This window comes from Acinonyx jubatus, chromosome D2 (genome assembly GCF_027475565.1).
Source record: "Acinonyx jubatus isolate Ajub_Pintada_27869175 chromosome D2, VMU_Ajub_asm_v1.0, whole genome shotgun sequence".
Lineage (NCBI taxonomy): Eukaryota > Metazoa > Chordata > Mammalia > Carnivora > Felidae > Acinonyx > Acinonyx jubatus.
In genome coordinates, this window is record NC_069393.1 from 18601767 (window position 1) to 18890124 (window position 288358).

A 288358-nucleotide genomic window follows, 5' to 3' on the forward strand; every position below is an offset into this window, starting at 1 on the left:
TACAATAAGTAAATGCAAAGGAAGAAATATTGGAATAGTCTAAATATTAGGTCAAAGTCTTGAGGAGAAAGTGAGATTGGATAGGGAGAAAAGAGATGCCCTTCAACACTGGTCCCTAAAAATCGCCATTAATGATCATCAGTGACCATATCTGGAGGTGATGTATATCTAAGTAGGGGCTCAAATTTTAAATTTCTTCAACTACATTATGAACTATGTGAACACACAAACTATATCTATCTTGTTTAGCATTGCAGCTTCAAGACTTTATACAATTTCTGGTACATGGTGAATGTTTAGTATTTCTTGAATGAATAAAAGAAAATATATATATTAATTTCATAAAGGATACTCCCACATATACTGCAAATAATTTTATTTGGAATAAATGTTAATATTAAGATACAAACTTTGGAGAAGTTCTTCCACTTATCATCTGTATGAGTTTCTCAATTTCTTTGTGCTTCAGTTTCTCATCTGTACTTTGGAGATGATCCTACCTTCCTCACAAGGTTCTTACATAAAGTAACGCTTAAGAAAAATTCTTAGCATATAGAAGGTGGTATATAAGTATTATATGTTTCATTATATTTTTATCATTATGGGAAAGAAAGACCTTTCCTTTTTTCACCAGTGCTCCTAAGCTTCAGGGACTTGCAGGGCATTATTTACACCTAAGCTTTATCCCTGAAATATCTAGTAATACAAAGGGGTTAATTTGATTCTGAAAAAAATATGAAAATATTAATGTCACTTTTATTTTATTCAGTGTATTTAACAAATGCCTATTGTGTCTATCATTAATTAACTTACTTAATCCTGAACTAGAATTTGTATTTTGTTTACTTTCTTTTTAAGCTTGATCACCTAGTTTCTTCCAAGACAATCTTTCTCCCCAGTGAGGAAGGTGATGTAGGAAGGTACATATTGGTAAGAAGGGGTGACAAGTGCACAGGCTTCTGTGAGAATTATTGGCACATGAGTGAGACGTGTAGTCATTAACCCAGCTAAGAGATGTCCTTCTGTAAGCCGGGAATGAGACAGCTACCAAGATCATGTTGAACAGAGACACTCACTTTCAGTTTCTCTAATCTATCATATGTGTGTGTGTGTGTGTGTGTGTATTCATTTGAGGGAATGTTAAAAGGTTCAAATGCTCATTTTGAATCATCAGATTGTGTTACTGTACAGTATGATGGGCTATCAGGCAAATCTTCTGTCAGAAATGAGATAACCAAATAATCCTTACTTTCTTGTTTCGAAAGAATCATTGCCTCACATACAGTTTACTCTTAAATATACTAGATAGCAATCTGAAATATAATTCCACAAACTCTTAATATGTGCATTGGTACCAAATGCAGGTACTAATATCCCTCCCTTTCAATTGATCAACACATTATCTCATGAGTGCACAAATAGTTTGCATCTAAATTTTGTTGACATTATGTTGGATATTGATATAGGAAAGGAAAATGAAGGACTAATGATAAGAAACCATGAAGCCTATAAAACTAACCAAGTCAGGTAAGCCAGAGATATCTCTCGGGAAAAAAAAAAAGTACTCATGTGTATTTGAATCCTGAGCATTGGAAGGATCATTCACTAGCATTAGTCCTTGATGTTACATAGTGACAAGGCACTGATCTCTCCACCACTTCATTAGTTGGAATACATGTGGAGCAAAAAAAAAATGCCCTGTTCTCCAGTTCTAGCCCTTTATCCAGAAGACTCTGGAATACGCCACTCAAAGTAAATTATCCTTTAATGACTAAATTAATCCTAGGAAAAGTAACGGGACAAGTAGAAAATTTTCTATTCCAAACGTTACCCAAACATTGTAGGTTTTACCTTGTTTATACAATGGCTGTATGGAAGTCAATGAAGCCAGTGCCAAAGAACCACAAATACACAGATACAGGTCAGTTGAAAGTTTAAGGAAGAGCTATCCAAGAAATCATATTTGGCAAATCAGCATCCAAGTTAAGAGATGAGAAGATAAGAGCAGTGCTTTACACACATTTCCCCATTGTCATCCTTCCTGACTACCCTGTGAACTCACATTCTCATCTGGTCTCAGAGATGAGAACACTGAGCTCTCACTGGCCCAACCTCGCAGAGGATGCAAAGCTGCAACCGCTGTGGTTTACTGGGTCAGAATAGCACAGAAGTAAGAGCAGATGACAAAGTAGACCCCAAGTCACAGAGATCAAGTCAATCCTTTAGTGATGTCTGAAATAACTGATAAAAATGCCAAATGCCCTTTGTTCATTTAGAAGTGACCACAGCTCTTCCAGACTGGAAGAGCTTGTTACACTAAGTAACAATAGATTTTAAAACTATGATTAAGTGTATTGTTGTAGCAATTTCTTGACTTTGGTTGAAACAGAAACCACTTCTCTCCCGAGAAATGTTCAGAACATCCAAATAAACTAATGAGGTATGGTGGAATCCCTTCAAAACATATTAGAGCACAATTTATGAAAAACCTTAGTACTTTCTTATGGACCATGCCAGTGAGTCAGATGGAAGAAATTTTTCCACCTAGACTAGTTCATGAGCTAGTCTGGCAAGTCAGTTCATTTATGTAGCACATATTCGTGGTCTCTACAGCCTCCTCATTGGTCACAACTTAGGAGTAAATTTAGTTTAGCTCATTGGCTGTTGGTCACATGGTTAGATTGAAAGCACTTTCACTCAGAATCTACTTCTGTAACACGAGGAAAAGAACAGTTACATAAGACATAGTTTTATCTAACACAATGTACTGAGAAAGTCAAACTTAATTATATTGAAACTCAAGCTTGTTTCATGTCCCAGTGTAGACTGTGAGCCTGAAGCGGGGTCTCCCAGACAGCTTTCAACTGTCCCTGGCCCTGTGCTCCTGGGTCTGCCTCCAGCTCCTGGGAACACTGCACAAAGATCACTTCAGAAAAGACCTACTTGTCTAGCCCTCACTCCATTATGATGACACCACACTCCTGAGTAATATTTGACTTCATTTCAGATGCGTATTGACTGACATTTTGTGGGAGACTAATGAATAAATACATATTTTACTGACCACCTGTTGTCATGTCCTTCCTCATCCTTGCCCCTAAGCTACCACCCAGATCTGTTGTTAACACACAGTAGAAGCACCACGGAGTAGTTATCTTGTCACTTAGGAAGCAAATACAACTTGCTTTGAATGCGATCTTGGTCTCTATATGCATTGCAGAAAGTCTTAGAAGACAGAAGACCTGTTGATTAATATAAAGAAATGGTGATGGTTTGTTTCTCAAGGGTAATATGGAGAGTCACTAAAAATGAAGATCATTCAAAATGCAGCCCATTAGTGGTAAAAAGTAAGCTGCAAATACTGACTGGCAGAGGAATCAAGATCATTTTTATTACTCTTCTTATCTTTCCCTACTAAATATTTTTATTAAGCTACCAACAAGAAATCAACTTAGTGTTTGACATTTACCACATTTAATTTCACCATGAGAGAGGGAGAGAAAACACACACACATGCACACGCACGCGTGCACGCACACACACACACACACACACACACACACACACACACACCCCACATAAGTTAGGTTGTGCATTAACAGAGAAATAGCCCAAAGGAAGGTAGCCACAGGGAGAAGGTCATGCTTTTGGGAGCATAGACAATGTGGTTCCACTGAGTAGATGACATCAGAAAAGTGTAAATGCCAAAGCATGTCTAAAAGCATCAGTGGATAAGGGTCATCTGGGGGCTCAGTTGGTGAAGCATCCGACTCTTGATCTTGGCTCAAGTCAGGATCTCACAGTTCGTGAGTTTGAGCCCCGTGTGGGGCTCTGTGTGTCAGGCTGATAGGGCAGAGCCTGCTTGGGATTCTCTCTCTCTCCCTCTCTCTCTGCCCCTTCCCTGCTCACTCCATCTCTCAAAAATAAATAAACATTAAAAAATATTTTTAAAATCTCGTCAGTGGATGAGGTATGGTTGAGTATATAAAATTAAGAACCAAATTTAAAATCGTGATTCTATTGACATCAAAAACTGTAAATTTAAGAAACAGATTCTTGAAGGAAGTGACTGAAATGACATTGGATGAAAATCCATTTATAAGGATTTTTCAAAACACATCAAGTCAAATAAAAGTGAATGCATGAAAAGGAATAAAGTTTTACTTACAACAAAGGGACTGATTGTCCTTATAGCTTTTCCTAAATATGAGTTTTATGCTTCTTTTTGGCCAATTTTTAGCTCATGGAGTCAATTTTATACTTAGAAATTATTATTTACTTGAGATTTTTAAAATTCACTTTCCTTTTACTGAAACAGACTATGTTCATAAATCACTGATACTTTGCCTCTTTACTTTTAGATTTCAACTCCCATAAATGTCTTTGGGTGTCCTCACCAATGTCCTCATCAATTTTCAATTCGGTACAGATGCAGAAGGAAAGATATTTATCTCAACTAAATGTCAAAACTATATTTTGAATTAGCATGCTTTGCATCCCCAACCTCTGTTTTCACCTCTACTTTACTTCATTATTAAATACTGTATTTGTACCTCCAATGCAGTATTAGCAGAAATTCAGTCCCTGAATAGAATAGCTTTTTCATTTTTTATGCATCTATAATTATAGGAAGGTTTACAAACAGACATATTGTAATGTCTTTAAAAAGCAACGGCTTGTGCTCACGTCGGCTGTACATATACTAAAAATTGTATCGATTCAGAGATTAGCATGGCCCCTTGTGCAAGAATGGCATGTAGAAGGCAATGGCTTACTTCAGATTTTTAAGCATAATTACTTTCCACCTCCGAGGATTATTTTATTAATAAAATAGTTGTGTTGATTTAAATAATTCACATACAATTAATCACACTTTAGTGTATACAATGTGATGAGCTTCAACATGTGCAAACACCATGAAACCATGACCACAACCAACATATTAAATATCCATTACCACTGCAAATTTCCTCTTGCTCCTAGTAACTCTCCACCCATCCCTGATTGTCCTCATTATCCCCAAGCAGACACTGGTCTGCTGTCAGTCCCTAAATATTAGTTTGCATATCCCAGAAGTTTACAAAAATGTAACCATACACTACACGCTTTCTAAAACATATTGCCTTCTCTCACTTCATGCGAATGTTTTGAGACCCTTCCGTGTTGGAGCATGTAGCAGAAGCTCCCTTGTGTTTACTGCTGAATAGGGTTTGATACTATGCTATACCACAGTTCAGCCATCCACTCACCCTTTGCTGGACATTTGGGTTGTTTTGGTTTTGACTATTAACAACAAAGCAGTTATAACATTACATACACGTCTTTAAGCACAAGCTCTCAGGAGTGGAACGGATGGATCATATGGTAAGGATGCATTCAACTTTTTAAGAAACTGTCAGTTTTCCAAGTGATGACACTGTTTCACTGAGTGCACTGTCCAGAGTGCAAGGGGGTTCCAGCTGCTTCACATCCTGGATGGCGTTTGGTACAATCCATACTTTTAATTTGCGTTTCCTAGTACCTAACAATGGGATTTTTTTCCTTCAAGCTTTTATTTATTTTTTTGGATGTTTATTTGTTATGAGGGAGAGACAGGGAGGGAGAGAGAATGGGAAGGAGCAGAGAGGGAGAGAGAGAATCTCATGAACTGTGAGATCATGACCTGAGCTGAAGTCAAGTGTTGGACACTGAACGACTGAGCCACCCAGGCGTCCCACAAGTTTTTATTTAAATTCCAGTTAGTTTTCAAACAATGTAATAGTGTCAGGAGTAGAATTCAGTAGTTCAACACTTCCGTACATCACCTGGTGCTCATTACAAGTGTCCTCCTTAATTCCCATCACCTATTTCCCCCATCCCCCACCCACCTCTCCTCCAGTAACCCCCAGTTTACTCTCTATAGTTAAAAGTCATCTTGGGATGCCTGGGTGGCTCAGTTGGTCAAGCATCCTACGTCAGCTCATGTCATGTTCTCACAGTTTATGACTTTGAGCCCCGCATCAGGCTCACTACTGTCAGCACAGAGCCTCCTTGGGATCCTCTGTCCCCCTCTCTATTTGCCTGTCCCCTGGGCTAATGTTCTCTCTCTCAAAAGTAACTAAACATTGTTTTAAAAGTCTGCTTTATGATTTGCCTCTCCCTCTCTCTTTGTCCCACTATGTTCATCTGTTTTGTTTCTTAAATTCCATGTATGAGTGAAATCATATGGTATTTGACTTTTTCTGACTGACTTACTTCACTTAGCATAATACATTCTAGCTCCATCCATTCATCAGTCAATGGACATTTGGACTCTTACCATTATTTGGCTATGAACAATGGGATTTTGGCTGAAATTGTTTTGGGGGCGCCTGGGTGGCTCAGTCGGTTGAGCATCCACCTTCGGCTCTGGTCATGATCTCGCTGTCTGTGAGTTTGAGCCCTGCGTCGGGCTCTGTGCTGACAGCTCAGAGCCTGGAGCCTGCTTCGGATTCTGTGTGTCCCTCTCTCTCTGCCCCTCCCCTGCTCATGCTCTGTCTCTCTCTCTGTCAAAAACAAATAAAAATTAAAAAAAAAGAAATTGTTTTGAGTATGTAGATTAATTTGGGGAGATTTGAAACTTTAATAATAGTAATAAATCTTCTGAATCATGAACACTTTATATTTCCCAGTTTTTCCCGGAAATAGTTTGTAATTTCCATTGCATGATACTTTCACTCTTTACTCAAATTCATCTCTAAGTATTTCATATTCCATTTCATGTTAATCTTTTATGATGCTTCATTGGTAAACTCACCCATTAGCTCTGGAAATCTTTTGTTTTGAAAATTCCCTCAGATTTGCTACAGAGATGATCATGTCATCTGTGAATAAAGATAATTTTACCTATTTCTCTTCCATTTGAATACGTTTTATTTTTCTGAACTTATTGCTATCTAGAACTTCCAGTAGAATACTGAATAGAAGTAGATTAGTAAGGGACATCCTCATTTTATACTAGATCTTAGGGATAAAGCATCTATGCTTTCACCGTGTAGTATCATGTTATCTGTAGGTTTTCAATATACCCTCATCAACTTGAATAAGTTCCTTTATACTCCTATTTGGTGAGTTTTTTTCAAGAATGAATAATTTTTTGAATGCTTTTTCTATTGAGATGATCACATGATTTTTCTTTTTTAGTTTTTTGTTATAATTAATATATTGATTGATTTTTCAAATGTTAAACAAATTTTGCATTTCTTGTGGAAATTCTAATGGTCATGAAGTATATTGATGGATATCCATATTGATGGATTCAAATTGCAAAAATATTCTTTAGAATTTCTCATTCTCATTAATGAGGAATATTGGTTTGCAGTGTTCTTACAGTGTCATTGGCTAATTTTGTGTCCAGGTAATTCCTGGATTCACAAAATGAGTGGGAAATATTCCCTTCTTTCTTCTGTATGAGTTTTGCAATGCTGGTGTTTTTTCCATTATTGTGCTTGATAGAATTCACCAGTGAAGCTTTCTGGAAGGGGAGTTCTTTTTGTAGGAAAACTTAAAAGCTATAATTTTAGGGATGCCTGGATGGCTCGATGGGTTAAGCATACCACTTTGGCTCAGGTAACGACCTCATGGTTCATGAGTTCAAACCCTGCATCAGGCTCTATGCTGTCAATGTGGAGCCTGCTTCAGATTCTCTGTCTCCCTCTCTCTCTGCCCCTCCTCTGCTGTTCACTCTTTTTCTTTCTCTAAAAAATGAATAAAGTTAATTTTTTTAAAAAAAGCTACAATTTAATTTCTTTCATAGATGGAGAGCAATCCAGGTTATCTGTTTCTGTGAGAGCTCATTTTGCATCACACAAGGAATTTGTTCCTTTTTTCTAAGCTGTTAAATTTATTGACATAAAGTTATCCATAGTATTCCCTTAAAATCCTTTTCATTTCTATAGGATCTCTAGTGGTATCACCTCTCTCATCCTGAAATGGATAGTTTGTGTATTCTTTTTTTCAGGATCAGTCAGGTTAGAGATTTTTCAATTGGTCTTCTCAAAGAACCAGCTGATGGTTTATGCATTTTCTCTATTGTGTTGTCGCTTTCAGATTTCCTTGATTTGCATTCCCATCTTTATTATTTCCTTTCTTCAACTAATTTTGAGCTTAATTATTCTCTTTTCTAGGTTCTTAATGTGGAAAATGAGTTAACTAACTTGACTCTTTTCTTTTATTACAGATATTTGTTTCCATAAATTTTCCCTAAGTATGGCTTTAGTAGTATCTTACAAATTTTTATATACTGAGTTTTCATTCTCATTCAGTTTGAAATACTTTCTAATTTACTTTTGATTTCTTCTTTGTCCCAAGTGTTATCTATAATTGTGTAATTTAGTTTCAAATATTTGGAGTTTGCCCAGATATCTTTCTGTTAATGATTTCTAATTTAATTCCACTGGTGTGAGAGAATACACCTGCATGATTTTAATCCTTTTAACTCCATTGAAATTTATTTTATAACCCAGAATATGATCAACTTTGGAAAAGTCCATTTAAATTTTTTTTAAATGTATTCTTCTGTTATTGGGTGGCATATTCTATAAAAGTCAATTTGGTCAACTTGGTTGATGGTATTGTTACATCTTTAACTTAATTGATCATGTTGTTATATTCTTGCTGATTTTCTATCCACTATATTCTTACTGATTTTCTGTCTTGTCGACCTATTAGTTACTGAAATAATGGTATTGCAATTTTCAACTGATTGTGAATGATTGTGAATTTGTCTATGTCTCCTTGCAGTTTTACCTATTTTTTGTTTCATGTATTCTGAAGCTCTATTATTAGATGCATAAACACTTAGGAATATTATATCTTCTTGATGAACTGGCCTTTTTCTCATTATGAAATGATTTTGTTAACTCTGATAAAAGTATTTTCTTTGAAATCTAATTTGATATAAAGATAGCACTGCAACTTATATTGATGAGTATCAGCACAGTATTCTGTCCTTTTAGTTTTAGTCTATTTGCATCTATATATTTGATGTATGTTTACTACAAGCAGCATGAAGTTGTATCTTACTTTTTATCGACCCTAACAACCTATTTTGTAATCGGCATATAGAGATCATATCACTCACTGTAATTATTGATGTTACTATATTCAGTATTCAAATTTATCACCTTGTTATCTGTTTCTCACTGTTCCTTCTAATCTTTGTTCCCTTTTTCTTCTTTTCCTGCCTTCTGTTGGATTAATTGGATAATATTGTTATTATAGTTTTTCTCCTTTGTATGTCAGTTAGGTTCAGTTCTTTTCTTTCTTAATTTATTGGTTGCTTTGGGGTTTACAGTGTACATCAGGGTCAGCCTACAAGTGGTGTTATGCCCCTTCATGTGCACCACATAACCTTTCAGGGACATACCTCCAATGTCCCTAACACATCTTACTTTAACATGCATTATAAATCCCATATCACAACACCATCATTTTTATTTAAGCAGTCTGTTCTCTAAAGAAGTTTTTAAAAGAAGAAAATATCTAATACATTTATACATGTAGCTCTCATTTCCATTGCTCTTTCTTCCTTTGTGTACATCCACATTTCCATTATAATTTTTTCTTCACTCTAATAGATTTCCTATTGTATAGGTATGTTGGTAGTGAATATTTTTTGTTTCTGTATGTTTCAGAAAAAGTTGATTGTACTTTCATTTTTTATTTTTCTTTTTTTAAGTTTATTTATTTTGAAAATGAGAACACACAAGCATGCAAGCAGAGGAGGGGCAGAGAGAGGGGGAGAGAGAGAATCCCAAGCGGACTCCATACTGTTAGCACAGAGCCCAATGTGGGGCTCAATCTCACAAACTATGAGATCATGATCTGAGCCAAAATCAAGAGTTGGACGCTCAACAGAATGAGCCCCCCAGGTGCCCTGTACTTTCATTGTTTAAAGAACTTTTTCTGCATGACTTATTTCACTTAGCATCACACTCTCCAGTTCCATCCACATTGCTACAAAAGGCCATATTTCATTCTTTCTCATTGCCAAGTAGTACTCCATTGTGTATATAAACCACAATTTCTTTATCCACTCATAAGTTGATGGACATTTAGGCTCTTTCCATAATTTGGCTATTGTTGAGAGTGCTGCTATAAACATTGGGGTACAAGTGCCCCTATGCATCAGTACTCCTGTATCCCTTGGGTAAATTCCTAGCAGTGCTACTGCTGGGTCATAGGTTAGGCCTATTTTTAATTTTTTGAGGAACCTCCACACTGTTTTCCAGAGTGGCTGCCCCAGTTTGCATTCCCACCAACAGTGCAAGAGGGTTCCCGTTTTTCCACATCCTCTCCAGCATCTATAGTCTCCCAATTTGTTCATTTTAGCCACTTTGACTGGCGTGAGGTGATATCTCAGTGTGGTTTTGATTTGTATTTCCCTGATGTGGAGTGACGTTGAGCATCTTTTCATGTGCCTGTTGGCCATCCGGATGTCTTCTTTAGAGACAAGTCATACAGAGAAAGACAGATACTATATGTTTTCACTCATGTGGATCCTGAGAAACTTAACAGAAGACCATGGGGGAGGGGAAGGAAAAAAATGTAGATAGGCAGGGAGCCAAACCATAGAGACTCTTAAAAACGGAGAATAAACTGAAGGTTGATGGGTGGGTGGGAGGGAGGGGAAAGTGGGTGATGGGCATTGAGGAGGGCACCTGTTGGGATGAGCACTGGGTGTTGTATGGAAACAAATTTGACAATAAATTTCATATTTAAAAAAAGAGAACGTTTTACTGGATACAGAATTGTAGGCTCTCTCTCTCTCTCTCTCTCTCTCTCTCTATATATATATATATATATATACACACACACACATATACACACACACACACACACACACACTTTCAATACTTTAAAAATATCACATTACTATTTTCTCACTTATATTGTTTGTACCAAGATGTTTGCTGTCATCCTGATCTTTGTTTTTCTGATGTAATGTCTTCTTAATATACATTTTTAAAATACCTTTCTTGGGGTGGCTGGTTGGCTCAGTCAGTTAAGCATCCAATGCTTGATTTCAGCTCAGGTCATGATCTCACACTTCATGAGTTTGAGCCCTGCATCAGGCTCTAAGCTGACGGGTGGAAACTGCTTGGAATTTTCTCTCTCTCCCTGTCTCTCTGCCCCTCCTATGAGCTCTCTCTCTCTGTCTCTCTCTCTCTCAAAATAAATAAACTTAAAAAATAAAAATAATAAAAATTTTTCTCTGTTTTGGACTGTTTGACTAAGATGTGCTTTAGCATAGCTTTGTTCATGTTTCTTTCACTTTGGGGTCACTGAATTTCTTAAATTTATGAGTTTATTTGGAAATCAATTGCTTCTTATTTGGGAAAAATTGCTTATTATATTTTTAACAGTTTTTCTTCCACACTCTTCTCTTTCACGAACTCTAAATACAAGTGTACTGTATCTCTGATGCTGTCTCACAATTATATTCCCTGGCCATACCTTAAAATTATTTGTGGTGAGCTGAGGGCTGAATGACAGCCCCCAAAGACATCCAGGCCCTAATATTTGGACCTGTGAATATCACCTTATATGGCAACAGAGATTTTGCAGGATTAATTCAAGGAACTTGAAATGGGGTGGGGGAGGTCATCCTGAGTCATCTGGGTGAATCCTAAATGCAATCACAAGTGTCTTCCCAAGAAAGAAGAGGAGGTAGATTTAACAAAGAAGAAGAAGGCACCATGGCCACTGAAGCAAGATGCCCTGCTGCTGGTCGTGAAGAGTGAGGACGGGGCCACCCACTGAAGGGCACAAGGGACACAGCTGTAGAAGCTGGAAAAGCTGAGGAATGGGATTCCCCCCTCTAAATCCTCCAAGGAGAGTATAGCACAGCAATACCTTGATTTTGGCTCAGTGAAACTGATTTTTGACCTCTGACCTCTAGAAGTTGCCTGGCTATCAGTCAACGTGCAACTCTTGATTCCAGGGTCGTGAGTTCAACTCCCATGTTGTGTATAAAGGCTATTTAAAAAAAAATGTTTGTTTAGATCAACACAGAGACTTTATCAAGGGCAATAGAAGTGAGCTTTTGGTAACTTATTGAAGTCACCTTATAAAGCAAATACATCCCCTGCTCTTTTTGTTTCATTTGGGATCATTTCTATGACTAAACCTTCAAGTTCACTAATACTTTCTTCTGCAAAATCTAATCTGTTGTTAATCCTATCATCCAGTGGATCTTTCATCTCAGACATTGTATTTCTGTCTCTGGAAGTTCAATTTTTTATTTTTAAAATTTTAAATTTTTAAAATTTTGAACTTTAATATATTCCATATCTCAATTTAACTTTTGGAAGTATGGGTTACAGTTACAATAACTTTTAATGCCTACTAATTCTAAAATCTTTGTCAGCCTGGCTTAACTTTATCAGTTTATCTCCTCAATAAGGGCAGTAATTTCTTGCTTCTTTGCATGCAGGGTTATTTTTGGTGGGACACCAGACATTCTGAATTTTATGTTATTGGACACTGGATATTTTTATATTCCTATCAATGTATCAGCAAACCAACTTGTCTGAGGGTTACCTTGCTTCAAGTCCATGCACTTCTTGGTTGCTGACCTAAGTCCCTTGATAGAAGAAATAACCTAATTTCCTTGAGATGTTCAGACCACTGCCTTGAGGAGTGAAGGACCCAGAAGATAATTCTGACCACATTGAAAAAAAAACTGTCACGGATGCCAGAAAATCTGTTCAGAGTTACATCAGCATATGAGTAGCATCCTGGGCACCTGCCCCCCCATATCCCAATCCTTCCCTGAAGACCATAGGGGAAGGAAAGGGGGAAATAGTTACAAATAGAAAGGAGGGAGGAAAACCACAAGAGACTCTTAAATACAGAGAAAAAAACTGAGGGTTGGTGGGGGAGGTGGGGGAGAGGGGAAAATGGGTGATGGGCATTGAGTAGGGCACTTGTTGGGATGAGCACTGGGTGTTGTATGTAAGCGATGAACCACAGGAATATACCTCCAAAACCAAGATCACACTGTACACACTGTATGCTAGCCAATTTGACAATAAGTTATATTTTTAAAAAATAATAAACAAACCCCTTTGCTTCATCTGGACAGGAAGATGGTCTTTGGGACGTTAGTCCACCTTCTTCCCAGGTTGCTGGCTTCCTGAATAAAGCAAACTTTCCTTGCCCACCATCACTTGTCTCTCAAATATTGCTTTTCAAGTGGTGAGCAGTCCAACCTGAGTTCAGAATTGGCCCTCTGTCTGATAACATAAATATTCGTGATCTTTGTTCTGTGAAACAGTTATTAAAATTGGTTTGATCTCTTGGATTTTGTTTTTAAGGTCCTTCATTGCAACCAGAGCACTGATCAGTCCAGGATAATTATTCCCCTCTCCTGCACAAGCCCCTTCTGTGCACTCACATCAATACCCTATGAAGTTTGAGGGATCTGCACCCATGGGTGGGAGCAGGCACTACTCCCAGCCCTATGTGGGTGTCCAACCCTTCCAGCTTTAATCCTTGTGCTGCAACTCCTCCTCCATCATACCAGATACTAATTTTCTGAATGCCTTCTGGTTTTCCTATGTCCCATTAAGAATGCCCCTCATTTTCCTCTGCATGATAAACTACTGTCCACTCTTCAATATTCATCCAAAACTATACTTTCTCTGTGAAGACTGTCGTATACACAGTGGATGAGCTACCTGTAAACATACCTTAGAACTGTGTCCTCCCTCAATGCACAGCACTTCTTACATCTTGTGTGTCTGTGTTTAAAGCATCTGAATATCCATTAGGTAGTAAACCTCTTGAGCTCAAGGATCACACATCATTTGACTTTGGATATGCCAACTGTAGGACAGAATTTTCAACTTAGTTATTTCTCATTACCTAATTGATTTATAACCACCTCCATCATTAGTTTCTCCCCTCAGACCTTACATATACAGATGTGCTATGCAAAACGACCCCAAATGCCTCAATATAGAGCTCTCACTGTGGGTTCTCCTTGGGTTTATTCTATTTGATCTACTACATATTATCCTCCCACCCACTCACATCCAGTAATGTTTACACTATCTTTTCTCTTAGAATTATCTTATCCATTTCTTCCAAGATGAAATGAACAAGATGCATAATAAATTTGTTTTTTAAGAAGCAAATCTTTAGCAATCTCAAGGCCATTACTCCTCATGACTATGCACATGCATTTTAAAACCAGCAATATGGCGACACTGTTATTTGTACTGACAAACACATAGAAAATATTAAATTGCTTAGAATTGTAGCCCAGAAGGAAAGGAACATGGTTCTCTTTAAAGACTTATACGTAAGATATTACGAAAGAACAAAGCCTTGTGCACTCATTATATAAAGCCTGCCTACTGTCCATATTGGAGACTTGGGAAGATAAAGTTAGGTCTTTGAAAGAAATTGGATCAGATTGAATGTTAATCAGATAAATCAGACTTTAGGAGACAAAGAATTATACTAAGAAAAAAAAAAGCAGTAGAAAAAATGGAATTATCTTCTGTTATTTTTAAGAGAGAGTGCTCAGGTCTTTTTACCAGGTAGATGCATGTGAAAAACAAGTGAAATATCACAACTTCAAACATGTTTTTCACTCCAAAATTGTCCTAAACCTCAAGGTTGAAATTTGAAGCAATGTTTTTTGGAAACCCATAACTATTTCAACGCTGTACATCAACTATTTTATTGATCCAGGTGGAGGGCTATGGCTTCGAGTTTTACAACTTTAATATCCACTTAACTTCAGCTCACCTGTCTTCAGCCTTTCCACCTTGGCAGTGCCCTTAAGAATATTGGTGAGTGGGCGTCTCGGGAACATAACAGCCCTGCCTTTTCACATATGCTTTTCTTTCTCAATGTCTTTCTTAAAGCAGATGATACACTTCCTGTAATTGGATTTGGAACTAAGGATCCTCTAAATCCAAAAAGGCTGTTTCTAGGAGTCTGGTAACAATTTTCCTCTCCCTAGCTATTAAATTAGCTGTAAAGTATGGGCGTGGCTAAACCTATGAGGAAAAAAGCAAACGTCAAGACATAATAAGAAACATGATTTGCCTACTTTAGTTAAGACAGTTGACTCTTGAACAACATGTGTTTGAACTGTGCAGATTCACTTATATGCAGATTTTTTCTATAAATACTGCACCATCCTGTAAATTGCATTTTCTCTTCCTTATGATTTTCTCAATAACATTTTCTTTTCTCTCATTTACTTTATTGTAAGCATACAGTATACCACAGTATGTATATATATATATATATATATATATATATATATATACACACCACAGTAGGCCATTAGTAGGTAAGCTTCAGGGAATGAAAATTATGCATGAATTTTCCACTGCAGGGGGTTGGTGCCCCTAAACCCCCATTGATTAGAGGTCAATTGGAGTAGTACTTGGACAGCAGCTTCCCCCAACCTCTTAATTTTTCATATTAACTTCACCCCTGCTTCCCTTTCCAAATATCAGTATACTGGTTTCCTAGTCCCCCTGTTCTGATCATTCAGTGCTGTGCCCTCCCTTCATGGGATGCTGTCTCAGACAGGACTCTAACAAAGGTCATGCCAAAATTGAAATTAAATCTCAAATCAAGCTGTTTATTTATACTCCCTTCTAACTTTTCAGAAATAATAAAGGCCACTACTCCTGTTCAAACAGCAGGCTTTAATTGCATTTTAATTACCTTCAGAGCCTTTCATTCAAGACAAATTTCACTTGGTTTACACATAATTCATTCTGTTGCTCTTTAATTGATATCCTAAGTATTTATTTTACCCAGTGGCCAGTTAACTTTCAAAGCTATTTTTAGCTTGCTATTCTGGATTCACTTGAAATCTCTTTAGACGTTGAGGAGACCATTTCTATTGTGTAATGTGCACATTCAATCATTTCTTCCATTCCACTCTATCTCCTTCATCCTTTGTCTTTCTTTCTGCTTCCCTCCACTTTGTTCCACTTACTTCATAAATTTGTAATAAAAATTTGTGTCCATTTTTTTTTTACAAAGGAAGAGAAAAAATGTTCATTATGTGGCAAGATGGGCCTAAGCATAACTTTCTGGGAAGCATCCCTTTTATGGAATAAATAATGAAAACTAAAATCACTGGAAAAAACCTGATGCCCAAAAGTAGAGATTGTGTCAAAATCTATAGAGAAATAAAAGTTCACCAATATTTACATTTATGAAAACACAATTTTGTTCTCTGTTAGAAGCCTTTAACTTGTGTCCAAATTGTTCTCTATTTGGAAAATAATTTTATAATCTTTCCAAAATGATTTTTTAAATGTTCTTATTAATACATCTTTTAATTTTTCCCTTTGTGTCTTTATAGAAAAACTGTGTGTGTGTGTGTGTGTGTGTGTGTGTGTGTGTGTGTGTGTGATGAACCAGGGTTTACATTTGCTGGTGAACTTCACCTCTCACCGACCTGTCCTACAGCTGATGGGTAATTAATGTTTGCTGTCACCATTTCACCACTCTGTTCTCCAACTTCCCAGTCCCTACCCAGCATGGGAGTGGCACTGATAGTGACCAGGGCTTATTTAAGACACATTGTGTATCAAGCATTCCCCCACATGAACCCTACATTTAATTCAATCCTCATAACCACTGTATGAACTAGGCACTATTGTCTCTGTTTTACAGATGAAAAGCTAAGAAGGCACAGAGAGACCAGGGGACTTGCCCAGCAGATGGTGGAGCGAGGATCCTGAGGTCCGGATGTCCAGCCTGCTGCACACAATCACTCCCCCGGCCCTGTCACCAGCTCATCCTCTCTGCCTGTGACCAGCAGTATGTCCTTTTTGCTTGTTTGCAAAATGTAATCTTGTTTGCAAATGTAGTCTCATTTTTTAAAAATTTCTTGACAATTCAAATCCCAATCCTGAGTCAAATAAAGTACAAAGTGTAATTTTATAATAATAAGTCTCTCCCTGAATTTAATATATGATTTATTTTATTTCTGTTTAAATAAAAACTTAATTCAATTGTAAATTAGCATGGAATTTTCCTCAAAATTAGATTGCTTTTAAATGCAAGTAGTAAAACATAAAATATCATGTAGTAAGGTTGTGTGGCAGTAGCTTTTTTCTGAAATTTGTCCTTTTGTTTTCAAAATCCATTGGAAAATATTTGCTTTAAAAAAATTCAGAATCCCTCTTAACTACTCTTAAAATAAGTCATAAGTGCTCACAGTCTTTCTACCCAAAAATTATGCTTAAGTTCTTACCATCATGAGGAAAGATGACATGAGAACTTCACAGGTCAATGGTGTATATTTGATTTGAACTTTATCGTCTAAAGCACATATTAAAAAGATTTTTAGAATGTTTTAAAGTCAAATGTGATTAGTTTTAAAAATATATGGCTTTGAACATAACTTCTTTGGCCTTAGGGAACAAGTGTTAAAGAGCCAACGATAACTGCTCTCTCCATTACCGGCAGCCTCTCCTCCACCTCCACCTCACTCACTCAATTCCACCTTCAGGCCAACAGCAGGGAAGCCTGCCCACAGCTGTCACATCATAATGCAATTTCTTTTATCCTTACAGTTTCCGTCACTCTTCATGCTCCTGACCCTACTCATGATTTTTTTAAGTATCACATTGCACTTTATTTCTCATTCAGTGTGTGCATCTGTCTGAAACTCTTGCCAACTTTTCTGTTTGTTTTATAGGAGAGTATGACCTCACAGCATTTCAGGTTTAACAATGTATGTTTTTGCATTCACCCCTGGTGTCTACCGTGTGCCAAAACGTGCATAAACTGTGTAAATGCAATCAGTTTGTCAGATGGCAGTGCAGTCAGCCTCCTATCTCCCCTTCATCATCCTCCAGATCAAGTGTAGGGGCATATCCTGCTAACGGGAGCTCTCCTCAACGTCCATTGTGTCTACTTCTCAATGGAAGACTGCCTTTCCATCGACATTTTCTTTATCTGCTCTTTTCTTTTTCACTTCCTATGGCTTCTTTTCGTTTTTATTTTTTTTTCTCTCCTTCAATTAGGAATTCATTGAGATTTTATTTCAGCAATCATCATAGGACCAAATAAATAACTGTGTATTTTATGTGTTTTATTAAGGGAATCAAATGTAAGAAAAAAATATATCTCCATATATATCTTTCATCCCAGCCTGAATCTGCCTCATTTCTAGTCAGAATTATTTCTAATAGAGGGGAGAGTTTAAGCAACACCAATCATCTAACAGTGGGTGTGTGGAAGGTATTGTGTGTGGGCTAAAGAGGACCATGAGGACACTTGAAATGACTGTCTAACCAAAAAGTGCCAGCTTTGTTTATCCCCCCGACAAAGTAAATTTCCCCACGTTATAATGAGTTATACAGAGTATGAACAAAACCCCACGTGGGTCTTCCTGAAGAGCATTTCTTAATATCTTAAATGTTGTAATGAAAATTAAAACAATGAATCATCTATGATAGGAGACAATGTGAAATGGGAATTTTCATGTTCTGGTAATGAACTGACATTGTTCTGCTTCTCAACCAGAGACTTAACAAAACGACACTCCTGTTAAGCCATCAAGAGGCCAACATCCTGGTTCAAACCTTTTCATTGGTTAAAGGTAATGAATTTGTTAACCTTTCTCCATGACCAGAGCCCCAGCCCAGATAAGATGGAAGGTTTTCTGTCACTCTTTGACTTGTGTTTATATGGAAGTCATCTTCCATCCCAGAGAGAAATGCCACAGAACTCAACGGAAGTGACTTTCTTGAAGGCAATGTGTCCCTTGTACCCTGTAACTGCACTGCTACCTGAGACTTTTCATGCCCACATGCAAATAGTGTAAATAGCAATTTCAATAACTTCTTGTATTCCTAACTATCTACCAGGTCCAAAACAGATCCCTCCCCTCATGCTTGTTTCCCTGATTCTTATTTTTTCCAATATTACTTCCCTCCCAATTTTTTCTCCACCTTCCTTGCTTCCTCACCTTTCCTTCCTTTCTTGGCTCAGTGGCACTCTTGGGGGGACAATGTTAATTTAACAGCTCTTACACCTGTTTCCTGTAACAGCTTAGACTTAGCTGTGGGTCATTCTGAGGTGAAGTCTGTTTGGGAGACTTTAGTTTATGGTGTCGGTCAGAGCTCCACCCTGGCTTCTCAGATCCACCTGGAAGCCCTGAGGTGGGCACCACCCAGCTCAGACTGGCTCCCGAGTTCGATCCTATCCATGTGGAGTGGTTTGGGAGCCCCAAAGGCTTTGCTCCTGTTGATTCCCCCCTGACAGCAAGCAAAGCCTTGCATTGCCCTGTATTTTCCCCCTTTATTTCTTTTGTAGGACCAATTTTTCATGGTACTTGTCCTGATTATTTTCATAGTGTTTAAATCTACAGTTTTGTATGGAAAGGGAAATAATGTTCTCAACACTAATTGCTAATAAATACTGTATCAAATTGTCAGGAAGGAGTCCTTGTTTAACAAATGGACATGGAAGAAATGCTTTCCTTACAGGCAACATTGAATATTGCGTGAAACATAGACTCATGGACTGAAAAGCTGCAATTTATCGACTGTGAGATCTTTAGCAAATCATTTATGGTCTTCAAGCCTTTCTCACTCACAAAATAGGGCTAATAATGCCTATTACATCACACAATTATTGGTAGAATTAAATTACACAGTGGTTGTGAAGAACCTGGGATATGTCAAAAACTCAATACATTTAAGCCACTACTTGAAAATATCATTTCTTCCTTGCTTTCTACATCCTTCCCTTCCTTCTTTTCCCTGCCCTAAATATCATGTGCAAGGCACCATGTTAGGTTCTGTGGAGAGAACAAAAAGAAGTCCTATTTCTCCATCAGATTAGTTCACAGTCTACTAGGGGAAGACAAGACAATAGCTAATACAGTTGAACAAGGCAGAATGAAGGGCTCTAAGTGTCATAAGACAATTATAGACCAGGACTCATTCATTGGAAAGAAAGTTCTACAGAAGCTAACAAGAAAATCAAGAAGTACCAACTCTTTACCATTTCTCTCTTTTATAGAAAGAATAGCTGGCAATTACAAATTGCTTGCTAAATAACATCTCTGTGCTGAGCAACTTTATGGGCCAGCTGGTTTGCTAAAGTTCTTATTTGGAATTTCCTGAGTTTAAAGATATTCTTTGCTCAATGGGTCTTTCTCAAAGTGAAGTATTTTCACTACTTGGACTTTCTGGGTATGTTAGATAAGCTGCTGTTGATTTCATCTGAATCCAATCAGATAATAACAGAATCTCTTTTTAAATGCCTCCTTAAAATAGCAAGAATACACAATGTCCTAATTCCTCATATTTATCACTTTTATTCAAGCTGTACTTCCTTTTCTAGTATTATTTGAAACCTAAAATGAATGAATCTTTGTTTCTAATTTTTGCTTATATAGAAGCTCTTTCCTTTTGATTTGTTTAAAACAGGCTTGAGTCCGTAGCAGAATTCATAGCTTTCTTTCATGATCAGACACTGTACAATATAGCCTTTTTTTTATATCATTGACAACTGTCACTTAATTTGGTCAAATAGCCACGAAGAAAATAAAATTTTCATTAAGCCTCTAAAAACTATATAATGTACAATTCTTAGCTCATGAGATTTGAGCTTAGAGAACATGAATGTGGTGGAATAGGTGCATAAGCCAGAGAGACCTACAACCAGATGTGGTTTTGTCTTTTGATGGATGTTACTCTCAGACAAGTTCGTTTGCCCTTCCGATCTGCACATATTGATTAATAAGAGTTAACTGTGAATCAGGCACTGTTCTGATGAATACATTGTTTTCCTGGCCTCTCCTATGCTCAGTTTATGAATCGGTTATGGCTACTTTACTAATCCATTAAAATGGGACAACACAACATTCAGAATATATATCCCCCCTGAAATGACAAGGCTCCCTGGAATAGCTCTGTACAAGCTGAAGTTAATGTCAAATTTAATACACAAATACAACCTTAGACACAATATGAAGCTAATAACAACCACATTTTAAAAACAATCCCCTATTTACTCTATTTCCTTCTTAATGCAAAATTATTTAAATAGCAATAACTTAGAGTCCCACAGCAAGAGTGGCATCCAGGTCCATGAGCAAAATGTAACCTTACAGTGAAAAGTGTTTTATAATTAATTTCACAAGGGCAGAATTTCTCTTAATGGTGAATCTCATTATCAAAACACTCTGGCAAATTTTGTGATAAAATAATAATAATAACTGGTGATGTTAAAAAATGGGGGAAATATGAGGAGAGAAGGGTGTACATTTTACGTCAGCCCATGAATATCAGAAGAGCTACACAAAGAAATGCAATTGTCATGGAACTCTTGGTAGCTCCCTGCAGGCAGTCCTTGCTTTCAGAAGCCAATTTATAAAATTCCCAATAGATGCAATGGTGATTATCCAAACTAAAAAAGCATTAACCTAGGGTCTCTTTACACAGCCAGCTTCCCTAAGGCATTTCAGATAAAGTTTGACTTACACCTGACTTTTCAGAATAAGAGTATAAAATTAAATAAACCTCCAGTTAACTTAGTCTTCACAATTCAATTTGAAAAAAAGATTTATGTTTTCAGATGTACTGAGGGAGAAGCTCATTATTGGTCAGCTACCAATGCATTGACCTTGAAGGTGCCAACACAGAATGCCATCAATATTATGTCTGTCTCATTTTAGGGTAACGATAAGACATGATGGGTATAATGGGTGGGGGTAAGACATGACCTCATCTTTGGTGCTTTCCACAAGGAGTGGGCCAAATTTCTGGAAGGGGGACCCCTATTCCTTTTTAACTTGTTGTTTCTGAGGAGGCTTCCTGGTGAGTCAATTATGAAGCTTCTGATCTATTCAGAACAACAACAACAACAACAACAACAACAAACATATCAGCTCAAGGAGCATAAAAGAGCCAGGTGAGTCTGATGGCAAACCAGCCTGGCTTCATTAAACATTAAACAGACACCTGTTCAAGGGGGCTCAGTATCTCAGCATTGGAATCTAGAGCACAGAACCCATTTAATGTTAGTAATTTTCACACTATTCATCCGCTGTTATAACACCCCTTGTGGTTTAGAAGGCCAGCTCACACTAGGACGAGACAATCTCGTCCTCTACAATGTCCTGGACCAGGCATGGAGAATATTTATAGAATATCATCTGAAGCAGAAATGAGTAGGGGCGAACTTGGACAGACAGGGTAGAGACAGACACAAAGTGGTGACCAGGAGGCTCCAATGCCTGTTGGAATCTCCGTCCATTCATGAGAAGATATTTCACATTCCACTGAAGATATGCAGTTTTCCCTGGTGACAACCACTAGATTATCATTTAAATCACCATTTCAGGGAAGCAATGACTAATGCCATTTGTAACCAGTTAGCATAATTCCTTGCATCAATTTTAAGCTTACTCAAATTGGAATAAAAATGGTTTTAGAAAGGAGCAAATTTTCTTCAAAAGTTATCTGCGAAAAATAACTACATGCCTCAACATGTTGGACATTTCCAATAAAAAATTCATTGTTAAAATGTTCAGAAGATAAAAGTCTATCATGGAGTTATTCACTAGGAAAAACTTACGAGCATTTGTTCTGGGCCTTTGGGGATCACGGTACAGTAGAGGATGCAGGACGCACAATGCAGCTGGGGACAAACTACAGGTATCTACCAAAAGAGACATTAATCCAGGCCAGCTTCCCTGGTCCATTACCAGTTGATTCTAAATCAGTGCTACAGACTAACTGTGCAGGGCCTCGTCAGAGGACAAACAGATCAGTATTCCTGGTGACTGCAGGCTTCTCAAAATTGGCAGAGCTACTTCTGGAACTTGAGGAATAAAGCCCCTGATAGAAATGCAGAAATGTGGGCACTGGATTGGAGAAATAGCTTGAATATAAATACTGTATCATGCAGAGTAAATAACGCTCACTGCCATAACACACAAAAAAATTCCAATGTATTAGCACAGTAAAGCTTCGTCACTTGTGTCCCTTATGTAAATCGTCGTGTAGGCAAGCATCCCTTACCTGTCTTGGAGTTATGCCATTTAGAGGATGTAGACACCAAGCTCATCATTTAGGGGAGGAGAGGAGGAGTCAAAGCAGCTTCTAACTTCCTTAACCTGGAGGTGACACGTCACACTGTTCACAGTCCACCCACCAAAACTAGTCATCAGCCCGGAGGGAAGGTAAGAGTCAGGGAAGTGCGTGAATATCTGGGAACAATGGTTGTCATCAGTTGGAATTAAAAAGTGAAACACTGTCTTGTTCTAATGAGGGATGGCAAGATATGAACACAAAAAAGTTGATTGGTCTGAACATACAGTTCTTTTGATAGACATGAAACTTTGATTTCACCTTGTAAGTAGCTAAGAGGAATTAGAGGGCATTATAATCCAACAGGCATAATAAATAAACAAGGACAGTGTGACTGGGGTGAAGCCTCCTGTACCAGGTTACAAAAGGTAAGAACAAAGAAGGTGACACAAACAATTGCCTCCATTTGTTTCTTCAAGATGAGATTGCATGTTTTCCTTTATTCTCTCCAGCCCTTTGCAGCAAACATTTGTGTGTGAGTACGTGTATCTGTGTGAGTGCATGTACTATTCAATAAATATACATTGAGAACAGAATTCATGCCAGACATTGTTACGTGCTTGGGATACGCCAGTGAACAAAAGAAACAAAATCTTTGCCTTGTAGCAGTGGGAAATTTTCTAATTTCTTCACATCCCTAAGCATTGGATTGACCAAGATACTGCCCTCATGTACCTGCCTCTGTAATGAGCAATCTACCACAAGTTCCTCTCATTTACATGAAATAACTTCTTCCATTAGAGGCAGCATGTTTATTTTTGAATCAAAGATTATTTGAAACAAAGATTATAAACAAAGATTATAGTCCTTTGAAACAAAGGACTAATAATTAGATTAGGGATGCCTGGGTGGCTCAGCTGGTTAAGTGTCCAACTCTTGCCTTCAGCTCAGGTCATGATCTCACAGTTTGTGAGTTTCAGCCCAGCATCAGTCTCTGCACTGACAGTGAGAAGCCTGCTTGGGATTCTCTCTCTCTCTCTCTCTCTCTCTCTCTCTCTCTCTCTCTGCCCCTCCACCACTCGCATTGTCTCTGTGTTTCTCAAAATAAATAAATAAACATTAAAATTATTATATTACAAGACTAATAATTAGATCAATAATCTTTGAAACAGATACTGACCAGATAGAAAAAAATAGTCACCTTTATCCTTAAAAATCATGGTTAGACAAAACCAGTCTGATAAAGACCGTAGGACCAAATTTATAGCTTAATGGAGACAGATTCATTTTCTTGCTGCAACATGGGAGGCACTTCAAAGCAGCTGTGCAATGGCTCTCATCAAACAAAGGAAGACGCAAGGTTATTGTAGGATTCAGGGGGAGGGTAGAGTTTAGGTAAAATTTAGGTGAAATAAAGTTTTGACTGGCTCAAAGCAAAGTAAGAGCTTGATGTAAAGAGGTTTACATCCTGGCTGGATGGCAAATTGGACTCAAGGTTCTGTTTCCTTGGAAACTACAAAAGTAAGATAATTTAGAGTGTTTTATTTAAAAACTCCTTATCTGTAGTTCTGAATGTGTGGGTTAGCAATTCAGGTTGTCTCAAAGTGACTCAGATACTCTATGCAAAATGGTTCCATTCTTATTCATAGGGTTTTTAAACAGCAAGGTTTCTGACATTCTGTGATTTTAGGAAACAAAATACTTTCTTAGAACTATGTCCTTATGTTAAGCAACAAAATCAGTTTTGGCAGGTTCCTGGTTTCCTCATTTTTTTTCACCTGCATTAGACCTACATAGAATCAACCCCTAAGAGGCAATGGGGAACTATAATCTTGACCCTCTTCCTCCACCCGGTATCTTCAATATTTATTGAATGCCTACTATAAACTAAGTGTATACTATAAACAAGAAAAAAAGAATGAAGCAAAAACAAACAAACAAACAAAACTGGTCCCTGCCTTCAAGGAGCATCCCCTCACTTCACATAAAAATGATAAGTGGATCACACCGGAGGACACCCTTTAGATGAAAGGATTTCTTTTAAGTTCTCTACCTTTTGTTCACCTTACTGTTAGAAGTAGATGACCAAGTGAATAATGCATCAATGTTGCCACAGGCAAGGGTCTTAAAACCAGAAGTGTTGCCGTTAAACTAGTCCTGCTCTGCGTAACCAGTCATAACGAAGCTGAAGATACACAGGACCAGAAAACAGCCTGAGCATCACAGGAAGGGAAGTTACTTCTCAACAGTGGAAGGGCATCTCTCTTTACCATAATTTGTCTAGTTACTAATCATCTTTCATGTCTCCTACACAGTCCCAATTTCTCTGCCAATCCTCCCCTAACTGCCAGAGGCCACACTGACTCTTCACCTTCATAGATTGCTTTTGTAGTTGGAAGCAACAAACCAGTGGTAAACTCATTGTCCCCTATGTGGCTAATTAGTAAGTGCCTAAGAAAGTATGTTTGCTGATACATTCTGTATAGTGCAGTAACCTCGTGAATAGGATACTGCATAAGTCATGGGCAATGTGTAAAGTGGATCAGCTATAATTGCTGTTCACCTCTGTGTCCCAAGACAGTAGGTTAGGAGGATTCGATAGGAGTCTGCTGAATTGATGCATGGGCAGAGAGATGTATTTCATTGCATTTTGTGACAAGCAACTTCATGCCCCTTTTGTCAGATTATATTTTTTACAGTGGCAATAAATTGCAGTTTACGTATTTAGAACCATTTCAAAGTCACTGATCCAGGTGGAATCCTAGATTCCTGACACTTGAAGGGAAACCTAAATTTCACTCTTTACTCAAGAAGGGTAATGAATGGTCTCTTCAAGGAAATGTAGCTAATAGGCATAAATATATGGCAAGACTGAGATGACTCAAGCCTTAGAAAAGGGAACAGGAAGAAGGTTATAGGGAAATTTGTCCTTTATACAAATAAGTAACCAATTTAACCTAATCTTTTAGGTTGAGTCAATGGAATAGAAGTTAGGGTATCAATAGAATACGTGAGATTGGAATATGAATAAGGAGCATTTTTATTAGAGAGAGTAAATGAGAAAGAGAAGTAACAGGTGTAATAACTAACGTTGCTGAATGTCAGACTTGGTTATTAAAAATTAGCTTTCAGATTACTACCAGGTGATCATATCAACTGGTAATAAGGGCAGTCACTTTCTTCAATGTGTATTTATTTTTGAGAGAGAAGGGGGGGCGGGGGGGGCAGAGAGAGAGGGAGACACAAAATCCAAAGCAGGCTCCAGGCTCTAAGCCGTCAGCACAGAGCCCGACGTGGGGCTTTAACCTACGAACTGTGAGATCGTGACCTGAGCCGAAGTCGGACACCCAACCGACTGAGCCACCCAGGCTACCCATGCTTAACTTAAAAAAATTTTGTTTAATGTTTATTTATTTTTGACAGAGAGAGAGAGAGAGAGAGAGAGAGAGCATGAGCAGGGGAGGGACAGAGAGAGAGGGAGACACAGAATCCGAAGCAGTTTCCAGGCTCTGAGCTGTCAGCACAGAGCCCGACGAGGGGCTTGAACTCACAAACTGAGAGATCATGACCTGAGCAGAAGTCAAATGCTTAACTGACTGAGCCCCCAGACGCCCTTGGGCAATCACTTTTAATAGTAGGGTTTATCTTTTCCCTTCTGGGTGTCTCAAGCACATAACATATAAATGCTGACTGTTGAAACATTAGTTCTACATGATTCTCTTGACTGCCATTTTGTCCTGAGTTTGGTATGAGCTGCATGGACTTGCTGAACAATAAATGAAAAGATGTTATGCCATGCCGTTGCCTTCTGTTGCCATTTGGAGTCAGTCCCCTGAATGACTAGGAGAAGGAAGAGCATACCAGTGCCCTTAAATCTAGGCCAGAATGAGCTAATTCCTATCACATTCACCATCTCCACAAATGAAACATTTTATGATTTGAAGCACGACACAGACAATGCTGAGCACAGCGTGCAACACTGTGTGGGCAGCCTTCCCTTCCTCTCCAGCCTCTCTCAATGCTGCTTCTCACCTCTCCACTTCCGTTCCTGGGGTTTCACAGCTACTTTTTTCATGAGGCTTACCTGTAATATGGTTCTTGGGCATTGAGTCCTAAGCTTCTTACAACTAAAACAGTTAGCGGCAGCCACAAGTCCCACGCGTTGTTTTGAACCTTTCCTGTAGCTCCCATGTTTTCTCCATTGTTAGTTGCATCTGTGTTCTTCCCTCCAGGCTTCTCAAGAGAAGTGTTTGTGTGTGTCATTCACTGTGATATCATCTGTAATGCCTGTCAAAGTGCCCTATGAAATAAGAACTGAATAAATAAATGCTTACTGGATTTAAATAATAATGCCAGGAAATCATACAGTTTCAAAAGTCAACTGATAACTCTTTTTGTTCTTTTCCCTCAAATGTTCACAAAGCTCAGAGATCACTTGCAAACACCATATCAAGTAATTGACTTCTGGTCATATATCTTCTAGGACCTTCTACTGCAATCGATTTGCCCTAAATCAGCTATGCTGGAATCATATTAAAACTTAACTTAAAGCCCTAAAGGAGTATTGAGAGTAAAGAAAAAACATTTTATTTTATTTTATTTTTATTTTTAATGTTTATTTATTTCTGAGAGAGACAGAGAGAGACAGAGAGAGAGATGGAGCATGAGCAGGGGAGGGGCAGAGAGAGACGGAGACACAGAACCTGAAGCAGGCTCCAGGCTCTGAGCTGTCAGCACAGAGGCCGGATGTGGGGCTCGAACTCACAAACCAGGAGATCATGACCTGAGCTGAAGTTGGTCACTTAACCGATTGAGCCACCCAGATGCCCCCCAAAAACACTTTATACTATGGACAGAAAGAGGCCATGGGAATCCAGCCTGGCTGTGCGGGCTCCCTGGGGGCAGTAAGGGGAGGTAAGATCAGAAGCGGAGCCACAGCACACCCATCTCCGATGGGTTGGGAAACAGGGCTAGATGCCCAGCACAAAAAAGAATGACAGAAGGCAGAAACCAGCAAGGAGTCCAGCTGGAAATCGGGTGCCTGGAAGGGTGGGACACATCCACCTAACCTCTCCCTGGTGGTCCTCAATTGAAAAGGATGCAGCAAAGTTCCTTGGGCAGTTTTCCCAAATCTAATCACAAGTCTCTCCTGTCACCAAAGGACAGATTGGAATCTCTGGAGAGGAAGACCTAAGGGCAATATTTTGACACTTTCTCTTCATAATTCACAAATATGAATTAACGTGTTTGTCTATCCGGTGCCCCATATTCACAGCTGTCTCAGGTAAGAGCTAGCAAAGTAAACAAAGAAAATAAAGTGAGTATGAGACAGTTTGTCACAGTGGTTTAGTGCTAAGTTCCAGAGGGAATCCATGACAGATCCAGTCCCACCAGGTGGACCTGTGTGACCATAATAATATGTTTAGCCTGCTAGAAGTCCAGTTTTATTACCTACTGAGTAGAGGTCATTACCGAATCTGTTGCTGTGAGGACTGAATGGGATGACCTCTCCACGGCACCTGACACAGCCTTGCACAGACTACAGCTCTATCTGTTGGCTGCACATACTAAGAGCAAAATTAACTATAACCACAAGCAGAACACTGAGGCAGCACAGGGACTGTTCAGGGAAGGTCAGTGGTAGATTTCCTTAAGGAAATGGCAGTGGAGGCAGCACAGGCATCTCCAAGTTGTAGCCCTCTTCAAAACCAATAAGCCAGAATCACTGGAGAGCTATTTGAGATCAAAGTACTATTTGCTCAGTATTTTATCCCCTGTAATTATCAAAACACTCAAGATGCACTTTTTTAATACATAGAGAGCAAAGTTAATCCTTAGTGGACTATATGTTATGTCAGTACAGCATCCCCACTGGAGCAATGCTAAGCACAACAAAAGAAATCTGAGGTAGTAACTTGTAAAACAAGTCAGAGGTCCTGATCACAGGCTGTGAACTTCATGGCCAAGTTCTGTGTCACCTGAAATCATAGGAAATCACAAATTCCAGGATCCTTCTCCTTAGAATAAAAAAGGAAAAATCAGGTAGAGGTCCGAGAGATTAGTGATAATTACTGTTCAAATGGTCAGAGTTAGTCTTGTCCCCTCTTAAATGTAGGTTTCCGTTAAAAAGACATCTTGGCAAAACCAGAAAAGTTCGCCTATGCCCACTATGCACCACTTTGAGCCCCCTCACTCATTTCTGCACAAGCCCTACTATTAAGACAAAGAAAAGTTTAGGTTATCTAGGACTCTGTATAACAACGTATCAGCACAATGTTATTAAACACTTATTCCAAATAGAATAGATTTCAATTACCCAGTCAGTGAACAAAGGTTTACTGAAGTTCTTTTTGCTTCTACCTGCTCACCACTTGGTTTAGGAAACCACTTACTGTGGAGGGAATTATTAAAATATTCATGAAAGATATTGAAATATGCAAACAATAAGAGGGCTATTTATAATAATATTCAAATATTATTGAATGTTCAAAGTTTTATAAGTTGGAAATATATAACTTCTCTTTGATATTTAAAAAAAAATTTTAATGTTTTTATTTACTTTTGAGACAGAGACAGACAGAGCATGAGCGGGGGAGGGGCAGAGAGAGAGGGAGACACAGAAACCAAAGCAGGCTCCAGGCTCTGAGCTGTCAGCACAGAACCTGACACAGGGCTCGAACTCATGGACCATGAGATCATGACCCGAGCTGAAGGTGGACGCTTAACCGACTGAACCACCCAGGCGCCCCAACTTCTCTTTGATTTTATAGACTTGAAAATAGCTGTGGAAAGATATTTGACTGTCATTCTTTAATGAAATTTGAAGTATTGCAAATGCTACATGCATATATTCATCATCTAATACTTGAATATACTAAAATAATATCAGAATTTACATTCAGCATAACAGAGCTGCAGAGACAGACAGGGAGAATTTTGTTAGTTCTAAACTATTCTGTGAAGAACCAGTCTTATCTCTGAGGACAGAATCTTTCCCATGCCCTTTGCACACACAGATTACACTTTAACTTTACTGGGTGTTCATTATGCGTAAAGGTTGATTAAGCCTTTGTGGGAAACTAAATTGTAGTAAAAACCCACTTCAACTGCTCTAATTAGAGATATTTAGGGCTTCCTGGTTAAGGGAATTTATACTTATTTTTTTCTAGATGCAACTTTCACAAAACATTCATAAATTCAGTGATTTTTTTACAGAATACACAGGTTTCAACAAGTGATTTAGATTTTCTAGTGGTTGGTTAGAAATATATCATAATTGGGGCGCCTGGATGGCTCAGTCGGTTAAGCGTCCAACTTCGGCTCAGGTCATGATCTCGCGGTCCGTGAGTTCGAGCCCCACGTCAGGCTCTGTACTGACAGCTCAGAGCCTGGAGCCGGTTTCAGATTCTGTGTCTCTCTCTCTCTCTCTCTGCCCCTCCCCCACTCATGCTCTGTCTCTCTCTGTCTCAAAAATAAATAAACGTTAAAAAAAATTAAAGAAATATATATATCATAATGTTTGTGGTCATTTTGCTGAGATTTTTAATTAATTGTTTTAATGATAGCTATAATGTTGACCCAGGACACTGAAGAGTACCAGATTTAATTCAGTCTTGCTTAAATTTAACTGTCAGAAGTAGGGAAAGGATACTAGAGTGGAAATAGCTGATAAGAATTCAGAATCCATCAGTGGTGGTATTACATCGTACTGGTGCATTTACAAGTGAGGATCTAAGAGGTGATGGCATTATGTTGCCATGTTTATGACAACAAAGTAAACTTTCATGTGATGGAACTGAGTATTCCCTTTTGAAAGTAACCAAAATGAAATGTTACCCTAACACTGACTGATTATATCACTCTGTATAGATACCATTTAAGGGCAACTGTGAATTTTACACCTGAAAAATATTGTTATGATGATTCTTCAAAGTATTATCATTGAACTCTTCCACCACCATGGGCAAGACTAATGCTGGAGAAATGAGACTGGCCTAGGGCCACACTGAGAAATGACCTGGGGTGCTATTTCATTTGGTGTCCTGGTACATATCTGGAGTTCTAAAATACCATGGAGATGTTATAAACATGACCATCATAATAATGGCTAAAACACAGAGTGTTTGCTATGTGTCAGACACTTTTCTAAAGTATTTGCATATATTACCTTATTTAATACTTACAACTTCACAAGATATACATTATTATTATTATTATTGTTATTAACCATTATTATTATTTACAGATTACAGGAAAGTGAAGCACAAGAGAAGATAAGTAACTTGTCCAAAAAGTAGATTGTGTTTACCAGAATTCCTCCCAGGACAAGTATTCTCTATTTTTGGAAGGAACGCTTTGATCAGCCACTTGGTATAAGAAGCAAGATTACCATTCTCTCCTAAACACAACAAACACACCAAAAGGCTTCCTTTAAACAGAATAAATGATCTTTAATTACCATTTCAAGAGGATGGGTCATGTTACCTGTGGGGAGTTTGGTTTGCTGAATAGAGTAGGCAAATTTTCTTCCAAAGCTAAAGTAATTAGAGCCACATTGCTCCCTTCACTCCCTTTAATTCAAAGCCTTGGGCATTGATAATGGAAACATTTCTACTGAATACATTGATCTCCTGATCAGAAATTCCATAGGCTTTGTCACTGTTCTTTAGAGTAAGAATTTGATGCCAGATGAGAAAAAGAAATGAAGAGAAGAAGGTATGATCTCAACTGTCAAATTTACTTTGTAAACTTCCCATAAATACAGAAATGTAAAAAGAAATAGTCCAATTTGAAAAGTAGAAAGTAAAAAAGTTTGAATAAAATTGAAAAAATCTCAGAAAACCATGGGACAAATTCAAGTATATAAATATATATAGTAGTCACAGAACAAAAGGGAAAAAATAAAAGTAAAGTAAGTATAATTACTTAAGGAAATAATAGCTGGGATTTCCCTGATTTGATGAAAGAAATTATTATATAGATGCAAACATTTCAAGGAATCCAAATGAGATAAACACAAAGATTTATACATGTAGATACAACACATTCAAGCCACTGAAAGTAAAAGAGAGAGAGAATCTTGAAAGCAGCAAAAGAAGAATGATACATGTCATACTAGGGAACAACAATGTGATTAATAGCTGACTTCTCATCAGAGACAATGGAGACTGGAAGTCAGAGCAATGACATATTCAGAGCGCTGAAGAAAAAAAAAATCTGCCCACAAAGTAAAATTACCTTTCAAAAATGAAGGTGAAACAAAGAGTCATACATAAATAAGAACTAAGATAATTCATTTTCAAAAGACCTGTCTTACAAGAAATACTAACAAAGTCTTTCAGGAGGAAAGAAAATGACACCATACGGTAACCTGAATCCACAGGAAAAAATGAAGAGTAAAAGCCTTGGAAAACAGGTGAGTAAATATAAAAGACCATATGTTTTAGAGTGAGTGTGTCCCACCCCCCACATTAATATTTTGAGATTTTAGCCCCCGATATGATAGCATTAGGAGGTAGCAACTTTGGAAGATAATAGGTCACAAAAGTAGAACATTCATGACTAAATACGTGTCCTTATAAAAAAACCCCAGAGAGCACAGTTGCCCTTTCCACCATGTGAAGACATGGCAAGAAGACAGTTGTCTGCGAAGCTGGAAGTAGCTCTTGCCAGACACCAAATATGCCAGTGCCTGGGTCTTAGACTTTTTAGTCTCCAGAACTATGAGAAATAAATGTTTGTTGTTTATAAGCTACCTACTCCTTGGTATTCTGTTATAGCAACCTGAACTATGACACTATATAAATATATATTTTCTCTTTTCTCCTTTTATTTTATTTTTAAAACATGTTTATATAAAGCAATAATGATAGCACTACTAGAGTAAATTTATAACATATATAAGTGTAATATATATTAATATTAGCACAAAGGACAGGAAGGAAATGGAGCTATATTAAAGCAAAGTTGCTATATTTTACCAGAATTACATTATTAACCTAAAGTAGATTCTGATAAGGTAAAATGTATATTATAAATTCAGGAGCAATCACTAAATAAACAACTCAAAAGGTACAGTTAATATCAACAGAGGAATTTAAAAAAGGCACAAAGTAAAAACATTTGTAAAACAGAAAAAGAAGACACGAAAGAAAGAAAAATGAAATGAGACATATAGGAAAAAAGAATAAAATGATAGATATAAATTCAAACAGAGCAATAATTATATTAAATATGAATGGACAAAATACTCTAAAAAGTATTGGCAAAAGGCAGGGATTGTCACACCAAATAAAGAAGCAAGATACAACCATATGTTGTCTGCAACAATATAGAGAAATAAATGGAAAGTAAACAGATGGAAAAAGACAAACTGCAACATACCATCAAAACAACTAGAATCACTGCATTAATACCAGACTCAAAGGACCATAAGCAATATTCTTAGAAACAAAAAGAGTAATTTCATAATGATAAAGTGCTTAGTTCATCAGGAAAATAAAAAAAATTATAAAGTTATATGCAGATGGCAACTGAGTTCCAAATACGTGAAGCAAAAATTTATAGATCTGAAAATAAAAATAGACAATTCAACACTTACAGTGGCCTTTAATAGTCCTCTCTCAGTAGTTGAAAGAATCAGATACAAAATCAGTATGAATACAGGCTAACACTAAAAACCAAATTGATGTAACTGGAATTTATAGAGCATTCTACCCAAAAAAAGAATGAATCATATGCTAAATCATGTGTGACACAATGTGTGGTAACAGACTGATCATGTGCATAGTCATTGTGGTATAAGGCAGTTTTTTGCAGTAGAATGACAACATTGGGTCTGCCCTGGATTTGAATTAGGCTTACTAAATTACTAGCTGTTAAATTTTGGACAGGCTATTCAACATCTCTGAGATCGCAAATGATATCTCCTACTTCACAGCTTGTGGAAATAATTCAAGACAATATATGTAAATAAAGCAGGAAGTACTTAATAAAAGGTAACTACCATTGTTATTACCATGAACACTCAGCGGTAGCCTATTAGTAATTATTTACTTATTTTGCCTTATTAAGCAAGAAGTAGAAAACACCTTTTCTACTCTAAGCAATGAATAAAAAACAACGGAAACAAAAATTTGATATAGGAACAAAAAGCAATAGCAAAGTATCTTCTCGTAGTTGAGAACACAAGCAAAGTGAAAGAGCCAATAAAGAAAGAAGTGAGTAATCTCAAAGAAAAATGTTGGCTATTTTACACATTTAGGTAGAGTGGAACTTTAAAATTGTCTCTTCTATCATCTTTGGAAGAAGTTATCAACTGAAGTTCTAGAGAATGCTCAAAGCACACAAACATACGTGAACATTTGTCCAAGCAGATACATGACTACCCCCACACAGACTTACTTCAAACATCCCTATGAGCAAAGGAGTTTACGTGGAATGGAATTTGTTTTTTACTAGACAAAAGTGAAGTCTGATTAAGTTAATATTCCAAATCTATCAATGGAAAAGTCAAGAGTACTAACTTGCATAGCTGAATTATTTCAGCCACTCTTCTTTTTTTGTTTTAGCAAAAGAAACATAAATGGTAGAAAGGAACTTGGTAATGAAGAGGTTAACATTTTTTTAATGTTTATTTTATTTTTGAGAGAGAGATAGAGAGACAGAGAACAGCAGGGTAAGGGCAGAGAGGGAAGGAGACACAGAATCTGAAGCAACCTCCAGCTCTGAGCTGTCAGCACAGTGCCCAATGCAGGCCTCGAAGCCACGAACCATGAGATTATGACCTGAGCTGAAGTTGGACACTCAACTGACTGAGCCACCCAGGTGCCCCTAAAGAGTTTAATACTAAACATATTTCCATCTATTGTGAGTCTTTGGGCCCAGGCACAGGATAAATCACTAGCCAAGATAATTTATACTATGGTTTCTGAAGGCAAATGTTATTTTAGAATGACAAGAAAACAGATTTGTTTCCAAGTTCATAATAAGTGGCAACAATTCCTTCATGCCTTCTACTCTTATACTTTTATTTGTGTAGTTGTACTAGGAAAATAATAGCTACATTTTACTGGGATTTAATAAGTAGATAAAAAACACCATGGCAAATATTCAGTAACAATTTAAGTATTAGTGAATTCCATGTTCACTGCAGGTAATTCATTAACATGAATATACATTCAATTATCTCTTATCTTCTAAGAATTTCAAACAGTATACTACAGAACAACAAAAAGGTGAATTTTACTTCACTCCAGGAAATCAGATGTAATTTTCTATTTACCTTTGGACCTCAAACAGGAGAAGAAATGAATTTCCAAGTATTCTTAACCCTTACTCATAGAAAGGGGATTGAGACTATTTAATCAATTAGGTTTCCTAACAGTTATTATGTGGTTACCATGTCACAAAACAGGGTGCAGGAATTACATTCAAGACATGTAAGAGAACAAAAATCCTCTAAAAGAAGACTTGGGTGCCTGGGTGGCTCCGTTGTTTAAGTGTCTGACCATTGCTGTTGCTGTTGTTTTAATGTTTTTTTTTATTTACTTTTGGAAGATAGAGGGGTGGGGGGGGGGAGAGGGAGACAGAGAATTCCAAGCAGTCTCTGCACTGCCAACACAGAGCCCAACGTAATGTTCAAACTCATGAACCATGAGATCATGACTTAAGTCAAAATCAAGAGTAGGATGCTTAACTGACTGAGCTACCCAGGTGCCCCAAGCGTCCAACTCTTGATTTCAGCTCAGATCATAATCTCACAGGTCCATGAGTTCAAGCTCTTCATAGGGGTCCTCACTGTCAACACAGAGCCTGCTTGGGATTCTCTCTCTCCCTCCCTTTCTGCTCCCCACTGGCTCACACCCTCTCTCTCAAAATAAATAAATAAACTTAAAAAAAAAGCCTTCCTTGACTAGTAGTTTTATTGCATATTAATAGATGTTCTATGAAATAAAAAGGTCTCATGGATAAATAAGTTTAAAATAATAAGGTTAAAAAAGTTGAACTATTTTTTCTCTCTTATTTATTTTCCTTTATTTTTTTCTTGCTACAGTACGTATCTCAATTTTTAATGAATGCATGTGCAGTGGGAATTTCCAAGAGGGAGATAGAGAATGCACTATCTTCCAAACTTGTGTGACTAATAAACCCAATTTTTCTGGATGATATTTTCAAAACTGTAGTTTGTGTCTAATTCTCTCTGTACACAAAAGGAAACTGCACTGCAGAGAAGTTACTCAAAATCACAGGTAATTGTAGGACTAGTACTAGGATCTGCATTTTCTGTGTCTAGAGGCAGAAATATTTTCATGACAATTCTCATTCTTCAGCTCATATCATAGTCTGTTTTCAGAAGAATTCCAACTTGTAAAATGTTAAGCCTTAAATTATCTTTATTATTATTATTTTTTTTTGAGAGAGAAGGAGAGAACAAGCATGGGAGGGACAGAGGGGGAGAGAGAGAGAATCCCAAGCAGGCTCTAAGTCAAACTCAGAGCCAGACACAAGGCTGGATTACATGACCAAGAGATCATGACCTGAGCCAAAATCAAGAGTCAGATGCTTAATTAACTGAGCCACCTCGTTTGGTGCCTCAACCCTTAAATTTTTTTTTTATATTACGATGAAATATATTGGGGTGCCTGGGTGGCTCAGTCAGTTAAGCGTCTGACTCTTAATCTCGGCTCAGGTCACAATCTCATGATTCATGAATGCAAGCCCTGCATCACACTCTGCTGACAGTGTGGAGCCGGCTTGGGAATTCTCTCTCTCCATCTCTCTCTCAGCCCTTCCCGTTCTCTCTCTCTCAAAATAAATAAATAAACTTAAAAAATTCACTCTGTGCATTTATTGAGTTACCAATTAAATCAGCTTCTCAAGAAAAGGAAAGTGGCTATAATTCTTTAATTTTGAAGATTTTCTTTTATCTTTGCTTCCTTTATGTGAATCCCTAATTTTTCATTTCTTTTCCTCCTACCATACTGCACCCTGCAGGGCATATTTCTGTTGCATATATAATCTCACATTAGGGAGAGTACTCTTCTAAATAGAGCAGGCCCAATATTAACTCCAATTAATTGTATTGGTCACAGGTTGTATATAAGTGGTAAATTCAGTTCTCAGGATTAAAATAATTATTTCATGCACCAAACATTATACCACAGGTTTACACATATATATTTTTGTTTAATCATTATAACCACCTTACAGCATGGGTAATGTTTTAGGATACATCTTATATATCAGAAAAGGAAACTTTAAAATTTTAAGGTAGTTGTCCAAGATTGTACCCTAGTAATTCCTGGGTTGCAGTTCAAACACTGGCAATAGGACTCCTGAGTTACACTCTGCCAACTCACCTTATTGTTGGCTTAGCTTTTAGGTAGGTGATCCTGGCAGTTGAAATCAAGCCACCAAGACTAGAGTGATTAATTTGATGTTATGACTAAGAGAAGAGAAATCGTTACTGCAAGATGGACACCCAATCTGTCACTCAACACCATGTCAGTCTCACTTTTAGAAAAGCATCATTTTTATCTGTTTCCCCTAACCCCGAATCAAAGATGATGATTATATCCAATATCAATAACTTCCAAGTAAATTGTAAATGACCAAGTAAGGATGAATATTCAGCTGCGTAATCAGTAAATACTGAGTTGTGACAATTTTAATAGCCCACCAGTAGGCAGAAAACATTTGAACTGAAGATATGAAAGATGACTTTTATGGATTGATATGTTGTTGAGTGTAGAAGAATGAATTCAAAACCACATTTGGGTATTTGAGAAATGGTCACTGCTCTTCTAATAAACATGTAACCAGCTCTCATATTTAAGGTGCCATTTTCACTTAAAGTAACAGTGTTTTTGCATACAGCTTATTGTTAGTTTGCCCTTCCAGATTCATCATCAGCCTCTCTGTGCCCTACTCTGTGCCTTGGGAGGTGACTTCCAAGGGCTGCTGTCATTAAGCTCCCCTGCTGTCTGGCTTCATGTCTACCCGCTGGGAGGCACTACCTGGGGTCAGAAGGTAGGAACAGAAGTAGGGCAAGGAATTTATTCCCTTTTCCGCTTCTCTATGTTGTTTGGTCCTTTCCTCTCATCTATAAGCACAGCTCCCTTCAGAGCAACATATCCTGTGGGTTAAGCTAACTGCTCCCTCTACTTGCCATTTTATACCTAAAAGTGGTAACTTCTTTTCATTTTTACAAGCCTGTGCCTCTGGCTGGTTTCCTTATTCCTGTCCACACCTCTGTAAACATCCCCTCCATTTACCCCTTGAGATATCCCCTTGACTAAGGCATCTGCATTCCAACTGGGCCCTGACATACCTTGTTTAAAAAAAAACAATAAACAAACAATGAAACCACACTCCTCTCCATGGTGGAAATGGCTTCTCACCACAATGCAGCAAAAATAATGTACTCACTGTACAATCTCTGAGGGTTTTGCTCATCTCCCTTGTGTTCAACAGCTATACCTGTGACCCACCTGAAAGCCTGTAGACTATTTCCCAACCCATTTGGTATAAATTTTTGTTATAAAGGACTGAATTGTAAGAAATATCTTCCTGAATGAAAAGTTTTGATGCCTTAACTGAGACATGGATTAAGAATTAAAGAGAAAATACTTCGTCACCAAGAACTGTTTTCTTTTGTTTCCTTTTGAATCAGTCAGAAAGTAATTTCTTTTTGATAGTTGAAATCATTTACTATGAATTATTATGTCTTAATTTCAGAGACCATCATTTTAATAATTAATATAGTCCTTTTATCTTAGTTTTATCAACTATAGATGTAAGAGAGATATTCCCAATTTCAACACTATTTTAAGGAAGTGAGAAAAGGGAAAAGGAGAAGATCAAACATAAAGGAAACTGGCATCCTCCTACACAGCATAGTGTTGAAGGCTTTTTTTCAGATTCCTTTGAAGGAAAATGTAAAAACCATGAGACACTCATTTAAAGAAACACATAAAAACCAAAGTAAGGACATGAATAAAATCTTCAAAAATTAGTATAGATGTTTATTGTTGAATATAAGGAAATAATGACAGCTTTTCAAGATCTTATAGGTAATATGGAAAATAATTAGATATTAATAAAAACCTTAATGTGGAATTTTATTTCAGTTACTGTCTTTTATAATTTTAATCATTCAAACATTTATCTTTTGAGAACTTTAAGCTCCTCTTAATGTTATTAGGATCACTTATGATGATTAGTAGGAAGAAACTAATATAATAATAATAACATTTATGAGGCATTTACTATGAACCAAGAACTATGCTATATGGTTTATATACACTAACTTATCCTCCAAGTGACTAATTCGGTTGACGTTTACTGAGCACCTAGCAAGAACCAGATACAGTTGTACATGTTTTGTATACATTAACTCATTCAACCCTATATCAAACATATGAGATGGGTACACACAAGAGCACTAAGGCAGAGACAGGTTAAGCAATGTGCTCAAGGTTACACATCTGTTAAGTGGTGTAGCTGTAATATATGCACCCAGGGACCACTTCAGAAGTCATTCGTTTAAACACTCCGTTTTTATCATTCCCATTTTACAATGGGGTGAATGTTTAAAAATTAAATAATTTGTCCAAGTCACAAAGCTAATAAGTAGTTGTATTTGTTTACTAGGGCTATCATAACAAAATGCCATAATCTGAGTGGTTTAAACAACAGAAATTTATTGTCTCAAAATTCTGGAAGCTAGAAGTACAAAATCAAGATGTTGGCAGAGTTAGTTCATCTGTGAGGAAAGTTCTATTCCAGGTCTCTCTCCTTGGCTTATATATGGCTGTCTTTATGTTCACATGACATTCTCCCTGTATGGGTGTCTGTCTCCAGATTTCTCCTTTTTTTACAGATACCAGTCAAAGGAGGTTAGGGCCCATCCTAATGACCCCATCTTAACTTGATTATATCTGTAAAGACCCTAACTACAAATAAAGTTCATTCTGAGGGACTGGAGGTTAGGACTTCAATATAAGTTTGGGGGTAGGACACAATTTAAACCATAACAGTAATTTGAACTAGAGCTAAAATCTAAATTCACTCTCAAGTTTCTGGCAATGCAATTAGACAACAGAAAACCTTTCTCTCAGCAACTCAAATAGAAATATCACTTACTTACAACCTCAGGATCCAAAGATGCACAGTGACCAGTGGCAGAGAGGAAGGAGCCCAGACAATTGTCCTCCACTCTCCCTTAACTGGGACACCATGTTCTTTCTGGAACACTATGACATATATATTAGGACCCTAATTCTCCAAATGAAGGAAGGAGTAGATGAATGGAATGACCATTTCTCTTCTATCAGTTGCAGACCTCTCTTCGAGCAACAAATTCTGAGAACCTATCTAAACTGCACATCTCTGCTCTTAAATCACTTTATCAGTAATCACAATGCTGGACCCATGATAGGTCTACCAAGAGTTGTTGCCACACGTATAAAAACAACCTATATTATACGTCAGCCAAAACCCTAGTAGGATTAAACAGCTTTAAATTAACTCAACTTGTCTTAGCATTTCATGACTGAATAAATATGAAACAGAGAAAAAACATTCTCTTTATAGTAATGGACTTAAAATCTTAATTTTTTATTTTCTCAAATAAAAGACAGCTTTTCAATAGTCAGCAATGAGAACATGTGATTTTAGGGATGTAAAAAGCAGATGTTCCTTTATGCAAAAACAGAGACCACAGGGCTGTAATATTCCCCTTAATATCATTTTTCATTTCCATTGTGTATAAACTATAATTTTAGAAGAAAAAAGAATGAGTTCAATGCTGAGCCAGTATTTTTTAAGTTTCATATTAGCAAGGTTATTCTATAAGATTAGTCTTGGATATTCCATAAAACCTAAAGTAATTATTTAAATCCAGCCCTGAAGCAGGAGGTATACTTAGCACATACATTTGCAATAGTGCTGTAGTTGCTCCTTAGCAAATGTGAAAATGTGATCATGTGTCTTAATTATGGTATAATAATGATGATGATGGTGAGGATGATGATGATGATGATGATGATGCTGATGATAAACACTGTGAGAACCCAAAGCCAAAAGTGAGCATTTGATGCTGTTTTCTGGAAACTTTGCCCATATCTAGAATATTTAAGCACTGTTTATTCATTTTATCTAATGTACCTATTTCTTAAAGGAATTATGTGTTATAGTTCTCAGTGTTCCTATTTTACAGATGAAGAGAATGAGACCCAAAAAGCTAAGTTACAGCCTAGGGAATGGTGTTACGTGTGAAAATCAGTATCTGCAACCTAATTCCTCTTTCCTGGTACCTCTACTACGGTAAAAAGTGCCAGAGAGACAGCTAGGCAGGAAGGGCTAGCATTTGAATGCTGAAGAAAAGGAAGAATTCCACATACACCACTGGATCCAGTAGACAAGGGGCTCAATCTCGACTTGTGGCTCAAACAGGAGAGGTCAATTTTGAGCAAGTTCTCAGAATTAAGCATACACTTGGCATCAGGAACAGCACTGGTGAGCAGACCTGCTGAGCTCTATGCCTCACTTTTATTTTGCCTGGTTCAAATTGCCTGTAGGTAGTCCTTGATCTGTAGATACTGACTGTGACTTCATGAGGCTAATGAGGCTTTTAGGTGATTCTTTTCTTTCGGAAAAGAAAGGGATAGAAATACGAGCATTAAACCATGACTTCCCCTAAATTAAGCAGGGCAGAGTTGGCGACTTGGTTACACAGCATTCTTGGCACCCTTCCTGCACCAGGACTAATCTCCACAAAAAGTCATCTCTTTCTGAGAACCTAAAATCTGGATTAAACTGTTTCCTGGTCTTTCCAAATCTACTGCACGTCTATGGTAAGATTTCAAGTACTGACCATCTTGAACATCCTGGCATTCCAACCCTTTTCCTATGTGTTCATTTCTTCACATATTTGCTAGAAACTTTGCAAAAATGAACATACTGTTTTCAAAAAACAGTAGGCAAATCAATTTTTACTAAACAGGACATATGGTACTTCCTAGGCAAAATAGTGTTTGGATGGTTGTGATGTATCTTATAAATTCAGGTTTATAATTTATAAAGAAATCACTTGTAAATAACTTAAAATGTAGATACTTATAATATTTAGAAATTCATGTTTATAAAAACAAAAGTATTTTTAATTAAAATACATTCCTTATATCGTTTTAGTCTCAAACCAGTTAAATACATACATCTTCTTCCAGTTAGAAGGATTTATGATGGCTCTTTGTCCTGACAGAAGCCTGGGTCAGTAAGAAAGCTATGTGCCTATTGCCCCAGCGTGGTGTGTACACTGATTTTTTTTTCTTCTTATAAGAAGTGCTCATTTCAGCATCTCTGTCAAGATCCACTGCCCCCCTTCAATTACAATATAGTGATTAAGAAGGAAAAGAAAACCTTAAGGATAACTCATCTATTCTTTAGATTTTTAAGTTGTTCATTCAACCGAAAGGTGATTTTGCAACAGATGGAGGGAGGCAAGTTATTGATGCAACGTTTGGTTCCAGAGGCAATTCAGTCCTTTCTATTTAATTCACATTGGTCTTGTGCATGAAAGACCCAAGAACTTCTCTGATAGTTTCCATTGTCTTATAGTAATTTAATGAAACAATCCTGACTAAGCAAGTCTAAGTGGGAAGAAGAAAGTAAGCACTTTTGCCCAAATAACAAAATGTATAAGATAGGTTTTTTTCATTGGGCGGGGGGTATTGTCTTGTTTTGTTTTGTTTTGTTTTGTTTTGAAGTAAAGTAGGGAAAACCCGACTCAAAGGGAAATGGAAGGGCTATTCACACTTTGGAGTTAAAAGAGTCATAAAGTAAAACAATTTTTTGGATCAAAGCTGCTTTGCCTGCACATAGCAGAGGCCCATGCAGCCAGTTCAAAGATGTCAGATCTCACTGATGTCACATGAAAATGTGATATTAGACATTGCTGGGCAAAAGGGGAAACTCAGCTGCAAAAGGGTACCACTGACGTTCCCCCTCCATTCCTCTTTGCCTCTGCCTGACCTCTCTCTTCTCATTTTTCTCCCTGTTTTTGCTCACATTAGCATTTTCCTATCTCTTCTCATACTTGGCTTTAACTTGTCAGGATTCCAGCCTTAACCCAGCATGATCATTCATGTTAATCTTCCCATTCCCAAATACCTACAAAAGGAATGTTATTGGACCAACTAGAAACAGATGTGCATATCTGAAGTAGTTGTTGTAGGGAAATGGATCACAGGACATAAATCTGACTCCTTCACTTTAGGTGGGAAGAAAAAATGTTTCTATACCCTTCAAGATTCTTCTACCTGGTCTAAGAATTAAATTGACATGAGACAGATTAACAGGAGGGAGCACATGGAGGCTCAATAATGAAACTGAGAACCAAAGAAATGATGAAGGCAGGAGGTTTTTATACTTTTTGGACACAGAGATGTAAATCTCTGAGAAATTGACAGGGCAAAGAAAACTTATGTTTGGGAGCTTCAATTAGTAAGGAATTCTAAATAAAATTTGGGCTGGAGTAGTAAATTAGAAAAAAGTGACAAAATTTGCTTATATAGCCTTCTTGGCTCTGAGTTTCCTATCTCTGATGATAAGAAGTATCTTTATCTCTTGGTACAGAATTGGTACTTTTCACATGGGAGATTTATTTGCTGCTTACAGGGGGTCAGAGGGGGGCCAGATGTTCTTCTTGCACTGGCTGTTCCTTAATTAACGTTAATTCAGAATCATCAATATGCCATTATTGCATATTTTGGGGCAGGCTACCCTGGGCCTCTACAGTGTACTGATATGTGGTTGCTATAAATGTTTTAATTCAAGAAATGTTTTTTTAAAAAAAAAAAGCTCAGAAAATGCACCTCCTACAATATCTGCTACATTGGGGAGTCACAAGCATCAAGTTTAAGTCGCCTCTTATCTCCAAAGTGAGACAATTACTGCCTTCTGTATCATCAATGATGGGGAATATCTCTACCTTGTATCTTTACCCTGTTGCACCGTGCAGCAGTCTCTCCTCTACCTGCAGTGGCTAAAAGAGCTACAGAACAACTATTGTGACCTGACATAATTGACACCTAACAATCTGGTTGTATGGCCATGATTAAAAACACTTCACCTATTATTCTGTTTCGTGGAGGGTGGAGTGGGGATAGAGATATTAAACTAAATAATCTCTGAGATTCCCTCCAGATCAAATGTGTTTGTGAAATGCTTTGTTCTCAGTCATTTTGATAGATTCAGTATTAAACTTGGTTTGGTAAATGTCAGAGCAATGACTACATCTTCTCTGTTTGTAAAATGGTGTATTTCCTAGTTAGCTCTCTCCAATCTCACGGCACTTTATCCCATACTGAACATCACCAATATCACAACTTCTAGTGGTGTGAGCATGTCAACAACTTTCCTCTGTGTCCCTGTTGCTGTTCTCTTAATCAATGATGCCCTTTTCACCTTTTCCTGCTATTGAAATTCTACTTATATGTCAAGGCCCAGTTAAAACATCACCTCCTCTCTGCAGCCTTCCCTGACAACAAGAATTAATTGCCCTTTCTTCTAAGGCACAAGTTACTATTGCATCTCTTCTAGCATGAATTTCACTGGGATTGAAACAATACTTATTTGGTAATTTATTTTATATTACTTACTGAGTCACAATGCTTTAAGTACATGGATTCTTTCTTAGACATCTTTGTAACCCCATTAGTACCTAGAAAAGCATTTAGAATCTGTACTGAATGGATGTATAAATGAATGAATAAATGACTATTCATTAAATAAAACTATCTAAAATTAAGAATCCAGCATTCTTGAAAATAAAAAATTTTACAAACAATAACATTTTGGAAATCCTTTCACAGTATAATGAGGAATTAATTTTTATAACTTTTAAATCTGATAATGGTCACCAATCCAAGTAACTGGGCCAACAGGAAATCAGTTTAATAATCTTTTTCTCCACTTTTATGGCTTTATATTCAAATATTCAATGTTTAAAATAAATTTCCTTTGCCCATTGTCATGCATCATCATGAAATTCAATAGAAATATTTTGTTCTATACTTGGAATCCTCTAAAAGGCGAATTTTCTATCTATCCTGCCTTTTATGCCTTCTCTCTAATGATGGGCACCTCACCTTGCTGTGTTTTCTGACTTTATCCTCAACATCATTTAAATACTTCTACTAGTTTCATCTTGTAAAAATGTGGCATGGTCTGCATGCATGAGTGTGATATTGTCTCCCATGCTGACTTGGACTCCATGGCTGCATATAGATAGTTTATAAAGACAAGTTATATCCTTCTTTTGGGTGTTGCTCAATTACATGAATGGATGTCCTAAGATCTTGGGCTGGAATTAAGAGTCTCTTCTGAGGGATATTTGGAAAATATCAACACTTCAGTATGTGGGTATGTAATCAGTCTCTTAATTTTCTGTAACTGATCCCTATGACTGCTTGACTAAAAACAGATACGCAAAAGATGTTTCATAGCAAAAGGAAGTTTCTCTGTGATTTCTGAAATCAAGAACTTCTCCAAACCAACTGGAAAATGAATTTCTCCCAAGAATACTACTACTTGTATTATTCTGTCTTCATAGTTCTATTGTTTTCTGTCCTCCATTCTTGAACTAGTAAAAAAGTGAGATAAGTTTTGAGAATAACTGTTACCTTCCTTGAAAATACTTCACAGTAGGAGCGCCTGTGTGTTTCAGGCTGGTAAGCATTCACCTCTTGATTTTGGCGCAGGTCATGAACTCACAGTTTGTGAAACGAGTCCTGCCATCGGGCTCCACCTGACAGTGTGGAGCCTGCTTGGGATTCTCTTGCTCTCCCTCTCTCTGTCCCTCCCCCACTCACTCTCACTCTCTCTCAAAAATAAATTAATAAACTTAAAAAAATAATTCAAAGTAAAATAAAGTCTCATCTAGTTGAACTGGTTTATGTTAATATAGTTGGAATTGGGGAAAGAACAATGATATTTTAATGTTTCTTCTAGTTTTGTGATTCTATGTTTTAAAGACATGAAAATAGTTTAGCTACTTCAAAAATATCAGAGATTCATAAGTGAGACAAGTTAGCTCCAAAGAACTTGAAATTGAGATGGCTCTTTGAACATGCCAGCAATGAACAGATACGATTAGTCATGTGGGGGAGTGTACTAAAAGATCATTAAATGTATCACACACACACACACGCGCGCGCGCGCACACACACACACACACACACACACACACAACAACAACTCTGTGAATCCTCCAAGGTAATCTGGAAATCATCTCCAGTAAACAGAACTAAGGTATATCTGTAGTTGCTGTTGTCAGAAACTTCATTACTTGTATTGCCCTCCATAGAAAATGAAAAAAGAAAAAAAAAGATATGAACAGGGAAAATGATCAGCCTGTCCATGAGAAATGGGAAGCCCACAGAATTAATAGCAAGTGTTGTTTACATGGCACCCTCCATTAATAAGACCACCCTGAGGAGATGCTGGCACAGGCATCTGGGGCAGGGAGTACTCTGTGGTGTGAAAGAAGTCACTGGCACCAACACATTCTAAACAGAAAGTACTCACTGTTATTTATCTGCCTCTGCATTCATTCAACTCTCACTAAAACCACCTTCTAATTATTAACTTGACAGTAATAGAAGAGTTTACCTAAACAAGGGACTTGAATATTCCAGTTAATGAAAATCATCACTCACTGTAAATTAATGCATCTATCTTAATTTATTCATCAGTTTCCCCTATAAATTTATTTAAAATGAATAAATTGTTCTGAATCTAAACACCAGAAAGTGTCCTGATAAAGATATAATGTGGACATGCTGAACCTCAGAAAAAATGAATAAACGTATTGCCAAGCATCAAGACTGTCCAACCATCTACTACTAGTAAAAGAAACTCATCATTAACCTCTTTGTCTTTTAAATGTTACATTGAAGTATAATATACATTGATAGGTTTTCAGGTAGTTTTTGATCTGGTACTATTACAGATGGTGCTGCTTTCAGGACATTGGGGGTATATTTCAGGAGCAGAGGGACTAAGGCTGGGTATGACCTGCTTTGGTAGCAGCTACCAAAACAGTTCTTTCAAGGAGTTGTACAGGTTTCATTCTCATCAGCAATATGGGTTGCAATTACTACATAACTTCATCAGTGCTTTATTATCTTCTTTCAATCTACAATAAATAGTGTGGCCCTCTGTGTTTACCTAGTACATTGATTTCTTATGAATATTTTTAAATCAAAGAGTTATGAACTAAGAATGTAATTTGTTGCATCAAATACTGTATTAAATTAGCATCGCTGTATGAGCTCTCATGATGTATTTCAGTAAGTGATGCAGACACTTAGGTAAACAAATCTATTCCAATGAATCACTGGCAAATAACAAGTAACAACAATAATTTCCTAGCAACTAGAGTTTTAATGCAAAACGGATAATCCAAAAACTTCATTCATTTCTTCAAAGTAGAGGAGAAATAATTTTTACCACACTATAAAATATGAAACTCATTTATACAAAAAAATGATTCCAGGAACTTTGATTAGAAAGTTTAAAAGTCCCTAATGAAAATTTCTGTTTGGTTTGACAGTAATTAAAAAAATACCATTATTCAGATCCTAGCTGTCTAAGAATGAAAAGTTCTTATCTCTGAAAATTATTTTTTTGGGAAAAAAATGTTAAGAAAATTATGCAAATATGCAGAAAGTGGGAAAGACAAGATTTTAAGCTTCTTAATATGACTGAAGACCGTATTTTCAAACCAAACTCAGCTTTTATAGCTATTATTCTATTAATCTAAAAACAATGACAAAATAAACAAAAAATACTATGTGCCCACCAGTTTTCTGATGTTAACCTAAAACAACTGTGACCTCTGCTGTCCACATGTGTTTGCACGTTCAAATTGTCAATGCAAAGCTCAGCATCATTACTGAAAATTCTTTGAGTTTCTAGTGAAAAAGGCTACTAGGAAAACCGATGCAAAGTCTAAAGATATGCCTCTGATTCTGAAGAAATGGACAATTCAGTAAATTCGGAGGGAAGGACAAACGTGTCAGTATAAAATAGCTCTGCTTTTCCTGGAAGCTTCCCTGTAAACTAGCTGTAGACACTGTGCCTGCCCTACTCCAGCCCGCATGTATGAATGGAGTAGACTGTAATGTAGAAAGAATGGCTCGAGATATTGTTTAAAAAGACTTATTAAGACATATTGTCACTGATAACTGCAACCTCTATTTTTATTGATTCTTCAGATTTCTTAGTGTAAACTCAGGAATTAATGCAAGTTTCCCCATGTACAGAAAAATATACTTAGTTGTAGATTAAGCATACTAATAGGTCCTCCCGATATCTGTGTGGCACTTTAATGTAACATTTAATGAGAAAGATTAACTGGGCATCTCATTAGACCAAAGCAGTGTTTATTTACATATGCAGTTTGGGATGAAGGATGTAGAAAAAGGGAATTTATTATCATTATTATTATTATTATTATTATTATTGAGCATTTCCTATATGACAGTCACTGTTATAAGTGCTTTATGTGTATTTTCTCAAGCAGGTACTTGGGGCATTATGAGCTATTGATTATTATCCAAATTTCAGACAGTCTAAGTAAAACTGTCCAAGGTTACATGGAAATTGAGTGGTAGAGCCAGGACCCAAGAGCAAGTCTACCTGACTCCACAGCATAGACTCTCCTACAAAACCATCCTGCCTCCCACATCCTACTGTATTTAGGATTCAGAACAGAGCACAGAAATCAGTTGTAACAAATGCACCACTCACTGGAGATGTTGATAAGGTGGGAAGCTGTGCATGTTTGGGGGCAGGAGCTAAATGGGAAACCTCTTTACCTTCCTCTCAATTTTGCTGTGAACCTAAAACTGATCTAAACAATAAAGTCTTTTTTAAAAAAATAGCATATAGAAACAGGAAGAAAAAGACAACTTTGTCAAAGATCAATAGGACATATTTTCCTAACTCTATGAATTAAATAGAACAAATATTTATTTATTGCCACTATGTAACTAGAACTTTGTGTTATTCTAGAGAGAAGTTAAAGTGTAAAGACATGTCACAAAAGGCAAAGTACAAGAATAGGTAATTTCCTAAAAGGAGAAAAACTTAATAAATCCTGGGAAACACATTCAATCTCATTATTATTAAAATATTGGATCAAGTAATAACGAGTTAGCAGTTTTTATTTTTCATATTGGCAAAAGTTAACATTTGGCCCTAGTAAGTATTGGCAAGGATATATGGAAATTGGTTGTGCTATATATAGCTAGTGGGACTCTAAAATGGTTCAGCCTGTTGTGAGTTGGGGAAGCAATTTCGCAAAGTCTAATAAAATTAAAAAGGAATAATCTTATGACTTAGCATTTTAATTTCTGGTAACATACCCTTAGAGAAATTTTTATACAGAACCTTGTGCAAGATGCATACATAAACATATTTTGCAGCATTTTTGTCATATTAAAGAACTAGGAACAACTTAGAAATTCAGCATTCAGGAACAGATAAATTAAATATGGCCTATTCATATAATGAAATACTAAATACCAATTAAAAGGCATGAGCTATATAAAAAATATAATGTTGCAGAAAAGAAGCAGATGCAAAATAACATGTCTAGTGTAATAGTGATCTTATTTACCTGAACATGATGTGAATGGCTTCTCCTAGAATTATGTGGTGCCTTTACTAGTATTTATGGAGGTTTTTCAGATAGATATTATTAATACATAAATGGTAGACTGATCAATAGATAGGTAGATAGATAGATAGATAGACAGATACATAGAATCTGTGTTTGCATGTGCCTGAGTGTGTATCTATGTATAGATGGTATTATTTACACATCTGTATTTATCTCTATATCTATCTGTTCACAAGAGAATAATGATGACCAGAAGAAAACAGACCAAGTTCACAATAGGTATGCCCTAGGAATAGACCTAAGTGATTTGAAACTAACAGTGGTTGATAAAAGGAACTTTAGTTTTATTTGTAACATTTTAATTTTCTTTAGGAAATGGTAGTAACAAAACTAATGAAATATTAATGCTATTCTGGGTGGTAGAATCCCCCTCCTCCCCCTCCTCCTCCTCCTTCTCCTCTTTCTTCTTCTTCTTCTTCTTCCCCTTCTCCTTCTCCTTCTTTTTCTTCTTCTTCTTCTTCTTCTTCTTCTTCTTCTTCTTCTTCTCCTTCTCCTTCTCCTTCTCCTTCTCCTTCTCCTTCTCCTTCTCCTTCTCCTTCTTCTTCTTCTTCCAGAGCGAGCAAGAGAACATGAGTGGGAGAGAGGGGCAGAGAGAGAGAGAGACAATCTCAAGCAGGCTGCACACAGAGGCCAACATGGGGGCTCCATATGACAATCTGGGAATCAGGACCTGAGCCAAAATCAAGAGTTGGATGCTCAACCAACTGAGCCACCCTGGTGTCTCTGTAGTAATTTTTACCTTTTTTTTTCTCTCTGTGTATGTTTATTTTTCTCCAGTTGCTTTTAATATTGTTTGCTTTATCATTGAATTGCAGCAGTTTGATGGTGGTATGCTTTGATGTGGTATTCTTTGTGTTTATCCTACTTGGGTTCATGAGCTTTGTAGATCTGGATGATTATCAGCCATTATTTCTCAGAAGATTTTTTTTTCCTCTCCCCCACTCATTCTGGGACTTCAATTACACAAATATTAGGTTGCTTGATAATTTCTTATAACTCTTCAAGTCTCGGTGGGTTTTTGTCATCCCAATCACATTATTTTCCAGTTTTCATTTTGGATTATTTCTACTCTTATGCATTCAAATTAACTGATTTTCTTGTGCAGTGTCAAATCTGCTGTTAATTTTATACAAAGAGATTTCACTTCAGATATTGTACTTTTCATCTCCAGAAGTTGCAATTGGTTGTTTCAATTTTCCATCTCTCTCTTCATTATGTTTACATTTGGTTTACATATTTGAGACTATAGAGCATGCTTACAATAGTTGTGTTAGTTTTCTTTTTTATATATACTAATTTTTCTGGTTATTGGCCATATTCTCTGCTTTTTTATATATCTAGAAGTTTTTCTTTGAATGATGAACACTTTATATTATTTCCTGCTAGATTTTGGGGAGGAGGGGATAGGAAGTTAAATTACTGAAGATCAGTTTGATTCTTTCACATCTTTTTTGTTCTTTTAATTTTTTAAAAACTTTTTGTTTTTAAAATGATTATTTGAGAGAGAGAGAGAGAGTGCACATGTGGGGGAAGGACAAAGAGAGAGAGAGGCACAGAATCTGAAGCAGGCTCCAGGCTCTGTGCTGATAGTGGGGCTCAAACCCACAAACCATGAGATCATGACCTGAGCTGAAGTCAGACACTTAACTGACTGAGCCACTGACGTGTCCCCTTTCACACCTTATTAAAAACTTTATTTTAAGGAAACTCAAGTAAAGAATACTCTTGGATTAATTTAATTCCACTTCTATGTCATGACCCTTCTGCAGTCTCTACTGAATGCCCAATATATTAAATAAGATCTCTCAACTTTGGCTGGTAGGAACTCAAATGATTCCCAGTCCTCTGTGAAATCCAGGAATTGTTTAGCTTTCAGATTCTTTCCATAGAACTTGCCCTTTCCTGTCTTCATAGGGTGCCTATGCATTCTCAGATTAACATTCACCTAAAACGTCAAAGGGAACCCTATGCAGGTTTCTGGCACTCTTTCTCTGGCCAGCTCTCTCCTACTGGGTACTATGCCCTCAAAACTCTTCCCAGAACTCCATTCTCTGTATCTGTTGTTTAGATTCTCACTTTCTCCATCAGAGTCTGCAACTTACCTCTAGATACAAAGTCTGGCTTACATAGGGATATGTACATATTTTTTTATATTGAGTTGTATAAGTCCTTTATATATTTTTCATATTAACTCTTTATCAGAGTATCATTTAAAAATATCTTCTCCCATACAGTAAATTGCCTTTTCATTTTGATGATTTCCTTCACTGCACAAAAGCTTTTTATTCTGATGTAGTCTCAAGAGTTTAATTTTGTTTTCATTTCCCTTGCCTGAGGAAACATATCTAGAAAAATGGTGTAATGGCCAATATCAAAGAAATTAGTAGTGCTGAATTTTAAATGTGTATTTTCAATCACTCATTTTCCAACAGTGCAGACCCAAGGAGACAAAGATTTTAATTTAATCAGAGTTAAAGTTTCATTTTGGTGACCCAGAATTATATGGCTTTCTATTTCATTCGCTAATTTGTTAAGTTATATGTTCATTCCCTTGCCGTATATATTCATGTTCCCTATAATAGATGATAGATAGATAGATAGATGATATAGATATAGATACTCTCTTTCTTTCTCTCTTTCTTAGAGAGAGAAAAAAATATATATCTCCAAGGTAGTGTACACCATAACTTAATTTGTTTCTTTTGTGTCTTTTGTATACTCAAGGATTGTATCCTGAAGCATGCCCAAATTTCACCTTTAAGCTGGATATTTTAAATAACTTAACTGTATAATTCTCATATTTTTTACTTTTTCAACTTGGCCCATTGTGTCTAAGAGGAATTACAACCTCAAGAAAATATATATATTTTGCCTCTGATACTACTCTGATAATTTCAGCAAATCAAATAAAGCACATGATGTTCATTTTAAAGTTGGTGTATTTTATTTTCAGAACAGGATTTTTAATCCATGGTAGAATATGTTTATCATTAAATACTCACAGATTGTTTTGCTACCACTGCCTATTACTTTTACTGGTTACACACCAGAAATTTACTATACAATCATTGTGAAAATATCAAGGGACACAGCTACACCAATCCATTATTACATTACACATTCTTTGGGTATTATCTCATCTGTTTCTTTAAAAGTGATGTAGCATAGCAGTCTCAAAGCTGCTTCTTTTTCACTTGAGATATTTTAAGAAGCAAGGGATTTTTATAGCTTATTTCTCAATCTAGAAGTGTTCCATCAATCTGGGGGGAAAAAGAGAGACTTCAAGTCATGAAAGTATATCTATGCTCTTTGTTTGCTTTTAACTTTAAAATTTATAAAGTACTACCTTTAAGCTTATAAAACACTATCAATGCATGAATATATAAAATTTATATAATAAATCAGGACTTAAACCAAAGAAAAAATTAGAAATTATTTTACAAAGTGGAATCTTATTACCATTCACACCTTCTTCATAAAACATTTTCCTATTCTACAAAGCTACAAAGTCATAAATTATAGAAATTGAAATACAATGAACCCAAAATCAAGGCCAAGATCTATGGTCTCACTGACAAAGTAGTGGTATTTTTCTTGAGGAAAATTCTCCCCTTCAATGAAAATCAATTCTCTAATTCTAAAAAATCATATATTTGTGGGGTGACTGGGTGGCTCAGTTGATTAAGAATCTGACTCTTGGCTTCAGCCCAGGTCATGATGTCACAGTTTGTGACTTCCAGCCCTGCATCGGGCTCTGTGCTGAGTGTGGAGGCTGCTTGGGATCCATTCTCTCTCTCGCTCTCGCTCTCACTCTTGCTCTCGCTCTCTCTCTCAAAGTAAATAAGTAAACTTAAAAAACAAAACCAAAAAGCCATATATTTGAGAGTGGGAATAAGTCATTGCATTCTTTATGTTAAATAGTTTTAAATTTGTATTGCTTTGACTGCCTTCTGCATATCTATTCAATTTTGTCACAGTCGCTCTTTTAAATACTGCACTAAGAACTTTAAACAATTATACAAAGGTTCTGACAAATGTGATGAGACCCGTGGAATTATCAATGCCTTTGCACTGAACATTCTACTTCAATCTAAGCCAAGGTCTTTACTTTCTTTGACAACATCATAAAGGGGACTCATTTTGAGAAGGTGTTGCCATTATGTGACTACAACTCATTACGTTTTTCACTATTAAGTTTTCTATTAAGGACAGTTGTTTCATCCCATGAAGTTTTTATGTTTTAATTTTATTAATTAACATATTTTTGCTTTCATTCACAAGTACAATAAAAATGTCTCGTTTTCAATGAATCAAGACTATTTAGGTTTTTCCTGTGTGTGTTTTAGGCACTGGAAATCATATAGTTAATTCATCCCTTGCTGTCCTACTACTTACTTTTTATAGATTTCTAGGTCTTGAAACAAGTAGGTATTAAAAAATACTGAGTGGAGCAGATTCATGGCTCAGCACAGCTTGATTATCAGTCATTCCTATTGTATGAGGCCAGGTAAAGTGCCCCCTCTGAGTTCCTGCAGCCCAGTGTGTTCAGAATCCAGTATACACGCTCTGAACCCACAGCACTTGGCACAACACCGAATCCCCGTGTTATGTTTTCTCCATGACTGCATCCTGAGGCCTTGACTTTTCATCTCAACATTTCAATATCCCAATCATCATACTTTATGAATATGTTAGTTGAGCTATTGAACTGGACAAACCAGGACAAGTACAGAGACGTGGAACATGATATCCATTCACGCAACAACGAAAACTCCCTCTAGCTTTCTTCCAAACCATCAACTTTCAATTAAACAAGCTACAAATTTACATAAATGTTTATCTCCCTTGGTAGATAGATAGATAGAGAATAGATATAGATAGATGAAGTTACACACTGATATAGAAAATATAGATAAATATGTATAGACATATTCACCTTTTCTGTAAGACTATTCTAAGAAATACTTCAGTTCTTCAAAACTTTTGCTCTCTGTAGTGTCCAGGCTATTGTACGTGAAGTTCATTTACCTCGTCTTCTCTGGCCAACCCCCACTTGCCCCCAGTAAACCTTCTCTGACCCTCCTTTACCAAAGTTGGCTTCGCCTCTCTGTTTATATAATACCTTGAATTGCCCACTGTACTGTAAGTACTAGTTTAGTTGTCCTATCCTCCAGATTCTTGGCCCAGTGAGGGACAGTATGTTTATCTTCCTCACTCTTACCTCCCCAGAACCTCACAGTGTCCTATCATAGATAAGAGCCCATTAATAATCATTTGCAAAGTGAATAGATGGAGTTCAGGGCAGGCCACCCCAGAATGTGCCACTTTGGCATATGGGTTATTTCATCAAGGCCCAACAATCAAGACAATCAAAACCAACAGACTCAAGAAGAGCTTTTTACTTCTCCCTTGCCCATCTAAAGGAATATAGTCAGGGGCCCAAATCAGGAAGGGCTATTCCCAGTGTAGAAGGCAAGCACAGGTCCCTCAAGATGGGACGCTTTGACTTGTGGACTATTTTGAGCTAAAGTCAATCTAGACCCTGTAGGCTCAGGAAAAAAAAAAAAGCCGCCCCCTTAACTATATAGAAGAATCTAAATTAGGGATCCTTCCCAAAATAATTAGGGCATTAACAGAGACAGATTTTACGTGAGTAACTCATCTGGTTATCAGGGCAAATGTCTAATTACCAAATATCTGCTCTTAGTGCCCCATGAACTTCATTCCTTCTCTCTGAAGTCCCAGACCCTACCCCCTTCACCTTAGCTCAGGATGGCATATTTACCTCATCTTGCATGACTGTCTATAATTTCCATGTCTATGTGGATTCCCCATACATATGAAATTAATCTCTCTCATGTCAGTTTGATTCTTAGTATAGCTAGAGGGACCTTGAGGGGGACAGGTAATTCTTCCTCCCAAAACCAGAGATAACTTCTTTACATGGTAAAGACTCATCTGCATGGCATGGTAAACATTCGTTCACCAAACATTTGCTCTCCCATGTTCTATGAATTGTCTTCCTCCCCTTTGAAGTCCCACACTCCCGCCCCCTTCTTCTTAGCTTGGGATGGCACATGAGTCTCAACTGCCTGTCTGAGAGCCTCACACGCCTTTGTGGGGCTCCTGAACATAAGAAATTTGTTTTTCTCCTGAATATCAATTTAATAGTTAGACCAGCCAGAGAGCCTAGAAGGTAAGAAGGAAAACTTTTTCTACCCTTACAGAGTGAACGATCCATACTATTTATGGAAACTTTCTGGATTGCTCAAACTTTGATTAAAAGGGAAAAAAATGTTTATGAAAAACATTTTAGACTTGCATAGCTGCATACAATTAAAATTAGAATCTTTGATGTGTTAGGTAAACATGGAGTGCACGTGGTATTTCACACAGTCGGACACTTACCAACATTCCAATATTTTATCTCAATATTTCTCTATATGGACCCAAGAGAAAAATGCATTTTTTCTGAGTTGTAGGCATGTACCTTTCTTTTGTGTATTTTATTGGGCACTTAAACGCATAATTCTGAGAATTACCTCTTTCTCTTTTACTAAACATTACTGTTTAACTCTTACACTAAAATTTTTAGATGTATATGTCCAATTTCTCAAATGATTGAAAGTTTCTGAGGATAGGGGCTGCATGTTGCTTTGTATTCATACACTCTGATATCTCAGTGTTAGGTATTTTTATTTTTCAAAAAAGAATTTCTAAAGTTATTTTTTTTAAATCATAAGAACTATTGAAGTCACCCAGGTTTATTTACTTCTCTGTAGATCTGCCAATATGCTAAATGTTGCTGAGCTTTACACCAGAGAATGAGAATGTTGGTATTCTAAAAACATTAATTCAGATTAAGTTCAGAAAACCCTCAATTCTTCCCGCCAATTACTAGTAACCTTTTATATTATTCACTAAGTTGATTGATGTTGACCTAAAGAAATCCAATTCTTATTGCAGTTGTATTTCTCAGAGAACATGACTATATCAGCTATTTTTATGCCATTTCTGTTTTTGCACTATTATAATACATAAAATCTATTTTGGACGATGCATAATTTAAGATTGTTAGTAGTCTGCAACATAACTGGATGAAGTAAGAGACTTTGTTAGGTTTACAAAAAGTTAGGAACTCAGATAGGGCTGTTGAGCAGAGCTCCTCAGGCGTTACCATGTGGCATGTGCTGTTTACAGCATGGTGGCTAAATGTTGAAAGGGAGCCCCCAAAAAACAAACATTCCTGAAGGACAAGTTTTAGTGTGCATGTGTTATCAGCCTTTGAATGAACATGCTTGCTAATGTTCCATCCCAAAGTAACTACAGGAGTGTGCAGTTAGTGGGGATGTATTGGGAGGGGGTCATCCCAGCGGGGGATGTGTGCTATCGCTGACATGGTTTCAAATTGAAATACATGGTGATAACAAAAAGCTGACAAACTCTGAGTTGATTTTATCATATTTTTAATTTCTCTATAAGCAATGCCTGCATTCCAAGACTGATTGCCCCATCCCTTTTGGTACACCACTGGGGAAATGCATAAATACTGAAGGCGGAGTTCATCTGGGCACCATCAAAGTTGTAGTCTACCACAATGTGAGACTTTGGGCTCTCACATGGGAGAGGAAATGTTTTGAGGCAAAAGTCAATGACTTTGGGAAATTGATTAAATATAGAGAATAAAGGAGAGGAAGAGTCAAAAGTTATAGTGAAGAATGTCTTAGCATATAGTTAAGGTCTTAGAATATTGGCTGCTTCTCAGAAATTAGAGAACCAAATAAAATAAGATGGGTTTATTGTAAAATGTTGATAAAATGTACACGTGGAAATTCCCCAGATGTAATTGAAAATATGCCCCATATTGATACTGGGGGGATGACTAGAAATATGGATGTCTGTTTGAGATACAAAAGCATGGAGAGAAGGATACGGAGGATGTTGAATCATTGCAGGGATGCTCACACGCAAAGGCTGATGATAGGACAGTATGTCATGAAACGATTTCATGAGAAGGGACTGGAAGCAGGAGAAATTTTCAAGAAATGGGAGATAATTGGGCCAAATGTTAGAGGGAAATATGGTAATGGTGATATCTGAAAATAGGCCAATTAACTTAGCGATCAAGATGTCCCTTCCAACAGAACATTTCAGTTGAACAGTGCAGGGAGAATCAGGCTGCAAAAGTTTTGGAGGAGAATCTGCGGTGATCTACTGATAGTAACAGCACCTGGCATGTGAGTGATCACTATATAATTTGTATGGGCTTAACATACAATCCCTTATTTACTACAACAACCTTGTAAGGTAGGTCCGAATAACCACATTTCATAGTGTCAGAAAAATTATCTCAAACTTGGAAACAGGTAAGACAGTACTGCTTTTTTTTTTCAGTGCAATGCTAGACATGACTTTTATTGTCTGAGCAATTTACAAGTCTGAGAGGCAAAGGTTAATTCAAAGATTTTTGCCTAGTAGATATGCAAATAATTTCTCTCTGGTGGAACAGGAAATGTCTGTTGGATATTAACCAAATTAGTATCTAAACAAGCAGCTCTCTTTTAAAATTCTTCTTAAATTGTTGATTACTCCTAACTTTTCAAATACTCTTGCTTATTTTGAAATCTTAGTTGTTCCCTCACAGCAGTTTTCTGGAGAGAGTAGCAGTCAAGGACTGGGAAGGTGGGGTGCCCCCAGCCTGGGCTAGAGATGTTCACATGAATATCTATACCCCTAAAGCAGGCACTCTCAATCCCAATGGGACGTTGGCTAAGAAATCTATCTCCCCTCTGACTCAGCACCTGCCCACATCTAGCCCTGTCCCTGTGGTCTCTCCTCAGACCTGGGGTTCATAAACATGCACAAGTCCTTCCATCAGAGGTTGTGGGATAACCCCCCCATCTGTGCTACCCTCATCTGAACCTCTCCACGTTCCGTTTCTTGGGGGAAATTGGAATACCAGGGAACAGGAGCCTCTTTTTTGTTTCTTGCCTACATAGTCATAATAAGTAAATAGAGGCTCGACTCTGAATTTCCATTTGGCTCATTATTCTCATGACCACCTTCATACCCAGCAGCTCATCAATGTGCAAAGTACAATATTAGAAACTTGATTTAACTAGAAATTATGAATACTAAGAAAGGACTACTGGGTAAGGAAGATGGCTTAATAAGGATAATTTAAACTTGAGTGGTTACTTTTTGCCAGTGAAGGGGAGGAAAAATAATTTTTCCTCTACTCTTCTAGGTTCTTGGCTGACACCACCACCTCTCTCCCTCATAAAAGACAGAGTAACAGAAGAAAAGCAAACATATGTACAAAAGCAAACATGATAACATGTGTACCTCCTATGTACATGGAGAAATGCAGGAAAAGAGCAACTCCCTGAAATGGCCCAGGCCACCACCTTGAATGCCATCTCTAGGTACAGACAAGGCATGGGGACCAAGGAAGCAGTTTTGCAAGGTTACCAGGAAACAGTGGCCAGTAACAAGGGTTCACAGGTAACAAAGACAGTAAACAGTATAAGGTTATATGTCTAGTCCCTTCCTCCTCCATCCATAAGCGTTTCTGGAGAGTCAGCCATCCTCTTCCTGGTACAGGGAGGGAGACTCTCCTACAGATGGAGACTCCCCATATACATGTAAATACCTCTTACAAAAGGATAACTTCTACTCAGTTGTCTGCTGTTTCCTAAAAATAGCCAGCTCAGAATAATCAATATGCCAAAGAGACATATTTTGGGGTTGTGTGTTGCTCTTTCACCAGGCATTCTACTATCACTTTCAGAGGGTTATTTATTATTTATTTAGTAATTACAGCAGCCCATATAGGCAGGTGTTATATGGAGAGAAATCAGAACAACAGAGATACACAAGTTCAATGCTCCTTTCTAAATTTTTTTTAATGTTTATTTATTTTTGACAGAGAGAGAGACAGAGCATGAGCAGGGGAGGGGCAGAAAGAGGGGGAGACACAGAATCTGAAGTAGGCTCCAGGCTCCGAGCTCTGAGCTGTCAGCACAGAGCCCAACGTGGGGCTCAAACTCACAGACCACCAGATCATGACCTGAGCTGAAGTTGGACACTCAACTGACTGAACCACTCAGGTGCCCCAATGCTCCTTTTTTAAGTTACCAACACATTGCCAAATAAACATTGGGTGTTTCCACCTGTGCATGGGTTTGGTGAGGACAGGAAGGAAGTGGTATTAAATGGTAAGGGGACACTCAGGATCTGGAAAAGATATTTTCAGATTGAGTATAGCATGTGTGCATGCATTCTGGTACCAGAAAAGCAGCAGGTGCAGAGGGAGACACTGAGGCTTCCAAGGAGAGGGAGGGAAGCAGAGGAGTGCCACAGAAGGAAGGGGCAGGGGGCAAAGCATGGGGGGGGGGCGGTGAGGTATAAGCATCATGGAGGAATGTTACCTGTTTTCCTAAGTCAGAAAGAAAGAAAAGAGGTGAGGAAAAGCACAGAAATAATTAGATGCAGCAGGGTGACATTTTGGCAGGCAGCAGGAGCTGGAGGGATGAACGAATTCTCACTAGGTGACCTCAATCTGCTCAGGAAAATGGGAGACAAGGTCATGTGGTGAGGATCAAGGATCTGAGTTTGATTGGAAGGGACAGGACTGGAGCAGCCACTCCAATGATGAATTAGAAAGTGAACGTGATATAAATAAAAGGATTGCTAAGCAGAAGAGAGAGCAGCAGTGTTGTTACCTGGTCCAGCCATGCAGCCAGAGACTGGGGAGCGGGGGTTGGACAGAAGGAAGTTCACGGGAGAGGGAGGGCAAGCAAGCTTGAGACTGGAGAGGGGTGGGTGGACATAGGGAAGGTCACAGGAGAGGGAGGGCAAGCCCAAGTCCCAGGGGACAGAGGGGAGATCAGGGCAGAGGGAGGGCAAGCCCGAGACTGGTAGGGGGCAGGGGTCCACAAGACCCCTGGAATTCAGATAGGTGGGGGCAGGACTGGAGTCCCTGCTAAGTGTTCCCAGAGCACCTGCACTGCCACAGTCACAGCTTTGTCACAAAGAGATGTAACTGCTATTTTGCAAGTGTCCCCAGCTCAAGTGTAAACAGATTGAGGGCAGGGCTATGACCCCCTTGCTGCTCTCTCAGAACAACAGGGGCACAACCCACCTCATATTCACTCAGGGGCCAGAAAATAGGTGCTACCTGCTTGGACTTTGACCAACTGCCCAGTAGCCTCCAGGCTTTGTGCTGTGCTGGAGCTGGTCACATGTTCTCACCTGGGTTTTCTCCTGATGGACGCTCTGGTTCTCACGAGCTGTGTCTCTCCTGACCTTGACGTGCCTGGATTTGTCCAGTGCACCTGTGCTTACCTTTCAGAAGAATTACTTGTTTCCGGTCTACTCTTCTCCCTTGGCCACCAGTTCCCAGACATGCCTATCTCCATCCATGGCTTCAATTCGTGGCATGTGCTGCCACTTTATGCCCAGTATTGACCGTGATGCAGTGATAGCAACACGGCATGAGAAGAAAACATCATCCTGTGGTGTAGACAGGGTCCACGGACAGAACTGACAATGCCAGAGTGAAAACAGGAGAGAGGGGTTCCAGAATCTGGCATCAGTAAGGAGAAGAGAAATGGAGGAGGTCAGAAACATGTCAGAGGCTGAAAGCCAGAGGTCAAGGAGGGAACAAAGAGAAAGTGGAGTGAAGGGGGGCCTGAAGGAAATAACTTACAAAGAATGCATGTGATCTTATGGGTCAGAGTAGGTGAAATGGAAAGCCCACTCTCCTGAATAGTCACAGCTCTAGCACCTGTGACTTCCTGGGGACATAGAAATGAACCTGACACTTGATGAGAGCATATGTTCTCACTTATTTTCATGCCCATAATCATGGTGCATTGTAATTATCACAAAGGGGCTACGGAGTCAGGACTGGTCTAATATCTAGAGTCAGAGCTATGAGGCTATGCATCCCCAAGACATTTGCTGAATATCCTTTTCACGCAACTCAGAAGCAACATGAAAATGGCTGCCTTCCTTTGGCAGGCGGTGAGGGGGAGGGGTGAGGGTAAGCTGTCCAACCCTGGAAGGATCTAGGAGGACTTCCAGAGCAGGAGTCACGAAACCAAGGCCTAAAAAATGATAGCTGTTTGCTGGGTAGGACAGCTCTTCAGGCACAGGAGAAAGAATGTCTCCAAATGCATCACTGTGAAAGAGCACCTTGTGTTTGGCAAACCACAGGTATTTTAGAATGGTTGGCGTACAGGAGAGGTATCAGAGAGTGACAGGTGGTGACACTTTTAAAAAAATGAAGCAGAAATTAGATGATTAAGATAATCATCTCACCATGATAAAACATTTGGCATCATTCTGTAGGTGAGAAGAAATATTCCATAAGAAACTATAGGAACAGGGCATTTTCAACCAAGGAAATACAGAATTCATGGGGAACATTATGCTTTTCCAGGTATCAATGGGGTAAAATGCAGAAATGTAAATTTCCTGTGGGCATTTTGTAAACCTAGAGTCAATGTGTAGAATTTAAAGAAATGCTGTGCATACGGATGCCCTGTTATTTCAGGAAGGCTCTCTAGCAATGAAATGGTATCATGAGGGAGTGAGCCTCCTAGCACAAGACGTATTAAAGTGGAGGCTGGAGTCTGCCCAGGAAAAGCACATAGAAGAAGATGGTATGAAAAGGAGAAAAGATAACCAATAATAACCCTTCCAAGTGTAGGATTTTCTATTGCTTTTGCACTTCAAAATCAGAATGGTGTATGCTTCACAGATACTGAGCAGTAAGTTATCTGCAGCAAAATTCAAAATTAACTCTGACGTAAGCCTTTAACAAGCAGTTTCCAGGCCTCAGTGATTCCCTGCAAATACAGTTATATACCCAATTTCTTTGTCTAAAGAGCCTCTCCAACTTCAGAGGCTGAGATTTCAAGCTAAACGTCCAAAAAGGGAAAGCCCTAAATTATAGCTAAAAAAGTTTAGCATTTTTAAAAGTCTGTTTTCTGCTGGTAAGGATATTTTAGCCTTCATTCCACAAGGATATGAAGTTAATTATATTCAAGATTTTAAAACCACCTTCTTGCAATCAGGGGTTTATAACATGGCTTTGTTCTTCAACAAGAAATTGTTCCTATATTCCTCTTAGTCTAATTTGTCTTACTTGAATCATTTTTCATGGAGATTGAGGTCAAAAGGTGTGCCAATCTAATCATTTTTCAGCCCAAATGTGACAACTTCTCAGAGTTGCATTTAGCTTATCAATATGTTTAATGACATACAATTATTGTGCTAAATTTTAATTATATAAAGGTTCTCAAATGCATGAAAGTCTATGAATGGTGTTTTTTTAATCTCATTTTTTTCTCAGTGAAAGAGTATTTGACAGACTAATCTTTTGTGTTTTAATGTAATCAGTTCATAATGAGAATTTTGGAATTGGTTCTTTAATATAGTTAACATTTCTCAAATCCTGTTTGGTTTAATCCAGACAAATTCTGCAGTTCTTAACAATCCAGGCAAAAATACGATACGACCAGAGACAGTTTGTTTTCCTGGATTGCAATTTGTAAGTCTCCCTTATGGAAATTTAACTCAGGAAGGTGAAGGTCAGTCTCTCTGGAGAATTTGTGCCTGTGTGGCTACATCATCACTTCCTCACCACCTGTTATGTGCATTCAGAAACTTTCCCTATGCCCTACAAATTATCTCATGGCAGTGTTTCCCAAGCCTGACTGCTCATCAGAACACTAGGAAAAAAAATTAGATGTCTAAGCCTTACCTAAGATTGAGACTCATTGGGTGTATGGGTCTGACATCTGTATTTTCTAAAAAGTTCCCCAAGGGGAAATGATAAAACAGAGCCATTGGCTGATGTGTCCAGATTTAATGTCAGTTCCTTGTTAGCCAAGTCTTTATTTTTTTGACATCTCATATTCTCTATAAATGTTCTCTACAGTTGTTCTGGAAGTTTCATATCAAAAAATGCCTGCTATAAAGTATCTCTCTCTACTTTGTCATATTGTATTTAAGTTTCTCCAATGCTTTTTCTACCCCTCTATTGGCTCAACTTTGGGATGTTTTCCCCATCACTAGTGTTCAAGCCCTGAGATAACCTCAGAATATTCCTTCTCCACGGTGCCAAACAAATTGTGTCCTCCATAGTTTACCATGTAGAAAAGCCTTCATTTATTTCCTGGTGAAACAGCCCTAAGCCTGTGCAAAACTTCTTCTATCTCTTAACCTTTTTTGTTTGTTTGTTTGTTTTGTTTTTTTGTTTTAAGTAGGCTCCACACATAGAGCCCTATGTAGAGCTTGAACTCATGATGCTGAAATCAACACCTGAGCTGAGACCAAGAGTCAGACACTTAACCCACTGAGCCAGGTTTCCCAAAACTTTGTATTGTTAAAATCAACTTTACATAGGCAAAATTTGCATACAAAAAATGCACCCATTTTAAGTGGACGTCTTGGTGAATTTTGACAAACTTATGTATAAGTGTAATCACTTCTACAATCGAAATTAAGAACATCTTCCAAATGTACCCTGTGTCTCATTCTCCCCCAAATTCCAGCCTCAGGAAACACCTGACTTGCTTCCTGTCACCATAGATTAAATTTGGCTTTTCCAGAGTTATACAGTACAGGAGACCCATGGACAACCTAGGAGTTAGGGGTATAGTCAAAAATGTACATGTACCTTTCTACTCCCTCGAGAACTTTACTGATACCCTACTGTTGATCAGAAAGAAGCCTTACCCACAACATAAACAGCTGACTATGTATTTTACATGTTGTATATATTACACGCTATGTTGTTTCAATAAAGTAAGCCAGGGAAGATGAAATGTCACTAAAATCATAAGGAAGAAAAAATACATTGACAGTGCTGTGCTGCATTTATCAGAAAAAATCTGCACATAAGTGGACCCACACAGGTCACACCCGCGTTGTTGAAGGGTCAGCTATATGCATGCTTTTGTGTAGAGCTGCTCTTTTTAAGCATAACCGTATTAGCCAGTGTTCTCCAGAGAAACAGGATCAGTAGGATGTGTGTGTGTATATAGGGTTATACAAATGGGTCATACAATTTTAGAGGCTGGCAAGTGCAAACTCTGTGGGGTGGGCCAGCAAACTGGAGACCCAGGAAACAACGATATTGCACTTCAAGTCCCAGGCCTTCTGCTGGCAGAATATCCTCTCGCTCAGAGGAGCTCTGCTTTGTTCTACTAAGGGTTCCACTTATTAGATGAGGCCCACTCACATTATGGAGAGCGATCTGCTTTTCTCCAGGAGCACAGATTTAAATGTTCATCAATAAAACGTTAATATAATCCAAACAACACCCTCACAGAAACATCCAGAATAATGTTTGACTACATACTGGGCACTGTGGGCCAGCCATGTTGGCACATAAAATTAACCATCACAAGTATGTTCCTCATATTCGTCTGTGTTTTACACAAATGAACAGATCAGTCCATTTAAATATCGAATAATATTCCAATCTGTGAATACGATACAATTTGTTTACCTCTTCTTCTGTGGGTGGGAACCTGGATACTTCCAGTTTGTGTCTATGACAAGAGAAGGGGCTTGGAGCACATACATGTAAGTATTTGCAAGAACAAATGTTTCATTTATCTTGGGTAAATGTGTATGAGTGGGCATTACTGGGTCATATGATAAGTGTAAATTTAACAATGTAAAAACTGTCAAGTTTTTTGTCACGGTGGGTTGAAATTTTAAATTTCCAAAAGTAATCTAGGAAAGTTCTAGCTGCTCTGTATTCTCATAAAATTCTTGGTACTTTCGGGGTGTTCTCATTTTAGTGGTGACTAAAAGTATCTCACTGTGGTTTTAATTTGCATTTTCCTGATAACTAATGATGTCAGGCATATTTTTATGTATTGACCAGCATTTGTATATCTTATTTTTAAAGTGTTTCTTCAAATCTGAAGCCCGTTTTTAAATTGTGTTAAGTTAGTTTCTATCATTGAGCTGTAAGTGTTCTTTACGTGTTATGAATACAAATCATGTGACAAGTGTATACATATTACAAAGGTTTTCACCCAATCTGTGGCTTGCCTTTTTTATTTTCTTGCCGTTTTCATTAGAAGATCAGAAGTTTTTAATTTAGGTGCCTCCCTGTTTTCCTGTTTTCTTATAGTTTAGTTTTCATGCTATCTTTGCTTACCATAGGCCAGAAAGATGTTTTCCTCTAGAAGACTTTTAATTTTTGCTTTTACATTTACGTCTATGAGCTATCTTGGTTTATTATTTGTGTACTGCATGAGAAGAGAACTGATATTTATTTATTTTCCGTTTGGATAGCCAATTGTCCTAACACTATTTTTTATAAGGCTCTCCTTTCCCCATTTAATTGCCTTGTCACCTTTGATGAAAATCAATTGACAAATATGTGTGGACCATTTACTTGTGTCTCTGTTCTGTTCCCTTGATCTATATGTCTATTCACATGCCAACAGAACACTATGTTGGTTACTGCAAATTTCATGGTGAGTCCTGAAATCAGGCAATGCAGGGCCTCCAACTTTGTTCTGACTTCGCAAAATTGTCTTGGTATAATTTTCATTTTAACGCTAGCTATCAATGCATTTAGTATTAATTGGATGTTTTTATAGGATGAAGTCAACGGATATGCATATGCATAGGCAGAAACATAGCACCCTCTTTCAGTCCTGCATAATTATCCTTTTAAATATACTTTTCTTAAACATAGTGAGTCTTCAGGGGTGCCTGGGTGGCTCAGTCGGTTAGGCATCAGCTCAGGTCATGATCTCACCATTTGTGAGTTTGAGCCCCACATTGGGCTCTGTGCTGACAGCTCAGAGCCTGGAGCCTGCTTCAGATTCTGTGTCTCCCTCTCTCTCTGCCCCTCCCCTGCTCATGCTCTGTCTCTCTCTGTCTCAAAAATAAATAAACAGTGAAAAAATAAATAAATAAAACACCATAAGTCTTTCAGTAGCCCACGTGCATGTGCTTTCTGTATTACGACTGGTATTGTTCTGCACGTTGAACTACTGTCAGGTTACATCTCTTCTCATCCTCATCCACAATGAACCTCTGGATCATGACTCTATTCCTTGTCCCATATTCTCCTCTCAAAACAACCTCCTCAATGCTTAAACATTTGAATTTCTTTAAACCCAGCCTGCTGCTGTCAACCCTCATTTTCTTAATCTTAAAGACAGCACCTGAGGTTTGACCTTGTCAGAGCTTAGATGCAGAATAATCACCTTATGACATGTACAAATGTCACTGCACATTTTGATGGCATTCTCACTGTGTCAGAGCAAATCCAATTTCTGCTCTGCTCTCCCTGAAAGTTTTCTTTTGCCTTAATGATTCATAACTCATGTTAGCTATTACGAATCTTCCCCTCCAAACAATCATGACATGACTTTCTTAAAGTAAATCATGATGGGTGGTTTGCACTCATCTCCAATTATTTATTTTAAAAATAAAGGCTAAAAGAACAAAAGGAGGGTTGAATTTGAATGCCCTATTGTGAAGGACAGGCATGAGGGTGGGATAAACTGGAGAAACTGCAAATTAAGAGCAGAGGAAACAGAGGAAGAAGAGGAGCTTTGCTCTGGAAGGAACAAGAATTGGGGTGACGATCAAAGGAGCAGGAATTCAGAGAAACAAGAAGAGCTTCACTTACATATTTTGATTCCCAGCAGCCGCCCCACATCCCACAGCCTTTTCTCAGTAGCCTCAGTCCTGTTATTTGTCAGCACCATCATTTAAATAACCGGGGTCTGGGGGTGCCTGGGTGGCGCAGTCGGTTAAGCGTCCGACTTCAGCCAGGTCACGATCTCGCGGTCCGTGAGTTCGAGCCCCGCGTTGGGCTCTGGGCTGGTGGCTCAGAGCCTGGAGCCTGTTTCCGATTCTGTGTCTCCCTCTCTCTCTGCCCCTCCCCCGTTCATGCTCTGTCTCTCTCTGTCCCAAAAATAAATAAAACGTCGAAAAAAAAAATTTTTTTTAAATAAATAAATAAATAACCCGGGGTCTGAAAGCTTATGACCCTACCCCATCCACCCTGCCCCCACCCCTGCAAGTACAAAGGTCACCACTGCCATTTCATTCTGCAACTCCATCAGCACCTGTCCTTATGATCATGTGTTTAAAAGTATAGAAGAGACTACAGAATATGTTCCTTTTTCTTGATGGCCTTGTGGTCCTCTTAGTGTGAGAGAAAATACATGACACAGCGACCCCATGAGTTACGGCAGCCGCCCCCACCCAGGGTCTGAATTCACAGAAATTGAGCATAAACATTGATCAAGGCAATGCCCGCAGAATGCTTTAGTAAAATGCAGAAAGTGCTTCCAAAGAAAGTAGCCACACCTGCCCTCTGTGAGCCCACAGACCAGACAGAAGGGGAGCCAAGCTCTTTTCCCTACCCTCTACTAATAACCAACATCTATGCATTTTGGAAACATCCTCACCAAGACAACTATCTAATTCTTGATAAACCCTGAATTTTAGAATCAAAATAGTCCTTTGGAAATCTTTTTACAGGTGTAAACATTAGAAAGAGAGAGAAGTTAAATGGTGTAAGACCACATGCAAATCTAGTCCAAAAAGTAATTAATGCCGGTTTTTTGTTTCTATCTTACCAAACCAATCTATACCAAAAATATTCTACACCCTCACCTTTCCTAGATCCTTTTGGGGATATTGTTTCAAGGGTGGAAGAAGCATTTCTGGAGACGAGAAATTTCATTCAATAAGAAATATGATATCGGCAGTACTTTCTGAGAGCTGATACAGGACATCGCTTCAAGGAAGCCCAATGCGCTGGAATGAACGATACCTGTGGCAGCTGACTGATAATATACACGGACATCCAATGCCTCCAAAATTAGAAAGAAGAAATTTCCAAAATACAGTGAAGAACTGAAGTCATTGTCTTCATCTATAAAAATAAAAACCTGCTTCAATTTTCTATGAAAATTTTGTAGATAGAAAATTAATCATCAATTGTTTCTCCCTTTCATTTTACTCCACATACTTAGAAGAACAAACTCTGAATCTACCAAAAGCAAGATCAGTAATGATCTGAGGGATATTTAACTAATCACATGGCCCAGGAAATCCAATGCCATCTCAGCAGTTCCATCCCCTTCCTCCAGGCCACCTGCTGTTGACAAAGTAGCAAACAGTGCTGTTGTGGTTCCTGCTAACCATATAATACCTCCAAACAATACACTTTGATGGCCTGTGTGTGCCTCTGTGCTCCACCCTCAGTGACAGAGGAAAACCAGTGCCAGCTTTCAGCACTTACCTTGCCAGGCTGTCTCAGCTGATAGAGAAATTTTTCTCCATTATCTTCCCTGTAGAAGGTCTTACATGCTAAGCCACCTAGAATGGTGGCTTATAGCCACCTAGAATGCAAAATAGCAATCATTATGATTGTGTCAGGGTCTTGAAAGCTACAGATATTGAGGCATGACTCATTCCCCATCATTACAGATCATAAAATTGATGAATAAATACACGTTTTGGCAAAGGAAGGCCATCAAGCCACATATCTATTAAAAGTTTGCACCTTGAAATGAAAGGCAGGCAACAGTTTCATTAACCATTTACTGTTATTGAAGGATAAAATCAACAACAGATGAATTTGGCCGACGGAAGGGCAACTGGATGCGATCTCGTGCAGGATTTCATAGTCCTAGCTCTTAATCCCTCTCCTCAAATTCTAATCAAAAATATGATCTGTCCAAACACAAGACACACATAAAGCCAGAGACCATTATAGTCTTTATAAGACATTGAACAAATTCACCTCTTTACAACTGGAAATTGTCAGACTAAATATACCATTTTCTTCAAATCATAAGGTAGTTTATAGGGCAGCACGTTGTTGACATGTGTGAAAGCTAGTAATGTGTGGATTATGATTTTAAACAACCTTAGGGTGCTTGGGTGTTAGGACAATTTGCAATCTGTTTTGGGGTCTATTAGAAGCCACTGATGTAGAAGCGATCAGCCTCTTGATTTGCTTGTATTACTACTGGCAGTCTCCAAAAACTCAAAGAGCTGGTTGGAAAATGAAATTGTTCAGTCAATTATCAGTCAGCTGGTAATAATTTTAGTTCAGGTGAGCATTCTGTGAGCGGGCCAGGGTTTTATTTACAAAGAATAGCATATTTTCTGCCAGAACTCCTGCATTAAAAAGGCTTGTGTATCCATTGTCCATTTTCAAAGAAAGCTGTAAATTATAAATGCTTATGACTGTCCGTACCAACAAGTCATCTCAATGGATATGACATAAAAAAAAAAAAAACAATACATTCACATGTCCACTGGAATTATTAGACAGTACGGGTTTTATAATGAGAAGCACCAGTGTTCTCCCCAACTTCCACACAAGCTATCTGCTCCTCAGAGGTCATTGCTTTTAACCATGTCTGTCTTTAGTTCTGACTGTTACTTCCAAACTACTCTAAATAATATGCTTATGTCTCCATTTCTTTATTTTCTTTCACCAACTCTACTCCCTGCTATAAAAAATAAGGACTTATTTCTTCATGATACTTCTTTCTTAATCCTTTCAATTTTTGAGATATGCAAAATTTCCCAGTTCTTTTATTGATTGTCTTGGTAGAGTTGAATAATACATCTAAAATTCTGTATATTTTGCTATCAACTTTAAATAGTCACTTAGATGTTTACTATGTAAAATGTTTATGTTTGTATTCTTTTTTTCTGCCAGTCTTCCAAATTTTGATCTCCAATTTGTGCCATTTTCTCTATTCTTACATTAATAGCACATAGAGGCTTTTTTGGTAAACATGATCACATCATCTGTGTTTTGACCAAAGGCTGATGGTGAAGTTGAAAACTAATGAAGAGGTTATATTGACCTGTCTAGAAAATGCTTAACACCTACAGAAAAGATGAGGGTGTTTCTAGGAAGTTACAGAACGGCTGGCTTTGTTTCTTCCACAGGCCTCACAGCTGAATGACAGAGCGAATGGGCTGTCTCCAATGGAAGAGTGTATGGCCTGGGACACTGACTTCAGGACACAGAGCAGTGCGTGTCTAAATGAGAAGCATGTGACAGTGCAGGGTCATTCTCCTCTAACTCCTTTGGAACATGGTCTTCAGTGTGTGGTCCCAGACGGGCAGCAGCAGCACTGTCCAAAATTTGTGAACTGTAAGTTCTGGTTATCCATTCCAGAACAACTGCATCAGAAACCCTGGGAGTGAGACCAGCAATCTGTGTGTGAACAAGCCTCCAGCTGATCATGAAGCAAGCTAAGGTTAAAAAAACCACTGCTTTAGAGGAGACGCTATAGGGGCTATAGGGTTTTGCATGGAGGTGAATGCCAAGTAGCTGGCAGAAACAGGGTAAAAAGAGTAGGGCCAATTGGCACTGCTGGTCTAGACCTTTAATTATCTCTGCTCTCTCTTGGGGTCTCACCCTTCATTCTTACCTTTTGGACCAGAACACCCGAAGTGGATTTTCTATGGGGTTCCTTTCAATGATATGCTGGTAAATGATTAACAACCAGCTAATGAGAAGGGAGGGAGACCCTGATCTGTACTCCCCGCAAGACCAATTTCAAGTTGCCAACATGACATCTCTGAAGAAGGTGGGAAGACATGGGCACAATGCCAGACTGGTGAGACCTGGTTCCACTACTGGCTCCCTGGGGAACAGATTCTTGTGCAGCTCCCTTCTGCCCATTTCCAGCTCTGTTTCCTCCACCAACGTGCCTTCACAAGCTTCTTTTCTTCCAGAAATTCTGTTGACATCTCTTTCAATTGTTGATGTTTTACTGTTAAAGGTTTTACCACCTTTGACTGTTCTTTACTAACATTCTTCTGGGGTTTTATATGCATGTGTTCAGTCCAACACCTTGAAGCAGAAACATAAGGATATATTATCATCCAAAGTTTATGACCCATTTCACTGGGTAAAGACAAAGTATTCACCAATGTGTTGTTGAGGTTACCGTCTGGTATTTATAAATATGCCATGACCCCCATGGTAAAGGTCAAAGGTAGCACTGAAATTCAGTGATCGTCTATAATCCCTCATCATTTATGTGTTCAACAAATATTGAGCGCTTCCTATATGCTAAGAATGATTATAAGTGTTAGGAATAAAAAAGTAACAAAAGAGAATAAAATTGCCCTACGATTTTCATCCTGGGGACACAGGAATAATGTAGACAAGAGGTCCAGCCTGGAATGGGAACATCACAAAACGGCAGCTAAAAGGAGGGTCATGGCCTGGAAGACTGGCCCAACACTACTTGATATCTGACAAAGTAGGTTGGAAGAAATGCACAAGGCTGACTGTAACCATATAAACCAAACATACTGTAAAACAAATGTAAAGTGTGTAATTAATACATATTACTCACAATTTCTAGCAAGATTCAGCTCTCAGTCATGCACATGCATCTCTGATATACCAGACACAGTCACCATTTAGGTACCAGAAGACAGTAGAACAGGATCCTCTAAAAAAATGAAGCTTAAAATAACGACACCAATCCTTCAATGACTTCTTACCTTGCCAACAATGAACTCATTCCCAGACAAGCCTCTTTTGAACTCTAGTGGGTGTTATCGCCTTTGAGTGAGGGCGCAGAGTTGGAAGGTCAGCTTGGCTATGTGCCCTGGCTTGGCCTCTGCCAGCCTCCCAACCTCTGCAGATTCACAGCTCTAAGGCAAAGTGTCCTCATCTATAAAATTAATTTGATAACAGCACTTCAGCAACGTGCTGGAAGAGTTGAATGAATAATGCAGGTGGAGGTGAGGCACACAATCCTTGCTTATTAAGTGCTCGTTGTGTGCGCTGAGTTGGCATTCTCTTTTCTGCCCTATTGCACCACAGTCAGTGCTGTCTTCCGCCCACTCAACTTTGACACTGGCAAATTTGGGGGATGATTTGAACCCTTCTTTTTTTTTAACAAAATATGCTGCTTGTCAGCTCTCAAAATTCTCTAGTTTATAATGAAGCAAACATTTCCTTTTCCAGAGCCTCGCTGTTCAGTTCAGCCCCCCCTGCCTGGTGCCACACACTGAGATTTCCCACAGCCACACTGAAGGCTCAGAAATGGGCCCTTTCTAATTTGTCAGCTCTTTGGGTAGAGCCTGAGTTATCAGTGAAGGCAAACTTTGGTCCTTGGAGGTGAAAAAAATCTAAGTCTTCCTAATTATAGAACACAAATATACATACAATATGGGTTGTATGATAAACAAATGTTCCACCAGAGAGCACAAAACATAAACAAATACACAGTTTGTCTGTGGTATTAAAATATCATGGGCTGTCTCTAGGAAAAATTTCCATAAAGGCTAGAGGGGAAATGATGAACAATATTTGAGAAAGAGAAAAATACAGTTTTCAACTTACAAAGGGGTAAGTTGATCATAGAATTTTTATGGAGAGGGCATTACAGGTCAAAAGACTTTTAAGTACCACCCTACCCCACCACCCCACCCCCGGCAAAAAAAAAAAAAAAAGCTTACTTTACTTCAAAATGCTTTTTAATTCTTACCTGGTCAGTCCAGGAAAGGGTACTTCCCTGCCTTCTACTGCAGCCGCTACAAAAGACAGAAGGCTCTGCAGAGTCGGCAGGAAGAGGGGTTCCTCCACAGTGGTAGGGAGCGCATGAGAATATAATTATAACTGAAGCCTGGACCCTGAAGTGGGGAAACAGATACATCTGTCAAGAAAGCCCAGGAAAGACTATGATCACAAATGATTCCACTGTCTCCGTGGAGCCTCGAGGATCCTGTGAATAGACTGGCTGGATGACCTTGAAGACCCTTTGATCCAGAACATTCTATGATTCTGTAGGTCAGCCAAGTTCACACAGCTCATCAGCAGCTGGTCAGTGCAAACATCTTTCTCCCAAATAAACACATATACAGAAAGGGGAACGCAAAGCTCAGGGTAATTTAGTGACTGGCATTCACGTGTCCTTGCTCTAATATATAAATGTTGGAAAAAGTTCTCTCACATATCAGTCCTTGATCAACATGCATCAAATGTCTGCTGTTGGTTTGGTGACTAAAATGCCATGAATTATTACTATGCATTATCAAATTGTCCGAATACTCTGGGTTTGCTGCCCTGATGTGGTTCTGAATAACAGAGAAGCTTACTGGCACTCGCATGTCTATCAATCCCCCAGACACAAATATTCTCAAGGGTTGCATGATAAATAAATAAATGTTCCACTAGAGCCTACAAAACAAGTAGAGTTATACATCATTACTTAAAGGAAAGATTGTCCTTGAACAAATGAATTGTACTGAGATCTTGATTTTTAAGATATTTTTAGAACTATCAAAGAAATAATTTACTTACTGATGATTCTCCTTCCTTCCTCCTCTTATTCTATCATGAGTTTTTGGCTTTATTAGCACTAATTTCTACAGCACTGTGATTCTAATATGATTATTTGACAGAGTGATCTGAATTTTTACCACCTGTCAAATGAAACTGTATTATTGAAAATAAACCTCATTTTAGTATCTTGAACACTTTTACCAAAAAAAAAAAAACCACCCCATCTTTTTCATCTAACCATTTCCCATTATTAGAGCTAAGTAGGCATTGAAACATGCAAAGAGTGATGTGTATCTGCTTATTGTAAATGCATTTGCTCATTCATTGTTCATTTCATGCCTAGAGACCTAACATTGAATAATTAAAAGTAAATAAAGAGAGTAAAACTTTCTCTTCCAGAAACAAAGAAAGGCTCAGTACTTCAGGAACTCAAGATACGGCATCTTGATGGTGGCTCAGCCCGTCCAGAGCCTCTTGAGCTAGGGACCAGCAGCACAGTGTTCACAAATGAGTCTTTTCAGGCTGGTCCTCAGTCAGTGACCCAGTAAATCATCTTCTTCAAACTCAATTTTAAGCGAGGCCAACCATTTAAAACTGATTTCGGTTTTGGCTCTCAGGAAGCCAGAAGTCATGAAGGGACAGGTGGTCCAGAATGCAATATGTCTCTGGTAATATTTCCTCAATAATTCCCCGCGAGCTCTTCCCATGACATGGACTTTGACCTGACTGTGGGAGCAGTTTGGGTATGCCCAGTGCTAACACCTTCCTGGGAAAAACTCAAGTCCCACTGCTGAGTATAAACAATTAGGAAACATAAATATGTACCTTCTGCCTCACTAGATTTGCTTCCAGGAAATAGCAGTGAACCCCAGAGTGGTGTTTTCCCAGCATGATAACCAGTAGGGTGCACAGAGCCAGAGAGGTACCACTGTGTTGAGGTGAAGGGGTCTGAAGAAGTGTGTCTGAAATCAGTTCAGCTTCTACAGAACCTATGGGTGATTTTTCTGGTAAAATTCCATTTCACTATATTTGACATATCCCAGCTCAGATAAAGGGACATGACAATTCATAACTCTTAAGGAACATTTCAGGTATTTTTAAAAGCTTGGGTGACTAAGAGGTATTCTTTCAAAGGCAGTTTTAAAATAAAGAGGGGAGAAAAGCAAAGCTAATTTTACTTTACAAAATCCTACATTTAATGCTTAGAACTCTTTCTTCATGGGAGTTTTTGTTTATAAGTCTCAAGCTATTTTCTGGATTGGTCATTTACACAAGAAGCTCTTACCACAAGATCATATCATGTAAATGTGCCAAGTAGACCACATTTCACATTCCATTGTGTGGGGAATACAAAGCAAGGCTTTTTTTAAAAAAATATGACTTGATTTATTGATTTTCTTGGGATTTCTACTTACATAATGATATTAAAAATTCAATCTCAGTCTTAAATCGCTGTTCTCCCTAAGGGTCAGCAACTGCTCATTTTCTTTTTTTTTTTTTAATTTAGACACACATACATCTGTGATTATTTGAACAACTCATAGTGACAAAATATGAAGTCTGGAGAAACCAGGGATGCTAGAATAGGTCTCCCTATATTTAAATCCCAGCTTGGCCACTTCCCTGTTTGACGGCCTTTGGGAAACCACTTAATCTCTCTGTGCCTCAATGTCGTGTAATGTCAAAATGTTGATTATGATGATACCAACCTCATAAGGTTATTTGCAGGTTTACATGGCTTAATACTAATGTGCTTAAAAAAGAGTTTTATACTGGGGTGCCTGGGTGGCTCAGTCAGTTAAGTGTCCTAGGCTTGATTTTGGCTCATATCATGAGGTCGAACCCTGCATCAGGCTCTGCACTGACAGTGCAAAGCCTACTTGGGATTTTCTCTTTCCTTCTCTCTGCTGCTCCCCTCCATGCTCTCTCTCAAAATAAATAAACATAAAAAAAAACCTGGTACCTTATACATATTTGTTGTATAATCAAACACAATAGAAAGCAATGACTAAAATACATGCAAGAACTTTACACATTCATTCAACTGCCATTCAAAATTCATTTAATAATTGTCATTTTCATCTCTTTTAAATCTATAAAATTTTATTTCTGCATAGCTTTTGGGGGCGCCTGGGTGGCTTGGTCGGTTAAGCGTCCGACTTCGGCTCAGGTCATGATCTCACGGTCCGTGAGTTCAAGCCCCGCGTCGGGCTCTGTGCTGACAGCTCAGAGCCTGGAGCCTGTTTCAGATTCTGTGTCTCCCTCTCTCTCTGCCCCTCCCCTGTTCATGCTCTGTCTCTCTCTGTCTCAAAAATAAATAAACGTTAAAACAAAAATTTAAATCTATAAAATTTTCTTTCTGCATAGCTTTTTAACTGTGTGGCCTTTGGACACATTGTGTAACATACATACACTTCAGTTTCTTCATCTGTTAAACAGGAATAATAAACGTACACATGTCATAAAATTATGCGTGATAAATAACATGATGTTGGTAAAACGCTTAAGAAAGTCCTTACTCTTTCAGCAAAAGATTAACAAATGTTATGTAATCTTAATACTCTAAACAAGGCCTTGGGCATATAATCAATACGATATTTCATATTAGGGATGAACAGATGGATTGCCCAGTAAGTGGTGTGGAGGCAGCCAGCATGTGGGAATCTAATATTAGATTTTCACATTACATCTTAAACCTAAATAAATACAAATGTAAAAAAGAATCCTTTAAATCTAGCTGGAAATCTAGGTACATTTTTTTAATCACAGCAAAAGGTTATTCATTGATTGGCAAACCTTTTCTACAAAGGGCCACAAATTTTAGAATTTAAGGCCCAGAGAGTTTCTGTTGCATTTGTTCAGCTCTGCTGTTGTAGCTGCAAACACCTACAGAAAATCAATGACCAATGAGGTATTGCTGTGTCCCAGGAAAACATCATAAAAATAGGCCAAGGGCCTGTTAGACTCCAGGACCATAGTTTTCCAATCCCTATCTACTTCATTCTAGTGTCCCAAACAAAAACTATATAAAACCCTGTAAAAGCCATGTTGGGTTACCAAGTTTGTCATATTATCTTGGGTCTAGACTCTACATAGTATCATGAAAAAGAAATAAATAATGTGTTCTCTACCTTTAAGAGCATTGTCATCCAGTCAACTAGTTCCAGACAAAGTGATACACAAAATGTTATAAAGAGCACACAGACGTGCGATCGGAATTACAAATGGTTTGTAGTCAACACAAGTCACGTCAGCGCTTGAAGAAAATTATATGAAATCCAACTGGAAGATTTCCCAGTGGGGCAGTAATTCCATCTGGGGCTCATTTTCCATGGACACCAACCTGTTTTTCTTCAAAAATATGAAGGAACTTGAAGATTTAATGTTCTTTCATAAACTGAATCAACCATTCACATAAAATGTGACATATTTTAATCCACATACTTTTTGAGAATTTTAGTTTTAAGAGCTCCAACATGAAAGTACCCTCTCTGGGCTTTTCTTGTCAAGTGTCTTAAGACAAGGAGGCTTCTTAACCCCATTTGTTCATGTTTTACTCATCCCATAGTCAGACACTGCCTTTCATTTCATTTGCCTTAATGAATTGGATGGTAAATTGATTTTCTAAAATGAAGAGTTATCCCTCAATTAACTTGTTAAATTAAATATCAGCTCTGCCATCAAGGAATTCTATCCTAGTGAACAATTAAGTTTTACAAGCATTATTCTGTCTGTTCATTCTGGCATGACAAATATAACACTTCAGGCATCAAGCTTTTATAAACTGTTAACATGTAATCTGATTCATCATGAGAATGCACATTTTGTCCAGTGGGAAGGATTCTACACAATGCACACTGAAGGAACAGCAAAACCATGATCTGCTCTGATGACTCGATTAGTCATTTCAAGTTCCTTAAAATCATCCCACTGTCCTACCAGGAATCATTCTGTAATTCCCACAGCGGTCTCTGTATTTCCCTACCTCCGAAGGCAGGGGGTTAATGACTTGCTTCTCTCCAAGTGTGATTCACTACGTTCCTGCCACACTGAACTTCTTGAATCCCCAATATCATTCTTGGGTCTTTGCATTTGCTGTTTCTTCTGCCTGAAAAACTTTACCTATAAACTTATTGATGTGTCTCATTAATGAGTGTTCTACAAATTTTAACTCATCTTTAACTCTTCAAAGTACTTTTTCCAGATTACTTAACCTAAAGTGTGACACAAACACACCCTCCATCAATCACCATCAGATGACCCTATTTCATTTTGGTTACCAAGATCTGATATGATCCTGTTTGTAGATGCATTCTTGTATTTTATGACTCCCGTCACCAGAACATAAGATACATGAGCGCATCTTTGTGCATCTGTAGCTCCTAAAAGAGGGTCAGGAATACAGTAGGCCCTCAACAGTAGAATAACAAAAAGAAAGAAGGAGGAAACAAAGGAAAGGAAGGCAAGAAGGAAGAAAAACCAATAGATAGTGCAGCCTCATCTGGAGCTCCAGAGACACAGAGCTTCTCAAAGGCCCTTCCTTATTCTGTCTGTTCCAGCAGGGTAAAAAGCCACTTGAGGTTTTGAATGCAGGTTTGAGTCTGGTTCTCTTGGGAGAACGTCGTGTGATATGCAAAGGGAAGACCAGTATGTTAGAGCTGTACATGAGTTCACATGGCTAGACATGTTAGAACATGTTAGAGCTGTTTGCTCATGAGTTCACACTGGTGTGTGTGTGTGTGTGTGTGTGTGTGTGTGTGTGTGTGTGTGGTTCTATTCTACCCAACAACTCATTGATTACCCTCTGGGTCCAGTGTTTTTTCAGCCCTCTTATTGTTTCCCTTACTTAAGCCCACAAACTTCTTTCAATCTGTATGTCTCTACATAAAACAAAATTTGATTTAAATAACCTCTTTTCATTCTATGTTTCAAATTTTGATTAAAAAAATAAAAATTAAGTATTAAATTATTTTTTACTAAGTAATTTTTTACATATTTCTGTCCACATATTTAGTCATTATGGAATTTCTTTCATTACCATTCTTTTCCATATTTTTACTAGATTAGCAAAAAGCATTCTCAGAAATAAGCTCCCATAATTCAGTCTAGCATTGAACACACTGTCCCCCAGCCATGACTGCTACAACTGTTTTTAGTGCACATTATAATCACATAAAATTAATTTTTGTGCTAACTATAATAGAGAGAAGAGGGTACAACTTGGGTGTCAAATATTAGTGGAAGACATCTCTTCAATGAAATACCATGCAGTTAATAAATATTATGTGATTATGATTTGTCTGTGTAAGCTCATCAGTTGAAACAAATGTACCATTTTACTGAGTGATACTGACAAGGGCAGAAGATATGCATGTGTCCAGGAAAGGAATATTCAGGAAATTTCCATACCTTCTCAATTTTTCTGTGAATCTAAACTGCTCTAAAATACAAAATTTTTAAAAATATAAACAAAGTATATCTGTATTATAATCAAAACTACAAAAAATTAATGTGCACCTGATCTGGGTAAGGATGATAATAAGCACCATGAGAGTGGTCAACAGTTCATGCACTTGAGGGACTTAAAGATGTCTTTTTTAAAAAAAATTTTTAACCATTAATTAATTTTATCAATAATAATAAAACAAAATAGCACAAAATTATATTTATACATGAATAAAAGTAAATACCCAACTAAAGTAATTTTCCAATCAATATGAAGATCTTTTTTCATTCACTGAATGTAACCCAGAGCTTTGACAGTGAGGATATTTTACGAATTTCCTACGAAGGCTCACTGTGGTGTCTAATCCGCAGAGCTGATGATATCATAGGGGAGCTTAAAAACAGTTACAAAAATTCCTTCTCTGCCAGATAGCACATGAAGAAGTTTTAATGTGAGCTGCTGCCCTAAGCTGCTTTGTATTTCAAAAGTAGACAGAAGGCTTTGGACAAGGAAAAGAGGAAAGCCTCCTGGAAGAAGAGCCTTTGGGTTGGACCTGAGAGAGGCAGGTAGTCTCCACAGACATGATGGGCACCACATAACTTCCAGTCAAGTGTGGGCAATCCTAGCTGTGATTTCTAGGGAATCACTGAATCATTGGCATAAGCAATTGGTTGGATTTAATAAGTTCTTTCTGCCAGAAGAGTGTTTCAGCCTATCTATGAAACTTCTTTCTGGCAAGATTACGCTGGAATACAAAGGCTGGTTGCTTTCATAATGAGTATCAGCTTTTCTTCAAATGTGTTTTGCAGAATCCTGACTCCTGGAGATATTCTGCCAAACCCACCTACCCCCATCACAGATTAACAGTCCTGAAGTCAACCTTTCTATTCTCATTTCACCACAAACCCTTTTGGGTTAGTAGGTAAGGCTTATTAACAGCCTAGCAGCATAGCAGAATTAAGAGGCAGTACAGTGTAGTGGGGAGAAGCCTGGACTAGAGACAGCCTACCAGGGCTGTCACTGCAGCTTTCCATCTAGGGCTGTGTGACCTCAAGCAGGTTACTTAACCTCTCTGTGTCCTACATTCTTCATGTGCAAAATGCCAATGACAATAATCACTGGACATGGTGAGCACTAGGTAAGGGCTATCCTTAGAGCAGCATTCTCTGGGTTCTCTGTCGGAAAAAAGAAATTTCTGAGACACAAGCAAATGTAACATGCGCTTGTTGATGTTCACATAAAAATCCAAGAAGGCTGCTTCGCCCGTGCCTCTGGCCCCTGGACAGAAGCTTCTGACTTCCCGCACAGCAGAGGATCACAGGAATGAGAGTGATGCACTCAGGTGTAGGAGTTGTTAAATCTGAGACGGTCTGGTATGCGCAGTAGATGGCAGGCCATGCAGATTTGCAGTGCAGAGCCGAGGACAAGGCTTTTCAATGAATTACCACTGTTGTCTCTCCTGATGGCTTCAGGACATGGGCCCTGTCACACTCACATACGTTCTCTTCCAGGATTGGCTAAGTCTCAATGATCTGCTGAGAGACCTCGGTAAAGCAGTCCTCTATTTATGGACGTGTCTCCATTCCACCAGGGATGTAGGCACTGGTGTCCGAGAGTGTGCTGAACTGCCTCCTCTTGTCATTTATGTGTCCCTTCTTATACCTGCATGGCTGGCTGGCAGCATTTCCCGCCAGAGGCAAACCACAGTTCCGGGTCCCAGACCTGACAGAGTGTATCAGCCCCTGCAATGAGGATGCCTCTGAAAGCATCCTCCCTACCTCCAATGAAGCCGAATGTGGTCCTGTCAAATCAAGTGGACCTGGAGTTTTGCTCTGAGGCTAGAACTGGTGTGATGGCATGTAACAAAGTTGACTGAAAATCTCAAGAGCCAGAGAATGAATCGGAACTAAAGTTTCAGAGAGCACAGAGGCTCAATGCTGAGAAACAGCCGTCAAATTCCAGAAGTCTTCTTGAGTCACTATAGACCTTTTAAACCACTAATCCTTCTTTAGGAGGTCTGGAGGGGTCTTCCCATTTATTCATTTTTAAATTTATTTTTATTTTTATGTTATTTTATTTTGTTTATTTTATTTGGGTCTTCATATTTAAGCTGCATTGCCACTGAAATGTTCTGGTCATTGTGCTGTCTCAGGTTGGATTATGATGACAATGATGATATTGTGTATTCCAGTGATTCCCAGACTTCTCTAGTCTGCAGAACCATGTGTTTCTGCTGTGAAGCCATAAGGATTCACTGGTTGATATATGTCCCTGATTTACAACACTTATTTGGTTCTCAGTCACCTGGACCTAATGATGTCCCACCAGCAACAGTGGTACATTGGGTGGAACACTGTTGTGGACTGAGTGCTCAAGTTCTCTCCCACCTCCACCCCACACTCCCCATCTCCACACCCCACTCCTGACAAAATCCATATGTTGATTCCCTAATACCCAGCGTGATGGTATTTGGAAGTGGAGGCTTTGGGAGGTAATTCCATTTAGACTAGATCATGAGGATGGGGCCCATGATGGTATTCTTACCTTTGTAAGAAGAGGAAAGAGACCAGAGCCCCTCTCTGCTATGTGAAGACACAGCAAGAGGTGGCCATCCACAATGAGGAACAGGGTTCTCACCAGACACTTAAGTCCACCAGCATCTTGATCTTGGACTTCCCATCCTGCAGAATGTGAGAAAGACATGTTTATTGTTTAAGCTAAGCAGTATATAGCACCTTGTGTTGACTGAAGCATGCTCACCATGCACGTGAGCATAATGTTAGGGAGTGAGCACACTGAAAAAGATGCCCATGGAATTCTGATGCTTCCCATACTATGTCTCTGAGAATCACTCTTGTATGCAAACTGCTTAGGAGATGCCTATGAAATATGAGCTATTCATTAATCTGCCTCTGCATATAAAGGTATTATCATTTTTTTAATTGTTTTTCTTTTTCTCTCAGTGAATTTAAAATTCTGTAGCAGAGAAAAACCTAGTAAGTTAAACATTAATAAATGGAAGATAGAGATGTAGACTTTGAAAACTCATATGTTTATATGGTTTCTCCTTCCAATTTATCTGTCACAGGCATTTACAATGTCTAGTAGGTGTTGTCAGATTTCAATATTCTCAAGTCTATAATAGGGACAAATGATCTTGCCCTATCTCACAGAGTAATTAAAGAAAGAAAATTAGAAAAAACAACACCGGGGTGCCTGGGTGGCTCAGTCAGTTGAACAATTTCAGCTCAGGTCATTATCTCATAGCTTGTGGGTTTGTGCCCCGCATTGGCCTTTGTGCTGACAGCTCAGAGCCTGGAGCCTGCCCCTCTGCCCCTCCCCTGCTCATGCTCTGTCTCTCTCTTTCTCTCTCAAAAACATTAATTTTTTTTAATTTAAAAAAATAATTTAAAAAATTATAAAGAGAGATACCATTAAAAAATAAATAAAAAGAAAGAAGAACACAAATGTTCCTGGTAGTGTATAAAATATTCTACTAGTTAAAATTGAATTTATTTTAGTTAAATTATCGTCATTACTATAAGAAAGAAATATTTAAAAGTTTATTGTTGCACTAAGTCACTGTTGACACAAATCAATTCTAGTAAGGGGGCCAAAGAGAAGAATAGCCTGTCTTCCAAATGAATAAATAAACAAAAAGCAGAATAAAGAGAACACATTTATGGGGGCCATACAGGAGGTAGGTAGGGGATGGGAGAAACTGGTGAAGGGGAGTGGGAGCCTACATAGGCTTCCAGTAATGGAAGGAAGAAGTCACCGGGCTGAAAGGCACAGCACAGGAAATGCAGTCAATGATATTGTGATCAGGTTGTGTGGTCACAGATGGTAGTTACAAGTGTGGGGAGCACAGCATAACGTACAGAGTTGTTGACTCACTATGTTGTACACCTGAAACTAACATCACATTATATGTCAACTAGACTCGAATTTTTAAAAAATAGCCTGCTTTTGCTAAGCCCTTTACTAGTGAACACTAAATTGATATGCAAACAAATATGATAAATAATATGATAAAAATGGCATTTACTAGTTGCTTTGGATTTGACCATGAAATAACCAAGCCATTCAGTGCATTAAATTTCATGATCTGTCTTCAACCATTGCAAGTGAATCAGTTGTGTGATACACATCAGTTATTACATCAGCTGCCCTTTTATTTTATTTTTTTAATTTTTTGTATGTTTATTTTTGAGAGACAGAGAGAGACAGAGCATGAGGGGGGAAGGGCGGAGACAGAGGGAGACAGAATACGAAGCAGGCTTCCAGGCTCTGAACTGTCAGCACAGAGCCTGATGCAGGGCTCGAATTCACAAACCACAAGATCATGACCTGAGCTGAAGTTGGATACTCAACACACTGAGCCACCCAGGTGCCCGTCAGCTGCCCTTTTAGACATGGGCTAGGATCCAATGGTACAGGCACTATGTTTATTTCCAGTAAGCACTTTTGGCCTTGGGCAAGTTGTTCCCATTTATCAGAGAATAGGGACAATTCTGTGGTTTCTTAATTGGGTGAGTGGCTTTGACAGTCCTTCAGAAGCATGAAGAAAATCCAGTTTTGAGGATCGTCAGTACAAGCATGAGCATATGATTGCCCCAAGAGATAACAGACCTTATGCTGCTCAAACGGAACCAAGTTGCTGGCCAGCATCATGCCGAGCCCATGGACACATTTTGTTATTGTAATTCTATGTGGCATTCACTAAGGATATGCAGTATATTCACATTTCAAGCCTGCAAATAATTCTTTAACCTTTAATCAACAAAGCTGGAGAATGCTACCCCTTACCCATTGCTCTATTTCATTTAAAAGAGAAAGCCTTTGCTTCAAGCTTTCTTTGAATTTGGAAACCAAATTATCCATTGTAAAATAACATGAAATTTATAGCATATTAAAAGAATTCTCTCTGGACTTATTTTCATCATATCACTGAGAACACAATATTACGGGTGACTCAGAGGAAATAAATAATTCACCAGCATGTTACAATGGCCCTTTCTGGATTTAATTGTCAAGCCTGAGATACTGCATACTGTTTTGGGGAGAAAACCTAGCATAGGAGTTGATTTTCATGAAGAAACAAAAATGTAAGCATTTAAATAGAAGCAGAACTTAAAGTTATCAAGTCACTGACAAAGAAGCTAGTCAAGGACAATTTTACACTTGTGTTAAAAAAAGCCACAGGTTGTGTGTGTCCATTGTGTGTCACACGAGCTGGCTATAGTTTGTCTGTGAAAAATGGAGAGATTTGTAAGAGCAGGATAGGGCCTGGCTGGATCACCAAAAGCAGACTTTAAGTGCCACTAACTTTCCAAAGATTCTTTAATACAAATGCTATTTTTACAATCAGATAAAAATAACACACATTCTAAGCAATCAAGCAACTTTGTAAACAATTTTCGCCTCTTGCATAATGTGGGAAATTTTTCTAATCATATTTTAGTCGGTAAACTTTTTAAAAAAACATTTTTACCTGAGGTCTAAAATCCAATATAGTGATGTATAACAGACAAAGACAAAAAAAAATGCTTCTCAAGCCTAGGAGTTAACAGAACTAACCAACCTCTTCACCCTACATCTAGTAATCACTCGATTTCAATTTCAACATTTATCAGTCAGGCTTCAATTACTGAAAACAAGATGCATTCCAGCTGCTTTATGCAGAAAGGCTCTGCACCACTTGCAGAATTATTACGGGACTGAAGATGGGGTCTGAGCAGCCAGGACGGACTGGACCACCCATGGGCAGCTGACCTGAAAAGATCACAATGGTCTGGACTGAATTAAAGAGCCATCAGCCAGCCACTGACTCCAGTACAACCACCTCTGCTTGGGAAGTGACCAGCCAAACAGGGAAGCTGTTCGGAGGAATCAGAAAATGTTAAGTTCCTCTGTGAAGAAAATGTCTGCAGAAGACAGATATTCCACAGCTTCTACCTGGTCACAGAAGAAAGAAGTCACCTCACCTTGAGAAACTAATTCAATATCCATCATATTTAGTCATACCCAACCCCACTCTGTATATGGTTCTGAGCTTATTCCTATGTATTTACCTCCCACTGGAGACTGTCAAAGTCATTGGACAACCTGTTGAACCAAGATTCTAGGAAAATTTGGGATGACTAACAGCTATAGATAAACCTTTATCATTTCCCTAAAATTTTAAGTGTCATTTTTGACTCTAGGACACTCTTCAGAAATTGGAGAATTTGAATATTTTGCTAACTGGTACTCATGGAACACATGAGGCTTGTGTCTGTGAGATTATGACACCCGGGAGCTGAATATGACCTGAGGTCACCTGGCTCGCCCGCTTTGCAGGCCAGCATGCCTAGGGGGTGGTCAGGCCACTGTGTTCAGGCACATGCACTTAAGGAGCATGGTGGCAGGTGCGTTATTCGACTTCATTCCTCCCCATTCTTGCTGTCACCACCACCAGGAAGATGGAGCAAGCATATGCCTCTCTCCCTTGTCTCTTCTCAACCTAAAGCGATGGCTTTCCCATCTCTTGTCAGTGGCAATAGGGACACTGTTGGCGTCACACCCAGGTCCCTGGTGTCACTCTGTCCAGTTACTGTGCCTGTTGCTATCAACCACTTTCTCCTGCTACCTTCTGTAAAGAGCACCCTGGATGGTGGACTCTGCCTGCCCAGAAGCACAGCAAGGTGATGACAACTGTCCACCATGTCTGGCCGCCAGTGACTGTTCTGTGCGAGGGGCACAACAGCCCAATGCTCTTGACCATGGAGAACTTGCCACAGGAGCAGACCGGAGCGAGACTTCACCTGGAAACATTTGGCTAGCTTCTCTCTCCAGTGTCCTTACTCCCATTCAGGTTTCTCTGGAAAGAGCTGCCTTGAATACCCACCACAGACATCTGTGTCTCGGCCCCATTTCCAGAGGCCCACCTGCCACACTGCCTGTCCCCGAACGCCTCCTCAGAGATGGTCTCCCAGCCTGCCCCTGTGTGGCCTCCATAACCACTAGCACAGGACATGGCACCCAGGAGACACCCAAGAAATGTCTGATGAAGGAGTATCAATAGCGCTTTTCAAGGAAGATTAAAAATTTGTCATTTCTGCTGCTTTGTACTTTTCCATGACTCCTGAGTTTACTTTCTGAGCATCTCTGACCATGGGGCACAGCTGTCTTCCTCTGAATTATTCTGTGGTTTTACAGTGCTGTATAACTAAATGTATTGTATATTCTAAGTGTATTGGATTTTCTGATAAGCATAATTTTTAAACCACACTATGAAAGAACAAAGTTATCCCTTTCCCAGAACTTTTATAGTGCTTTTCTGCAGATTTTGCTTTTGTCAGAAGACAAGAAACTGCCACCTTTATTTAGTGTTACAACTTGTGAACTGCATTAGAATTCAGTCCAGGCAGACAACTGTGCTGGGTGGATGGCATCAGAGTCCTGGTATCTGGGATAGAGAAGTATATGCATCATTTCCACCCAGGCCCACGATGGCTTCCTAAAATAGCTGTGTTGTGTCTCATATCAGTGTGACATGTGGCATAAGGGAACATCACGCAGGATGTCCCAGGACTCCCCTCTCTTTGGAGAATAGCACAGTAAAACAGTATCGGACAAATGCATGAACCCAAGCTTTTCAGATTCCATGCAGTGCCGTGAAACCCTGGGCACACTTGAGGTCATTCGCTAAATACTGCTTCATACTGGTCTTTCCAGCAACATTTGCTGCTGGTCTGCTCTTCCTTTCTTCCGTCTCTTTTTTCCTATAACACTTTTTCTTTATCTCTGTGAAAGAACATTTGACCGCAACTTTCTTTTCAACTCTAAGTTTTAATCATCCATACACAGCCAAATTCCTTCAGCGAACGCTGAAACAGTTGAAGCACACTATCCTTGCCAGCCTGCTGAAGAAACAGAGGAATTTTAAATATGCCAGGGGCCTGCATTGGTCTGCCCTCTTGCCTTCCCCTGGTTAAGATTTTTCTTTATTCTCTTACTTGCCTTTCTGTGGTGTAGAGTATGTTTGTATTTTGTATCTTTGGGCTTTAGGCCTGTTACAGATTCCTTTGTAACTAGACTACAGATAATGACAGATACTCTAAGAAGTCAGGAACAACACAGCTATATTTATAGAATATTTGCATCTTCACTTAGGGAATGTGGTGGAATAGTATATCAGAACAGGAAATCAGAGGAAATGGCTATTCAGCAGTGGAGAACAAATGCACAGGGCAAAAGTGAAAGGGAATATAGTTTATGAAGCACCAGCCAAGAAAGGAAAAAAATGGTGTGATATTAAAATCATTATGAAGGAAAAAGAGGTTCTTTTTTCACACAGCATTTACAAAATGTGTTTTAAAAGAATTTAAATTAATTCATTTTAAACGTAGAGAAATGCATGGTTGAAACTTTAATAACATGGTAAATAATATAGTAAAGCCCCACAGTCACCAAGCAGTCATTTTTTAAAGAGAATATAAGCTCAGTGTGAGAAAATTTCCACTTGTGTTGTATGACTACACATAACTTCAAAAAAAATTTTTAATGTTTATTTATTTTTGAGAGACAGAGAGACCGAGCATAAGCAAGGGAGGGGCAGAGAGAGAGGGAGACACAGAATCTGAAGCAGGCTCCAGGCTCTGAGTTGTCAGCACAGAACCCAACGCGGGGCTTGAGCTCACGAACTGTGAGATCATGACCTGAGCTGTGTTAGAAGCTCAGCCTACTGAGCCACCCAGGCGCCCCTGAATATACATAACTTTTGAGCAATGTTATAGGGAATCACTATTTGTTATCAACGGAGGGAGGAATCCCCCTAAACAAGCCACGTAAAGATCATCCCTATGTTAAGCTGGTAATGACAATCTAATATGAAAGTTTTTCAGGGAGGTAGTTTTGAGGAAGTTTTTTTTTTTTTTAATTGGTGAAAAGAGATTTTAACACAAAGTGGTTTCATTGACTCCTTTTAAAGACTACCTAAAGATATTTCTATTAGTTCTTACATACATTTTGCATTCCTAGAAATTTGTAGTATACATTGAAGGCAATGTCACTGACACATTTGTATAAATCAGTATAAAGAGAATGATACTGAGGTTAAGAATATAAAAACAAAGCTCCTGATACTTAAATGAAACACCATTAATGGTTGTATTAAAAATAGCATCACAATTAAAATTGAGTTCTAAAAAAACTGATTTTGTGAAGTATTTTGTCTTGAATATATGAATATGGGCAACATAGTACAATTTCCCCCTTTCGGGGTTTAGCATTGAGCTGGAAGACCAGACAAAAAGACTGGGATTTGAAATCCTCTGCTGGCTTAAATCTACGCCAACTTTACACAGTTCAAGATGCAGAATCTGCTATTAGGTCTCGGAAAGAAGAAACAGATCCCGTGTAAGCTTAATGCTCACTGTGTGCCGGGACCAGAACTCAGAGTGTTGTGTTGCCTCAGACCTCAGATACCATCTGCCAATGGTAGGCACCCTTCCCACCCACATCAGACGGGTGACGTGAAAACAAAATAGACGTGACTGTGCTGGCACTAGCCGTAGAGCAGACAGCCAGTGGCCTGCCTGACCTGGCCTCAGCCTCCACCCGCACGGATCCTGCCTCACACCAAACGGCCCCTGGCTCTGGGCTCCACAGAGAGCCTCCCTCTCCAGGCACCGCCGCTTGTTCCCCGCCTTCAAGTTCTTCCCTCCCCCTGTGCCCACCCACAGGCTGGCCCTCCTGCAGCCTCTCTCCAGTCATTTCCATTCATCCCTGGATCTTGGCTCCAGCACTGTTTCTTCCCGTAAACCTTCTTAGACCCCTTACCCTGAAGTTAGGTCAAGGTCTCTCCCATTCATTCCTGAGGCATCCTTAACATGCATTCAGAGCCCTTATCTCCCTTTCAAGCTTACATTTACATATGATTATTTGCTTCATTTTGCCTGTCCCAGAAGTTTGGAGGAAGTAGGGCAGGATGTGCTTGTCATTTTATCCCTCAAAATGTGTAAAATCTCATGCGAATTACAGTAGTTTGAGAATGAGTGAGTACAACAATATTTAATACAGACTCACTTACCTCAGGGAGTTTACATGAAAAGTTATAAACATAATCCGTTATATGATATATGCTGAGAAATAAACAACGTAATTGCTGTAAATTAGTAGATAGAGAGCTTGTTTGCTGATGTAGTGAACAAGACATCTCCCTAGGGAAGGCTGAATTTGCCTGAACCGAGGCAAGTGGCTTAAGACAATGCTGTAGAGGTAACCTCTACAAACTACAAATAATTGGAATTCACCTCCTCCCTGACCAAAAACAAACAAACAAAAAATCAGATGACTCTATATGACCTTTGCAAGAGAAGTTAGACCATTGCAAGGCTTAAGATCGATCCTGTGATCAAACTTCCATTTCTCCTCCTGAGTTAAAAAAATGGTGGACTGAATTATTAACAACTCTATCTGGACATACATGAAGTATTGTTCCAGAAGCCAAAACTCACTTCTAACAATTTATGAACATACAACTAATAAACAAATAAAGAAAATATAAATAAGTAAATAAACTGCTTACATGATTCATTAGGATTAAGGAAAAGTTATTTTCAACTAATAAAATGAACTTTATATTTTTAAAAGAAAAACTTTTTCTTAAACTTTCATGCATTTACAAAACCTAGAAAGAGGCTTATCAAGTATTATGTAGGAAAAGATTTAAAATTGCTTTAGAATGTTTTTTATTAGGATATAAGTTATATGAAATAATGTTCTTATGTTTGAAACTTATTCTCTCTGGTGGTTTTAAATATTTCCTTTATAGTTGTTATATTATTGATATTTTAGCCTATCTTTAAAAAATTTTTTTTAATGTTTAGTTATTTTTGACAGAGAGAGAGACAGAGCATGAGCGGGGGACGGGCAGAGAGAGAGGGAGACACAGAATCTGAAGCAGGCTCCAGGCTCTGAGCTGTCAACACAGAGCCCGACGCGGGGCTCCAACTCACAGACCGCAAGATCATGACCTGAGCCGAAGTCGGACGTTCGATCGACTGAGCCACCCAGGTGCCCCTAGTCTATCTTTTATCTACGAATAATATCAAAATCAATTTAAGTGCACCTATTGCTTTTAAAATTACAAATTCTGAATGTAAAATATTTAAACAGTGATTTGTGGTTAAACTTCATTCAGTCAGAGTGTCTTTATTTTTATATGTAGAAATACATTTTCTGGGAATTATATTTTAATGGAATGAAATTGTAGGGTCTTCAGAGTTGGGCTTTCCCTTCTAAAAGTTTCTCAGTTCACTAGAAACATTGTAAAGGCAGCAGTCATGGCCACACAGAGCTTGGGAGAGCTTTATCAGTTGGAATGGGTCAGAAATCAAAGCTCATTTTTATAAAGATAAACCAGGCTGGTTTTAGAGAAGCCCATCCAGTCAACAGTGCCTAGAACCCTGTGAACTCAAGCATCCCCAATGATTTTGACACTATCCATTTTAAGAGGCAGCATTTTTCAAATTCCAAAGAAGCAGTTTTTTTCATCTGATTTCATGAGCATGTCCTAATTTCCATACTGATGTCTCCAGGCAGCTGTGACCTCAGGTTATGGCTCCCTGAGGATTCGTACCCAGCACCTGAATGACCCATCATTAGCCAGGGAGCTGAGAAGTAATAACTTTCCTTGGATGAAGTTAGTTTTAGTTGGAAGTGAAGATTTATTATTTCTTTTTCTCTGGTCCAGGTACAAGTGAATGTGCATTTAATCTCAACTTTCCTGGTTTGCCAGACACAAAGTTTGCAGATTTATTGTTCAGTCCTCATGCTTCAGTTTTATTATTATTATACAATTTATTTTCTGTTTAAATGAATGGCAAAATCATATTCTTTGATGAGGAGCTAGAGAATTAAAATATTAATGCTCTGAGAAAAAGATTTTAATTTCTGACTGATATAAGACTGATAAATCTTTCCACCAGGAGGCATTGCTGGTGGAAATATAAATTGTCATAGCCCTTTTAGAATGAGGTAAAGAATCAGTTGATTAAAACTTCTGGAATGTTATACCATTTCTGGGGCATCATCCCATTATACAAGGCACTAGTACAACGGATACATGTAAAGGGAAGTTTATGGCAACCATGTTTGTAGTGAAAGACAAAACCCTAGACATAAAAATATAAATGCCCACTGCTAAGTAAATGGTGTCAGTAAATGTGCTTCCATCCCATGGGACACTCTGCAGCTATTCAAAAGAGTGAGTTGTCTTCAAAGCCCAGCGAAATAATAAACTTGTCAGAAAAACACAAAAAGAAATTGCCAGGTGCCAAAAGCAAGAAGGAAGCAAAAACCAGGACAGTAGGCACATCTGCCGATGGTGCAGCAGCCCTGGGGAATTACTGGAGCAGGCAGGGGCTAGAAGTGTGGGGCTTAACACCCGCACAGGACAGGGCAGCAGGCCTCAGGCCCATACCAGGTTAGGGATTGGAACTCAGCACTCTGTAGACATCTGGACCCTGGAGGCTACAAATCCAATGCAAGAAACCCTCAATCATTCTGCCCACTGACCCAGAGAAATGACAAAGTTTGATAGATGGTTTCAGTGCCCCGACCATGTCTCCAGAATTCAGACAGCAAATGCCCGAGACTTGTAAAATCTACTTTTCTGAGGGGTGGGTGTGGATGTGGGGCTTCATGCATAAAGACAGCAAGCTCAACATGTTGGAGACACTGTCCCTCAGAAGTGCCCCCAACCAATGATGGGCAGTAAGTGGCCATATAAACATCTCACCATTCTCCCCCCTTGACTGGGATAACTCTGGTGTAGGCTCTACATTATCCTCAGCAGGATGTGCTTCAGGTGCACTGCCGTAACCTGATTCTATACACTAAACATGAGCATGCAGGAACTAAACGTGAAAACATAATAGCATTTACAACTGCCACTGAACTTCGTTGGTTTGCTTCCTTTTTTGCCTCATGTTAGCCATTCCCCTATAGATGTTTCCTGGGATAACTTCCCAAATGAACTACCTGCATTTGAATCCTTACTTTGGGTTTTTTTTTCTGGGGGAACCCAAACTAAGATAGATTATGTCTGTCCCAAATATGGAAGAAAAAAAACAACACATTTTTCTGTGAGAAATTACAGGTATGCCTCCACTGGCTTGGAGTCAGAATCTACTACACATGAGTGACACAGAGAGGCCAAGCCAGTAAGTAATTTTAGAAATTGAGGAAAATTAAGTAATGCGCCTAAGGCATATGACAAAAGCAAATTCAAAACCATTTCTGAAGAACACTTCCCCAAAACTTGCCATATTTACATTCTTTAAAGGAGAATTTTGGGGGAGTGCCTGGAAGGCTCAGTCAGAAGAGGATGCTACTCTTAATCTTGGGGTCGTGAGTTTGAGTTCCATATTCAATGTAGAGATTACTAAAAAAATTACTTAAAAAAGTAGAACTTTTGTTCTTAAAATGACTTTGTAATACAGAATATTAGATTTATTTTTTTTAATGTTTATTTACTTTTGAGAAAGAGAGAGAGACAGGGTGTGAGCAGGGGAGGGGCAAAGAGAGAGGAAGGCAGAATCTGAAGCAGGCTCCAGGCTCTGAGCTGTCAGCACAGAGCCTGACATGAGCTCAAACCCACAAACTGTGAGATCAAGACCTGAGCCAAAGTTGGACGCTTAACCAACTTAGCCACTGAGGTGCCCCTAATAATACAGAATATTAAAACACACAGAGAAACAATCCACCTTGCGTTGAAATCAAAGGACAAAATAAACAGGGTAATATCCTCTCCCCCCCAAAAAAACCTGAAATAACAATTTGAATTCACAAAATAGATATTTTAAAATTATCAAAGAGTGTTTTTTTTAATTATAGATCAATAAGAAAAAATATTTAATATGACAATGGCTAACTTTTCCTCAGTGTTTCTCATGAGCTAGGCTATCACTCATGGAACAAAATAATGTGCGATTCAAGATGAGCTAATAACTTGGCTTTTGTTTACTAGTAGTTTTTGGTAATGACATAGTAATAAATGTATATAATACCACTCTTTTAAACATAGTTCTGGGAGTTCTAGAAACTTCAATAAAGCAAGAAAAAGAAATAAAAGATGTACTTATTGGAAAGCAAAAAATAAAACTTTCCTTCTTGAAGACAACATGGTTGTCTATGCAGAAAATTCCAAGGAATCTAACAAAAAAATCTTAGACTAATAAGTGAGTTCAAGAAATTTGCAGGAGGGGCGCCTGGGTGGCTCAGTCAGTTAAGCGTCTGACTTCAGCTCAGGTCATGATCTCGCAGTTTGTGGGTTTGAGCCCCACATCGGGCTCTGTGCTGACAGCTCAGAGCCTGGAGCCTGTTTCGGATTCTGTGTCTCCCTCTCTCTCTGACCCTCCCCCGTTCATGCTCTCTCTCTGTCTCAAAAATAAATAAACATTAAAAAAATTGAAAAAAAAATAAGTTTGCAGGAAATAATCACACAAAAATCTATTGCTTTTCTATATACAAATCTCAAATGAATTATGTTAAGTAAAAAAAATCGAATCTCCAAAATTTACATACTGTAGGATTCCATTTATATAATTTTCTCACACTATTTTAGAAACAGGTTAGTTGTTGGCAGGAGTCAGGGATGGTGGGGTAAGGTAGCTGTGGGATGTGGGTTTATAAGAGCAGTACAGGGATATGTGTGGTTATGGAAGTGTTCTGCACCTTAACTCTAGTGGTGGTTCCATTAAAGTACACATGTAATAAGACTGCATGTGATAGAACTAAATACACACACACTTGGCATGCAAGTAAAAAGGAAAAAAACTGGCATAACATCAGTGGATTGTATCAGTGTCAGTACCCTGATCGTGATATAAACTGCAATTTGTAAGATGTTCTCACTGGGGAAACTGAGGAAAGGGCACAAGGCACCTCTGTACCATTTCTTATAACTACATGGGAATCTACAATTATCTTGAAATAAGAATGTAATAAAAGAAAACGCAATAATATTCCACAAAAGCATACAGAAATGTGTGAACTAAAAACTAATCCATTAAAATATATTTTACTAAACAGTTCTCACTTTCTTGGAATTCCTGTACTCTAGTTGGGTTCACAATAGTCTGAACTAGAGACTATCTTAGGAAGGGGTTGCAGTTGACCTAGTAACTCTCAGGAAATCGCATCACCACATACCATAATAATTAAGAACATGATATTTGGAGCAGAATAACCAAGTTTAAATTTAGCCTTTTCCACTTCCTGGCAGCATTACTTTAATAGTCTCATTAAATCTCCAATCTTCAATTTTCATATTACAAAATGGGGATAATCACACTACCTAATCCACTGGGTGTTGTGAGCATCAAATTAAACAATACATGGCAGGCAGTCGGTACAGGGTTGGCACATGGTAAGAGTTCACTTACTTAAATATGGCTTATGTTTATGTTTGTTGTGGAGCCTGTCCAGAGGCAGCACAGATTGTACTTGGATCCTGAATTATCGTGTAAGGTGTCTCACTCACATGCACTTTGTCTCTCAATGCCCCTCTCTCCCTCTTACACACACACACACACACACACACACACACACACTCACTATTCAGTAGAGAAAGGTTAGGAAACTGTGACAACAAAATCCTTAATTTTTTTGCAGAACCCCAGGGCTTTGGAGTTTTATTCCATGGTAGAAAGACCAATTGCCACATTAGAAGTCAAGTGTGAACTGACACGTGGACACCCATGTTGTCCGCCACATCTGTGATGTGTTCCGGTGATGTTTCAGAGACACTCGGGCTGGGGAAACTGCTGGCCGGCTCCCGCTCCATGTATCACCAGTTAGCACCCACCTTGACTGTGTGCTCACCACAGCACTGAGGATGGGTGTGTGTTCACTTCACAGTGAGGAAACAGTGAAATCCTGTCATTTGCAAGGATGTGGATGAAGGTAAAGAGTATAATGTTAAGTGAAATAAGTCAGTCAGAAAATGACAAATACCATATGATTTAATTCATATGTGGAATTCAAAAACCAAAACTGAGAAAAGATAGGAGAGAGAGAGACAAACCAAGAAACATATTCTTAACTGTAAAGAACACACTACCAGAAAGTAGGTGGGTGGTGGACAGGGGAAACAGGTGATGGGGGTGAGGAGAGCACTTGTGATGAGCACAGCGTGATGTATGGAAGTGATGAACCACTATATTGTACACGTGGAAACAATATTACACTGTATGTTAACTGGAATTTAAATAAAAACTTAAAAAAAAAAGGAAGATGAAGCAACTTGCCCAAGGTCAAGATTACTAAAATCTAAAAGTAAAAACTTACATCCATCTGACCCTAAAACCAAAGGTCTTATATATTATATAAAACCAAAGATAAAATCATAATTACATAAAGTTTTGTAAATATTTTCCCCTTTTATCTATGAGATGGGTTGCCTAATATGGGCAGTATTTCACAAGACAATAGATGTGCTACCAATGTCTAAACCTTGTCTTACTATAAAACTAACCATTTGGTAAATACCACAGGAAAACCGATTTATTTGTACACTTCTGTACTTTTTTTTGTAATGAAAATGTATTTGCCTTGTAAATTTAAATTCTGGTATATTTTGCTTGCTCACAATATAATGTACTTATGACCAGCTATGAAAGCTCATTGGACTCTCATAAGTGTATCAGGTTGATCTAAGGCCTCAAACCCCAATAGGAAACAGAATGATATCCTGAAACATACACATGGCTTTGATTTCTAACTTCATCACTTTACAGATAACCTTCCTTGTGTTATATGCATGATATGTCTTGCCCCGTTGTACCTTTACCACAACCCTTTAAGGAAAGTTCTTTCATTATTCCCACTTAATAGGTGAAGAACATGATGTATCAAGAAGTCATGAACCATGCCCAAGGACACAGGAACTCAGTGCTCAGAATCCAGGGTCAAGCCAGGTGGCATCACTCCTCAGCAATGCTTGTAAATACTAATGACTTCCAGATTCTTCTGCCCCCTCCTGACCTCAAGAGTCTGTCACCTCTCTAAGGCTCAGTTTGCCCATCCATTAAATTTTAAAGTAATGCCTTCTCTAAAAGACTTAAAAGACTTAAAAGAGATAATGCATACAAGTTGCCTTGGAAAGAAATGTAAAATCTCGCTCCAATCACTGTCACCTTAATTGCCAAGAAGTGTCCACTAATAGAAAAATATGAACCAATGAATTGATTCTAAATATGTAAAAACAGAAGTATAAAGAATAGATATTCTTCCCAGGGCTGTTGGAATGGAAATCCAGAATGTCCTCCCTAACTTGCACACACTGGCTTGCTCTTTCTTGGCCCATCCCTACTTCTAAAGCCAGGAAACCAGATAGCTTTGAATGTGAGCACATGTTCATGCTCCCATCAGGCCCACAAAGCAGTGTATGTGCTTGCCATTTTCAGAAATAATCCTCTAAGCTTGAGGAAAATTGCAAGGCAGCTTCACTGGAGTCCCTCTGCTATGCATAGACACACTTGCCCCTCTGTTACAAGTCCACTATCTGGCAGTCATGCTTTTGTGAATCTGTGCACATTATTCTAACAAATAAGCCCCATCTCTGCACACAAGGAATAATGGGGCAATTCTAGTTCCAAACAGGACTAATGAACATGGACATAGGGATATACAAGTTTGTGATGACCCATCAGGGAAGACTGATCTTGCCACTTCAATGATCCCACAGAACACTGACTGATGAAGAGAAATAGGTATGAATAGGTATCAGTGTCCATGTACAGTAAATGCTGAGGATGACAGTGATCATCTGGATTCTCATTGCCTTTGGACAAGCCAAAATCCAAGGTCCTCAGGTCTTTTTCTTCCATTTGATCTTAACATACTCTATACCTCACCAGTCCTCTTGATGTGACAGCTCTGGCTGTGACCAGAGAATTGTTACCAGGTGGTGACCAGGGATATGACTACAGTGCTCCACAAATATCAAACACATCTTAGGTTCTATATGGGAAGCCAGTTTAAGAGTTTTTAACCAGTTCCAAATCTTAAGACCCAGCGCCACTCATTATTTTATATACATTTCTATAAACTCATTCAGGACCAAGCATAGAATATTATTCAATAAATTTTGAACTAATGAATGAGTATGTCGGACCTAAGTCCATTCACTAGCTCCTGGTCACTAAAAGTGAACATTAAAGAAACATGTTTGTAGACACTTTAGTTACCAATCTGATACAGTGATAATTTCTGGATTCAGGAACATTTAATTGAAGCCTCAATTAAAATTAATTGAGCTATGCTAGTGCTGGTGATTTAGAAACTAAATAACAAACCTAAAATATGCCAATTTGCTGATGATTAATTCACATTAGAATAAGATGGTCATTAAACTGCCTTGTATATATGATTTTGATTCAGAAATAGAAATGAATTACATTGATCATGATTTACCAGTTTAGAGTCCAATTTTTACTTTTCTTCCTTAACCCAAGAATTGAATCAAAATTCATAGATAATATATTTAATGTTTTAAATTATTTTTAGTTATCATTAGTTACTATTTTAACTATTAAAGTTACTATTTTAACTATTAATTAATAGTTAATAGTTAACTATTAAAGTTACTATTTTAACTATTAAAGATTTTTGATGTTTTATACAAGTTCTCAATCTATATACAATATAAACATTTAGATTTAGAATATATTGGTGGTTATTCAGGAATTCAATGTGCAGGCTATTTTAATAACTTTGTAAAATGGGGAATAATTGTAAGTTTTCTAAATGGACTTTTACTTATCTAACCTTCTTCAAACATCAGCATGTGCCAGATGTTGTTCTGGGTTGTATGGATTCAGTGTTAAACAAGAAAAAGTCTGTGTTATTAAGCAGTTTACATTCTATTAAATAGAACAAGAAAAGAGAATCATTATAAGCAAAATTCGCCTACGTTTTCACTCATGCTGGTTATTTCTTCCTCTTTATATTGTTCATATCCTTTGTTCATGCTTTGCAAATTGACATATAATTACAAATCAGAAATCACAATGGCATATCAATGTATATAAATAGATTTTGATAGAATTTTCCCTTGATTAGCACTGATGTCTGATTTAAGAGGATATTGTGTTTCATTTTATTGTATATGGTGACTTATGTTTAGTTTTAAAACTTAATCATTAATAACAATTGCCAAATTTGATTGATATCTAACTCAGCTCTAATACATTAACAATCTAGTTCTGACAGCAGAGCATTTAATCATGTGTAATTATTTTAAATAGATATGCATTAAATTTTTAAAAAGGTCACTTTGCTATAAAATATATTCACATGGGAATTAATAACAGATTTTGTGTGAGTTCGTTGCAATTTGACATTTGTTATGATTGACTAAAGAGTCAAGTGTAATTTGTTCCTTGAATAACTTGGCTTATTTCAGCAGTCTTGTTTTGAAAATATCACAATCCAATTCAATGTTTATTTATATTCAGTCACACAAATAGAGACTATTATAAAGCCCATATTCTAAAAGCCTAAATCATTACCTTTCCAGCCCTTCCTTGATAGCTTCAACGGAGCAAGATTTGCTAAAAAGGGTACATATCTATATCCATTATGACCTTGGTCTTTGTGCTGCTGCTTATGGCTGAAAGCAATAGATGGCAAACATTGAGAGTAGCAATTGGAAGGTATACACATCTAATCTTTGGGGAATGACACTGATAGAAAAAGTGCTAGTATCCACACCATTTCTCATCATTCGAAGTGGTAAACGTTCAGTGTCTCAAACTGTCAGCAGTTTTTCACAGAAGCAACAGCTGAGAATGCCAAAATTCATTTGATTTTGAAACTTTAGTTTCATCCCAAGACCAGTCTTTTTTAATTTTTTAAATGTTTATTTATTTTTGAGAGAGGAGAGAGAGACAGAGTGCAAGGGGAAGGTTAGAGAGAGAGAGGGAGACACAGAATCCGAAGCAGGCTCCAGACTCTGAACTGTAAGCACAGAGCCTGACAAGGGGCTCAAACTCAAGAACCGTGAGATCAGGACGTGAGCCAGAAGTCAGATGCTCAACAGATTGAGCCACCCCGATGCTCCTCATCCCAAGGCCGTTTTGTAGGGGAGCTGTTGGGTCCATTTCTTAAGAATGAGCTGTGTTTAATTCAGTGTGGCTTCAAGTGTGAACATTTGTATGGGATTTTAAAATGACAACTTTTCATAAGATCTCTAGAAGCCCAGCAAATAAATTACACCACTGAAATAATAATCAGAAGAAAAATATTAAATGCTTTGAAATAAGTTTGTAAATCCTCTCTTTTGGAATGTAAGAATCTGAGAAAACTAAGGGAATCACAGGGAAATACACATAAGAAGGACCGTGTAAAGGCACAGCCTGCCTCACTAAATGGGTTTGGGCAATGGCTGGGCTGTAATGCAAGTCTAACCAAACCCAGCAAGGAAAGAATAAGAAAATCAATAGCTTTGTTACTCAGAACTTTAAATAAATAACTTATACTCTCGATTTCCTTACAAGCCTGAAAACAAATAAGAGAACAGATTGCTAATGTAGGAGCCTATCCATTTGAGGGCAATCAGTGTGGAGTTTGGAGCTTTGAGAAAGTGTTTGCTCACTGCTGCACCATTAGGCAGTGACTTCCATATTGGGAGATTGCACACATGTGAACCATTATCGCCAGCAAAAACCCAATGAAGTATATGGCTAATAATTCCCTCCCAGATTAAACCATTTGATTTTAAATTCCCCTAATAACTCTAGGTATTTAAAGATAAAATCAGTTGTTAGACTGAATATTTTACTATGATGAAAATTAGAAATAGTATTTTTCTAAGACATAGTTCTTGATAAAACCACCATTAATACAACCTTTCCTGTCTGTCAATGATTCTGATTGCATCCTTTTCTCTAGGCTTAGAGGGATGGGAACTAACACAAAACCCAGCATCTTTGCTTTATTTTATTCATGGGAGTGCATATAACTTGTGCAGGTTTAAGGAATGTGACTTTACACAACTGAGTTTTAAGTGGAAAGTGGGCTACCTGAACAAATCCCTCCCTTTCTATAATTGTGAATTCCAATCTCCATCACAGGCCATAAAAACGCATTTCTTACTACTGATATTCTGGGGAAACAGTATATCCTGCAGGGAGATCTAAGAATTTCCTGTGCTGTAAAAAGGGCAAGGCTTAAAAACATAAATTCATTCCATATAGCTGTGTCACAAAGGGTGAGGCCAGACCTCTCTTGATTTACAACTACAATAGACACTGAGCAGTATATTACAAAATATATTCGTTTGCAAATTTACTTAGAACATATTCTTTATGTCTGGATGTATTTCTTTCTATTGTAGTCAGCAAAATAGGACTTAGACTCCAATGGGCTGCAGAGAAGGCCACATCCTCTATCAAAGACAAATGGATAAAACAAACTTACAGATCTTCCTGCAGAAGCAATATTTTAGCAGATCTACCTGGAGCTGAGGCTTTTGCTCCACACTTTATGGGGATAGAGGAGACAAATCTAGTGAAAGCTTTGGTAGATTCCAAGGCTCTCTTCAAAAATAAAACACTGGATGTTGTCATCAAGCAGTTCCTATTCCAATAAGTTATTCTACTGATTTTGAAAATGAGAAAGGTACTAGACTATATAAGATATTTTTTTGATTTATGTAAGATACTTTCTTGCTGCAGATAACAGGTGTCCTTCTTGGATGAGCCTAAGCAGAGAGTACATTCATCATAAGGGTGCTGGTTGCCACAAGAACCCACGCTGATGAATGGGATAGACCTCTGCACCGAGGTAGAACCCATGACCCAGAATGCCACTGCAACTATCCCTGTTCCTCTATGCACCCCTATCCTCCTTGTTTCCCTCCAAGCCATTTATCTGTTCCCTAAAACCCTCCCCTCACATGTAGGTTGGATCAATCCCAACTCCAAACCTAAATGGGCCCACTCAATCCCTCCCCCAGGATTTGGGAGCCAGCACGGAACATGTGTCATGTAAATTATGGGGAACTTGATGTAAGGTGCTCTGGAACTCACCTTAGCTGACCCCATGGCCACGTGTCAAGTAGGCCACCTCCTTCATGAAATTCTCTGCCTTTACTTAAAAATTCAAGTTAACATAAATAAGATTTGCGTAAAGTGGTGAATGTCTCCTTAACTTTGATGAGCCTACAGATTTGGACTTTAAGAAGACTAAAAGAAGCAGGAGGTGTTTTCATAATCCCTAACTGTTATAAGTATTTCCTCTTCCCATCCCTATAGGAATACATAAAACCACAGAAATCACATAACAAAGATCCTCAGAAAATTTTAAGGGAGCATATGTGTAAAGCACATTCCCAAACTGTATGCTAGACTTGGGGCAACATAAATGGAAGGATAAACAGGAGGTTAGAAAAATAAGCAAAAGCTTGGAGCACCTGGGTAGTTCAGTCGGTTGAGTATCTGACTTCGTCTCAGGTCGTGATCTCAAGATCCATGGGTTTGAGCCCCATGTCAGGCTCTGTGCTGACAGCTCAGAGCCTGGAGCCTGCTTCGTTTTCTGTGTCTCCCTCTCTCTCTGCCCCTCCCCTGCTCACACTGTCTCTCTCGCTCCCCAAAATAAATAAACATAAAAAAATTTTTTGTAAAAGAAAAAGAAGCAAAAGTTTAATATGAAATGAATTCCTGGTATGATTTCAGTATGAAATTTTAATTAGCTTTGGATATGAATGCTATTTCTAATGTGTAAATATGTACATACTAACATGAAAAATGTACTTAAATTTTTAACTAGAAGTCCATTTTGTCTTACTATCAGTTTGTATTATTAGTCAGTTCATATCTGGTTTTCACAAAAGCCCAATGAATAAATAAATATACAACAGAATAAAATTCTTTGAAATAATAAAAAAGATAAATTAAAATTTAAATTTACTTCTACAGGTTTCTGCTCAGAAGTTTCCAAGTATTAATTAATTTAAAGAATCACTGAGATAATTCACATATATATATTCAGGATTGTCATTTGGGAAATTCATGTTTACGGGTACCAAATTTGCATGCTATTCATAGGCTAATTTTTGTTTAATTAAAATTTAGAAAATTTAAAAATTATACAGTAAGTGTGCCTAAAATCCATGGAGTAGAAAAGTTGAAGCATAGTATTGACATTTTTGGAAGGTTCCTCCAGGAAGATATTGAGAATTAATTAAGGGCAGAATTTTTAAAGCATTCAGTCATTTAAAGCATTCATTTAGGTAATAAGATTTTGATGAATGTGACATTATGCTCACCAAACTGAAATTTTTATTCAGGAAGCAAAAATAAATTAATACCTTTAAAGGCAGATAGGAATATTCTGCAAAATATTGGATTTATGTAATCTCTGAGGCAGCCTCAAAAAACACTGGCGTGAAATTAAAATTTTCATCTTGCAAATATGAAACACTCAGGGAAAAACTTTCCTGAGTTAGCTAATTATTTAGACCAGATGAAACAGAAATTCTAGTATCTGGAAAACTGCCATCCAGTTTCTTCATCTGGTGGCACACGCGGGTGCTTCTGTGCCAGTGTGAGCCTCAGGGGACACAAGGCTCCCATGTGAGGCCGTGCACTGCACTCTGAACCTTGGCTGTGTGGCCATCAGACCCCTTGTCCTTTCCTTCTGGCCCTGCCTATGTGTTTGCACCCCCAAAATGACAATCCTATGCTTGAACTTTGCAACATGATGGGTTTTTGGAAAGTGTATTGCATAATTCTTTTAATTTTCCAAGTTTTTAATTAAGTAAAAATTGAACCGTGTATAGCATGCAAATATAGTACCCATAAGCATGAATTTCCTAAATGGCAAAAATGAATATTTTATATGGATTATTTCAGTAATACTTTTAATTAATGAGCTTGGAAATTTCTGAGCTATAACCTTTGGAGTAAATTTGATCTTTAATTTATCTCTTCAGTGGAATATGAGCAGAGGCCATGGGCACCACCTCACAGCCACACACCTTTGAAATCTTGCACATAACCTTCTGTGGTCGGTCACGTGTACAGGGCCCAGAGCAGGACTCTAAGGCTCTGGAGGATGGTGAGGCCACTAGCCAAAAGCATCCCAGCGCCTAAATAACTACGTGGAGGAAAACCCACTGCAGACCTGCACTGGACTGTCCGGACAGTGAGAAACAAAATAGCACTGGGTAGAACCACTGAGATTTGGAAGTTGTTTATAACAGCTGTTACCTACAGTGAGTTAAGAGCCTGACTTATTTCTAGGAAATGTATCACTAACCCTAGTGGATAAAAACTTGGAGATTTTAAGGAAAGAAACCCAAACTTACCACCTCTATTGGGAAGTAAGTACACAAATAGGCTCAAGATATTACTGACATATACTGACTTTTTGGGGTAACACTGTGATTTAATAAACTATAATAACATAATTAATGTTTATAATGCACATGTGTGCCAGACATTGAGTCAAGCACTTGGCACATATCATCTCAATAAACCTAAGCATGAATTCTAAGCAATAGCCTCACTCCTCCAACACGAGTATTTAATGGATGATCTTGGGAGAATCGTGCCATCTGGGACTTAGTTTTCCAAGATCCCTTTGAATAATTACATTTTGTAATCTGAACCCAGAATTAGTATGCTTAAAACTGCTCAGATATCAGCCTTTTTCTAAATCAAGCTTTTTCTCATTTATATGCTTTTTCCTGATATAGAGAATTTCTCTTACAATTCTGAAGTTGGGAGGTTGGGATAAAAATAAAGCTAGTATCCTACCAGGTATGGGAATTTTTATAATGGAGAGATGTTTCATGGGTGTGTCTTTTTTGGCCCTTTGGAAGAAAATAAGCAATGATATTGCTACGTTTAGGATTTAGAAACTGAGTGAGGTTTACAATAAATAATGAATCAAAGACGTCCTGAGACAAGGAAGGCAAGGCCTGGTCATTTGTAAACTCGGGAACCAATCTCTCTGAGCCTTATAAACCAAGGCCCTGACATGAGCTCATGTCCTCACTACCAGTCTTTAGGAGGATAAGCTGCCAGGAAACACTACTCTGACAGGGCAGGTGTGGGGTTTCAAGCCATGCAGTGTCTTCCAGGAGCATCTCACTTTTGAGAAGATGATCTGGGAGCAAGCTCAACCCTAACAGCTCCCATGAGAACCAGACAAACTAGGGAGGCCCAGAAGAAACCAAGAAGGGTCTTCGGAATGTTGTCACAAACATCTGAAGAAAAAAATCTATTCTGGAGAAACTTCCAAGCCGGGGTCAGGATGTATGAATAGGGGTAGAGACGATTGCTGTTCACTATGTTTTCCCACTTTCTCCTTAACACCCAGTAAATTTATCTTCCTTTCTGGGGTACCTGGTGCTAACAACTCTTACACTGAAGATAGTGTATGAGTAGCCGAGAGAAAATTGAAAGAAGCTGTCTGTAATATATCAGAAATAATCCAAAAGCAATTCTACTAAACTTGGATATACACACTTTGTTCACATGCATATCTTTTAAGAAACACTTCACTGAAAACTTATCTATTAACTACTTTAGGATTCCTTCCCACTCCCCCTCCTTTTTTTTTTTAACTTTCAGGCTTGACTTAGGTCTATGTAACCAATCTAAATGAGAATTGTACTCCTCTTTATAACATGCCAGGCACATTTCATAATTTAAGTTGGTCTCAGTCTTACTGTAGCTTCAGCTTCTGCTATCATTTAAAGCTTTTTATTTTAAACAACTGGAAGGATTTTAAACTACAGCATAATCAAATTTATCTTTAAATCATGTTTCCTCATTCATAATGAGCATTTACACAAAGTAAAGTGCCTTTCATTTATGGCATTGAGTACTTGCTCTGATGGCTCATGGATAGCGAGAGTGCCAGACAGAAAAACAAACAATGGAATAAAGAAAGGAATAAAAAGAGGGTGCAAGTCTACCCAGAAGCCTACTTCTGTGGGTGGGAACACAACTTAGAGAAGGGTTCTCAGAGGCATCGGTTGCTCTGCAGAATCAGTCGGTGAAAACCTTTCAGACGCCAGGAGCAGCACTGTGCTGTCCCAGCTGGAGCTGTCACACGGCCACGTGGAGTCTCTCCTGTGTCATTCCCAGGAATACGAGCCACATTAACCAGCTTAAGCTATGCACATCCTTCTGCTTTGGATCAAGCCCTTATGATATGGAAACGATGGAAATGGGCTTTTTCTTAACTGGATTAAACCCAAAGGGGAAAAGGTATTTCTCTCTCTGGCTTTGCTTATCCAAGCACTTCACGTTTTTCCCCAGCCTCACATGCTCAGCAACTATTCCTGGCATGTGCATATTGCTGCCACCTTCTTGTTGAGGAATATCTCCCAGAAAACACTCAGCAGTGTCAGAGTTTTGCCAACTGCTAAATGCTTACCAGTTGGCTTTCCGTTACTCTGAGCTACAAGGCACAATGAGGAAGGGCTCACGTGCCCTCACAAGTATTTTAAGGATCGATTGTTACACTCCTGCCACAAACTTCACTATCAGCTGAGAGTTGAAGCGCTCAGGCTTTTATCCTCACACGTTAATTTTGATATCTCCATCACATCTGGAAAAGTCTGTGTTACTCTGAACCTTCCCTCACACCTCCCCCACCAGAATGCACCCCATACTGCTACCTGAAACCACAAAACTAATAAATATTAAACACTGATGGGCTACATTAAAGCTCTAAACAAATGAAGACATTTACCATGTGCATGGGTGGGAAGAGTCCATATTGTCAGAGATCCATCATAACTAAAACCTTCTTTTCTTCCAAATATGCCATCAGGAAGATGTAAGCAAGCTACAGACTGGGAGGAAATCTCCTCAACATCTGTATTTAACAAAGGCTTGTACACAGGAGATACAAGAGCTCAGTAGTAAAAGAACAAACAACTTCATAAAAGTAGAGCAAAGGACTTGAACACCCACATAAACACAGCTAGAAAAGCTGCAAGTAAACACATAAAAGGGTGTTCAAATCATTAGTCTTCAGGGAAGTTTAACTTAAAAGCACAATGAGATATAGCTTTGTACCCTCCAGAAGGGCTGGAATTAAGGAGTCTGGTGATACTGACAAGTGTTGGAGTGTTGGAGATGTGACCGACTGAAAGCTCTATATATTGCTGGTGGGAGGGAAGAAAGTAAATCAGGGTAACAGTTTTTTTAATTATAAAGTTAGACATGATCCATATTACCTACCTAGCAAGGTCACTCACAGATATTTACTTATAAGGAAACACACTTTCAGGCAAAGACTTCTCCACAGATATTCACAGTAGCCTTGTTTATCTTACTCAAAAACTGGAAAGAAAATGAGTGTCTTCAAACAGGGCCATGGGTTAGTATATTCTGGGATATTCACACAATGTAATACCACTCAGCAATAAAAGGACCAGACCAATTAGAGCAACAACATGGATAATCTCACAGACACAAGCCAAGTAAAGAAGCAAGAATTATTTTTTAAGTGCTATACTATGTTTAAATTTATATAAAAATCTAGAACAAGCAAAATAATAGTACTAGAAATCAGATCAATGGTTTTCTGGGGGTGGAAGCTACTGACTTCAGAAGGACACGAGGTACTTTCCGGGTACATGGAAGCACCCTATATATCAACTGGCTTGGTGATAACACAAACACTGACCTTTACACTTACACATATGAAAAGCATTGTATGGAAACAATGCTTTGATTTTCAAAAGTATGGTAAAGTGTAGAGCAAACAACACTCTCTGTGATTCCTAGATCTAGGCTCAATCCCTAAACACCAACTCCAGGCTATGGAGCAATTGATTGATGGACTAAAGCTGGCAATATCACTGCTAGTCCTCTTTTAATAACACCAATGTTTTCTATACAATATTAAGATCCCATGTGGCTGAGGTGTCTAAATTAAGGAACTACAGATTAAGTTATAATTAATTAAAAAATAATTATCACAAGGCCATTTCAAAGTCCCACTGCACTGACACCTATTAAAATAACATAAACTCTGATGAATGGAGTCTGCTTAGTCACACTATAGCTGAAAAGCAAGCTTGGTCTCCAACTATAACAGAAAACTTGAGCATATCTTGTAAACTGGAAGTCATTGAGCACTTTGTCATACAGTACAGACCAGAAATGGCAAATCACTGGTTCGCCTACAGACGTGTTTCATATGGACCATATGTTCTTGGCTACACCTTACTTTAATTTCTAAAAATTACTTGCAAAAACTTAAAATTTGGGAGAATTCCCAAATACATTCACCTATTTTTCCTTTACTTAAGTAATCTGTCCACTTGGCATCCTGAATGTCATTCTGACGTGGCATTTCCACACTGCCATGGTCACAGCCACTCCCTGCTGCTGTTCCTTCCCCAGAATGAGTCCTGTTATTTTAGTAGCAAAGAGGGAAGTGAAATAAATACGTCTTATACCTACACCTGTGAAACAGTGGAAAATGAAATCAAGAGTGTTTTTGAGAAAAGGGAATGCACACGCTTCTTTACAGCTGTGCTACATTTAACATGCAAACCGAGCATGTAACTCATCTATCCAGCTGCTGTAGCTTACGTTTCCTGTCTGGCTACTTAGAAGCAAATAACAACTAGGAGCCAAAACATGATGACACATGATCAAGTACTAAACTAGATAAGAAACATTTAGAAATGTGCTTTAAACATTTTTTTCAGAGGGGCGCCTGGCTAGTTCAGTTGGTGGAGCACATGACTCTGAATCTCAGGGTCTGAGTTCAAGCTCCACGTTGGGTGTGAAGCCTAGTTAAAAATTAGAAAATAAAAAAAATTGTTGTTTTTTTCAGAGATGGGAAAGGTCAATGTTAACTAAAAAGTTTGGGAAGTGTGTTGAGATTTGTCCTGAAGATTGTTTTTGAATAAACATAACAAATAAATATTGTATATATTTCCATGTTTATGTCATGGGTCTTTAAAAATTTATCATTCAGTATGAAAAAAAAATTGTATTAGTAATATTCATTGTAACACTATAATAATGTCCAGAGAGAGAAATTAATTTACAAAAGATAAAAAGCACAGAAACTAGTAACTTTGGAGCCTTCTTAAAACATTATACATAATTTCATTTGATAATTCCCAATTACACTACCCATTGGAGAATAAGGATTGCTATTCAGTCACCTCAAAATGTGATAATTGAAACTAAAAACCTGCCATCATATCATAAATAATTTACTGGTAAAGATGTAAATAAAGTTTCTATGAGACATTACTATCAAAGGTCAATCTTAGAATGCTTCTACAGCCAAAGGAGACATTTTAACCCAAAATAAATTATAATAGTGGAAAAATCACTTAACAGGCCCTATAGGTATCTTCATATTATATTACCTATTAGACTTTATATGAAGTCAACAAAACCCAATGATGTGAAGAAACAGATTCTTCACATTCTAACTGTAAAACAATGAATTATGAGGAGTAAAGAGATTTTTTTCTTATTATTAAGAAAAACTATGTTAAGTATGATTCACTCTTTTCATTTTATTAGGTTCTGGCGAAAGACTCTGTGTGTGTGTGTGTGTGTGTGTGTGCTCGTACACATGTGCACACGCACGTGTGTATCTCCTCAAAAGACTATCAATTCTAAAATTCTAAATTCTAAATTTGTATACTGTAGAAACTCTTTTAAATGAACTGTAACAGCAATAGTTGCTTTTCTCTGGGTCAGCTTCATGGCAAATGGTGTGTGAGTCCATACCTGATGATATATACACAACTCCTCTTTGTGTGGTCCACAAGAAATTCAAGTGCTTAATTAGATTATCCTTGATCTCCCAAAAGAGCAAAATAAATAAAGCTTGTTACTTGAGAGGTAAAAAAAAAAAAAAAGGAGATGGAATAAATATAGGCCAACGTAGGAAGGTGCTGCAGTAGTTGCAAGGAAAAAATGTTTTCTGGGAAAGGACTGGGGGTGCAGGACTGACAAGGCAAGTAGGTCTTATGTTTGCAACCCCAGAGCTGACATTTGTAGCTTTCATGTATAACACGGTTACATTTATATTTTTATCACATAATGGGTATATAATATATGCTATATAGTGTGTGTGTGTGTGTGTGTGTGTATATATATATATATATCTACTATACAGATACACACAGGCCAAGGTTAGAAAACTACACACAAAATTTAACACTGCTTTACTCTGAGAAGAGAAATTTAGGAAAATGAAGGATTTTTAACTCTTCACCATAAAAATTTCTAAGTCGTTTGACTTATTATAAATTGAACTTATTTTATAATTAAAAAACAAGATTTTTGAAACCCTGTACTTTTAAAAGTATACAGGAAAGATATACATCAAAATGGAAAAGTCTTTGGATGGTAGGATTGTGGAGGAGCCTAAAAATCTTCCATTCATTTAGTTCTTTAGTAATCACATATTACTTTTAAAAGTGGAAAGTAATCAATATGTTTTATGTATTTTTTGTTTTTGATTTTTGCTTTTGTTTTGTTCTGTTCACTAAGTTTTATTATAATTCCAGTAGAGTAGCACACAGTGTTATATTAGTTTCAGGTGTACTATTTATTGCACATGCCAATATGCATGTGTGCTGGTGCATATCCGGCATTTGCCCATTTATCCTCATCTTGGGTCTGAGCTTTCCTGGGCACCCGAGAATGCTTCCAGACACACCTGTCTAGTGTCCTGTCTGAGTGACCTTTCACCTTCCCGTTCCCCTCAGGGCGGATCTGAATTCCTGCCTCAGCTATCCTGATTGAAGTCACATCTCACCCACTTCTTTGGGTAATAGAAAACTCTAACTGATTCGGACTTCAAATATATTTTCTCACCTTTTGTCTGCAACCTAAAATTGTTTAAAAGAATAAAAAAAACCTTTGCATCTGTGGTCTGATGGTCTTGCGTTGTTTGCTTGCCCAGTATTCCCAGAGTAACAGAAGCTGTCACTCAGCCAGGAACTGTTTCCTGCTTCCCAGAGCATCACACCGTTTGTGAAACAGGAGTTTATTGCCTTGCACATCAGCCCTGACTGGGAGGCTCTTTGAAAATGAGAGTGTGACTCTTCAGAACCACAAGTGGGTATTCTTCTCAAGAGGGAAAGAAGATTCACGATGTGGAAACAGGATAAAAACCTTACGTTAACTTAGTTTCATTACTTGCTCCAGAGAAAACATTTCTCATTTAAATCCTAAATATGATAGGAAATAAGAAAAGATATTAAGACACATGAGTGAAAATTTGTAAATATGTCCCAGGAACCTATATAAAAATTGGCATTTCTAAAACTTTTCCAACTTAGTTTTACTTAAATATTTTCCAGGTTTTTGGCAGTAGCTTTCTGTATTTCATGTCATTCATACATCTCAAAGCATGTAGGAGAGATTTTTTAATCAGTCTGATTTTACAGAGAATAATGTAGCTGCTGTGATTAGTGTGGCATTGAATGTTTGTACTGACATCATACAGAGTTCCTTTGTCTTAAACAATTTGAAATCATTTATGCTAATAATAATTAGAAGATCCAATTGGAACGATCTAATTCATGTTTCCAAAACATCTGTCCCCCACTTACGTGTTTTACTTAATATGTTACAGATAAGCATAATGATAAAAATATTTTCCTACTTAGTAAAAAATAAGTTTATTCCCTCATAATGTCCTTATATAAAGTAACATTATTTATGAGTTTTAAAAACAACAGAGGCCTATCAGAAAAGAAAAAGATGTAAAAGGAAAGAAAAGGTCAAGTTCAGTGTTAGAGAAGAAAGTATTCTTGTCCATTGGTAAGGGGAATGGCAGCGTGGCAATGCTCACTAAGCCTCTAATATGTGCAGTTTTAATCAGTTTTGACTCATTGTTTCCATTTCTAGAAAATTTATCCTAGGGAAATAATTAAAATCTGCACAAGATTTAGCTATTAGGAAATGCAACAACAAAAGAACCCAACAGAATTTGAATTTTGAATAATCAGTCCTTCAGAAAGTCTGCTAAAAGTGTGTAATGACATAATATGCCATCATTTCAAACAATGTTATCAAATGTGTAGTGAGACTGAAGGCAGTCACAAAATACTAACCAAAAACAGAGTGTTACAAACTGTACAGTATGATTTTATCTGTAGTTTATATACATAGAAAGGTTATCTGCAAACCTGTTAAATTCTAACCTCCTCTTCTTGGTCTAAGATCCTAAATGATTCAGTTCCTGCCTGATTTCCAATCTCACATGTCTCTCCCCTTTGCTCCCTGTACTTCACACACACTCAGCCTTGCTTTCTTTTCATTAAAAATAAAATAACTTTGTAGTTGAAGATGCTTTTAGGAATGAAATAAGAAGCTGAAGACTGACACATGAGTCATGGCCTTGAAAGGAAGTGGAGCAAGGTCCTGGGGCAGTAACGTCAAATGGGAAAAGACATGCACAGTTGGTCATGTTCAAGGAGGGAAACGCAAGTCTGGCAATTGCTCCTGGCAAATATCCCACCATTTTATCTTTCTCACTACCCACTTGTTACCCCCACTATCTACGGCAAGTTATCAGTGATAACTCCATCACGTGCCTTAACCCTGTTTTTGTCACTCACCACAGAAAGCCCACGACCCTCAAGTTATCCCTTTCCCCTGGATCTAAACCCACACAGCTCTGCCCACCCCTCTTCAAAGTGCTGTTCAGAACACAAGGTCAGGCAACAGCCTCTTCTTCAAACATCGTTTCTCGTTCCAACAACAGATTAACTCCTAAAGACCCTGCATCCCTCTCCTGCCACATACAATTTTCTCTTCATTGCTACATCCAGACCATTCTCCCACTAAAATCCCAAGTGTCCAAGACTCGTGCCATGAGACTTTGCCATCACTACCCCTACTTGACCAAAGTCCCTGACTTGCTTCCTTCCACTCCCTGAAGATTTCCATTCTTGCTTCAGTTACTTTCTCCAACCTTGCTTCTGAAGCAATCCTTTGGTGTTTATAAAATTCTGGTCTCCGATTTCCTTGGTCTCTCTTCCAGTAACCTGATCCTCCCTGCTGCCTCCTGCACTATTACCACAGTCATACACTAGACCCGCACCTTCCAACCATTTTCCTGCCATGGATGAAAGAATGTGACTGTGTGGTACATTCAGGCAAAAGGAGAAGGTCCCCTGGGGCCCTGGCGCTCTGGCCACTCCAGATTTATCTGGCTCTTTGAATCTCCACCCTCCTGGACTAGTCACTGGGAGAACTGTTGTCATTACCAAAAACTTCAAGCTCTCCATAAACATTCAAGTGTCTGACCATACCTTCCGGTCATTCCAAACAATCTCTTTAGCACCCAGTTCCAAGACCATGTCAATACCATCAGGACCAACTCTATAACAATCCTGCTCTCACCTTTCACTTCCTCACAGGCTTTCTTTCCTCTTACCGAACAGGAAGTGCAGGATACACCACTACAGCCCCATCACTTTGTAGAGTCTCAGATCCACTGTCTTTCCCTCACCTCCCACTTTGGTTAAGTTCAGGTCTATGCCTCCATCATGTCCCTTGCTGAATGCATTTGGAGAAGAACATAGCTGGCTCTCCTCACTGTAAATGTGTGACCACGGCCTGGATGGGATTCTTAGTGCTGCTCAGCAGTGTCTACATCCCAAGACACTCACGTGTCTGCTTTCCTACAGCATTATTTCACCTTTTCTACCCACACTCACAACATTTCCTGCAGACCTTCTGATGAACATTTCCTGCAGTTCATCTGATGACTAGCTCCAAGTTCACTGAGAACACAGAAGCAATCAGGAGATAAGCTCTGCTTATAAATCACACACATTTTGAGGTGTTATTACTTGTTACATAAATTCATGATTTGTTTTATTTATACTTTAATTCACTCACTTACTAACTCATTCATTCAAGAAGCATTTATTGAATGCCAAGCACATGTCTGTTTGGAGCTCTAAGGAGGATCCAGGAAACAGAGATGGGATCTTTTTTAAAAATTCCTGTCCTCATGTGATTTATGTTCTGGTGGAGAGTAACAGACAATTTAACACATACAACATACATACATGAACATACACATACATGCATGGATGCATACATACGCACATGCTTGCGCAAATGAACACATACATGAACACATGTGTCCACATGAACATGTACATGCATGGATACACACAAACATAAATACACATGCATGCACAAATACACACATACAATGAAAAGACTGGATAATAGAGAAAGATAAAGCAGGAAAGGTGGTGCAGGAGTAGAAGGGTTGCTACTTCAAACAGGCTGATCTGGAACAACACAGCTAGGTTGTGTCATCTGAGTGCTATTGGAGGGGGTGAGAAATTGTGAATGAAGACGTGCAGGGAAAGCACTTCAGGTGGAGAAAACATATCTTTGGAACCTCTTCAGTGAATAGGAGAATATATCTAATTTATATTTATTACCATAACTAACATCACTGGTTTCAGTATCTAGCATAGAAAAATGATCATTAGAAATATATTGTAGTTAATGAACTAATAAAAAGCTTTCTGATGTTACAGAGTTTCAGCTTTTATCTTCTCTCTACTGCATTTATTTAATGAACTGGTTAATTTCTTTTTATTCCCCTTGTCCCCCCCCCCCAGTAAATTCAGAATAATCCAGTTTCTTTTTAATTTTCCAAGTGATTGTTAGTTTAACTAAAACTAACTTTCTTAAAATGGCATTTCTCAATGTATCAACTTCAAAACCAAAGCACAACTTTTCATTTTTCCTTACAAAAGATGAGGGAAGCAGCGTGACCTATTACTGCTCTCCCCCACTCACTTTTCCAATTTTTGCTTAGGTTCTTGGTCTAATCTAGTTTTATGAAATTATTATTTTCCTTATAAAATGTAACTTTCTCCAAGAATTTTAACTGTCATTCTGTTTCTCACATACAGCTAATGTTATTTAGATCATACTCTATTTTTAAGTAAATTTACTGCTCATCATAAATTCACAGTATGGACTTTTCCATTATGATTTTTTTATTTGGATAAATCTTTGTAAATTCAACTAGACTGAGCTATCCATAAGCTTTTACAGGAGGGAGCATTGGCTTTATTTTCTTAATTTTAGCTCATTGAAAAACATTTCTCTATTCCCTTTATTCATTCAAGAAACAGGTACAAAAGTTTGGTTCTCGTACATTTCTTCCCCAAATTCTAGAGACATTGCCCCAGTACCTACTAGACTTGAGAGTTGCTGAGAAGTTTGAGGTCAGCCTAATATTATTTTTCCACTTGTACTTGGCAGCTTCTTCTTCTTGGTGGACTGTACAATATCCATCCTGCTGTATATTTTCAGTGTAGATGACTCTCTTGGAACATGGCGAGATTTTTCTTCAAAATGGTCACCCTTTATTTGAGAAAAGTTATTCTCTTTTTTTTTCTATGCCATTTGTTGTATTCTCATAGATCAGATCTTTGTTTTCTATGCTCAATGACCACAATTTTCTCTTTAACATTTCTTAATTTTCACTTTTTTTTAAGCTACTAGAGTAGGGCTAGGTTAAAGGGAAGGGGAGGGGGAGACATAAGAATGTATATATGTTTCCAGCCTGTCCCAGAAAGGAGACCTGGATTTCTCCCACGTCAATTCTGTTTATTGTTTATAATGGGATTTTAACTTCTTCAGTGGTTTAGGTTTTCTTCTTTAATCATCTAAAGTTACTTTTCTGTTTTAATTTTATTCTATTTTCTTATTATTCTTCTTAGAACTCTTGCATCTCTCATGTTTATTTGTAAGCTTATTTCAGAGTCTCTTTTTTCTTAAACTTCCTAAAAATGCACAGAAATTGTTTATGAATACATTTTCTTTATTTCCAAGAGTAAAACATTTAAAATTATTGTTAACATGTATTTTGCATGCTGCATTCTTCTGATTTTCAGTAGAATTTGTTCATAAATTTCATTTATTTCTTTTTCTCTCCTAAAGGAGAAATCTTATTCTGGCCTTATTAATTGTAAGCAAAACTCAGGTAGATGCTCCTTAACCCCTGCCCCAACAGCTGAAATACAGTTTGAATGCCCCGATTAAAGATCAAGATAGAGTGCAGAGTAGGAAAGATAGGTATTCTAGGTTCACTAACCAAGTTTCTTAAAATGAACTGGAGAGGGGTTAAAGAGGAAAGAAGAGCAGAAAGCCATGGGAGTTCAAATAGGAATACCCCATCCAGGCTTACATCAGTGTTCAATTCGGGCTTCAGTTCTTTACATTCAGGGTGATGAAGAGACAAGGCCAAGTTCAGTGCTCATGACTCAGAGCCACACAGTGGAGAGGTGCAGAGGTCTATGCCAAGATTCCACTGAAACCCACTGAACAGCTACCTTTCTTCCTTGCTGCCTCCACTGTTCTCGTTCTGTTGCCCTGTTGTTCCCAAGCGGAAATGAAGGGGACTCCTCATGTTCTCAAGATCAGCCCATGGCCTCAAAGACAGTTTCTGAGCTGGGAGTGATTTGGAGAGCCCTTGTGACAGTTTTCACCCACCTCATGCATAAATCATGGTGCTCATAACCAAGGAGGCTTGTATTAAATGTCTATGTCTCTCTATTGCTTGACAAATAAAGTTGAAGGTAGGTGTTACAATGATGAGTCTCTCAAACTTTCAGTTGCTCTAAAATGACTTATGACTTCTGATTCACAACTGGGGTTGTGATAGCAAGGCAGGCTGTTCATAAACCATACTTTTCAGGTTTGAAAAACTAGACAAAACTAGACAAAATTTGGGTTCAAATCCCAGCTACCACCCTCTAAATTTGTACAACTTACCTTTCCTATTCATAAAATTGAGGTAATAATAGTTACCTCAGAAGTGTTCTAGCAGCAAAATAAATGTTCCAATCAAAGTGTCTGATGTACTACCTAATATTTTTTAAGTTTATTTATTTATTTTCAGAGAGAGAGAGAGAGAAAAGAGAAAGAGAGAAAAGAGAGGGAGAGAGCAAGGGAAGAGAGAGAGAAAGAGAATTCCAAGCAGGCATTATGCTGTCAGCATGGATACTGATGTGGGGTTTGAACCCATGAGACATGAGATCATGACCTGAGCTGAAGTCGGGAGTTTTATACTTAACTGACTGAGCCACCAAGATGCCCCACTACCTGATATTTTAAAAAAAATTCCTTCCTTCCCTCTTCCCCAAATTGGCAAGTGTAAACTTAGAAAGTAGTAGCAAAAATGGCACAGACCTATGGACATTATTAAGGGTTAGGATTTTTTTGGTTTCTTTTCCCCCTGCTGTATTTCCAAGGTCCCAAAACAATGCTTAACATGCCATTAGCATTCAATAAACACTTTCAAATTAATGAATGAATAAAAGGTGAAGATGAGGGGTGCCTGGGTGGCTCTGCCGGTTAAGCCGACTTCGTCTCAGGTCATGATCTCACCGTCTTTGAGTTCAAGCCCTGCCTCAGGCTCTGTGCTGACTGCTCAGAGCCTGGAGCCTACTTCAGCTTCTGTGTCTCCCTCTCTCTCTGCTGCTCCCCCACTCTCTGGCTTTGTGTCTCTCTCAAAAATAAATAAATATTGGGGCGCCTGGGTGGCGCAGTCGGTTGGGCGTCCGACTTCAGCCAGGTCACGATCTCGCGGTCTGTGGGTTCGAGCCCCGCGTCAGGCTATGGGCTGATGGCTCAGAGCCTGGAGCCTGTTTCCGATTCTGTGTCTCCCTCTCTCTCTGCCCCTCCCCTGTTCATGCTCTGTCTCTCTCTGTCCCAAAAATAAATAAACGTTGAAAAAAAAATTAAAAAAAAAAAAAATAAATATTTTTTTAAAAAGGTGAAGATGATTTGGAATCAGGAGATATGAATTAGAAAATCAGTCCTTTTTGAATTAGTTCCAATCTCTCTGAGCCTCAATGTCATAATTTTAATTTTTTTTTAATTTTTCTTTATTTATTTCTGAGGGAGGGGTGGGCAGAGAGAGAGGGAGACACAGAATCCAAAGCACGCTCCAGGCTCTGAGCTGTCAGTACAGAGCCCAATGTGGGGCTTGAACTCATGAACCATGAGATCATGACCTGAGCTAACTGACAGAGCCACCCAAGTGCCCCAGCAATATCATCATTCTAAAAATGGAAATGAGAGTACATACATTACCAACTCTGAGTAATGTTTACATGAAAAAATACATGAAAATCTAAAGTCTTATATCAATTTAAGTCATTAGGAATTATTTAATCACAGAAATGTATATGCTTAAGAATTGCCTTTTATTAACCATTAATAAAGTAAGGTCTAAACTGAAGCATTCTTATTTATCTCATACAAATAGACAATTATTCCTAGATCCCTAATATATATATAAAAATATCCTAGGAACTATGGGAGAAAATTAAAGAAGGAATAATTCCTGCTTCTTAGAAGGACAAGTTGGCAAAATGTATTAAAGGTGAGGCATATAGAATGAAGTACAAGAAGTCCACTACTTTTCACTAGAAAATCTCAGCCTCTAGAAAGACTCTATAGTCATTGTTTTAGGTTATGATTTCTCTGAAATATATAAAATGAAACAGAAGGTTGCAAGAAGTCTGATTTATAACAAGAAATATGTGAATTTCTCTGCATTATGATGTGCCTACTTGGACCAAACTACAATTTAATTTATATTTGAGACTGAGTAGAATATTGATAGTAAACTCATGACCTCAACTCATTTTTCATTTCTGAGAATAAACAGCCACAGGGAATAGGTGTCGGGAAGTATGTGCACATACATGGCATTTCAAAGAAGTAATCATCTTGAGTATGTATTTATTGCCTCCAAACAGGAATCGTGTCCTAATGGTTTTTGTTTCTTAGGCATGGTATTTTTATTATTATTTCAAAACAGAAACAGACAATAAACATTACCATTTATTTATTTTAGTCTAGAAAGAATTTTTACTACAGTTTATCTATAGCTATTTGTCTAAATCCTCTTCCACACATACACCAACTATTAGTATGCACTTAATAAATACTTGACAGATTGAAATGATGACACAAACGGATGGAAGCTGTACTAATGGCCCGTGAGGGGTGGTGTCAAATTATAAAATCCTATTAAAATAAAACCTGTCCATCTACTTACAAAGTCCTGGAAGGAATATGCCTAACTTTTATTTTCTTTTCCTATTACCATGTTTTACATAAAAGCCTGGGTGATAAGCACAACTTTGTCTTCATTTTATAGAACTTTACGCTTAGAGTGAATTCTCTAACCTGAGAAAGCTGAGAGATGTCTTCAAAGTCACACAAGAAGTAACTGGCAAAGCTGAAATGGAAACAAAGCCCCACTAATTCCCAACACAGAACCCGGTCCCCTCAAAGTCTGGCTGGTAAAATAAATGTTTAGATGAATGATTCTTATTTCCTTTTTGAACATTCATACTGCAATGAGACATTCTCCCAGCCTCCTCACACTGACATGGTACAAATACTCATTTCAGAGATTATTGAGAAATAATACAGTTTTTAATTATTGTTACTTAATGTTTTAGAGATAATGCTTATTCTGCCTATGCTTTTGGTTTCATTTTTCATAACTATTATGACTATTTTTTCTTTTTCTGAGAAAGTTTGATCTGTGCATTCAAAGAGAGCTTCTATGCTTATTAACTCAAAATGTGTAGTGATAAGAGATAATCCCAACTAACTGCCAGAAGCAGCTTGCCACCTTTGGAAAAATCATCCTCTGCCTGTGTATTCTGTTGTGGACTCTGGTTCATCAAAAAGGGCCTACCTTGCACAGACTCCAGATGCAGAAGCTATAATGATGGATTGGACTGCAGCATTAGAGTTTTCCTCCTAAAACTCATGATGTAGCAATGTGAGCAGCAGACACCCCCTCCCCGAGTGCATCCAGACCCCACGTTGAGAACAACCACTGTTCACTCCTCCTTATCCCAAATTACAACCTGTTATAAAATTTGCTCCAAAGAATATCAGTTACAATCTGCAACTTATTTACTTCTTTTATAGAATTACAAGGGAATACAGAGATTTCTGTATCTTAACTGGTGCTGGAAAATATACAAAAATGTGTATTTAAGTTGCCAGTAAACTACTTCAGAAACCACTACTACACTGTATGCTAACTAACTTGAATTTTAAAAAATAAAGTAAAAAAGAAAAAGAAATGATTTCACAGATATGAAAGCAAAACATGTAAACACGAAGTTTTAATTAAGCAAGGTGAATAAGCTGTAGAAACAACTACAATATTATATGCATATCCAACAATGATATATTGTATACTGAAAATTTCTGTTAAGGGGATAGATCTCCAGGGAGGGGCTGAGATGGAAGAACAACATGGAAGTTTCTTTTGCATCTCTCATCCCTAAAATGCAGCCAGACCAACACTAAACCATCCTGCACACCTAGAAAACTGACTTGAGGATTAACACAACAATCTGCACAACCTGAACCACAGAACTTGGCAGGTACGTGGTGTGGAGAGGTGAACTGGGGGAGAGAGAAGCTGCAGAGGGCAGGGAGCTGTTTTTGCTTGTGGAGGGAGGACCAAGATGGGGGCAGTGGGAAGGGAGATTATGGAAAGCATCCCCCCCTTTCTGCCCTCCCAAAAGCAGCCAAAGAGAAAAGGAGACATACACAAGGGACTGAACCAAAAAGGGAGAAAGAGAAAGAAGAGGGTTTAAATTCCACGAAGACTCTATAAACAGGGGGATTGCAGAGTCTGAAACTCCGCAGCTCAACACCTGGTGGTGCTCTGGTGGGAAGGGTGAATCCCTGGGAGCAGAGAGGGAAGTCCAAGGGGATCAGGCCACACAGGGAGAGACAGTTCCCCTGCTGGGAGGACATCTGGTAGAGGCTGTGTGGCCCTCCCACAGGCAAAGGTCCCAACGGACCCTGGTTAACAGCCACATTGCTGGTGCTGGAACCAAGACTAACGGTGAAGCCTGGTGCTGGATGCGTGTTGTGATTTTTCCATATTCCCTGAAATTCTGCTGCTACACAATCACATGAACTTTTTCTGGAGCCGGCTGGCACCTGGCCACAGTCTCTGGGCACTGGCAGCAGCACAGTCCTGCGAACGTTCCTGGGTGCCGCAGCACCTGGCCATTGCTTGGTGAGACCCTCCCCCAGCCAGGCAGAATGGGTCAAAGCTGCAGTCCCTCAGAAGTGAGGGGTTGGAAAACACAGCTGCATCTGAGATAAAAGTCAGGAGAGAGATGCCACCTGGCAACCTGTTGGCTTGGTCACGGACAATGTAAAAGCAGGGAGGGGATGGAAACTGAAGACAAAGGATGGGTGTGCAATTGCTGGTTGGGGAGAACAGAGTTTCCATACTAGAGACTGGGTAGCTGGGTGATACAGTTTTCACAGTTCCTGTGCATGCGCATACATACATATAAGTGCCACAACAGTCCACCCCAGTAAGCTAAGCAGAGCCATCTACTGGAGAACAGAGCCATTACACTAAGCCATGCCCAACTGGGCCAACCCTGCTCCTCCAGAACACCACAAGTCTCTCCAACTGCTTAGTTTACGGACTATAAAGTGCTTCATAGTTTTACTTCCAATGTAATTTCAATCATATTTCAGTCTGTTTGCTGGTCCATCTATTCAATATCTTTTTCTTTTCTTATTCTTGAATACAGAAAGAAAAAAAAATTATTTTTATTTTCCATTTTTATTAAAAAGATTTTTCTTTAATTTCTTTCTACTCTATTTTTTAATTTTTTAATTCTATTTTATTTCCATCATTTCATTTTATTCTATTTCATTGTATTCATTTTTTCAAGTTTTTCAAACATTTTCCTTTTTTTTCTTTCTTTATCTTTCCCTTTTTTCTCTAATCTATCAAGCTCCTTTCAACAACCAGACCAAAACACACCTAGGATCTAACATCCTTTATTTGAATTTTTGTGTTGTTTTTTATCTTTTAATTTTTTTTTACTTTATTAATTCCTTTTCTTTCTTTGAAATGATGAAACGAAGGAATTCACCCCAAAAGTAAGAACAGGAATAAATAACTGCCAGGGACTCGACACAGATACTAGCAAGATGTCTGAACCAGTACTCAGAATCACAATAATAAGAATAGTAGCTGGGGTTGAAAATAGATTAGAACCCCTTCCTGCAGAGATAAAAGAAGTAAAAACTAGTCAGGATGAAATAAAAAATGCTATAACTGAGCTGCAATCTCAAATGGATGCCACAGCAGCAAGGATGGATGAGGCAGAGCAGAGATTATCCCTATAATCCTCTCCCTCTTTATCTAGACACACTTTCTCCATATGTCTCTTGGTTTCTTTCTCTTTCATGATAATCTCCCTCCATCATTCAGGTATTGCATGTGACAGATTGATAGTTGATATACTATGAATTTAAACATGATAAGATTTTTTTTCTATAGAAGCGGGAAGTCTAATGTTGAGATGGTAGCTCTGAAATAATCAGGAATCCAGACTCCTATGTATTTGCTATATTATCCTTAGCACTGGCTTCAATCTTCAAATGTGTCTTGCCCAATTTGGCTACTACAGCTCCAGCCACCATAACTGCATTCCAGGCAGGAAGACAGTGAAGGACAAAACACAAAAGGAGTCTGCATCAGAGAAATAAGCCCCTTTGTGTAACACTGGTCAGGACTCTGTTAAATGGCCACCTCGAAGTATAAAGGAAATTAGCAAATACACTATCTCATTTATTTGAGCAAAGAATGGAAGAATACACATCAGTGAGGCAGCTATCCTGGCTCTGTTTCCTCTCCTCATCTCTCATACTTGTGTTCCAGTCTTTCTACTCTGCTTTTCTATGTGGGCTCTGTTCTACTACAAGGCCTTTCTTCACAATGGGATATATGGCAACTCACCTGCCTTCCCAGAGGATGAAGGCATGTCTTCCTGGCAAGAGTGCAGTCTGGTCCTGGTTTGGGAACTACAGTCCTCCCTGATCCAGCACCTATGGCCAGGGGAATGAAGTGCTCTGATTTTTCAGTCCTAAGTCAAGTGTCTCTTCCTGAGTTGAGAATAAAAAGTATCAAATTAACTTCATCCAAGCATGTGGACAGAAAGGATAAACTTGGAATGGAGGGAGATAATTGGCATGTTTCTATACAGACTGTGAATAATAAATTGAATGTAGAACATAATCTAGAGCTAAACTGAACTCTTCAAGCAGAGAATATGATGATCAAGAAAAAAAACCGATTATGGTTTAAGTGATTAATGACAATATCATAATGGGGTATAGGATATGATAAGGATTAATATATGTTACTATTGACTTATTAGTAAGATTTAATTGAGAGCTAATAGTGTACTCCAGATTAGAGAAACATCATGAAGAAATTTGACCTTGCATATTTGGGTATTATGAATAAAACTCCCTCAGTGAAGTGCAAAGTATAAGCTGGAAGATAAAATAGGATAAGCAGGAATGACACTCAAAATATTTAACAGCCATCTGAGCAGAAGCACAAAGCATTCTAAACCATTAGTTCTGAGGATACACAAAAAGGTAACATTACAAAGAAATAGAAATAATGTATATAATCAAATAAATAATTCAAGAAATTCGAGGATTTAGTTGGTCTCCAGATTTAAATGATCAACTAAGTACCCGGAATAATAAATACAAATAATATTAACACCAAAGAAACCAGAGAGAGGAATACAGACAACATGTTTAGAAATACAGAATTAAATACCAAAAGAAATAGCAAAAGGAGTTAGAATGGTGATCATAGGTGAGTAGAACTGGGGAAGGAGGAGATACAGAGGCCTCAACTTTCTAAAGAACTTTTAGGATGATTTGAATCTTAAAATTATGTTTATGTATTGTTTTGATTTAAAAATCTCAATAAAATTAAAAGTTTGAGAAGTTTAAACATAATATTTATTTTAAAATAATAGAAAAATAGAGACAAAATTACATAAAAGCAATTTAAATTATAAACAGGCCTACCAAGCTCCTCCATTTAGCTTCAGTGTACAGGCCACTCATACAAGACATTACATCAGACTTTTCCTAAGCCGCAGATTTTCTGTGGAGATTTTCAAGCTGCACACAAAGTTGTTAAGTGCCCGAATATCCTTAAGAGATGTGTTAGATCTCCTACATAGAACTTGCTTAGTGACCTAGAAACTTTAAGAGAAAAAGCAAATTTCATAAACATTTGATAAAATACCATCAGAGCTTTTTAAATGTCTTAATGCCCTTAATATATAACCCTTTAAAGACATGCATGAAAATTCTTTCCACTAAAATTACACCATTAACAACATTTCATGGAAACTCCTTTTAAAGGAGTAATATTCGAAGGCTTTTTTTTAAGAATCTATGAAACCATTTTGTGCATAATACACAAATTGCCTATAAAATAATTTCCAATAAGGCTCCATGCTAATTAGCACCAGCCCAGAAGTCAAATGATTCTTATAAAACTATTGAAAAGTAGATTGCAATTCTGTAAATCATACAACCACTGTACAGCATAGTAATAATGTTTTATATATTGGAAATGACAGCCCATTTTCCATCCAGTATTATGAAAAGGTATGAATGATATAAACTCATTGCATTTTCTGAGTTAATATCCCATTCTAGAGCCAGCCTGTCTCCTACTTTGTCAATTTTTCCCAAATGAAACAAATAAGGCTGCCACTGGCTCGTGCAGATAACAACTTTCATGATGGTCTATACATTTCATCATTGATGGTTTATGCAGTTCAAAAAAGAAAAAGGTTTGACTGTCCCTGCTTACTAGGTTCCTGTCAATTTGCTACAGGAATTGTCTCTGCTATCAGGAAATGACTGCACCTAGCATTGCCTAAAAGGGCTCTTCAAAGATGATAGTCTTTGACATTATGAAGATAACAATAGAATCTACCTCACAAGTTGTCAAGAGCTTTATATGAGGCAATGCAAAAATTTAGCACATCTGGTATATAGGAAGTGTTCAATAAATACTGCAATTATTAGTAGCACTTAAACTGGGGGAATAATATGAAAATTCAAGACCCAGGAAAAGGTAGATAAACCAAGAAACAAGAACTCTAGAATGTGAGGCTTGTCCTGATGTTAAGATTTGTCTCTAGGCGTTTAAATGGGTAAAATGAATGGAAGTAGTCAATCAAAGCAAAGCCATCACTTAATACCATCTACAGAGTGTGGCGTCCGGAAAACAGAAGATGCCATTGTAAGGGAAGCATCTGGGAGATGTTGTAAGAGCTGAAGTGGGCACTTCTTTCTGTGTATTGAAGACTTACAAGAAAAGTGAACATATTACGTAGTAGGTCCCACAGTTCACAAAACCCTATGTGTATGAATACCATCCATTTCAGCTGACCATTGTCAGATTGCAAGTGACACCAGTCACTCACCTTGAGAAGGTGTTTTAATGTCTCAGTGGGTACAGGGTGCTATGAATACAGGAGACCTTATTTCTTCCTTCTAAAGGAGAAGTATTGCACAAAAGGCTTAGCATAACAAAAATCACAATAGTGCAGATTTGATTTTCTTTTGTTTTATTTTAAGAAGCATAAAATTGTATTTGCTAAACAACTTCTAAGCCTCTGAAATGTGCAGAACAATGTTAGTCGATGCTCATGTAGGGCCACATTACAAGAAACACACTCCTATCCTTGGTGGAATTCCTGCCATCAGAAGGGGAACTATAAAGGTCACCAGCCAGAGTCCTGCACGGGGTCTCAGCAAGCACAGCCATGAAAGGTGATCCAGAACCAACGAGAATACATTTCTGTTTTTTCTGCTAGTTGCTGAACTCATTTTTAGTGTCAAATCTTTCAGGGAGTTTGAGACAATGAAGACTAGGAACAAAATTATCTTATTTAATTCTTTGAATCGCTAGGTAAGAAAACTCTCACTTTTACAGAAGTTGTTACTAGCAAACATGAAATTTAGAGCTAATTCTAAATCCCTTTAGCTCATCATTGTCCTTCTTACCCGTGTCTTCGTTTTCCTTCTATCCCAGGAACAGAGTGGCACCTGCCCACTGCCTAATAGTTCAATGGAGTAAGTGCACCAGATTAGTTTGCCATAAGGTAGTGTCATCATGACAATCTGTGGTAACTTTGTGAAAATCCAGATTCCAGGACCTCATCCAAGACCTATTTCATCAGCATCTCTGGGGTTGAGAGCCCAGGGTACTTCTAAAGTTCATGCTCTTTTGTGAACTACTTAACTAAATTAAGGATATTTTAACAGAAAAATTACATTGTTTTAGGAACAATGTTCCTAAATTATTCATAATTATTCATAATACTCAGGAAACAAATACACAGTAACTTTCTGAGATGTTTGCAGTTAGGAAAGCTGTTTGATTTTGCAGCATAGAGAGTGTCAGAGTCCATAAAGAAATAGGATGGAAGACATTTTGTGGTCATTTTTAAACTAAATTCTAATTTCTTTCTACCAGGATGTCAAAGAATGTAATGGAGTCATAGAGAAAATAAGAGAAGAAACCAAAACAAACAAACAAAAACCAAGCAGAGCAAAACACACAGGGAAAAGAGAACAGGCATATTGCAGAATGTATGCCATATGCAGATTTTTAAATCTTAAATTCCAATTAATAAAAAGAGTAAATATACTCCACAAAACTGTTTCTTAAGCCATGTTACCTATGTACAAACTTTGAATGATAACATATGGAGAAACTAAGAATTTTTTAATTTTTGTTATGTTTTATTATATATTTGAGAGAGAAAGAGACAGAGACAGAGCACGAATGGGTAAGGGACACAGAGAGAAGGAGACACAGAATCTGAAGCAAGCTCCAGGCTCTGAGCTGTCAGCACAGAGTCTAACCTGGGGCTTGAACTCACAAACCACGAGATCATGACCTGAGCTAAAGTCAGATGCTTAACCGACTGAGCCGCCCAGGAGCCCCAAGAGTTTTTTAACTTAATACCAAGATCCTTGAAACAATATATGCAGTAGCAAATGTAAGATAAAGAATACAAAAGAGAAGCAGTAAACTAAATGAAGATCCAGAAAACTGAAGGAAGAAGATGAAGACAGGACAGAGATCTTTCCTATAGTCATCCTCAGGTATAAAGGCTTTCATTGGGTCATGAAGTTAAGAAAAGATCAGACTGCATATTATCATTGCTTACATATATCTATTAAAACTAAGGGACCTCTGGGTGGCTCAGTCGGTTAAGTGTCTGACATCAGTTCAGGTTATGATCTCATGGTCCATGGGTTCAAGCCTGTCTGTGCTGAAAGCTCAGAGCCTGGAGCCTGCTTCAGATTCTGTGTCTCCCCCTCTCTCGCTGCCTCTCCTCCATTCATTCTCTCTCTCTCTCTCTTTCTCTCTCTCTCTCTTTCTCTCAGAAATAAACTTAAATAAATAAATAAATAAATAAATGTAAAAATATAGATTAAGTAAACAATGCACAGTTATATAATTTCTCTGTAATGATTCATAAGTAATAGTTTTGTGACATTAAAGCCACAAATTAAAGTATCCTTTCATGTATGCTGAAACTCAGATGTCTAAACTGAGTTAACTGGTTCTACTTCCCAGTAATACTTGAATAAATTTCTGGGACTGACTCCCTCTCACAGATAAGAACTATACACTGCAGACACGCCTACCCCTCAAAAAAATTTACATGAACATATTGGAGAACAAACAAAACCAGGAATATTTTTCAGGGGAGCTGACATTTGAAGGAAGGTACTAGCACTGGGTAAACTCCCCTGCTTTCAGAGCTTTTAGCTGAGAGCAGGCTTTGCAGGCATCATGCATAGTAAAAACTGCTGTCTTTCTAGCTTAAGGAACATAGAACAGAGTTTGGAAGAAGTATAGCCACTGGAAAGTGAGAGGGCAAACTGGAAAAGAGAGATCCAGGGAGGGAAAGCCCCAAATTCTGTGTATAAATTCTGCCCATATCTGGCAAACTCCTGAAGAATGTGTGTGTGGCCAGAGTTCATGCAGCCCAGCTAAGGCAAAAGAAACTCAACTTGTAACTAAGTCACTGTCCAACAGTCAGAGCAATAGTTTGAGACCAATCAAATAAATTGCCACCTAAAACAGACTAAATAGGATTTTAAATGGAGAGATAAACCATGTTCATGGATCAAACATTGAACATTGTTTAGATGTCAGTTCTCCCAAACTGATCTTTAGATTTGACACAATCTTTATCATAACCCTAGCAGACTTTTATATAGAAACTGACAAGTGTATTTTATAATATATATAGAAAGACAAAGAACCTAGAAGATCCAAAGGAATTTTTGGGGGGGATTGAGAGAGAGAGTGTGCGCATGCGCGCGCACACACACACACACACACACACACACACACACACACACGAGCGGGGAGGAGCAGAGACAGAGGGAGAGAGAAGCCCAAGCAGGCTCCATGCTGTCAGTGCAGAGCCCAAAGTGGGTCTCAATCTCAAAACCATGAGATCATGACCTGAGCTGAAATCAAGAGTTGGCTGCTCAACTACCTGAGTCTCCACCCCTAAAAGAATTTTTTACAAAGAGGAGTTAAGGTGAAGAACTAGGCTACTTGACTTCAAAAAGTATCACCAGAACACGTTAGTAGTCAGACTATGTGGTACTGGCATAAAGATTGAAAAATACATCAATGAAATAGAGAACCCAGAAATAGATTCATACTTATGCTGTCATTTTATATTCAAAAGGGAGGGTAGGGGCATCAAAGCAATTCAGAGGGGAAAATAATTTTTTTTTCAATAAAATGTGCTGAAACAACTAGATATCCATATGAAAATATACAATGACCCTCCAACCCCTATCTTATATCATACACAAAAATTAATCAGAGATAAACCATAGCCTAAGCCTAAACACTAATTAGTAAAGCTTTTAGAAGAAAGAAGAATATCTTCATGTCATGGGAGTTGGGAAATTGTCTTAGACAGAAAATTTTAAACATAAACTTCATCAGAATTAAAATACTTTGGTCTCCCAACTCTACCATTAATCAATTAAATTTGTGAATTACAAACTAGAAGAAAGCATTTGCACAACATATCTCTGACAAACAACTGGTGCCCAGAAAATATGAACTCGTACAACTTAGTAATTAAGAGACAAATCTCATATGAGCAAAAAATTGAAATGTACACTCTTCAAAAGAAAATATATGTCTGGCCAGTAATCCCATGAAAAAATGATTAATGCATTAATGATCAGGGCAATGCAAATTAAAACAACAAGGAGATAATCTATGGACATCCATCAGAATGGCTTGAATTAAGAAGACAAACAATACTAAATGGTGGCTAAGATGTAGAGAAACCAAAATGCTCATACTTTGATGGCAGGATTGCAACATGATGTGAGCTCTTTTGTAAATGTTCTTGACAATTTCACACACACACAACCCTCCCCTGTGACTCCATAATTCCGATATTAGATATTTTTTCCAAGAGAAATGAGAACACACCCACAAACAGATTTATACAGTAATGTCTATAGCAACTTTATTCTTAATAGCCAAAAACTAGAAAGGACACAGGCATGGGTTAATAGACAAATATATTAACAGCTAACTGTTCAGCAGTAGTAGGAAATAAACACTGGGGCACCTGGATGGCTCAGTTGGTTAAGTTTCCGACTTCAGCTCAGGTCATGATCTCACAGCTTGTGAATTCAAGCCCTGCATCAGGCTCTGTGCTGACAGCTCAGAGAGTGGAGCCTGCTTCTGAATCTTGTCTCTCTCTCTCTCTGACTCTCCCCTGCTCTCTCTCTCTCTCAAATATAAATAAACATTTTTTAAAAGTTAAAAAAAAGAAGCACTGATAAGAAGCAGAATAGATGAATCTGAAAAACTGAAGCCTCAAACAAAGGCTGAAGCCTCAAACAAAAGAGAACACACTGTATAATTCCATTTATATGAAACACTAGGCCAGGAAAGATCAATTTTTTATGTAACAATATCAGAACAATGTGAGGGAGAGGCCAGTGGGAATGGGAACCCCTGGGAAGGAGAAGGAAGGAACTTTGAGGTATTTTTTATCCTGAAAGGACTCTTGTAGAAACAATGTCACATTTTCAAAACTCACTGAATAGTATATTTACGATTTATGCATTATCAAAAGGAAAAAAAACTATAAATAATATTGAAATCTAATTCATGGTAAGCATGCCGAAGTGGTCAGGTGGAAATGTATTCATGTCTGAAAACTACTTTGAAATTTATCAAAAAATAAGACCAAATGATGGATGGGTGGTAAATACATGATTAAAAAAAAGTATAGAAACTGTTAATGGTAGAAACTCATTGGTGGATAAATGTTTTTTTCGCTATTAAATTATTTCAAAAATATTTCCACATTAAAAGTGTTCGAGGAAAAACAAATTAACGCAGGAGCTATTGTAATGAATAGACTGAAAATCAGCACATTTTACTGATGGTACTTTAATAATGATCATCATAGTTTATATATTCATATGGTTCCATAGATAAAGTGTAAGAATAACTACCCTATAAAATTAGGTGTAAATAACCTAGACAAAAATTATTTAAATTGCATATTGCTCAGAAAAGACATTCATACCATGTGCAAAAAGAGGAGAGCACATACCATGTGCAAAAAGAGGAGAGAATATCATAGGGGCCATTAGAACTGCCATGTAAACCCCAGCTGGGTTCCCTCCCTGCTTGAAATCAGGCGTCCAAGCAACTTGCTCTGCACAATGAAATATGAACACGAGTGATATCTGCTGCCTCCAGAAGGAAGCTTTAAAAAGCACTAAGTGAGAACTCCTTTCTCTTTTTTCCAGCTAGGGCAGTTCATAAGGTTGAGGTCAGCAGTGTCTACTGCATTATGGGTCTAGAGAGCAACACCACTGAGTAGGGCTCTCTCTGCCCCTCGGGGAGCATGCTGTGTAGGCAGGAAATAAACCCGGTTGTGGCATAACCTGGTAACTGAGTAAAATCCCTGTGCTGTTCCTTAAAATACATATGAACCCAAAAAGCGCCCTTTTCAAATCCAAGTTCTAAATTGGAAAGAATTTTACAAAATATGTGTAAAAATAGTCAGTTCAAGAGCAGCCCACAGTGAAAATTCAAATCCCCCTCATGTGTGCTCCCCTGAGGACTGAAGAGCCCAGGGCACAGGCCTGCACAGTACAGTCCTGGAGAAGAGCTTGGGGCTCAGAGTGGAGTGTCACGGAGGGTGGGGCACAAGGGCCACATGGAGTTGAGTCCCGCTCACAGCAGCAGTGGCCACAGGACTTTAGAAAAGCAGGGGCAGATACTTCAGGCTGTGACCATACTAGCACAGCAGATTGGTTACAGAAAAGTCGCTCTTCTGTTGACAGGAGTCCTCTGCCAGGGCCACAAGGACACAAGGGACTGCAGAATCACCAGCAAAATCACACTCATCTCAGGGCATCACATTTACACGGACTGTTTGTGAATAAATAGTTATAAAAACCCTTGATGGTCCCAGGCTGCATTCTCAGCAGGTTATAAATTCCAGGGCCCCATAAGACAGGCCCCAGCAATTTCCCACTTCTCCTCTCCAAAGAGTCCTGGGGGGTCTGATCACATTTCACAGACCCTCCCCTCAACGTTCTTCTTTTTTTAAAAAAATTTTTAACGTTTTATTTATTTTTGATACAGAGCATGAGCATGAGCAGGGGAGGGGCAGAGAAAGACACAGAATCTGAAGCAGGCTCTGGGCTCTGAGCTGTCAGCACAGAGCCCAAGGTAGGGCTCAAACCCACTGACTGCAAAATCGGGACCTGAGCCAAAGTCCAACACTTAACCGACTGAGCCACCCAGGAGCCTCAGCCCCTCAACCTTCTTAAACTGCACTTTATCACCCTTCAGTGGGCTTTTCCAGGACCTCGTAAGCACAGACACATTGAGTTTACATAATGGCAAAAATAATCTGAAGTGCTGGCCTTGTGTTTTTAAACTCCTGCTGAGCAGCATGAGAACCTGTCTGTAAAACACTGGGCACAATGTCTGGCATGTGACAGAAGCTCCCTCCTCAGCAGCCCTACTTCACAAAAAGCATGCCACCCTGTGTTGTGACTTCACATTCCAGCCTTTGGCACAGCAATGATCAATCTTCCACATAAATAAGATGTGTTTAAGAAGCAGTACAGCCCCCCAGATTCCCTTCTTTTTAGTTGTCAGAACACATTGTTTCACACACAAGAGAAAAAGAGAAAGTGGTTTCTTGGGTCATGTTTTTCTCAGTCACAATCTCCTATTTTACCCAAAATGTACTCTATCACACTCAGTATATCTTCTTCCAAGGTTTATTTGTTTGAGACCAAAACCTCCTGGTAATTTAATCATTAAAAAAGGAAAAAATGCATAATATGTTGACCACCATTGGCTGCTTCCCCAAACTATCTGTGTTGAAAGTCTCGTCTGAAATATGCCATGCTTCCCACAAGAATATATGTCTATTTGGCCTGTATTTTAGAACTCCTACCTCTTCAGTCAACAAACTCTTTGCACAAAGAGTGGTTTTATCTTCTACAATGACAGATATCAGGATAAACTTTAACAAACAAGTAACTAGTTCCAGAATGCAGTTCCCATGAGCTAGAGTTCATCTCACAGATGACGGATGACAGATTCTTTGTGGACATTTTTCACAAAAGAGTAAGTTTTGAATCAGCAGTAATTCTTTCCGAAAAGAAACTGAGTAAGACTGTGCTATCTACCATAACATAGCGTATTTATTTAAGTCAGCAAGTATTTATTGCCTGAATAATTTATTTCCTACTGGGTAAAGCACATACTTTCAAATAGGAGACATTCAGTTGCATGGCCTACAGACAAACACTAAATATACATAATCCTCAGTCTCCTCGTCTCGCAAATTAGAAGATTTTCCATCCCATAGGATTCTTGGAAGAAATAGAAATAATACATATAAATCTCTTCTCACAGGGCTTGGCGTCTCGTAGACTCGTAATAAGTATTTGTTTCCACGGTAGCTTTGTTTCCACACCAATTTCTTCCCCTTCCAAGGGCTCAAATTGTATGTCACCCATCTTTTTTCCAGTTTGGTGGCACCAAGTGACTACTTCTGATAAATAGGCAGACGTATTGGTGAAAACACAGACGAGTAGAGACAAGTCTCTGCTGCTACTACAGATAAGGGAGCCTGGGACCCCTGAGTGAGCCTGTGTAGCAGATTCACTCTCCATCCAACCCAGGATAGACATGTTGCCATGAAGGAGGAATGCACTTGGATTTATCGTGATAAGCTACATAGACCTGGAGAGTGTTTCTAACCACATCACAGCCTACCCTAACTAATACAAAAATTGGTACCAGAAGTAGAGAACCACTACCCATATGGTATCACACAAACTTACCCACCGGGGACAACTAGAAAAACTGGGCGGAATACAGAAAACACCACAAGGCTGATAAGAGAGCCAAGACTTGGGAAGATAAGAGCACAGAGAAAAGAGAAGTATGTCTTGGTGAGCCCGGCACTCTGCACTGTCTTTCAGAGTCTCTGTGGAGCAGAAGGACCCAGTGCTGCCAGCGGCCAGACCAGAGACAGAAAAGTGGACACAAAGGGCACAAGAGTGAAATAGGGGTTCTGTATCTTGAGTGTCGTGTTGGTGAACAACCGTATATATTGGACAAAATTCATCAAACTCTGCACCTAAAAGGGTTTTTAAATTATGTACCAATAAACCTGTTTTTTTAATGTTTGATTGATTTCACTAATGGTTAGGGAAACAGAAATTAAAAGATTATTTTTTTCACCTATCAGGTCGGTAAAGATTTAGAATATTGATAATTTCCTAAAAGTTTGCTTTTCTAACTATAAGGTTATGGGGTAAGGACACATTTTCATACACATTGTGGGTATAAATTAATACAAACTCTCTAGAAAGTAATTTAGCAATATGTATCAAAATTTTAAAAGAGCATTTCACTTTCAGAGAAAAAATGAATATATGTTATTTTGCTTATGTGATGCTGCATGTGTCAAAGCTGCTAGCATAGCTCATACTGGTTGGTTGTGAAAGAATCTGATGCACTGTCTATGAGTTCATGCCCAAGGTGAGCTCCTGGTGTTACTGTTGGAGTTCACAGTAGACTTATTTCAAGATATTTTACTAAGAATTTTGTTAGGTCCTAAACTCTATACTTTCTTTGACAGAAGGTATAGCACTTACATATTTTAATGAAACTGCCACCTGGCTAAAGCTCAATGAAGGGGGATTCCCATCACAGCTCATAATAAAAGCAACAACATTTTAATCATCAAGATGTATGCTACCTCTACTATATGTTGATAACTGGGCTTTAGGAAAATGACACAATTTATATCAGCTAGGCATCAAACACTGACATTTAATCTCCAGATTTTGATCATCTGTAACTATAGTCAAGACAACAGAATGAGTTATTACTTACATACAAAATTGTCATGAAGATTTTTAGGAAGAGGTATAAATTAGAAAGATCTCATAAGTCACAGGTGACTGTAGCAAACCTGTAGAAGAAATCTTTGTCCAGAAGTCATATTCCATACTTCCTTGTTAGTCTATCAAAAACTAAGATTCAGTGTAAACCAAATTCATCTCAACTCTTAAGATGAACTAATAATGCTTTCCTTTCCCAAATTAGATTCTCCTGCTCTGTTCCATTTAGGTTTTGAATCAATCCTACTTGTTTCAACATGTACCAAGTGCTATACATTCAAACACATAGGACCAGAGTAGGAAAGAAGGATTCAGAGCTAAACAAGAGTCAGACACTGGGCTACTTGCCTCATAGGTCATACTGAAGAATTAGGATGACATTCTTTGGGTAGTAAGAGCAATGTAATTAAGTAGGGCAGTCATAGGATCACTTTTCCATCTTTGAAGAAATCTCATGTCTGTGATATGAAGCATGAATTTGAGGTCATGCCAAAGGCGGGGAGACAACTTAAGATTTTCAAGTAAAGTGTACTTAAGAAGCTATGGAGAAGACAGGGCAAAAATGAGAAGAGGGGAAAGGCAGGACAGCAGTGGAAGGAAGGGCACAAACAGAGGAGGCAGAGTGTGACCCCACCTGCCATTGCTCCCATCAGGCAATGCAACCCACTCACACTCCCTGCCTGTGAAGCCCGAGGACCCAGAGGGAAAGTGGGGTCAGTCCCTGGACCTCCCCTAGAAAAGGAACATCCAGTAGAGATGAACTCACTCACAATTGATCCACCAAGAACATCACAGTTTGAAGTTTTCATTTTCAGAAAGCGTGTGGAAAGAAAAGATGAGTAGTCGTCTACTAAGGCCTAAAGTGCCTTCCAAACAGACCTGGTTAGGAGATATGTGAGTTGTCTAAGGAAGCCACCAAATTAGCTTCCAACTTTCACATGATCCATTACAAAGCTTCCCTGCGGTCCCTGAGGCTGTCGTGTCTGGAGGCAGAAGTATAAACCCCTACACGCCTACCACATGACTCTCTCGGGAGAGTCTAAGGTAGCGTCACGGCAAAGAAGCGTTTAACCTTAGGACTGATTTTGGAACTTCTAACTTGTACAGTCACATGACTGCTTTTCACTTGAACTGGCAGTCACATCATGTCAACCGTCAAGGAAGAGAAGGAGACAGAAGGAGTGGACATACAACACACAGCATCAGGGAGCGACAGCTTCAAGGTGACCCTTCAAATAATGAACCATTTCAGCAGGAACCAGACAGGACCAGTTCAGTGTTTTTAATTTTCCACTACTTCTGGTACCATACTTTGAGTTTCATGGAGGCAGAAAATACACCTCACCTCTCCTAGATGTAGTCATGTGGTGCTTTTAGCCCCACTGTCCAGAGTGGCCATAATACTCCTGTATCTTTGCACAGAGTGTGCTTCCATCTGTTCTGAATGGTTCATGGGGAGAGTCCATCCACTTTATAGCCCAACAGACACAACTGCTTCCTGGGGAGGTACCAAAGTGTGATCACATGTACCTCAACACAACTGGCAAATGTCAAACTGGTCTATGAACTTCTTACCTGACATCTAATTCTGAGCCAAACACTTGAAGCAAACAGATCATCAAAGATGCCAGACCTTAATATCCACAGGTCCGGGAGTTAATCAGCTACTTCACAACCTCCAGTAATTTATTCATCGGGTGGCTTGCAGTCTCTTGTCCCCAGCTAGTATGACATTCAGCATATTTCAACTTGAAAAACAAGGGAAATTAAACCTGAATCTCCATAAAAATAAAAATTCTTCAAAATTTCATTTCTTCCGACTTAAAACATCCAGAAGGTACTCCTTGTTCGAAGTTATATCTTAAATATAACTGAGCCTACTGGTCCCACAGTCGCCAGCCCCCTAACTACTGAATAGTGCCATGGCCTGCCTCATCTCTACCCTTGAGCTAACACAGACACAGCAGTCACACAGGTCATGCAGAATCAGCCCACACTCCTCATTTGCTCTGGAACACTTGCCACTGCTCCCAGAAACACAGCTTTACTCATCCCTACTATCCCACTGGGCACCAATTCTGCAATTTCTCCTGAAGCCTGGCCATTCAACCTGATACAATGTACACTTCTGAATTTATACTTTCTTCAAATAAACTCCCTGCAGCTACACCAGAGGTGCTGTCTCCAATAATGACTTGTAAATTTTCTCCACCAACATGATCATTATATCAAAACAGCCTACTCAGCACCTCGTGGACCTGCTTTGCATACGAGTCAAGTTGAGTATGAAGTTGATGATGCTGCCTGCACGGAATGTTATTCATCCCTCAAAAGTCCAGGGAGCAATGACTTCAAAGAGAACTTGAGATCAAAAGAAAAAGCTGCAGAGACGAAAATCTGAAGTCAAAGAAATGGAGAATAGCCTAACTCAAAGGCATCAGAAAACACACACACACACACACACACACACACACACACAACCACAAAACTCTATATCCTTTAACCTCCAGTTGCAGAAATGCCACAGATAAGAAACTGTAATAGATGCATGTGGAAGTCCCACATTTTCATGCCAGTGCTTTTCATACCTTTATGGTGATTCTGGATTTGTAGATCTTGTGCTCCCAAAATGCAAAGATCAAAGGCCCATTCTCAAAACACTAAATATCTGAACCACAGAGAAGTACTCATTTGAAATTTGCAGCTGTAACTCTTTTTGAAGCATGAGAACCAAGGCATTTTTGAGACAAAAAGGCTGAATGTCTTCTCTAAAACATCCAAAGTTCAAGAAACTGTGTGTGTTCGGGAAAAATTTTACCAGAATATTGCATCTTGTCAAATTGAAGATGTGATAAGAAGGTGCTCACAAATTTTGCTATTAAATGTCAACCTGCAGGGCACAGACTGTCACAGACAAGTAAAGACAAATACTGTACAGTGTCATTTACATGTGGGATCTCAAAAAGCCAAATCCATGAAAACAGAGGCTAGAACAGTGGTACCAGGGGTGGGGGGTGTGGGAAATGGGGAGATGCTGGTCCAAGGACATACACTTCCATTTATTTGATGAATAAGTCCTGGGGATCTAATACACGGTGTAGGGATTATAATTAACAATATGGAATTGTAACCAAATCACCACGATGTACACTTTAAATAACTTACAACTTAATATGTCAATTATACCTCAGTAAAGCTGAAATCTAAGAATATATTTAAATAATCATAATACTGTATCATATAGTGGGAAGTTGCCAAGAGAGTAGATCCTAAATGTTCTTGCCACATACATAAAACAAGGTAATTATGTGATGCCTGGAGGTGCTAGCTAATGCTATGATAGTAATAATTTTGCAACATACAAGTGTACCAAATCAACATGTTGTATAGGCTAAACTTACACAATGTTATCGTTAATTTTATCTCAGTAAAGCTGAAGGAGTAATAAAATAACATAAAATAATAACATGAAATAAAATCCATCCCGTGGAAAGCAATCTGCTGAAAGACTTGGTTGCCAGCTACATCGCCATGAGCCCTGATCCTGGTACTCGTTATGCTGAACTCCCTACATATTCAATGCGTGGGTTCCCAGTATTTTCCCAGTCATGTCACCACTAAATTGTGACAAGAAGAAGAAAATAGAATGACGGCTTTTTATTTCTGAAGCTTGCAGTGAAACAAAGAGGACGGGAAGACAAGGGACAGGAACTATGCACTGGTTTCGGCTGCACTCTGGCCGCATCTTCGTTGTCCTTGAAACCCTCCCCGCTGTGAGCGGCTCCTACAGTCTGACGATGGGAAGACAAGCCTGTGTTCTGTACAGCACAGGCAATAAAACATCCCAAAGCTCTGCTTGAGTCCGCTTGAAGTGATTTCTGTTCATCTGTCCTATCGTCTTACATTTCCATATAGATCGTGTAATGCTCTTTTGTTCTTTCATCTTCTTTCTTCATTTTTAGTGACTTACAAGACCCTGTTGATTTCAAACCTTATCTGAAAGAAGTACCATGTTAACATAAAGCATCATTAGGGCAATGAAGCTACACGCAAAATCCCTGTCTCCTAACTTTTCCGAAAATGGTGCCCAAGTCCCGGGCAGACCTGCAGATGCCGCACAGGGAAATGCAGAAAGCATTGTAAGAATTATGCTTCTAGGTCGTATTAGGTACTGAGTTTTGCAGTGAGTCACGTGACAGAGCAGTTTATTTACCATGGGGAACCTTAAACTTAACAGAGAAACAAGGCCAAACCTATTTCATCTGCCCAGTAACAAATATTTCACAAGAGATTATTGGAAAATACAAGCTCAGAATCAGCAACAGCAGCAGCACCTTGTTTTCAAAAGACATGTAAATGCTTTATCGTTTGGATAATTTTTTCTGAAACCTGACTTAGTGATGGATCACATTTCTTTTTATAAAATAAGGCTCATCATAACTGTAAAAACATATGAAAAAATAAAAACAAGCAGAAAAAAGGCAGGCAACCTTGAGCTTTCCTTTATCTTGGTGACTTTTCTATAAGGAAAATAAACGTTTACATGATGAGAAACATATATAAATGGAAACAAGCAGAAGTACATGCACATGTTCACAAAGGCAGCATGTGAGAATTTATGTATCTCCAGATAGGCTGGGGCTGGAGGAAGAGCTGGCTTGTGTCCAGAGTCCTGAGACAATGCAGACCGGCCCCCCTGCAGAGCTGGCCAGGGACAGGGAAGAATAAACTGGATCATTACTTGGGACTGAAGTGAATGTTAACACCTTGCCTTGAGGCTTTGCACTTTGTAAATGGGAAGAAATATGACACACCCCAGGGAATTACACAATAAATGCAAAGCCTTGCAGTTGACGAATTTTGTTTTGTACATAAGCTTTGTTTACAGCTTTGTCTGGGGTTCTATGTTTTAGAATTATTATTTAATTTATTTTATCAATACAACTGAAAATCTTTAGTTGATGGTTTTGTGGTTTTCCTAAGCACCCTATCTTTGTAACAGGTGAAAATGTTTACTTGTATTTCATACTTACAAAAATGTTAATGCTATATTCTAAAAACTGAAGAAAAAAAAAAAGAACCAGACCAAAAAGAACCAGGCATGTGGAATAGGCAGCAGCCATAGCATTGGAGAGGTGAGCAGAGATACAGAGATATTTAGAAGCTCAAAATCAGTATTTGTTCATTAAGTTACTGTTGGTTCACAGCAGAGAATTGGGAACAACAAGAGTTACCACTGATCCCTGTGTCTTTCATGTTTCCACCAACCAAACTTGGAGATGTGGCTTCACATGGTAGAATTTGGGACATCTTAGGACACTATCTTGAAAATGATGGTAATGATAATAAAAGCAGTTACCGTAGTTACTATCGCCAGCTACCTACCATGAACCGAGGCTGTACTAGGCGTTTGATATGCAATATTCTATCTATAATCCTCACATCTACCATTATTTCCATTTTTCCAAAAGAAATTGAGGCACAGAGAAGCTTGGTAATTTGCCCTAGGTCACACAGCTAATAAGTGGCAGAGCCAAGATTCATGCCTAGACAGTTTGGATCTAAATTTCATGTTTCAGATCCAGAAGAGAGGGCCCAGAAGAATAATTTTATAAGATGGAAAGAGAAAAGGGCAGAAGGGCACTAGGCGAACATAACAAGCCTGAAAAACTGCAAGTGAATCCCATCAGAATGGCCTTATTTAAGAACAGCTTTGCCCAAAGCAGGACCGGCCCCATACTTGATTGGGATTCCTACACTTTTTTGTGAGGCCTGACTCTGCTGAGCATCACTTGGAGGGTGTGTAATTCGAGGGGAGTTGCTCAGTCTCCCTCCAGCCTTATTTTTATTCACATTAGAATAAGGACATCATGCCTCATGGGCAATGAACCCCCTCCAGTTCTACACTTCTGATACTCAAAAGAAGAAACTCACTGAAAAGCATTATTATTTTTTAAAGATTTTATTTTTTTAAGCAATCTCTACACCCAACATGGGGCTGGAACTCACAACCCTGAGATCAAGAGTCGCATGGTCTCCTGACTGAGCCAGGAGCTGCCTCTGAAGAACATTATGGAAGCAATCATTTCCAAGTGCAGAGGAGAAACCTTGCAGGGCAGTTCAGATTTATAATAGCAAGAAGCCAGATTGTTGCCCTAAAGGTAGAATGTTATTATATCAATATTTAATTTGAAGTGAATACAAACCTTTTCCTCTTCATCATCTGATTTAAGACTATTAAAATATTTTAAGGTAGTATTCAAGAAATGAATCCAGCATTTTAGAAGGAAGCTTATTCTAATGAATCTAAACATTTGTCAAACACACCAGGCAACCTTCCCAGGCCTTGAGGTGCCATCATGAGGTAATATTCACATGTTATTTGGTGCTGGTTCCTGTTTGTACATTTAGAAACCCCTTCTCTGGGCCTCTAATGGTTAGTCACTGATGATAAAATAATAGTGTCATCTTCTAAGCTCTAAGCATCTCCCATAATTTATTTTACAAAAAAATAAAATTGTCCTCTTACTCACTCACCAACATACTTCCATATGTAAGAGAAAAATCTTACAAAAAGGAAAAGCAACTGTGTCTATATGGACCTGTGCCTAGGACTATTCATCTCACAACGAATGATTTCAGCATTGATAACACAGGACATGAATTTTGCCATGTGATCTTTTTAATTTCAGCTGATTTAAAGTCACTGTCAAATGATCTCCGAGAGGCTGATGTAGTGGTTTCTTAATGGATTCTTTGGGGGAGGTGCTCTGTTTTCCTTAGATCAGACAGCCGGCAGGAAACCAAAGCATGTGCTCTTAGCACTGTGAGGTGGTATCTTTGTCAGTGTTTTACTGCACAGGGCCAATCAGACAACCCTTCCACAAATGTTTCTAAGGACCTCTGTGATCTTAAGAAACTCATTCAGTGTCACTGGCACATTCACTGCCAAGACAGCAGTAAAAAATTTGAAAATCTTTGTTTGAAGATTTCAAAAAGTCCTTTGTTCAAGATTAAACTCAAAGGAGGTTTTTAATAAACACTTGACTGTTTATTAAAAAAATAAAGAATGCTATTCACCTCTATTGTTTGTTCATATTGCTCTTTCATGATTTTTCCATAGCAATACAATTGGTGGAAACTTTCAAAAAGATGACTCCTAGGAGAAAATTCTCTGAAATGATTTTTATCTTGGTGTCTAATTGTAATGGGCATTTTAGTCTTCCCATCATACCTTTTTATAAGCATGAAGAAATTCTTGTGTCTGGTATTCATGCAATAAACTATATTTTTCAATAAAATTTTTCCCTCAATGCTTAACATATGTTATTATAAAAATCCCAGCTTTTCTAGCAAAGAAAAATTAATCATTCCTGCCACTTGGGTTGATTTCTTTAAATGATCACTAAAATGCATGGGAAGTTCTGTTATCTTCAAATGCATGGTCTAAGTATGGTTTGTATGATATAAAATGGTAGGTTTCATGGCTTATGTTGATAATTTTAGGATTTGACAAGGGACATATTACCCAACATATTGGGTAGTAGGGACAAAACCCTTCTACCCTTCCATGAGTATAAAGAGAAAGAGAGAGAGAGAGAGAGGGAAAGAGAAAATGTATACTCTCTTTCTTGATCTTGAAAAAAATAGTATATAGGATTAAATAGAAATAATCTGTTAAAACTTACTTTAAACATATTGAAGAATCTGTTTTACTATGTAATTAAGTGGTGATAATACTGAAATGCCTCATGCTCTTAAGGGGAAGTTGATTTTGAAATAAAATGACTAAAGCATTGCCATCACCATGCTGGTATTGTTCATTTCAGCATTTAAGTTCCTTATGTACATGGAGCCTAGTATTATCCACATTACCTACAAGGCAAAATTGATAAATATTTTCAGAAAGAAGTTGGGAACATAAAAGTAATACACTAAGAATCTTAGTTAAAATATCTTTTGATTTTAAGACACAGAGACCCATGCAGACTAGCCTACATAGTAAGAAGATTATCCCTCGTGGATACAGAATATACTGGAAGACTCAGAGGGCAAATCACAGAACTGAAAGCAAATGGTAGAGAGAGATTCATTGGACAATGGAATGAAGAACTGGAAAGTCATGGCAAACCCAGACAACACTCTCCTTTGAGATCACATGGGCTCTCTTCTCTACTTCCATCTCTGACTCTGTTTCATTCCTCTATCTACAAATAAACTTTTTCTTTATATATGGGGTCAAATATAGTTACTGGGACACTAAAACAACATGGTCTCCTTACTTCAGTGCCTCCAATCAACTAATCAGAAAACCCTATCACAAGCTCTCAGAGAGAAAATCCAATGGGGCCAGTCTGACCCAACTGTCTACTCATCCTTCAGATGATTATAGTCCTGTAAAGCCACAATGCAAAGAGGATCCCAAAGGAATAGCACTATAAAAACAGAGGAAAAATTTTCAGAGAAAGGCCAACATGGCAGTATAAACTAATAAAAGAAGAAAAACAGTAGAGCAAAGTGTTAAAGGTGCTGATTCCAGCACCACATGGGTTTGGAGGCTAGCCTGCCTCTTACTATGAGACCTTGGGCAAGTGACCCTGCACTCCCCATGTCACACTCTTCTCATCTATAAAATGGAGATAATCAGAGTACCTACTTCTTAAGATTGCTTTTTGGACAAAGCATATAAAATACTAACTACAGTGAAAATGGTAAATGCTCAATGAACGTTACCTATTATGTTAAAATCATACTGAGTGTGGTAGGTAGAATAATGGCGCCTCAAAGTTGTCAATGCTGTAACTTGAGGAATCTACAAAGATGTCAGGGGTACATGGCAAAAGTAAATAAAGGTTGGAGATGGAATTAAGATGGATAATCAGTTTACCTTAAAATAGAGAGATTATCTTGGATTATGTGTGGGTCCATTGTAATAGTAAGGGTCCTTAGTGTAGAAAAACAAATCAAAAGAGAGAGACAAAGGGATATGACAATGGAGCAGAACCAGATAGATGCAACATTGCTGGCTTTGAAGATGGGGAAAAAGGGGGACCATAAGCCAAGGCATGTGAGTAACTTTCAGAAACTGGAAAAGTCAAGGAAACAGATCCTACCCAGAGCATACACAAAGGAATACTGCACTGCCAATGCCTCAATTTTAAGCTGGTAAGACCCACGGCTCATACGCAGCACTGGATGAAGACTTAGCTGGTGGTAACTTGTGCTCTGAAGAGCTCATTGACACAGATCCACTGACAGAATATATATACTCTCCTGGCAGGTCTTCTGAGGTCTTAGGAAATAACACTGAAAATAGCAAGCTTCTCCCTGTAAGCCATAGATGTTTCATTAGTATCCTGGACAGTGGCCAAATCACCTCTTCAAAGTACAAAACTACTAACCCACCATTTTAAATTTGTGCAGGGGCACAAAAGAGAAAAGGAAAAGAACCAATGTACATGACCAAGGGAAAAAAAATGGCTATTTTTCTCAGGCTAAAAAATGGGGTCTACAAAGGAAAGAAATTTAAAAAAAATTTTTTTTTCTCAAAAGACTTGGCTGCTTTACTGTTAGGACCAGCAAATTGCATTTAGCTTATTCTGGAAATAAATGTGCATAAAAGAATGGGATTTTTTCATGTACAAGAAACTTCATTATTCCTCTACAAAAGACTTTAGGCAATATATAATCTTCAAAGAATAACAGTAAAAAAGAATCCATACAAGACATTTCAACACAAATGAAAATAAAAATTGATAGTTCTGACCGCTTTCAAAATATTAGCCAAATTTCTCCCATCATCTGAGAAGGCAATATTATAGAATCAACAGATCATTTCAATTTATTAAAACCAAAAATATTCCAGGTTCAAATTTAATAACAGAGCCAAACAACACATCTGTAGTACTCAGCAAATAGAGTTTACACACCAATGTTGAGATCGTAGGCAAGTATCCAAGATTCAAAGAGAACAGCGAGACCCTCCAGGGAAAAAAGTCACAGAGAAATAACAACAGTATATTAGTAATGAAAATAGGGGTGCCTGGCTGGCTCAGTCAATAGAACACATGACTCTTGATCTTGGGATTGTGAGTTCAAGCCCCATGTCGGATGTAGATACTACTTGAAAAAAATAAAATATTTTGAAAAACATTAAAAATAGAAAATTAATGAGGAAGGAAAAATGAATGGCATAGGTGGGCTCAGAGACAACCAGAAACTGACAAGATAGAGAAAACAGTAAGAGGTGGATGGATCTGAGGCAGTAGATATGAGGGACTCATGGTCTGGGGTGAAGCCAGCAGGCTGCAGTTGGCTTCTCAGAGTAACCAAGACAAAGGATGGCTGTTGAGATGGGATCAGTTAGACCCATTATCAGAATTCAGGACACAAACTGAGGATTCCAGCTCCTCAAAGGAGTTTGAAGTCAACTCCTGCAGAATTTATGGATTTAAATAAAAACAAAAGACCTATACAGGGCAAAAACATAGTCTTGTGAGCAAGAATAAGTGAAGTGACCTGCCAGCTTTGTGACTAGATTTACAATATCTATAATATCAACTTGGGTAAAAAAACAAAATATCATCTAAAAGCCCAGGTCTGAGCTGGGGCTTGATGATACCAATGGGTAAATAGTAAAACTATTACAAACCCCATATATAGAGGGAAGGGGGAGGGAGAGAGAGCAAGAGAGAAAATAACAGCAAAAATCTCTCTTAAAAGGAACCCTTCTAAACCTGCAAAGAGATGCATCTAGTTTAGCCAATACTAAAAAGCTTACAAAATCAATAATTGAGGTGTAAATTTGCTCCACACGAAATCAGTGTATGATATAAAAGTAACACAAAGACTTTGAAATAAGATAAGCTAAGAATAAATATCTATTAAATCAGAATAAGAAATTATGACACAGAAGAGGCATAAATGAAATAAAGACAGGTAGATATGGAAATAAGCTCATTCATTCCATTTATTGAAAATAAATAACATAATGATTAATATATAAAATAACAGAGAAAAATAAATGTAGCCTAGAAGCATATCAGTAATTAGTGAAAGGGAAAGTCAGACACAGAGACAGAGAGAAAATCCTGCATCCCAGAAACAGAGTACCTATTATTTTGAAGTATACAAGAGACTCTTAAAAATATTGAAGATGAACAAGGAAATCTCAATAGATTTCAAAAAGAAAATCAACACCATATAGAGCACAACCTCTTACTAAAATCACAATTAAATTATAAACCAGCAATAAGAAAAAATTTAGAGCATTAGATTTTAAAACTCAATACCAAACAACTATAGAAAAGCTAAAGTTCTGCATGTCAGTACTTGTGGGATACAGTTAACACAGACGTGGAAGAATTTGCTGCTGTTTAGGATGTAGAATACTTCAAAAGACCATCGCCAGCACCCAGCAATGAAAGCAAGCTGGATAGGCTACAAAAACTACAGTTGTTTTAACAACTCAGAGATTTGAAGATTCATACACAATAAAGTAACCTACATAAAATATATTCCAGAAAAACGTCTCTGGCTAAGAAAGAAGAGACCCACAGCTGCTATCAGCCCTAACGAATCAGCAGAAGGAAGAGAAACCTTCCATATATGGGGATAAAAAGAGGCCAGGTAAAAATGTAGTGAATTTTTAATGATAATATAAGGCACGTATGTGCTAGTGTGACAGATTAGAATAGCTCCAGGGAATGAATGAGTCTTCATCCACGGACAAAGCCAGCGCCATGGACCTTCACTGCAGGCACCAGCAGCTTGCAGAAGGCGGGGTGCAGGACCTGATTGCTGAGATACACTGGGTCTTCCCCAAGGGCAGGGAAGTAGCTTCAGGAGGCCAGGGGTGGAGCAAAAGCTGCTTGAGATCTCTCCAAGGCACACTGAGCATTCCTAAACCCCCAGGCAGGTACAGTCCAAGAGTATGTGCAGGTCAGGAGAAGCCAAAGGTAAGACTGTTATGATTATAGGACAGCAGCTGCCTGAGCCCAGATGGAACAGGAAAGCTGGGGAAACACCTCAAAGAAGCACGGGTCTTTACCAAGTGCACGTCTGGGGTCCTCAAGGTCTGGGGGCATCGTGAGCCTTCACCAAGTGCACTTCTGGATCCTCAGAGTCTGGGGGCATCACAGGTCTTCACCAAGCACACTTGGGGGGGGGGGGGACAGAGTCTATGGGCGTCGCCTTCACCAAGTGCACTTCTGTATCCAGACGTATGGAGGAGAGAGAGCCCTCTGGAGACACAGAATGTGGAGTGAAGGACTAAAGAGAAAACTGTAGTCCATATAACCCAAAAAGCTGGCAAACAAGTTATAGTGCAGATAAATGAACACAGTTCTGAAAGTTGATGGTAGAACAAAAGATCTCCAGAGTATCATGAATACTCAGATCCCTAGTATTTGTGAATGGAGAGTCTTGACTCTACCTTCTAACCATTATGTGACGGAAGTAAACTGAACTAAATTCAATGTCAAACAGAGGCAGAAGCAGCCCAACCGCACAAAGGTGTAGCTCAGCCCCCACACAAGTGACATGGTAGGACCACACCTTATTTTAGAGGTAAGTGTTATTTACTTCTCTTCTTCCGTATCTAACCTATGGTCTGACCTCAAATAAAAAATACGACATACACATAGTAGGAAGAAAATGAGAGCCCTGGTGAAAAAAGACAGAAGTCAATGGAAGCAAACCCAAAGACGGTGCAGATGCTGGAATCTATCCAGGGGCTTTTAAATGATGATCATAAATACATAGACAACATACTCACAAGATGAGGAATTTCAGCAAAGTTATAGAAATCTTTTTTTTTCATTATTTACTACGAATGAAATATATTAAAAACGAAGAATCCATCCAATGGACCTAACAGCCTGTATACAGCAGAGAAAAGGACAAGAATCTGAACGCAGTCAGTAGACCTATTGAAACTGAAATACAAGAGGAAAATAAGTGAAAAGTTGAACAAAGCATCCAATATCTCTAGAGCAATCTCAAATGGTCTAGAGTGTCAAGTAAGTGTAATTGGTGTTCTAGGAAGAAGACAGAGAAAAAATGAAGCAGAAAAACTTAAAGAGTTAAATGTCACAAATTTTCCAAAGTATATTGAAGAAGTCAACCTATGGACTGAAGAATTTTTTAAAACTGCAAGAAAAATAAATACAAAGAATCAGACATCTAAGCACAGAATACTCACACTGCTGAATACTAACATGAAAGAGAAACTTAAAAGCAGGCAAACGAAGAACATTTTGTATAGAGATGTTTTTAAATGATAAAAAAGGAAATTACAGCCGACTGCTCAGCGAACACAACAGATGCTGAAAGTCAGCATACAGTATTCTTAACGTGGTGAGGAGGGGGGAAAACACTTCCACAGTTAGATCTTATTCTAATACATTCTTCAAACATGGAAGTAGAATGAAGACATTTTCAGTGAGACAGAATTTAGAGAATATTTCTCCAGCAAGCCTACATTATAAGAAATGCTAAAAGAGGTAAATACACTTGATAAGAGAGCCTTGTAATGTTCAGGAAGGAAGCAAAATTGTGAATTATAGTCTTCGAGAAACCAAGAATTTATATTGTAACATCTAGTTTAATCAGTAAGACTATATCTGAATACATATACAACTTCCAAGATGTTACAGAAGGGAAAATGAAATAATAAAATCATTTAATCCAAAAGAAAGTAAAAAAAAATAAAGACAAGGAAATAGATCAGCATTTATTAAGATGTATATTTAAATTCCAATAGATTAGTAATTATTTACATATAAATTAACTTGATCCGATTAAAAGACAAAAAATCAGGATAAAAAGATATATTTAGTTTGCAATAAATTCATCTAAAGAAAAGGGCAAAGAATGAAATATACATATATATACAGAGAATGCACAGGGTAGAGGAAGATTTTCCAGTCTATACTTTTCTCATACTTGCTCTGTATCACATAACCTAAAAGGTTCAAAATTTCATTTTCATGTGCTGCCCAAATTCTAAAAGAAAGTAAATTAGAAGCAATTACTTTAACCAACTGAATTTTCTTTTTTGAGACATAAAAACAGTATTGACACATTGTAAAGATTAAACCATGATTAGTACCATTTTTTTACAACCAACAATTTTAGAATATGCATGTGGACTTTATCCTGTTGTTATACACAAAATATTCCTGGTTTTCCCTGAATGAGAAAATACAAAAACAAGTAATTGATTAGCTTTTTTTAATCCAGGCCCCCCCAGTCACATTTTCCTTTAACCTGCACATGAGCACAACACAGGCATGCTCTTCTGTGGCTCTCGCAGCCAGCCTTCCAGGCAGCCCTGTGTTTTTCTGGCCACACCTCTCCAGACATACTAAGAAGAAAAAAAATCAGGAAAACAACCAATAATAACCCCAGTTTTATTTTTTTGAAATTTATTTATTTATTTCAAGAGAGAGAAACAGTGTGAGTTACAGAGGGGCAGAGGGAGGGAGAGAGAATTCCAAGCAGGCTCTGCGCTGTCAGTGCAGAGCCCAGCATGGGGCTAGAACTCACGAAAGGCAAGATCATGACCTCAGCAAAATCAAGAGTTGAAGGCTTAACTGACTCAGCCACCCAGGCACCCCACAAAATTCTATTGTAAAGTAAATTTAGTTTTTTGTTTCCTTTCACTCTTGCTGTTAGTCCACAGCCATGATCATTTTCTCTGTGTACATCCCTTGGCTTGCCCATCCTCTGAGGTCATAAGCTGCCTACTCCTGCATGCAAGGCTAATGTAGATGCCAGGAAAGCAATGTGATGGGGATATGAAACCCGCCCAGAGGACACCTTATATCACATGGCCCATTGCTCACTCCCCATAATCTTCCCAAACACACTTATGTTTTCATGCTAATGACGTTTAAATCACACAAATCACAGGCATAAAGCATTTGGGAAGAAAGTTCTCTCTGTAAAAGAAGTCTGAGAGTCATGATTTTAGCAAGAACATTTTCTTCAGACAATACATACAGAATCCCAACATTCAAAGCAGATAAGAACAAGTTTTGTTGAGGAAATGGCAAGAGGACACAAAGACTGTCCCCTTAGTTGCTCTGTCACATGGGGTGAACCTGGACACACATCCTCAGCATGTTCAAGGTCAGCTTTCAGAGTGGAATGTGGAAACATTGAAGGTTCTGACATATCTCTGCTTTTCCTGAGCCTCAGGGAGGAGAAAAGGGCAGGTCATTAGCTGCTTGGTGCCACTTTGTAGAACAGACTGAGGGCTAGGACCACAGTCACAGTTTTCTGACCCAGCGCAATGTCCCTTCTATGGTCCACTCTCCCCCTAAAAGGAAGCATGAAAGAACCATGACTAACACCCTTTTCTAAGCTGCAGCCTGGAGGGCCCCATTCAGTCTCCGACATGCACACAAGATGGGCAAATGCCAGGAGTCCTGGGAAACACCATACTCTTTCAGATGAAATATTCTAAATATCTGGCCTTAGGAAGCATAATCAAAAGTTAGTTGAATGGCAGAGTAAATACATTACATTTTAAAACAGATACATTAAATGTATTTGAAACTCCTACTTTGAAATATTCATTTTTTTAAAAACTTTCTATAATATACTGACTTAATTCTGTCCTGTTGGATAGCTTTTCTTCATCACTAGTTTTAAACTGGAAAACAGCAAGAAATCACACATAGACATATAAGGCGAAAGACTTTTTCTCAATGATTGTTACATTTTATCCACCCAAAACTGTCAGATGGCAATGATATTGTCAAGTTGCACGCCGTTTAAAATGTGAACTTTAAACATGAATAATAATAAGGGGGAGGAGCCAAGATGGCGGAACAGCATGGAAGGTTTTTGTGTGTGTCTCGTATCCATGAAATACAACCAGACCAACACTAAACCATCCTGCACACCTAGAAAACTGAATTGAGGATTAACACAACAATCTGCACAACCTGAACTACAGAACTCAGCAGGCATGGTGCAGAGAGGTGAACTGGGGAAGAGAGAAGCCACAGAGGGCAGAGAGCTGTTTTTGTTTGTGGAGAGGGGATGGAGGCAGGGGGAGAGTATGGGAAATCACCATCCCCCCCAAAAGAAAACAGCTGGAGAGAAAGTGCAAAAGTGGAAACAGCTGCAGGGACTGAACTAAAAAGGGAGAAAGGAGAAAGGAGAGGTTTAAATTCCATTAAGACTCTATAAACAGGGGGAGCTGAGTCTGAAACTCCACAGCTCGATACCTGCTGGTGCTCTGGTGAGAAGGGTGAATCCCCAGGAGCCGAGTAGGGTCCCTGTGTCTTCAGGCCACACGGGGAGAGGCAGTTCCCCTGCTGGGAGGATACCTGGTAGAGGCTGTGTGGGTCCCCAAAAGGCAGAAGGCTCCAGTGGACCTGGGAGAACAACCACATTCACCAGTGCTGGAACAAGGTCGTTGTAGGTGAAGCCTGGTGCCAGATGTGTGTTGTGACTTTCCATAATCCCTGAAATGCTGCTGCTACATGCGTGAACTTTTTCTGGGGTGGGCCAGCACCTGACCACAGTCTGTGGGCATCAGCAGCAGCACAGATGCGCAAACGTTCCTGGGTGCAACTGGCATTTGGCCGTTGCTCAGTGAGACCCTTCTGCAGAGGGGCAGAAGGAGTCAAAGCCGCAGAACCTCAGAAGTGATGGGTCGGGAAACACAGCCACATCTGAGATAAAACTCAGGAGGGAGGTGCTGCCTGGTGCTCAGTCACAGACAGTGTAAAAGCGGGGAGTGGACAGAGCTGAAGACAAAGGACAGGCACGCAATTGCTAATCGGGGAGAACAGAGTTCGGATACCAGAGACTGGGTAGCTGAGTGACACCATTTTCACTGCTCCTGCTCATGCACATACACACCTACAAGCCCCACAACAATCCACCCCAGTAAGCTAAGCAGCGCCATCTAGTGGAGAACAGAACCGTTACACTAAGCCCTGCCCAACTGGGCCAAGCTCTCTCTTCAGGAACACAAATCTCTCTGCCTGCTTAGTTTACAGACTATAAAGCACTTCATAGTTTGACTTCTAGGGGAAAAAGAAGGAATTTCAATCATATTTCAGTCTGCTCACTGGTCCGTCTATGCAATTTTCATTTTTCCCCCCTCTTTTTTGTTTCTTTTCTTTTTCTTGAATACAGAAAGAGAAAAAAATTATTTTTACTTTCAATTTTTATTGAAAATATTTTTATTTAATTTTTTTCTACTATATTTTTTGCTTTTGTGTAAATTTTTTCAAATTCTATTTTACTTCAATCATTTCATTTTATTCTATTTCAGTGTATTCATTTTTTCAACTTTTCAGACAATTTCTTTTCTTTCCCCTCTTTTTTCTCTAATCTATCAAGCCCCTTTCAACACTCAGACCAAAACATACCTAGGATCTAGCATCTTTTATTTGCTTCTTTTGTGTGTGTGTTGTTTTTAATTTGTTAATCTTAATTTCTTTTTTCCTTTTAACTTTTTCTTACCTCATTCATTCATTTTCTCCCTTCAAAAGGACAAAATGAAGGAATTCATACCAAAAGAAAGAGCAGGAAGAAACAAGAGCCAGGGACTTAACCAACACAGATACAAAGAAGATGTCTGAACCAGAATTTAGAAACACAATAATAAGTATAAGCTGGAATCAAAAATAGATTAGAATCCCTTTCTGTGGAGATAAAATAAGTAAAAGCTAGTCAGGATGAAATAAAAAATGTAACTGAGATGCAATCTAGGATGAATGCCATGGAGGCAAAGATGGATGAGGCAGAGCAGCGAATCAGCAATATAGAGGACAAACTTATGAAGAGAACTGAAGCAGAAAAAAGTGGAAGACTAAGGGAAAAGAGAACGATTTAAGTATTAGAGAAATTAGTGATTTATTAAAAAGTAACAACATCAAAATCATCCCCAGAAGATGAAGAGAGAGAAAAAGGGGTGGAAGGGTTATATGAACAAATCATTGTGGAAAATTTTCCTAACCTGGGGAAAGACACAGACATCAAAATCCAGGAAGCACAGAGGACCCCCATTAGATTCAACAAAAACCGACCATCAACAAAGCATATCATAGTCAAATTCACAAAATTCTCAGGCAAGGAATGAATCATGAGGGCAGCAAGGGAAAAAAAGTCCTTAACCTACAAGGGAAGACAGATCAGGTTTGCAGCAGACCTATTCACAGAAACTTGACAGGCCAGAAAGGAGTGGCAGGATATATTCAATGTACTCAACCAGAAAAAGATTCAGTCAAGAATTCTTTATCCAGCAAGGCTGTCATTCAAAATAGAAGGAGACAATCAATGTTTCCCTGACAAACAAAAATTAAAAGAGTGCATGACCACTAAGCCAGCCCTGCAAGAAATTTTAAGGGGGACTTTCTGAGGGGAGAAAAGTAGATAAACAAATAAACAAACAAACAAATACCAAAAACAACAAAGACTAGAAAGGATCAGAGAACACCACCAGAAATTCCAACTCTACAAGCAACATAATGGCAATAAATTCATATCTTTCGGTACTCACTGTAAACGTCAATGGACTCAATGCTCCAATCAAAGATATAGGGTAACAGAATGGATAAAAAAAACCCCAAGATCCATCTACATGCTGTTTACAAGAGACCCACTTTAGACCTAAAGACACCTTCAGATGGAAAATAAGGGGATGGAGAACCATCTATCATGCTAATGGTCAACAAAAGAAAGCCAGAGTAGCCATACTTATATCAGGCAATCTAGACTTTAAAATAAAGACTGTATCAAGAGATGCAGGAGGGCATTATATCATAACCAAGGGGTCTACCCACCAAGAAGACCTAAAAATTGTAAACATTTATGCACCAAATGTGACGCACCAAATATATAAATCAATTAATCAAAACATAAAGAAACTCATTGATAATAATACCATAATAGTAAGGGACTTCAACACCCAACTTAAAACAATGGACAGATCATCTAAGTAGAAAATCAACAAGGAAACAACGGCATTGCGTGACACACTGGAGCATATATGGACTTAACAGATATATTCAGAATGTTTCATCCTAAAGCAGCAGAATATACATTCTTCTCCAGTGCACATGGAACATTCTCCAGAATAGACCATATACTGGGACACAAATCAGCCCTAAGTAAGTACAAAAAGATCGAGATCATACAGTGCATATTTTCAGACCACAACACTATGAAACTCGAAATCAACCACGAGAAAAAAAGTTGGAAAGGTAACAAATACTTGGAGACTGAAGAACATCCTACTAAAGAATGAATGGGCTAACCAAGCAGTTAAAGAGGAAATTAAAAAGTACATGGAAGCCAATGTAAATGGTAACACCACAGCCCAAAACCTCTGGGACAGCAGCAAAGGCAGTCATAAGAGGAAAGTATATAGCAATCCTGGCCTTCCTAAAGAAGGAAGACAGGTCTCAGATACACACTCTAACTTTACACCTTAAAGAGCTGGAAAAAGAACAGCAAATAAAACCCAAAACCAGCAGAAGACAGGAAATAATACAGATTAGAGCAGAAATTAATGCTATCAAAACCAAACCAAAACAAAACAAAACAAAACAGTAGAACAGATCAATGACACCAGAAGCTGGTTCTTGGAAAGAATAAACAAAATTGATAAAACAGTAGCCAGTTGTATCAAAAAGAAAAAGGAAAGGACCCAAATAAATAAAATCAAGATTGAAAAAGGAGAGATCACAACAAGCACAGCAGAAATAAAAACAATAGTGAAAGAATATCATGAGCAATTATACAGCAATAAAATGGGCAATCTGGAAGAAATGGACAAATTCCTAGAAACATACACACTACCAAAACTGAATCAGGAAGAAGTAGAAAATTTGAACAGACCAATATCCAGTAAAGAAATTGAATTAGTAATAAAAAAAAAATCTCCCAAAAATAGGAGTCCAGGGCCAGATGGCTTTCCAGGGGAATTCTACCAAATATTTAAGGAAGAGATAACACATATTCTCTTGAAGGTGTTCCAAAAAATAGAAATGGAAGGAAACCTTCCAAACTCTTTCTATGAAGCCAGCATTACCTTGATTCCAAAACCAGACAGAGACCCCACTAAAGTGGAGAACTATAGACCAATTTCCCTGATGAACATGGATGCAAAAATCTTCAAAAACATATTAGCCAACTGGATCCAACAATACATTAAAAAAATTACTCACTACGACCAGTCAGGATTTATCCCTGGGATGCAGGGCTGTTTCAATCTCTACAAAACAATCAATGTGATTCATCACATCAATAGAAGAAAGGACAAGAACCATATGATTGTCTCAATAGATGCAGAGAAAGCATTTGACAAAATACATTGTTTCTTGATAAAAACCCTCAAGAAAGTAGGGATAGAAGGAGCATACCTCGAGATCATAAAAAACCATATATGAAAGACCCAATGCTGATATCATCCTCAATGGAGAAAAACTGAGAGCTTTCCCCCTAAGGTCAGGAACAAGACAGGGATGTACACTCTCGCCACTGTTTTTCAACATGGTATTGGAAGTCTTAGCCTCAGCAATCAGACAACACAAAGAAATAAAGGGCATCCAAATCGGCCAGGAGGAGGTCAAATTTTCACTCTTCGCAGATGACATGATACTCTAGATGGAAAACCTAAAAGATTCCACCAAAAGACTCCCTGAACTGACTCATGAATTCAGCAAAGTGACAGGATATAAAATCAATGTACACAAGGGGCGCCTGGGTGGCGCAGTCAGTTAAGCGTCCGACTTCGGCTCAGGTCATGATCTCACGGTCCGTGAGTTCGAGCCCCGTGTCAGGCTCTGGGCTGATGGCTCAGAGCCTGAAGCCTGTTTCCGATTCTGTGTCTCCCTCTCTCTCTGCCCCTCCCCTGTTCATGCTCTGTCTCTCTCTGTCCCAAAAATAAATAAACGTTGAAAAAAAAATCAGTGTACACAAATCAGTTGCAGTCCTATATACCAACAACGAAGTAACAGAAAGAGAAATCAAGGAATTGATCCCATTTACAACTGCACCAAAAACCATAAAATACCTAGGAATAAATCTAACCAAAGAGGTGAAAAATCTATACACTGAAAACTATAGAAAGCTTATGAAAGAAACTGAAGAAGACACAAATCATGGGAAAAGATTCCACGCCCCTGGATAGGAAGAACAAATATTTTTAAAATGTTGATACTACCCAAAGCAATCTACATATTGAATGCAATCTCTATCAAAATAACACCAGCATTCTTCAAAGAGCTAGAACAAATAGTCCTAAAATTTGTATGGAACCAGAAAAGACCCTGAGTAGCCAAAGCAATCTTGAAAAAGAAAACCAAAGCAGGAGGCCTCACAATCCCAGACTTCAGGCTATACTATAAAGCTCTAATCATCAAGACAATATGGTACTGGCACAAGAACAGACACTCCAATCAATGGAACAGAATACAGAACCCAGCAATGGATCCACACACATATGGCCAACTAATCTTTGACAAAGCACAGAACAGATGAACACAAGGGAAGCAAAGACAATATAAAAACAGGGAGGAGTACAAAACATAAGAGACTTAAATATAGAGAACAAACAGAGGATTACTGGAGGGGATGGGGGGGATGGGCTAACTGGGGAAGGGGCATTAAGGTATCTACTCCTGAAATCATTGTTGCACCATTGCTAACTAACTTGGATGCAAATGAAAAAAAAAAAAAAGAAAAGAAAAGAAAAAAAAAGATGAATAATAATAATAGTATTAGTTAAAATATACTTAATTTACTCTGAGCAAAGATTTATTCTAATATTGTTGGTTTTTCCCTAAACAGATAGCCAACATCTGACCAATTCTAAACACCTGCACTGAGACCTTGATGTCAGCCACCATAGTGTCATACTGGAGAATTGCAATAACTTTATAACTGGCTTCTACCTTTGCCCCCTTGGCTCAATTTGCAAATCTATAGCTAGACTGTTTCTTTTAAAGCACAAGTCATGGGACTTCTGGGTGGCTCAGTTGGCTAAGCGTCCGAGTCTTGATTTCAACTCAGGTCATGATCTCACAGTCATGAGTTAGAGCCCTGTGTCCGGTTCTGTGCTGACAGGCAGAGCCTGTTTGGGATTCTCTCTCTTTCTCTCTGCACCTCCCTCTCTCAAAAATACATAAACTTAAAAAAAACTCATAAATCAGTTCTTGCCACATGGCCGCCACTTTCCTCTCAGCATCATTGACCCTGAAGGTGACTATTATCCTGCATACCTTCTCCATCATTAGATCTCCAGTCACTCCCTGGCCAAGACTGACACCAAGCCTGCCATCAGAAAACAATAAAATATCCCAAACTTTAAGGCTGTGCAAGAGAGAGGTGTTAGCTCCAAGAGCAGAGAAGATGGCTGTTGACCCGCACTGGCCAGTGTTGACTCTGCTGCAACTCCACTAAGTATTCTGAACGTGCTCTTCAAAGATGTTGAAATGGGTCATGTAATCTCAGAAAGGGGGTTGTTCATGGAAGAGGAGGGAAATAAAAATTGTTATGGATTCCTAATTCTCTGCATTTGGCCCTTGAAGAAATTCAAAAGCAGTACGAGCTGTTAAGATCCTGCACTCAGGGCCCAGCTGCACAGAGGATACTTATGCGAAATGGAAGCAGCATTTCCCAGTTAAAACTGGTGTAACTGATTTTTTTCAGCAAAACCATCCATCCAAAATTCCGAAGCAGAGGTTGTAACCTTGTGGAGTAAGCCTTGCAATCAGATTTTAGCTGATGAGGTGAAGACAAAACACCCTGAGCTTTCAAGAGAGCAATTCTGGAAGCCCACGGAGGCTCTTACAATCAAAATGACAGAGTTATGATACATAATTCATACACTCACAGTTCATCCCTTGAATATTAAGAAACCAACAAATAAAAAAAAAAGTAAGATGGAAACATATGTGAAACAATATACATGGAAAATAGTCCTTAGAAGAAACATACACAAATTAAAACTACTGAGAGAAAAAAATAATTTTTTGGTGCTAAACAAGTTGAAGATCAGAAATTATCTATTCATCTTAAGAATGGGGGGTGGACAAAATAGCACTTCTAAGTACAAAGAATCAGTGGGAAGTCTATAGTGAATTGTATGAGTTATGAAGTGAAAATATCTGGGGTGCCTGGTTGGCTCAGTCAGTTAAGTGGCGGACCTCCGCTCAGGTCATGATCTCACAGCTCATGAGTTAGAGTCCCACGTCAAGCTCTGTGCTGACAGCCCAGAGCCTAGAGCCTGCTTCAGATTCTGTGTCTCCCTCTCTCTCTGCCCCTCCCCTGCTCATGCTCTGTCTCTGTCTCTCAAAAATAAATAAAGATTTTTTTAAAAGATCTGTGAAGTGAAAATATCTACTAATTATCAATTTTATGACAATGTGCGTATGTACCCTCTCTATGTAGTAAAGAATGTGGCTGGCCTTTGTCTCTGGTTCCTGGGAGGTGAACTCTAAATCCTTGGAATTTCGCAGGTGATTGGAGCATCTCTGTTGGTCATGGTGGGCACCTGGAATCACATCCGGTTGTCTGCGCGAACAAGATGACTCAGGATGGCCAGAAGGACCAACTTGTGATTAGCAAGTTGGGCTTTCAGCAATAAGGTATCAGCCCAAACTCAGAGGAGGGGAGAAGAGGTTGGAGATTGAATTCAACTATGAGGCCAATGATTTAATCAATCATCGCTGTGTTATGAGGCTGCCACAAAGACTCTGGGCACCACACTAGTTGAGCATCTCCAGCTGGCAGTACTCTGAGTATCATCACACTTCAATGTGGAGAGGATAATGCATCCCCAAAGATGAAAGGAACTTCACACTCGGAACCCTTCCAGACCTTGCCCTATGCATGTCATTTCCTTTGGATGCTTCTAATTTGTATGCTTTTGCAATAATAAATTTGTCATCTTTAAATATAGCACTTTTCTCAGTTCTGTGAGTCACTGTAGCCAATTATCAAACCTGAGGGTAGTGGTGGGAAATGTTAAACTTGTACCCCACTGAGTAGACTAAGTGTGGCCATGTGTACTCCCAAATATGTGCCGGGTAACTGACATGAGGCCAGTCATATGGGGATTATGCCCTCAGACTGCACACTTTGCTTGACTCCAGGTACCACAGCAAATTTCGTACAAACTCTAAAATATTTTTTAAACTGGCATTTTATAGTAGGATCTAATTTTTCTTTTTACATATATATGCTCAAAAGAGAAGTCAGATAATGACACTCCTCTGTCCCAAATCCTGGAGGGACTCCCATTCTACTCAGTAAAAGCCAAAGTCTGTTCAGTGGCCCATGAAGTTGAACTTCTCTGGGCATGTGCCCCCTCCTCCTGCTTTGTGAGACCCCTCCTCCCACTTCGTGAGACCCCTCCTCTCAGCACCCTGGCCTCTGTGCTGCTGCTGGGATGTTCCCCGTGTCCTTGCTGTCTCTATTGCTGGGATCTTCTCCCCACCATCAGCACAGCTCACTCCCTCACCAGCTTCCAACTTTTCCCCCGGCTTCTCTCAGGATTGTTTTTTTCGATCTTCAATTTCCTGTAGTGTGAAAATGATACATCAAGGTTTAGTTTTTCTGCCATGTATCCTGCTTAGTGTTCTCTAAGCTTCCTGGATCTGGGGTTGGATATCTGACGTTGAATTAGGAAAATTCTCCATTGTTATTATTTCAGATATTTCTTCAGTTCCTTTCTCTCTTTCTTCTCCTTCTGGTATTTGTACTACGCAAAGTTACACCTTTGGAGTTGCCCCACAGTCTTGATTTTTTGATTCTGGTATTGTGTGCTCAACATCAGAGATGGTTTCCTCAACTGCATCTCACAGATGGGGCTGGGTGAGAGGAAGGCTATAAACCAGCACGTGGTATTGAGGTGTGTGTGTCGGGCAGGGGGGTGGAGGGCAGGTGTCCAATGATCACGTCTTGGCCTTTCAGTGAGATCAAGACTGCAAATGTCACATGTGTCTCTCGGCTCCCCTGCCCCCTTAGGTGGGACAGGATGGCCAGAGGGGGCCAGAATTAGGGATTTCCCTTCTCCCAAGTCAGTTATACTCTGTTTAAATGGTTTCTCATGAGGGCAGGTCTCCACAAGAACAGATGCCCTGGCTTATTTCAAAACAATTCCTTTTCTGTCCTCTGGCTGGAAGCATGGCAGGAGTTTTCGCTGATATCCACTGTGCAAGGCTCATAGAGCTTTCAGAATTAAGACTCACAGACATGTGGGGATCCCCCATCACTAGGTCCCCTGGAGTTTTTATTTCTCAGGCTTGCCCACACCGAGCTTCCAGCAATTCGTCAATTAGATTTTAGGTTTCTTACTTCAACACTGGTTTCTGCAGGGGCTTCTGCTCTGATGGGTTGTGATTATCTGTATTTATCAGTGAGCCTCACAAATTGGGGGTGGAGAGTGGTTTGCCCTGTGACCTCACTTCTTTCGTGTATCTAAGAAGAGTTGATTTTTCAGCTTGTTCAGCTGTTAAGGCAGACTGGTGACTTTCAAGCTCCTTATATGTGGGACCAGAAACCAGAAAGTTCCTCTTTCCATCTCTGCTGAATGTTCCACACACTGCCCACTCCTGTCCCCTCTGAAGATAAGTCTCTAGCACAGTGTGCTCTGACAACCCCATCAGAAACTCTGGCACTGGGATCATTTCCTCCTTTTCTTTCCATGTATGTTTATTTTCTGTGTGGCCCTGACATGACTCTCCAGGTAGTGACATAGCTGTGGGTCACCACCAGTCTGCCTTCTTTTTGCTATCAAAGGGAAGCTTTGACTCAAAATAACACAATGTACTACAGATTATGTCTCTAGATCCCAGTAGGAGTGGAGATTAATGGCTAACATACGTCTTTTATGATTCACCACGGCGTTGAAAGCAGAGTAAAGAAAGCCAGAATGACAATGGGGACCCAATGACTCCAAACATAGACCAGAGACTTTAACAGTGGAGGAAACGTTGTCTCTCAGTGTGAAATAACTCTGTACTGTCCTTGGATGGAAGGTGATTACTCTAACATGCCACTACTTTAATAACAACAGTAAAGGAGCAGCAGGCCTGGAGCTCCACTTGGAGGAAGTGTTGAAGAGGTAACATGGGGAACATGTGCATCGGAGCCAACTTTCCTCATCTCACCTCTGCTTCCCCCACTCCAGGTGCATGTGACCCAAGGGGTCAGCAGGATGAATGTGGGTTTATTTTAAGATTGTGCAGCCAAGATGTGGAGAATTGTATGGGCAAGGGAGGGTGGGATCCATCCAGAGCAAGCTTCTCCCTGTGTGAGGGGTTGCAGTTGTGCACCAAGAAATGTGACCAGGGCTGCTTGGGAGCAACCTGTGAGTAGGAGAGGTGGGTCAGGAGGAGGGATGGGACCTGGAGACCCTCTTCCTGGGCCCAAAGGAAAGACCACCTTTCCTGGAACTTTAAGCACATGTTCTTATAATGTAATGCCTTTCTGAACCTGCCCTAATCTTCAGCCAAAGGAAAAAAAAGTGTATAAGTAAACCAATAATACATTTTATCGAAATGCTGAATGGCAGAGTATTTAAATTAAACCTCAACCAAGCAAAGACCAAAGCTGAATATCTTCATCACAGAAGAACTTCTGAGTTGAGAGTATATCTCAACTCATATCCAGAAATGTAAACTAATATTTGAATATCTACTATGGTATAAACTGTTACTATACAGTGGACTGTCTTTAAATATAGTCATCAAATTTTTTAAAGTTACCATTAAAGTAAAAGGAAAACGGTCTCGGCACTGTCACTGGCTAATCGCTTCTACAGCCGCCAAACTGCACACTCACAACACTTACACCCATGCTCACTTCCAACAAGGTCAGTGGAAGAAGCAAACTGTATCAGTTCTGCCACTTCTGTTTCCTGCTGCGTCTGCTGATGTACCCACCAAATTATTATGCATTCTTTATCTCTGATATCTCTTAAACTCCTGAACCAGACACTGATGGGAATTACGATGATCAATTTTAGGCATCAACTTGACTGGACCGTAGAGTACCCAGATATTTGGTCAATATTATTCTGTGTGTTTCTGTGAGGGGAGGTTTAGATAAGATTAACTTTATATTGGTATCCTGAGTGAAGCAGATTGCTCTCCCAAATGTGAATGGGCCTCATCCAGTCAGGTGAAGGCCTGAGAGAGAACAATGGTTAACAAACCCCCAGCGTAAGACTGAATATTTTTTATGTGAGTGACCTCAAACTGAGACCTTGACTTTGTTCCTCTCTGTGAGTCTGAACTGGAATACTGGCTCTTCTTGGGTCTCAGGCCCACCAGCTTTCAGACAGGAATGACACATACATTCTCTTGGGTCTCCAGCTTGCAAATTCACCCTGCAGATCTTGGGGCTTGCCCACCCCCAATTCTTTATAACAACTCCCTTTATATACATAGAGGATATACTTGTATACTATAAAAAAGGGTAATATACCTCTTTTGTGATTCACCTGAGCCTTGAAAACAGAGTAAAGAAAGCCAGAGTCCCTCAGAATTACAATGGGTACCCAATGATTCCAAACAGAAGACAGATAGATGATAGATAGATAGATAGATAGATAGACAGACAGATGGATAGAGATGATTGATAGATGGATAGATAAAACATAGATAGATGATACATAGGTAAATAGATGATAGATAGATGATATTTAGATAGATAGATAGATAGATAGATAGATAGATCTCCCATTGGCTCTGTTTTCTCTAGAGAACCCTAATATATGATGCTACAATTTTATTGATGCAATTCCCAAACCAAAGCTTTGTACACTGCTTGTGAAAGATGCTTTCTATTTTCAGAAGCAAATTTAAGGCCCTTATTTATTTCTATTTGTAATATAATTTGCAGGCCCTTGATGTTTCACACAATCACTTGAGGAAAATTAGTGCTTAAACCTCATACAGAAAAATGTGCCAATGGAGATATGAACTTAACTTTCAAGATAATAAAATTCTCTCCAAATTTCCATCTGCAATTCAGTTTTCATTGCACACATGCCCACTTTAGCATTTTTCCTGGAGTAGAAGAGTAGGAGGATTAAGCAAGCTTATGGAACAAATACCTGCCCTCACAAGAAGTGTCAGCAAGTTCTGGTAAAATGAACTCTTTTCTTTAAGGCCAGTATTGATTGTTCCTAAGTCTGTTCTGGTATCACTAAACCAATTAGTTCATGGAAATATTGTTAACTGCAAAGTACAGTATTAAAACAATCTCTCAGTTTTTTACATGTAATTGCAGTTATTCCAAATTATTTGGTTATCATAAGGCAGTTCTAAAACTTCCTGCATATCATGCAGTTTGTCTGTGGCTGAAGAATGATTAACAGAGGCCCTTTGCCTCTCTCAGCTCTGATCAGTAATTCTGGAGTGTGTTCTGTGCTGCATTTGAAATGCGGGAATAAACATGAGGTTTCCAAAATCCTTCGCAGCCCTCATCATGTGTGTTGTATCATCAATAATGTCTGCATGATGTTAAAATCCATATGCAATTATTGTTTCCCAAAACTAAACCATGCATCAGATTTGGGCAACTGCTGAGATGACAAACTAAAGCCAAAATCAGTGCATCCCAAAAGTAGTCGTGAGAGACATAGAAATGAAGAAGTAGAGATACAGGAAAGGCTGGCCCACTATCTCCTGTCTCTGGCAGAAAGGCATGCCTACGGGGTGAGTGGTGGTCAGTGCTGCTGGGGGTGAGCCATATCCAAGGCCCAACAACACACTGGAGTGACTTTCCAAGGACCACGTGGGCAAGAAATAATCCACAACCAAACTTCTGGTTACACCTACAGATCAGAGGACAGTTTTCTCTCATGAGAGAAGGGCCAGCGAGCAACTGGGTTGCAGATAAGATACTTTATTGATGAGGTGACTGGCATATGTGTTTCTGTGTACATCCTAATGGGCATCTGTCACAACTTGGCAATAAGAGACTGTTGATGGTAATGTCATGGCTTCTCTTCTTAAAATCTCTTTTTACTTTTATTTATAAAGAAAAATGAACTCAACCTGATTAAAAATATGAGTTAAAATGGCTAGCCATCATAATCATGTAGAAAAATGGCCTCTAAAAGTATAGACACATCTATACCAGGGAAGTGGGAGCATTTCCCATGATGAAAAATTTGTTTCCTTGTTTAATTTGGTTGTAACCAAAAGTAATCTAGAGCTCAAACATGAGACAGATAAATAATGGACTGCTGAATTTTTTAACCAACTGAGCCATAAATGCTGCACTCATTCCAGATATTTTGGTTCTCATTTGGGGAAGATATTTATGTGCTTTTGTGGGCTCTGTGATAAGACTTTATTTGAATGTGTTACAATATCCATTTGCTTTACTATGAGAACAGTTCTTACAGCAGTGAAAGAGGGCCATAAATCACAATTACCATTTCTTTCTACAGGTCAAGTTTTCTGGGTCATTTTCTTTGCAAGACCATAAGTTTTCTTGGCTACTGTTGGCCAAAGTTATCACTAATTCTCTTAGAATCAAGAGCTGAAGTTGAGTGTTGGTAAATTTAACTTCTCCTGGGTCATTGCAAAATTCTAACTTGTTAAAGTAAATGTTTATTGATTTTTACTTACCACCCAAATAAATTTATGCCAGTTATGATAATTTAGAAAATATGAATAGAAAAGATACAGAATAAATATGACTTATTCTATCATCAAAGACAACAAACACTAATATTTAAATTTTTATTTTTCTAATCTCTTTTCTATACTTAATGAAACAATATTTTTAATAAAAATTGGCTATTTTACTTCATAACTTTTATCATATCTTGCTAGTTTAAGTTAATTACATATGGTGTACTTGTTTCCATTGTATTAACTATTCATTTACAGAAGCATTTCACGAGCTACATAGCATTCTACTGTATGGGTATGCTACAAAAATATTTAACCATAGAATTATATATTTGTAATGTGATATTGGATATGTCGAAAAAAGTACAATGATGATTCAAACTGCATCTTGGAGGCATTTGCTTATTTCACTTCCAGTTACTGAAAGTTGTAAAACTGGTAGAGATTTTAAGTTGTTCACCAAAGTCTATGCTCCTGTTCTTCCTGGAAACAGAGCTGGGGACTGACTATATTCCCCAATCCCTCTTGCTTCTAAGAGTGGAGCGTGACATGTGATGCCCTGCATCCATCTCTCCCCCCAACCACATCCCATGCATGCCTCCATTGAAACCAAATTGTTCTTTGAGTAAGGTAACTTTCTCCTGGGTCTCTGTGCCAGTAGTAGTCACACTTAATTCACCTTCTACTTGTCCAGCAGTGGTTTATTTACAGTAAACGGTACCTCCACGTCCGTTCCATCTGAAAATCATCACATATGAAAAATTCCTCTTCCTACCTAAAGTCTTAAGATCTATGCTTCAGAAGCAACTCAGTCATGTTCTCCATTCCTGAATCTCTGGCAATAATATGGAATAAGCAACATTCCTTTGGCCGCAAATAAGAAACGTTCTCAATGTTATCTGCGGCCACTAGAGTTTACTGACATTTGACAAAACAAGGCAATAGCCACTCTTTCCTCACCTAGGTTAGGATCTACCCCTGTCACTGAGATCAACTTGCTTTTCACACAATAATAATGTAGATGCTCAAAGAAACCCTGGAAATCAAGTTAATAGCCTTATTTTCACAAATGCAGAAACTGATGCTCAGAGAGGTTAGGAGGCTTGTCCAACAACACATGCTACATATGCCATTGAAGGACCAGAATTAGAATTCAAATCCTGATTTCTAGTCAAGAACACTTTCCACTCACTGCTCTGAAGCACAGGCGTGTGTGTGTGTGTGTGTGTGTGTGTGTGTGCGCACACACACACACACACGGGGAAAATTATTTTCCAAATGTTATGACTTTGAAAAATAGACATTTTCTTTTCTCCAATGCTACCCCTCTTTAAAGACAAATGTACTACAGCCCAATTAGCTTTTCCAGACTGAATGACAGGCACTCATTCATTGAGCAATTATTATATAACCACCATGAATTCAGCACTACTGAGTCAGATATAATCCCTACCAAAAGAAGCATACATATGGAAAGCAATAAATTCTAACATTCTGTGAAGAGCTATGTATGATGGGGGAAATATAAAATGTTTATTGTTTAATAACAAACACTAAGCCACTCTTGAGGATCATGGTGGATTTCCTGGAAAGTGTGCCTTTAAGTTGATTCCTAAAGAGTGTGTAGGTGGGAAGTAAAAGAAAGACTGGGATTATCAAATATCATGGAACTCTGGAGTAATCCCAGCTTAACACCTGTTCCCATCTCCTTCAAATCCATCACCCTCTTATCTTCCCCATATTCTTTTTTCATTCCAATTTCACTTTTGAGTGGTGAAACAATACTAGTTATAACCATGAGAACATGTAAAATCCATACAGCCCCATAGACTTCAATTTAAATAAAAAATGCTAGAAATAAGTTCATTTTGCTGCCAATTTACACTTCTTCTTTACCATCACATTAATATTATCTGCAAAACTGAAGTATATGATGTTGGAAACATATGAAGTTTTCATGCCTGAAGGGCCACAATTTAGAAACTTTTTCTCTGTAGCTCCTTAAAAGATTGATGAAGACAGTAACCATCTGTCTGTACTGAGGAGGTAAATGGACCTGTGGAGGGGGTGGGAGGGTCCTGGGTCATGTAATCACCTGCTTTTCCAATCTCTAGTGTTAGACAAGGACCCTTCCTGATTGATAGCACAAATGCAAATTATTTTCACATACTAATGGCCTTCCCCCAAAGCTTCTTAATAATAGATATAGAGGTTTGCTGGATTTTATTAAATGTTTCAATAAATATGAAAATAATTTATGTTCCATGTTGGGTAATAAGATAACACATTTAAATGTGTGTTAAAGTATTACTACAAAACCTTTAAAACAATCTAATATAAATAAGGGAATATAATATTGTATTAAAATATATCATGGAATGTATATTTAAAATGTGTATATATATACAATGATGATGTCTATAATACCTAATGTGCCAACATAATGAAGTCCTTTTCAAGGACGTACAGATTTTATATTGAAAATTCATTACTGATATATTCCTATGATTATATCAATTTTGATACATATCAACTTGACATAAGATAATTCTAATGTTTTTAAGTTTATTTATTTATTTTGAGGTAGAGAATCTTAAGCAGCCTCTGCACGGCTACTGCAGAGCCCCATGCAGGGTTTGAACTCATGAACTGTGATCATGACCTGAGCCGAAATCAGAGTTGGATGCTTAACTGACTGAGCCCCCCAGGTTCCCCAGTTTTAAATAAATATTAGAAATAAGACATGGAGCAAAATCAAATATTCTTTACCCATTACTGAATAAAACAGTTTATTAACAGCATAGACCACAGGAACCAGCTCTTGTGAGAGCAGGTGGTAGGTCCTAACAGGACGCCTGCAGTCCAGCAGCCAGGAAGCCTGAGTGGCTGTCATGAAGGTCAGTCCTGCCAGCACTCCTGGAGAAGTGGACCAGACAGGACCAGGTTGCACCTGGTTTCATGGGTGGATTCAAGCCCTATGTCAGGTTCTGTGCTGACAGTACAGAGCCTACTTGTGATTCTCTCTCTTCCTCTCTCTATGCCCTTCCCTTGCTCATGCTCTCTCTTTCTCTCAAAATAAATAAGTAAACTTAAAAAAAACTTAAAAAGAACTCCTTATATTAAAAGCCACAGATGTAATGTCATCATACGGATGCAGTTCTGAACCAAACATTTTCCTGTTTTGTGGGAAACAGTGGGCTTAAAGAACATGATATTTAAAAGATTTCTTAAGAAATGAAAAGAATCTTCATTTCAAAAATAGCAAAAGGGTATGAATGGTGCTGTTTCCATCACTATTATGAAGGTTATGTGCTATTGTTCTCAAGAAAATTAATGTTCTCCAACATGTTCTACTATGCAAGCGAGAAGAGATTCTGCCTCCAGCTGATTAGTGGTCACTTGATGTGAGAAACTGAGTCACACCTGTTTAAGCAGAGCAAGAAAACAGCCACCACCTTACATGCACAGTATGCTTATATAATATTATTTATAATATTTATGTAAAACAAAGTTCTTTATTCACTTTTATATGTAATCAGATAACCAAAAAGAAAGAAAAAAATCTTATGATTTAAAAAGATGAACTGCATAATATCTCACCTTAACTATAATAATCACCTTAATCTATTATATCAGAGATGTATTTTAATTGTTTTAAGTATCAAATGCAAGAATTCCATTCAAGCATTAACAAAGTATTCCTTCTATGATAACTTTAGTCCCTCAACCCCACCTCACCTTACTAAGTCTCTCAATTTTATCTCCTGTTTGAGATCCAAAGAAAAGCATTCCCATGAACACATCCCCAGTAACTGAAGAACTCAACTCCTATTCTCCTCCCAAGGAAGTTCCTTATTCACATTAAAGCAGTGATTCTGCTTATACTTCAAGTATAATGAGCTCCAATAACAAAGAGCAAACAAATAAACAAGCAAAACCTCACATCCTTTGCTCTAGTGACTAAAACATCTTATGCAGGGTATATAGGTTATGTTATGTTATAGTACATATAGTACATATGTTATGTACTAACTGATTACTAAGTACACGTCTCTACTAAACCCTTTGAACAACAACCTTTCAGTTGTACAATCTGTCCTTTGGGAACTACAATTAACTGTCAGGCTTATCATGATGGTGTTCACCTATTTTTCCTCTGTGAGCATCAACCAGATGACCATACCCTCTCCTGTGCCAGTGTCCCGAATGGTCAGAGTCCCTGCAGGCATTCTTACTCTTGCCAACCAGGTGGTCCTCTCACTGATCTTAGTCTGATCACCCAATATCAGCCTTCTTCTCTAACTTAACCCAACTCTTAACCCAACTCTTAGCTCCAATCCAACTACTCTCCAAATCACTCCACCCACCTCATTTGATCCTTTCGTTACTCTGGAGCACCTAGCTTGTGCTCAGCTGGGTTCTACTGCCTGTAGTCATCCTGTGCATTGGTCTTTCTCTGGTAATGCTGATACTTTTTTGCCTATTAACGTAGAGATGGATAAAGTCACTATTTCCAGATGACCTATCGAAAACACCCTATACTATTAAAGGAGACACACTGTTTAAAGACAGTAAAGTATGTTAAAGTCAGGTCACTATCCTAAATGATAAATCTCAGACATTTTATTTTCCTTGGTTAGCAGTGGCATATATTATATGTGGCATGTCAGCAAGGACCCGGGAATACGACCTCAAAGCATGAGCAGCTGAGGTACCCGCCATCTGCTCCTGGCTCTCTACCTTCTAGGCACCTGGCAAGACTTCACTTCCCTGTCTCTATGAGGTTGGGTGTGACTGTATATTTCCACCAAAATGGGAGTAGAAGTGTCCATTCCAGGTAGGATCTCTAAGAGCCGGTGTGAGACCCACCACCCTCTCTCCCTGCCACTGGGGCAATCCTGAAAACAAGCATCAAATGTAATTGAGAGATGAGCCAAGCCCTTTGCTGGGCCATGTCACCACATGACAAGAAATGAACTTGAGTCCAGTCACTAGGATTTGGGAACCCTTTCTTCCTCCAGCAATTTGACCAAAACATTGCCAACTCTGTGGAATATAGGAATGAAGGGAAACCTAAAGGATTAGAGTTAGACAGGATCATATATCTGACAGAATCTGTAATTAGCCAGAACTAAGGGAGTCCTTATACATGAAACAGTGAGCCAAAATCCAGGTGCCATCTTCTCAACTTTAAATAGAAATTGACATTCTTTCCTTATTTCAACTGAAAAATATGGTAGTATTTAGACTCCAGACCTTCATCATTTCTTCTAAATTAATGGTACAAGAAATCAAGGCCAGTATTTTTACTTAATACCATTTGTAAAGACTGCAAATCTATAGGATATAATTAACCTTAGGGACATCCCTCAATTTAGGAATTCTAAACACACATATATTAAATTGGGTGTAAATTAGTTAATCTGTAGATTTTATATCTATAGATTAAAGATTATAATTTAGTACATTTTATGAAATTATTAGAAGTCTATCATAAATCTGTTTCTAAAACTATCAGAACTATTTCTAAAACTATTAGAAAGCTGTTTCTGTTTCTACTAAAAATAACAACATTCTAGGCGCACCTGGATGGCTTGGTCAATTAAGCCTCCAACTCCTGATTTGGGCTCAGGTTATGATCTCACGGTTTGTGGGATCGAGCCCCGTGTCAGGCTCTGTGTTGCCATCACAGAGCCTGCTTGGGATTCTCTTGCCCACTGTCTGTACCTCTCCCTAGCTGGTGCTCTCTCTGTTTCTCTCTCAAAATAAATAAAACGAAAAAAAACATTCTAAATATTCTTAGCTATTAATAAATGCTGAAACATTTTATTTATTCATTTATTTTTAGTAAATAATTAACAACTTCATGATCAAACCTCCCAGTGATCAAATTCTTTGGAGCAACAAATGTTATCTTTGACTAAATACTAATCCCTGACAATATCTATCAAACAATATTTAGTCAAAATGTGTAACCATAGTTTGTTAATGATGTTAAAAAAGAAAAATATTGAAACTATCATCTTTTGTCTGTGAGGGACATAGTCAAGCAAATGAAAAGAGAGATACTTGCAGCCACATAAGCATATGCAAATTTGTTGCAGTGCTCCTAATTAGAACATATTTTTCCTATTTTATGCTTTCCCACTTTGAAAGAGTTTGTATACAGTACTTCTAAATTAAATAGTTCTTTAGTGTCTTGCTCTTCTTAATTTTCTATTTTGTTTTTCTCTGTTCAACCTAATCATCACAAAATTTCATCTGAGTTTTATAGTCTGATGTTTTCTCTGACAGTGTTTATATAGTTTCTCAGGATTTACATACAAAATTCAGCTATGTTCATAATTGCTATAATTTAATACTTTCTAAAAAATTTTTAAGTTTATTTTTTGAGACAGAGAGTGAGAGACAGGATGAGTTGGACAGAGGCAGAGACAGAGGGAGACACAATCTGAAGCAGGCTCCAGGCTCTAAGCTGTCAGCACAGAGGTGATGCAGGGCTCGAACTCACGAACTGTGAGATCATGACCTGAACTGATGTCAGACACTTAACTGATTGAGCTACCCAGGTGCCCCACAATTTAACACTTTATTAAGCAGGACCTTATGGGGTCTGATGTTACTACCACGCAAACCTCCTCATCGGGGAGCATATTTCTGGGAACTGCTAGCCCCAGGATGGACGAGGACAGGCCTTGTGCAACAGGCCCGGAGGGTCTGCAGATGGAAGCAAGTAAGGAGGAGCAAACTGCAAGTGCCGACACCCAGCTAACCAGCATCCAGGCTCCCTGGATCAGTCCCGGGCCAGGGCACCTAGAGACACCAACCATAGTTGGGACTTCTGGGGGACACTCCCAAATCCAAGCCTTGGGGACTTCGGGGGTTACCCCAGGCCTGCCTGGCTGTGTGGGGTGGGAGACACCCAGAATCACCATTGTTCGACAGTCCCCAAGCCTCACAAAGACAGCAGGGCCAAGTGGGGCCTGCCAGTGACCACCTCAAAAGTCCCCGTCGGTGGTGCATGGCAGAGAACTGGGAGGTTGGCCTGGCTCCCCAGACTGTCCAGGTCCAGCCATGCAGGGATACAGCAGCCACAGGCAGGGACCCACCCACTGCCAAGGTCCATCCTGCCCCAAAACTGAGCTGCTAATGCCCTGAAACCAGATCTCAGGGGCAATTTACCCTGGACTCCAGGTAGTACCAAGGAAACTGTCTACTGCAAAGGGAGTGTATGTCTTCCCAGGGCAGAGCCATAAGAGGTAATGGGTCTAGCTCAAAAAGGACCTTCCCTGTTTCACAAAAAAAAAAAAAAAAAAAAAAAAGCAGAAAAGAAGGAAAGAAAGAAAGAAAGAAAGAAAAAAAGAAAGACAATATTCTACAAGCTGTCTTTATCTTTGTGTATTAAGTTAACCCAGACATCCCTAGAGGGCCATGGCTACTAAAACAGGAATGGAAATGGATATGGCATGGGTAATAATTGTCAAAACGACAAATATAATTTACTACATTTTTTTATGGGGTGTGAGGGGTAATGACCCTAAAGATAGGCATGATTATTATCTTCATTTAATAACATCAAAACAATTTTACTGAGGCAGAGCAGTTGGCCCAATATCATACAGGGAGTAAGAAGAAGAGTAAGAAAAAGAGTTTACCCAAGCCTATCTGATGTTCAATCTGATTCATTTGGACTCACCATGTCCCTGACTGCTTTTTAGGACACAGCCATGAACAAGATAGACGTGAACCCAGATTCCATGGAGGGCATATTTTGAAAAGATAGAGTAGGAGTCAGGCCCAAAAAAACAAAACAACAAAACAAAACAAAAAACAAAAAAACCCAAAACTATATAACATTTATATAGAGGGATGATAGAGATTATTTATGTATAAATCATGAAAACATATGTTTAAAACACTTTTGTTTTTAAATAAATATAAGAGATGAACAAAGATTTGGTAGAAAATGACTTGGAAGGTGCCCCTGGGGAATTTGCATTTTAAAATGAAACAGGAATGCCAAAGAAATAGTCTTCCGTGAAAGAACATCTTAGGGCACAATTGCTAAGGTAGAAGTGAAGCCAGTGCCTAAGCAACCAAAACATGGACAGTATGACTGGAGCACAGTGGAACAGGAAGAAGAAGAGAGGCGTCTGGGCAAGAAGTCTGGATTTAATTCTAAATGCAATGAGAAGAAGCCTCTGGTGGTTTTAAGCAGGAAAGTGACATTCCAGGTATAGGTGGCAGATGATAGGGAAGCATACAGGGAGAGAGTCTAGTTAGGAACTGAATAGGCTCCTCCAAGAGGGAAATGATGGTAGCTTGAACTAAGGTGCTAAGGGTAAAAGCGGAATTAGAAGGGTAAATTCTGAACATGGAAATAGAGACACAGAGATTATGGGCCTGGCTCCCTATTGAGTGAACATCCTAAAAATCACTGCGGAGACCAGTAGCACTGTTATTTTTCACAAAATAATTCCACTTTAGTGGACTCAGCAAAGAGCTAATGTCCTGTTGAATCTTGGTTGAGGTAGTTTAGAGTTCTTGGGAGAATTGCTCCTACATGTCAGCACCATTATACTCTTTGTTGAGTTCATCAATGATGCCATTCTATAATGGTAGAGATAAAATTAAAGTGAAATAAAACATTAGAATACCATAATCATCTTAATAAACACATATTTTTTAAATTCCTCCCTGCATTTTATTGCATGATTATAAATATGAGTGAGACTCAGAAACCAAACTAACCTTCTTTAAAATTGCCTAAGTGCATTTTGTAATATATGAGAGTTCTGTTAATCTCATTAAATGATATAAGTAAGGAACTAATAAATAATAGTGGCTCCTTATTCTTAAATGCTTACAGAGGTCCCATTTTCCTTTACAGGCTCTTAATGAAATTTAAGCAAAGTGGTTGCCAACAAAGTGGGAAATTGTATGATTTTGAATTCAAATCAGGGTATTAAATAGTTTTATAAATCTCAGGAAAAATACATTAATAAATAAAGTTCCTATTAACCTACTTAATGGGAATATTACTAAACTTCTTTTATGTAAATATGATTAGTGAGATCTTATAAATTACAATTTAAATTGAAGATATCTGCATTCTTTCACTATCAAGACAATGAAGTGAGGTCAACAATTACTCTGAAGACATCCAAACTCCATGTAGAGATTCCATCTTTTTACATTTAAAAGTATATACACTGAAATGCCCTTAAAATTTTTCTACTCATTCTGCTTCCCTTGTTTTTTATCTTACAGATCTTCTGTGGTTCTATTCCTTATTTGCTTGACCTTGTTATCCGGGTGGGAAATTTATAAACATGTATTACTAATGTACAGTTTGTTTTTTATTTGTGTCTCTATTCCTCTATTTCTTCTGAAATTTGTATACTTCTGGATTTGAGAAATTTTGAGCTGATAAAGACTTAAATGTTTATTCGTCTGTCATGACATTTTAATACCTCTTGTAGGGTAGGAAAATAATTTCACCTCTACTATTTTAGGTCCTTGGCTGAGATCTCCTCTGTCATAAAAAAACAACAGGAGAAATATAGAAGTTTGATAACACGTATACCTCTTGTATACATGGGTGAGACCCAGGAAAGTGGAGTCATTCCCTAAAATGGCCCAAGCCATCACCTTAAATACCATCATCTAAAGACAAAAGAGATTTGGGGGAGTGGGGATCCAGTTATGGGAGGTGACCAGGAAAAATGCAGTAAACAAGCATAAGATTGTTATACACGCAGATTTAACTCATTGTTTTCTCCCTTGATACAGAGTTCCCCAAAATTTAGTCATCCTCTTCTTCCTGGTACAGAAAAAAAAAAAAAAAAAGAAACGAAGAAACACCCTTACAAATGGATATTTCCCTCCTAAAAGTAAATATTCCTTCACTCAGTTTTTAGCTCTTCTCCAGTGCCTGCTATTTCTTGAAAAAAATAACCAGTTTAAGTAACCCTTATGGTATAAAAGGTACATTTTGGGATGGCAAATTCTGTTCCTATTCACTATCAAAGTCTGAACCTACAGAAAGTAGAGCTTTAAGGAAAGAATGTCTAGCACTCTGTGATGAGTAGGAGAAGACACAAGAAGTCTGGGTTCAAAATATTTCACTGTGTATCACACACAAAAAAATACATCAATATAAGTGAGAAAAGGAGAGAGAGCCTTGACCAAAGTCAAATGAAGTCTATTAGTCTACATAGGGACGTAGTTTGTCTTGTGCTTTCTTTATCCATTCCCATTTTATCTATTACCCATCAGACCACCATCACCTTTCATGTTGATTATGTAACTGTAGAGGAGCAAAATTTGTCAATTCAGAATGTATCTCTTTGGTATGTGGATTATTTTAGGCTGATTATTTTTCAGAAACATGGGGCTCAGAATGAACTTTTTACCTCACCCTAACTGCCTAAAAGACTTTAGACAGAGGAACTGCCTGAGGAAGGAGGTATTATCATAATTAACTACAGTATATTATAGGTAGGTGTGGTAGAAAGAGGGAAAATTAGCAGTCCGTTTGTTAAAATTCCTCTCTATGTCCCACTGTTCCTGTATGGCCCAGAAAACATTTGTTTACTTTTTCATCTTCCTGTGAATTGTCTTTCTTTCTTTCAAAGTCCCAAAACCTACTCCCCTCTCTAGCTCTGGATGTCACATAAACATCTAATGCCTGCCTGGCCTCATGTTCTTATGGAGCACCCATACATATGTAATTAAATTTTATTAACTCCTGTTAATCTGTCTTATGTCAACTTAATTATTAGACCAGCCAAAAGAATCTTTGAGAGTAGTGGAAAATTTTCACTCTCCAACATAAGGAAAAACTGAAAGTTAGTGGTTGTCTAACCAGTGACTAACTCTTTCGTCTGGGTTATTCTCCACCTTTTTGAACCATTTTACAACCTTGTAGGCTATTTTACAATTCTGTAGTAATAGAAGTTAATTTATAGAAAACTGAGAGTAGTGCAAACAATTCTTTTCCATGGAAATTCAAATTATATCCAGTAGGATACAATTGTTACTCTCTAGATATTGAACAGATTTGGAGCTTTGCATCCATTTGTTAATTTATTTCAGCATTCCTAATCTGACTATAACGTGGTATTTTGAATTCTCTTTGCAACCTCTTGCAAAATTAAAAATTCCCTCATTAATTGACAGAGTAAATAAATTTTTGGCATGTGTTTATTTGTATATTTCTACAAGATTCATGATTGTATTCTATTCTAAATTCATCTTCTCTAGTACTCTACCCACTGTAGGAATTCCCTCTGCTTTTTCCTTGAGAGAAGATCCTTCAGTCTTTGCTTTGGCAAGTCCAGTGAAAATGAACTCAATACCACACACTGAACCATCCATTTTTCACCCAACTAAGTTTGTGTTGAAAATTGAATTAAATGTATTTATCCATATTTTTATCCATTAATATCAGTTTTTCTGCACAGAGGGAGCTCTTAAGAAAAAGATGAATTTCCTTTCAATGTGATAGCCATTCAAACACTCTAGGACTTTGCTATCTAATACAGCAGGTGCTAGCTACAAGATAGTTACTGAGCACTTAAACTGTAGCAGGTCAAAATGGAGATGTGGTATAAATGTAAAATATACACCAGATTTAGAAAACTTAGTACAAAGTACATAAAATGCCTCATTAACATTATTAATGGATTATATATATATATATATATATAATATACTATATATTATATATTTAATATATATCAATATAATATAATAAATATAACATATTAGATTAAATAAAATACTGTAAGGTAACTTTACTTGTTTCTTCTTACTTTTTTAAATGTGGCTACTAGAAAATTTAAAATCACATACTAGCTTACCTCTGTGGTTCACATACTATTTCTATTGAGCAGTATGGCTCCAGAACTTCAATCCTTCCCTTATAAGTCCCCCCCTTACTCAGAACGAGCATCCCCAGATCCAGCACTGTCAAAAGTCTAATTTCCCAACTTCTTCGATGCCTGGATGTCTCATCTGGGCATATTTCAGCTTGCTAAAATTTCAAATCAAGCATCTGCCCAAGATCAAATCACTAGGGCACCAAAGATTTCTTTATGGACACTTTTCTTTTTGGAGAAGTACATCCATTAACAGAGATTTATATCATACCATATTTTAGTAGAAGATTCTTCTCCTATAACTAGCTCTTAAACCAAATCTTTCCCCATCTAGTATCTAAATTATTTAAATCTTATTCAGTGTATGTATATTTATGTGTCTGTATGCATCTTCTTGGAACCTATAAGAAGTAAGTAAGCTCCCCTTACTGAAGAATCGTTAAGTAACCCTATTATCTTTTGCTGTCTATAAATGCAAAATGCATGTACCTCCTATTCTGTGACTCTATCCACATTACAGATCAGTAGTTCTCAGTCAGTGATCCTCGCTACACCATGTACTATGAAGTCTTCTTAGGTATGGCACCAAAAATGTTGCTCACAAAAAATTTGTTTTTGCAACGAACAGGCTGAAAAACAGCTCTATGTACCTGTCATATGCAGCACCGAGCTAACAAGGTAGAACTAGGTAAAGAATGCACACATTTAAACTGAGCTCTCAGAGGTGAAGGTAATGCCACGCAGGCCCCAGAGATACAGAACGTACAATATTGTTGCCTCACGTGTAGGTTTGAGAGTAGAAAAGCAGGTAGGGCATCCAGCAGCTCCATTTTAATAAGTCTACTCTAATAAGGAGCTGGGGAGAGTAGCCAAGTGAGAAGTCCAATAACTATGTCATTTAACTATTTCAAGCATACTACCAAGAGTTCTAGATTTGAAAGTGTGCTATAAGTAAAGAAAACACTGAGGGGCCACTGGGTGCCTCCGTCAGTTAAGCGTCCGACTCTTGATTCACGTCAGCTCATGCTCTCAGTGTTGGTGGGTTGGAGCCCTGGATCAAGCTCTTTGCTGACAGCTCAGAGCCTGGAGCCTGCTTCAGATTCTGTGTCTCCCTCTCTCTCTCTGCCCCTCCCCCACTCATTCCCTCTCTCTCTCTCTCTCTCTCTCTCTCTCTCTGTCTCTGTCTCCCTCTCTCTGTCTCTCAAAAGTAAATAAATATTGGGGGAAAAACAAAACAAAACAAAACACTGAGCACCACTGTTATGGATTAAATTTCAAAGACCAGTCCCAGAGGACCGAGCCCCGATAACTTCTTTCACGGTTAACATTGAATTCAACTGCTCTACAGACTGAGTATAAATCCAGCCACTTCTGTCATAAGCAGATCTATATGTTATTATCTTATCCATAATTGTATAATCTGTAATCAAAATATATCTACAGTATTCCTCTCTTCTACCAGGTTAACACTGTTTCTGGAACCAGGTTTAGCATTCTATTTTTAATAAGCCAATGTTCACTTTTAATTGTTCTTTGTTGCTTTTACAAGTGTTCACCAGCTATTTAATGATCACTTTAAATTCTGGATCAACATCAAGCTTATGAGTTTTAGTTTCTGGGATCCAAATTTTTCTTTTTTGAATTTTAAAATATTTGTTCACTTCTAAGCTTTTGGTACATTTCCGGAAGTTTGATATAGACCAAACCATTTAAATTTTTCTTAAATGTTGAGAATGGTTTGCTTTATTTAATATATAGGCGCATTTTCTTTGTTTGATTATCTAGTGTCTGACAGGAGCATAGGGATTATATTTTGAATTGCAGACTTAAAAGGAGCATTAAGATACATTGCTTCTATTTTACAAATGACAAAACTAAAACTCACACAGCATCCATGTGACTTGCTCAGGATCACCTCTAACATAAGGGCACACAGGAAGTTGAGCTAAATGTGTATACTAACCACCAAAACTTGTATACTATTTTTTTCCTTGTTTTTGTTTGCTGGAATGGTTTATGCATTTCTCTGGAAATACTTCATAAGTATGCGTATCATTCCGATTTTCCCATAGCTTCCAAAAATCAAACACATATGATAAGGGATAATTTAAAATTTACTATCAGTTAATCACATGCAGACAGTGTTGTTATAATAGAGTTGCTAACAAATAAACCTCTATTTTCAGTAAAGAAAATTGCTTCCAAAAATTTTTCAGCGTCAAAGTTGTTAATAAAATATTTGTTGATTTTCTGTTTTATGTCGACCCCTTATCTTTCCCCCCAAAACATAACTTTTAATAGGACAGGGAACAAGTTATGAAATTTATTTTTTTAGCCAATATCATTTGCAACATATGGCTATGCACTCAATAAATACATCTTGAAATGAGTTTTGCTTACAATTTTCTCAGAGTTTTGGGCAGTTATGTAATTATTCACATCCTAGAAATTGTCATTCCTTGAAATTGGAAAGAAAAATGCATGAGACTTACATGGATCTGGAAACAGACCTTTGTCCCAGGTTTGCAGGTAGAAAGCATGTGATGGAGTGGACAAGCAGCCAGGCTGGGTTCAAATCCTACTTCTGACATTTATAATCCACGTAATTCTGCAAAATTGCTCAAGTGCAGCCAGCCTCTCCATCTGGAAAAAGGAAAAAAAATCCTACTTTGCATGGTTTTAGTGTGAATTATAGATAACTTGGACAACATACTTTGTTTGTTGATAAGCATTATTATTTTAATTATGCAGATTTAAAGATATTTTAACTCTATGCAAATGGTGTATTCTTAAAGGTGTTTATTGTAAAGCAATATTCTTCATTCAAATTCTCTTCATCATATCGGCTTTAGTTACAGTTTGTATATTTGATGGGATAGGGATTCTAAAACATCTCTTAAAACTTTATTTAAGCCTGCAAAATATTTAAAGCAAATATATAAAGGGGAGGACTATGATCATTTCTGGCTAAGGGAAAGATGTTCAAAGTACTAAAAGCTTATACAAAAGGTACATAGTAAATATATTTGGGGTGCATGGGTTTAAAGCGTAAAATGGAGCTCGAGGCAGACAGCTCAGAACCCAGTGGACTGAAATGAGAATCACAGCATGATCTGATAGACATGAACTGTAACAGAAGCAATGAAAAATAACTTAATTTTTAAAAATAAAATAAACCACTGTACTCAGATTGTCTTGCAGTATTTTGGGCTCTCAGTCTCTTCATTTTTCACAGGATATATTTGGTTAAGACAATGTCTGTGGCCCCTCCAGCTATAATATTCCCTGACTCACTTATTGGGTGCTGGAGAGTATGAGAGGCGTTCATAAAAATGAGGTTTGTCATTACAATCTTCCCCAGGACAAAAGTTTTGTGCCAGCTCCAGTAAAGTATCCTAGCCCAAAGCAGTTGTTCTTAACCTTCAGGAGGTCACAGAACCCTTTACAAAGCTGAGGAGAGCTATGAAGTCTCTCATGGGAATAAAGTTCATAATTCTCTATAATATGTCAGGGAACTCATATGGCCCAGGTTAAGAACCTGTGCATTAAAGAGTTTCCTGCTTTGGGGAATGTCTTAGCTAATTTACTGTAGCAAAATATCATAAACTAGGTTTGCTTATAAATTACAGAATTTTATTTCACACAGTTCTAGAGGCTGGAAGCCCAAGATCAGGGTGCCAGCCCTGTCAGGCGCTGGTGAGAGCCCTCTTCTGGGTTGCAGACTTGTCACTGTACCCTCACATGGAAGAGAACAGAGGAGGAAGCAAGCTCTCCCGTGACTCTTGCAAGGGCACCTAGTCCCTTCATGATGTTCCAGGCTCATGACTTCATCTAACCCTAACTATTCCCAAACGCCCCACCTCCTGGGGTTTCAACCTGAGAATTCCGGGTGGGGTGAGGGAGCATTCGGTCCACAATAGGGGAGTTCCTGGGGGCTGTCCACAGATCCCTGAGAGAGCAGCTGTGAGAGTTTACATGGACATATCTAGATAAAACCACGGGTAGCTGCTCAAAGGCACATTTTGCCTCACAACTTCAAGGCTTGCTTGAGGTTTTTCACCTTATTTGTTTGGTTAAATTTCTACTTAGCTTTATCCGTTCTCAGATTGAAAATATTTTTATTAATTGAAAAGAAAAAGGTCATAATTACAAAAATCTCTCAAAATAAGTACTTGAGAAATATCTAACACATTGCTCTGCGATTTTCCCCTTTCTCTCGAACATATTATTTCTTTGTAACTCAGCTTCCCCATCTATGTGATGGGAATGATAACACATCCTCTATCACCCAGAATAGTTGTGAAGACCAAGTGAGAAGGTAAATGTAGTAACAATGATGGGATTAGCAGTAGTTGACAGTGATTGTGAATTTAGGATGTGTGGAGCACTGTGCTGAATATCTCATGTGGGGCACTGGTATCACATGATGGATATTTCAAGGAATCCTCCCAGTAACCCTACGGGGTACCATAATCTGTATTTCTATTTCCCACATGAGGAAGAATAAAGGCATAGAGATATTAAATAACTAGTGCAAAATGCAGGAGCTTATTAGGCACAGAGGAGGATACAAACCACAGCCATCTGATAGCAAAATTTAGGACCCTAAACGCTATTACCCTGAACTGTCTTACATAAGAACCATGCATTCAAATTGTGTGTAAATCATGTGAAAGAAATTTTACCTTTATGTGGTGTCTGTGATGCCACTAGAAGGACACAAGACAGTGTTTTATTTCATACAGAAGAAATAAGTGATCACCTACAAGGAATATGGCCCAGCAGACTTGGGTCTGAATCCAAGTTCCCCTACTAACCAGCTGTGGGGCCTTGGCCTTTATGCTAATTCTCTGAGCCTTTGCATCTTTGCCTCAGAAGCAGACCCTGAGCAAGTAGTTTATTTGGAAGAAAATTTCAGGAAACACTGGTAGGTAAGTGGAGAAGTGACAAGGGAGGTTACCCACACTTGGTAACTCAAATTGACACCAGTGGGGTGCTCCAAATTTTTGCGTAGAAGAGGCATTCAAAAGTAGCCCACCTGGAGGGGGAGCTGGAACAGTTTTACATCCTTTCCTAGCAGTCTTGGGGGAGGAGTGCTGCCCTGAAACATACCACTTCTTAGGCATTTCTGGATTGCAGTCACACAGATCTGGAGCCTCCAGCTGCTAGGAAACAGATAGGGTGCTACTGGTAACTGAGGTCCAGCCTGCCTGCAGTGGTGGGGCCCAAGCACATTTGTGTAGGGCACAACCAGCATTTCTTTCACTCAGTTTCTCACCCATGAAATATGGAAAAGACCTATTGTGGCTGTAAAATGAGCAACTAAATATGTTACTTGCCTGAACTCAGAAGGCCTCTAGCATCTAGTCCCTGTTCTTCACCCATAAAGCTAATTCCCCATAAAGCTAATTATTATTACTAATTTATTAGTCCCATAAAGCTAATTCTCTTCTGGCAGCTCCACCTTTCAGTTCCTATCAGTGTATAGAAAGTAGCTAATCCATCTGGGTCACATGCATAATGTGACAACTACAAATTTAACACATGATACGTTTGGGTTTCCAAGAAAGAATAGTACTATTTAAATTCAAATGCTCTATTATCCTTTATGTTGTAAAGAGAATCCAAGGAAATATATAGAATTATAAACATCCTTGCAAACAGGTAAATCCCGTCTTCTGCATACACTTCAAATCACGGTAAATATAGCTCAATAGGAAGATATCCAACATAGCTTAGAAACCATCTGGCATTCACATTGTGTTTAGAGGGGCAAGAGTCTCAGACAAGCTGAATGACCTTCCAAGATCCCACAGGTAATTTCCGGCACAGCACAGCCCCTGGTTCACTGTCCTTTTTGTACACCATTCAGCCTTCTGTGGCTTTCCCATGGTTACAGAAGTGAGCCAGTCATTTCCTGGAGTGATTATTTGCTTTAACACTAACATTTATTTCATGTCCGGAGAGCTTCACAAGGAGCTACCTTCCTAACTGGTTTCTCATTTCAATCAAAACTACAATTTAAGCTAACACTGATTTCCAGTGAGCTGATCTTTACAAAAGATTACAAAAATGTTCTCACTGTTGCCTGCTATCATAATTCACGTACTGAAAATAATACACATTTTCCAAATTAAAACACATACTAAAATGTGTATTAACCTGACAAACCAGGATGTATTATTACTCAAATGAACTATGACATGCATGGCTTTCTGTGTGTTTCTTAGATGTAACTTGAGCAAACAACAGGTATTAGATAACCTTCCAACAGCTTTTTAAGTTCGGCATTATATGCATATTTGCTTTAACAGCAATGAGTAAAAGCAAAACAATTCAATTACAGTTCCTTTGGGGTGTGCTTGGGAATGCCTCCATCCAAGGAAAACATCCCCAAAGAGCAGTGCACTGTGATATCTTTCTTCCAATGAGAGGATAGCTCAGAAATAATGTGACACTTGAGGTGGAGTTGCTGATAATTCAGCACATATCTTCCATGATGGGCGGTCAGACCTTGACAGGACAACAGAAGAGGGAGACTTTATCTGACCTGACTTAAAGTAGGAGCAAGTAGTTAAAAGAGCAACAGGCTTTGGGGTTTGTTGAAAGAAAGAAAGAAAGAAAGAAAGAAAGAAAGAAAGAAAGAAAGAAAGAAAGAAAGAAAGAAAGAAAGAAAGAAAGAAAGAAAGAGAAAAGAAAGAGAGAGAGAGAAAGAAAGAAAAGAAAGAAAGAAAGAGAAAGAAAAGAAAGAAAATCCTGTCATTTAATAGCTGTGTTACCTCAAGCAAGTCGCTTCTCTGTCTCTCAGTTGTCTTTGTGACAAAAGAGAAGTCTACGTGGTGAAGTGTGAGGGTCACATGAGATAATGTATACAGACTATGAATCTCAGTGACCAGCATGGAATAGGCATTTTTCATAAAAGTTGTTAAGAAAAATTATCCAGCCATCAGATTGTTCTCTGTATTTACAGATCTGATTCTGATTTTTGTTTTATTCATTTTGTTTTTCAACAGCATATCAGGAGAGATGGTAAGCTATAACTGTGTTGAGAATAATATAATGTATAAATTTGTCCAATCACTATGTTGTACACCTGAAACTAATGTAATATGTGCACCAGCTATACTAGAACATATATATGATGAATATATAAGTATATATAAAGTAATAAGATATATATGATGGATATATATCATGTGAAATGTATGTATGATGTATAAAACATATACGATGAATGTGTATAATGTATATATAATAAAAATATATATGATCAATATATATCATGTGTAGTGTATGTGTAATGTATAAAATATATATATATATATATAATGTATAAAGTGCCCCTGTATAACTCCAGGTGCAAATTAAGATGTTCAAAACTCATCCAATAAATTTTAGCCACTTTTTTTGCCAAAAAAAAGAAAGAAAATATAATTATCCAAGCTTGAGGGAGAAATAAAAATATATAATTATATGCTCTTTTACTGTCACATTAGGGACATTTTAAACAAATCAGCTTCAGAGTCATCAGATGCTATGGAAGAATGTAAGTGTATTTGCATAACAATTAGCACACAGCATTTTACTACTCTGAAAATTGTTAATGCCTGTGTAGTGGGTTGAAAGTTGTCACCTCAAAATTCATGTCCACTTGGAACTTCAGAATATGACTCTATTTGGAAACTGGGTCCTTGAAGATGTAGCTAATTAAGGCTTTCAAGATAAAGTCATTCTGGATTCAGAGACAGCCCTAAGTCCAGTGACTATGTCCTTGTAGAGGAGAAGACACAGAAATAAAGAAGAAAGACAGCCATACAAAGGTGGGGGCAGGAAACTGGATGTCCACAAAGCAAGGCTTGCAAGCCTTGTTGGCCTTGGTTGGGAGGAGGAGTTTGGAGGGAGCACAGCTCTGCCAACCACTTGGTTTCAGATCTCCAGCTTCAGAGCCGATGAAAGAATAAATTTGTGCTGTTTTAAGCCACCAAGCCGTTGACAATTTGTCACAGCAGCCTAGGAAACGAATAGAGTATGCTTATTTTGTTTTCTGTTTAGTAGAGAAGAAAACTTCAACAATATGGTTTTATTCCCCTGTTTTTGTTCCTATTTATTTCTACCGACTAAAAAACAAACAAACAAACAAACAAGGATAAACAAGGCCACACTTTTGTTCTTTTTTGAAGCTGTTCTCTCATGCTGCTGGTATCTTCATTGATGCATTGAATGAAAGTTAACAAATGGTTACATTTTGTATATGAATTGTGATTTTAACATTTTAAGAATTAAAATGACAAAGGATGTATTGGTGATAATCGAGGATGGTGCTGGAGATGGTGAGGATAGAGACGAGGAGGAAGAAGATTCAAGTGAGAACTGTTTTCTCACCGTGCCAAGGCTTCACTGGGGACTTCACTAGGCCAGGCGAGTGGGAGAGCTCCTCACATGTCCAAGGTGGTGCGCACAGCAGAGACTGAGCCACGCGCTGACCTGGAGGGATTATGTCTCTGGTTCTAGGAAAGAGTAACTTAAGTGCCCACCAGCAGTTTTTGAAGGCGCCCTGTCTCAAAGAGGCTACTCCCCACAATGCTCAAGCTACATGCCAACTGATGCTCGTTTTTGGATCTGGAACAACCCAAAGAGATTTCAGGGAAGTCCAACCTGATTCTCTTGCAGCTTTTGTGTGGGATAATTCAATGAAGATAGTTTCACTTGCACAGATGCTATCTTATGTAAATACTGGTAATCGTAGGTACAAGTTGTATTATAGCTTAAGCCGATTTTTTTTTACATCTCTCTGAGAACATAGAATTTTGAAAACCATAATTTCATCATCCTCATCAATGACAAAATTATTTGATTCTCAAATTATAGTAAAGAATAAATTTGCCCCTGTGGAAGAAAAGTTCTTTTAATTTTGTGAGAAGCTGCATATTTCTTTTTCTCCTAAGAGGAGACAAAAACAAATGAATAGATACAGAAAAATAATAAACCTATTACTTTATTCTGTGTTCTTTTGGCTTCCAAAACTACACTTGCTGGGTCCTGATTGGTTTGGAAAGAGGAAAAGTAGCAGGATAATAACCCTGGAGGGAGAGGATTGTGTCCTTATGGCACAAATCTGTCACTCTCACTGCTGGTGAGTGGTGAGTATCCTATTCCAGTCCACTGTCCAGTGGTTTCCTTAGCCCTCCTGAAAGCAATCCATGCTGATTACCTAAGAAATGGGGATGTCCATCTTCCTCTGTTTCATTTATAAAATAAATGGATGGTTTTCAGTTGCTGATCACCCTGTGAAAAGCATTTTGTCCATTTCACAGCAATTAAGAGTGGTAATTGCTCAAGGCCATTTTTCCCCTTTTCATTTCCCACCAAGAGAGTTTTGGTCCACTGGGTCTCTGAGGCTCAGAGCAGAGAAGGCTGCATTCCAGAGAAACACTCTATTTTGACTGCAATTTTCTCACTTATGCTCCCCTCGCTGCAGGTAAATCACCCATCAGATCAATAGCTCCAAATGACAGTCTCTACAGAAATCCTCCTTGGAGATGCGAGGTTGGGTGTCAGCAGCAGGCACAGGAGGTGAGGCACTTAACTGAGCATCAGACACTGAAAATGAGGCCTTGGTTCTGTTTTCTGCTCTGACCCAGCTGTGGTAGGAACTCAGGACATTTACCCTTCCGGCATCTGTGTAATTTCATCTGACTATTTCAACATTTCTTCAACTCATGTCTTGGGAGAGAAGACTCAAGTCTTGCGAGAAACACATACATATTTAAATTTAATAATCTGAATGAAGTTTGAAATTTTATAGAAGATCCAAAAGATGGAATATCATGTAGCCATTAAAAATAACATTTAGGGATGCCTGGGTGATCCAGATGGTTAAGTATCTGACTTTGGCTCAGGTTATGATCTCAGTTTGTGAGTTCGAGCTCTGTGACGGGCTTTGTTCTGACAAGTCAGAGCCTGGAGCCTGCGTCAGATTCTGTGTCTCCCTCTCTCTCAAAAATAAATAAACATTAAAAATTTAAAAATGTATAACATTTATGAGCCTGGGTGGCTCAGTTGGCAGAGCGTCCAACTATTGATTTCAGCTCAGGTCATGATCCCATGGTCATGGGATTGAGCTCCAGGTTGGCTTCTTCACTGAGCATAAAGCCTGCTTAAGGTTTTCTCTCTGCCTCTCCCCTCCCACCTTGCATGCACTCACAATCTCTGTATGTATAAATAAATAAACAAACAAACAAACAAACAAACATTTATGAAGGATTCTTACTGAAAGAGAAATGCCCACAACCTAACATTAAGTGAAAAACTGTGGGAGGAGCCAAGATGGCAGAACAGCATGGAAGTTTTTTGTGTGCCTCACATCCATGAAATACAGCCAGACCAACATTAAACCATCTTACACACCTAGAAAACTGATTGGAGGATTAACACAACATCTGCACAACCTGAACCACAGAATTCAGCAGGTACGCAGTGCGGAGACGTGAACTTGGGAAGAGAGAAGCCAGTGGCAGGCAGGGAGCCACTTTTGTAGGCGAAGAGAGGACAGAGACTGGGTGGGGGGCAGAATATGGGAAAAGCACCCCTCCCCAAAAGCAGCTGGAGAGAAAGTGAAAATTAGAAACAGCCATAGGGACTAAACTAAAAAGGGAGAAAGGAGAAAGGAGAGGGTTTAAATTCCATCATGACTGTAAACAAGGGGGACGCAAAGGCTGCAACTCCGCAGCTCCCTACCTGGCGTTGCTCTGGTGAGAAGGGCGAATCCCCAGGAGCAGGGTGGGGTCTGGGAGGTTCTCAGGCCACAGGGAAAAAGCGGTTCCATTGCTGGAAGGACATTTGCTGGAGACTGTTGAAGCCCTCTGGTCCCGGCAGGCCCCAGAAAACGGCCACATTCGCTGGGGCTGGAACAAGCACCATCATTAAGGGTGAAGCCTGGTGCCAGATGCGTGTTGTGAGTTTCCATCATCCCTGACACACTGCTGCTACCCTGTTTCGCGAACTTTTTCTGGGGCGGGCTGGCACCCGGCCGCAGTCTCGGGCACTGGCAACAGCAGGGTCCTGCAATAGTTCCTGGGTGCGGCCAACACTCGGCCATTGCTCATTCAGCCATTGCTGGGTGAGACCCTTCCGCAGAGGGGCAGAACCGGTCAAAGCCCCGGTCCTTCAGAAGTAAGGGCCTGGGGAAAACAGCCGCGTCTGAGACAGAACTCAGGAGAGAGGTACTGCCTGGGGCCTGGTCACGGATTGAAAAAGCGGGGAGTGGCCGAGAGCTGAAGACAGAGGATGCTGCCGATTACTGATCCAGGAGAACAGACCGGGTAGCTGAGTGACACCATTTTCACCGCTATCGCGCATGCGCATATGCACCTATGAGCACCACAACAATCCACCTTGGTTGACTAGCAGCGCCATCTAGTGGAGAACAGAGCTGTTACACTGAGCCCCGCCCAACTGGGCAAACCTGGCTCTAAGAACACAAGTCTCACCGCCTACTTCGTTTACGGAATATAAAGCCCTACATAGTCTGACTTCTAGGGGAAAACGAGGTAATTTCAGTCTTATTTCAATCTGTTAGCTTGTCTGTTTATTCAGTTTTCTTTGTTTTTTGTCTCCTTTGTACTACTTTTCGTTTCCTTGAATACAGAAAGAGAAAAAATTCGTTTTTATTTTCTATTTTTATTAAAAATATTTTTCTTTAATTTTTATTATATTTTTTACTTTTGTGTAAATTTTTTCAGATTCTTTTTATTACATCATTTTATTTTAGTGTACTTCAGTGTATTCACCTTTTCAAATTTTCAAACAATTTCCTTTTTCTTTCTTTTTCTTTTTTCTCTTTTTCATTTCTTTTTGTTGAATACAGAAAGATAAAAACCTTATTTCTACTTTCAATTTCTATTAAAATATTTTTCTTTAATTTTTTTCAACTATATTCTTTACTTTTGTGTAAATTTTTTCAAATTATCTTTTAATCCCATCATCTCATTTTAGTCTACTTCAGTGTATTCATTTTTTTTCAAACTCTCAAATGATTTCCTTCCCCTCCCCCTTTTTTTCCCTCTAATCTGTCAAACCACTTTCAACACCCAAACCAAAACACACCTAGGATCTAGAATCATTTATTAGATTGTGTGTGTGTGTGTGTTTAATTTTTTAAATTTTAATATTTTTTAATTTTGTTTTTTTATTTTAATTTTTCTACCTCATTAATTCCTTTTCTCCCTTCAAAAAAAAAAAAACAGAAGGAATTCACCCCAAAGGAAAGAGCATGAAGAAATGACAGCCAGGTAGTTAACCAACACACATACAAGCAAGATATCTGAACCAGAATTTAAAATCAAGATAATAAGAGTACTGGCTGGAGTTGATAATAGATTAGAATCCCTTTCTACAGAGATAAAAGAAGTAAAAAATAGTCATAATGAAATTTAAAATGCTACAACTGAGCTGCAATCATGGATGGATGCAGTGGTGGCAAGGATGGACGAGGCAGAACAGAAAATCAGTGATATAGAGGACAAACTTATAGAGAATAATGAAACAGAAAAAAAAGAGGGAGAGTAAGGTGAAAGAGCACGATTTAAGAATTAGAGAAATCAGTGACTCATTAAAAAGGAACAACATCAGAATCATAGGTGTCCCAAAAGAGGAAGAGAGAGAAATAGGGTAGAAGGGTACTGTGAGCAAATCATAGCAGAAAACTTTCCTAACCTGGGGAAAGACACAGACATCAAAACACAGGAAGCACAGAGGAACCCATTAGATTCAACAAAAACTGACCATCAATAAGGCATATCATAGTCAAATTCACAAAATACTCAGTCAAAGAGAGAATCATGAAAGCAGCACGGGAAAAAAAGTCCCTAACCTACAAGGGAAGACAGATCAGGTTTGCAGCAGACCTATCCACAGAAACTTGGCAGACCAGAAAGGAGTGGTGGGATATTTTCAATGTACTGAATCAACAAAACATGCAGCCAAGAATTCTTTATCCAGCAAGGCTGTCATTCAAAGTAGAAGGAGAGATAAAAAGTTTCCCAGACAAAGAAAAATTAAAGGAGTTTGTGACCACTAAACCAACCCTACAAAAAATTTTAAGGGGGACTCTCTGATGGGAGAAAATATGAATATCTATACATATAGATATAGATATAGAAATAAATAAATAAATATCAAAAGCAACAAAGATTAGAAAGTACCAGAGAACACCACCAAAAACTCCAAGTCTCCAAGCAACATAATGGCAATAAATTCATATCTTTCAGTACTCACTCTAAACATCAATGGACTCAATGCTCCAATCAAAAGACATAGGGTAACAGAATGAATAAGAAAACAAGATCCATATATATGCTGTTTACAAGAGATCCACTTTAGACCTAAAGACACCTTCAGATTGAAAATAAGGGGATAGAGAACCATCTATCATGCTAATGGTCAACAAAAGAAAACCGGAGTAGCCATACTTATATCAGACAATCTAGATGTTAAAATAAAGACTGTATCAAGAGATGCAGAAGGACATTATATCATAATCAAAGGGACTATCCACGAATAAGACCTAACAATTTTAAACATTTATGCGCCAAATGTGATAGCACCCAAATATATAAATCAATTACACAAACATAAAGAAACTCATCAATAATAATACCATAACAGTAGGAGACTTCAACACCCCACTCAGAGCAATGGACAGATCATCTAAGTAGAAAATCAACAAGGAAACAATGGCTTTGAATGACACACTGGACCAGATGGACTTAACAGATATATTCACAACGTTTCATCCTAAAGCAGCAGAATACACATTCTTCTCCAGTGATCATGGAATGTTCTCCAGAATAGACCATATACTGGGACACAAATCAGTCCTAAGTAAGTACAAAAAGATCGAGATCATACACAGCATATTTTCAGACCACAATACTATGAAACCCAAAATAAACCACAAGAAAAAATTTGAAAATGTAACAAATACTTGGAGACTGAAGAACATCCTACTAAAGGATGAATGAACTAACCAAGTAGTTAAAGAGGAAATTAAAAAGTATATGGAAGTCAATGAAAATGATAACACCACAACCCAAAACCTCTGGGACAGCAGCAAAGGCAGTCATAAGAGGAAATTATATAGCAATCCCGGCCTTCCTAAAGAAGGAAGAAAGATCTCAGATACACAACCTAACCTTACACGTTAAGGAGCTGGAAAAAGAACAGCAAATAAAACCCCAAGGCAGCAGATGATAGGAAATAATCAAGATTAGAGCAGAAATTAATGCTATCAAAACCAAACCAAACCAAACAAAACAAAACAAAAACAAAACAAAACAAAAACCAGTAGAACAGATCAAGGACACCAAAAGCTGGTTCTTGGAAAGAATAAACAAAATTGATAAACCACTAGCCAGATGGATCAAAAAGAAAAAGGAAAGGACCCAAATAAATAAAATCAAGAATGAAAGAGGAGAGATCACAACCAACACAACAGAAATAAAAACAATAATAAGAGATATTATGAGCAATTATATGCCAATTAAATGGGTAATCTGGAAGAAATGGACAAATTCCTAGAAACATATACACTACCAAAACTGAAACAGGAAGAAATAGAAAATTTGAACAGACCCATAACCAGTAAAGAAATCAAATTAGTAATCAAAAATCTCCCAAAAAACAAGAGTCCAGGCCCAGATGACTTTCCAGGGGAATTCTACCAAAAATTTAAGGAAGAGTTAACACCTATTCTTGAAGTTGTTCCAAAAAATAGAAACGGAAGGGAAACTTCCAAACTCTTTCTATGAAGCCAGCATTACCTTGATTACAAAACCAGACAGAGACCCCACTAAAGAGGAGAACTATAGACCAATTTCCCTGATGAAAATGGATGCAAAAATCCTCAAAAACATACTAGCCAACCGGATCCAACAATACATTAAAAAAATTCACTACGACCAAGTGGGAATTATACCTGGGATGCAGGTCTGGTTCAATATCAGCAAAACAATTAACGTGATTCATCACATCAATAGAAGACAGGACAAGAACCATATGATTGTCTCAATAGATGCAGAGAAAGCATTTGACAAAATACATTGTTTCTTGATAAAAACCCTCAAGGAAGTAGGCAAGGAAGAAGCATACCTCGAGATCATAAAAGCCATATATGAACGACCCAATGCTAATATCATCCTCAATGGGGAAAAACGGAGAGTTTTCCCCCTAAGGTCAGAACAAGACAGGGATGTCCACTCTTGCCACTGTTATTCAACATAGTATTGGAAGTCTTAGCCTCAGCCATCAGATAACACAAAGAAATAAAAGGCATCCAAATTGGCCAGGAGGATGTCAAACTTTCACTCTTTGCAGATGACATGATGCTCTAGATGGAAAACCCAAAAGATTACACCAAAAAACTGCCTGAACTGACTCATGAATTCAGCAAAGTGACAGGATATAAAATCAATGTACACAAATCAGTTGCAGTCCTATATACCAACAATGAAGCAACAGAAAGAGAAATCAAGGAATCGATTCCATTTACAATTGCACCAAAAGCCATAAAATACCTAGGAATAAATCTAACCAAAGAGGTGAAAAATCTATACACTGAAAACTATAGAAAGCTTATGAAAGAAATTGAAGAAAACACAAAAAAATGGAAAAAGAATCCATGATCCTGGATAGGAAGAACAAATATTGTTAAAATGTTGATACTACCCAAAGCAATCTACACATTCAATGCAATCCCTATCAAAGTTACACCAGCATTCTTCACTGAGCTAGAACAAATAATCCTAAAATTTGTATGGAACCAGAAAAGACCCCGAATAGCCAAAGCGATCTTGAAAAAGAAAACCAAAGCAGGAGGCATCACAATCCCAGACTTCAAGCTATACTACAAAGCTGTCATCATTAAGACAGTATGGTACTGGCACAAGAACAGACACTCAGATCAATGGAACAGAATAGAGAACCCAGAAATGGACCCACCAAATATGGCCAATTAATCTTTGATAAAGGAGGAAAGAATATCCAATGGAATAAAGACAGTCTCTTCAGCAAGTGGTGCTGGGAAAACTGGACAGCGACATGCAGAAGAATGAACCTGGACCACTTTCTTACACCATATACAAAAAATAAACTCAAAATGGATGAAAGACCTAAATCTAAGACAGGAAGCCGTCAAAATCTTTGAGGAGAAAGCAGGAAAAAACCTCTTTGATCTTGGCCACTTCAACTTCTTACTCAACACATCTCCATAGGCAAGGGAAACAAAAGCAAAAATGAACTACTGGGGCCTCATCAAAATAAAAAGCTTCTGCACAGAGAAGGAAACAATCAGCAAAACTAAAAGGCAACCAACAGAATGGGAGAAGATATTTGCAGATGACGTATCGGATAAAAGGTTAGTATCCAAAATCTTCAAAGAACTTACCAAACTCAACACCCAACAAACAAATAATCCAATGAAGAAACAGGAAGATATGAGCAAACACTTCTCTAAGGAAGACATCCAGATGGCCAACAGACACGTGAAAAAATGCTCAACATCACTTATCATCAGGGAAATACAAATCAAAACCACAATGAGACACCACCTCACACCTGTCAGAATGGCTAACATTAACAACTCAGGCAACAACAGATGTTGGCGAGGATGCAGAGAAAGAGGATCTCTTTTGCATTGTTGGTGGGAATGCAAGCTGGTACGGCCACTCTGGAAAACTGTTTGGAGGTTCCTCAAAAAACTAAAAATAGAACTACCTACGACCCAGCAATTGCATTACTAGGCATTTATCCATGGAATACAGGTGCACTTTTTCGAAGGGAAATACACACCCCATGTTTATAGCAGCACTATCAACAATAGCCAAAGTATGGAAAGAGTCCAAATGTCCATCGATGGATGAATGGATAAAGGAAATGTAGTATATTTATACAATGGAGTATTACTCAGCAATCAAAAAGAATGAAATCTTGCCATTTACAACTACATGGATGGAACTGGAGGGTATTATGCTGAGTGAAATTTGTCAGTCAGAGAAAGACAAAAATCATATGACTTCACTCCTATGAGGACTTTAAGAGACAAAACAGATGAACATAAGGGAAGGGAAACAAAAATAAAATAAAAACAGGGAGGGGGACAAAACAGAAGAGACTCATAAATATGGGGAACAAACTGAGGGTTACTGGAGGGGTTGTGGGAGGTGGGGTGGGTTGAATGGGTAAGGGGCACTAAGGAATCTACTCCTGAAATCATTGTTACACTACATGCTAACTAATTTTGATGTAAATTTTAAAAAATAAAAAATAAAACAAGTTAAAAAAACTGTGGGCCAGAACTCATTTTACATTATGTCAATATATGAGAGAAGGAAATGCATCAAAGTGTTAATATGTGGTTGCATCTGATAATTTTTTTCCTTTACACTTTTCTGAATTTCCCACAAAGAAAAAGGACTATTATGATTAGCCAAATAGCTATGGAAATACACTGTTTATATGCATAGAAAACAGTTGTAGCAGAAGTATCTTAAGAGCTATTTCTCTCTCATCAATCTCTAAATCCCCCCCTACCTCATTGTCTTATCTCAGTACCCAAACCTGCAGGTTCAAGCTACGTTCCTTAAAGAAATAATTTTCTTGAATGTTACCACAAGGAAAACCTGAAATTGGTCACTTACAGAAGTTCTAAAAGAGAGGATGCTCAAAGATGCTCTCTATGCTCAAAAAAACAAAAGAAAGATTTCGGTCACCATGATGCATACCTGACAAATTATTGTATCTTCTGATGGACTTACAGATTGCTTTGGGCTTGCTCCACATCCAGCCCCAATGACTTAAGATCCTCTTTCAAAAGGTGTTTTTTTTCTCTCAATAATTCCATCCTTTGAAAGGTTCATTCATGGTGATAAACCTACTACCTCTCAGTAATTCTCTCCTGCTTTTCTTCCTAGGCCATTTTCAAGTGGATATTTATTGATAAATGAAATATTGTACATCTAATTACTATCCAAACAACATCCACTGGCAATGTCTTAAAGTGTAATCCATCAATCTTTCTCTAGATATATGGCTTTGAAGACAAGGGTTACAATTCTTAGGTAAACTTTCCATATCAATTTTAGTTGGCACATAACAAAATTCAATAGATTCTTTTACTGTGAGCTTTCTGAAGACTATCATTACTATTAATATACTAATGAGAATTGCTAATATGGAGAATGAACATTGTACTCAGTGTTTATTTCCCCAAAATATTTAACCACAGAAATTGTTTTTCTTCTCTTGAGTTTCTAAAGTTCTGGTGGGAACAGTTTTGGAAGTCCTACTCTAAAGGGTGGATTTGATTTGTGAGGTTTGACAGATGAAGCATGAATGAACCACTCCATGACACATAATTCAACTTGTGGTACAGATTCAGGATGAATTAGACAGCCTGGCTGACAGCATTCTGTTGAGTGGTCAGGAGTGGGTAGTGAAATGAGAGGCAACAAACCAAGGTGAAGGGGAGGCCTCTGCCTCTCCCATGTTTTATGTCTTCACCAGAGCTATTGTAATGGGGGAACTCATGAGCCTGACCTTTACTGGAAGGACCCTAGAGCCCCATCTTACATGAGCTTCTTACAGTCCCAGACTCCTCCTCCTCTATCTGAAAGGATCATGGCAAAAATGCTATCAAATGAGAATTACTGGCCACTTAAGAGACTCCCAGACTCAAGTATTTCTGTTAGCAGAATGGTTGGGCTGGGCGAGGGAACTCATGTTCACCTAAGAGCAGTACAGTTGTTCAGTTCCCTCTGATGGCCGCCATGTGAAAATGGGGGTCCAGGATTGCCAGGCAGTTTGGATTTTTCAAAAGAAACTGAAAATATAGATTTGTAATAGCTTTATTGAATGTACAGTTGACCCTTGAACATGGGTTTGAACTTCATGGGTCCACTTATACATGGATTGTTTTTGATAAATGCAGCACAGTACTGTAAATGTATTTCTCTTCATTATGATTTTCTTAAAAGCATTTTCTTTTCTCTAACTTACTTTATTTTTAGAATACACTATATAATACATAACACATACAAAATATGTGTTAACCAGCTGTTTATATTATCAGTAAGGCTTCCAGTGAACAGTGAGCTGCTAATAGTTAAGTTCTTGGTGAGGCACCTGGGTGGCTCAGTTGTTTAAGTGTCTGCTCTTGAATGTGGTTCAGGTCATGATCTCACAGTTCATGAGTCTGAGCCCTATGGTGGGTTCTGTGCTGACAGTGTGGAGCCTGCTTGGGATTCTCTCTCCCTCTCTCTCTTCCCCTTTCCCACTCATGCTCTCTCTCTCAAAATAAGTAAATAATCACATCACCACAATCTAATTTTACTGAAATTTTTCAATTTTTAAATGTTGATTCAAATATATGAGAAATTAAGTACAAGCCAAAAAAATACATCTGTTCTCCATGGTCAGCCTGTGGGCTACTAATTGATGGCATAAATAAAAAGGAAACGAATCACCATATAACTCTGGATTTTTTCTGAAATTATAACCAGGTGCTAAGTTGAGACACAGAAATAAAGTGTTGACTAACAGTCTATTGGAAACTTATTTATTGTGTAATTTGGGACACTTTCATACACATTAAACACAAGGGAATACTCGGACTTTATGGGTTACCTGCGAGGAATTTTAAAGTGCTAAAATACAACAACAACAAAAAACATATTTGGGGGATGGGAACCAAGTTTGATTCATCTAGGCATGGCCAGTGCTTAGCATGCGTCTGGCCCAGAGAAGGCACTTGTCAGAGAGTAGCATAACTCTACTCAGGAATTTGTGTATAGCGTGGGATTGCTTTCCTTGCACTGAGGACTGTTATCTTTCAACAGGAATGTAAGAGAAGATATTCTGGAACAAGATGAGAAGATACACAAGAAAACACTTAGACTCCATGATTCTACTCCCTAGGAATGTTTTCAAAGTAATGCGTGTTAGGGTTAATATAAAATGCATGAACATTTTTCTCATTCTCATCAATTCCCTGCTAAACAGTACCTCAATGCTCTAAATGCTTCTGGATCACCCTGTTAACAAAGATAAACGTTGGAGGCAGAGGAGCAATTAAATCCTTGAAACCACAGCATCACACATCTGGGGAGAGGAACTAAAGGATCTGCTGCTGCCGAACAGGCTACAAATTGGCTGCTGTGGTCGTGTGATCCAGGACCACTTTCTTCTAGCTTAGCGGAGGCTTAGCGAGTGTAGCCAGGTGAAGTTCAAAGCAACTACAGAAGCAGGGCTCGTATCATTCTAGGTCGTGTCTGGAGAGACCATCAGCCCCTCAGGTAATAAACTAGACATACACCGCCAAGCCACTCACAGAGCCAGCCAGCTTCTGAAGGGATTCAGTCTCATTTTGACCCATTTCAGATTGGAAAAAAAAAGTATCAGTCAGGCTTGATGGCACTTCCAAGGCAAAGTGAAAACCAAAACAAGCAGGGAGGACTGGAGGGTTGGAGCTGTTGGCCAACCAAAAATTGAAAAGACTGGTGAGAGAGTAAAGAGAACAAAGAAGACATGAGTGTTTTCATCTAAATCCAGCAATAATATAGTATGAAAACCACAATCAGAGCAAATATATTCTATGATGTATGAATTTTTAACATTAAGGCCAAGTTAGCATCTTTTGCAAAATTCCAAAAACTTGAGAGTGAACCTCTATTCTGACACTGGATTCAGATCACTGTCCAATAGGCAACAAGTAATCAATGTCCAAAAACCAAAAATATCAAGTATAGGTATTGCCTCTCATAAGGAAAGCAAGTATTAAACTATTCCAACTCAATGACAAATATGTATTTCTGTCACAAAAAAAATTCTTAGTTACATCAGAGGATTTATAAAGAAGGTGACTTTTAAAGTAAAATTTTACATGCAAAAAAATGGACTTACACTGCAGGAACACATCTAGATCCCATAAATATAAATATTCTATTAATATATAAGGATAAATATAAATATTCTAGTGATATATAAGTATAAATATTTTGCAAATATATAAGTATATTTATAAACATACAAAATATTTTTATAACTGTATAAATATTTTATAAACATATTTATATGGCCAGAGACATTGCCATAATCTAACTCAGTGCTTTTTTCAACATATTTCCCCACACACACATCCCATTGCTATGGACATTTGAAGACAGCACAACTTCCTACTCTGTTTTGTTTTTCAACCTTTCCTTTGAAAGCCTTAAATGCCTAATTTAGAGAGCTCAGGCTTTCTCAACCAGCAAATATGTACACCCAATCCAGCATCTTTCTCCAAGCTAGCTTGTACTGTCTTGCTCTCTCTCTCTCTTTGTAAAGTCTGATCAACAAGAAGAGGAAGACCACAGACGGATTATTTTCATCATCAATATGCATTCCCCATACCCACCATCAAAAGCATTAAGAACTTTTGGAAATCAAAGGATTTGAGATATCAAAAGGATATTCCTCACCTGAAGTAGATGGCGCTCCATTCTCTCACTGTGATCTGGTGTTTTGCAAGACATCTTCTTTCTGCCCCTCTCACCCTGGATTGTCATCAACCCCTGAAACTTGAGGGACAGAGTGTTTATTAGAAGCTTAATTTCATTTGATCCCCTGAGCCCTTTTCTTCTCCATGACACTCACACTGACAGTTTAAAGAAAACAAGTTTTGTGCAAAATTCTTTCTAGGGCAAAATTAGCCACAGTTCTTAACTGAATAGTGAATTTTATGACAACGTCTGATCATAAAACTTTGCCTGGGTGAAATCTGGCAGCGAGAAATACTTTCAGTGAGAGAAAAATTAAGATAGCTCAATTTCCCCACTCCTACCATCTTTTGGTGTCCATTTATACATGGGATATTTTCACTTGTCCATTACATAGATATTCTGATCCTTGATACCCACAGAGGAGGAGAAGAGAGACCTGGACTCCGGCATCTGACCAACAACTCCTCTATGATTTTCATGCTAAAAGCATTGTCTTTTGTCAAGGAGAGCTTCCAGAGCTGCTGCATTAGTGTTTTGAATGGGTCTGATGAATTGGTATTGTATTTCTAGCATATTGAATTATTTCATTTATTATTCTTTTTTTCCCCAAACTGTTCTGACCACAAATAGTATGACTAACAGGACATAGTAGTCAAATTCACATACCACCTCTGGGTAGAGCTATTGTTTTCGGGAAGCCATTACTGCACATTGCTAGGCAAAGGAGTGACTGCAGCATTAGACGAGGCATCTGTGACTCTAGCAGACAGCCACAACCTGTTTCCTGAGGCAGCGATTCTCATTTTCTTTACTTGTCATATAAATTAAAATGGCCAACATCTAGTAGTGCCAGATTTATTTTCTTTGGAATTTCACTTCACCTTCATTTAAGACTCGAATAAAACAGGCCACAAGAGGGTCATGCAAGGGAGGATGTGATCACTCCTGTGTGGTGGAGAGGGGACCAGGAGGATGTGCTCCTAAATCAGGTGATTCACAAAGACTCACTCCTCTGAATATTAAGAAATATAGTCTAGTGGCCTAAACATAAAAGATGAAAAGATGCTGTCTGAGCCTAGATTTGGTACTGAGTCCCATTTCTTAATAACATCTGCCAATCATGAACTCTCTGACCTTTTCATGAATATGCCTATATATATTCTCATACACCAAGCCATGAGTATATCTGTTGCCTCTCAAGTTTGGACTTTTGCACAAAAAGAAAGAGTGTGTTGCAAAGTAATAATGTTTTATGCAATGTTCTGGAATTTATTGTAAACATGTTTATGCTTTATACAAAAATCTTGTGATGGTTATTAACAATGATTATGAAGAAAAGTTCTTGAAAAAAATAGAAGTGGGTGGGGAAATTTAGAGCACAACCATAGATTCTTAGCACAAGCTTGGACTTTAAAGACTCTCCTTGTCCCCGAATCCCTTCTACACAATTCCTGCTGGAATACTTCTGGCCAGCAGGAGGCTCTCACCCATCTAATTGTTAAATACCTCTAATGCTTAGAAGGGTCTTGAAACCCATTCTTGGGGATAAGATCATCTGTAGCAAACAATCATTTTTACTTCTTATAGAAAACAATGATTATTTTCTTCTTATAGAAAGCAAATATGGAAACTGGTGCTTTCACTCTGGAGAGTATGGAGGTTCTTCAAAAAGTTAAAAATAGGGCGCCTGAGCGGCTCAGTGGTTGAGCATCCAGCTTCAGCTCAGGTCACGATCTCGTGGTCTGTGAGTTCGAGCCTCATGTGGGGCTCTGTTCTGACAGCGCAAAGCCTGGAGCCTCCTTCAGATTCTGTGTCTCCCTCTCTCTCTCTGTCCCTGCCCTGCTCATGCTCTGCCTGTCTCTCTCTCTCTGTCAAAAATAAATAAACATTAAAAAAAAAAGTTAAAAATAGAACTACCCTGTGATCCAGCAATTGAACTACTATGTATTTACCCAAAGGATACAAAAATACAGATTTGAAGAGGTACATGCACCCTGATGTTATAGCAGCACTATCAACAAGAGCAAAGCTATGGAGAAAACCCAACTGTCCATCCTCCAATGAATGGATAAAGAAGATGTTGTATATATATACAATGGAAGACTACTTAGTGATTTAGAAAAGTGAAATCTTGCCATTTTCAACAACAGGGATGGAGCTAGAGTGTATTAAGCTAAGCAAAATAAGTCAGTCAAAGAAAGTCAAATACCCATATGATTTAATTTGTATGTGGAATTTAAGAAACCCAACAGATGAACATATGGGAAGGAGGGGAAAGAGAGAGGGAAACAAACCATGAGTGAGTTTTAAAGATACAGAATAAACTGATGGTTGATGGAGGGAGGTGTGGGGATGGGCTAGATGCGGCACTTGTTGGGATGAGCACTGGATGTTATATGTAAGTTATGGATCACTGAATTCTACTCCTGAAACCAACGTTGCACTTTATGTTAACTAAGTAGAATTTAAGTAAAAATTTGAAAAAAAAAGAAAGCAAAAAAAATGTACTAAATCAGATATCAAAAACTTATGTGTTCCTTTATAGAAGATAAACATATTTGCAAAAATTGCAGGAAATATAAACTATCCGCAAATCCTTTGCTTAAATCCTCCTTTTTTAATTTTAGAAATTATATGCCGTGTTTTTATATTCCAACAAGAATAAAGAGAAATGTATATTTCAGTCTCCAAAATGGGAATTATGTTTTCATGCTGGGCACACAATTTCCACTCTGAGTGAAACAATCCAGGAGTTCCAGACCCTCCACAGCAACCCACCTGCTCCAACCCCAAATTATTGCTGGTCAGTGGTAAGAAAGGTCAGCAGGGAGTTGGCTTCACGTGGTCCCTCAGAGACCTAGACTGATGGAGGAGTCAGCATCTTTTACCCACACCATTCAGAAAATACTGTCTGATAACCACAAAAGAAATGGTGGCACTGGAGGTTCCCAGACCCAGAATGAAATACTGCAGTCTCGGAATGACAGCATCCCTTTCTCTCCTGGTCCATTGATCAGAATTACTCACACAATGTGTACAGCTGCAAAGGGGCTGAGAAACATAGTCCTCCAGCCTCTCTGGTAATGACTGCCGCATGTCTCCCTGGGACCTTTCCTTTTCCAAGTTGAGCATCCATAATTCCATCAACTGATTTTCATACAGCACCACCTCCACAGCCCCATCTTCCCGATTGCCCTCCCACTGATCATTTCTACCTTCAAGAGATCTCAACTGTGCCTATAAACCCTCTGAAATTATGTGATTTTTGTGAGCACGTTTATACCCTGTGGAGAAAAACCTTCGAAGGATTAGCCTAAGAAGGTTTCAGAACACCACTTTACTTCTTCATTACCTCTCAGGGTAGTTGTTTAGCAACAGTCTGAGCAGTGGTGAATACAATCCTTCACATACACATGACTTCAACAAAAATGTGACATTCTATGAAAATAGCCTAAAATTCCATTTGATTTCTTGACAGAATACTGGACTATACTGAGTTTATGGGCACCTAAGACACCACAGTACACACCACCTACACTGCTGTGAGGCCAGGTAGCACCAATTCTGAGTTTATAAAAATTCTTTGGGTTGTTTTAGTTATTCCCCTGGCCCTATTCTCACTTTCACTCTTTGCTTTAGGCTTAACGTTAGTTCACATCTGCGCATATGGTTTTGAATCTTAATTCTATCCTTAAACATATTATTTGTTCTTCCCTATCATTTTTGTGTTTTCTGATTGCCATCTCTAATACGGATTCATCCAAATCAACTACACAAAATGTTGGGGAGTTCAGTGCAAAGGACAAAGCCATACGGCACACCCCACCAGAGCCCCTCGGAGGGGAAAGGACTGCCCCTCGGCACATCTGTCACTGCCTTGTCCTGCTCTATTCCCAAGTTTTCCAGTTTCAGGAATATGTTTACCTCACTCTCATGGACACTTAACTCCACCCTTCTAGGAGTGAACAGGCTCCTGGCCACATCCCAGTCTCAGTGATAACCTTCAGTCCAGTTGGGCTTTTTATTTTTTTTCAACTTTCTTCACTCAAAATATGTTTTTTAATATTAATATTTTAATCACAATTTTATACCAAATCTAACACAAGCAAGTTACTTAAGGACTTGGGTTCCTTGTATTCATTAATAAAGAAATCTTATAGCCCCTTGTGACTCTAGGAATGTAAGATTCTCTGAATTTTACTAGATATCTCCCTCTGTGGAGTGAAAATCATCCCAGATAGAACTGTACCGATCCTATCACTAAACAAGCCAATAAACAAATAATAGAAAATAAAAACTGGAGCATGATGATGAGGCTTTCCAAATTGTTGCACCCAGTTCCTTGTGGGATTGGGAATATAATCCCACCCTGTATGCATTTGCCTTAAAAAGAAACAGTACTTCTTCCTCTTGCCAGACATTAAAATGGCCCATGTGTCACCTGTAGCAAGAACTGCTCGATCTTGGCTAATGCTGCCTATCAATTCACATTACTTTGGCCTGTTAGCTTCAAAAAACCTCACAAGGTTAACTATGCAATAATTCAATGACATTTATCTAAGGATCAAAATATTATGAGATTACAGTACAGAAAATAATACAGGCGTCATACATTTGTGATGGCTACTCAGCAAAAATGGATAATTTACAGCTATATTGCTCTGCCCACTCCTGTATGAAATATTTATCCCAGCCAACCACTGTTCTCAGATTAATGCCATTTAATCTTATTTCAAAGGGTTGACAGCAGTGCCCCCCACTGAGGTCCTGCCTGACAATCACATAATAATCCAGAAGGGCCTCTTGATTAAGTCAGCAGAAGCCATTGGACAGGTTTTAAGGAGCCCCTTTCTTTCAAGGTGAGAGAAAGGACATCAGTTTTACTTTGCCATATAAAAAACCATAGTGTATACTCTAGAGCTCAAATGAACAGATAGTTTGAGTACATTTCTTAATCTATTTCTCACTTAAAAGTTACACAAAGCTATAAACTCTGTGCCTTAGATGCCAGACCAGCCACTGATGCCCCCGGGAAAATAGCAGTTGGTTTCAGGAAGAAATTGAACTGTTCAGTGTTTGTCTGTCTCCTTGCCTCTGTTCTCTTCACTCCAAACAAACATTCCTTTAAAAAGTAATCTCTCACTGAGGCAGATCCAAACCATCTTCATTATGAGAATAAACAAGTTTGTTGCTGGTTTAGGTATAAGAGGGCCACATTCTCCTCAATCTCTAGAAGTAATGAAGCCACTTTGAGTTGAGTGTTTGTAAAAGGCTTTCCGCAGGCCCTTTGTGAGTGAAAACTTGAGTCAGATACAGCAGGTCAGTCATTATGAGGTCCTATATGAACTTATCGCCCTGTAAGAAAAATATTTCTGGAACCAACTACCTGCTTCTAAGGGAATAGACAAACATTCTTTGCTCACGGAGGCAGAAATATGACTTTTACGAATTGATAAGGCAATAGTGGCCTGCATATTGCAGGTATTCAATAAATATTTGTAAATGTGTTGCCTCAGGAATGTTCATGGATTCAGTACCTACGATGTTTCTAGGACCAGAGAAAATAATTAAAACTTTAAGGCACGGCATGGAGCTTCAAAGAATTTATAGTACATCTGTGGAGAACAACGTGATATATTTAATAGAATCGAAAATCAGTACTAGGAAAATGAACACTTCACAGATTTGTATTATAGACTTTAAGTTATTCGTAGACTTTGGGAAGGAAAGCATGAGCTAGGTGACATGAAAGTCTTCATAGAAGAAGTGGACTGGGGGCTTCTATTACTTTATGCTGGGTTACAAGAGTAGAGTCAAGAAATGGCCAGGAACCTCAATGGCTAACCATTCATTTCTTACTCACATACATGATAACCCAGTGTTGGCTTTGGCTCTCCTTGCTGTCTTCAAGGGACCCAGTCTGAAGGAGCAGATTTATTTTAATTTGTTGGCACAGAGAAGTAATAGAAATAACAAAATCACACGATGGCTCTTAAAGCTTCTGTGTGGTCATGGAATATATTACCTCCACCCACAATCTATGGGCTGAAGCAAGCTATATGGCCAAGCCTGCCATCAATAAGATACTGAATATATTTTTCCTACTGTGAGGAGCACAGTAAGTCAGTTAGCAGCCAGTGAGGATATATAACCCTCTTGGAGGGAAGGCTGCCTTACCATCACGGTAATATATACATTACTGTGGTGTAATCCAATGATATAATCTTCCAAGAGCAGTACCATAACGTACGTATGGAATGTGGCTTGGAAGAATGAATGGAGGATTATTCTGAAAGTAGAAACAGTGGAAATATCTGGACCAAAGGGTATATCCATAGCGATTTTATGTGAGATTTCTAAACAGCCTTCCAAAAATGTAATAATTTACATTCCAACCAACAGTGTGTGAAAGAATTTTTCCAAGCCTACATATTGATAACATATTATATATTATTTTAGTTATATATTGATAATATTATATGTTGATATAATATATAAATCAATATATAATTCAGTATATAACTGAACATGGTAATTTGTGTTCTCATTTCTATTTATCTCATTATGAGTAAGGATGAGCATTTTTTTCATTTGTTTATGGCTATTTAATTTTTATTTTTTGCCTTAAAAACAAAAATCTTTAGTATGAAAACTCATACAACACGTTAAAATTCCTTATAATCTGTTCAGACTTGGCCTTGGCTAGTGGGATCAAAGCCATACACCAAGTGAAGTAAAATGGTTCTAAAATCAAGGACTGGTGTTTGTGTTGAAATTCATTCTGTTTCCTTATTTAAAATACTTTCAAATACTACCCCCAACACAGTCAAATTTCTGAGCCAACCTGGAACAAAGTCTCCTGGGAGGAAAGATCACAGATTTTAAATGCCAATTCCTGGCCAGAAATGTATTGTGCCAGACTCCTAATCAGATGAATCCCGTCTTTGCAGTTCTGGGAACCCCGTTCTCCTAACATGGGAAAGTGTCCACATTCTGCATTTCTTCTTTAGACTCTCCTCATTTGTTCTCTCTACTCCAATGTTTCCCAAACTGCGTATCATGGGATATTCATCCTGTGAAATACTGCAGGTGAAAGGTGGGGGGTGAGTTTATAGTCAAATAAATTTGAGAAATACTGTGTACCAATCCTGTCCTCAAACGCAGAAGCTGGGTGACTTTGAGGAGTGACCTTATTTCTCTGGTTTCAGTTCTCACGTGTAACAGGTGTAACATGTGCTAATAATGGTACCTAGTTCACAGTGCTGTTGTAAGGGCTAAAGTAGTGAACACATTCAAAGCATGTAGAATAATACCTGGCATATAGAAGTGCTTAATATGTGTTTATTATTACTATCAGCATCTACAGGCTCTGGAAAATCTTGCAGCAAATAAACCTGTTTAACTTTGCTTAATTCAGATTTTTTCTCATTAAATTTTTTTCACTTAATTCATCTGCCTTTGAGCATTCTTCTAGTGTCACCTAACACCTGAATCTTCAGTTAGGGTGGTAGGAACTGTCTCAAACTCCAAGTTGCCCAATGCCAACCAAAGATCAACCTCATAAGCAGGCTTTTCATAGGATATTAGTCAGGCCGGCTACATTGACTCTTTTCTGCACCATAGTGAAATTCCATAAATCTCTGGAATCCTCTGCCTTCACCTACAGAATGATGTATATTTGATTTTCCCATTGTTCCTAAAGTTTTGAGTCTTCACATTTTTTGAAATGACTGCTGATCCTGACAGAGAAGCATTCAAAGAAAAGTCCTCACAACAAAGTTAGTTAGCAAAAAATACTGATAAGTGTTACATTGACTTACAAAAATTAATTTACATGGCATCAGGAAAGATGAAAATTATCATGACACTAATAGGTAGCTCTGAAATATGTAGCAACTTAAATTCAATAGTGTGTAAATTTTTTAGTTAATTGATATATTTTTATGCTTGATATTTGAGGAAACATTTAAGCCAATAGACATTTATGTTATAAATGTATGAACAAGGAGGTTAGCATAGATAAAAGCAAAATCTAATATTTAGATTATAAAACTTAAAATGTAGAGCAGATAATTCAACTTGAACACATTTACTTACCCTGGAATGACTCACATTTTTGTACATACTTGGAACATAAATTTGGCATAGGATCACACATTTTATTACTGTCCTTCTTCCCTATACTTTCTTTTACAACAGCTGTTTATTTGAATCACAAAATCAGTATTTATAATTTATAAAATCCTGGGCGACATGTAGCTTCATGCTACCTATGAAAGTTAAAGATAAAAAATAAGTAAATTAATCATATTAGCTTAATCCAAGGAGAGTGTTTACCTATCTAACAGAACCTATTGTCTTCCTAGTTTATTCAGTGTGTCCTAAGCAAATTCAATATGTCAGGAACTGTGCTAGGGACCAGACAAAAATACTGAATAAAAAATAGATTCTTCCCTAAATTAATTAACCTCTAATGGGGGAAATGGGCTCTTAAATAAATGCAGTAAGCGGGAGACTGCTTCAATAGAGTGATGTGTGCTGGGCATTATGCAAACTCAGCAGGAAGAGAAGGGAAGGCTTGATCATGAGAGTAGTGTTTGAGAAGTGTGGGTGCAAATGGAAACCAATAGCAGGTGGAGTGTGTGGAAAGTTCCTCACAGGTAAACTTCAAGGCTTCTGAGGGCAGGCCTGTGTTTGCAGAGCTCGCCACTTCTCATCCCCTCCTGGGCCAGTTGCTGGTGTCCCTGCAGCTTCCTGCACTTTCCCCCCCTCCCTCAAGGGCTCGCTGCTGTCCCTACTCCCAGGGGTGGAGGACTAGGCAGAAGGAGGGGCTCCACAGCTTTCCTTTGTCTTTATCTGCCAGGCCCCCAGGTGTTCATGGGTCAGAATCCAGTTTCAGTGGGAATTTCTTGGCTTGGAGGTTTTATTACATGTGGATATTATTAAGATTCAACTTGCCCCTGCCACAAGTGGCCTTGGAATTCTTGTGGTTAAATTCCTTTTGTGATTGTTCTACCCAGATTCCTAGTCAGAGACTTGCTTCCATGAGTCAGAATGGCAGCTTTTCCTAACAATCATAGACTAGTTCCTATACTATGCATGGATCCCAGGAGGCAGAAAGAATACCATTTAATTGGCTTTGACATACTAATTATTAATCATTGTTATCTATTCTTAAAACAGAAACTCTACTAAATATTTTGTTAGCATATTTCTGGTGAGTTTTAAAATTTCAAATCTACACTTCTTTTTAAAATTCATTAATCTGTCTTTTTATTAATTTAGCTCTAGTTTTCCCCATGAATTAATCCCACTAGCAGCATTCGCCATGTACTTTTGCTCTATCCACTCAGAGAGGCTGCTGTGGGCATGGTGTTAACTGTGATAGAGAGAAGTTACAATAATAACTACCATTTATCAAGTATTTTCTAAATGCTAGGCATGTATTGGGGCCCTTGGGTGGCTCAGTCAGTTAAGCCTCTGACTTCAGCTCAGGTCATGATCTCATGGTTCATGAGTTCGAGCTCCGTGTCAGGCTCTGTGCTGACAGCTCAGAGCCTGGAGCCTGCTTCAAATTCTCTCTCTCTCTCCTCTCTCTCTCTCTCTCTCTCTCTCTTTCTCTCTCTTTCTCTCTGCCTCTACCCTGCTCACACTCTGTCTCTGTCAAAAATAAATAAACATTCTTAAAAATCTTTAATAAAAATTTTAAGATAAATGCTAAGTATGTATTGTTTCACTCAAACATCATAACAACTGTATCTTGGGTCCATTGTCTTACAGAAGGCACGTTTCAGAGCTAGAATTCCAATGCAGATTTGTTTGACTGTTAAAGCAGAGACTAAACACTGAACACTGAAGGTATACAGGACATCAATCAACACTAGAGATTCTAAGACAAACTATCAACTGCAAAAGCAAATGGAAACCTGAAAGGAGAATCTGAACAAATTCTTGGAAAACAAGTTCAAAGATCTACTTCAGGGTTCATGTTCCTTAGTATACCAGGAAATCTTGGGCAGCCCTGCCCCAGCAAACAGGACTTGCCATTTTCTTTACAACAACTTTCCTTCATCTGGGAAATAGGTCTGCTTTATAAACTTCCAGCAAGAGTACAACACACCAGGGAACTTGGGCTGGTCCTTTCCTAAGATATAATATACGTAACTTAAAAGGAAGGGAATGAAATAATGAGAAGTTCTTCAAAATCCTGTATCATACTCTGTATCAGATAATGTTTTGCATGTTTGCTGCTTTGCAACATTGTTTTACACAAGCAGAAAACCCTGCCTCTCAGTGCATCAATGAGGACTAGGGAGTTGTAACTGATATCAATCATCTTGGGTGTAAAACAGGGAGCTGGGGGGGTCATCTGTGGCCCCAGAAAAGCAATGATAGGTCTTGCGAACAAAGCTAAGACTGGAGGTAAAGAATGAAAGAAGGAGATAAGTCTGGCCTTTTGAAAGAGTTCAAGGAACAGAGAAACAATCAGGGAATAAGGCAGTTAAGTTTAGATGTGATTACTAATTAATATTGAGAAACTCTTTAAATGCTGCCACTTTCAGTGCTAATTCAAGAAAGAGCTAATATTTAGCTTAAGACTTGACAAGAAAAGCAATGCAGTCTCTTCTGATATTTAGTCAGAAAATTTCCTAAAACTTTTACCTTTTCTTTGGCTACAGAGACCCAGGACGACGATAACAGTGATGGCGGTGGTGATGGTAGCAAACTTTTATTTAGAACTTATTCTGTCACTTACTTCTCATGACACCCCTAGACATGGTATCAGTTCTAGTTCATCTGTTGTTGGCAAACATTCCATTCTACTGAGTTTTCTTTGGGTGAATAAGAAAAGAGCACTCTTGAGAATCTGCCTGAAGAATAGTGTCAGTATCCATGTTGCCCCAACAACATGGTTATAGCACTGTCAACATGTGATTCAACCTATTTTACAGAGAAATGGGGTTTTTGCTATTTGTTTCTTTCATCAGAGACACTGTATTGGTGTTGAATATTTTTAGATCTTTAATGACTAGGGAAAGACATATTTTTTAGTGTGTATTTATTTTTGACAGAGAGAGAGAGAGAGAGAGAGAGAGAACATGAGCAGGGGAGGGGCAGAGAGAGGGGGAGACACAGAATCCCAAGCAGGCTCCAGGCTCTGAGCTGTCAGCACAGAGCCCGACGTGGGGCTCGAGCTCACAGACTGAGACATCATGACCTGAGCCAAAGTCAGATGCTCAACTGACTGAGCCACCCAGGTGCCCCGGAAAAGATATATTTTTTAAGGGAAGTGTGTTTTCCTCAAAATTCTGCCTTTTGCAATCCTCTTGAGCATTGTAGGAAGCTCACTGTATATATCAGGACTTGTATTAGTACTTTATTGCCATGTAAAATCTTTACTATCGATGTAAGAACTGAGAACAACAAAATCAGTTCACAGGTCTGTAGCTCCAAAGTCTGGCGCCATATGTCTGAATTCTCACTTGAGATCTCACAAAGAGGAGCCCAAACTACCAGCACGGCTGCATCCCTTTCCAGAGAAATGGAGAGAACCCACTTGGGAGCTGATTCAAGTTGTTGGTAGAATTCAGTTCTTTCAGCTGTAGGCTGTGGTCCTCCTTTCCTTCCTGGCTGTTAGACAGGAGCCACTTCCAGCCTTCAGTGGCTGCCACGTCCCTCCTCCTGGCCCTTCCAACCCAAAATTCTACACCAGGTTTCAACTTTCCCAAAAGACAACTCTCACAGCAGTAGGAAGCCCATTTGTCCTCACTCCCTGACACACAAGAAAGCAAAGGAAAAAATAAGCACTCAGTACCCAAGTTCAGAAAGTGATAAGCAAGACGATATATCAGTAATAGTAAGGAATCTGATGGAAAGTAATCCCCAGGCTTCTTGGTTCATCTTCACCAGTAGTTGTGAGTAAATTACAATTATGGACTAATCTCTGATTGGTTCACTTACACCTAAGGCTACTCATTTAAAAAGTAAAGGTCACTTTCATTTGTGAGAAAGTGACAAACAGCCCCAGCATGTGACAGGTAGGCCTAATGCTCCCAAGAAAGTATCAACAACTCGGTGTGATAGGGCGACAGACCAGAGATAAGACAACTCTGAGGTGTCTGAACCCAGAGACAAGGACATCCCGCAGCCAGCCACACAAATATCTGGCGCAGGTGGGGGACCTTTACCCCTTGACCAACGAACAGTGGCTCCACTTTAACTCTTCCACCTCCAGATAAAACTTACCAGAATACTCTCTCACCTCCAGAACCAACCGCACTTCCCTTAAAGACTGCTTAAAATTACCCAGCACAACACACGTTCCCCCAGCCCCTTCTTACCAGAATGACCAAAAGCTCTTCCTGCCTTCAATGAGTTAGATAAACCTGATTTTGTTTGGCCACAATTGAGTCCCTTCTAGTCTTTGCTTGCTGGGTTTCTTCATGTAACAGACTATCTGAACGGCGATAACTCAACATCCTACACCCAAAGCCATCCATTATGCAAACAAGAAATTATGACAAGAGTCTTCAGAAAATTCTCCATTCCATACATCATTTGATAAAGGATTTTTACACAGTATGGAAGACTGTATTTTCCAAAATTGGCCCAATAATATTTCCCATTTTACATGCTCTTCTGCAATATGACCTTGTTCTCCCCCATCCTCCATGTCCCCCAAGTAAAGCCTGATTCTACTCTCCTCAAATCTGAACTGGTTTTCCTGACTCTGCAGTGGAGGAATGTTGTGTGGCTTTTGAGTCCATGTCTGCATAAAGTTCATGCATCTTCCAGCCAACTCTCCCATAGCATCAGCTCTCTGGATGATCCTTCCCTAGATCTCCCTATATTCTTCTTAGAATAGAGCCACCATGCTGTCAATAACTGATGCCACATGGAGACCCAGTGTTTGGTGCTCCAGTTAATAGACCCAGCTGAGCCAAACCCAGGTGCCAAAACACATGAACACAGAAGCCTCCTTAATGAGTCCAGTCTTCAGCCATTGGGATCTGCCTGGCTGAGACCCCAGACATCCTGGAGAAGAGAAAGACTTGCCCACTGTGCCCTGTACAAATTCTTGACCTATAGAATGTGTAGGTATCACTTATTGGTTTTGGGATCGGGCAGGGGATAGAAGTTGGATAGGCCTCAAGGAGAATGTGCCTAACAGCTTAGAGGACACTGAGGAGAATGCTTTTGGAAGCTGGAAAAAAGGGGATCTTTGTTATGTAGTGGGAGAAAGTTTTGCAAAAACTATCAACTGAAGAAACATGGAAATTATCTAATGAATTGATGGATCTAAGAACATTTCAAAGCAAAACAACAAAACCGTCAACTGGTTTCTCTTAGCTGCATATAATGAGATACAAATGGAAAGAGAGGTGCTAAAAAGGAAATTATTCCATTTTCCAGAGGAATTAGAGATGCTAAAAAAGGGGCATGCTTTCCTGAATTCAACAATAAAACTGATTCTCAATCGCAGTGTCTCTAGAAAGCTAAAGATTCTCAAATTAGGAAATGGCGTCAGCACAAGAGCAAACCCAGGCTGGGCTGTAGGATCTTTGCTAAGCCTCAGGAGGTGGTGCTCCATGAAATCATTCAGCTAAAGGCCTTCTGAAGGCCTTGAGGATGTGTGTGGAAAAACCCTCCCTGTTACATAAACAATAGGGTTCCTAAGACAGAAGAGGAGTTGACTAAAAGAAAAGTGTAGTGGCTTTGTCTGTGGAATGAACTCCCATAAAATCAGAGAATCAACACAATTTTGGAGAGATTTGTATTGGTATAAACACTATCAACTGGACATGAAAGGTACAGGGAAAGTACAAAATGGAGAGAGGTCTTCAAATCCTCAGACCTCTGTGGGAAAACTATGCAGTTGCAAACATGTCTCATTTTTACAGAAAAAATAGGATGACTTCAAAGGTCAAACTGAGAGAACAGGGTGGGGTCAAGAGCTAAGAATCATCACCATGGACCAGCACTAAGTTCAAATCATGTAACTGGGATATCATATCCCCCAAACCATGACTGAAATTTTGAATACCTAATGAGACAAATAAAACGTGTAACATAGTTGCATATGGTCAATGGCCCATTAGGTTTTCACTCTCATTTTACGTGACCAAGGGAGCCATGTGCTAGAAATCCCTGGAAATTCAGGAAGAATGATTATGATTGATATAAAAACTTCATAGAAAGTCAAGCTGATCTATAGGAATATTTATTGTTTTTTATACATTGTAAGTTTACCACTAAATTCTCCTACTTCGAATTGAATTTGTTAAACTGAAGCTGTCAAATAATTACATTCAAGATCAAAGAAAAAATAGAAAATTCAACAAGACACATTAAATAAAAAAATCAAAACTTCAAGATCAGTTCATTGTTTGAGTTGAAAGGATCATAGAAAACCTTAATCTAATCCATTTATTTTATTTCTAGAAATAATGAAAGCCAGAGAGGTTAACTGGCTTGGCTAATACCAGACAGGTAGCTGCTAGCAGAATCACTAGGAGGCTTCTATCTGCAAAAATCCATGAAATGGTGAGACATTCTCATCTGATAACTGAAGACTGAGTGGTGAAGGAACAGGTCGCTTACCCGTCTCTATCCAAACATCAACAGCAAATTTGCATTGGACTGGGTTTTCAATAGAAAGTGCCTTTTTATATTTTATTTTATTTTATTTTATTTTATTTTATTTTATTTTATTTTATTTTTTGAGAAAGAGTGCAAGCAGGGGAGGGGTAGAGAGAAGGAGAATCTCAAGCAGGCTCCACACTGTCAGCCCAGAGCCCAACATGGAGCTCAAACTCATGGATTGTGAGATCACAACCTGAGGTGAAATCAAGTCAGGCACTTAACTGAGTGAGCCACCCAGGTGCTGCAGAAAGTGTCTTGTTAATTAAAAAAAAAAAGGGGGGGGGTGGAAGGAAAAAAAAAAAAAAGACTGGTTTCTGGGCCCTTGACAGGCCACTGTGAGGTGCATTGGATCAGAGAGATTTCAGATGCCCTCAGATAACATTCAGAGCCCACCTTGAACAACCAAAAGGGCCTTGAAAAATAAACAGAGCTACAGAAGATTATTAAAATGAGCTTTCAAAAATAAAGGCACTCAAATAGTCCTAAACTTTGAAGCCATTCCTTGTCTTCTCCAGTATGTTTGTTGTACTTTGTGACTGAAAACTTACATGTGCCCACAAACTCATATTTTCTATGCTTTCTAAATGCAGTTACTGCATACAGTTGCCTCGAGAAATTTGAAATTGGCTTCACTTTTATGATAATGTTTCTCTTGCCACCATTCCCACCATGACACAATTCTGACCGCAGAGAAACTGAACACAGAAAATATCTAAAAATTACAGGAAAGCAAATGGATATAATGCTTCAGCTGCAAGATACTTAATGCTCTCCCTTGCAAACTAGCACACACCCCAAAACAAAACAAAACAAAAAACACAAAGAAAAACCAACCAAAACCAACCAACCAACCAACCAAACAAAACCCCAAACCAATAATGCTCCTTTGGCACAGCTTTTTCAAATGGTGAAATGTTGCACAAGCTCATTAAGGCTCTGTTTGGGGCCTGACCATCAGTGATGAAGGGCTTCCTTAAACTCCTTTGGTTTCAGACTCTGAGATAGAACTAGATAAAATTCTTACTTAAATGCTAGTAACAAACCGTTTTAGTGGAGACCTTTGATGTTGCCTGTGCAGAGTGGGTTGGAGATTCTCTCTTAATATATAATTAACAGGTTGGGTTTGTTACTTTTCCAAGTCCCCCTCTACCAGTGAACTACATTGAAACTTTTGTTTTCTTTCATATCATTTGTTAACCAAGGTTAAAACAGACACTCATTTTACTACACTCATTTTACTACGGGCTTGTTTTGTTTTGTTTCTTTTTTCATTGCACGATAATGCAGAAGCAAGTACAACTTGAGAATTTTAGGGTCTCAGCTGAGTGATCAAAAACCTGATCTTTAAAAGAAAAAAAAAAACCATGACTGACAAAGATCAGGATCAGATGTCCAGATTTAGTAGAACATTGAAAGTTGTCAAAGGCAACAAATAAGAAACAACGTTGCTTATTGACAATGGTTCACTGGGAAATCCTGAAGCTGTGGGCAGGATGCTTCTTTCACGAAGTTCTCAGGAGGAGCTACATCAGATTCACCGCAGGCTCTGCGGTAAATCTCTTGTCAAGCACGGATTCTTGGGCCTCACCTTAGATTTATTGAGTCTCTTTCTTAGAACCCACATTTTAATAAGTCCTATAACTGACTTAATATGAAATTTTTGAAAATCACCTTTATAGAGGGACAAGAGTGCTGTTTTCCTACCTCCTCAAATAAATTTAATCTAACTTTGTAGTTAGGATTTGTTCTTGGGGCAGAGAATTTATTTTATCATAATAGTAGTCAGGAACTGGTCTATCAGATTACCATGCACAAAATACTTCAATTAAGCATTCTTAATAAATGCAGTTGTATTAAGATCTTCAGCTTTCTAATGCACTAATTTGTCTTTAGGAGCAAAAGCAAAGGCTGCAAAGGAATAGAAACGACTTTATTCGTATTATCAAAACCAAATTTACAGACCTCTAAAAGAGTTTCTAGAGGTGGCTTTGGAAGAATAGGCTGTACAACACAGAAGTTAATTAAATGGGTTTGGGTTAATATGCAAATGATTTGTCCTAGATGACTATGTATGATGAAGGACGTCATTAGTGGAGAATGGGGATGTCAGTGGTAGAATAGAATGGAGAGGTGCCCTGGCTTCACCAGTCACCTCCTTCTGGAACCCTGAAGAACTCAATTAAAATTCTACTGCACTTGTGAGTGACGTGCTTTATTAATGTGCTTCCAGTAAATATTTGCTCTTGATAATCTTAATACAGTTTACTGAAGGGGAAGCCCTTACATGAAAAGATGTTGTGTTTCACAAAGGGCTGATTTTGATTTTTCTGCAAATCATTATTGCTACCTCTCCTGGCCTGGAGAAGCATGTTTGCTATTACCTACAAAAATGGGGAAGTTTTTCAAAATAAATATCTATGAAACAATTATAGTAAATGAGTCATTGTAAACTTTTACATGTATCTGCATAGTTATTTTTAAGAAGACAGTTATCAAAAATTAACTTTTCATTTGTGCCAAGAAGTAATGAGATAAACAAGTTACATTAATGTTATAATGTGATTTTAATAGCCAGTAAAAATTTGGAAAATATCTGCCTCATCAACCTCAGCCCCCAAATAACAAACCATTGCTTATGGTCATTAAAAACACATAAGCACATCATGCAAAATTAGATTAACCTATCAACTGAAATTAAATTATGACCATTCGTTTTGCTGATTTTTATCAATAAATTAAGTATTGAAAACCTTAGTCATATTCAGTCAGATGCAGTTTTAATTGGAAAGAGACACATGGCTAAGGAGTAGCTAATCTAAATTGGTAATTCTTGATTGAACAGAACAGTGAATTATCGTGATTTATCATCCTCAGAAGGCTTTTAGTAATAGACAAGTCTTAATGCAGGAAAATTTGCTTCTCACATTGATTCAGGTTTTTTTTTTTTTCCAGGAATGAGTTGAAAGTAGAGAAGAGCAGATATTCTACCATTATGTCGTTGCCTGCCAAGTTTTCCCACTATTGAGAAAATTAGTCCCTTGAGCATTCTGAAAGGCAGGTCTAATAGCAAGAACCAAGGGCTCAAAATCAGCTAGCTGGCGGTCACACTGCAGTTTCCACATGACACACAATCACATCCACTGAACTGCTCACTGGTATCGCATCAGAGACCTCCTAACAACATTTGCTACTTTAAACCTCACAACATTTGAAGCCAAATTATTCTGTATAATCCCAGAGTCAACCTCTCGATCACAGAGGAATCATACATTAACATCACAGGAAAATGAGCACAAGGTGAGGAACCCGGTCTGGTCACACAGAACCAGCAGAGCATTCGTGGGGCTTGGCAATTCCTCTAGCTTCCGTGGGACTTGATTTCCTCAACTCGACACAAATTCTCATCAATGGAAGGAAAAAGATCTTTAAGACGTGTTGCTGTTGGAGAGCAAGTACAGGAATGAAATGGTTCCATGTCTGAAATGGAGAGACACTTGAGGGTGTTCAGAGCTCAGTAAGTCCATTGCTACTCAACTACTTCAGGATGTGCACAGACACAGAGCAGCTATGAAATGGCTTAACACTGGTTTATGTACCATGATAATATATGATTCCTGTAACTATCCCCATACATGTGGGGGTAAGTCACAGCATGTTGCCAGCCAATCATTAAAATCAGTTTATAAAATTTAGCCTAAAAGAGCACTATTCACAGTAGCCAAAAGATGGAAACAACCCAAATGTCTATTAATGGATGAATGAATCAACAAAATGTAGTATATCCATATAGTGGAAGATTATTCACCATAAAAAGGGCTGAAGTACCCATACATGTCACAACATGTTGTGATAAATGAATAAATCTATAGAGATAGAAAGTATTTTAGTGGTTTCCAGGGGCTGGAGGATGGGGACTGACAGCTTAATGGGGATGAAAATATTTGAAACTAGACAGAGGTGATTCTTTCACAACATCATGAATGAACTAAATGCTGCTGAACTGCACACTTTAAGAGAGTTAATATTATGTTATATGAATTTTATGTCAATTAAAAAAATTAGAATAAAGTAAAAGTTAGTCCACTAAAATTTTATTATACTTAAAAATATTTCAGTTTTTTTTTAATTTAAAGCATTTTAAAATTTATTTTTCTTTTGGAGAGAGAAAGAATGAGCATGAATAGGAGAGAGGGGCAAAGGGAGAAAGGGACACACACAGAGAGAGACAGAGAGAGAGACACAGAGAGAGAGAGAGAGAATCTTAAGCAGGACCCACGCTTAGCCCAGAGCCTGATGCACGCCTCCATCTCACGACCCTGGAATCATGACAAAAGCCGAAATCAAGAATCGGATGCTCAGTTGACTAAGCCCATATTTAAGATCTTTTTTAAAAGCATGGGAGAAGATAATAATTTGTTATCTGATTTATTATGGATTTTAAATGACCCAACATTTAAAACTCATATGAATAAATACATTTAATTAAAACTATGTTCAGCCTCTCTTTCCACTATTGCACATATTTTTCATATACCAATTCAACAGATATTGTACTTTGATTTTAAGCAAATAATATGTGACTACAACTGCTTTCAAACTATATGTTCTACCTTATGTAGGGATATTTATGGCCAAAATAGCATAGTAACAATCACTCATCAGTCCTTTTCTACATGTAAGCTTGTGGTTGGTGAACCATCCAGTGCTGGATTTTCCTTTTCACTTACAGAAGCAATAGCACATCTCAACCTTCAACCTTCAAACACTTTAAACCCTTGCACAAAACAAAGTTAGAATAATGTAGAAATTATTGATTCAATATAAAAAAATAAATATTCAGCCAAGCTCAAAAGTAAGAAAAGAAAGGCTCCAAATGAGAGAAATAAAAATGGGACTCAAAAACCAGATCAGTGAATAGTAGTTGAAGCTTTATCAACTGATATACTCATTAGGAGTCAGGGTTTTAGCACCCAATTAAGGACTGTTTTAAAAACTCCAAGCCCATTCTTAGTGGAGAGCTGCAATTGCTTCCCACAAAAGGTACAAAAAAAAAGAAATTATCCCTCCCCAGACTAGTAACCAGAACAATCTATCCATTAGTTCAAGGTCTTAACTTGGAATGGAGCTTCCTGATCTTTTCACAAAAAGTCAACTTTGAGAGTTCAAAACATGTTTGCCCTGTGTATCTATGTGGAGCCCAAGTTCCCACCACCTTTCAGCTACCCACAAAGTTCGAACACCCAAGCAGAGAAACTAATGTAAAAACTATCTCCACAGGCCAAGAGCCACAGTAGATACTCATAGAAACAATTCCCACTAGAGATGAGCTTATAGACAAAATTAAAAAGAGCGAGAGCAAACCAACCAGTAGGAAAGATGGCCAATTATGTGGCAAATTAGAGAATTCATACCTGAGATGGTGACTACAGAATAATTTGAAAGAATCTTTAAAATAAATGTGTTTTAAATGGCCAAAGAAGTAAAGGAACACATGCAAAAGTTTTTTAACTTTGTTTCAAGCACGACGTTATGACAAACCAAGAAGCAGATTTGGAGAAAAAAGAAATTCTAAAAACAAAAAAGTTATTCAATGTTTTTTAAAGTTAATGTAACTGTTAAATAGTGGGCTAGACAGTCGTGTGTTTTTTTTTAATGTTTCCCTATTTATTTTGAGAGAGAGAGAGAGTGAGAGAGTGGGAGAGAGGCAGACAGAGGGAGAGAGAGAATCCCAAACAGGTTCTGCGCTGTCAGCACAGAGCCCAACATGGAGCTAGAACTCACGAATGGTGAGATCATGACCTGAGCCAAAATGAAGGGTCAGACACCTAACTGACAGAGCCATCTGGGCATCACAGGCTAGACAAGGTTTAAGAGAGAATTGATGAATTTGGAAGACAGAGCCAAAGTCATTATCCAGAACACAACACCGAAGGATGGGGTAACACAGGGACAGAGTGGGCTATTTTAAATATTGTTGGTAAAACATAGGACACTCTAATACTGTGACATCAGAAGACAGGCTGGCTGCCGAATAGTAACCTGTTAAACTGAATTGACTGAGGAGAATTCATCAGGATGTACAAACTGGTCCCTGTGGGCTCCATTTCAGGTTGAACTCAGTGTTGTCACCAACCTGCCTCGCGGTCCAGCCTGCTGATACCCCTCTTCACTACTTCCTCTTGTCTCCTCTTGGTTGTGCTACTTGTTAATATTTTAAATTTGAAATTCACAGTCTTGAGTCACAACTCCACAGCTATCTATCATGCAACCACCCCTTAAAACTGCTTAGAAGAGTAGACTTCCCTCATTGTGTCCATGGACACTGGGTTTCAGGGATAGATTCAGGGGAGCATGAGTTTTGACCCAATGTAAGAGTGTTCGGTTTCATCTAACAGAAAGAGACTTTTGATTTCTTGCTTGTAATCTGAACCAATGACTACATTTTCTGTCTCACAATTTTATTCTCTTCTGTGAGACTTAAATTTTCTACCTAGGCTCACTTCTCTCTTAAAGGAATTCTGTGCCCAAGACCCCTATTGAAGAAAATGTCTCTGCTTTTTTGCAAGACTGGCACCAAATAAAATGTGCCAAAGCTTGGACTCACATAGTTGCATGGGGAAGGATAGGTCCATATAATTTTAAGAGAAAATTGTTGGAAACCAAGAGGTGTCATCAGGCATCAATCAGTGTCTGCCAAGAGGAGGAAAGGAGGCAACAATGATGCTGTTATGCACTCTGATCCATATTAGGACCAAGGGGACTGAGTTCTTTGCTCTAGAGTCACTCAGAAGATGGTAGAGTGGCACCAATCACCTTGGGACACTTGACCAGGATCTGAATGGCTGCTCTTCCTTGGCAATGACATACATAATGAACACATCACAGCTTTACGTGATCCCCATATATATGGTCCAGGGAGGGTGAGCAGTAGTATGGAGGTTGGATGTACCTAGACGTTGTTCTTTACAGGCTTTTTGTGGGACCCAGGGCTCCAGATCGCCATGGTCAATCACACAACACGATTGTGCTAAATTATACTGATTTGGATAATTGTTTTTTATAAAAAATTGTTTTTTAGGAAGTTGACGGGCCATCCCCTCCAAAGGAACCAGATCTCTGAACTCAAAGATGAAACAGAGGAGTTTTGAGAGGTAAGCTCCAAGTTGGTAAGACAATTCTACTCATATTTAAGCAAAATATACTTATATACTTCGGGGTCTGTTTCATAGGGGAGGTGGTAGCAGAGAGCTCAGTGTACCACAGTTTATTTGTGGTGGGAGACTGTTTGAAGATGAAGTTAAGACTATTCCTTTTTATCACTGGTTCTCAAGAGAAAAGTAATGCAAACAAGTCTTATTTTTACTGACTGTGAGATTAGTTCTGGCTACTAAAAGCAGACACCTTGCCTATTGGAGGTCAAGGCTGGACTTCTGTCCCATGCACTGTGAGTGGGAAAGGCACAATAGTACCGGCAGAGCAAACACACACGGGGGCTTCAAGCGTCCATGTGGTCCTGAAGCCTCTTCACTGATAAATGCTGGACCCGAGCATCTCTCTGTAAAATAACAATGAAAAGGTGCAGCAAGGGTTAAATGAGATCATGTCTAATGAAAGGATTTTTGAAAACCAGAAAGGATTGTTGACACCAATAAATTTTGTGTTTGTTTATTTTGAATCTGAGTCAGTATATTTTATCAAATACTTGGATTTATGGTAGAAAGCCAGGCAGTTTTAATACAAGAGAAGGAAACAATGTGTTAGAAGAATTTATACTTAAACCTTTCTAAATATGACATCTTTTTCCTCCATCACAAAGAGCCAAATATTCTCATATCATCATCAAAAACAAGATCACTTTCAGGCAAGTCAGAGTCTCTCTCCTGGAGCCTGAGGTGAGTTGTGCCCTCTCTGGGGCCATGCCATCCAGGATTCTCCTGTCTCAAGGCACGTTGGTCAACAACCCAAGAGCGGGCACCCTCAGCTTCTGAAACACTCAACTCTGAGGGAGATCCCTGAAAGATATCCAGACGGACTTTAAATCATCATGGTATGCTGGGAACAAGGCTTGTCAGCAGTGTTTCTACACAGGCAGCGGCTCCTGTCAAACACTGTTTAGAAAGATCGTGTCCCTTGGGAGGCCAGGATGAAACAATGAGGAATGTCCCCTAACTCCAGAAGGTAGGGAATATGTGCATAGGGTCCACAGCTGCAGCCTCGGAATCAGCACCAAGCCCTGCAGAACAATGAGTCAGGAGAAGGATTGCATTTGTTTTAAGTGCATTGACCTTCTGGACAGAAGATTAGCTAGTAAATGGTAAATAGGTCATCAGATGTTAGTCTACACAACAGATTGCGAATACAAACTTTCGCCTTTGTTGTTTCAGAGCCTCAGCTCTGATGAAAACAGTTTACTTGTTTTTTGGTTCCAAATTGTAGCCTCCAGCTTTTCTTTGTTTTTCCATGCACGTATAGCCATATACATTATATCTTATTTACATACAGTAGCTTCTGGAAAATAAGGATTATTTTGTACTTTCTTTTACAAATCATAAATTGGGTCTTCAGAGTGGAACCAAAGTAACCAGTCTGCGCATTGAAACCCTAACAGTCGTCAGCACAACAGCTGCCATTTGCCACCAGGTCCTCTGTGCATTGCAGGCCTCCTCCCGTGGAATCCCTACATAATTCCTGTGAAGTCCGTACTATTATTACACCCATTTTGCTGACAAAAAGATGGCTTAACATTCCCCTGAGCTTGACTAAAACTCAGCCAGATTTCTCTGTGACTCCAGGCCTCTGTCCTCTTTTGTCTCAGAGCATTTCTTTACAAAGCCTGTACTCATGAATTCTTTCTCTCCCTTTTGGGATGCAAATTTTCTGTCAAGGATCTGAGAGACATTCCTTTGAAATATGATATCTTCAAGAAAGGAAGCATCCTCACCTCCCAGTCTTTGGGGGATGGAAAATACCTCCTGCTCTAAGAGCCAATTAGCAAACACAAATGGCCTAATCACCCAGACTAACCTCTACCTTACCACCTACCACTAGCTCACCCCAGCACTTAAACACTCTCCTGAATTTCCTCTGAGCAGAGTTGATTTCAAACTCCCTCCCCTCTTGCAATAACCTCAAATGAAGTCTTCCTTGCCTGTTTAACTCTGTTCTGTACATTTTTTTCTTGGGCAGTTCAGTTGAAGAAACTGAGCTGTAGAAAGCTTCCTTAACTTGCCTTATCTGTGAGGCTGGAACTCAATCCCTATTACAGTAAAGGTAAAAATAGATGCCCAGAGGGAACAGGATGGGAAAGGATGAAGACCAGGGAAATGCATTCTGTTTCTATCTTGATTCCACCGGATTCTCTTTGGTGTGTGGGGAACACCTGTGCTCTCACCTGCCCTTCCAGGCTCCTAGTGCCAGGTGCAGATCCAGGAAGTCATGGGAGAGGACACGCTCTCCTGGACTCCTTGTTGAGTCCTGTCCGAGACTTCGTGGCAGCCTCTTCCTCTGACCCTCTCCCCATTGTGTCCATCTGAGGAAGTCCCAGGAGAGGGAAGGGGCACTCTTCAGGAGGCAGCTTCCCCCTCAGAGCTGATACATGGTGGGGGGGGGGGGGGTGGACAGATAGCCCTTCCCTGGGAGCCAGGCTTGCTCTCCACTACTCATTCCTGTTGCTCCCAGAGTCATATGAAACCTCTCTCTCTCCCTCTCTCTCTGTCTCTCTGTCTCTCTCTCTCTCTCTCTCTCACACACACACACACACACACACTCGCACACATAGCTTAATTTCCACAACCTCAAGGGGGAGAGTTGGCTCCTTCCATCCTTAATGTCCATCCACACATTTGCAACCTTCTGGAATCTAAGACCAGTATCTGGATTCTTAAGTCATGAACTGTTGTCCTCATCATAAAAAATAATAATAATAAATTTTAAGAAGAGCATTTTGTAAACATGATGAATTTGAATAAAACTTTTGAGACAGTGGACTATTTTTTCCTAAATGCCACACCCCCTCAGCTGGCCCTGCAGGGAGCCTGAGCCCCCACATACTTCTCCAAACCTCCATGTTCTCAAAAGGAGAAATTTCAGAGTGATTCTCTTGGAGAATCCAGGATCTTTCCAGTTTATTTTGTACAAATTATAATTTGTCCTCTAAAAATACATTTTAATTTTTTTAAGTGAAATAGCATCATCTCCGTTCATTTTAGTCCAGGCTACCTACCAAGGGGTTTCAGCCTGAACTGACTGCAGAATCTGGTCCCCACAAACAGGAGCCACCCAGCAAAATCTTGCGTGGTCCCAGAGTGCCATCTACAGCCCAAACTGTGAAATGACCGCCTCCAGATATAATGACCTTTTCCTCTGCAAAACCCCGTGCAAAGTGCCAGGTGCTCATTCTCTTCCCAGAGTGGTCAGATCAACTGGTCACAATAGCCATACACACGGGGGGTTAACATGTATGAATGAAGTGATTTAACTGCATTTTAAAAGGATCCCTCTTGATATTGTGTCAAAAACTGCCTGAATAGTAAAGGATGGAGGCTGTGACAGCAGCTGAGAAAATACTAGAAATTCCAAGCAAGACCCAATCACAGGTTACAGAAGAGTAGAGGCAGTGGACCCTTGCTGAGGGCTTGCTGTAAGATGAGGAAGGGAGCAATCACAGACAAATCTGAAGTTTTTAACCTGAACCATTAAAAGAATTGTATTGTCATTTGCTAAATTGGGACATATTTGGTGAATCTCAGTCTAAAGCAATCGAGTAACTGTATAAACAGAATTGCATTCTGATGGGCTTTAGCTGGGCTGTTGAGTAAAGGCGCCTCTCTCTGAAATAAGGGCTGATGGTTCTCAGGAAAACGGTAAGACTCTGCAGAGGGGTCATGGAAACTCATCAGTGTCGTAAATATTCTCAAGAGCTTACAAGATCCTTCTATAGCAACTGTTCAGAATAAAACATGCGTGAGTCCTTTTACAAAGGCCTGGCACAGCAAAATCAGCCTAAGCGGTAACTCTACAGGCTAATCTGAGTTCTCTGATTACAAGGGATTAAAAGAAAACAACCATGCAAACCCCAATAATCTAATTCTCCACGGTCTCTGAATGAACTAAAGCCAGAGTCCGTGAAGCTCATAGACAACAGGTGAGTTTTTGTCAGAGTCTTATCCAGGACACTCCCTGCAACTCCTGGGTGCTCTGGATAATTTCAGGGCAGTTAGGAGCCCCTCTCTACCTGACCTTTGATTATGATCCCCATGCACACAGACAGCCCTGAGCAGTGAGAAGCCTGGTAAAGAGATGCCCTTCTTCTAAGGGTTATCTTCTGTCTGTGAAACCCTCACATCTGGACCCAGTGGACCGGTGTGGGCACCCCTCCAAGAAAGCTGGAGCCCAGCATTTGGACTTGCCAGGAGTGGATGACAGATGAGTGAGGAGAGAGGAGGCTACATCAGCAGGTCAGCAGCCTCAGAGTTTGTGGGGGTGAAGGAGGGTGTTCCTTTGAATGAAAAGAGAGAGCATCAGAGAGGCAGCATCGGACTTCCTTAACACTGCCTGAGAGGGTCACCTGGAGACGTCAAAAGACCCCAGCAGAGAGAAGCTGAAGCCACCACCTGGCGGTCCACAACCAAGGAAGGATTCACGACCTTCCCACAGTTGTGAGGTAAACAGCACGGCCCTCCCACACCAAGGGAGCTGCCCCGGAGAGCCCAGGTGCCAGAGGAAAAAGGAAGAGTGTGGTGGAACACCTGCCTTGCCCCAAGAGCACAAGTCCTGCTAATGACTGCACTGCCAGTGGGGGACCTCTCTTGTTCCCCTTTTCCTGTGGACACGCCAACCCCAGGCATTCAGAAACTGTAGGTGATGGCTGAGGGAGAAAGGGCAGTAGGTGAAGAGCAGAGCAAGCCCCCCACGTGGCCTCCTCAGTGTGCCTCATCTCAGCTGGGCCGGAGCTGGAGGGAGTGGAGCCTTGGTGTTCAATCCAGACATGTTTGCTCTCACACGGGAATGGGCATTTTATCCACTCATCTCACCTAAACATACCAATGCCTTGCAAGGGTCCAGACAAGCACAAGGCAAGGTGCTTGCTCCTTGCATCCCTGGGTCTTGCTCGTTGGAGGGCACAAATGGAAAAGTACTCAGGGAGTGTTAGCTACTTGCACCATCGCTGTTCCCTTGTGCTTTGCTGTGTCTTGCATGTAGGAGGTGTTCATGTCTTTACTGACCATCCAGATAGTTCTGAAGGAATGTCCAGGTGGCAGCACAGTGGCCAGGAACCAGGTTAACACGGCAGATGAGTCGCTGAGGGATAACTGGAAAAGTGAAGAGTGTGAATTGCTCTGTAGAGATACACAAGGGGCCACTGGAATAGAACGAGGAGGGAATCGTGTCTAAGAAGTTCAGGAGGTAACAGCAGAATAAATGGTTGAACTGCTAGAGATAACTTTGTAGCAAAATACTTAGATTTAGATGGGGCAGGGAATGTGGATGGTCCCCGTGGTGAAGGCCAAGAAAACGCTGGTGGAAAAAGGTCTGCACCAGGAGTGGGGCTCCTGCTGCAGACACGGAGCCGAATGCATCCAGGGTGTGCCATGGACTCCTGTGGGCTCCCGTGGGCTCCCGAGGGCTCCTGTGGGCTCTCGTGGGCTCTCGTGGGCTCCTCTGGAAGCAGCCTTACCATTAGGTGGTACCTGGCTGGTGCTTCCTTTCAGGCTTTCAGAACTAGTACACAGAAACCATGTACGCTTCATCCTAAGTCTGGTGCCCAGTAAAATGCAAATACCTCTGAAAGAGTAGATTATTCCATTTACATCAACATTTTAGCACAAAGGACTATTGGACTGTTTTTGAGGATAAGTTTGATTCACAGAAGATGGTGATGCATCTTATCTTGGGGCATCAAAGGAAAGAAAAAGAGCACTTCTCCCTGGTTCTCTGGGAAACTACCTCTTTGAGATTTGCGAGAACCTCTATGAGGGATTGTCCTGGGGAACAAGAACTGTGAGGGAGGGGAGAGGTGCGGTTGGGCAGATTGTGCTGAACCACAGGGCAGTTCCAACAAAGGCACCAGTGGACCCTGGTGCAATCTCTGGGCTGGGGTTGCCTTCAGACTGTCCTGATATACGGGGCACAGGGGACAGGATTTTTGAGTCCAGCATGGTCCAGTCCCTGGGTGCAACTGCCTCTACGGGGAAAGTGTGAGCCTGGCAAGGCAGCTTTCTTCAGCCTCTGGCAAGCCCCGGGAAGGCCCCAGCTATGAGCCATCAGCAAGTGGGGTCAGGAGCATCTCTATTGTAAAGAAGAGCGTAGAGGTGTGCCACAGTGTTTGCTGAAGGCACCTCGGAGGCCTTAGAACCAGAACATAGTGACCATGCCCAGAGCTGAGCACAAAATCCCCCCTACTCTGTCATTTAGCCACATCCTAATAATTTATCTGTCTGCGCATTTGAAGTCCTTCCAGTATTAGCTGTCTATAGTTCCCCCTAGCTCCTGAATATTCAAGCCTCTCCTCAGGCAAACAAGTAAGACATGTTATTTCAAGGTCAGAAGATCAGATAGAAAATGAGTCAGGGATTAAAGTAAGTGTGGGATTTATTGGCCTCTCTGCTCAGAAGCACCCTTCTGAGGATTGACCCATGATAGGCCAGGGTCAGGGAACAGCTGGTGCTCAGAGATGCCTTCATGTACATCACCAGCACACCCTTGAGTTATTATTTCTAACTCTATAAGTCTCTGGATATCATTAAGGAGTTTCATGGGCCAGAAATTTCCATTGTACACTTTACAGGTCTCTAGAGCCAGAAAATTTGTTGCAGTCCATGGGCCAAGTCCATTGGGCTTGGATAAAGCTGTTATCCAAAGCCCCCTTTATGGGCAAACAATGCCTGCATCCATTTGTTCACCAAACAAACATTTCCTCAGTGCATACTCTGTGCCAGGAAATGTGCTTGGCACTGGGGATAAAGAGATAAGCAAGACACACAGCCGCCTCCTAGGCCCTTAAAACACTTATAGATAAAGGCATGGATGGGGCTTAATGCTATCAAGCAGGGCACTACCAACGTGTTGAGCAGGAAGCCACTCACCAGGCCAAGGCAATCCATTCTTCCAACAATACACTGGACTCTGCCAAATTATGCCACGTCCTCTCCAACATCCCAACAGGAAGCACTATCACCAACCCAAGATGCAATTCCTCTGAAACAGGGCAATCTATAAACTTCTCTGTATTAGCAGGTGGTTTTGTGAATCCTACAATGGGCTCTATGATGGGGGTGGGGGAGTCCCCATTCTCCCAGCTACCAAGGACATTGTACCTTCATGCCAGGCCCTTTCTCCCAAAACAAGGTCAAGCCATTGGAATCTGCTCCCTTTGAGCAAGAGCACCAATATTTGGCAGTTCTGACCAGGAATACTTCTGCGTCTCAAACTCTGGCTCCCCAGAAGAAGAAATGTTTACATATACTTGCCAGTTCACCTTCCTAAATTTTCAATCAATAATTAATCTGTGGCTCATAACAATATAATTAACACAGGCCATAGAACATGTAAATTTGCACTATTCAACTCAGCAAAATGGAAATTAAAATTGTTAAAATTCTGCATTCTCTATGAAGGAGAGCTTTTTTCTTTTAAAGTTCTTTTTTATTTACAGATGTGTCCTTTAACGAAATGACTAAGTAGCTTTTACAAGTCAGGCCTATCGTTTACTTGATGCTGCAAGAGTTGTTGAGGCTACTTTGTGTGATGCAATGTGTGTTCACAGTGGGAAATGTGACCAGATGGCTCAGAAGAAGCCTGATAACTGAAGGCCTAGGGAGCCAGGATAAATGATTTGTACTTGATTTTCCAGGAGGTAAAGAGCTAATGAGGCTTTCTGAGCAAGCCAGAGGCCTGATGAACACAGAATTTGGAAAGAGCAAAGGACAGAAGGGGGTGCAGGGTGAACTAGAGTCTGGGCAGAGTCAGAATATGACCTATTTCCAGCAGACACAGATGATGGCATATGACAAGAAGCAGAAAGCAGATGTAAAATAAAAGAAGGAATTCAAAGAAATAAATCCAGTATATTTGGATTCTGATTTCTTCCTAAAACTTTCTTACTTGTTTCATCACTTACTAGCTGAGCTACCTTGAGGACTTAATCAGCTTCTCTGGTCTTCACTTTCTTCATCTGAGAAATAAGGATGCTAACTAACAGTACCTACTGCAAAGGTACTATTCCTGTGGTGTTAAGTGATGAAATATATCATAGACAGAAGGAGGAAGCAGCAGAATGCTGGCACATAGCAAGTGCTTAACCAAGTACAGCTAATATTATATTTCGTAAAAATACAAATGAAATAAGCATAATATTTCCCTTTTGGATAATATTCAGGCTATAGTACTCACCAATTTTTTAAAGTTCCAGATTCATTTAAAAATCTATTTCTATATATAGAACATCTCTGGAAGGTGCACAAGAAATTAGAGAGTATCTGGTGGAAGAAAGGACTTGGAAACAGGATGGAAAGGAAAGAGTTCTTATCTACATTTGTTAGTATTGGTGAGATATTTTCTACCATGTTCATGTACTACCTATTCAAGAAAATAATAATTTAGGGGCACCTGGGTGGCTTGATTGGTTGGACACCCAACCATTGATACCAGGTCATGATGTCACAGTTCGTGACATTGAGCCCCACATCGAGCTCTGTGCCAACAGTGCAGAGCCTGCTTGGGACTCTCTCTCTCTCTCTCTCTCTCTCTCTCAATAAATGAATTCCTTAAAAAAGAAAAGAATGATGTAAAAGGGGGTAACCTATGGCCACACAAGAAAAGAATTGGTGTCTGATGGCTAGATGCTTATGTAGGGTAAGAAATGTAGCCCTGAAAGCAGTGTGTGCTGAGCATAGATGCACTTGGCAACTTTTAGCTGTTTTGCATGAACTCCATCAGTCAACCCCCATGATACCATGTGAGGTTAATGCAAGTGGTGTCCTCAAGTACAAACGACATAGCATTGACATCCCCAAGTTACAGACAAGGCACAGCAAGGTTTAATAACTCACTAAAATTTACTCAGCTAATCAGTAGCAGAACCATGACTGACACCTGGGCAGTCTGTCTCCATGAATGGACAGATTCACACACTCATCATTGGAAGAGACTTTAAGTATCTTGATGGACAAAGGAGACATGGTAACTAAATGCAATGCAGGATCTTAGATTGGATCCTGGGACAGAAAAGAAGGGTTGTGGAAAACTGAGATCCAAATAAAGTTTATATTTAGTTGTAAGTACTGTACCGGTGTTAATTCCCTAGTTTTTATGAATGCAGTGTGTGGCCATACAAGATACTCACATTAGGGCAAGCTGGACGAAGGGAGCTCTCTGTACTATCTTTACAATTTTTATGTAGATTCAAAATTATCTCAAAGTGCATTTTAAAAAAGTCTCCATATGATCACAGCTGCCAAGTGTGAGTGCAATTTCAGAAAGATATTTCTGTGAGGAGAAATAGACCATTTGTTTTCCAGTCCTGGTCCATTCCCTCTTGGATCAGCCCCAACTCCATGACCCAGAGACTGGCCACATCTGGACAACTTATTGCTCTTTCTGGTATTTTAGAGGAACTTTACACATTGAAACCATTTCACAGGAGAAAGAATAAAGATATAATCCATCTTTAAAAGAATAATAATAAATATCTCTGGTGCCAGACATTGATCCTCTTCATATCCAAATTAATTGTCAGAACCCAACACAGTAAAGTAGTAAGTGTTTTCCTCCTTCTTCCAAGTTGTTGTAATTCCTTTTTAGATGTGTCTGTTCTGCTCCTGCCAACTGAAATACTGAATATATGGGAAGGGGGGGTGGGTAGCTAGGCCTGAGCTATTGATGAGTGAAATTAGTTACAACTGGGTGGAAGATTGTATAGCAGAGAGCATCGCTCAGAGTGTGCAGGACTCTGCTGTGGAAACATTCCATTACTTGGATGCCTGGATACAAAAGGCTTAGGGAAAAGGTTATTTTAGGAGCCTTGTAAAATTTCTGTATGATGCTGGGTCCATTACTCTCCAATGAAATAAGACTAGATTTGGAAGAAGAGTGCTCTAACTACAGAACTTTGTTTTTCAAGATGTTCTTCTACCAAAATGCACTTTCTAGAAAATAAAACCATGTAATTTTTTTAGTTGTCTTTAGAGAACTGCCTAATTTCACAATCTTATGTTGAACCACCATCATAGGCAGAAACTCAAGTTAAAGAAGATATCACAAATGTATGCATAACCCTAAAATGGCAAATTACTGCACAGCTTTAAGCAAGGGCTAATGAAACATTGAATGCACAGTATTAATGTTCAGCTTTGTATGGCTGTGAGATCATAATCCCCCAGGAAGAAATTCTGATCTACTTATTACTTATTTCACTTTCAAATCAAGACAGTTAAAGGTGTGTTTTGTCATTCAAAAATCTTAGGATATCTGTGAGAGCTTCTACAGCAAAGTACAAGCTTTTATTTTTATGTGAAACCATACAGGCAACTTGCTTATAACCTGCTAGGTCAGCTATGAAAAGGTCTCCAGTCAGGTTTGCTCAAAGCAGACCCTGTGGTGGGAAGAACTCATGTGCAAATGGTTCATCTAAGAATGCTTCCACCAGTAACCAGTATAAGAATGGGAAAATAAGACAGGACAGCAGAAGCCAAGCAAGGATGAAATTTCAGGCAAAGTCCTCCAGGTGGTAGCTTTAGCCTGATCCTGCAGAGAACTCAGAAGTACAAGCATTGACCTAGAATTCGTCCTGGTTTGAGGCAAGGTTGCTGGGTTGGGGTACTGACCGGACACCAGTCAGTTGTTGGCTAAAGCTCACCCTGTATGCATAGAAATTCCCAGGTATTTCTGAAATGCACAGGCAAAGCAGCTCCAGGGCCCAAGGGCAGGCCTCCAAAAAGAATCCTGGGTGTGGCAACAGAAGCAAAACATTCAGGAGCCTGGGAAGGGATATGCAAAGGATAAAAGAGGAAGAGAGGTTCTGAGGAGACCTGGCTGAGCACCACAAAATTTGGTATTCCCATGTTGCATGTTATCAAAGTTTACTGAAAATCACAAGTAAGCATAGCAAGACTCTCATGAGGCATGTGTGTGTAGGTTGAATCCCTAAGTTTCTTGCCAGAACATAACTACCATTGTGTTGTTTTTCATTATTTTCAGTTGTTGCTGCTTTCATTTTTAATTATAAATTATTGTTGACAATACAGTATTGTATACTTGGAATTTGTGAAGAGAGTAGATCTGAAATGTTCTCACCATCAAAAAAAGGTAGGAGTAGGGGTAATGATGTGAGGTGATAGATGTGTTAACTAACCTTATTGTGGTAATCATTTCACATTGTATACATGTGTCAACTCATTAAATCTTACACCTTAAATTTACACAATGTTGGCAATTATATCTCCATAAAGCTGGAAAAAATTACATAAATAAATTTTGAATTGCACTTGGTTTTGTATAATCATTATCAATTTACTGTGTAGTGAGTTGTTTTGTTGGCTTTTGGTACACAGTAAAGTGTATTTGAATCAACAGTGCCTTTGACCTATAATTTTCTAATATCTAGACTTTTATGAATTTGCATATATCAGGAAGAAATGAATGAATTATCATATGCTTATTGGTAAAGTACATGTATTGTGTATGAGCTCCCAAGATATTTTTGTTCAGTAGCACATCAATACCATCTTTTTCCAAAAGTAGGACCAGGTGGGGGTGTGTATTGCAGGGAGGGGAGCTCAGCGTCTCTTGCTCCTTGAACACTGGACATCCACTTCTGAAGTTGATGGCATCATGCTGCCTGTTATACCATCACTCTCTGTTGAGGGGAAAGACCATACATTCAGTCAAGAAATCCATGCTTTTGAAAGGAAGGGATTGGATTTTAATAGAATACCACAGGACATCTATTCCCCAAAGAAGAATAATAGGTATTTCTGGCTTCCTGTCTAAACTTTTGCCAGCTCAAACTAAATGAAAAATACACTTCTGAAAAACTCCTAAACCAGTAGGAAACACCAACTCCACTTTGCCAAAAACATTTGAAGCTCCTATTTTCTATACAACAGTTTATGAAATGTTAAAATGGAAGGAATTTTAAACACTATTATGACACCTCTTCGTTTATCAGTTGGAAAAAGGAGACTCTGGATGGTTGTGTCTTGTTCTGAATATAGTTCTGTGTATTTCCAGGCCAGTGATTCCTAAGTAAATCAAACAAGTGGTTGCTTTTCACCAAAGTCACAATTAATAATCAAAAAGAAACATACAACAATTAGCAATTCAACTCAAATATCTTGGTTGTATCTCTACAAAATAAGTCTATTACATGAGAGTTTGGGTTAAAAATTTCTATGAACCAGTCCTTAGCATTGTAATTTGACTAAATACTTACCAAATAGGAACTTTCCAGCATTATTCTCTACTTGTTTTCCTGCCAACAGGCTAAATTTACCAACTGCACCTGCTGTCCCATTTATTGCTGGCACTTTTAAATTTGAACTATTTCGCCCTTTCACTTATTTCTTAGGATTTTTTTAATAGACCAGGGAGTGAAAAATACAACACAATAAACCCAGAAATTCAAATGTAAAAATCAAATGTTCATTTGTTTGTTTGTTTCCCAGTTTCTTTCCCTGAGGAAACATAAATTAGGATTTGTAAGTTTCTGACGTGTTTCAGACCATGGCAATTTATTCAACTTTTGTCCATCTTCTAACTATGCAGAGTCTCTTGACCACCAAGTCAACCCTGGAGCCCTAACTTGTCTGATGATGGGACCATAGCCTCGAAGTCCATCCCATTCTCCATGACCACATGCTTTGAAAAGCTGGTTTTCTGTTTAAAGCATGTACTCCTGGAGACCCTAGATACGTTCACCTCAATGAATTATGGAGTCTTAGAAATGCCCAATTAAATGACCAGAACCAGTGAGATGCTGATGTCTTGCTCAAATTCTTTGTTCAAATTCCAAGTACATCAATGGCTTTACATGTAACTCCACTTAGCATCAGTTTCTTCATCTTTAAAATGGGAGTAAAATTAGCTACTTTACAAGATTGTGGTGAGGATTAGAAATAATAATTGAAGTTGTCTTATAAATGTCTGGTATGTAGTAGACACTCAAGAGATTGAGGTCTGTAGCACTGATTTTTTTTAATGTTTATTTTTGAGAAAGAGAGAGGGAGAGAGCACAAGCAAAGGAGTGGCAGAGAGAGAGGGAGAGAAAGAATCCCAAGCAGGCTCTGCTCCATCAGCATAGAGCCTGATGAGGGGCTTAATCTCACAAATCATGAGATTATGACCTGAGCCGAGATCAAGAGTCAGACGCTGAATTGAATGAGCCACTTAGGCACCCCTGAGTTTTTTCATTGAAAGGGTAAGTACCCAACCCCACAAATCTCTGAGGCAGAACCTTTGCTATCGCAGCTCTCCTGAGGAGAGAGTCTTGACCTCATAGACTCCCCACAGGGCTGGACATCAGGGATGCTGAGATTACAAGAATTTGCCTGTAATATGCCAAGAACAAATGATAGCCCATTTCCTGGACTACCTATAGGTCAATATTCCACTAGTTCCATCCAACATTCACCACTAAGTCTGCCTAAGTGACAACTTCTGCCTAGAACCATGTGTGTATTTGTGTTTATATACCTCAGTGATTTACTAAGGCTGTCCATTTTCCTTGGTATGTGTGCTAATTAAACCTCTGTATTCATTGCATTCTACACATGAAAGACGGTGTTTTTCCAGGATCAAGATGGGTCCTTAAAAATTACTGGATTTCAGCTACATCAAGACTGGGGATAAATTGGGTGTACTGAACTCCCCTCTGTAATTGACTGACAATATTAATATTGGACAATATCTATGGAGTACTTACTATGTGCTGTGACTTACCTTGATACATGGTTATTTATATAAAATCAAAACTTCCACCATCTCCATTTTGATGAGAAGAGAACTAAAGCAAAGACAGGTTAAGCAACTTGTCCAAGGTCACACAGCTGGGATTTGAACCTTGTTCTCTATGATATTCCTGCCTCTGAAAGATCACAGAGAAAACATGGAAATGATTATCTAAGCTGAACCTATGTAACACTGAAAAAATCAGCTAAAGGGTAACACAATGCCATAGACCTCCCCTTGCAACCTCAGGGACTATTTGCAGAGCATGTCCACTCTGCCAGGTGCTGGTTGTTTACCATTATTTCTGGTTAATTTTGCATGAAAGCCTGGTCCTGATCATTGAGTAGACTGAGTGCTGTGCAGGGCTACACAATAGAACACCTGTGTCAGTTCATCCTTCCATGAGTTTCCTCTGCAATTAGCTTCATGGAATTTTGCTTTTGATAAAATGCTCTGAGACAACATCACATCCCCACCACTGTCCCCCACCAACCTGCCCAGAATTCCTGGGGGATATGAGCTCTGAGGCAGACACACCTGTCTGTCCTCTGACCTGTTGCAAGATTATTGGAATAATGTTGGGACAAAATTTAATTCACAAAAATATATATAATGCACAGTAATTAATTATAGCCAAACTATAATGGGAACATTAAGATGAGGCTTAGAGAATCATTCCTTCCTCACCAAGATTACTCCTTTCAAGTGAATAGAAAATTAGATGCAAAGAATTCAGTCTGTCTCTCTCCTGAACACTGAATTAAACTCTCTTACTACCTTCTGCATTTCTGAAAAATCTCCATTCTTCAAAGGCCTTCACTGGTCTTACAGTGGTTTAAGATAGGAGGGTCTTCTCAGCTGTGTTGCATCCTTTCTGACATAGCCATACGGAGTCTTCCATTCATTCATTCAGTCAGTTATTACTGAGAACCTGCTGGAGCTTGTGCTTGTGTTGGTCTTGCCCTTGAAGAGCTTATAGTCTATTGAGTGATGCAGACTTTAAACAACATCAAGGTATAGAATGTGGTCATTGTTTTCAGTAGTTCCAGAAGCCACAGAAAGTCCTATTGCTGTTGCTTGACTGTTAGAAGGTGGAGGAAGGACAGTAAAGTATCCTCCAGACTGAGAAGGCACTTTGACACCAAAAACACAAAGCAAGCCACTCCATACCATTTACATAGTTATTCAGGGTAGCTTACTGACTAGCAGTTGGGCAGACAAACAAATCAGGCACTGCATAGGTATTCTCCCCTAAGTCTGGACCTTAATCCACAGCTGTAAAGAGCAAGGGGCTTTGTGCTGAGGTTGCAGGGGAGTTATCTGCAGTGACACCATCTGAGCACCAGAGAGAAGACTAAACCAAACCTCCCTTCACTCTAGTAGGGGCGTTCGTTAACCTCCATGGGCCATGGGCCATGGGCCGGAACACATGGCCCCAAGGGAGGTCATCGCATGGGGGTGAATAGGATGGGGGGGGGGGCAACACTCCTCCACTGACTTCTTCTGCCCTCCCTCTGTGTCCTGTCTTGTCTTTCCCAGAACTTCGGCACATCTTGCATTTGCCCTCAGACCCCCTGTCCACCCTTCTTTGCAATGCTGGGTGCCCAAGGTATGTGCAGAGCATATCAGAAGTCTCCCTTGCCCTTGGCTCATATTGGGCTCAGCCCCAAGGAGTGCTGACTGGATGTTTAAGAAGAGAGAAAATGTAGTTGGGATACTTCTCACCAACGCCTTCCCTCGGCATCACCGACATCACTGTGGGGTGGCTAGAACCCTGTCCCTCACCTCATTCCAGTCCCCACGTGCTGTATTGTCCCTTGTGTTTCCAGTAAAATCTCTCCATACTTTGTAACTAGCCCTTTATTAAACTCTCCTCAATTCACCCATTTGGGGTATGCTAACTATTTCCTGCAAGGACTCTGTTGCTTTGAATTTCTGCTTCATTGTGACTTTTTCCAATGCAGAGGACTAATCTTGACATTTTGTAACATATTTGACCCAGTCAGCTAAAAAACCCTTTACCGAATGTCTACCCTGTGCTTGACTGTTCACTGCAGATTGCTAACCTGGACAAGGACTTTGCCCTAGAGAAATCTGGTGTAATCACACAAACAGGTACATAAATAGGGTACCCCCAAAGTTACTCCCAAAATGTATGCTCTAAACTGCAACAATTTTAAAAAGAAAGGCAGTGCTATTAATTAGAGGAGGGCAGTAAGTGCAAACTCTAAGAGTCCTAAGTTCAGCTTAGACCTGAGCGGTCAGTCATGATACTGTCACGAGCACTCGATTGGGGTTTTCACAGGTGAACAAAGCTAGGCCACCTAACTCAGCCTTGAAGAGGGGTCAGAAGAAGGCCTGAAGCAGTTGTGTATCCTCCCCCAAAGACCCCACTTCTCTGCACACTGTGTGTCACATCTTCTTGGCTAGACACCCACCTGCGCCACAGCCATCACCTTGAGAAATCAGGGCTAAGTACACCCTTATGTTAACAAGAAATACAAGATTCACTCTCTGACCTCAGAAATAGAATATTTAAAAAAATTTTAATGTTTATTTATTTTTGAGAGAGAGTGAGAGAGAGAGAGAGAATGAGCAGAGGAGGGATGGAGAGAGAGGGAGACACAGAATCTGAAGCAGTCTCCAGGCTCTGAGCTGTGAGCACAGAGCCTGATGCAGGGCTTGAACCCACGAACCACGGATCATGATCCGAGCTGAAGTCAGACATGCAACTGACTGAGCCACCCAGGCACCCCCAGAAACAATATTTTTTAAAATATATATTTAAACATGCACACAGTGACAAACATTTTGTAGGCTGCATATCCCTTAGTCTGCAAATTAAAGAGTGAAACATCATTACTCTGTAAGATTTTGTAATTGCACTAGATGCGCAATTCTGTGAGTCAGTTCAGTCCCCCAGAGTCCGTTCTCAAGATTGGTGTTGGTGTGTCCCCATGCACTGGGGTGAGGCTCTGTAGAGGTTATTGGTCCTTCATGCTGCTGAGCTGTGTTTGGGCCCCAAACATCACCCCTGGTGTTGCCTCTTTCCCCTGCACAAGGCCTCTTCATCTTGTCTCTCTCAGTCTCTGGACTATGTCCAGTCTCCTCTCCGATCATCTGAGCTGGACGAGTGGGGTTTAGGCAGGGCACAGGGCTCCTACTCTGAATATCACTGGCTTGAATGTGCTGCCGACACCTGTCACAAGCAGGGAAGTTTTCACACTGGAGGTGCTCTTATTAATTTTGTATTCTTCAAATCTTTGTCCTCTGCATCTGGACCTATGATATCCAAACTCAAGACTCAAGGTTTTTTTCCTTCATTATCAGGACCTGCGTTATTATTCCTTCAATGAGAAAATTAATACAGAATGCTCAGCTGCCCAAAGGAAGGAAGGGTAGCAGTAACAGGAATGACTGGTTGGGGGAAAGAGGAGAGGCATTCATTCTCATTTGTAACATTCTCCCACCTGAGGTTCACTGCATGTGATCTATGTGCCCAAGAACCGGAGATACAGAGATGAAGAGAAGTGCTTGCCCTCTGTAGGCCAGAGCCTGTTAGGAATTGCAGAACCAAGCAAATAATTTTTCCAATGTGACAAGTACTTCTGGAGGAATGGGCTTTTCAGAAGACTAGAAAACTGAATGGAAAAAATGTATTATTCATGGATACATGGACATTAACTGTGCTTTGTCTCTGATGTTCTTTTCAGGGATCAGGAATGTCATAAACAACCCTTGAAAAGCAGGCATATGGATTGCCAGAGTAAGTTTTGTTCTGAACAGTTCAAACGCTGCTGCTGAGTGCCCACCACATGATTTGCTTAATTATTGGAATAGCAAAAACTGAGGTTTCCAGATTTGGCCAGATTCTATCATGAACAGTCGCTGGCCACTCTCAGACTTGTTCTAGTGAGACCTCCACCGTCCTGGCATCTCTACCAGGGAGTGAGGGCTCTGCATCAGTAATCACTTCAGGACACATAGTCTAACCCCAACCCCCACCCCGTGTCTTCAGGTGACAGTTCGCTTGTGAGAGAAGAGAGCTGGGAAGGTGATCTGGAGATCTCTGTTGAGTTAAGTCACAATGAAAGTAAAACACACACACACACACACACACACAACATGCCTCAGCATCAGGTTCCTTAACTCCCAGGAAGTTCTATGCTAGATGCACTTTTCTTCATCCCTAACCCTGCTACAAAAGGAAAAGTGGTTCATATATGGTCATTTTCCCTTTTTCTCAAGAAAATCATTAAGAACCACTAGCTTCATGACATGTTTGGAAACTTTCAATGCACTCTGTACTGTAGTCATTCAACATGAAACCTCAGAATGCACAAGTGGCAATTTGGCTCCATTTTCAGACAGAGAACTTCTGTTACCAAGGCAATCCTTAGTATTAAAGCCCCATAATCATGAATTTATAGACAGGTAGATAGATAGATAGATAGATAGATAGATAACAGATAGAATGAATAGGCTTTCGGTCGTAAAAATGACAGTGGCAGCTTATCACCCACATAATCCCCCCGAATCAGTAAACCAGTTAGGAACTCAGAGTCTGAGAAACTTCTGCCTTTCAGACCAAACTATCTGAACTTAAACTCTGAGGAGACTGGACCTTAGATTCAGAGCTGTGGTTTGATTTAACTTTAATTCTTTTTTAAAGAAAATTCATCCTTTCCCCCAAAGGATTTCAATCGCTATCTGGCTAAGTAAGAAATCTTCCTGACAGTCTGGAACAACCACAGTGAGAGCAGCCGTGAAAGAACAGAAGAAAAGACTCACTGTAATCTCTACTGACAAACAAAATTCTAGAAAGGGCACCCTTGCCTTTGAGTAGTGACACTCAGCCTGCCAGCTCCAGGGGTGCAGAAGGTGATAAGTAGTTGCAACTCTTGCAAAAGAAGAAAAATAATTGGCTGTCCCTTATCCTCCTCTGGCTCACTGAAATTTTAATGCCTAAGCAAAAATGGTATTCTAAATATTGAGGGGCTTTTATTTTATGGGGATGAGTTAAAACTTGCTGATACTGTTTTGAAAATATCAGTTATTAAATTGTCATAAGTTTGAAATAAATAGGATCCACCTAAACTTACTCTTCTGTCTTCTGTGTCTTCTGAGTTGTTCCCTAGCAATCTCAACAGCCAAAATCTTGATGGAGGCACTTGGATTTTAACCACACACACAAATATATTTTTAAATATTGGACATAAAAAGAATCAGAGTAAAATCTAAAAATGGTCTGTGGTCATGAGACTTTTAAGATATCTGTTTGTTATTAAAAACACCATATGCTGCTGGAAATCAAGTCCAGGATATAGAAAGACCAGGTACAAAAGCAAATGAAGATAGCAAAAGGTTTGGGAGAAAAGTAAAAGTTACAGATTTTTTTCCAAATGAAATCCCGGTGGATAAATTCAGCAGCAGTTTTTGATCATGAAAATCCTAGCAGAGTATGGAGACAAGGAGAATCCTCTACATGGCAATGGAATCTGCTAAAAACCCATAACACACATAATGACATCGTCCAGGCATCCTTGTGGAAGATCAGAGGCCCCCTAATATGTGTGAACAAAGTAGAATGGAAGGTTCTAGGTGGTGATGAAGGGAGGTCAGAAAGGAGAGGAGAGTGAGGGGAAGAAAGACAAGAAGAGAGAGGAAGGGAGGGCAGAAGAAGGAAAGAGAGAAGGAAGGAGAGAAGGGAAGAGAAAGTAAGGGTTGAGGGGAAATAACATTATCAGTTTTTGCAAATAGTGAATATTCTACACGTAAAGCCCTGGGGCCTGTATGGGAACACAAGGGGGATGCATGGAGTAAGAGTTTCGTAAAGCAGTGGTCCCTAAGAGTTCCCCCAAGCAGCGGTTGGGGAGTTTTGCGAAGAAACAGGAGAAAAGGTGACTTCTGAGCATGTGGAGGTGGGGATACATTAGCGGCTGCACATGTAAAGGTCATGCTTCATCATGCATTGCATGATTAAATACGTGTTACATCCCCACAGCTGGGCATGAGTTTTAGTGAGATAATGAGGGGAGAGGTGGCATGGCATGTGGTCAGCGCGCTGGATCCACCTTGAAGCTCACTGGTTTGGTCTGGTCCTTGCTTTCTTTGTACTCAGCACCCCCCTTTCAGTAAACATCCTCCATCCACACTCCTGCAAGATGTGCTACTAAAGGACACAGACTTTTAGCTTTTTCCTTTTTTCTTATGGAAGCAGCCAAAGAATACTGGGTTTATGGTCAGGGTGGAGGGGACCCAAGTCCAGCCCCTTCTCTGTCTTATGCAGACCAAAAATTAGAGACAAAAAGAAGGGAAAAATGTCTGCTGAACATAAAATCAATAAAAAGTAAATAAAAGTCAATTGCATTCCTATAAATAAATCACAATTAGAAAATGTAATTTTTAAAAGATGCTGTTGAAATTATTTAATCTATGAGATAGTTAGAAATAAATTTAGCAAACATGTGCCAGAATTTTATTGACAAAAATACAAAACTCAATTGAAGGACTTAAAACTTAAATATTTATGGGGACAGTGAAGCTTGATATCTTGAAGATGTCACGTATTACCAAATTAATCTATAAATTAAATATAATTCTAGTCAAAATTGGACAGGCTTTTTCATGCAAGTTGGCAAGCTGATTCTAAAATTTATGTGGCGGCAACCAGCCAATTTTAGTATATGTGCTGCTGAAGCGAGCACAGCAACCAGCCAGTTTTAAGGAAAAAGACAATTTTGAGGAAAAAGGACAATGTAAGTGGTTATTCATCATATATGTAAAGATGCTATACAGGGATAGTAATTAAGAAATTATAGTATTTACAATGAATAGACAATTATAATGACAGAACAAAATAGCTCAGTTCCTGAGGTCTTTTGGTACTCTGATGGCCTTTCAATGGAAGGACATTATAGTTTCTTCTTAACGTTTACCTGTATTTTCTAAATTTTCATTGACAAACACACATGACTTGCAAAAATAGAATTAAATAAAGCTTTTTTTTGTATAATAAATGACTTTTTGGTAGACATGGACAAGCTTGTTCTAAAATTTATAGAAAGGCAAAGAAGTTAATATTGGTCGAAGAGTTTTGGAAAACAAGAATAAAGTTGGGAGACCACTCTATTTAGGCTGAAATGTTGGGGCTTAACTCTACAGCCACAGTTGTCAAGGGCATGAGGTATTGGTGAAGATTGTTTCTGAATGGAGCAGAAAAGAGAACCCAGAAATAGACCCACAAAAAATCTCACACTGATTTTTAACAAAGCTCCAAAAGCAATTCAATGGAGAAAGGAGAGCCTTTTCAACAAATAGGATCAATTAACCGTGTTAAGGGAAAAAAGAGAACTCCAATCTAAACTTCACACTTTGTACAAAATTCACTTAAGATACATCACAGATTCAAGTGTAAAATGCAAAACTATAAAACTTTTAGGAGAAAATCTTCAGTGTTTAGGGTCTAGTGAAGAGATTCTGGACTCAACACGAAAAGCACTGTGCGAGAAAGAAGAGATGATAATGAGGACCTCATCAAAAGGTACAACTGCTCTGAAGACCCTCTCAAAGAACAGAAAGATAACTTAGAAGCTAGGAGAAAATACTTGGACACCATATGTGGATAAAGGACTTGTACTAGACTATATTAAGGACCACTGAAACACAAAAATAAAAAATAAAAAGGTAATCCAATGTAAAAATGAGCAAAGAGCATAAATAGACATTTTACCAAACAGACACACAGATGACAAATAAGCACATGGAAAATACTGAAGATCACTAGCTATTAGGGAAATGCAAATTAAAACCATAATGAGGGGCGCCTGGGTGGCTCAGTCGGTTAAGTGTCCAACTTCAGCTCAGGTCATGATCTTACACTCCATGAGTTCAAACCCCATGTCGGGCTCTGTGCTGACAGCTCGGAGCCTGGAGCCTGCTTTGGATTCTGTGATTCCTCTCTCTGCCCCTCCGCCTCTCACTCTGTCTCTCTTTCAAAAAATAAGTAAACATCAAAAAAAAAAAATTAAAAAAAAAAACATAATGAGATAACTATGTACCCGTCAGACTGACTATAAAATAAAACAGTAGGATTCCAAATTTTGGTAAAGATGAAGAGACACTGGCTCATCATACATTGCTGAGTAGGAATGTGAAATGATACAGTCACTTTGAAATATAGTTAAGCAGTTAGAAAAAATGAATGCACATTTAGCATATGACCCAACATCATACTCCTAGGCATTTATGCCAGAAAAATAAAATCTTATATTCACAAAAAAAATATGCACCTAAGGGGCACCTGGGTGGCTCAGTCGGTTAAGCATCTGACTCTTCATTTCAGTTCAGGTCATGATGTCATGGTTTGTGATACTGAGTCCCACATCAGTCTCTGGACCAACAGCATGGAGTTTGCTTGGGATTCTCTCTCTCTCTCTCTCTCTCTCTCTCTCTCTCTCTCTCTCCCCCCTCCTCTACTCATGCTTGCTCTCTCTCTCAAAATAAATAAATAAATAAACATTAAAAAAATATGCACCTAAATGTCCATAGAAACTGTATTTAATCAGGGTTCTCCAGAGAAATAGAACCGATAGCATATAAAAATGTGGATGGTTAGATTGATGATAGATAGATATTGATCAACTCATTGATTTTAAGGAATTGGCTGACTCCATTGTTGGGTCTGGCAAATGCAAAATCTGCAGGGCAGGCCAAGCAGGATGAAGAACCAGGGAAGAATCGATCTTTTGCAGTTTGAATTTGAAGGCAATCAGTTTAGAGGCAGAATTCCTCCTGTTTGGAAGATCTCAGTCTTTTCTCTTAAGACTGTCAACTGATCGGATGATGCCCACCTACGTTATGAAGGGTAATATGCTTTACTCAAAGTCTACTGATTCCAGTGTTAATTACATCTAAAAGAGACAGTACCTTCACAGCAACATATAGACTAGTATTTTGTTTGGCTGAGAGATAAATTATTTCTTTGGATTTATATTCTATGAAATTCAAATGCTGATTCAGTGAGAAAACATCTCAAATGATACCGTTTTTCATAAATATGAATTATTTTTCCCAAGTCTGGATTTCCTGGAAATCACATCCCTCACAATAAGCCCACCTTCCATATCTGCCATTTGAAGGCTGTTTTATTTCCGGTCTGAACCAGGGGAAATGAACAGAACCCACCATAACTGTCCAACACTTTGATAGTGTTTTATTTCAACCTCTGATCCCTGCCCTGTGATTAGAAAGAAATTGTGCCAGTTTGCTCCTGACAGTCCCTGCTGCAGGAAAAACTGGTATCAGATGTTCTCTGGAACATACTGTCTTTCATCTCATTCAGAAGCTAGGCATGCAACTTAAAACAAAAGAAAACAAAACAAAACAAGAAACAGGTCCATATCTATGCATATCACACACCCACCTGGGCCCTGCCATCAGCCATGGGTGTTGAAGACAATTCTGCTGTAGAGCCACAAGTGGAATAAGGGAGGAAAGACAAGTGTTTCTATAGCACAGTGGAGATGGACTTTCCAGCTCCCAGACTCAGACAATTCTCTGCTTCCAGCCACCTCACCACCAGTGCTTTACCCCAGGAGTCATTTTTGACATTAGGCTAGTTGAAGCTTATGTGCCTCTCCTTCCCCCCATTTTAGCTGGAGGCCAAGGATCATCACTGCTTTCTTTAAGGATTGGCTGCATTATCCATCTGGCACTGCATTATCCAACTCTCATAGGGGTTTATCAGGTACTTTTCCAACACAACATACTGCAGGACAAGATGGCCACATCCCGATCATACATTGATTGGCCAAACCAGTCACAGATGGCCAGGGTCTGCCAGGTGTGCATGCAGACCATGACCTGGCCATAAATGTTGCCCTGGTTCATCAGACCTGAACAGTGAACCTGAACCACTCTCAGTAGCTCAAGATTCTACGAAGTTCCAGTGGATAGTCTTAGAATTAATTTCCCAGACCATGTCCAGGAAACAGTTTTCAGTTACCGAAGTATAAAATCAGTCGTGGTGTGAATTGTTTAGATAAAGATGAGCCTCAGTAAAGATATCCTTGATTTTTCAGGGAAGCCCTTTGTTTTATAATTAGCACCATATTCTTTTATCCTGCAGCTTGACAACACTGATACCACAGCATCTCTCAATTGCTCAGTCTGTGTCAGTCTTTTGAAAGAGATGACACGCGAGCATCACCCTCAGGAGGAACATTGGCATCAAAGACACCAGCTATAGAGACCAAATGTGTGGGTGCTTCAAGCATTGTGGAGGAAAGACCAGTCCTGCTTTGCGGGGCATATTCTATAAATTCCTTTTCTGGTTTGTATTTGGATTCATAAATACAGGGTGTGAAACATTTTATAGTTCTCACTTGAACCACAGCTATGGACTGAGTCACCAGAACTAGCTGCCAAGACCACCACCCTACACCCTGTATAAACAAGACAATCCCTGTGGCATGGCGTCTTCCATTTTGTCCATGCCAAGGCCACTGGGATGGGGACTAAGAGTGAGGAGCCTGGCACAGTAGACAAGAAGCAGATGCTAGGGCTAGCCTGGGTGTGTATCTAGGCTGGTGTTTGATCAAGCAACTGGGAACCACAGCCCAGCCAAACTGATACATAAAATTAACCACGCCACAGCTTTCTTTGATAGCCCAAAGTGGAAATGACTCAACTATTCTTCAATGTATTAATGACTAAAGAAACTGATACATCCATGCCATGGAATACTACTCAGCAATAAAAACTATTGATACACCTAACAACTTGAATGGATCTCATAGAAATTATGCTGACTAACAGAGCCAATTTCAAAATGCACTTTATGGTTCTATTTATATAACATTAAAATAACAAAACTATGCAGATGTAAAACAGATCTGGTTACCTGGAGCTAAGAATGGGGAGAGGAGATGGGTGTAGCTATAAAGGGATAGCAAGAAGGAGTCTTCTGGTGATGGAGAAGATCCATATTTTGATTGTGGTGATGGCTACACAAATCTACAGATATGATAAAATTTCACAGAGCTATGCACATGCCTGCACAAGTGAATGCAAAACTGGTAAAATCTGAATAGTCTTAGTAGACTGTCCAATGCCATTTCTTGGTTGTGATGTCATACTACTATTACCCAAGATGTTACCATTGGGAGAACTGGGTAAAGGACACATGAGACCTCCTTCTAATATTGCTTTTACAAATTCCTGTGAATCTACAATCATTTCAAATTAAAAAGTTTTTAAAAGCACATGGTTTGAAATTGTTTAGTCTTCCCATTCTTAGTTTGTACCTAACCAAATAAATTAATCATCAATGTTTGTGACCTGATCACTATATGCTGACTACATTATACAGAATATCTATTTGCAATTTTGTGCTCCATTTTAAGAATCCATCAGGCTCTGAATATTTCTCCAGAACTAATAATTGTCATTGAAGACCCCAAAAGAAGCTTCTTACCATGAATCTCTGTTCCCTACGTCTATCCCATGGCCTGAACTCACCTACCGTTAACCCGTTAGTAATTGTTATAACATATAGAAGGATGCTGTTAAAATGGAATGGTCTACACTTGCTGAGCTAAGAATGGCCCTTTTGAGGGTCATTGTGTGCCAGGAGATGGTAACTGAATCCCTCTCTCAGTATTCAAAATAGGTCTACAAAATCCTCCTGCTGCCTTGTGAAGGCATTGACCACATTCTTCATGTCTCCAAAGTGAAATGCTTTCAGACACAGAGCCTAGAAATTCACAGGCAACTCTTGTTGCCATGACAGAGCAATCTTTGCCCAAGTGCAAAACAAAATCATTTGCACAGCTTCCTCTGCTGTGTTACTGCCTCATTGAGCCTGACAGCTCCATGGCTGCCTGAGGACAAAAGAGACCTTGGAGCAGGAATCTGGCCACATTCACAGCCTTGTGGTCTTAATGCAGCCTGGGGAGAGCCTGCCATCCCTTGTCTCTGTCAGTGCCTGCCTGTGCCTGCTCATCTGTGGTGAACTCGCAAAGGCGGCTCTCCTCCCAGGCTCCTCCGTGCTTCTCTTCTTTTACCCACAATTTCCTGCTCCAGTGGGGAGGGAGGCACAGGAGTTCCTGTGGCTGACCTGGTGTTTGGCAGCTGCTTAGGAATGAAATTGGCCTGTGCTGGGCAGCTGAGACCGGCAAAGCAGCAGGTGCAGAGAGAGAAGGATGGGCCTGGAAGACAAAGACTGTGTACAGATCTATTCCTTGCATACAATGCAGCTTCAGGAATGACTGCTAATACAGTGCTAAGCACGGAGGTCACTGTTTTATGATTAGTAAAATTTTGACACCAAGGGGGTCAAGTACCTAAGGCAGAGGGCAAAAGGGATGGTGATAAAAAGACCCACCAAAGATTAAGTTATGAATAAGCACAAGGCTCAAAATACAAGATTAATTTCAAGTGATGATAAAAGTTTGCAAAGTCCTAGGTAGGTTTTCTGAAAATGTAAATTGATATGCATTTACATATCATATATCTGTCTATATGATTTCCCATTTTGATTGTAAGACCTCTGAAAGTATGACCCTCAGGTGGTCTAGTTTGGTGCATGAGCTGACATTCAGTAAATTAGAGCAGGATACTAACATTTGCTCAGTACCTGGTGTGTGTTCTTTTACAAATTCATCCAGTTTAACCCTCACAACAACACCCTTAGCACGGCTCAGCACCTGCATTTTGCAGATGTGGAAAGACACTCAGTTTTAGCAACAGGCTCAGGACTTACAGAAGTGAGTGAGTGGGGTGGACATTGAGATACAGGTCTGCACCTCAGATCGTGTTCTCTTGTAGCACCGTCCCATCTCCCAAATATTTACTCATGTCATTTCATATGTGTGCAAAATGTATACATGTATAAGTGTTCTTACATGTGTGAGGTGGCCATAAGTAAAGATGTACTAACCAGTACACATTGAATGACGTAGGGATGGGTTCATGATTAAAGTTCTACTGCCACAAATATTCTCTTACGTGCTTTCTGAATCAAGCACCATTACTATAGGCAGTGCAGGGACAGCTATTCTGCATAGAGAACATAATATGTCTGCAGTGCTTCCCAACACAAAAAGTGATGCCATCAGTAGGAGGGAGAGAAGGGAGGGGAAAGGGAGAAACACAGAGGAGTCAACACAGGAAGGCCGACCCTTTGGGGGCTCCAGAAGGAACATCCCCTTCCCCTGGCTTTGGAGCACAGTCATTGTGGCAGCTTCCAATTACAAAAACACCTTTGCTATGTCTCGCATCTTGCAGGAAAGCTTGCAGGAAAGCATTCGGGACTGGGGTGGAGACAACACAAACACATATGCTTTGTGAAGACAGAAGTTACAAGGGGTAGAGACAATACAAACACAATTGCTTTGTGAAGACAGAAGTTACAAGCCGGGACCCATGCAAAACTTTTACTTCCAGCCACCAACCAATCCCAGAGGCATTTTTTTTTAAATGAAAGGCTAATAGAACACAAAACAAAAATATCTGATCCAACTTCTCAAACAGAGACAAAATTGGAGCCAAAGTCTAATGGAAAATATGGAGTGAACTGCATTAGCTGCAGAATATGTTGAATTTCACCCTGCACTCCTGGAAAATATAGATAGTCAAGGAATCCCACCACCACTCACATGATTGGATGTGGGGACTCTGGAGTGAACAGTCAAGAAAGAATTCTTGAGATGTTTTCATTACAATAAAAAAATGTGGTTTTATTAAAGCATGGTGATGGGACACTTGGGCAGAAAGAGCTGCACTAGGCCGTGAGGAGAAATTGATTATATACTTGGAAGTTGGGGGAGGTAAACACAAAGAAGTTTCCAAAAGAATTTTCATATGTTAAAGAAGACTTACAGGATCCCTGGAAGCCTGGCTATTGTGAAGCTAAGGTTGTTTCCCCTCTAGCAAAGCATTAACATTAAGACAGTAGGGAGTTCATGGAAGAATGTCTTACTCTGCCTGTCAAGTATTTGTCAATGGCTGCAAGTTATAATGAGATTTAATTTTATCTACATTTCTTTTGCCTTAGTTCTCCACATCACTACCATCACCCTTCTGTATTTCAGAAAACTTACTGCAAATTTATTCCGCACATGACTTCTCTAAGACACATGGTTGACCCTCTTTATCTGCAACAAGACCAGAAACAGACCCTCCAAATTCTAGTTCTTTGTCTTATAATGATTGTATGTTGAACTCTTTGTCCTCACTGACCAATCTGGACAAAATGACCACGAGCCTGACTTGCCCAAACTTTAGTCTGACTTCTCTCCCTCCTCTGGACCCCTGAACTCTGGCCTGCTGTGAGCTTAAGGAAGCACTGGGGGCTTAAGGAAGACTGGACTGCAGAACATTATCCCTCCCCCCAACAGCCTCTGCTGAGAACCAGCCAACCACAAACACTTTTCCTGCCCCACTGTCCAGTCACAGCACCTGCTCAGCCAGTCTCCACAGGAGTTCTTTCTAGCCTGTTGACTCCTTGCTTTGAAAGGACAGCTCTATCTGCCTGACCTCTGAGACACCTGCAGATATGGTGTCTGTATACCCCTACTGTCATGCCCCCTCTTTACCCACCTGTAATAGCTTCAAATCAGGTCTCTCCTTACCTTCTGGATTTATTTTTTATTTGAAACTGCCTAAAGATAAAGTTTCTAATATTTTTTAAAATTATATTTCCCCTTAGTCATATTGGCTTTTATTTATGATTTCTCTTTTATGTATTTTAAGTTGGCCATCCCTGATTCAGAAGCCACATAGGCAGAGGGATCAAACCCTGCATCAAGCTTCCCACACACCTTAGGTTGAACCAAAAATGAATAGGTAGGAGGGCTGCTTCCATATGCAAACATCTCCAGATAATCAATTTTATTCTAATACCTTGCTAGCTTCAGAACCTTCTTGCTGCCTCCCAGGCCATTTAATTCACTTCCAGCTGATGCCTGGGGAGGCAGTGCAAAACAAAGGAAAATGAAAAAGTATATCAAACGAAAGTATTCCATTAGATCACACAAAGTTAAAAGCCTGGCCAACTCCAAGTTTCAGAGAGCATCTCTGTTGTAGTATCCCTAAACTGACCAAAATAAGAGGTTTGCAAGTGTCTGCAAACTATCAGCTTTGCACTCTTGAAAACATTTATGTTATCATCTAAGTTTCAATAACATTATTTTCAAAAACAAAAGTAAAGATATATAGACTGGCAAAGAATCTGTTTTTCACTTATAAATGTAGTAATAGGTAAAGTCACATGTCAGTTAAAAATTGCAAACAACATTTAATTATGCATTGCCCACTTAAAGAATTGCCCACTGAAATCATAACATCCAGGCTACCTAGCATCCATAGTACAGGACACTTTTTCTGGATTCTTGCTTGGAAGTTTCCAGAACTTACTGTCATGGATACCAGGATCACTAGGATTCTCAGAAATGTTTAACAATTGGCTCTGGGGGAGGAGGTCAGCACTTGCCGATTTCCACCTTGTGAACACTGCTGCTACAGCTGATTTCAGGCTACCAATGTGACTGTGCTTGGTGTTGAGGAGAGATGGCCAGCAGCACATGAAAGTGCAACAGACATGAATAACTTCAGAGCACAGAACAATTAAATGTAGTAAATAATTAGGAAGGGATGGGTTTTAAGTATATACAAGTTTGGTTTTAATGTAACTTATTTAACTGTAAATTTATATAATTTAACTCCTAATAATGGTTGTGTGGAACAAATGGCTTGCAAACTTCCTGGAAACCTAACAGTCAGCTTTTGTACTCTGGAGCAAGCTGTAAACCAGTGCATGCCAGTGTGTGCAGGACCCATCCCTCACCACAGTCACAGCCAAGATGACTAGTGTGAAAAATAAGCCCATCAGTGCAAACTAAGGATGGACGTGGAGAGAGAATCAAGCACAGTGAAGTGAGGACTTAATGAACGTTCTTGCAACCAGTGGGTGTCTGGCCTACAGGCACACTCAGGACGGTTACAGCAGACAATTTATCTCCTAGCCTGAAGTCCCTCCCCTGGTTCCTCATTGGCTGAGTACTACAAAGGTTGCAGCCTTACTGGATGTCACCTATGCCCACCTAAGGCAAAAAGTAGTCTGATTAGAATCTTTCAGTCCCTCCTCCCTTTATGCTATGATACATGGTCATTGTAAAGCCCAGGAAACTAAGTCTGTGAAGCAGAGATGGGAAGAAGAACCAGGAAATGAAGTGTCCAAGGGTATGGGGCTCCATTCTGGGGGGGGGGAGGGGTTGTGGTTCATACATATTTCCACTAGGTTGTAAACCTACTGTTAATTAGACAGCACAACTTTTATTTGGTGTTTATGAAATGAATCATCTCCCTTAATAAGACAGAAATTATTTCATGCACAGAAGCTTAAGAGATTTTACTGACCAAAAGACTCATCCTATCTGTGGTGGGTTAAATGATGGCCCCTAAAAGATATTTCCAACTGGAACCTATGAACATGGTCTTATTTGGAAAAACGGTCTTTGCTGATGGAATTAAGGATCTGGAGATGAGAACATCTTGGATTATCTGGGTGGGCCCTAAATACAAAGACCAGTGTCCTTATGAAAGAAGATACAGACAGAAGAAAACACAAAGAGACTCCGGGAAGAAGGCCATGTGGCGATGGGGGCAGAGATTGGAGTGATCCACTAAGAGGCTCAGGAACACCAAGGATTCCCAGTGGCACTGGGAAGTTAGAAGGGAGGTGTGTAACAGGTTTCCCTCTGAGCCTCCAGAAAGAACCAAACCCACTGATATTTTTATTTGGGATGTCTGGCCTCCATAAGTATGAGAAAATAAACTTTTGTTGTTTGTAGTCACAAAGTTTGTGGTAATTTATTATGACAGCTTTAGGAAACTAATACGCCACCAGTGACAATTAGTCCTGGTCAAACTGGGCTCAAAGAAAAAGGCTTTCAAGATTTTAAAAGCTATAAAATAATAATTTGGAGCACCTGGGTGGCTCAGTCAGTTAAGCTATAAAATAATAATTCAGAAAATTATGCAATACTGTAACCATGAACAATCATAATGGAGGAGGCAGGTGAAATTTAAAGGGAAAGACAACTTTGCAGGTATGCTTTGTTCTAAGAAGTCATCTCATATCTTAACAATCTATTTAGTCAGGCATGGTCAGACTCCCTGGTAACCCAGACACAGCCTAGAAAGTACCAAGAGCCAGAGCTTACCTGCTAGGTGGGGGGGACATGTTCTTAAAATTCTCAGCTATAGCCTTCTTTTCATCTCAAGACTGTGCTCTTATTTAACAGAATATGCTATTAACTGGGGGGAATAAAGTAACGAAAAAAACTGTGACATCCAAGAGACTTGGGAAAGAGGAGCAGATATAAAAATTTCCCTTTGATTATGATTATTAAACTGAGTATATAATTTGTGGGACCCAGTGCACAGTTTCAAGACAATTCCAGCAGAGCATTAAGAGAAGCATAGGGCCTTGCATAGCCACAGAGGTTACAGGCACCTGAATCCAGCCCTATTAAGCCAGCAAGCCTACTTACTACAGATTAGAAATTTTTATTCCTAATAAATTGTGTACCTAATACACGACTGTAAAAATTTTTTAAGAGTTATTTACATTTAGGAATAACTTGCCATACATTGAAAATAAAAAGAAATATGCATTGACTTATTTTACATAAATGTTTATAGAAGCTTTATTCACAACCACCAAAAATATGCAAACAACCCAAATATCTTTCATTGGGTGAATGTAAAACAAAAATCATGCAGTGGAACACCACCAAAAAGCAACAACATGGATAAATGTCAAAGACATTAGACCCAAGGGATCCCAAAGAAGCCCACCTCCCAAGGTCACATCACACACCATTACATTTGTGTGACACCTTGGAAAAGGTGAGAACCCAGAGAAGGAGGACCAATCCCTGTTTGCCTGAGTCTGGGGTGGCCAAAGGGCTTGACTACAAAGGGGAAGGATATTTCGGAGTCACAGCTGCTCTGTGCTCTGATTGTGGTGATGGTTACAGAAAACCATACCAGGTGTCAAAACTCTTAGGAGTGTCAGCTTTATCATATGTTAATTTAGAAAATTTTTAATGAAAAAATATATATATAAAGTTCCAAATAAATTAGTCTTAAGAAGTCCTTTAAGAGACTTTTTCCATCTGGGTAAAACAGACAGAAAGGCAGCTTTCTGGGGCTCTGCCACACCAGCCCTGGTTTTGTGTGGCTGGGTTTCGTATTTGAACTAGAAGATCAGTCCATAGCAGTGGGTTTTCTTAGTTCTTCTCCCCAGCTGCGTCCCTCTGTGCGCAGGGCAGGAGCACGTCTGGAAGGAAAGGACTGTCAGCCCACACTGGGCATGGGCCCCACCGCGCGGCATCCACTGGTGCAGACGTGCTTTCCTTTGTCTGCTATGGTGTCTGTCTGCGTCCTCTTGGTTAGACCCGCTACCCCAAACCACACCTGCTGGCACTCGGCAAATGTGAACAATCCCAGTTCCCCACAACTGGGCCCACTGGTCTGTCCCGTAGGCAAGCAGCCCTGGGTCCCTGTGGTTAGCCAGACTGATCCACTGGTTGTAACAGTCAGTGATTCTAAACACTGCGTTTGAGGGGGAGGTGGAATCACGTCTCTGGCTTCACAAGTCTTGGATACACATGGATCAAACACAGTGGGAATTCCGAAAAGGCTGCTGAGTCTCAGGCTTCCCCACTATAGTTTTCTCCTCCCACAGAATGGTTTTCCAGAAGAGTACTTGGTAAACAACAAAGGATCATGCATACCTGGGGAGGCACTGCTGTAAGGGTGAGTGTACTGAGCACAGACCAGAAGGACCTGACAGTGTCATTCATGACAGGAGGTGGCCTTCACTCTAAGCAAGCACTGAGTGCCAGGGACCCTGCCACTATCCTCACAGTGACTGTGTGAGAGAGGGGCTGTCATTGCTGTGACTGGTGAGGAAACAAGCCTCAAGAGGAAGTGACAGAGGTGACAGGTGACAGAGCTGTGCCCATAACCTTAGCCTCCAAACCAAAGTCTGTACAAGGAAACCTTGAGGCCCAACGTAAAGCGTGATGAAAGGGACTAACACCTCTCATAAAAGGCTGCTTGGACCTCACCAAAATCATCTTGAGATCTTGTCATTTGGAACAGCACTCAAAAAAAAAATTTTTTTTTTAAATTTTATATAAGGAAATACTTTGTTCAGAACCTATCTTATGCTTGCGTGTAATCTATAAACCCAGGGTTTGCAGTTACACCAGTGTGGCCTGAGGTCCCCAGGACTCTGGAGAGCAGCCAGAGGCCACTTATGCCGTGAAGTGGCCTTTACTCTGACAGGCACATAGGGTGCCCAGGGGTCAGCCTGGCAGAGGGGGTGCACTTCCAGGCCTGCCACGCACTGGGCATTGGGTGGCACACCTGCCTCTCATCCTCTCTGACTGGGTGTCTACAGTCACACCCCGGCACTCAATGTGGGGGATGGGGTGGGGGACATGTCCACTATCTTGCGTTTAGTGTTTTATTCTTCAAAGAATAAACTCACGGTTAAAAACTGCAGTCACCCTCCCATTTTACTTGCTCTTGTGAAAGCCATCTGATTTTCTGCATCAACAAATGCAGAAAGTTCGAGTTCAGATTTTGGTGCAGGATCCACCGCGCGATGGCCCCCTGACACCTTGTCCCCGGTGCTGCGTGGCCTTCAGGCCCAACAGTGGGGATTCGCCGGGCGGGGGCGTATGCAGTCCTTGTGGGCGCAGGGTCAGCCGGCCACATGCACTGTACGACCCACGTCCTCGAATCCACAGCTCTCCGCCTCCCCGAAGCGCTGGTGACCACAGTGACCTGGCTGCTGGACGGACAGGCCTCGTGACTGATGTAGGGTCTGCCGGACCGGGCTGGGGCAGCGCAGGACCGGGCGGGACCGGGGTTGAACCGAGGGGTGGTGGGTCCAAGGACCTAGGGGCTCCCCGGGAGAGGAGCAGGTGCAGCCTCACACCCTCTGGACCCGTCACGCCGGGTGTCCATTGCCCGACCGAGGCCGAACCGAAACGACGTGGTCACTGGATCACCTCCCGCCACCGCCCGAGGCCCAACGGCCGCCCTGATGAAGAAGGCAGTGCTGAACTTTGTTGAGCGTTTTAAATAAAATTAGGCAATTCCTCCAAGTTTACCAACAGAAGAAAACCCATGTGGTCAACCATACTAGGAGTTAGATTCAGAACAAAAACTACTGCGAGTGGGAGTCTCTGCCTTATGAATGGGTCCTAAGCCAAATGCCCTTCCTGGAGCTTGAACATGGGGTAGATCCCAGTGACTTGGGATCCTTTCAGTCATGTCCGTCTAAAACCCATGGCAGTTGGGTCCCAAAAGCCAAATGAAGGACGCCGGAAAAGCAGCCTGTAAGTCAGAGGCGATAATGTCCTCAACTACCTGCAATATTTGATTTTTCAAGAGACATCTGTGATGTCTTCATAAAAGCAAACAATTCATGTAATCTAATTCTTCTCAAGTGCTTGGACAGTCCACATTGTTGATGTTACTGCTGGGATTTGGGATTCCTGATTCACCAGACTGGAGCCTAGACCCTTGGAAGGGAGCCTGGCCCCACCAAGTCCTGATTCTGGACTTCTGGTCCCAGAACCAGGGGAGAATGCAGTTCTATGATTTTAAGCCACCCAGTTTGTGGTGCTTTGTGCTGGCAGCACAGATGCCCTCTGGTCTTTTACTCATGAAAGCATGCCTCAGTGCCCTGAGAGGGGCAGGTTACAGGAACAGCTTGGAATTCACTCTTTAAAAACAAAATTACCTCCCAAACCATACCATTTTAAATGTCATCTGTAACAAATTCCGGTGATGCACTTTGCAACCAGTCACAATACACCAAGCAACCCAATGCCTGAGAGAGGGACTGTTAATCCTATGGAACACTTTGATTTCACTGAGCTTTAAACAGATCAAATGGGTCACCAAGGTGACATTGCTATTTAACTATTTTCCTTGTCTCACCTGACCCACCATGCTCTGAGCACAGGTAGGAAAAGACAACCCCAGGAAGGTACAAGACACCTCATCATTACTCATACCAGTCCCAAAATATCACCCTCAAGTCCAGTTGAAATCATTTTGTGCAGGATGGGTGAACGCTGAAACATCCATAAGTAATTCTGCTCATAACTCTGACTCTAGAGGCTGATGAAGTGATTCATTCAGGATGCTGTACAAATGGAATAATTGCTCAGTGCACCGGGGTTAGGATGTGACACAATATCCTGTGTCAGGGCATAGATCTCAGACAGGAGAGGAAGAGATCAGCCCTGTGATATTGCCTTTAAGAGACTCAGACTTATTATTAAACCCTCCTTGGATGGAAAGACCAATGGTGAATTTGTCAGGAAGCTTGCAATATAATTTTGAAGTGATTGATTTTTGTGCACCTCAAATAAGAATCTAATATAGGCCTCAAAGGTAGCCAAGATAAAATGTCAAAAATCTGAACACAAGGAATTTATAAGTGTAATTAACTAATATCTTTAGCCTGAAGAGATGTCCTCCCTGAAAGGATGCCCTTACAACAAGATGACTGCTGACCTGGATTTCTCACTGCAATAGTCCCATTTGCTGCCTGCCTAGCTAAGTGCTAATTTAGTTTTCATTCATGTTTCACAAAATAATATATCTTCTATTTTTGAAGCATAACCAACATAAGAAACTAACTGCTGTGCCAAGAAAAAGTTCCCATCCATTCTTCTAAGGGATAAATTGAAGAATCACATAAGTAAGGTAAACATTCAAACAGCACCTCAAATGGGGTCGAAATACTCACCAACATATCTAGTAATGGAGTTTAGATGTAAACACCTAAGTTAAAGTGGGATAGCGTTTCTGAGGCACTCAGCAAGGAAAGAGTCAGGGGGAAATCTGGAAAGACATCAAAGGTCCAGAAAAGCCAAAAGACCTATCTTCTAGCCAAAGGGGTTACAGTGGTATCTACAAGAGAGATAAAATGAGGGCCAGGAACCAGGCAGAAAGAAAGACAATAATAAAATTGGAAGAAAAATAGAGATGTCCTGGACAATTTAATAAAATTGAAAGGTCCTAAAATGTCAGTCAGTCAAAGTGAATTAAAGGTATGATGAGGTATTTTTCCTAATGCACACAGCTGACTTTATTTATATATTAAACACGAAGGGTCATTTTGTCTATATAAAAGTTGGTCTTCTCAAAACCACTTACATATTTAGCCAGTCACATTACTGTGACTTCTTCTAATCTATAAACATGCCTGCCCCATTCTCACTGCTGACACAATCCAAAGCACACATTATTCATTGTAGGATTGCTGTGATTGACCAGATCAATAGGACACACTAGATCCAAGACCAGGCAATCCATCTAGTCAGCACATGATCAAAACATTTCCTCAGGAATTTAAATTAAGAGATATCCCAGCTGTACTCAGTGGGTAGGACGTAATTGAAGTGAAGGGTCTTGTGACTCTAGGCTCATTGTTTTGGTACAGACAGATGTGTAAACAGAAGACACTAATCTTCAGGAAAAGAGAATGCAGCAACATCAAGAAAGAGGCAATTTAGGTGCTTGAGAGCCTGTGATCCAAGAAACAGTGAGGGCAGGAGAGAAGAAGACTACCTGTCTTGGCAACTGATGGCATAGCACTGTGCAGTCATGATTTGCATGAAATATCTCCATGCATTTTATTTCAGTGAGGTTTCTGTATCCTTTTGTCAAATATCTCTTGTACCCAAAAGGACTTTGGCTAGAACAACACAATTAGTTATTCCCAAGTACATCCCCACTTTTGTCAGATGGCCCCTGGATGGGTAGAACTGTCTTCTAGAAAGAAAGAGAACCTTGGGGAAACTATATGCTAAGGACAAATTATCAAAATTGCACTCTCAAAATGCATGTTCATATACACATCTGCATGGAAAACAGTATAAAATTTGATAGATTCATTTGTGTTAAATGTGACAGGCTTAACTGTCACCTTTGGGAAAGCTACAGTGAGCCTTTACCCACAGATAACCATTGTGCATCATGACCTCAGATTCCACTGTTATACACGTCCCTTTCTTTTCCTCTTCCTTAACCCTCAAAACAAGGAAGAATATCCTGTTACCTAAGGGAAAGGTAATGATACGTGTTTCTCCAAGATGAATTCTAGATGAGAAGAAGTGAAAGGCAAAATTTTTAAGCAGGCAATTTCATCATTTTTACAAACTACAAAGACAGAAGTGGATCATTTGTTCCTGAACCTTTAGTGGAAGGCAAAATTCAAAAGAGAAATTCTGGGGCGCCTGGGTGGCACAGTCGGTTAAGCGTCCGACTTCAGCCAGGTCACGATCTCGCGGTCCAGGAGTTCGAGCCCCGCTACAGGCTCTGGGCTGATGGCTCAGAGCCTGGAGCCTGTTTCCGATTCTGTGTCTCCCTCTCTCTCTGCCTCTCCCCCGTTCATGCTCTGTCTCTCTCTGTCCCAAAAATAAATAAACGTTGAAAAAAAAAAAGTCTAAAACAAAAGAGAAATTCTGCTGTGAAAAGAAAAAATTTTGAAGCTTTTTGGCTAGAATATGTAGGATTATCCAAAAAAAAAAAAAAAAGATGGGGGTTGTTAAGAGTAACCAGAAGACCTGGATGATCAGATGGCATCACCATTTTCAACAAAAAGACCCAAAGACAGTCACTCTAATAAAAATCACTCAAGTGACATATTCAGAACCACACTCAAAATCCAGTCGTACCAACAAAACAAACAAATGATTCACTTTTTTTATTCAGAGAAGGAAAAGTCTCTGGAAGTCAATGATGATGAACAGAAAGCTAGCAAGAGCATTGTACGCAGAACAGAACAGTCTGGCATCATGGCTGATGCAACAAGAACCTTGCTGGGAGATGATGCTTTGATACAAGGTAGCTCTTTCCAGAGAACCCAGAGCACTGTAGTGATGATTCAAACCAGCTAAAACAGAAACACTTAACAGAAAGTGTTGAAGATTTGCAACCTACTAGCACCGGAAAGGACATTTCTATTGCTTCAGAAGAGATGCCTTTACGGTTGATTTTACATGGTGGCCTCAGTATTTCTTTAGTGGATAGAAAAGGACTTGAAGTTACTGTAATAAAAACTCAGCAGCATGTACCTAAGGAATTAAGTCATGTAGACAGATCACTCTTCAGAAGAGGCTGTTTGTTTGTATCAACTCTGGTTACCAGAATTTTCAGTACAATGGGTGGAAAGTGTTCATTCATTACAAGTATCCATACAAAAGTATATCTGGAAGGCATATTTGGAGAACAGGGATCAGGCAAAATAACAAAATGGAACCTGTAAACAGACTCTGTAGTTAAGACGGGAACCACCATAACATACCTGCTGGTCAGTTGTACAATCTCTACCTGTAAAGAGTTAAGCAAAAGTGATGCTCACCTTCAAGTGCTGATGGACACCCCGAACACCAAGCCTTCCAGTGCACTTCCCCAATCCTGCTCATAAGAGGAAGAGCTAGGCTGATGTTCTAGCCACTGTAACAAATTACCACACACAAGGTGGCTTAAAACAAAACAATTATCCTGCCCCAGTTCTCTCCACCAGAGGTCCAAAATCAGTTTCAGCTGTTGGTGGGGACTCCCTCCTTCCAGAGACTCTATGGTAGAATCCATCTCCTTTCCTTTTCCAGTTTCTGGAGATGCATTTATTGACTCCCATCCTCAAAGGCAGTAGAGTATCCCTTAAAAAAAATATCTCCCTCTGCTCATCTCCAGGTCACTTGCTCCTCTATCATAAACCCTCCTCTGCCTTCCTCCTATGGAGACACTTGAGCATTTGCAGTGTCCACTTGTATACTCCAGGGTAATCTCCCACCTCAAAATACTTAAACACATCTATAGAATCCCTTTTACTGTATAAGGAAAATCCACACTTCTCAAAAATAAACAAAAAATAAATAAAATAAATAAAAACATCTCCTTCAATGTTAGATTTTATTACTAAAAAATGAGACCTCAAAATATATAACCACTACATCAATAACACTTTTGACACAATTAACAATAGTTACTAAAAATTTTTAATACTACTTGGTCTTTAGTTACACCCACTTGTTTTAAAACATTTAAAAATTGTTTTAATGTTTGTTATTTATTTTTGAGATAGATAGATAGAGAGAGAGAGAGAGAGAGAGAGAGAGAGAAAGCATGAGCAGGAGAGCAGCAGAGAGAGAGAGGGAGACACAGAATCCAAAGCAGGCTCCAGGCTCAACACAGAGCCCTACACGGGGCATGAACTCATGAACCGGAAGATCATGGGCTGAGCTGAAGTCAGATGCTTAACCAACTGAGTCACCCAGGCACCCCTAAAATATCTTTTAATAGGCATTTGATTCAAACCCAAATCCAAAAACGTTACTATAATCTTTAAAATCTCTGTTATATCTATAGTAATTTTCCCTTTTTTATTTGGCATTTTTCTTTTCATATCTTTTCTCTTTTTTCTTGATTGGTCTTGCCCAAGTTCTCCTAGTTCTGTTCTTGTTAGACTTTTCTATTATTATCTGTGACTATTGTCCTTTTTGTTATTGTGGTAAAATCTACCATTTTAATCAGTTTTAAATGTACGATTCTATGGCTTTAAACATATTCACAATGTTGTGCAACCATTACCAGTGTCCATTTTATGAACTTAGAAATGAGCAACTTTATAAGGACCCCAACAGAGTAACTTTAGCTCTCAAGCTATTTTTCCATCCTGAAAAATAGGTTGAATGCAGATTTCAGAAGAAATATTTACAAACTCATTAGAAGTTTCAAATTTATGTCAATTTTTAAAGCTATGTCCAAGATCACAGTTAGGTAGCTTTAAATGGCATTTAATAAATGTCATTCACAAGAAGGATTACAACTGCATTAAATCCTCATCCAAATAAACTGTCGGGGTCCCACCCTGAAGTAGAATCCCATTAGGTATTGATCTTTTGTATTTAACACCCCATCAAACAGCATCTTACAGTAAATGAAATTGTTGATTCCACCCAAGGTTCACAGAATTATGAAGCTGTTTATAAAGATTAACTCCCTAATGAATGGTGTCTCAATTTATAAGCACTGGTGTAGTCCTTGAAATGTTTGCACCTCATCAACACTCACAGTCTTATTGAGCCACTTTCCTTGCTTTTGTTATTAATTAGAAGCAACACAAATAATTCTTAGGAGAATAACTAGCAAGCTGTTGGCAGTTTTCTTTAAAAACATATTAGGACTAAAGCAATTAGAAAAAGGATACCTTGATTAAAATAATTGGTAAGTTGAAGAGAACCTCAATGATACAGTTTGGCCCTCTAGTTCTTTTGGCAAGATGGCAAGACGTTCAAATAAAATGTGATACATGCATTTTTTAAACCAAGCATTTATTTAAGGAAATCCAGAGGATAATAAAGCAGATACCCTGAGTAGTGCATGGAATATTCCACATGAGATTTTGTTTATAGCATCACAACTCACCAGCTTAGAAATTGTGAGAGATTCAGTCAGTGATGGGCAGGCCATTAAGTACTCTGATGCATAGGTCTCAGTTAAAATGAGATTTGTTTCTGATGGAAAAAATATTCATAGGATTGAAGTAAAGAGGCAAAGGGAAGAAGTAATCCTAGTTTTACATCTCATACAAATATGAAGATAGCGTTAGAAAACCTGCATAGGGAATAAAGTATGAAATTACTTTCATGGTATATGAACATCATGGTCACTGCTAGTCTGTCATAATATTCTTTAAAGGATTTTTGATCCAGGTACTTTAGATTTCAGCTCTCGGCTGATAGAAGCCTATAAAACTTCAGCATGAATTAAACATGGAAGGATCACAAAACTCTGAGTGAAACAAGGGGAGTTTGATAAAGTCTGGCTTCTTAAATGTACAGTTAAAACAAGACAAGAGAGAAATCCTTCTCAGAAACAAAGGAGAAGCTTTGTATAGGAGTAAACAAAGGTGCCTCAAATGTAATGATCTTAACTAAATAGGAATAAGAAAACAAACGATTGAGCAATTTTACTTCTGCACCTGATTTCCTTGATTCATAGAAGGGAAAAGCTCCAGAGCCGACACCTCAATCATTCATTCACAGGATATGTGGGTGCCCACCACGTACTGTCACTGGCTGGGTCCTGGGCATGCAGTGTGGACCAGATAAACATGTCCCCACTTCCTGAAGCTTGCGTTCTGGTGGATGAGATGACAGATAAGGAGACACTTTTTTAGGGCTCACAAATAGGGCTCCCAATCTTAGTTAGGCAAAAGCACACAAAAAACAAATAATTATAGCAATGGTAGCAGAAATAAGAACATATCCCACGAGAGACGGGAGTGGTGATTCTCTGGTCACTAATTATTATGTCTATGTCTTCACTTGATGGAAGAGAGTCTTTCATATTGGTCAATCAGACCCCCTACACGGTCACAATCCATTGATGATGCTGGTTATAGATACAAATTAAAACGAAAGAATAATCGTGTGTCAAGCACATGATTAGGAAGTTGAGCATTTCTGGAAGTCTCTTTATCTATGGCTAAAAGTCAGGACCAAACAGAATCTATTTTTACAAGGACACATATATGTAGACCAATTCAGAGGGGACAAGGGCACGGTATGCCATATACCCTTGCTGTCTTTACTACAGGATATGGCTTCAGAAAATGTGTCCCTCACACAGCAAACCTTCATCCTTCAACCTTCACCAACACGTTCTTGGTGTGTTGCTGCCCTCTTGCGTTCTTCCTCATCTTAGTCAGAGAGAAGAGAAGCTGACAGCAAGGACCTGCTCCTCACCACACACTTCCCTGAGCAAGCCCTGATTGGTGAGGATTAGAAGAGCCTCCTTCCTCCATCTCAGCCCAGACCTTTGGTCAATAAACTCCTCGCCAGAGACTGTCCCACCAAAGTCCTTCTCTGGATTTAGATGTTGAGAGCCTCAGTTCATATTCAAATATGTTGTGTGGTCCCACATGAGCCATTACCACAGTGGTTCTCAGTGCTGACCACATAGGAGAATCACCTCAGAGGCTTATAGAACTTTTGGTGTTTGCACTCCATGCCCACAGATTTTTATTTAATTGTTTGGGATGGAGCTCAGCATGGATAAGTTTGAAAAGGAATACAGGTGTTGCTAATGTGGTCATGGCTGGGAACCACTGAACTAATACTTTGGTATAAATTACTTTTTCCCTTTAAATAACAGAGGCCTAGGAGAAGAGAACCCATTTCACCAGAGGGGGAAGACAAGGGAAAAGCTGAGTAAAGACCTCTGGAGTGGGAACAAGAATGGAGAGCCTTGAGGAGCTGGGAGGTCATGGAAAGACACAGAGAACACTTGAGGAGGTACAAACTATGTGAACCTCTAAACAGACCCTGATGAGATAATACGTTCTTAATATCTGGAGTGTGTGTTGTGCGGATAAAGAGGGCTGATCAGAGGAGGAGTTGTGTCATGAAAACCAGTCTCCTTTTCTCTTACACCGCTCACACACTCAGCAATTCTGACACCAGCTGTGTGCACATTCTTCACACCAAGCAGTTCTCTATGACACCAGCTGGTGTCCTTCTATTTCCCTCAATTCTGATGTTGTCTACCTGGAGTCAGTGTCAAATCCCACAAGTGAAGGTCTCTGTCCCAGGACACCACCACCACTTCAAGTGCTAGTCACTGTGGGTGACTGTGGGTCCCCAGGTTATCCACAACTTCTGCCTGACTTGGCTGTGAGTCAGAGGCTCCCATGGCCTCCTCCCTCTTAGATTCAAAATTTTCCAGAATAGTTAATAGAGCCTAGGAAAACACTTACATTTACCAGTTTATTATATTATAAAATATATAATAAAGAATGTAGACGAACAGCCAGATGAAGGTACTTAAGGTTAAGTCTGTAAAGGTCTCACTTGCAGAAGCTTCTATCCCCTGGAGTTGGGGTATTTCACCTCCCACTATGTGGATGTGTTCACCAGCCTGGAAGCTCTCCAAGCCCCTTGCTATTGGGATTTTCATGGAGACCTCCTCACATGAGCATGACCTATTATTAACTCCATTTCCAGCCCCTCTCCCCGTCTGGAGAATGTGGGATGGGGCTGAAAATTCCAAGCTTATCTTCATGGTTTGGTCTTTCTGGTGACCAGACTCCCATCCAGAAGCCATCCAGGAGCTAACCTTAGAGTCAGCCTTATTATAGTTGCCTTATTAGAACAAAACACATTCCTATCACCTAGGAAATTCCAAGGGATTTCAGAGTCCTGTGTCAGGAACCTTGATCAAAGACCAAATATTAAAACAAACAAAAAAACTGTTCCTTATGGAAACCAATTTGACAATAAATTTCATATTAAAAAAAAGTGTTCCTAGTGCTTTTATCACTTGGTAAATTACAAAAGTTTTAGGAGCTCTGTGCCAAGGGCAGAGACCTATATAAATATATTTCTTATTATTTCACAAATTGTCAAATCTGATGTTCAGATGAGTCAGGCAAGAAATATAGCAAACTTAAATAGTTTACTTTGGGACTGAGGCAAATAGGGGGACCCATTCCTGTCTAAAAAGGGCAGCTGATATCAGCCACAGAAAATCTGGCAAGACCCAGAAAGGTTGAGTACTAACGTTTCAAGCAAAAAAAAATTAATCAGTACATAATCAGTAATTTATTTTGACAGAGTTATACTAAAATTTTCATAGGTTTTCTGTAAAAATTAGGACCTAGTAATAAATGCATGGTTTTACTATTACTATGAATCAATATATTGTGACAAAATTATATTTTTCAATAACACACAAATATTTGAGAGCTTAGAAATACTAAAATTAAATTTGTTAAAGCAGAAAAGACATTAATTGCCCTGTCCAGTAGTCTCTATCTCTGTTTTGTGATAAATATTACAAATAGTTTTTTTTTCATTTTACAGTGATGTTGTTTGAATTCAGGTGCATTAAAAACATCTTTCTATTAGGAGTTAGCATATATGATGCTTCTGATAAGCTCATTTTCATATATGCTTTCATTTTGGGTTTGACATTGAACTTGACATTGCATTTCCTAATAGATCTTATGTCAGAGTATTCCACAAAAATGTACACACCTTTCTCTTCTCACTTCTCTGTTAAAGAATTTGTAAGTTTAGATGCTGGAAAACACAAGCAAACATCACTAGGTATATTCTAATGGTCTACAATTCAGATTGTCTGGAAAAGTTAGCAGCACTACTCAGAATTATTTGAAAAAAAAAAGGCTGATTTTAGGACTATTTTGCCTACAAAACATGTTATTTCTTGGAACACCACTCATAGGATTTGTATATAGTATATACTGCATGTAAAGTTATTAATATTAATATATCTTGTTTATAAGAATGAGCCCCTGTGAGAAGCAGACAGTTCCACAAAACCTGCTTAGGACACCATGACTGCAGCTGCGAGCAAGACTGATGCATTGTAACCACTTCTTTCCTGACTCGGCTCCCAGAAAGGTCACCTAGAAATGTGACTGCATATGTCAGCTTTTCTGTTCTTGCTTTTGACTTGCATTCAATGGATTCCTTGAAACCAATAACGTCTCTATCCTGATAGTTAAAGCTTTAATTCTTTCAGAATACTTTTTTCCATGTTTCTGATTTCTCCACTGGTTTTTTCTGGGATCTAGAATTTAAAAACACATGATTCCCAAATGCTACAAAGAAAGATTCCTGCACGGAATTACTAAGGCTGACCAGCAACTGATTAATAAATGCAGGCAATAAATAAAATGTCACAGTGTTCAAGCTTCCCTAACTGTGGGCACTGTGTTCTAGTAAAGCACTTACTTTAGGTCCATATGAATGAGTTAAAATACAGTTGTACCATGCCTAGTTTCTGTGACTTCTCTAAGGACAGGATGTGCTTACTGTGGTAAAACAATTCTCAAGATCCACAAAAATTTCAAGGAGATAATTCAGAGGGAAGTGAAGAAAAGGTAGGGAAGAACTTCATCCTGAACATCTCCACTTGGATCTGTTATATTCAACATAAGACTTTCTCCTTTGAAAGGAACAAAAGTCTTTAAAAACATGAAATGACTGATAAGGGAAACACTCAGCACAATACCAGGATTATAGACTTTTCAGGTGTATTTAAACAAAATCCTTCCAAAATCCTCACTCACCCTGAAAGTCGACTTAGAGGGTCACTGATGTTCACTAGATGTTAAACAAAGTTTAACCTGCACCCCTATACCACACCCCCCAGATTACACACCCTGCATTGAATTTCTTCCTTTTGAGAATCTGTCCCACCGTTAACAGAAGTTTGTGAGTGGTCATCTGGATTTCATTATTACACTCTGATCATTTTTCAGGATTCAGCTAGGCAGCCACAGTCTACAGGGTCAGAAAGAGGAAGGAAAGACTGCCAATTTAGCTCTGTACACCTAATGCCTAATTGTGTCATCACAATTTGGTCAATGAACCAGAATAAAACTGTCAGGAATTCACAGACAAGAAGCATGATAACCCCACAAGTTAACCTGCTTTGTACCAGCCTTCCACACACACCCCCATCCATTTCTTTTTGCCATCCCATAATTTCACCTCTTTTCTTCTCCTATCCTCCTCTGTTTTCTCCCTTTCTTCTCTTCTCCATTTACTCCTCATCCTATCTTTCTCCACCTAAAAAAATTGGCATAGATAAATAAAAAGACCATAGACACCGATGTCAGATAAAAGAAAGTAAGTGTTGAAATGTGAAAAGCACAAACTCATTTCCTTACTGTGTGTCCTTGAGTAATATGTTTAACTTCTTTGAACTTTACTTCCACTTTTGCAAAATGAAGATAAAATATAGTTTTGGGGCATCTGGGTGGCTCAGTCATTTAAGCATCCAACTTCAGCTCAGGTCATGATCTCGAGGTTCATGAGTTCAAGCCCCCACATTGGGCTCTGTGCTGACAGCTCAAAGCCTGGAGCCTGCTTCAGATTCTGGGTCTCCCTCTCTCTCTGCCCCTCCCCCACTCAGACTCTGTCTCTCTCAAAATTAAATAAAACATTAAAAATTTTTTCAGAAATTGATTTTCATTATAAGAATTAAAATGAATAATGTATATAAAGCTCATCTCTAACCTCTGTAACAAAAAAGTACTCAATAAATAGTAACTATCATTATTTATGATCATAGCAATATAATTTGCTATCTTTGGTAGGCTTTCTTTCTCCCCATACTCTGCTCCTTTAAAATTTCTTTGTCTCTCATTATCTTGTATTCTCCAGAGATGATGATGATGATGATAATGGAGAAGAGAAATAATTCATTTTATGTTCATGATGTGCCATATCCTGTGCTGATGTTTAACATGCATTGTCTGATTTAATTCTCACAATAATGCTACTGGTTAGGTATGAAATGGACATTATACCAATTCCCCAGATGAGAAATGAAGGCCTGGAGAGTTACATTAACTGGATCAAAGTTCACATGACAAATAAGTTGTAATTGCAGCATTTGAAACCAGTGTCCTTAACTGCTACAAACCTTGCCTACAGAAGACACCTCTCCACAACCAGAGGCAAATACATCAAGACAGGCTTGCCTTACTTTACATTTATAGTTAAAGAGCTTTTACAGAGAGATACAAATGCTCATGGAAAAAAGACCAAAACAGTTGTGAAGAGAGAGACTGTTAACCAGCAGTGCAGACACCTAACTGACCTTTCTGATGAATTCCTGAGTTTCTAGTGAAGGGCAAGCTCAAGATCTGTGTTGGACTCTGAGATTTAATTAGGGAAATTTCATGGGTCCTTTATATTCCCTTCGATTACCTCTTACTTCATCCCAAAGACTAAGGAATATTGTTACAGATTGGTCAAGTTCCTGCACTACTGTTCCAAGAGATGGAGCTTACAAAGAAATTACAATTCAAGTGTATATAATGGGGGTCTCTCTTTAAATGTAGTTTATTCACAGAGGCTAAAGAGAACAGAGGGGGGTGAGCTCAAAGAAGGTCTAACTAAATCACTCACTTTATTCAGGACTGAGAGAAAGCAAAGGTGGCCTCAGCATCTGGTTTTGAACAATGAACAGGGTTGTACATAAAAGGAAACCCAAGGGAAAATCAAGAATTGTGCTTAAAATGGAGAAAATAGAAAAAAAGTAAATTAGCAGGAATACATTATGGGGGCTCCTCCTTTGTGATAAAACTTTCACAGATAAGGAATCCCAAATAAAAAGTTCTGTGGCATAATAACCATGCAGGGCCAAGAAAGACTTTGAATTATGCCAGGACAAAAAAATACAGAGATCATGAACTAGTCTTGGGAAGGTGCCTTGTATAAATGCAGAGTGTCCTGCTGCAAGACAGAAACCGCACTGTTAGGAACTGACTGTGTGCCCCCAGAACCCATATGTTGAAGCACTAAACCTCAGTGTGGCTCCATCTGGAGATGGGGCCTTCAAGGAAGTAATTAGGGTGAAGTAAGGGCCCCATTCTGTTAAGACTGGTGTCCCTATAAGAAGAGGGAGAACAGCAGAGAGCTCCCTTTGTATCTCTCTCTGTCTCTATCTCTGTCTCTATCTCTGTCTCTGTCCACGTGCATGCAGAGGAAAGGCCAGGTGAGTACACAGCCAGAAGGTAGCTGGTCTGCAAGCCAGGGAGAGAACTCTCACCAGAAGTGAAAGCTTTATTTGGGACCTCTGGCCCTCAGAACTGTGAGAAAATAAATTTGTATTGTTTAGGAAACTCAGTTTATGGTGTCTTATTATGCAGCCTGAGCACACTTACTATTTCAGCAATGGGACCCAAGGAAGTAGGAGGTCAGAGGGAGATGGAAAGGAAATTTAGGAGTTTTAAACAAACACAGTGGACATCACAAGGAAGGATACTTTGGGACAGACTGGAGGATAGGCGGTGCCATGCAATGGCTTTTGATGCATCCAGGGAGAAAAGACCACTTGTAATGGTGATGGATTCCCCAGAATGCAAGAGCTGCTGGCTCACGGTTATCTTCCTAACTCCCACTCAGCTGAAGTTCCCAGGTCCTCTACTCTGGAAAGCTGGTGCAGGCTCACCACTACCAGCAGAATTGGAACCAAGGAATCTATTGATTCTGTCAGTCAGCTCCCAGATGTGTCTGTCTCTGCGTATACTCCATACTCACAGTGTAGATCTAGAACACTACACACGTTACACAACTGATACTCTGTCCAGGGACATGTTACTGTAGGAGGAAACCGCTGCTCTGATTGAGAACCATAAGACGCATGAACAAGCTAGAATTAAATTAACCCAAAGCTTGAGATGTTTGGTGGTGCAGAAGTAGCAAACTCAGTTCCAAAATAAGAGGGCTGTTGAAGAAGAAATCCAGATTCCAAGTAAGGGCGGAGCAAGGAAGAAGAGGAGGAGGAGCATTCAGCACTGACTGAGCTCTAACTATGTGATGGAACATACATTATTTTATTTCTAAAATGTATTTATTATTTGTTTATTTATTATTATTTTTTATATATTTATTTTTGAGAGAGAGAGAAAGAGAACATTAGTGGGAGAGAGGGAGAGAGAGATTCCCAAGCAGGCTAAACTCAATGTGGGGCTCTAATTCATGAACCATGAGATCATGACCTGAGCCAAAATCAAGAATTGGATGCTTAACCAACTGAGCCACCCAGGCACCCCTATATTTATTTTTATTTACTATTTCATTGTTTAACTCAACCTTATGGACTGGGTACAATCGCTATAAAATTGTTAAAACTGAGCTTCAGAAAAACTCATCATTTTACAGAGATCAACCCAGGTAGTAATTAATGACCCTAGGCTACTAAACCCAGGTCATAGAACTCCAGGGTTTATAATATTGACAAAGACCAAATAAAATCTGTTGCAATGAAATTTAAGTAAAAAAAAAGGATTACTTTTCAGGTATTGTACAGAATGGTACAGGGGCTGACATCAAAAGGGCTTTTAGGGTGACATCAGAGCCATTAATAAAGGCCTTGAGATATTAAATTGGCCACCTCATGATCACAAGTATAGAGCCAAGGACTGAGTAAGTAAGTGGTGTTATGAGAAAGGGATCAGGACTGTGATACATTCCTCACCTTCACCTCTCATTCTACGTTTAAGGACAAAAACTCTGTCTCTGGATTGACCTCTGTCTTGGAATGTCCATTCTCAAGGGAGTTAGAGATCATGTGCATAAATGTATGTTCTTTGTTTATATTCCCTTCATTCCTTGCAGCTGGAAAAAGGAAGACAGGAACAAGACCTACTCCTTCTTGGGGGGGGGGTAAGAAACTGTCCATCTCTTTTGTTTTGGCCCCCTTCTCCTTTGACAGATCTACCTCCTCCCAACTGGTAGAGGAAAGGTGAGCACTGAGATGACCCTTTGCTGAGGGTGTTTAGGGCTTGTACTTTTATTCATTGCTGGATGCTTTGACCCTGCCCTTGAAGTAGAAAGATCTGAGACTGAGTAATGCACTTAATGGGAAAAAAAACAACAGAATGGACTAGTGGTTATTATCCTTGACTACATGTTAGAATCCACCTTGTTAGGTTTTTAAAATGATCTTGGCCAAGCCACGTATCATACATATCTAGCCAGTGCCTCTGGTGGCAAGGGAGGGAGAACCCCAGCAACAGTAGTTTTGTTTGTTTGTTTGTTTTAAATCTGAGATCAATCTAATGGACAACCAGTGAAATAAACCACATAACTTGTTCTGGTTCTAGACCCAAGAACTGCCTTAGAATGGGGAAAAAATAAGTTGTCCATACAGCTCAATACAGACCATGAAAGTTCTACAATAGGTTTTGGGTCCAGAGCATAATAAAGAATGCTCCTTGGTTCTACCATATTATTCTGTTAATATATTTCCCTTTGGGGACTTCTTAAAACTTTTTTAAAATTAATTAATTAATTAATTAATTAATTAATTTAGAGAGAAAATGAACATGAGTGAGGAGAGGGGCAGAGAGAGAGGGGGAGAGATAACCCCAAGCAGGCTCCACACTGTCAGTGCAGAGCCCAACTCTGGGCTCAACTCATGAACCATGAGATCATGACCTGAGCTGAAATCAAGAGTTGGATGCTTATCCAACTGAGCCACCCAGGTGCCCCTCCTTTTGGGGACTTTGAATAATTAAATGGGACTATTATTCCAAAGTTTTAGGTCAAATACAAGTCTCACCTTCTTACAATAGTGCTCCTTCCTTCCAAGTCCCTCAAGTCCTCAACACTTGGGCTGAAAATTAGGTTCTATATAATTATGATAGGATTCCATGAAATACCAGAAATCGTTATTTAAAGCATCATAAAAACACTTCCAAAAGGAAGAAATGTTTGTATCTGACAAAACCATAATAGGTCGGTGAAAACTTCTATTTATATGCACCATAAAACAAAAATAATGGTTCTATTCATCCTATAAGTATGAAAAAAATCACACATTATGTTCCCCAATGAAGAAAATTATTAAGTGATAGTAATAAATTATGCACAAAGGGTGGTATTAAACAGTAGCATCAGAATGAATTGGCCATATACAGTGGCTCTCAAGTTAATTCATGCCTTACAATCTCCTGGAGAGCATTTTAAAGTTAGTAAACCGGAAGGAATCTGTAGAGATGACACCCATGCATGAGAGTTTTGTTTTGTTGTGTTGTGTTGTGTTGTGTTTTGTAAGTTCCTCAGAAAAGTCCCATGTCCAGCCAAGATGGAGAACCAATGCTGTAAGCGAGGGTTCTGGACAACTACATTCAGCCTAGGTGGAAAGAAGAGAAAACAGTGATAAATTGAGAAACTGTTTTTGAGTGATTACTTTTTACTAAAGAGACAAACAAATAGAACAATGCAAGGGGGCATAAATGCACCAAACATCAAGGAGAAACCCTCATTCCTGTTTAAATTTGTCTTCTCAAACCAAAATAACTAATAGGGTACAGGTAGAAATGTTAATAATAGAAAGAAGGTTTTTGCATAATGGTGTTATAATTTATCCTTTTGACAAAAACCTACTTTTCATATAGACTTCTCTTCAGTTACACACACACACACACACACACAATACACACCCACAAACACGCACACACAGACAATTTATTTCATTTTTCTAGAAAAAACTATGACCTTCTAAGCCTGGGTTTTACTTCCACTTATGATAGAAAAATATACACAAGATATAATTTTATTTCCTTTTTAATTCTGCTATAACAAAAGCAAGAGATGATAAATGGGAACTTTGTGGGACCATGTCATGAAGGCTAAACAACACATGTAGGATAGTTTGGGCCGGTATAACATCAACTTGCAATTAGATGACATTAACAAAATAATGCAAAAAATACAAAATCTTATTTCTGGTTAACTTCATAACTAAGTTCAAATTAATTTGCAGACCACAAAGTGCTATAATTTATGGGATATTCAAGTGAGAGGGATCATTTCACTGTTTAACATCAGCCTTCCTACTTCCCAAATTATATTAGCAAGTTTCCATTCTTATTGTCCTCATCACTAAAGCTCACACAATGCAGAGAACCTTTACAATTACCTGTATAATTGATAATGAGCACAGCCTTTGCATAGTATTCAAGACACTCCATTATCATTTTCATTACAACATAGAGATCTCTCTCACTTGAATATCCCATAAATTATTTATTGGAAACCAGTAAATCAGTTCAAATATATCAGGCAAACCCGCAGAGGTGCTATGCAAATATCTCAAGCTTTTCTCTCAAATGTGGTATTTCAGTCAGTTAATCACTGAAAGCACCTTTCGTTAAGCAAAGGAGCCTGACTTTGAAGGCCTAAAGCCAAGCAAAACTCCTTTTATGCAATCAATTATGAGAAAATAGAAAGTGCCCACATCATCTAACTTATTTACAACTGATAAGTCACTGAAAATCAAAACAGGAGAGAAATTTGTTTTCTCCATGAATAAGGTAATTCATTTCCATATTTTTTAAAGAGGAGGATCTTTCAGGCATGTGCTTCATCACACCTATGACTATTGACCTTCTGATGATATTCAACTTTTAGCTTTAGAGTTCAGTCTGATAAGACTCAGAAGCTGGATTTTCAAACCATCCCTCTGCACTCCTATTCTGTCCCATGAGCTTTGTGCACTCCTTTCTCGAAAGAGAATGGTGAGCACTGAACTGTGCTGCCCTTTTCTGTTCTTCTCTCTCTCTCTTTTTTTTTTTTGAGAGAGAGAATTGGGGAGAGGGGCAAATGGAGATAGAGAATCCCAAGCAGGCCCTGAACCCCAGGAATCCGGGATCATGACCCAAGCCAAAATCAAGAGCTGGACGCTCAACTGACTGAGTCACCCAGGTGCCCCCGGACCTTGCTTTGTGTGACTTTGAAGAAGAGACACATTAGGGAATGTCAGAAATGTTTAAAGATACCAACAACTCCATCTCTGAGCTAAAGTTACAAATACTGGACTAAATTCTGAAGAAATATTTATGAAATTTTTTTTCCCCTGAGGAAAAAATAGTCTGTTGTAAAAAATAAAAAATTGAGTGTAGGAAATGTTAAGGAACCAGGCTGGAACACTGGCAGAAAAAAACAAGCAGCACTCAGAGATCTTGGTGGATCAGAGATTTATTTAACACCAGTGGGCTCAGAGGAGATTGGTTCTCCAAAGATCTGAGCCCCGAATACAACTGGGGAGGGTAGTTTATAGTCGTCGACTTCCATATATGTGGGGGTTTTTGCAGGCAGCAAACAAAGGAAGAAGAACCAGGAGAAGGGGTCTCTAAGCTACAGACCAGAGTCTGTTTTAGCCCCATAGGCCATCTTTGGAATACTTTATTCACTTCTCCAACATTCCCCCCTTTGATGTCTTTTAAAAAACTTTTAGTAGGCATCACCTTTCAGTTTTATAGGTTGCTACTCTCGGAGGGCTAAGATACACGCAGTAGTTTGGCGAGCAACAGTGTTTTCAAAAAAACATACCACAGCATTCAGTATACAGGGGCCGATGGATTCAAGTAAAATTTTGGAGAGGAGGGGCCCCTCCAGGGCAGGAAGCCAGGATGCCCAATCCGTGAGATTCCATCCTTTCCATTGATTGATACCTTCCTGTTGTCCACATTGAATTCTTTCACTGAGTTCCTTAACCTTAGTTGTTACTATTCCTGACTGGTTTACGAAATAGCAACATTCTCTCCCCAGAAAGATGCAAGTCCCTCTTTTTTCTGAAGTGAGGAGGTCGAGGTCTCGCCTATTTTGGAGGGTCACTGCTGACAGAGAGTTTATTTGGCTTTGTAAGGTTACCAGAGAATCTGCCACCTGTTCCATGTCTTTATCTCTTGAGATGTCTATGGTATAGTCCTATGGATGAACCTATGCCCCCTATTCCAGTTCCTATTCCTGTCACAATTCCTGCTCCTATTAGAACGGGTAGCAGGACTGCCCACTTAGCCAGGGACATGGGGCTAAAAGTTGTTAGGAACTGATCTTCAGTGTGTACAGATATCTCTGGGGTTAGGAAGATGGAATAACATATCTGAGTCTAGTTGGCCTCTAAGCATTGGTAGGCTGAATTAGAACACAGACAGAACATCCCTGGGGTTGAACATAGGGTTGCATTTCTCTTTAAGGTTATATTTCTTCTGCATAGAGCGATACCGTTCATACCTTCAGGGACTGTACAGATTAGATTGTCAGCATTTGTGAGACAGACCCCAGTGGCCAGGGGTCCAATTAAGACAGAAGTGTTGGTTTTGAGATTTTCAGGAGCTTCCCGGGTCAAAGGGATAGGAGTAGCTAAGTAAGCCCTCCAGCTCAGGGGCAAGCATATCCAGCAGGTTTAGGTGTGATTACCTATTTTATGGAGGACTTATAGAGTACTGTTAGTCCAACGCTGGAGTGGGGAATTGGTAAGCATCTGATTGAGGGCTGAAAGGTTCAAACCCTGGTAGGCTGCCGGGGGAGTGGTCACCTTTATGGCTTATATTACCCCATCCTGGGTATCCTTTGTAATCTTTTGAAGGGCCCTGTCTTGCATCCCTCCCCCGTTCGAGATCCCCCGAGACCCCCCATTGAGAAGATAAGTGTAGCAAGCTTCCCACTCTGGAGGCCCTTGTTGTGACCTGGGTTCCTGACATTTTGGGTTATATCTACGGTCCAATACTTAGTCCTTGGGACACAGGGTGACTGACAGAGAGTGGGTGATTTTCCCTTGTAGCAATCTTTGTGGAGGGAGGTGAAGGCGCTGAACACCCTTGACCCCCTTATTGTCATATAACAATCCTGGGGGCAAAGTGGGTAAGCGGCAGTTGTGAGGGTGAGAGAGGTTATCATAATATACAGGCAATATTTAATAATCCTCCCATCCAGAGGAGGTATGTGAGACCCAGCATGCATCTTTTGTCGCATGTCCAGCTTGTTGGTGCCATCTCTATCAGCCCAACAGTAAGAAGTAAGATCAGGGCTATGACACCAGTAAGGGACAAGGGCTGGCAGAGTTGTATCCAAACCCCTGGGTTTGGTCCACATGTTGATTCCTCAAGCTTCTGCCATGCACAGACCAGCCAGCTTCTGGGGTGTGGCTGGAGCAAGGCTGGAGATTTCAGGGGCCAGTCTCTTTTTATTTTATTTTTTATTTTTTAGAATTAATATCCAAATTAGTTAGCATATAGTGCAACAATGATTTCAGGAGTAGATTCCTTAGTGCCTCTTACCCATTTAGCCCATGCCCCGTCCCACAACCCCTCCAGTAACCCTCAGATTGTTCTTCATATTTATGAGTCTCTTCTGTTTTGTCCCCCTCCTTGTTTTTATATTGTTTTTGTATCCCTTCCCTTATGTTCATCTGTTTTGTCTCTTAAAGTCCTCATATGAGTGAAATCATATGATTTTTGTCTTTCTCTGACTAATTTCACTTAGCATAACACCCTCCAGTTCCATCCACATAGTTGCAAATGGCAAGATTTCATTCTTTTTGATTGCCGAGTACTCCATTGTATGTATGTGTACACACCACACACCACATTTTCTTTATCCATTCATCCATTGATGGACATTTGGGCTCTTTCCATACTTTGGCTATTGTTGATAGTGCTGCTATAAACATGGGGGTGCATGTGTGCCTTCGAAACAGTACACCCACATACCGTGAATAAATGCCTAGTAGTGCAATTGCTGGGTTGTAGACTAATTCTATTTTTAGTTTTTTGAGGAACCTCCATACTGTTTTCTGTAATGGATGCACCAGCTTGCATTGCCACCAACAATGCAAAAGAGATCCTCTTTCTCAGCATCCTCGCCAACATCTGTTGTTGTCTGAGTTGTTACTGTTAGCCATTCTGACAGGTGTGATGTGGTATCTCATTGTGGCATCTCATTTGATTTGTATTTCCCTGATGACGAGTAATGTTGAGCATTTTTTTTTTCATGTGTTGGTTGGCCATCTGGATGTCTTCTTCAGAGAAGTGTCTCTTCATGTCTTTTGCCCATTTCTTCACTGGATTATTTGTTTGTTGGGTGCTGAGTTTGATAAGTTCTTTATAGATTTTGGACACTAACTCTTTATCTGATACGTCATCTGCAAATATCTTCTCCCATTCTGTCAGTTGCCTTTTAGTTTTGCTGATTGTTTCCTTTCCTGTGCAGAAGCTTTTTATTTGGATGAGGTCCCAGTAGTTCAGTTTTGCTTTTGTTTCCCTTGCCTCCGGAGATGTGTTGAGTAAGAAGTTGCTGCGGCCAAGATCAAAGAGGTTTTTGCCTGCTTTCTCCTCAAGGATTTTGATGGCTTCCTGTCTTAGATTTAGGTCTTTCATCCATTTTGAGTTTATTTTTTGTATATGGTGTAAGAAAGTGGTCCAGGTTCATTCTTCTGCATGTCGCTGTCCAGTTTTCCCAGCACCACTTGCTGAAGAGACTGTCTTTATTCCATTGGATATTCTTTCCTCCTTTATCAAAGATTAATTGGCCACACTTTGTAGGTCCATTTCTGGGTTCTCTATTCTGTTCCATTGATCTGAGTGTCTGTTCTTGTGCCAGTACCATACTGTCTTAATGATGACAGCTTTGTAGTATAGCTTGAAGTCTGGGATTGTGATGCCTCCTGCTTTGGTTTTCTTTTTCAAGATCGCTTTGGCTATTCGGGGTCTTTTCTGGTTCCATACAAATTTTAGGATTATTTGTTCTAGCTCAGTGAAGAATGCTGGTGTAACTTTGATAGGGATTGCATTGAATGTGTAGATTGCTTTGGGTAGTATCAACATTTTAACAATATTTGTTCTTCCTATCCAGGATCATGGATTCTTTTTCCATTTTTTTGTGTTTTCTTCAATTTCTTTCATAAGCTTTCTATAGTTTTCAGTGTATAGATTTTTCACCTCTTTGGTTAGATTTATTCCTAGGTATTTTATGGCTTTTGGTGCAATTGTAAATGGAATCGATTCCTTGATTTCTCTTTCTGTTGCTTCATTGTTGGTATATAGGACTGCAACTGATTTGTGTACATTGATTTTATATCCTGTCACTTTGCTGAATTCATGAGTCAGTTCAGGCAGTTTTTTGGTGTAATCTTTTGGGTTTTCCATCTAGAGCATCATGTCATCTGCAAAGAGTGAAAGTTTGACATCCTCCTGGCCAATTTGGATGCCTTTTATTTCTTTGTGTTATCTGATGGCTGAGGCTAAGACTTCCAATACTATGTTGAATAACAGTGGCAAGAGTGGACATCCCTGTCTTGTTCTGACCTTAGGGGGAAAACTCTCCGTTTTTCCCCATTGAGGATGATATTAGCATTGGGTCGTTCATATATGGCTTTTATGATCTCGAGGTATGCTTCTTCCTTGCCTACTTCCTTGAGGGTTTTTATCAAGAAACAATGTATTTTGTCAAATGCTTTCTCTGCATCTATTGAGACAATCATATGGTTCTTGTCCTGTCTTCTATTGATGTGATGAATCACGTTAATTGTTTTGCGGATATTGAACCAGACCTGCATCCCAGGTATAATTCCCACTTGGTCGTAGTGAATTTTTTTAATGTATTGTTGGATCCGGTTGGCTAGTATGTTTTTGAGGATTTTTGCATCCATTTTCATCAGGGAAATTGGTCTATAGTTCTCCTCTTTAGTGGGGTCTCTGTCTGGTTTTGTAATCAAGGTAATGCTGGCTTCATAGAAAGAATTTGGAAGTTTCCCTTCCGTTTCTATTTTTTGGAACAACTTCAAGAATAGGTGTTAACTCTTCCTTAAATGTTTGGTAGAATTCCCCTGGAAAGCCATCTGGGCCTGGACTCTTGTTTTTTGGCAGGTTTTTGATTACTAATTTGATTTCCTTACTGGTTATGGGTCTGTTCAAATTTTCTATTTCTTCCTGTTTCAGTTTTGGTAGTGTATATGTTTCTAGGAATTTGTCCATTTCTTCCAGATTACCCATTTTATTGGCATATAATTGCTCATAATATTCTCTTATTATTGTTTTTATTTTTGCTGTGTTGGTTGTGATCTCTCCTCTTTCATTCTTGATTTTATTTATTTGGGTCCTTTCCTTTTTCTTTTTGATCCAACTGGCTAGTGGTTTAGCAATTTTGTTTATTCTTTCCAAGAACCATCTTTTGGTGCCCTTGATCTGTTCTGCTGTTTTCTTTTTTGTTGTTTTTGTTGTTTTTTGTGGGTTTTTTTGTTTGTTTGTTTTGATAGCATTAATTTCTGCTCTAATCTTGATTATTTCCTATCTTCTGCTGGCTTGGGGTTTTATTTGCTGTTCTTTTTCCAGCTCCTTAAGGTGTAAGGTTAGGTTGTGTATCTGAGATCTTTCTTCCTTCTTTGCTTGTCTTCCTTCTTTCTTCCTTCTTTGCTGTGTCCCAGAGGTTTTGAGTTGTGGTGTTATCATGTTCATTGCTTTACATCTACTTTTTAATTTCCTCTTTAACTGCTTGGTTAGCCCATTCATTCTTTAGTAGGATGTTCTTCAGTCTCCAAGTATTTGTTACCTTTCCAAATTTTTTCTTGTGGTTGATTTTGAGTTTCATAGCATTGTGGTATGAAAATATGCACAGTATGATCTTGATCATTTTGTACTTACTTAGGACTGATTTGTGCCCCAGTATATGGTCTATTCTGGAAGACGTTCTATGTGCACTGGAGAAGCAGAAGAATGCTGCTTTAGGATGAAATGTTCTGAATATATCTGTTAAGTCCATCTGTTCCAGTGTGTCATGCAAAGGCATTGTTTCCTCGTTGGTTTTCTGATTTGATGATCTGTCCATTGCTTTAAATCAGGTGTTGAAATCCCTTACTATTGTGGTATTACTATCAATGAGTTTCTTTATGTTTGTGATTAATTGATTTATATATTTGGGTACTCTCACATTTGGTGCATAAATGTTTACAATTGTTAGGTCTTATTGGTGGATTGTCCCTTTGATTATGATATAATGTCCTTCTGCATGTCTTGAAACAGTCTTTATTTTAAAGTCTACATTGTCTGATATGGGTATGGTTATTGGGGCTTTCTTTGGCGACCATTAGCATGATAGATGGTTCTCCATCCACTTACTTTCAATCTGAAGGTGTCTTTAGGTCTAAAGTGGGTCTCTTGTAAACAGCATATAGATGGATCTTGTTTTCTTATCCATTCTGTTACCCTATGTCTTTTGTTTGGAGCATTGAGTCCATTGACGTTTAGAGTGAATACTGAAAGATATGAATTTATTGCCATTATGTTGCTTGTAGATTTGGAGCTTCTGGTGGTGTTCTCTGGTCCTTTCTAATCTTTATTGCTCTTGAGATATATATTTTTTCATCTTTTCTCCCCTCAGAGAGTCCCCCTTAACATTTCTTGCAGGGCCTGTTTAGTGGTCATGCTCTCCTTTAATTTTTGTTTGTCAGGGAAACATTTATTCTCTCTTTCTATTTTGAATGACAGCCTTGCTGGATAAAGAATTCTTGACTGAATCTTTTTCTGGTTGAGTACATTGAATATATCCTGCCACTCCTTTCTGGCCTGTCAAGTTTCTGTGAATAGGTCTGCTGCAAACCTGATCTGTCTTCCCTTGTATGTTAGGGACTTTTTTTCCCTTGCTGCTTTCATGTTTCTCTCCTTGCCTGAGTATTTTGTGAATTTGACTATGATATGCCTTGTTGATGGCCCATTTTTGTTGAATCTAATGGGGTCCTCTGTGCCTCCTGGATTTTGATGTCTGTATCTTTCCCCAGGTTAGGAAAGTTTTCCACTATGATTTGCTCACATAATCCTTTTACCCCTATTTCTCTCTCTTCCTCTTCTGGGGCCCTATGATTCTGATGTTGTTCCTTTTTAATGAGTCACTGATTTCTCTAATTCTTAAATCATGCTCTTTTGCCTTGATCTCCCTCTTTTTTTTTCTGTTTCATTATTCTCTATAAGTTTGCCCTCTATATCGCTGATTCTCTGTTCTGCCTCATCCATCCTTGCCGCCGCTGCATCCATCTGTGATTACGCTCAGTTAGATCATTTTAAATTTCATTCTGGCTATTTTTTACTTGTATCTCTGCAGAAAGGGATTCTAATCTATTTTCAATTCCAGCTAGTATTCTTATTATTGTGATTCTAAACTCTGGTTCAGACATCTTGCTTGTATCTGTGTTGGTTAAATCCTTGGCTGTTGTTTCTTTGTGCTTTTACTTTTTGGGTGAATTTCTTTGTTTTGTCATTTTGAAGGGAGAAAAGAAATTAATGAGGTAGAAAAATTGAAATTAAAAAAATTAAAATTAAAAAAAATTAAAATTAAAGATTAAAAACACACCCCCACACAAAAATCGAATAGATGATGCTAGATGCTAGTGTGGTTTGGTCTGGGTGTTGAAAGTGCTTTGAGATATTAGAGAAAAAAAAGCAGAAGGGAAGGGAAATTGTTTCAGAATCTGAAAAAATGAATACACTGAAGTAGACTAAAATGAGATGATGGGATTAAAATAGAATTTGAAAAAAATATACATCAAAGTAAAGAATATAGTAGAAAAAAATTAAAGCAAGTATTTTTTAATAAAAATTAAAAACAAATATGAATTTTTTCTTTTTCTGTATTTGAGAAAAAGGAAAAGAAAAGAAAATGAAAAATATAAAAAAAGAAATTGTTTGAAAATTTTAAAAGGTGAATACACTGTAGTAGACTAAAATAAAATGATGGAAGTCAAAGAGAATTTGAAAAAATTTACATAAAAGCAAAAATATAGTAAAAAAATAAAATAAAATATTTTTAATAGAAATTGAAAGAAAAAATGAAGTTTTTCTCCTGCATTCAAGAAAAAGAAAAGAAACAAAAAAGAGAAAAAAATAAAAAGAACAAAAAGGAAATTGAAAATTTGAAAAGGTGAATACACTGAAGTAGACTAAAATAAAATGATGGAAGTCAAAGAGAATTTGAAAAAATTTACACAAAAGTAAAAAATATAGTAATAAAAATTAAAGAAAAATATTTAAAAAAAAATTTTAATGTTTATTTTTGAAGGAGAGAAACAGAACGTGAGTGGGAGAGGGGTAGAGAGAGAGTGGGAGATACAGAATCCGAAGCAGACTCCAGGCTCTGAGCTATCAGCACAGAGCCTGACATGGGGCTCAAACTCACAATCTGTGAGATCATGACCTGAGTGAAGTCAGTTGCCCAACCGACTGAGCCACACAGGCACCCCTAAAGAAAAATATTTTTAATAAAAATTGAAAATAAAAGTGAATTTTTTTTCTGTATTCAAGAAAAGTATAAAAGAGAAAAAGAAAAAAAAGAAAGAAAATTGAATAGATGAACCTGCTAACAGATTGAAGTAGGACTGAAATTGCTTCATTTTACCCTAGAAGTTAGTCTATGTAGTGCTTTATAGTCCATAAACTAAGCTGGTGGTGAGACTTGTGTTCTTGAAGAGCAAAATAGGCCCAGTTGTTCAGGGCTCAGTGTAATGGCTCCACTCTCCACTAGATGGCGCTGCTCGCCTACTGGGGTGGATTGTTGCGATGCTCGTAGTTGTATATGCGCATGCACGGGAGCGTGAAAATGGCGTCATCCACCTACCTGGTCTGTTCTCCCGGATCAGCAATCAAGCACCTGTCCTCTGTCTTCAGCTCTTGTCCACTCCCCGCTTTTTCACTCTCTGTGACCAGGCCCCAGGCAGCACTTCTCTCCCGAGTTTTGTCCCAGATGCAGCTGTTTTTCCCGGCCCCTTACTTCTGGAGGACTGTGGCTTTGATCTGTTCTGCCCCTCTGCGGGAGGGTCTCACCCAGCAATGGCCGAAGGAGCAATGGCCGAGTGTCGGCCGCACCCAGGAACGCTTGCGGGACCCTGCTGCTGCCGGTGCCCCGAGACTGTGGCCAGGTGCCAGGCCGCCCCAGAAAAAGTTTGTGATACAGTGTAGCAGCACCCTTTCAGGGATGATGGAAAATCACAACACGCATCTGGCACCAGGCTTCACCCTTAATGACCTTGCCCCAGCACCAGCGAATGTGGCTGCCTTCTGGGGTCTGCTGGGACCAGGTGGCTTCAACAGTCTCTACCAAATGTCCTTCCAGCAGTGGAACAGCTTTTCCCCGTGTGGCCCGAGAACCTCCCGGACCCCACTCTGTTCCTGGGGATTCACCCTTCCCATCAGAGCACCACCAGGTAGGGAGCTGCGGAGTTGCAGCCTTTGCATTCCCCTTGTTTCCAGTCTTAATGTCATTTAAACCCTCTCCTTTCTACCCTCTTAGTTTAGTCCCTGCGGCTGTTTCCAATTTTCCACTTTCTCTCCAGCTGCTTTAGGTGAGGGATGCTTTTCCCGCGTTCTACCCCCTCCCCAGTCTTTGTCCTCTCTCTGCTGCAAAAGCAGTTCTCTACCTTCTGTGGCTTCTTGTTCCCCAAATTTACCTGTCCATGGCATGTACCTGCTGATTTATGTGGTTCAGGTTGTGCAGATTGTTGTGTTAATCCTTCAATCAGGTTTCTAGGTGTGTAGGATGGTTTAGTGTTGGTCTGGCTGTATTTCATGGACAGGAGACACACGAAAAACTTCCATGCTGTTGCACCATCTTGGCTCCTCCCTCTGGGGCCAGTCTCTTTTTAAGTGTCAGTTTAGGTTGGTTGACTGGATCACTTCACCGGGTTGAGGGTTCCTCTCAGTTGGCCTTCTTAGCTCTGGAGTGATGGACCCATGGGGTGATACCTGAAACTGAATCCTCTATTTGGTTGTATGTCTGTAAAGTTCATCTCCAAGTCTTCGAAAGGGGAGGGTTTCTGGTAACTGTCAGATCAGGTTTAGGGATGATATGGTTTGTATATTTAGAGATCATCCTGTTTTCCAGTTGTTTAAATAATCATATGCCCATGGGGTCTTATTATTATCCCCATAGAATAACAACCACAGATTTCCTATACATGAAATACTGTGACAATTTTCTGAAGTTTACCTCAAATTTTCTAGTTTAGGTGAACAACAAACATTTAAAGGCAATCATAACTACAATTTAACATCCATAATGGTGCATTGTTGAAACAGTTGTTTTCTCTAAAAATCCTCCCTTTCCAGAGATAGCCAATTTGGGACAAATGTATTTGTAGAATAAATACAGTCTTAACAAATCTTGCCTAAATATTTACATAAGCTCATCAAGAATAGCTATTGATCATGAGAATCTTTTAAAGTTTGCTTTGCTGGAACCTTTTTAAAGAATCTTTGCATTGAACTTTTAGTAGCCTCTCCAGCCCAGAAGCCAAGCCAAATACTTGCCATCAGACAGGCCTGCAATACCTGTAGAATGGGGTGAATTCCTCTTTACAAGGTCCCCAAGATATCCTGAGGTTCCTGCACCTGCCAGGAAATGACATTTTTTACTCACCTGGTAAGGCTGCTGGGAACTCTGTAAGCAAGGCATCAGGTCAACATTTTCAGGGGGCTTTTCAGGGGGCTTTATGGCTCCATGTTTTATAAAGCCAACCCTAATTCCTTAAAGCTTTCTGGTCATATCTGAGTCTCTGAATGTCATCCTCAAATATGACATTCCAGTCAAAGCCTTGCTAAAATAACCAGTATATCCAATGGTGACCTGTTAAAGATGAACAGATTTTTATTGAACTTATGCAAAAAATTGTAATTGCCATGAAAGAAAGAATATTCATTGAGAGTTTTTTAATTTCAGGGAAATTATGTAAAGAGGAAAGATAAATGCTTTAGTTTACAAATGCATACTTTATGACATTTTTGTATATCATAGATATCTTAAGAGAAACTTTCCTTAATCTAGAAGAGGAAACATTAGAAAACCAGCAATATTTTCAACAAGAATCACAAAACTATATTCTTTTTCAGCTCATTTAATCTCATGTTTTTAATTCATGTTTAATTTGAATGCAGCTTTTTAGTTCTGGAAACTTTTGCCCATTTTAGTATTAATCTTAAAGATGTCGAATACCTGTATTTGTTCCCAAAGTCCTTTTTATAAATCTCCTTGAAGAAGAAACATGTTTTGTGAGAGAATAAGAACAATTTTAAATGACAAGATCTCAGAAATAGACATTGTTAAAGATTTAATTAGACTTCATTATGATGCAATTGACAAAGAAATTCGGTTATTTCTGTGACACATAACATTTCAAGTAATCAGAATATTAAGTGATGACCTTATATCAAAACATTAAAATTTTAGGAATTGCATATATTCGGGTAGTTACAACATTTACCTCTGCAATACAATCTAAGGTTTATCATTGTATGACAGTGCTTTTCCAAGTAACTTAGCATCCCAAATAAAAGGGCCTAATTGGTCAAGAAGACTTTATTTACCATTTAAATACTGAGAAGTTTGTTAAAACCCCAGAAGGCATAAGTGCATCCTAAATAGGATTACAGATCATTATAAATCTTACAATTTAATTTATTTAACCAAAGTAGCATTAAAATACCCCAAAGGTGAATGTATAGCATTATATAGTTGTTACCAAAACCTAGCTCCTTTAACATTGAGAAGTTTTAACTAAGTAATCAAAGACCTGATAAAGATGAAACCTAAAACTTTGATTTTCCCAGAGGATAAACCTTTGTTTGCACTGTCTTATCAAGATCAGATCAACAGTTCAAGAAAACTTGTCATTTGAGCAGAGAGAAAGCACAATTTCAACCTTATGGCAGTGTACTTTTAAATTTTTATTTATTTTAACCTTCTACAACTTTTTTTTGCTTTTAAATTTTGTTCCAAAGCCATTTCTCTCCAAATAACCAGCCTCATTTAGGACAAAATTACTTTTTTTTACCCTTAACAAAATTGTATTTTTGTTTTTTTATATGTTTCTATATGCTTCCTACTTTCCTACATACAGGGTTGTGTTTTTTTTATTTTTATCAGTCTTAAGTATATTTAGCAGAATTTTAACTCATGGAACTCTGAGGACTTAGGAACTAATTGAGAGGTGTTTACATTAGAAATTTGTAGATGGTAAATTTATGAACCAATTAAGTACAAAGCATGTTTTCCAATAGGTCCAAATAGCCTTAATTTCTCAGCAATAAGAAGTTAAAAAAAACCCACAAACCTATGTTCAATAATCAAAGCTTTAGCATCCCATCCTATTTGGAAAGTTTCAGGTTACCAAGGACCTTTAAAGTTATCTTAACAATTACCCATGAAAACTTTGAGACAGACAAAATTAATTACCATTAACAAATTGCAACAGAGATAACATGAGCTTATTTGACCTTTGCTCCAATAAACTTAAATTAGTTTAAACATCGAATATGTTTCACCTGTGTCCACCTAAAAGTCAATCAATTTTTCCCCATTGTCAAGCTTCATTTGGGGCACCAGTGGAGATATGTGAAATGGGTGGTCCAAGGGGGGTGCACTTTGATCCTTTGACTTGGAGGGTGGGAGGAGGAACCAATGGTGTCTGTGTAATGCCCCTGATTTTGAATCTGAGAGACCACCAAGGAGCCGATACCGATGCAAACACACAAGGTTTTATTTGCAAGCTCGAGCTTGGGCCCAAGTATACCCGACACAGCAGAGCAGGGACTTGGACCCCTAGGTTAAGAGGCATAGCAGTTTTATAGGGGCCAGTGGCCAATGAGATTGTAACACACACAGAAAGTTGCATAGTCATGTCAGTCCACATGCACGTGGCCAATTGAATTACAATTTACCCTATAATAACTGTTTGAACTAGCCTATCACTCTGGTCAGAATTGGCGTGCAAGTTTGGTGGGCAAAAGGCAGGTTTACATTTTTTGGCAGTTAGGGGTTCCACATTCCTATATGAGCCGGTTTCCAGTAAGGGTGTGCTCAGCGGCTTGACTAGGGTGGGGGAGTGTCTTAAGCAATAAGTAGGTCATGTGGGGGTTATACATGAGATGGTGGGTGTAGCACAAAATGGAGTTAGTCTTACTCTGCTTGTCCAGGGGTAGGGGATTTTTGTTAAATTCCTTGGGTCCCACACCTGACACACTGAGGATGGTATAGGAACACACCCAAGTTGGTACAGAAACTTGGGAGGGGGAGGGAAAGGCAGAAGCACCAACTGCTTGGGAATATTCCTTAAAATCCCTGTCCCGAGGTAGACTAATACAGTTGGCTCAATTATAGCCATTAACTTGGGAAATGAGGGAGAATCCTTCACATCCATTAAGCAGAGGAACAGGAAGAGACAGTCAGGGTCCCCTTTCTGTCTCGTTCTATCTCGGCTAGACAAATAAGGTGACCTTCTTGAGGTTCCTCCTGATTTCGCTGGATTTTTGGGACTTTCCCAGTTGGGACACATTCTTTTTAATGTCCTTTCCCCTTGCAATAGGTTTATTCCCCCCTTGCTGCTGGGCATATTTATGGCCTTCTCAGCCCCCTGCACTGATCCCCTGGAGAGCCTCTTGATATGGTAAGATGTGGACTGGCATCTGGAGAGAGCCTGTTCCGGGCCGAGGGCGCCTGAACCTGGCCAAGGGCGAAATCTGGCAGCCGGGCCTTGTGGGGGAGGGTTCTCTGGCCCAGAAGGGGAAGAGAAACGGGCGGCTGCAGTGGCAGTGTGGTGATGGCAGCAAGAGACAGAAAAGGGGAGGAGTTTCAAGCTCAGGGGAGGGGGAGGGAGCCTAATGAGTCATGAGGAGGTGGAACATTAGGGGAGCGGTGGATTGCTTCTTTGGCTCCCTGGTTGAGTCTCGGGATAAAGCAGCTGAAACCTTTGCTTGGCTCTCTTTGCTCCATCCTGACCCCACAATGCTCCCGTGAGGCGGAGTCACAAAGACAGAGGGACAGGGGTACCTCCTCCAATAAGAAGACCAGCCAGATACCTGCCTGGCTGTGTCCCAAAGGAACCCAGGCATCGCTCAGCCCCACAGGTCCCAGCCCTGCGACCCACGGTCAGAAACCACTCTGGTATCACCACAGACCGAGCACCATCCATCAGGGAATTGCAGATGGGCTCACTCAGACTCTGTGGGCCCCTGAAGACCCCAAGGGTGCCCGCCTATGGAGCCACAGAATTGAACTCAGCAGACAAACTAGACTGAGTCACACATTCACATTCACATTCACATTCACATTCACATTCACATTCACATTCACATTCACATACACACCAGAGGTTATTACATTCCCTCCCACAGAATTCTACCTGTGAGACTTCTGAAATCTTGGGAAGTGACTAGGTCCCCCTTCCACTCTTGTGAGTGGGCCTGATTAGATTGGGCCCCAGCCTTACTGGTTCTGACGTTGAGTCCAGGTCCTCACCTGCCAAGTCTCCCCGAGTCTGGCGGGAACAGCATAGTGAGGCCAGCCCGAGGCCACCGAGACTGTTGAAATTCAGGCAGGGTGCGCCCCCTCTCTTGCGATCCCTCATTCCATCACCGCCTTGCTGTTCTTCCAAACCAGTGGCAACAATGGGCCAGCACGGTTGGGTTTCCTGGTCAGGGAACCAAATTTGTTACAGAACCAGGCTAGAACCCTGGCGGAGAAAACAAGCAGCACTTGGAAATCTTGGTGGATCAGAGATTTATTTAACACTGGTGGGATCAGAGGAGACTGTTTCTCCAAAGATCTGAGTACTGAATGCAAGTGGGGAGGGTAATTTATAGTTGTCAACTTCCATATATGTGGGGGTTTTCATGCGTGCAGCAAACAAAGGGAGAAAAACTTGGTGGAGGATCTCTAAGCTAGAGACCAGAGTCTGTTTTAGCCCCATTGGCCATCTTTGGTGTACTTTATTGACTTCTCCAGCAGAAATATGTATTTCTGGTTTTGCAAAACTTTGGTATCTGTAATACAAGAGTCCTGGAGCTCATGTCTCCAACCCTGATGGCTGCCTGGGTGCCACATGCAAAACTTAAAGGTTTTGGATCCTCTGCAAGCTTGTTGAGCTGTGTTAATTGAAGTCTCTGGTAGATCCAGGTTCTTTTTTCTTTTTTTCCCTACAGCTAAATCCTGCCCATTAATTAGAAGCTGGAATAAAATCACTGTAAATATTGAAGGCTAACAAATCAGTTTCCAAAGTATGTACTTCTGAGACTGATTAACAACATGGGCAACCAGAGAATACCAAATGTCAGTAGCACACAGTTCTTTCTATCTCCTGGTGTACGTTTGCTTTCCTGGAGCACAATAAAGACCATAATAGAGGAAGGATCTAGTGATTTCTAATAAAAACAAACAGAGTAGATGGCTAATTTAGAACTGGTAGATGGGAAGCTTTCCCCCAAGTAGGACATTTTGCCCTTTTTAGTTATCTGTATGTTTGTTTGTTGATGAGAAATTCATGCAACGTAACATTAACCATTTTGAAGGGAACATAGAGTCTCTTTCTAGATATTTAAACCCAGACTGGCTACCTCACTATTCCAATGTTAACAGTGAAAGCTATAATCAATTGGAATTTCTTTGTACTTTACATTTATGCTATGTGTATGCCAAATGAAAAGTTTGATATTCTGTCACTGAACTGACTAGCTTTAGATACAATGGATTCAAATTGACTAGTTATTCAAAATGTGCTTACAGGTGCACCTGGGTGGCTCAGTTAAGTTTCCAACTCTTGATTTTGGCTTGGGTCATGATCTCATAGTTCATGGGTTCGAGCCCCATGTAGAGGAGCCTGCTTGGGATTCTGTGTCTCTCCCTCTCTCTACCCTTCACCATTTGCTTGTGCCCTCTCAAAAGAAATAAACAAACTTTTAAAAAGTGCTTACATGGGGCGCCTGGGTGGCACAGTCGGTTAAGCGTCTGACTTCAGCCAGGTCACGATCTCGCGGTCCGGGAGTTCGAGCCCCGCATCAGGCTCTGGGCTGATGGCTCGGAGCCTGGAGCCTGTTTCCGATTCTGTGTCTCCCTCTCTCTCTGCCCCTCCCCCGTTCATGCTCTGTCTCTCTCTGTCCCAAAAATAAATAAAAAACGTTGAAAAAAAATTTAAAAAAAAAGTGCTTACATAACACTACAATAACAGATCAACCAGAGGAAAAATACCAAGTAGATTGAATTCTCATGCATTTGACTGATAGACAAAATTCTTACTTTTTAATCTACCACAGCAGTGTGTTACAGACATGGTCTCAGCAGCAAGTCTATCAAACCTTAAGATCTCCACAAAGAGAAGCCTTGTGCTCATGATGTGGGAAACAGAGGCAGAAGGAAATGGAAGATAGAGTTAAATTTCCTTGTAACCTGCAGCCCATTGACAAATACTTAAGGCTGCCAGAGTAAAACATTTCTCCAGGAACTCCCTACACTCTTAATATTAATGCTTTGGAAGACAGAACAATAACCTTAGCTTGACAACAGCCAGGCCTCTAGGATCCTGGGAGTCTTCTTTAGTATATGAAAAATCTCTTTGGAAACTTGGCCTGGAGAGGCTACTAAAAAGTTCAATTTAGATTCCTTATGGAAAGTTTCAGAAAAGCAAATTTTGAAAGATATACATGATCAATCACTACTTTTCCTGAGCTTGTGAAAACATTTAGGACAAGTTTATTAAAACTGGACTTGTTTTACAAATAAATTAGTCTTGGTTTGGCCATCTCTGGAAATGAGGGTTATTAGAAAGAAAAATTATGTTTCAATAACACACACCCTTATGAATGTTAAATTCTAGTTCTGATTGTCTTTAAATGTTGTTTGCCTAAACTAGACAACTTGAGGTAATCTTTAGAGATACTGTCACAATAGCATAGGTATGGTCTATCTTCATGCTTGTTATTCTGTGGGGATAGTAACAGGACCCCATGAGCATATGATTATTTGAACAACTGGAAAATGAGATGGATTCCCCCAACAATTGTATATGAAAAACCTTTTCTCACTATAGACCTATCAATAGATGCTCTACATATATATTGTTTATTTAAATTATTCACTTGAGACTGGGGTAATTCATAAATCTCTAAATGAATATGCAAAACATATCCTCCCAAAACCTGATCTGACAGTTACTAGAAACCTACCTCATATAAACTCAGGAAACATGGTTTATTTAAAGGATTAAACATCTACTACAGCAGGGGATTTAACTGAAAAATGGAAGAGCCCTTACCGGGTCATATTATGTGCTAGCACCGCAGTAAAATTAGAAGGCCATTCCACATGGACTCCTATATCAAGAATTAAACCTGTACTCTCCTCACAGGAATCTAGTAGGCCAGCTGACACACATTTTTATTCCTGTTAACCAGTGGAAGACCTCAAATTTCTCTTCAGATGACAGTAATGGGCTAGAGCTAACAAAGGTATTTTATTCAAACTTTTTCTTATTATTAACCTT

General features: G+C 39.1%; 2 long non-coding RNA genes and 1 pseudogene across 4 annotated transcripts; all 3 read right to left on the reverse strand.

The window, feature by feature from the left end:
- Positions 1 to 2827: 2827 nt before the first annotated feature.
- On the reverse strand, positions 2828 to 69181 carry LOC113596510 (uncharacterized). 2 transcript variants are annotated; one of them, XR_003417268.2, is made up of 5 exons: positions 69110 to 69181; positions 27142 to 27357; positions 14779 to 15032; positions 13713 to 13848; positions 2828 to 3242 (listed from the first exon to the last, which is right to left on the reverse strand). It is a non-coding gene; the product is annotated as an uncharacterized LOC113596510 (long non-coding RNA). The 2 variants fall into 2 exon arrangements; XR_008292178.1 differs by lacking the exon at positions 2828 to 3242 and adding an exon at positions 11925 to 11997.
- Positions 69182 to 72189: 3008 nt separating this feature from the next.
- LOC113596500 (uncharacterized) lies at positions 72190 to 186883 on the reverse strand. Of its 2 annotated transcripts, none has more exons than XR_008292180.1 (5): positions 186255 to 186883; positions 178010 to 178160; positions 82134 to 82270; positions 73347 to 73514; positions 72190 to 72302 (listed from the first exon to the last, which is right to left on the reverse strand). It is a non-coding gene; the product is annotated as an uncharacterized LOC113596500 (long non-coding RNA). The 2 variants fall into 2 exon arrangements; XR_008292181.1 differs by lacking the exon at positions 186255 to 186883 and adding an exon at positions 180556 to 180682.
- A 55438-nt stretch (positions 186884 to 242321) lies between these two features.
- On the reverse strand, positions 242322 to 243122 carry LOC106986944 (39S ribosomal protein L45, mitochondrial-like; annotated as a pseudogene).
- Between the last annotated feature and the right edge of the window lie 45236 nt (positions 243123 to 288358).